The sequence below is a fragment of the Oncorhynchus mykiss genome, chromosome 24, assembly GCF_057628025.1.
Source record: "Oncorhynchus mykiss isolate SJ-2025 chromosome 24, ASM5762802v1, whole genome shotgun sequence".
Taxonomy (NCBI): Eukaryota; Metazoa; Chordata; class Actinopteri; order Salmoniformes; family Salmonidae; genus Oncorhynchus; species Oncorhynchus mykiss.
This window is the reverse complement of record NC_143045.1, coordinates 17,191,192-17,479,549: the sequence shown is the minus strand read 5'-3', so window position 1 is coordinate 17,479,549 and position 288,358 is coordinate 17,191,192. Positions and strand designations below refer to the sequence as shown.

The 288,358-nt window shown below is 43.4% G+C and overlaps 10 protein-coding genes across 30 annotated transcripts in view; 3 read left to right on the top strand and 7 right to left on the bottom strand.

Annotated features, from left to right (window-relative positions):
- LOC110503875 (septin-4) overlaps positions 1 to 10,455 on the top strand; it is an 86,471-nt gene extending 76,016 nt beyond the window's left edge. For 3 of the 4 annotated variants that reach the window (XM_036961594.2, XM_090218474.1, XM_021582449.3), the window contains exons 2-10: positions 2,018 to 2,201; positions 2,286 to 2,409; positions 2,715 to 2,849; positions 3,560 to 3,677; positions 3,918 to 4,019; positions 4,540 to 4,636; positions 6,518 to 6,680; positions 6,884 to 6,983; positions 8,577 to 10,455. In XM_036961594.2, the coding sequence (XP_036817489.1) occupies positions 2,105 to 2,201; positions 2,286 to 2,409; positions 2,715 to 2,849; positions 3,560 to 3,677; positions 3,918 to 4,019; positions 4,540 to 4,636; positions 6,518 to 6,680; positions 6,884 to 6,983; positions 8,577 to 8,645 (1,005 nt within the window). In that variant the 5' untranslated portion in view covers positions 2,018 to 2,104 and the 3' untranslated portion in view covers positions 8,646 to 10,455. Of the gene's footprint in view, positions 1 to 1,230; positions 1,588 to 2,017; positions 2,202 to 2,285; positions 2,410 to 2,714; positions 2,850 to 3,559; positions 3,678 to 3,917; positions 4,020 to 4,539; positions 4,637 to 6,517; positions 6,681 to 6,883; positions 6,984 to 8,576 lie in introns of all 4 variants that reach the window. The other variant, XM_090218473.1, reaches the window with a different exon arrangement.
- A 746-nt stretch (positions 10,456 to 11,201) lies between these two features.
- LOC110503874 (max-binding protein MNT) lies at positions 11,202 to 45,701 on the bottom strand. Of its 4 annotated transcripts, none has more exons than XM_021582444.3 (6): positions 44,172 to 45,701; positions 35,770 to 36,427; positions 35,296 to 35,337; positions 34,376 to 34,487; positions 17,442 to 17,634; positions 11,202 to 13,836 (listed from the first exon to the last, which is right to left on the bottom strand). In XM_021582444.3, the coding sequence occupies exons 1-6, from the start codon at positions 44,242 to 44,244 to the stop codon at positions 12,911 to 12,913; spliced, it is 2,004 nt and encodes a 667-aa protein (XP_021438119.3). In that variant the 5' UTR covers positions 44,245 to 45,701; the 3' UTR covers positions 11,202 to 12,910. The 4 variants fall into 4 exon arrangements, with proteins under 4 accessions (XP_021438119.3, XP_090074596.1, XP_036817486.2 ...); XM_090218470.1 differs by lacking the exon at positions 44,172 to 45,701 and adding an exon at positions 43,005 to 43,218; XM_036961591.2 differs by lacking the exon at positions 35,296 to 35,337.
- A 1,557-nt stretch (positions 45,702 to 47,258) lies between these two features.
- mettl16 (methyltransferase 16, N6-methyladenosin) lies at positions 47,259 to 81,814 on the bottom strand. Of its 4 annotated transcripts, none has more exons than XM_021582442.3 (10): positions 81,733 to 81,814; positions 81,234 to 81,371; positions 73,519 to 73,706; positions 67,455 to 67,595; positions 67,230 to 67,345; positions 66,854 to 66,996; positions 60,721 to 60,790; positions 59,198 to 59,287; positions 53,796 to 53,972; positions 47,259 to 48,361 (listed from the first exon to the last, which is right to left on the bottom strand). In XM_021582442.3, exons 2-10 carry the CDS (start codon positions 81,359 to 81,361, stop codon positions 47,645 to 47,647), a joined length of 1,770 nt encoding a protein of 589 aa, XP_021438117.1. In that variant the 5' UTR covers positions 81,362 to 81,371; positions 81,733 to 81,814; the 3' UTR covers positions 47,259 to 47,644. The 4 variants fall into 4 exon arrangements, with proteins under 4 accessions (XP_021438117.1, XP_021438118.1, XP_021438115.1 ...); XM_021582443.3 differs by having other exon boundaries at positions 81,630 to 81,801; XM_021582440.3 differs by having other exon boundaries at positions 81,654 to 81,801.
- A 1,696-nt stretch (positions 81,815 to 83,510) lies between these two features.
- LOC110503872 (lissencephaly-1 homolog A) lies at positions 83,511 to 167,147 on the bottom strand. 4 transcript variants are annotated; one of them, XM_036962036.2, is made up of 11 exons: positions 166,846 to 167,147; positions 134,959 to 135,271; positions 108,769 to 108,853; positions 106,373 to 106,447; positions 105,652 to 105,858; positions 97,443 to 97,611; positions 96,007 to 96,109; positions 95,624 to 95,852; positions 91,117 to 91,218; positions 90,680 to 90,836; positions 83,511 to 87,459 (listed from the first exon to the last, which is right to left on the bottom strand). In XM_036962036.2, the coding sequence occupies exons 2-11, from the start codon at positions 134,988 to 134,990 to the stop codon at positions 87,386 to 87,388; spliced, it is 1,233 nt and encodes a 410-aa protein (XP_036817931.1). In that variant the 5' UTR covers positions 134,991 to 135,271; positions 166,846 to 167,147; the 3' UTR covers positions 83,511 to 87,385. The 4 variants fall into 4 exon arrangements, with proteins under 4 accessions (XP_036817931.1, XP_036817929.1, XP_036817932.1 ...); XM_036962034.2 differs by having other exon boundaries at positions 166,703 to 166,904; XM_036962037.2 differs by lacking the exon at positions 166,846 to 167,147 and adding an exon at positions 166,498 to 166,694.
- Positions 167,148 to 167,544: 397 nt separating this feature from the next.
- On the bottom strand, positions 167,545 to 193,532 carry LOC110503870 (clustered mitochondria protein homolog). 8 transcript variants are annotated; one of them, XM_021582434.3, is made up of 27 exons: positions 193,104 to 193,532; positions 185,348 to 185,538; positions 184,899 to 185,070; positions 184,358 to 184,501; positions 182,531 to 182,670; positions 181,831 to 181,985; positions 181,461 to 181,586; positions 179,657 to 179,804; positions 179,449 to 179,541; positions 178,775 to 179,209; positions 178,276 to 178,535; positions 177,466 to 177,992; positions 176,854 to 176,955; positions 176,515 to 176,615; positions 174,820 to 174,972; positions 174,557 to 174,619; positions 174,135 to 174,376; positions 173,901 to 173,985; positions 173,543 to 173,696; positions 173,021 to 173,160; positions 172,831 to 172,911; positions 172,616 to 172,741; positions 172,309 to 172,430; positions 172,081 to 172,174; positions 171,796 to 171,930; positions 171,537 to 171,610; positions 167,545 to 171,378 (listed from the first exon to the last, which is right to left on the bottom strand). In XM_021582434.3, exons 1-27 carry the CDS (start codon positions 193,225 to 193,227, stop codon positions 171,237 to 171,239), a joined length of 4,329 nt encoding a protein of 1,442 aa, XP_021438109.1. In that variant the 5' UTR covers positions 193,228 to 193,532; the 3' UTR covers positions 167,545 to 171,236. The 8 variants fall into 8 exon arrangements, with proteins under 8 accessions (XP_021438109.1, XP_021438111.1, XP_021438110.1 ...); XM_021582436.3 differs by having other exon boundaries at positions 177,550 to 177,992; positions 193,104 to 193,477; XM_021582435.3 differs by having other exon boundaries at positions 182,543 to 182,670; positions 193,104 to 193,472.
- Positions 193,533 to 204,549: 11,017 nt separating this feature from the next.
- On the bottom strand, positions 204,550 to 213,889 carry LOC110503869 (uncharacterized). The gene is made up of 4 exons (XM_021582433.3): positions 213,017 to 213,889; positions 211,929 to 212,086; positions 209,270 to 209,317; positions 204,550 to 206,821 (listed from the first exon to the last, which is right to left on the bottom strand). The coding sequence occupies exons 2-4, from the start codon at positions 212,062 to 212,064 to the stop codon at positions 206,010 to 206,012; spliced, it is 996 nt and encodes a 331-aa protein (XP_021438108.2). The 5' UTR covers positions 212,065 to 212,086; positions 213,017 to 213,889; the 3' UTR covers positions 204,550 to 206,009.
- Positions 213,890 to 220,240: 6,351 nt separating this feature from the next.
- LOC110503868 (TLC domain-containing protein 2) lies at positions 220,241 to 244,788 on the bottom strand. The gene is made up of 5 exons (XM_021582432.3): positions 244,443 to 244,788; positions 243,983 to 244,065; positions 238,983 to 239,065; positions 225,484 to 225,652; positions 220,241 to 224,463 (listed from the first exon to the last, which is right to left on the bottom strand). The coding sequence occupies exons 1-5, from the start codon at positions 244,619 to 244,621 to the stop codon at positions 224,222 to 224,224; spliced, it is 756 nt and encodes a 251-aa protein (XP_021438107.1). The 5' UTR covers positions 244,622 to 244,788; the 3' UTR covers positions 220,241 to 224,221.
- A 5,877-nt stretch (positions 244,789 to 250,665) lies between these two features.
- LOC110503864 (vacuolar protein sorting-associated protein 53 homolog) lies at positions 250,666 to 282,638 on the top strand. The gene is made up of 22 exons (XM_036961143.2): positions 250,666 to 251,231; positions 251,684 to 251,764; positions 253,073 to 253,122; positions 253,210 to 253,276; positions 259,055 to 259,141; positions 260,736 to 260,851; positions 261,287 to 261,406; positions 263,156 to 263,234; positions 263,377 to 263,520; positions 265,366 to 265,508; positions 267,265 to 267,406; positions 268,958 to 269,053; positions 269,289 to 269,383; positions 270,430 to 270,672; positions 271,655 to 271,802; positions 271,872 to 271,954; positions 272,078 to 272,156; positions 272,251 to 272,399; positions 272,558 to 272,627; positions 272,780 to 272,917; positions 280,511 to 280,615; positions 280,766 to 282,638. Exons 1-22 carry the CDS (start codon positions 251,142 to 251,144, stop codon positions 280,934 to 280,936), a joined length of 2,496 nt encoding a protein of 831 aa, XP_036817038.2. The 5' UTR covers positions 250,666 to 251,141; the 3' UTR covers positions 280,937 to 282,638.
- Positions 282,639 to 283,366: 728 nt separating this feature from the next.
- On the top strand, positions 283,367 to 286,316 carry LOC110503865 (refilin-B). Of its 2 annotated transcripts, XM_021582426.3 has the most exons (4): positions 283,405 to 283,704; positions 283,851 to 284,050; positions 284,311 to 284,405; positions 284,721 to 286,316. In XM_021582426.3, exons 2-4 carry the CDS (start codon positions 283,853 to 283,855, stop codon positions 285,037 to 285,039), a joined length of 612 nt encoding a protein of 203 aa, XP_021438101.3. In that variant the 5' UTR covers positions 283,405 to 283,704; positions 283,851 to 283,852; the 3' UTR covers positions 285,040 to 286,316. The 2 variants fall into 2 exon arrangements, with proteins under 2 accessions (XP_036817039.2, XP_021438101.3); XM_036961144.2 differs by having other exon boundaries at positions 283,367 to 284,050.
- Positions 286,317 to 286,518: 202 nt separating this feature from the next.
- On the bottom strand, positions 286,519 to 288,093 carry LOC110503866 (uncharacterized). The gene is made up of 2 exons (XM_021582429.3): positions 287,464 to 288,093; positions 286,519 to 286,978 (listed from the first exon to the last, which is right to left on the bottom strand). The coding sequence occupies exons 1-2, from the start codon at positions 287,648 to 287,650 to the stop codon at positions 286,563 to 286,565; spliced, it is 603 nt and encodes a 200-aa protein (XP_021438104.3). The 5' UTR covers positions 287,651 to 288,093; the 3' UTR covers positions 286,519 to 286,562.
- Between the last annotated feature and the right edge of the window lie 265 nt (positions 288,094 to 288,358).

The window sequence follows — 288,358 nt, the reverse complement described above, 5'->3', positions numbered from 1 at the left end:
GCAAATTGATCAGTCATTGTGTAAATGACATTTTGAGGTGACATGTTTAACACCAATATATTTTTATCAGGTTTCCTCTGTCTACCAGTATGTGTTGAGTGACACACCCATATGAATAGATGATGTCATGTTTGAGTCCTTGTTGATGTCATAAGAAGGTGTGTGTGTTCATGACTGTTTGCGTTTGAAGCTGTATGACACTATATACCACAGCAATTCATTTGAACAGTCTTCTAGTAATCAAGAGGGTTCATTAATCATTTAGAGGTTCATTTCCTTTAGCTCTACTCAATCACATCATATTTTGTTGTGTAACCTGTTAAATGGTTGCCTCCACCTTCTATTGAATTGTGATGTCCCAGCATGCGTCCCAAATTGCAGCTTATTCCCTATGTAGTGCACTACTTTTGACCAGGGCCCACATACAATAGGGTGCCACCCAGACTCCAAAGTCTACCATACCAAGGCTGAAGCTGCTGAGCAGGGAGAATCTTTACAGCCAGCTGCCACGGCACTACACTTTAAACAAGATGTATCCTCCCATTTCCTACAAGTTCAGGAAGGTCAATGATGTCGTTCTGTCCTTGAGCTGTTCTTGTCTATTAATGTTTTTGTTTGGACCCCAGGAAAAGTAGCTTCTGCTTCAGCAACAACTAATGGGGATCCTAATAAAATACTAATACTAAAATGATGAGTTATCTATAGAGGACTCAAAAGGTTATATTTTTGGCGCTCTATATTGTATTGGACAGAGTGAGTGTTCTCTCGCGTCAGAATCAGAGGGTGTGCTTGTTATCAGTTTGATGGCCATCCGAGATCTCTTCTTCCTCGGCATTCCTCCCATCAGCACAAATATTTACCCTCCCCTCTTACGTTGTTAACCTTGTAGCTTCTCTGGTGCTCTCTAGTGAATCAGTCAGTCGATATCTTCTTTCCTCGCTGTCTCTTAGTGTAAATCTTCTCTAAACCCTAGAGAACTAGGCCTATCTTGCACTTAATGATTTCTTAGGTTGTTTCTCTCCATCAAAACATTCAGTGTCTATAACCACTCTGCATGTTCTTCTTTTTTTCCTGTTGATCCTTATGTTGCCCCTTTTACCTTTGCTCCTTGTTTTCCTTCCGATCTATATTAACCCTCCCTCCTGCTCCAACCTTTACTCCTCTCCATCCATTCTTCTCTGCATCACCTCTCCCACCCACCTGCACTGCTCCCTGGCCCCTCCCCCTTAGCACTCAAGCCATTACAAGGATGATTCTGAAGACTCTGAGTTGGAGAACATCATGCAACAAGACTCCCACCACAGCGTGGACCACCCTCACCCGCCTCTGGGCGGCTATGAGCACAGCCCCGACCATGAGCACTTCCACCCGGTGGACAGGGAGGCAGAGGGTGGCGACACCCCCGGGACGCCCACCTTTTTGCGGCCCCCCACGGCGGGTGGCAGGGCCCAGTCAGACAACCAGGGCGTAGGGAGGCTGCAGTTGGGTGGATGTGGGATGGTGGATCACTATGACATGCAGTCTCCCCTCAGTCCCACCAGGCCCAAGAGCCCCTGGGGCCGCTTTGATCCCTACGACTTTCCAGAGGTAAACTTCAGGCCAGGGGGACCGTTTAGGGTGTAGAGACCAGAGGCAACACTATGGGCAATGTGGGTTGGGTTATCAGCTCTCCAGTCCAAAGAGGCTGTGCTTTAGCCTCAGAGGAGCACTAGCAGCAGGTTCAGGCCATTTCCAGTGATGTTTACTTGGAAACTTTGGTTGTGTGTCTGGCAGATTACTCAGTTTGTGGATTTCGCTTTGAAACTGATGTTGGTCAAAGATGGCAGTGTGTTCTGGTGTGTTGACAATGGCTTCATTCAATACCCTACATCTGTTGAAATGGCTTTAGGTTTGAAGACATGTATTTATGTGTGGTAGGTGTTGCCTTTTTATTTAGAATGATTAGAACTCGCAAATGTGCCGCCACCAGAGGTGAGCGCCGTGTTTAAATAGGCGTCTGTTTCTCTTGCTTTCACAGGACCAAGACAAGGACTATGTGGGCTTTGCCACACTGCCAAACCAGGTGCACCGTAAGTCTGTCAAGAAGGGCTTTGACTTCACCCTGATGGTAGCAGGGGAGTCTGGTCTGGGCAAGTCCACCCTGGTCAACAGCCTCTTCCTCACAGACCTCTACAAGGACAGGAAGCTACTCAACGCTGAGGGTAAGGTGGCCATTTTGGTGTCTCATCTTCTGAATGAATGATATAAATGGCCAGCTGCTAAGGAAATGTGTGTTTTAACCCCAGAGCGGATCACTCAGACAGTGGAGATCACTAAACACACAGTGGACATTGAGGAGAAGGGCGTCAAGCTGAAGCTCACCATCGTAGACACCCCTGGCTTTGGAGACGCTGTCAATAACACTGAATGGTATATGTCAAACATCCTTCCTTCATAGGACTCTTCTTTGGTGTCAGGAAAACATGAAACAACTCAACTCCTATTATGATCCTAAGGCAGAGCTGAGTAAGTTCGAGGTATTAAGTTGATCTTAACCTTTGGATATACGCGGTAGTCTTCAATACAGTCGTCAAACTTTTATTGCTATTAGGCTTTGTATTGTTACATGAAGCAGTTTGAGGTTCAGTTGCAGTATAGCTCAGTGTACAGTAGGGGAATGACTGTCTGCATTGCCTCAGTGCTGGTGTGTCTCTGTGTCTCCCCCACCGCCCTAGCTGGAAGTCAGTGGCGGACTACATTGACCAGCAGTTTGAGCAGTACTTCAGGGACGAGAGTGGACTGAACAGGAAGAACATCCAAGATAACAGAGTTCACTGCTGCCTCTACTTCATCTCTCCCTTCGGACACGGGTACGTCAGCTACGACATGTCGTCTCTGTCTCAATACTCTTTAAACGGAGTCCTTCTATTGAGACCGACATATTGGCTGTGTCTCAATACTCTTAGAATTGTTTATTTTCCCCTTCTACCTTCCTTCCTTCACTACCACCGAGAGGGTTTCCACTATGCACCATGTTGGTTTGCACCATGTTCCATGCATTCTAAATGCATTGTGGTTTTCGTGGAATCTAGAACCACCCTGCTCTGCTGCCTCCAGGGAAATGTGCATCTGGTGCAGTGCTAAACGTTCTATCCATTTTGAGGGGCAGATGCTGCAGTACTGAACTTTCTCTCCAATTGTCGGTGTAAATGCTGATGCAGTACTTTTGTCTGAGCTTACCGTCTGTTTTACACCACTGTGTTCATTGAAAGGAAAAATCTTGAGCACCATCATTAGCGCTTAAGCACTGCTGCAAACCTGTTATAAGGAAACAACTCCCTCTGCTGACCAATATTAGATACTACTACAATCCTTGAAAATATGGTTTATGAGGATTACCGCAATTATCTCTTAACCATATCCAAATTTTGTCAGTGTTGTCTATGCCCATGTTTCCACATGTACAGTGTGTTTTTTTGGTTTTCTCAGTGCTGACTTGTTGTCCCTAATTCTAAGTTGCTCTGGTAACTTACTCTGCGAAATCACGAAAAATGTATGTCATGTCTTGTATCTGTCTCAGCCTGAGGCCTCTGGATGTGGAGTTTATGAAGGCCCTTCATGAGAAGGTCAACATTGTGCCAATCCTGGCCAAGGCAGACACACTCACACCCACTGAGGTCAAGAAAAAGAAATTCAAGGTAAGCCCTCTCAAACTGGCTTTTCTATCTGTGTCTGCTTGTCTGAATACCATGGCTCTGTACAAATAAGAAATGGACGGGGGACATTGGTTTCAGCAAATTTCTGAAACATCTATTTTTATTTCCAGGTGGCTGTTTTGATGGATTTGTTTTTGCTCCTTGTTCTTTTGTCCATCCTCAATCACAGGATTTGAAACAGTAGTTGAATCCTCTTCTCTCTGTCCCTCCATCTTCCTGTAGATCCGAGAGGAGATCCAGCAGTATGGGATTAAGATCTACCAGTTCCCAGACTGTGACTCTGATGAGGACGAGGACTTCAAACAGCAGGATCAGGAGCTCAAGGTGAACCACATTTATCCAAACCTCACATCACTAGTTGAGGAAGTATGGCAACCTAAAGGACACTAGTCATCATAAACAACCTGTCTGCAGTACAGGAATGCAGGTTTAGGAAACCCAGATTACAGATGTCCGTAACCATGTTATTATTGAGCACACAGCCTTAAAGTCATCTGTTTGTGAATTCTATTCATCTCTGTGTGCACCTGTGCATTAGAGGGCAGGCTGTGTCTGTGCAGCCAGGACAGGCCAGAATGTTGTTTTGGTAGATAAATGGTGTCTCAGTCTCTCCCCCTCATAGAACCTTGTCTGTGACCTCAAGTGCCCTGACGGTGTGCTCTGTCCATTCAAAGTAGGGGGGAGAGAGAGATGGAGAAATGGGTAGATCTGCAATGCAGCATTTTCCACTGACTGCATTACCTCATCATAACCACAGATATATTCCTCCCTCTTTGTACTTTATTCACTTCATTCATATTCACCTCTCCTGCTCTCTCTCCCTACCCCTGTCTCCCTCCTCCAGGACAGTATACCGTTTGCGGTGATCGGCAGCAACACGGTGGTGGAGGCCAAAGGGAAGAGGGTCCGGGGTCGTCTTTATCCCTGGGGCATCGTGGAAGGTAACACCATCATTATTTAGTTATTGTGTGTCGGGGTCTTATTATGTTAGGGTTGAACTGGGATGTGGACATGAAGCTAGGGTTAGGGTAGTGGTTGTAGACTGGGGTAGTGGTTGTAGACTGGGGTAGTGGTTGTAGACTGGGGTAGTGGTTGTAGACTGGGGTAGTGGTTGTAGACTGGGGTAGTGGTTGTAGACTGGGGTTATGGTAGTGGTTGTAGGTTAGGGTAGTGGTTGTAGGTTAGGGTAGTGGTTGTAGACTAGGGTAGTGGTTGTAGACTATGGTAGTGGTTGTAGACTATGGTTAGGGTAGTGGTTGTAGGTTAGGGTAGTGGTTGTAGACTAGGGTTAGGGTAGTAGTTGTAGACTAGGGTAGTGGTTGTAGACTGGGGTAGTGGTTGGAGACTGGGGTAGTGGTTGTAGACTGGGGTAGTGGTTGTAGACTGGGGTAGTGGTTGTAGACTGGGGTAGTGGTTGGAGACTGGGGTAGTGGTTGGAGACTGGGGTAGTGGTTGGAGACTGGGGTAGTGGTTGGAGACTGGGGTAGTGGTTGGAGACTGGGGTAGTGGTTGGAGACTGGGGTAGTGGTTGGAGACTGAGGTTATGGTAGTGGTTGGAGACTGAGGTTATGGTAGTGGTTGTAGACTGGGGTAGTGGTTGTAGACTGAGGTTATGGTAGTGGTTGTAGACTGGGGTTATGGTAGTGGTTGTAGACTGGGGTAGTGGTTGTAGACTGGGGTTGTGATAGTGGTTGTAGACTGGGGTAGTGGTTGTAGACTAGGGTAGTGGTTGTAGACTGGGGTTATGATAGTGGTTGTAGACTGGGGTTATGATAGTGGTTGTAGACTGGGGTTATGATAGTGGTTGTAGACTAGGGTAGTGGTTGTAGACTGGGGTTATGATAGTGGTTGTAGACTGGGGTTATGATAGTGGTTGTAGACTGGGGTTATGATAGTGGTTGTAGACTGGGGTTATGATAGTGGTTGTAGACTAGGGTAGTGGTTGTAGACTGGGGTTATGATAGTGGTTGTAGACTGGGGTAGTGGTTGTAGACTGGGGTTATGATAGTGGTTGTAGACTGGGGTTATGATAGTGGTTGTAGACTAGGGTAGTGGTTGTAGACTGGGGTTATGATAGTGGTTGTAGACTGGGGTAGTGGTTGTAGACTGGGGTTATGATAGTGGTTGTAGACTGGGGTAGTGGTTGTAGACTGGGGTTATGATAGTGGTTGTAGACTGGGGTAGTGGTTGTAGACTGAGGTTATGGTAGTGGTTGTAGACTGGGGTTATGGTTGTAGACTGGGGTTATGATAGTGGTTGTAGACTAGGGTAGTGGTTGTAGACTGGGGTTATGATAGTGGTTGTAGACTAGGGTAGTGGTTGTAGACTGGGGTTATGATAGTGGTTGTAGACTAGGGTAGTGGTTGTAGACTGGGGTTATGATAGTGGTTGTAGACTGGGGTAGTGGTTGTAGACTGAGGTTATGGTAGTGGTTGTAGACTGGGGTTATGGTAGTGGTTGTAGACTAGGGTAGTGGTTGTAGACTGGGGTTATGATAGTGGTTGTAGACTGGGGTAGTGGTTGTAGACTGGGGTTATGATAGTGGTTGTAGACTGGGGTAGTGGTTGTAGACTGGGGTTATGATAGTGGTTGTAGACTGTGGTAGTGGTTGTAGACTAGGGTAGTGGTTGTAGACTGGGGTTATGATAGTGGTTGTAGACTAGGGTAGTGGTTGTAGACTAGGGTAGTGGTTGTAGACTAGGGTAGTGGATGTAGACTACGGTTAGGGTAGTTGAAGAACAGGTTTAGGGTTGAACCGGGATGTGGACATGAGAGGTTTAGGGAAACACTGCCCTAACCTAACACTCTGTTACTCTTGACAGTGGAGAACTCGGCGCACTGTGACTTTGTGAAGCTGAGGAACATGTTGGTGAGGACACACATGCAGGACCTGAAGGATGTGACACGGGAGACCCACTATGAGAACTACAGGGCTCACTGCATTCAGAGCATGACCCGCATGGTGGTGAAGGAACGCAACCGCAAGTACGGACACACACACACTGCCAGTCATATGTTGTTTATAGCTTCGATCAGGTATCTTAAGGCTGCACATATTGTTACTCCTATACATACATAATGTAGCTCAAGTACAATTCACACTAACATATAGTCACGAACTCTAACAACATATACACCCACATACTGTTAACCATATTGTCTTTCTCCACTCTACTCTACTACCTTAGTAAACTGACCAGGGAGAGCGGCACAGACTTCCCCATCCCTGTGATACCAAGTACCACAGACACAGAGACGGAGAAGCTGATCCGAGAGAAAGACGAAGAGGTACCACGACGACACTCAGACCCAACTCTAGAACCCCACTCTGACCCAGGTCTAGATCCAGGGGCTGAACCTGAGGCCTCCTGAGTCCTCCAGGCTGTCAGTCATACAGTATATACATTCCATCCATACATGCAGGTGCCCCTGAAGACCCCAGTCAGGTGGTGGGATTGTGGTCTGGTTTGAGGAAGGGTCAGGGGTGACAGTCGGCCCCTACAACAGCACCCAGCCCTGGGATGCACATGAACTGTAGGAGAAGACTAGACTAGATCTGAGTACAAATAATGTTTTATATTCAAATACTATTTGAACCCAGGTCTGGCTGTAGAATATAATATGCCAGGTCACATTGCCTGGGTAGAGTAGTGTTGTAGATGGAAAGAAGCCCTGGTTCTCTTCTCCCTGTTTGAGTTTGTCCCTGTCCGAATGCACCATGGTGCCAATTTCATATAATTATTTATTTATGTTATTTGTTTTATGATTAAAAGCTGATGAAGTTCTTTAAGGTTAACACTACCTCAACAAAAATGCCCTAACCTGAGATTTCGAATACAATACCCTGTGACCCACGTGCGCAACTTGAGTTTTGGCGCAGCTCTTCCATTGATATCAGTGCATCATTTACGCAAAATTCAAGGTAGATTCCCCCCTGAATGACATGAGCCATTAAAATAATTATACATTATTTTCTGTTTTTTTCCTCATTTTTGTAACCCTTTCCATTGTTTAAACGTTTAAACACAAAACTGTCGCCATAATTTCGATATGCGTGTGGGATTGGGGGGGATGCTATGCAGGGCAAATGCGTGTCTGCAAGCACCATATCTTTCTCACTCATACTGCATATCACAGTATTGAATTAACAGGCTTTACATGTAGTAATTACGGAAATTAATGTGTGTACTTGACTGAACATACACAGTCACCAGGCTCGTTTACGTGGTCTCCAGACAGAGCGAATGGGGTGCCAAATCGTATCAATCAGTTGTTCTCCACTGGCTTGGTGGTCATTGGATAGGGCTTGGTCATTGGTGCAGTGACGTAGAAGTAATGGGTGTTTTCCAGGCCACCTGGACTGTATACATGAATTAACACACGCATCCATCATCGGGTCACATGGTTTGAAGACAGAATAGACTGGGGTGGCAAATCGTATCAATCAGTTATCTGTCAGCACTTTTGGCTTGGTTGTGATTGGATACCGCTTGGTTATTGGTGCAGTCATGTGGAAGTAATGGTTGTGTTCCAGGCCACCTACATTGCAGCCATGAAATGTTGGCAATCACTACTTCAGCATTTGTAGTGTTCTGAGACGGTCAGATCTGTGCAAATGTGAAAGTAATGTTTAGCATTATAGGAATCCATCAATATGACTTAACAATCTGATAGTCTGGTATGGGGAATCCTATTGATCTGTTGTCACATAGCTGGCTTTGTTGTGATTGGTAGCTCTTGGTTATTGGTGCACTCACATGGAAGTAATACGTTGGTATGAGGTTCTAAACCCTGTGAGCATCTCCTCAGTCCCCACTTGTGGAGTTTTGTATTGCTGCATTTCGAGTGTGTTTGACTGACAATGGCCTCTTCTCTCTACAGTTGCGGCGAATGCAAGAGATGCTCACAAAGATCCAGGAACAGATGCACACGCAGAAGGAGGCCTATTAACCAAGGCTACTACTAGAACCCCTTTCCCCTGTGTAAATATAGGCCCCTTCTTTCCACTACTAGGGTGGGCACCCCTAGTACCACTCTACTCTAGTCCACAAACATTGTCTGCTCCAGCTCATCCAACCCCAACTGCCACCACTCCTCATTTAGTCAATAACCCTCACTATCAGAGACTGATCCAAGACCAGGCATGAGGCATTTTACAGACAGGAGTTGGCATGGTGAGAAGTTTCTTCTTCCAACAACATGGAAGCCTTGCATCTCCACACCTGTTGTGGAAACTCTAACAGTAATAACGGGCACCCCTGTCAGGTGCCATTGCTAGAGCACAACACCGGTCCGGACAGCACAGACCTAACCACCTGCTTGTCCTTACAGGGTTATGGCCGGGTCCTGCCTGCCTGCCTTCCACCCATAGTTTATATGTGGTCTTGTCAAAAGATAACTTTTTGCCTTCCAGTTTTGTCGCTAATGTTCCTTGATGTTTCTCCTTAGTGAACTCTAACCCCTGACATTGGTTAAGGGATAGACTGTAGAGCATGTGTTGTCCTGTCCCTCTGCTAGGTGTTTGAAAGTTTATATTGTAACAAGTTTAGATGTGTGGTCTTAACCAACCTAGACAAGGTATGGTTTGAGGGAGGTTGGCCTGCCAGATTTGTATTTTTTTGTCATGCACAATTTTTTCCCAAGAGCATTTTTAAAAGGTCAATACTGTAGATGGGAATCTTTTTTTTACTATTACAGGATTGCATCTATCACTTGTAATTATTTTATTTGCATTGCTACACAGAATAGCAAGAAATTCCTTGTTGTGGAATGAATGACAAATGTTACTGAAGTAGTGTTGTGTGTTTTTGGACAAATGTATGTTAATAGGGCTAATTAGTTTCCTTCATGTTTCCAGTTCTAGCATGCTCAAATCTGGGTTGTTTGTTCTTGTATTTAACTGACAAAGGAAACCCACTACTTACAGTTCTGATATCTGTAATGATAGATTGAGTTTCCTGGAATATTGTTGACTTGCAGCTCTCCAGGGTCGTGTTCAGGATCTTGTTAAAACTTTTTGCAGCAAAAACCAAAATGTGTGTTCTTAGAATGGGATTCAATCCGATTATAGACATTGTGACTTTTAAAGGCAATTTCAGATTGAGCTGACATGCACATTTACGTGATAGGATCTCAGCAAACGTGGGGGACATTGCCTTTTTAAAACCCGAGATCGGACTGAATCCCAGCCCGAATGGACAAGTTCAGGCAGTAACTCCCCGTAGAATTATTACATATTTTTTTACTGAACACGACCCAAAAGGAGAAAAGAGCAGGCTTGAGCTACTTAAGTGCCAGTCAAGAGATGCTGGCCTGGGGACCAAGCAGACAGGACAAGCCCCTTAATTCTGCCGGATGTCAGGGGTTAGAGAATGACCGGATCGCCTCGTATCTTCTAGAAGTGTCTGACATAGCAAGCCTTCATTCATGGGTTGATGTACTCCGTAGACTTGATGTTGATTGTGGACAGTAAGTATACACCTACTCTTGTGAAGTACATATGTTTGAGTGGATGGTTTTATTATGCAGTCAAAACAAGAAATCATGTAATTATTATTTAGGCGTTTTCAACTTCCACGTGTCCCCACAATAATTTTGGCTTTAAATAAGTTTTGTTATAAGATGAATAGTTGTGTATTTATTTTCCTCGGGTGCAAATATGAGGTCATTCACAAGGAACAAGTCATGAGATACATGTTTTGGATTGTATGAAAATATGCCAGAAAATTGTTTAAATGAGAATAAAATATTTCAATGTGTATTTCTCTTTGTAAGCAACATTGATTATATTTTTTATTTACCCTCCTCCCCGCCATCAATGCTTAGATTCACCTAGAGACCCAGTCCAAAATCGCAAGGACAGGACATTTTCCCCCATGTTTTATAAGAATGTCCTTTTTGTCATACTACGTTTTGGAATATTTATTAGATAAATAACTTTGGCCGGGATTCATTTCAATCTCAGATTTGGACAATGCGCCAATTAATCCGACATATGCAGCATTTACTGTGAATATGGGCTCTGCTAACGAGGGAATTTGCATTTTGGACAAAACGTGCTCGTATTGAACCCGGGCCTTTATAAAGTCATGAGGAAGAGAAAGGATTCAATGAATTGTAGTAAAAAAAAATCTGCATCTTAACTTCATCCTAGATATTTTCTACTACTCTTACTTTGTATTTTGATGGTGTTGCTGATTGAGCCTACCACAAATATTATGAAATTGACCAAAGCAAGAAGTTAAGTATCTTAAGCATAATGTTTTTCCTCTTTTTACATAATGGACAATACGATCTAAACGCAACCCAAAATGTACAGGCAATATAGAACTACCCAAAGGGAAAACAATGTTATCCCAGAAAACGGCTAGCATAAAAATCTATGAACCCAAATCAATCTACATGCAACAGAAATCTTACACACAATCCATTCAATTTTTCATTAATATGAAGACTCCTACCATGTCCACTGTTCCCACAAACATTCAGATTAAGTGAAGAGGGACACCATTTGTAAACCAGTTTAATTGTGGTTAAGTAGCAGATCAAAGTGCTAGAAGTTAAAAGTTTAATGTTGGCTACACAGGTTGTCATAATAGTGTAGTGGAAGGCAAACATTGAGAATCTAGATACGTTATGACCAGGCATACCAGATAATATGGTTGGTGGAGAAAGATGTCAGAGCTTCGTAGGTGACTGCCCTACAATGTCGTTTAACCCCAAACTGCCTCATTTAAATTCTCTACCATGACACTGCCAAAGGCCTTTGTTTTAACAAGTTCACTGCTGCAACACAATCAATAAACAAGACATTCCTCACTATATTACACATAGATATATATATACTCCAGGAACGATTTGCAGTGCTTGTGCCTGCTATGCTGGTTCCTGCTATTAGTAAAACAAATGAGGCAATATGTAGTCACTTGAGTATTGTCATTTTCATCCTGTGCTAAATTGAGTGGTTGTTCAGTTTTATGAAAAGTCATCACGTTCACATGTGCATGGTGGGAATGCTGACATTTTGGGTTGGATTCCTGCTTGGGCCACATCCACTGAATACATGTCATTACAAAATAGTCTGCCCATTGTGTTTTACATGCAGTTTTTGTTTTACCAGCAGGGGGAGCCTGTGGAGCCATATGACAGTGCTGCAGTCGGAGGGGAGCACATGGCATGGCTAGGCCAGGCCATGTTTTAGGTTAGACTCCACAGCCATGTGCCTGGGTAGAGGGGGAGGTCCCTGCAATCATATTCTCAATGTGGTCCTTTATGGTGCTTAGTTGTTAGAGCACACACACAAACTGATCCCATGCTGACACGCCACCAATCACACACTGCCTGTCTGTCTCTCTGACCCCAATTCAGCACGTCTGAAATTGGACGCTTTGCCTTATGAATGGTCACATCAGGGTCCGTATCCACAAAGCGCCTCAGAGTGCTTGTCTAGAATCAGTTTAGTCTTTTAAATCATAATGAATAAGATTATATGGACAGATCGTAGATCAGCACTCAGATGATTGGTAGATATATGCCCTGGCATTAGTGGTAGACTTCAGTTAAATCTAATACCTTGGTGCTTGATAGTGGCACCATCAGTCATTTGTAGTGTGGTTTTTAAATACTCTTGGCTGTGGAATACATGTAGCAGAAATATAAAACCGATCTGGAGTGAATATATGCAGGTCTGACTGCATTCAACATTCGAGGACTCCCTTCTCTCACTCTTAGCTGCTGTTTTGCTTCTGCAGATATGAACACTGAGGGCCAGATAAAATGTATCTATGTGATCCTCTCCACTGCATCCTGTACAATAACATCAAGATGATCCTCCTGGACATCGTACTCAGCCCAACAACAACATTGGCTCTTTTACCTCAACCATTATAAAGAGGTTTCTTTTTGGAATGTTCTGAGTTACTCCTTATAGACAGCTGTACTGCCTCAGTTAATAATGCAGCTTGTGATTCATCAGTGAATATAGGAACTGCGTTCAGTATGAAGACTTTCCATTTGTTTGTCAGTACAGTAGTCCTGGTGCCTGCCTCGCTCTGGGCCTGCCTTGGGCTCGGAGTCTGGGCTGGCTCCTGTCCGGCTGGTCTGCTCTGAGGCAGATGGTCTCCAGGTCTGACTCTGGCCACCTCAGGGTGGGTGTGGCCTGTTCATGTCCTTGGTTCTCAGGCTAGCTTCAGGATGGCTCTGGCCTGGTTCAGAAATCAGGCTAGCTTCAAAGTGCTAACGGGGAATGAGGGCATGGTCACCATAGTTACAGGGTTCAGCAGCTGTGGGTGATGTGCCACCACCTGGGCACCAACTCCCATCTGCTTTCCCATGATGGTGGTTGTGCCCTGGTTGGGGACAGTACCATTGACCTGAGCATGGGTGATGGTATGGGTGATGTGGCCCACCATGGCTGGCTGGGTGACAGCCACAGGTTGGGGGTAGATGGTGGGTAGATGGTGCTGGCCCAGGTGGGTAACAGGGTGGACGGTGATGTGTCCGATGGGCTGGTGGTGCCCTGGGGCCAGCTGCATGGAGGCTGAGGAGGAGGGGGCTAGGTGGGTGAGGTGCTTGGCTCCTCCAGATGAAGTCTGGGCCTGGATGACGTGGTTGACGGCCTGGATGACGGAGGCGTGGGAAGCCGAGCCGTGGGCGATGACCGTGGGCTGCAGGCTGGGGGCCTTTACCATGTGTGTGTGAGCCGGGAAGAGGGTGCTAGGGGAGGTTACGATGTGTGTGTGGGCCGGGAAGAGGGTGCTAGGAGAGGTTACGATGTGTGTGTGGGCAGGGAAGAGGGTGCTAGGAGAGGTTACGATGTGTGTGTGGGCAGGGAAGAGGGTGCTAGGGGAGGTTACGATGTGTGTGTGGGCCGATAGGAGGGCCTGGATAGGGGTGGTGGTGATGCTGGATGTTGGGGCTGAGACAGGCAGGGCTGACAGCAGGTGGGGGTGAAGCTGGGGCTGGGGGTGTGTTTGGGCCTTGTGTTGGCTAGAGATGTGTTGGGTGAGGTTGGAGGTAGTGGGGGTTATGGGAGTGGGGGTCACAGTCTTGCACAACTCAGGCTGTATGGCTTGTTGAGGCATGGTGGGTAAGGCTGTCGGTGCTGCCGGAACATTCTCTTCATCCATGTCGTCTTCACCCTCTGGGACACAGAAAGAACACGTTAATAACTTTACCTTTGATTGTAAAAGCAAATTACATCTCAGATTTCATCGCTTTGTACATTCTTATAACACTGTGTAGGAACAAGTGTAGATGGGTCTTACTATAAATAATGGGGGGGAAACAAAAATTATTTTCATGAAGTTCCACGTGTACTTAGAGGAATGAAAGTGAATATGCAAATTGGCACATAACTCCAGCTATACAACAACAATACATCCTTTAACTTGCTAATGAACCCTGCTTAAAGTCAAGACTTTCAGGGACTTTTTCCAAGCACTGGAATTGTGAAGGACCTCAATGTTATACAATGTATATAAATTGTACATAGTGCCTAATATAAAACCCCTCCCCATTCATAAAGTAAGCCATTACCAATAATGCATTTTTAGGCCTTGATATTATTATTACCTGTCTAAATAGATTGGATGCATAGCGATGTTTTTATATATGTAACCAATGTGGCCGACACATAAACCATGAATAGCAATAGAACTAAATCTCACCATTTCAATCCCAGACATGTTTCTAATGGAAGGATTTGTATGGAAAGCCAAGTTCATGTAGTCTACTTCAAGCCCCTTGTATTGTTTAACATGGAAAATGAAACACGTCATTTCATTACCAGATTAAATTATGAATAAGCCCACTAAGCTATGTAATTTGTCATCATTATATCCAGAATAATTCATAGGAATAGTGTTGGGTGTTGCACAATAGGCCATCCTACACAATTGCGCACAGTAGACAGTTTTTGTGCCTGGGATTGGACAAACTCATTACCTTGATGCTTCCTCTTTTAAATCTAACGAGACCCTGCTGTAAATCAAGCAGACAACATCAATTCGCTAGGGATATCAGATCCAATGTGGATCCAGGCACAACGGTCTTCAATGGCATATCGCCTGAGACAAAAATATTCTGGACATTCATCACAAACACCTTTACTGTAGCACTTGGTGTGTGCAAAAGCTGTTAATCACTTGACTGTCTTTTGGAAATGTCCTTCCCGGATCAGATGTGTGAAAATATCAGCTGGACACCAAATTGGCATCCAACAAGTATTATGCATAATTATTGAAGAACCACGTTAATGACAGTATCAAGGTGACTCTTTCAGTTAGAAGCATTACATTTTGCAATGCTTACGTTCTTTTGGATTTGTGCACCCATGAAAACTGTTTTCACCCCGTAACATAAGGAGACAGAAAATGTCATGTAGTTACTGCATTTCTGAGATCTCAATAGAAAAAAAAAAAAAAAACTGTCAGTTAGATCCAGGACTCAAGTTCAATGTCTAATTTAACTGATTAATATATGATAATGACAACTTGCACTGCCATAAATTGCTGAAATAATGGCATTGTAGTTTCATTGGAGTGGTGTATAAAATGGCATTGTAGTTTCATTGGAGTGGTGTATAAAATGGCATTGTAGTTTAATTGGAGTGGTGTATAAAATGGCATTGTAGTTTCAAATTATGCTGGAAAATAAGTATTCGGTCAATAACAAAAGTTATCTCAGTACTTTGTTATATACCCTTTGTTGGCAATGACAGAGGTCAAACGTTTTCTGTAAGTCTTCACAAGGTTTTCACACGCTGGTATTTTGGCCCATTCCTCCATACAGATCTCCTCTAGAGCAGTGATGTTTTGGGGCTGTTGCTGGGCAACATGGACTTTCAACTCCCTCCAAAGATTTTCTATGGGGTTGAGATCTGGAGACTGGCTAGGCCACTCCAGGACCTTGAAATGTTTCTTATGAAGCCACTACTTCGTTGCCCGGGCGGTGTGTTTGGGATCATTGTCATGCTGAAAGACCCAGCCACGTTTCATCTTCAATGCCCTTGCTGATGGAAGGAGGTTTTCACTCAAAATCTCACGATACATGGCCCCATTCATTCTTTCCTTTACACGGATCAGTCGTCCTGGTCCCTTTGCAGAAAAACATCCCCAAAGCATGATCTTTCCACCCCCATGCTTCACAGTAGGTATGGTGTTCTTTGGATGCAACTCAGCATTCTTTGTCCTCCAAACACGACGAGTTGAGTTTTTACCAAAAAGTTATACTTTGGTTTCATCTGACCATATGACATTCTCCCAATCTTCTTCTGGATCATCCAAATGCTCTCTAGCAAACTTCAGACGGGCCTGGACATGTACTGGCTTAAGCAGGGGGACACATCTGGCACTGCAGGATTTGAGTCCCTGGCGGCGTAGTGTGTTACTGATGGTAGGCTTTGTTACTTTGGTCCCATCTCTCTGCAGGTCATTCACTAGGGCCCCCCGTGTGGTTCTGGGATTTTTGCTCACTGTTCTTGTGATCATTTTGACCCCATGGGGTGAGATTTTGCGTGGAGCCCCAGATCGAGGGAGATTATCAGTGGTCTTGTATGTCTTCCATTTCCTAATAATTGCTCCCACAGTTGATTTTTTCAAACCAAGCTGCTTACCCATTGCAGATTCAGTCTTCCCAGCCTGGTGCAGGTCTACAATTTTGTTTCTGGTGTCCTTTGACAGCTCTTTGGTCTTGGCCATAGTGGAGTTTGGAGTGTGACTATTTGAGGTTGTGGACAGGTGTCAATGTGATTTTCTGGATTTTTTTTCCTCATTTTGTCTTTCATTGTTTAAGTGTAACTATGATGAAAGTTACAGGCCTCTCATCTTTTTAAGTGGGAGAACTTGCACAATTGGTGGCTGACAATACTTTTTTGCCCCACTGTATGCTTTCTAAATATAGTATAATCAAATTACAAACTATTGGACTTCACCTTGTAACTGTAAAATACATAAGTCTTTACATAAGTCAAAAATTGCATATTTTCTAAAGGTCTCTCGATCAAAAGGTTCGCCCCCATCTCTGTGAAAGTCGCACAGAGCTCTAGCTTGGCTTCCGGGTACTCGTTAGGAACACGCTTTTCAGCTCATATTAATCTTGTCTGTCTACGACAAACAGAAAGAATTGTGTTTAAAATCTATTCATTATTTTAGATTACTGGCTATAAAATCGATCTTGGAATGTGCTACAGCGACAAACCACTCTCCTGCTGCGCTATAATGTATGGATTCCAGAAATATACATTGTTAGTGGCTGTGGCACCGGGTTCCGCCAGGAGTTGATGGACAGTTGGAAGAGCGAATTAAACGGTAGGAGGGACATCCCAGCTTCAAGTGGTGTCAGATATCACATCCTGCTTCACACAGGCAAAAAATAGATACTCCTGTGTCCGAGAATCAAGGCTACCGCTCAATGCATCCTATTACGATGGTGTCCATAGATCGATTTATAAGCGAAAATGTCAGTAGGACCCGGAACCAGAACCACACAGGTTTCCAAAACAGGGGACTTTACATCCAATAGGTTTAATGTAATGACATGAAGGGAAAAAAAGGCAGATTATCATCAATGAATTGCAACTTGTTGTTCTGTGTAAGAAATCCCCACTGGTACCCTAGTTCACAGAAAGACCCAGGTACACGCTACAAGTATGATTACTGTAAAGTACTTGGTGACAACTGTTTAGTGTCATTATTTATAAACTGCTTCTAAATGAATTTGACTGATTAATGGGTTGATTGAGCGTACCTGAGGCAGTAGAGGTAGAAGCCTGGTCGTCTTCTGGCTGAAACGTCTGTCTGAGAACACGGTCGATCTCCATGACATTCATCCATTGGCTCAGCTCGTTCTTCAGCTCAGCCAATCGCTGCTGAGTAGCGATTTTCTCCCGCGCCAGTCTCTCCATCTCATGCTCATACTCCTTCTCCTTGCGCTTTAACGTCTGTAAGACACAGAGGAAGAGGAGAGGGCTCAGTACAGTTTAAAACTCACACACTTATAAATAGGAAAATCAAATATTTCAGAAAGCTTGCTTTCATTATTATAATCACTTTAAACTGAAGTTTCTTTCATTATAATAATCACTTTAAACTGAAGTTTCTTTCATTATAATAATCACTTTAAACTGAAGTTTCTTTCATTATTATAATCACCTTAAACTGAAGTTTCTTTCATTATAATAATCACTTTAAACTGAAGTTTCTTTCATTATAATAATCACTTTAAACTGAAGTTTCTTTCATTATTATAATCACTTTAAACTGAAGTTTCTTTCATTATAATAATCACTTTAAACTGAAGTTTCTTTCATTATAATAATCACTTTAAACTGAAGTTTCACGTTCCACACAACTTCTTCAATAGAGTCAGCAACATCCACATTTTCACTCTTGGCTGGAGACTACTTCAAATGTCATTGGTCATCAATGTGAGTTTACCCCTTCATAATAAATATGATATGCCATTTGTCATAAAACTCCCCATTTGCGTTCATCTAAAGTAAGCTCTAATAAAGGCCTCTGTTTAAGCAACAGCTGCGGGGACCACTTGCATAAACCATTCTTCTCTTCTCATCAACATGACAAACAAGCCGCCCCTCATCAGTTTATTCTTTCTACTGCCTGTTACAGTACATCACACAACCAATCATAACACAAATACCATTTCCTGACCCCATGGTCTCCACTTCATCTATCCATATTGAGACAGGGCTATATGCTCTGACCAAGAGATCCTTCTCTCTCCCTGCACAGAAACTATGTCAATCATATATTACCATCAAAACGACACCACAGCCACATCCTGAGTGTTTACAACAGTCGATAGATAATGTACTGTCTAGATAATGTTTCTTCAGAAGGTCATTATGAGTCACTACTGCGTCGACTTCACTTCCACGGTAGACTGAGTTGAGTTGAGCAACTGGCTTCCTGCTGCATTCATGTTTATGGGAGTGTCATATAGCCATTTAAACAGAGGGACGAGCAGTGTGTGAGTCTAAACAGGGGGAGATTAGCAGAGGAAAACAAAGCCTGGCCAGACAGGAGCCATTCATGGCCGAGACTTGTACCAGGACCAGAAACGTTGGGATTCCAGAGAATCACAGGAAATTCCTGTGAGTGTGGCACTACAGTTGTTAGACAAGAATCAACTGTGTGCATGTCTCCTTATGCGGGCCCCTCCCATCGTTTTAAACCACATGGACACTAATGTACTACTCTGAAAGCATTACTCACAACTATTTCATAGGACTGGCAGCAGTCTAAAAGAAAGTCTTGTGCAAGCCATTTCCATGTCTGAAAAGTTCCATGTCTGTTGCTTCCTTTGACTGGATGAGCAGAAGCAACACAGACATTACAGCAAGCATCATGACCGGGCAGGGAGCACAACTGTGTGAAAGGAAGAACAGAGAGAGAGACCTGGATAGAGGGAGGGAGCATGGAAAGAGAGAGGTGCTGGGCAGTGGCTCTCTGACCTAGTTTATCTTTTCTGGTCAGCTGTCACAGGCCTGACAAAACAGGCTGTAGTGGGCGGGGCAGGTCTGTACGAGGGAGGGCAGCAAGGATAGAGATTATACCATCTGTCGGTCTGCCTGGGAGACCAAAAACAACTAGGAAGAACACCATGATGGACACAAAATCTTTATATTGACTTTATGAGAGACAGAGACATTAAGTTTCACTCTCCCTCCTCAAAGGGTATTGCCCAATTACGACTAGGTTCAGAAGACGATGGAATCATGACTAGCCAGTCAGGAGGCTAAGAAGACTAGAATCATGAATTACCAATCAGAACGAGGCTAAAAGGACTAGAATCAAGGCTAGCCAATCAGGACAAGGCTACAAAAGGCTGGACTCATCTATGACAGAGCCATAAAGCTGTTTGCTCACAGACCTGGACTTCCTATAACTGTGTATAATGTAGCTGGTAGGTGTGGCTAGGTACAAATTCTACATTTGTACAATTACTGTACAGTATGGAAGTATAAATAGATGTCAGGCCAATTGCAGGTCTTCAGATAGGATGCCCTGCTGTCATGCACACAAACCCTATTCCTTACTATAAATGACCTGTCTAGCTAGTTGACATGTGTGAACTGCTCCCTCACCCCTGAGGACAGAAAGGAGGTGTGTGTGTGATGACACTATGCAGCCTATAGGACAGGTGAGGTGTGTGATGACACTATGCAGCCTATAGGACAGGTGAAGTGTGTGATGACACTATGCAGCCTATAGGACAGGTGAGGTGTGTGATGACACTATGCAGCCTATAGGACAGGTGAAGTGTGTGATGACACTATGCAGCCTATAGGACAGGTGAAGTGTGTGTGATGAGACTGATATCTGGTCTTTAGCTCTAGACTGCACGTGTCATTCTGTCTTGATTGAAATGTTAGGGCAGAGTACAGTTAAAACAACTATGACAGCCAGTCTGGTGTTTAAGGCTCTATCAGTCCAGTAGAAGGCGTACTGCTGCAGACTCCCCTGCCTGGCTGGTGGTGAGTCACCTATTTATCCTATCCTAGACAGACCTCAGAGGGAGGTGTGTCTGTCTCATCGACAGCACTCTGCTCCAATCAGATCCCCCCAACCCCTCCTGCCCCACCTTCTACTCGCAGACCTGTCTGCATTCCTCATGTCAACAAATTAAATACTGGAGTCCCCCCATTTTGTTGTCACGGCAACAGCTGAAAACCACCATTGTTTCCTTGGCAACCCGTCAGGTGATAAGCAGCACATTGTCCCAGTGCGCCAGCTGTACCATGGTAGAATATTAAAAAAGGCATCAAAAACATACATCAGCGACCAAATAAACAATGCTATAACAACGGTTGCAGAACGCAGGCATAAAGCCAACACTAACACAGAGACAGCCGTATGTGAATGCGAGTGTGGGGGCATGTCTTTGCAAGCATGCTCATGAGAACATACGGTGGAATTCTGTGGGCCACAGCTGTACATGCCTAGTGCTATGACTCAGACAGAGAGGGAGAGAGATGCTGTATGTACTACTCACTGCCCTACAAAAACACCCAGACCCACTGAACTCACTCTGATACAACGACTATGGCCCCACCTCAGTCACTATGCCATCTAGTAGCTATCTGCGTCTAGACATTAACACACCTCTATCTGCTTGCTATACTAGCTGTAGTTTCCATCGGTACAGCTGTTCTATACTGTCCTTGAAGATAGGCAAACACTCTGCGAGGCAATCTGTACTACTATCACAGTCTAGACAGCAAGGATAGCTGCCCCTCTCCCCCATTCAAGAACATAGAACACACAGCAACAGCTAGGGTGAGACTAGATAAAAACGGTGTACCTGATAAACAGGCCAAGAACCGCAGATGGACACTACAGAACGCATGACAAGAACCCAGAGAAAGCATGGCAGCACCTCTTCAGTATCAGCCTGTATTGATCCACCCACTACTAAGTCCCTACCATCCTTAAACACAGAAAGAAAGAGCCCTGCAGCTACGACAACGCCGTCCATACTACGCCAAGGGAAGAGGGGGAGACAGCGTTACAATTAGCTTTTGTTTCATTCGCACGTGACAGACATGACTCCCTCCCTTCCCCCTTCTTTCCTCAGAGGAGTAGTGGGGCCTCTGTCTGCGTGAAATAAAGTAGAGCAGGACGCAGAGCAGGACCGGGCCGTGTGTGTGTAAACACCACTCAAGCGGCGTGACATACAATGCAGGTGCTGAGCACATGGCCCCACAGCCAGGCTGTACTCAATGACTCACTTTTGCAGCACTGCCGAGACAGATTGCGCTACGCTAGCCTAAACTAGCTAGCGTGACAGGCAAGCAGCCAACCACGTTACGGAAAAGCCACTCCTTCAGTGCACGGCACTAGCTAATTAGGCTTGGGGACACTGGTCTTTTGACTAGCGTTTGCTGTGATTGTCAGTAACTGTAAACCTTTGTTGTTATCTTCTCACTGGGTCCCAAATTGGAATTGAAAACAAAAAAAGTAGCATTTTATTGGAAATAGCCCCAAATAACTACTTTTGGGTGTGTGTACGCAAGCGCTGTGTGCGTGTTTCTGTGTTAAAGCTGGGTGGTAAAATAGCCTAATTTGATAGTCCTTGTCATGTAATGAATTATATAATCTTGATGCATTGTTGCCAGTCACTATGAGGAAGAGTTGCTAAGGACGAAAGGCCACTATCAAAATCCTTTCCAATCTTTCTGACTGGCACTGTGCTTTGCTAGAACGAGAGCACTGTGAACAATACAAAACAGCAACTCTGTCATCTCGACTCCTCAATTCTTAGCGGTTGGCAGAGGATGGAGTGGCCATTACCGGCTGTGTGGAACTGAACAGCAAACTCACTTTTCTAACATCTGTTATATGCAAGCTGTGACAGTGTGAGTCAAGGTTACTTAATACAAACAGGGCTGAAGGAAATGGCACAACAACATGTAATCTTGCTGCGACAGTCTGGATAAAGGAAGAGTATGTTTTCTTAAAATTGAAAAGAGCAGAAACATTTTGTTGCTCTTGAAAAAGTGATGGTTCAAACCTGACCAAGATGCTGTTTCAACACTGCAATGACAATAGTTCAAATCAAGTAACATTCCCTTCCTTATTGCAGCTTGGGACAAAGCTCACACCCTCGCAGGGGGCCCTGACCCAAAAACACAACGTCTGACCCTCCCAACGAGATGAGATAGGATCTGGAGCTGCTTTGAAAGGACGTGTCATTGAGAATCAGAACTGAACAATTAGGTGACCCACAGTATTTTATAGGCCTCTTTTGATGACATAAATCCTTAAACAAGGCCTGGAATCAAAGAAGAAAATAAAACACTAACAATTCAAAACCTGTGATTTCATCTCAATAGAAAACAATTTTGTCTCAATCTAGACTGAATGAATTCGAAAATGTCAAATTCGTTCATTCAAAGAATTGGACTTAGTTCATTTTCCAAGTTAATCTCTGCCCGTGAAAAATAAACTCTAAAATCATGATCTACTCTTAAAACAGAGAAATGCTCATATTTGCAACATCAAGTACTTTGTATTATATTGATATGACATGAGCAGCTTTCCCCACCACATGGAACTGCACATTTCCCCTCCAACAGCACAGCTCTTCTTCCCAAACAGGTTCCGTCAGAGTCCTTCTGTCGCCAATGAAATCTAATAGGCTGGGTAAAATGAGCCTGGTGTTTACGGCTGTCTGTGCATGTCCCCTCCCTCTCTTTCCCTCCCCACCTTCCACCCTCCCCTCCAGTTAGCAGCTAGCTAAGTCTCCCTCCCCGGCAGTTCCAGGAGAGGAGATAGATAGCTAGCTTTAGCACTGAGCTGTGGCTGGGGGGGGTGATGTTACAAAGCTCAGGCTAGCCATGTGCTCTCTTGCTCATGCGGCCCTATGAGCAGTGTGAGGCAGGCTGGAGGGAGGGCTGAAAGAAGAGCGGGAGGAGTCCCAGTGTTGAGCAATCCAGGGTTTAAGAGTTCCAGCATGGTGTACATAGCCATTCTCCCTAGCCATCTCTCACACATAGCCATTCTCCCTTTTTCCCTAGCCATCTCTCACACACAGCCATTCTCCCTAGCCATCTCTCACACACAGCCATTCTCCCTAGCCATCTCTCACACACAGCCATTCTCCCTAGCCATCTCTCACACACAGCCATTCTCCCTAGCCATCTCTCACACACAGCCATTCTCCCTAGCCATCTCACACACAGCCATTCTCCCTAGCCATCTCACACACACAGCCATTCTCCCTAGCCATCTCACACACACAGCCATTCTCCCTAGCCATCTCACACACACAGCCATTCTCCCTAGCCATCTCTCACACACAGCCATTCTCCCTAGCCATCTCTCACACACAGCCATTCTCCCTAGCCATCTCTCACACACAGCCATTCTCCCTAGCCATCTCTCACACACAGCCATTCTCCCTAGCCATCTCTCACACACAGCCATTCTCCCTAGCCATCTCTCACACACAGCCATTCTCCCTAGCCATCTCACACACAGCCATTCTCCCTTTCTCCCTAGCCATCTCTCACACACAGCCATTCTCCCTAGCCATCTCTCACACACATCCATTCTCCCTAGCCATCTCTCACACACAGCCATTCTCCCTAGCCATCTCTCACACACAGCCATTCTCCCTAGCCATCTCACACACAGCCATTCTCCCTTTCTCCCTAGCCATCTCTCACACACAGCCATTCTCCCTAGCCATCTCTCACACACAGCCATTCTCCCTAGCCATCTCTCACACACAGCCATTCTCCCTAGCCATCTCTCACACACAGCCATTCTCCCTAGCCATCTCACACACACAGCCATTCTCCCTAGCCATCTCACACACACAGCCATTCTCCCTAGCCATCTCACACACACAGCCATTCTCCCTAGCCATCTCTCACACACAGCCATTCTCCCTAGCCATCTCACACACAGCCATTCTCCCTAGCCATCTCACACACACAGCCATTCTCCCTAGCCATCTCTCACACACAGCCATTCTCCCTAGCCATCTCTCACACACAGCCATTCTCCCTAGCCATCTCTCACACACAGCCATTCTCCCTAGCCATCTCTCACACACAGCCATTCTCCCTAGCCATCTCTCACACACAGCCATTCTCCCTAGCCATCTCTCACACACAGCCATTCTCCCTAGCCATCTCTCACACACAGCCATTCTCCCTTTCTCCCTAGCCATCTCTCACACACAGCCATTCTCCCTTTCTCCCTAGCCATCTCTCACACAGCCATTCTCCCTTTCTCCCTAGCCATCTCTCACACAGCCATTCTCCCTTTCTCCCTAGCCATTCTCCCTTTCTCCCTAGCCATCTCTCACACAGCCATTCTCCCTTTCTCCCTAGCCATCTCTCTCACACAGACATTCTCCCTTTCTCCCTAGCCATCTCTCACACAGCCATTCTCCCTTTCTCCAGAGCCATCTCTCACACACAGCCATTCTCCCTTTCTCCCTAGCCATCTCACACACAGCCATTCTCCCTTTCTCCCTAGCCATCTCTCACACAGCCATTCTCCCTTTCTCCCTAGCCATCTCTCACACAGCCATTCTCCCTTTCTCCAGAGCCATCTCTCACACAGCCATTCTCCCTTTCTCCCTAGCCATCTCACACACAGCCATTCTCCCTTTCTCCCTAGCCATCTCTCACACAGCCATTCTCCCTTTCTCCCTAGCCATCTCTCACACAGCCATTCTCCCTTTCTCCAGAGCCATCTCTCACACAGCCATTCTCCCTTTCTCCAGAGCCATCTCTCACACAGCCATTCTCCCTTTCTCCAGAGCCATCTCTCACACAGCCATTCTCCCTTTCTCCCTAGCCATCTCTCACACAGCCATTCTCCCTTTCTCCAGAGCCATCTCTCACACAGCCATTCTCCCTTTCTCCCTAGCCATCTCTCACACAGCCATTCTCCCTTTCTCCCTAGCCATCTCTCACACAGCCATTCTCCCTTTCTCCCTAGCCATCTCTCACACAGCCATTCTCCCTTTCTCCCTAGCCATCTCTCACACACAGCCATTCTCCCTTTCTCCCTAGCCATCTCTCACACAGCCATTCTCCCTTTCTCCCTAGCCATCTCTCACACACAGCCATTCTCCCTTTCTCCCTAGCCATCTCTCACACACAGCCATTCTCCCTTTCTCCCTAGCCATCTCTCACACAGCCATTCTCCCTTTCTCCAGAGCCATCTCTCACACAGCCATTCTCCCTTTCTCCCTAGCCATCTCTCACACAGCCATTCTCCCTTTCTCCAGAGCCATCTCTCACACAGCCATTCTCCCTTTCTCCAGAGCCATCTCTCACACAGCCATTCTCCCTTTCTCCCTAGCCATCTCTCACACAGCCATTCTCCCTTTCTCCAGAGCCATCTCTCACACAGCCATTCTCCCTTTCTCCAGAGCCATCTCTCTCACACAGCCATTCTCCCTTTCTCCAGAGCCATCTCTCTCACACAGCCATTCTCCCTTTCTCCAGAGCCATCTCTCACACAGCCATTCTCCCTTTCTCCAGAGCCATCTCTCACACAGCCATTCTCCCTTTCTCCAGAGCCATCTCTCACACAGCCATTCTCCCTTTCTCCAGAGCCATCTCACACACAGCCATTCTCCCTTTCTCCAGAGCCATCTCTCACACAGCCATTCTCCCTTTCTCCAGAGCCATCTCTCACACAGCCATTCTCCCTTTCTCCAGAGCCATCTCTCACACAGCCATTCTCCCTTTCTCCCTAGCCATCTCTCACACAGCCATTCTCCCTTTCTCCAGAGCCATCTCTCACACAGCCATTCTCCCTTTCTCCAGAGCCATCTCTCACACAGCCATTCTCCCTTTCTCCAGAGCCATCTCTCACACAGCCATTCTCCCTTTCTCCAGAGCCATCTCTCACACAGCCATTCTCCCTTTCTCCAGAGCCATCTCTCACACAGCCATTCTCCCTTTCTCCAGAGCCATCTCTCTCACACAGCCATTCTCCCTTTCTCCAGAGCCATCTCTCACACAGCCATTCTCCCTTTCTCCAGAGCCATCTCTCACACAGCCATTCTCCCTTTCTCCCTAGCCATCTCTCACACAGCCATTCTCCCTTTCTCCAGAGCCATCTCTCACACACAGCCATTCTCCCTTTCTCCCTAGCCATCTCTCACACACAGCCATTCTCCCTTTCTCCAGAGCCATCTCACACAGCCATTCTCCCTTTCTCCCTAGCCATCTCTCACACAGCCATTCTCCCTAGCCATCTCTCTCACACAGCCATTCTCCCTTTCTCCAGAGCCATCTCTCTCACACAGCCATTCTCCCTTTCTCCAGAGCCATCTCTCACACAGCCATTCTCCCTTTCTCCAGAGCCATCTCTCACACACAGCCATTCTCCCTTTCTCCAGAGCCATCTCTCACACAGCCATTCTCCCTTTCTCCAGAGCCATCTCTCACACACAGCCATTCTCCCTTTCTCCAGAGCCATCTCTCACACAGCCATTCTCCCTTTCTCCCTAGCCATCTCTCACACAGCCATTCTCCCTAGCCATCTCTCTCACACAGCCATTCTCCCTTTCTCCAGAGCCATCTCTCACACAGCCATTCTCCCTTTCTCCAGAGCCATCTCTCACACAGCCATTCTCCCTTTCTCCAGAGCCATCTCTCACACAGCCATTCTCCCTTTCTCCAGAGCCATCTCTCACACAGCCATTCTCCCTTTCTCCAGAGCCATCTCTCACACAGCCATTCTCCCTTTCTCCAGAGCCATCTCTCACACAGCCATTCTCCCTTTCTCCAGAGCCATCTCTCACACAGCCATTCTCCCTTTCTCCCTAGCCATCTCTCTCACACAGCCATTCTCCCTTTCTCCAGAGCCATCTCTCACACAGCCATTCTCCCTTTCTCCCTAGCCATCTCTCACACAGCCATTCTCCCTTTCTCCAGAGCCATCTCTCACACAGCCATTCTCCCTTTCTCCCTAGCCATCTCTCACACAGCCATTCTCCCTTTCTCCCTAGCCATCTCTCACACAGCCATTCTCCCTTTCTCCAGAGCCATCTCTCACACAGCCATTCTCCCTTTCTCCCTAGCCATCTCTCACACAGCCATTCTCCCTTTCTCCAGAGCCATCTCTCACACAGCCATTCTCCCTTTCTCCCTAGCCATCTCTCACACAGCCATTCTCCCTTTCTCCCTAGCCATCTCTCACACAGCCATTCTCCCTTTCTCCAGAGCCATCTCTCACACAGCCATTTTAACACGTATTATATCAAACAGCAGCAATTAGATCAGAAAAACATTCCATGTTACAGACCACATCTTAAGAAGTCATAAAGTAGTAAAGTAACTAATACAGCCTAACAAAGGACAACTAACTACTGTAGGAGAAAATGTCTTGAGAAAAACAGCTCAAACCGACAAGCAAGGAAAGTAAAAATCTGCTTGCAAGCAGGCAGCCTTAAATGCAAGTTCAGCCTTAAATGAAAGTTCCTTGTCGGTTTGGTCTCTAGCTTACTCAGTCACTTCTATGAAAGGAGGAAGAAATGAAACAAGGAAGTGTGACTTGACTTCTCAGCAGAGTGGCTGTTGGCGAGAAGTAACCTCGCAGTGACAGTAACCTCGGTGGAAAACAAGAGAAGAGGCATGCTCTGATAAGAGACCGGGCCTGGAGATAACATGATCAGAGTTTCCATTCATAAAGAGTCTCAGAGTAGGAGTGCTGATCTAGTATCAGGTCGCTCCTAACCAAAATAATTGAATTCATTATGATCTAAAAGGCAAAACTGATCCTAGATCAGCACTCCTACCCAGGAGGCCATGTTGCTCATACAAAGATGACAGACAAAATAAATAAAAAGTTTAACTAGGCATGTCAGCTAAGAACAAATTCTTATTTACAATGATGGCCTACCAAAAGGTCCTCCTGCGGGGACGGAGGTTGGGATAAAAAAACTAAAAAAATATAGGACCAAACACACATCACAAGAGACACCACAACACTACATAGAGAGAGAGCTAAGACAACATAGCATAGCAGCAACACAACATGACAATAACATGGTAGCAACACAACATGGTAGCAGCACAAAACATGGTACAAACATTATTGGGCACAGACAACAGCACAAAGGGAAAGGTAGGGATATGCGTCAACAGCAACCTTGGGAAAATCCTATGCATTATCATTAACAGCAGACTCATACATTTCCTCAGTGAAAACAACGTACTGAGCAAATGTCAAATTGGCTTTTTACCAAAGTACCGTATGACAGACCACGTATTCACCCTGCACACCCTAATTGACAAATAAACAAACCAAAACAAAGGCAAAGACTTCTCATGCTTTGTTGATTTAAAAAAAAAGAAGCCTTTGACTCAATTTGGCATGAGGGTCTGCTATACAAATTGATGGAAAGTGGTGTTGGGGGGGGGGGGAGAACATACGACATTATAAAATCCATGTACACAAACAACAAGTGTGCAGTTAAATTGGCAAGAAACACACATTTCTTTCCACAGGGCCATGCAGCTTAAGCCACACCCTCTTCAACAAAAAATATCAACGAATTGGTGAGGGCACAAGAAGTCTGCAGCACCCGGCCTCACCCTACTAGAATCCAAAGTCAAATGTCTACTGTTTTCTGATGATCTGGTGCCTCTGTCACAAACCAAGGAAGCACTTAGAGATGTTCTGCATAGATTCAGCCAGACCTGGGCCCTGACAGACCTGGGCCCTGACAGACCTGGGCCCTGACAGTAAATCTCAGTAAGACAAAAATAATGGTGTTCCAAAAAAAAGTCCAGTCGCCAGGTCCACAAATACAAATTCCATCTAGACACCGTTGCCCTAGAGCACAAAAAAATGATACATACCTCAGCGCCACAGGTAACTTGCACAAAGCTGTGAACGAGCTGAGAGACAAGGCAAGGGCATTCTAAGCCATCAAAAAGAACAAAATTTGGCATACCAATTAGGAGCCGGCTAAAAATACCTGAATCTGTTATTTTTATTTTATTTATTTCACCTTTATTTAACCAGGTAGGCAAGTTGAGAACAAGTTCTCATTTACAATTTCGACCTGGCCAAGATAAAGCAAATCAGTTCGACACGAACAACAACAGATTTACACATGGAGTAAAACAAACATACAGTCAATAATACAATAGAAAAATGTGTCAATATACAATGTGAGCAAATGAGGTGAGATAAGGGCAAAAAAAAGGCCATGGTGGCGAAGTAAATACAATATAGCAAGTAAAAAAATAAAATAATAAATAAACACTGGAATGGTAGATTTGCAGTGGAAGAATGTGCAAGGTAGAGAGAAATAATGGGGTGCAAAGGAACAAAATAACTACAGTAGGGGTGGTAGTTGTTTGGGCTAAATTATAGACGGGCTATGTACAGGTGCAGTAATCTGTGAGCTGCTCTGACAGCTGGTGCTTAAAGTTATAGAACCCATTGCCCTTCATCGTTGTGAAGTCTGGGGTCCGCTCACCAACAAAGATTTCACAAAATGGGACAAACGCCAAATTAAGACTGCATGCAGAATTCTGCTAAAATATCCTGTGTACAATGTAAAACACGAAATATTGCATGCAGAGCAGAATTAGGCAGATACCAGCTAATTATCAAAATCCAGAAAAAAATATATATTTCTACAACCACCTAAAAGGAAGTGACCTGTTGCCACAAGAAAAGGGCAACCAATGAAGAACAAACACCATTGTAAACACAACCCATATTTACGTTTATTAATTTTCCCTTTTGTACTTTAACTATTTGCACATCGCTACAACACTGTGTGTGTGTGTGTGTGTGTGTGTGTGTGTGTGTGTGTGTGTGTGTGTGTGTGTGTGTGTGTGTGTGTGTGTGTGTGTGTATGTATGTATGTGTATATACACTGCTCAAAAAAATAAAGGGAACACTTAAACAACACAATGTAACTCCAAGTCAATCACACTTCTGTGAAATCAAACTGTCCACTTAGGAAGCAACACTGATTGACAATAAATTTCACATGCTGTTGTGCAAATGGAATAGACAACAGTTCCTATGCTTCCTGGCTGATGTGGTCACTTTTGAATGTTGGCGGTGCTTTCACTCTAGTGGTAGCATGAGACGGAGTCTACAACCCACACAAGTGGCTCAGGTAGTGCAGCTCATTCAGGATGGCACATCAATGCGAGCTGTGGCAAGAAGGTTTGCTGTGTCTGTCAGCGTAGTGTCCAGAGCATGGAGGCACTACCAAGAGACAGGCCAGTACATCAGGAGACGTGGAGGAGGCCGTAGGAGGGCAACAACCCAGCAGCAGGACCGCTACCTCTGCCTTTGTGCAAGGAGGCGCACTGCCAGAGCCCTGCAAAATGACCTCTAGCAGGCCACAAATGTGCATGTGTCTCCTCAAACGGTCAGAAACAGACTCCATGAGGGTGGTAGGAGGGCCCGACGTCCACAGGTGGGGGTTGTGCTTACAGACCAACACCGTGCAGGACGTTTAGCATTTGCCAGAGAACACCAAGATTGGCAAATTCGCCACTGGCTCTTCACAGATGAAAGCAGGTTCACACTGAGCACATGTGACAGAGTCTGGAGACGCCGTGGAGAACGTTCTGCTGCCTGCAACATCCTCCAGCATGACCGGTTTGGCGGTGGGTCAGTCGTGGTGTGGGGCGGCATTTCTTTGGGGGGGGCCGCACAGCCCTCCATGTGCTCGCCAGAGGTAGCCTGCCATTAGGTACCGAGATGAGATCCTCAGACCCCTTGTGAGACCATATGCTGGTGCGGTTGGCCCTGGGTTCCTCCTAATGCAAGACAATGCTAGACCTCATGTGGCTGGAGTGTCAGCAGTTCCTGCAAGAGGAAGGCATTGATGCTATGGACTGGCCCGCCCATTCCCCAGACCTGAATCCAATTGAGCACATCTGGGACATCATGTCTCGCTCCATCCACCAACGCCACGTTGCACCACAGACTATCCAGGAGTTGGCGGATGCTTTAGTCCAGGTCTGGGAGGAGATCCCTCAGGAGACCATCCGCCACCTCATCAGGAGCATGCCCAGGCGTTGTAGGGAGGTCATACAGGCACGTGGAGGCCACACACACTACTGAGCCTCATTTTGACTTGTTTTAAGGACATTACATCAAAGTTGGATCAGCCTGTAGTGTGGTTTTCCACTTTAATTTTGAGTGTGACTCCAAATCCAGACCTCCATGGGTTGATAAATTTGATTTCCATTGATAATTGTTGTGTGATTTTGTTGTCAGCACATTCAACTATGTAAAGAAACGTATTTAATAAGAATATTTCATTCATTCAGATCTAGGATGTGTTATTTTAGTGTTCCCTTTATTGTTTTGAGCAGTGTATATCACACACATATGAGATTTGAAATGTCTATTATTTTGGAACTTTGAGTGTAATGCTGCTAGCTGCAGCGACTGAAGGGCTGCCAGCATCACTGTCCAAAGATGAATCAAACGAAAAGTAATCCTCTGCCCAAATCCTCTTATTCAAACTCTGGTGTGGTGCTCATTGGTCACATTGGTAGACTGCCCCACCCTTTGCCCCCAACCTAAAGTAACAAAAAAAATGGAAGAGGGGATCAAGAGGGGGCATGTAGGGAGAGAGAGGCGCGTGCAGTCGGGAAACACGTGCCTGCCCTGCACCGGACTTTTAAAACACCCCTCCCATCTCTTCCCTCGCTCTACTCTTCTTTCTACCCCTCCCTTGCTCTCCCCTAACCCACCACTATTGGAGTGCAACCAATAACAATTAGGGACGAGAACTGCGTGACTCAGCACGACTTCTACTACTAGTCAACTGTTACCAAGGAGAGAGGCCTGCTATAGGCTAGTGGGTGTGTGTGTACTGAGCTTGTCTATCAGGAAACGCTGCTCAGTCTGAGCTCCATAGACAGTAGTACTGAGAAGGAGCCTCTTACAGTAAACTGATCAGTAAAAGGGAAGACCGGAGGATGAGATGGTTTTATAGCAACATGAAGCAACTATGCACACGTAGGCCTGTGTCGCATACTTATTATAACTTCGAAGACTGGTGGGAGTTTACAACATACACTATTCAAGATATTTTTTTTATACCAGTATTCAGTCCTGCAAAAGTGCATTATTAAGATGGAAATATATTACAATGTACTGAAAATCTTAAATGAAATAAAAATCCTGATTTCCCTCTTCACTAAATAAGCGTATGTTAAATTCCTAAAAGTGGAGGACCATGCTAGTGTAAATACATCAAGAGTGGAATATATCTGTAGTTGTTTGTTTGTTTCCTGGCCAGTACGTGCTTTAAATACATCCTAAATCCAGCTTGGCTGTCGAGGGGGGGGGGGGGGGGGGGGGGGGGGGTGCTGGGTCAGTCTGCTAGTCGAACACGCCACACTAACACGTCAGCGTTCCCTCATCACACAGAGAGGGAGGCAGGGGGAGGAGGGAGATTGGGTGACATGAGTTCTCTGTACACCCACACTGCCCTAGTTTCCCTCTCTCCTAGTCTCTCATAGCCCTCCCTAGCCCCCCCCCCCATGCACCTCCCAGGGAGGAAAACCCCACCGCTGCCACCAACATACAAGATCAGATCCTCACCAGCACCAGAGGTGGGGGTGCACAGGAAAGTAGTGTGTGTGCATATTAAACAAGCACACACACAGCAAACATAGCAACAGGAACTCGATCACATCACTCCTGAGTTAAAGTAGCTCAGTCGAAGACCTTTGTACACCGGTCATCTGCTTGCACACAGCTTTCGATATACTCCCTGCCAGTATCACACATCATGACTCATTGAACCACAATTACAGTCATTCCTGTTTCAACCACAAAAGTCCATTAAAAAAGGTTTTAATCACATGAGATTAGGTTTTATAAAGCTTTTTATTAAGATTATCTTTAATCAATCTTTCAAAAAGGTTTTAATGAACTCTTTGTACATTTTCATTGGAGACTCTGTTCCGCCTATACCCAAAAGGCAACAGAGCATATCCAGACAGTTTAGCTTTCTGCTTGAGACTAGAAACTTCCTTCCCTCCCCTGGACTAACCAGACCAGACTTAATGACGTTGCCAAGAACACCAAGGACCCTAGGATATACAAAGCAGCTCCAATTTCAGCCTACTGGCACTAACACAAAATAAGGATTGTTATCATCTTTAGTTCATTTTAAATTAATTGCCATTTTGTAACAGACAGTTTGCCCACACAAGAAACCACCTGTAGATGTGGTGGAATATACACCATCAGTTCACACTGAAGAAGCAACAGAAAAGTTCAGTGCTTAGACAGTTCCTAGCAACACCACCAGACAGTACACCAGGGGTCGGCAACAGGCAGCCCGCAGTCCAAAACCAACCCGCGAGTGATTTATTTTGTCCCCCCCCCCAAAGTATTTTAGTTTTTTGTCCCCCCAAAAATGTTGTGCCTGTAAAAAAATATATTCAAATGTTAAAAGAAAATGACAAAACTAAATAAAAAGTTGGTCAAAAAAACAAACCAAAAATGTAAATCACTAGAAATTCTGCAATTTAAAAAAACTAATTTGTCACTGTTCACCAAGTATTCTCACAAATAAAAAAAGGAAACGCAATGTAATCAAGGTATGAAATTGTTATTTTCAAATACAAATCTCACTTGGTCTTAGTCAATTCGCAGTGTACAAATTATTATAATCATGTTCTGGCCCCTGATCGGTCTGCGGCTGACTTTAAACATTTTTTAAACTTTATTTAACTAGGCAAGTCAGTAAGGAACAAATTCTTATTTACAATGACGGCATAGGAACAGTGGGTTAACTGCTTTGTTCAGGGGCAGAACAACAGATTTTTACCATGTCAGCTCTGGGATTCAATCTAGCAACCTTCCGGTTACTAGTATAATGCTCTAACCACTAGGCTACCTTCTGCCCCAAATCTAGTTGCCTACCCCTGCAGTACACGGTCTGCCAACAACACTTATATTAAATTATCCACAAGTATAAAACTCCAACTTCGTTACTGGAAAAAAGCTTCTTCAAACAAAGCTTCACAGAAAACTGACCCTGCTCCCCTTGACAGGGAAACAATCAACATTGGAAAACTAGAAAAGCCACAGTAAATTCAATTGTGAAAATCGACACTGAATTCAACAACTCAGTAGTAGTTTCTCCTTTGCTCAGCCATGCAGTTCTTCTAGGTTGCTTACCTGTATATATCGGAGGGCGCTCCTCAGGACACTGAGGTTAGAGGTCTTCTTCTCGTCTGCATTGGGGATGTTTTTCTTCAGGGTGTCAAAGCACTCTTTCAGGTGAGCACGTCTGAGTGTAAGGGATGGAGGGATGAAGGCAGAGAGAAGAGCCTTTTAGTGAGAGGAAGAGGCAGGACGAGACGTCATTTCACATATTCAGATTCAAAAAGAACAAAAATGCTGCAAACCAATCTACCATTTGGGATTTATAAATCATTCCTAGTAACATGACACATTGAACAGGTTTCTGTTTCCTGGTAAAACATCTCTGATAAAGGATACAGGCAGGGGTACGGCAACAACTCCCCTGCTTAGTCCCGTTCTGGGCATTATAACCCTACTATTACAGTACATGGAAGTACTAGCAGAATAAGCAGAACATTCAAAGCCATTAACAAGTCCAAGATGCCAATTATCGTCTGACAAATGCAATAGCTATAGATTAGCCATAAGTGAATAAATGGGAGAATACGTTGTTCTTAGAACAGGACAGAGAAGCAAGCAAGCAACTCGGTTGAAAAAAAGACGTGGGCAATAAGTGGGCTCCCGAGTTGCGCAGTGGTCTAAGGCACTGTATCTCAGTGCAAGAGGCATCACTACAGTCCCCGTCGAATCAAGGCTGTATCACATCCAGCCGTGATTGGGAGTCCCATAGGGCGGCACACAATTGGCCTAGCGTTGTGCGGGTTTGGCCAGGGTAGGCCGTCATTGTAAATAAGAATGTTCTTAACCTGACTTACCTAGTTAAATAAAAAGGTTAAATTATACATTTAAAAAATATATAAAAATAAAAGTGCACACCTAATCAACCTTAAACTGTCCTGTGCAAAGACCCTCTTTGTTTAATAAAGGCGACCATGGGAGAGAGATGCACCCACCTGTTTTTCTCAAGCTTGTTATGTACTTCTCTTGTCCCTGCCCTGTAAAAGCACAGATCGGAGCACATTATAAGATTGGGTGTCCAGAATGGGCAAGACGACGAGACTCACAGAACAAGAATCAAAATCAACCAACAAATATAAAGTACTCCATCATCTTCTACTTTACTTCAACAATATACTGTATAATATGCACAGGGAGCTAATTGGATCTGATTATTGCACAATTGTCCAATCAGGACATACCCATTATGAAGTACATAAGCCAAGAATCATTTAGTCCAATAATCCTTCAGTGCAGTGACTTTTTATGGTTCGTGATTCTTCCGATACCGTTTGTGCCTTACCACTCAACAAGTGACTGACAATCACAGGCACAGTTACAGACAAAGTAAAACTAAAAGGCAAATGGAGGAAAAAATCCAAACAAAGTTCAAACCATCCTCTCCTATAAATAACTAAATAGCCACTTACCCTCCAGGCCTCTTCTTCCCGTCCAGGTCAGGGGGGCTGCCTCGGCCCCCAACAGGGCTGGTCTGGCCTCCACACGGAGTCTGGGGGGGCCCTGGCTGCGGGAGTAAGGAATGCAGCTGGGAGGCTGAGACGATGGAGCCAGGTTGCACCAGCTGGGGAGACTTCTGCTGTTGTTGCTTCTGCAGCAGTTTATGGGTTCCAGATTGAGGGGAAACAATCTGTGGAAGGTGATGGTGGTGATGATTCTGCTTGTGGTTTCCAGATTGAGCCAAAGACAAGTGGTGGGAGTGGTCTGTCGTCACCTGAGGAGAGAGAGCCAAAAGCACACCCTGTCCCTGGTGGCCCTGCCCTGGAGAGTGAGGGTCCCTCCTGGGGGAGGACAGGTGGGGTGCTGCCCCAGCCTGGGGGGAAGAGGGGGTTGGGACGGTGGGGGGCAGACCTGTGTGGTTGGAGGTCATCGTGGGGATAGGGATGACAGTCATGGAGGGGGGCGGCAGCGGGGGCGGGACAAAGGCGGGGCAGCACTCTGAGTAGGGGCAGGAGTCTTCTGCTCTGGTCACATAGTTCATCTGGATGGGGGAGGAGTAGGTAGTGACATCATTGCGTTTGTGGTCAGATAGCGGTTCGAGGCGAAGCTTCTCCCGCAGCTCATTCTCCTCTGTGGGGAGAGAAAGACAGCATGGTTAGAGGACAGAGCATGCTAACAGTTAGAGCAGCAAGGTTAAGTACCAGCAGAAACATTTCACAACATTTCTAGCGTTCTCTGACTAATCTCCCTCTAGTGAGTTTGACAGCCGGGTTCACTCATCAACGAACACTACAAATCAATAAAACAAAAAAGGGGAGGGAGGAAAACTAGAATAGCTGGAAGGAAGAATTCAGCCAGCCATTCACCTAGCTAGCAGTGTTCACAGCTTACATTGCCGGTGTATGGTCTGAATTGAAATAGGATGCCAGACACTGACATACGTTCATACCAGACCTGTAGGCATAGACCTCATCCTGCCTCCTGGAACTCTGCCAGCTTATAAGAGCCGTATAATGCAGCCGCAATGCCTTGCCTGCCAGAACAGTGAAACTAGTTACAATAATTTACATTATACTAAACAGAGCTTGTCTTTGAGGGAATCATGTAGTGCACTATATAGAGAATAGGTGCCATTTCCAAGTCCTCATTACGTTGCGCTTCTTGGTGCTGGCTGGTTGCCTGGCTACATGACAAACTCAATGCTGTTTATTCTTTAAACGAGTTGATTCACACAGGTCTGGAGTAGAGGTCGACCAAAAACAGATACAGATTATTCGAGGATCAAAAAAAAGATACAGATTAAATCGGACGATTTTTAAAAATGTATTTATTTGTAATAATGACAATTACAACACTACTGAATGAACACTTATTTTAACTTAATATAACACATCAATAAAAATAAATTTAGCCTCAATTTAGCTTAAATAATGCAAAAACAAAGTGTCGGAGAAGAAAGTAAAAGTGCAATATTTGCCATGTAAGAAAGCTAACGTTTAAGTTCCTTGCTCAGAACAGATGAAAGCTGGTGGTTCCTTTTAACATGAGTCTTCAATATTCCCAGGTAAGAAGTTTTAGGTTGAGGTCATTATAGGAATTATAGGACTATTTCTCTCTATACCATTTGTATTTCATATACCTTTGACTATTGGATGTTCTTATAGGCACTTTAGTATTGCCAGTGTAACAGTTTAGCTTCTGTCCCTCTCCTCGCCCCTACCTGGGCTCCAACCAGGAACACAACGACAGCCACCCTCGAAGCATCGTTACCCATCGCTCCACAAAAGCCGTGGCCCTTGCAGAGCAAGGGGAACAATTACTCCAAGTCTCAGAGCGAGTGACGAGTTTGAAACACTATTAGCGTGCACCCCACTAACTAGCCAGCCATTTCACATTGGTTACACCAGCCTAATCTCAGGAGTTTATAGGCTTGAAGTCATAAACAGCTCAATGCTTGAAGCATTACGAAGAGCTGCTGGCAATCGCACGAAAGTGCCGTTTGAATGAATGCTTACGAGCCTGCTGCTGCCTACCACCACTCAGTCAGACTGTTCTATCAAATAATAGACTTAATTATAACATAATAACACACAGAAATACGAGCCTTAGGTCATTAACATAGTCTGGAAACTAGCATTTCGAAAATAAAACGTTTCTTCTTTCAGTGAACGACGAAACCGTTCCGTATTTTATTTAACGGGTGGCATCCATAAGTCTAAATATCCCTGTTAACATTGAAGGTTGTGCAATGTATATCATAATTACGTAAAATTCTGGCAAATTAGATCGCAACGAGCCAGGCGGCACAAACTGTCGCATATACCCTGACGCTGCATGCAATGAATGCAAGAGAAGTGACAACTTCCCTAGTTAAAATAAATTCATGTTAGCAGGCATTATTAACTAAATATGCATGTTTAAAAAATACAGTGCCTTGCAAAAGTATTCGGCCCCCTTGAACTTTGCGACCTTTTGCCACATTTCAGGCTTCAAACATAAAGATATAAAACTGTATTTTTTTGTGAAGAATCAACAACAAGTGGGACACAATCATTAAGTGGAATGACATTTATCGGATATTTCAAACTTTAACAAATCAAAAACTGAAAAATTGGGCGTGCAAAATTATTCAGCCCCCTTAAGTTAATACTTTGTAGCGCCACCTTTTGCTGCGATTACAGCTGTAAGTCGCTTGGGGTATGTCTCTATCAGTTTTGCACATCGAGAGACTGACATTTTTTCCCATTCCTCCTTGCAAAACAGCTCGAGCTCAGTGAGGTTGGATGGAGAGCATTTGTGAACAGCAGTTTTCAGTTCTTTCCACAGATTCTCGATTGGATTCAGGTCTGGACTTTGACTTGGCCCTTCTAACACCTGGATATGTTTATTTTTGAACCATTCCATTGTAGATTTCGCTTTATGTTTTGGATCATTGTCTTGTTGGAAGACAAATCTCCGTCCCAGTCTCAGGTCTTTTGCAGACTCCATCAGGTTTTCTTCCAGAATGGTCCTGTATTTGGCTCCATCCATCTTCCCATCAATTTTAACCATCTTCCCTGTCCCTGCTGAAGAAAAGCAGGCCCAAACCATGATGCTGCCACCACCATGTTTGACAGTGGGGATGGTGTGTTCAGCTGTGTTGCTTTTACGCCAAACATAACATTTTGCATTGTTGCCAAAAAGTTCAATTTTGGTTTCATCTGACCAGAGCACCTTCTTCCACATGTTTGGTGTGTCTCCCAGGTGGCTTGTGGCAAACTTTAAATGACACTTTTTATGGATATCTTTAAGAAATGGCTTTCTTGCCACTCTTCCATAAAGGCCAGATTTGTGCAATATACGACTGATTGTTGTCCTATGGATAGAGTCTCCCACCTCAGCTGTAGATCTCTGCAAGTTCATCCAGAGTGATCATGGGCCTCTTGGCTGCATCTCTGATCAGTCTTCTCCTTGTATGAGCTGAAAGTTTAGAGGGACGGCCAGGTCTTGGTAGATTTGCAGTGGTCTGATACTCCTTCCATTTCAATATTATCGCTTGCACAGTGCTCCTTGGGATGTTTAAAGCTTGGGAAATCTTTTTGTATCCAAATCCGGCTTTAAACTTCTTCACAACAGTATCTCGGACCTGCCTGGTGTGTTCCTTGTTCTTCATGATGCTCTCTGCGCTTTTAACGGACCTCTGAGACTATCACAGTGCAGGTGCATTTATACAGAGACTTGATTACACACAGGTGGATTGTATTTATCATCATTAGTCATTTAGGTCAACATTGGATCATTCAGAGATCCTCACTGAACTTCTGGAGAGAGTTTGCTGCACTGAAAGTAAAGGGGCTGAATAATTTTGCACGCCCAATTTTTCAGTTTTTGATTTGTTAAAAAAGTTTGAAATATCCAATAAATGTCGTTCCACTTCATGATTGTGTCCCACTTGTTGTTGATTCTTCACAAAAAAATACAGTTTTATATCTTTATGTTTGAAGCCTGAAATGTGGCAAAAGGTCGCAAAGTTCAAGGGGGCCGAATACTTTCGCAAGGCACTGTATATACACTTGTGTATTGATTTTAAGAAAGGCGTTGATGTTTATGGTTAGGTACACATTGGTGCAACGACAGTGCTTTTTTGCGAATGCGCTTGTTAAATCACCCGTTTGGCGAAGTAGGCTATGATTCAATGATAAATTAACAAGCTAGATAAACTAGTAATATCAACCATGTGTAATTAACTAGTGATTATGTTAAGATTGATTGCTTTTAATAAGATAAGTTTATGCTAGCTAGCACCTTACCGTGGCTCCTTGCTGCACTCGCATAACAGGTAGTCAGCCTGCCACGCAGTCTCCGTGGAGTGTATGTAGTGTATGCAATGTAATTGGCCATGATCGGTGTCTAAAAATGCCGATTACGGATTGTTATTAAAAGTTGAAAATCGTCCATTCCGATTAATCGGTCGACCTCTAGTCTGTAGTATGACAGGAGAACTGACTGACAGTGTGTGTGGTAAAATCTGTGCTGCACTCAGTTTGTGAGATTATTGTATGAATTTTTTGAATAGGGAGTGGGGTATATTCCAAGGTCAGTGTGTCCAAGTAAAAGCAGGTTTTATGCCACTAGCCCCATCCCATTCATACTGGCATAGTTCCAATGTAAAAAGGGATATATTCTGTTGGGATATTACAAGCTTCTGTAATTCCCCAAACTAAATCTCCTTACTGGAGACCCATATGCAACGACTGTAGTATGTGTAGGGCTACATACTGTAAAGAAGAGTATGTGAAACTTAGAGCAGAAGCAGAATTGTTTTTCTGGGAAACTTCCTTCTGTGATATCTCCACATCTACTGAGAGCACGGAGAGAAAGAGAGAGACTTGTCTGTTAGAACAGTTCAGTACTGATACTCTTAACATAAAAGTCCACGTGCTGTCCTTTGAGAATGAGCTCACATTGTGTTGAAAGAACAAGGAATACGCAATGTCGTCTCAGAGTGGGGGAGAAAAGACGACAATCTGGACAAGCCAGAGAGACAAAGGAAAAGAGGGGGTTGAATCCCTGAGTTCTAGCAACGACCTCACCTATCTTCATCCAATCAGATTGGAGAATCACCCCCCCCCCCCCCCCCCCCCCAACAGCACGTGTTTCAATGTGTAGATACTAGGGGGGAGGGGGGGTTGTCCAGTTGCCAAGGTAACATCAGTGTTAGAACCCGTCAGACACAAGAGAGCTTTTACAGCAATCCTTTACGTTGATAAGGGGTGGAGCAGGGCCATGCCAAGTCTGGCCATTACAGCAAGTTAGCTACACAATGTTGCCTTCTTCCCTTCATATCCAATTGGGTTGTTCTGAGAACCTTTCAGAAGTGTGGGAGATAGAGGTCATACAATGGATTGGGCCCAAGCTGTGGTAGTTTACCTGAGTAACGGGAGGGTATAGCTGACTGTAGTCAAAAATATTGACAAAAGCGAAAGTCTCAAAGTATAGCATAACAGTGTGTCTGTCAGTCACAATAACGCTCTCTGCCTGTGCATCATCCAAAAGAGGCTAATGCCATAACATACATGGAACATGATTTCACAGTGAACACAGGCATTGGACATATTTTCTTCATAGCCAGGAACAAGCAACAGCTCTGCTCTCCCCAGCACAGCAGAGGCCAGATCATCAGAGACACTGAAAGCCACCCCAGTCTTAAATAAGAGTCTCAAATAAATAGCAGATCATAGCCGCGGGAAGTAGTTTAGGGGTGCTGCGATATCGTTCTTCGAGTGTGGGTGGGGGTTGCCCACATGCTCCAGACGGCTATCGGGTCGCTAATACAGGACTATTAAAGGCCCACTGCACTACTTTTGTGAAATGTTTTGTAAATCGACCTGAACTAGGCCGATTTAAGTTAGTAAAAATAAAATGTTCAAGACCAGGGTTGTATTAGTGCACACCCTAGCACTGTCATCAGTGTAAACAACACCATCATTAGTTTTTAACCACCACCTCAGGCCTTTCCACTACACTCATTAGTGACAAATTGCAGTCAGAGTTCAAAGTTCAGGAGCCCTGAGAAGTTGCAGTCCATTAAGTGCTCTCCTCCCAAATACAAGAACAACCCATAAAACCCCAGGAGGACTAGATTGGTTCGGACAAACCCCAGAAGGATTGGTTCGGACAAACCCCAGAAGGATTGGTTCAACCTTGCCCAGTCACACACCCAGAGTAGGATTCAAAAGGTCAAACTGAGTACATCAAATACAAAGCCAGCACTGTCTAATTCCACTCTACAAGTACATGAGAAGAATGGTCCTTTACAAACCCATTCCAGAGATCAACCCCTGCCCAGAGCTAGGAATAAGTCCTTCTCTACATGCATCCGAGGATGGTCCTTTAAAAACCCATTACATACTTAAAACCTCCCTTTAAGTGCAGAGTACAGAGTGTTGAAACTCCTAAATCAAATAGTATTGGTCGCTTACACATATTTTGCAGATGCTCTCACGGGTGTAGTGAAACACTTATGTTCCTAGCTCCAACAGTGCAGTAATACCTAATAATACACATTAATATAAGGACAGGCGATGTCAGAGTCCGGAAAATAAATATATATCGTGTGTATTGCTATTATTGACAGTATATTAATATAAAATATGTATACAGCAGTAGTATGATGAGCCATGACTAGAATACAGTACAAACATAAAGTGGGTAAAACTATGTAAACATTAAAGTGACCAGCATTCAATGACTATGTACACAGGTCATTACCCCTCTGTCCTCTCTGCAAATTAATGACAAATCAAGAAACTGACTGGTGAGTAGGAAGCTGTGGATAAGGTAGAGGAAGGGGTTGTTGTTACTTTTACCATCTTGGTTCTCAACCCATGAGTAATCAGAAGGGAAAGCATTGACCTAAGATGTGAGAGAATGATGCCACTCCTTGGTTTCCGGAAAAATCGGAGAAACAGTTGAGTATAGCCTAGTTCTCATGCAATTTATAAACATAATTTTGTAAATCAACGTGAGAGTCAAGTCTGGTATAAGTTTGTTTGTCAACGGCATTAGTCTGTCAATTAAAACACTTTCCAATAACCTTATTTTCTTCAGTAAATTGGTTGACTCGAGACTACAATGAGCTCATATATAATAACATACACACTTTCAAAGTACACGAAAAACAAGATTCAGTGAGAGGAGTTACTTGGTTAATGTTTGCTTGACTTACTAAATATCTAGTGAAATTTTGCATCGTTGTTTTCAGCTCTGTAGCCTTGATAGAATGGAGTTAAAAACATGTGTAGTTCCACTTATATAACCACTGCACATAGCAGAGGAGTGAGTACAGTCGAGCGGGAGAAACACTGCCCTACTTTCTTCCACACTGACCAGCAGCAGCAGCACTAGAGAGAAGAGAACAGGGCGGGAGGGGGCCTCCGAGTGTAGGAGTGCCGAGCATGCACGTGGTGAAACGGCCGGCCCCCGTTGCAGATATGGGGCATCATCAATTTGGACACGTCACCAGCAACACGCAAAAAAAATTACGTGTTTAGCGCGTGAGCCGAAGGTTCCTTTACTATGAATGCTCTATTTAGTCTACATTTCAGTTTAAAAAGTGCCATGTACGAAATCACAAAATGTAAAGTTGTATTCATACAATCATTTTAGGAGTTCAAAAGATTGATCGCCACAGAAACCGAGAGGGAAACCTGAAATCTGTCATATGATCCCCTGCTATGTCAGGTCAAATTATGCAAAACGGATTTAGCGCTCCCGTCGCCACCGCCCTTTCCTGCGAGTTGTTTTCTCGAATGTAAAATAATGAATGAAGGTTACTATTCAACTTTAAAAGAGGTCGCCAAATGTTAAGGTTACAGGGTTTTGCCGAGATATCATAGTTGGAAACAGTGTTGCAAATAAACAAGATCGTTTCAAGACTTGATACGAGGCGTTTCGATCATCCTACGTCTGTAATGCAGTAAAATTCACATGGCTACATTGTCTCCTGTCACACATCCAAATTATATATTTGTAATCAACTTCTTAGAACAAGGAGCCACTGAAATAGGCTACCATTTCAAATCACACCTCAAATTGCTCAAGACATTTAACTCAGTAGAGCCAACTATATAGTCGAGACAAGGAAGTCTAATCACAACCCCACAACCCAAACAAAGGCAATACAATCAACTGTGCACGTAATTTTAAATTTAAACAAAAATAATTTGTTACGGTAAAAGTCCATTTACATTGAGAGAGGTACAATGCATGGCAGAGATTCTTCTCACAGTAGAAATAACTTAGAAATTTGACACATCTAAATAACGAATTCGTTTGATCCTTTAAACTTTGAAAGCCTCTAGAAAACCTATAATTGATTGCAACCTTTACATACCACGTGCTTTCTGTTGTTGCTGGGCTTGCAATTCCAAAAACTTTGCTGCTTCTAAAAGCGTTTCGATGCTCATTTCTTCTCCGTATTGGAAACAAAACGTTACAAGTAAAAATGTTGAGCAAATGTTACAGGGTATGCACTTTATTTTTCAGTGTAATGATCCAGTCTTTCAATCAGCAAAACTGAAGAAAAGGGTAATCGGAGACCCCTCGTAGAAACTCTTCCACATACATACGTAGAGGAGTTGCAACAAGATGGCGCTGCGAGTAGTGGGTAACAAATCAGGGCCAAAAGCACACAATTTCTGACCGCCCACACATGTTATTCCCTCCCATACACTGCAATGACAAAGAAAACAAGAAATGGAGTCTTGGAATGGACTGACCTGCTGCTATTTCTTAGAATGAAAGAAACGAAGCATGAAAATTAAACAAATTGTGAAAGTCGTTCCTCAGTTGAATTTAAACAACTCAGCATGTTGAGTCCAAAAGTTGTTTCAACATTGAATTTCATAGTGTTATGATTAACACAAACTACATGTTCTATCTTTTATTCCTAATCCACGATTTATCTGTATCCGTTCACGGCAAGACGTATCATTTCCCCAATAGCCAATCACCAGGGAGAACAACAAGGTATGGTGCTTGAACACATGGACAAAGTGCAGTAGCCATCATTCGAATATTATGATTCGGTCTCCAGGTCTGTGGCCTCAGAAACCAATTTCCGCCATACATTTGTCATCACAGTTGTCTGTTTAAAGTAATCTTAAAGGAAACATGTAATTTATTTGTGTTGCAACCATTTGCCGTGTCAACCGTCATAAATGTACCATTAGTCATACATACAAAGGGCGTGGTGGAATAGTCAATTCACAAACAACGTGGTACAGGGCGGGGCGGCTTTAAATGAGAGCAATTCGAACGTTTGTTATATAAAGAGACAGTAGTAGTAAGCCTTTCTCTCCACATGACCGAGCGTCGACGACCTTGGGCTGACTGTCTGGATGTTCGGGGAGTAGTCCATTTTCTCAGTTTAACAATGGACAGTATGTGTTCTTTTGCTTTGTCAGCATACACCTTTAATTTAGATAATTAACAAGTATTATGCTTGCTTGTTTTTTACTGGTGTGATAGCTATTTAAAACCAAAGTTATCATAAATTCAAAGCTATTTAAAACCAAAGTTATCATAAATTCAACCAAAAAGTTACACCACCTCAAGCAACCATTGTGTGTCTGTTCTATTTATCACACTGACACAGTAATACGAGCAGGAAGTCAATATTGCGGCTTTAAAAAAAGGCCACTGTGATAGTGACACAGTTGCACTCAAACAGAGCTGTGAACTCACCTTTGCCTGGTACATATATCGTAGTGCCTGGTACAGCAACTGCACCGCCCACAACCGCAGGGCTCTCCAAAGGGTGTCGCGGATTGCACGACGCATCACCAGGTTAAACTACCTGCCCTCCAAGATGCCTACAGCACCCGATGTCACAGGAAGGCCAAAAAGATAATCAATGACCACCCGAGCCACTGCCTGTTCACCCCGCTATCATCCAGAAGGCGAGGTCAGTACAGGTGCATCAAAGCTGGGACCGAGAGAAGCTGTTTTTCAATCTCTCAAGGCCATCAGACTGTTAAATAGCCATCACTAGCATGGAGGCTGCTACCTATATACAGACTTGAAATCATTGGCCACTTTAATAAATGGAACACTAGTCACTTTAATGTTTACATATCTTGTGTTACTAATCTCATATGTATATACTGTATTCTATACAGAAATTGCTCATCCATATATATTCTTATAAACTGGTGGTTCGAGCCCTGAATGCCAATTGGCTGACAGCCATGGTAAATCAGACCATTTACCACAGGTTTGACAATTTATTTTTACTGCTCTAAATAAGTTGGTAACTAGTTTATAATAGCAATAAGGCACCTCAGGTGTTTGTGATAAAAAGCCAATATACCACGGCTAAGGGCTGTGTCCAGGCAGTTACGCCTAAGAACAGTCCTTAGCCGTTGTATATTGGCCATATACCACACCTCCTCGGGCTTTATTGCTTAATTATTCCATTCCTTTACTTGGATTTGTGTGTATTAGGTATTTGTTTTGAAATGGTTAGATATATTGTTGCACTGTCAGAACTAGAAACAAGTATTTCTCTACACTCGCAACAACAGCTGCTAAACATGTATGTGACCAATAAAATGTGATATTGTTTATACACTCACACTGTCTTTACAGCTGTACCATTGAGCGCATCCTGACTGGTTGTATCCCTCTGGTATGGCAACTGCACCGGAAGTCCCTACAAAGGGTGGTGCGGACAGCACAGCGCATCACTGGGGGTGAGCACCCAGCCATCCAGGACATGCATGCCAGACGATGCCCGAGAAAGGCCAGAAAAATGGCCAAAGACTCCAGCCACCCGAGATATGGACTGTTCTCCATGCTCACGTCCGACAGGCTCAGACTCCACTACCCTGGCTAGAAGACTTAACTTGCTAACTACTGCTCTCCCTCAAGCTATCCACACTGACTATGCCCATCCACAAGTCTCTACTCATTGACACCATACACTTACAGCCACATTCACACACCACCTCTGCATCTATAATGATTAGATTTATTACTACCATAACACTGCTGTTCATTGATTATATATTATTACCAGCACTGCATTGTTGGGAAAGAGCTCCCAAGGTAAGAATTTCACAGTATTGTTTTACACCAGTTGTATCCTGTGCACGTGACAAATACACTTTGGGTCCACTGCTGGGCCACGTTTTCTGGTATTCACATCTAAATCTCTGCTCAGGAAGTGCGTCTGTTCATGTGATAATTGTCTACGGACAATTCCAATGTACATGCACTCTAGGCACAGGAAAGACTGAGGAAAGATTAGACATCCTGCGTTACTATGAGGTATTGTTTTAGACAGTGTGTGTGTGTGTACAAAGACCATTCATTACTAGCTGAACAACTCAATAGCCGTCTAATTTGGCTGGCATCACTTCCTAATTGTGATACAACGACAGGCCACTTATAAAAAGGTGAAGCAAGTGTCTCCCCAGAATGTGTTAAAAAGCTGTATTTCATCAACAGGAGGAAACAAGTGGATTAGCTGTAGTTTATGGAAACGGCATCCTCAAATTTAATGTCTCTGGAAATAAACCAGCTGTTTGTAAAACACTAACTGAACATGGAAATAGACTAATTACATGTTACTAAAACACATTTCTAAATGTAATTTATCAAACTTGAATTAACTAAAATAGTCACTGCTCATTATAACCTTGACAAGGAGACTAAGGTGAAACTAATGAACCAGCAAAGTACATTTTACACTACCTGCTACAAACGGGTCACAAATAGAATATCAGTCAACTGGTAAGTTAAGTTCCCGTCTACCATTTTCTGCTTAATGAACATGACCCAGTACTACAGGTTAACTATGTTCCATTATGTCCCCAGTGGCTTGGCCACCACTCTAAACAGAGTGTTCTTCAGGTAGGTACACAGTTGGTTCATCAGGTCCTTGTTTTGGCCTTCCACCCAGTGGATCTCCACAGCAACATCCTGCTCCTCAGCCTTCACGTTCACCAAGCACTTAAACAGGAAGTGTTGCACAGCGCCAGGGCTCTGTGGCTGCATCACTTCCTGTCCAGTGGCATTGACTTCCTGTTCCTGTGTTTCGGTAGGTACTTCCTCTGTGATTATGGCTTCCTGTTTCTGTGTTGTGGTGGGTAGTGCTGTCTGTGCCAGTATGGTATTGGGTGTTATAGAGGGAGAAGACTCCATGATGACATCCTCCTCTGTCCCACTGTTCTTGACTGGGACACAGCTGGTTTCCTCCTCCTGGCTTTGGACTTCCTGTCCGCTGGCCCGCTGAGAGTTGGCCTGGTTGGTCCCTGACTGTGGAACACTGCCTGGTCCTTGTGCTGCCGTGGGAGTGTGTGACTCTGAGTGTGAGCTATCCGGAATGTGTGTAGAGGAGTGGTGCTGGGCTGTGACTGAGGAAGGGGTGGTGGAAATACCACTGGGGGGCGCTCTGGGCAGCTCTCGGAGGTGTCGGCCCTGGTCTCTGCGTCTCTGTCTCCCGTGGATCCAGGTGTTCTCCACAACAGTCAGGAACAGACTCTGCTCTTTCCTCCCACATGGGACACGCTTGTACAGCACCTGTGGAACATAGATGACAGTTGCTGTGTATTTTGTCTAGGATCTCAGATTTGTATTCCCCTGTTGGAAAAACTGGGTTAGGGTGTATGTTTGCGGTATGTCAATGAATGAGGTGTGTACATGTAAATGCTTAAGGAGTTGTGTGTGTGTCGTGCGGTATGAGTTCCTTACAGTACGAGTGTGTGTGTGTTCTTGTGATTGCTGTATGTGTCTTTTTTTGCATAGAAAAGTATTGGGCATATTATATGTGCATTCAGACCGACTTTTTCCACTTTGTTACATAAGCCTTATTCTAAAATGGATTATTAAAAAAATTTGCAATACCCCATAATGACACAGCAAGAACAGGCTAAGAATTTTCTGCAAATGTTATTAAAAATAAACTGAAATCACATTTACATAAGTATTCAGACCCTTTACTCAGTGCTTTGTTGAAGCACCTTTGGCAACGATTACAGCCTCGAGTCTTCTTGGGTATGACGCTACAAGCTTGGCACACCTGTATTTGGAGAGTTTCTCCCATTCTTCTCTGCAGATCCTCTTAAGCTCTGTCAGGTTCGATGGGGAGCGTCGCTGCACAGCTATTTTCAGGTCTCTCCAGAGATGTTCGATCAGTTTCAGTCCAGGCTCTGGCTGAGCCACTCAAGGACACTCAGAGACTTGTCCTGAAGCCACTCCTGCATTGTCTTGGCAGTGTGCTTAAGGTCGTTGTCCTGTTGGAAGGTGAACCTTCACCCCAGTCTGAGGTCCTGAGTACTCTGGAGCAGGTTTTCAGCAAGGATCTCTACTTTGCTCCATTCATCTTTGCCTGGATCCTGACTATTCTCCCAGTCCCTGCCGCTGAAAAACAATCCCACAGCATGATGCTGCCACCACCATGATGCTGCCACCACCGTAGGGATGGTGCCAAGTTTCCTCCAGACTAGGCATTCAGGCCAGAGAGTTCAATCTTGGTTTCCTCAGACCAGAATTTTGTTTCTCAGTTTTTTTTAGGTGACTTTTGGCAAACTCCAAGAGGGTATTCATGTGCCTTTTTACTGAGTGGCTTCCATCTGGCCACTCTACCATAAAGGCCTGATTGGTGGAGTGCTGCAAAGAGGAGTGTCCTTCTGGAAGATTCTCCCATCTCCACAGGGGAACTCTGTCAAAGTGACCATCAGGTTCTTGGTCACCTCCCTGACCAAGGCCCCTTCTCCCCCGATTGTTCAGTTTGGCCAGGCGGCCAGCTCTAGGAAGAGTCTCGGTTCCAAACTTTATCCATTTAAGAATGATGACCTTCAGTGCTGCAGACATTTTTTGGTACCCTTCCCCAGATCTTTGCCTCGATACAATCCTGTCTCGGAGATCTACGGACTATTCCTTCAACCTCGGTTTTTGCTCTGATATGCACTGTCAACTGTGAGACCTTTATTTAGACAGGTGTGCCTTTCCAAATCATGTCCAATCAATTGTATTTACCACAGGTGGACTCCAATCAAGTTGTTGAAACATCAAGGATTATCAATGGAAACGGGATGTACCAGAGCTCAATTTAAAGTCTCATAGAATACTTATGTATATAAGTAGAAGTTATTTTTTATACATTTTTAAACATTTCAGAACCTGTTATTGCTTTGTCATTGAGTGTTGTGTGTAGATTGAGGAAAACATTTAATCCATTTTAGAATAATTCTGTTAAAGTAACAAAAAATGGGGAAAAAGTCAAGGGGTCTAAATACTTTCCGGTGTGTAGATTATTTTGGGATGGAAAATGGTTTAAATATATAAACACCTGAAACATTGAAAGTATGTAGAAAAGATAAAATGGACCTATATTTTTTGTATAATATCAACATTGTTCGTTTTCAATCACCAAAAGAAGAGGTAGACTGTCTGGGAGGATCTATAATTCAAATAATGATGCATTCAGGAGTATTTTGGGCTCACATTGATTTCCTTATGTTAGAGCATAACAACTAGTGCTCAATTTCATACATTTGGTTTTTAAAACACATTGACCAATGTCTGTTCAATTATTTGAATCCCATTTTTTCCCTGAGCTCAATGAGCACATTGCACACTTTCCCCTGAGATAAAATCAGATCCAGGCCGAACTGTGCGATGTAGGGAGCTGTAGTTTCCAGCAGGCCAATATTCTATATAGTTTAGCGCAGAAAACATAACTACAATGACCATAATCCATTGCATGTCTACTTGTGCGGTCTGTGTTTCTTTTACGGCTGCTACATTAGGTTAGTGTGGGGCAGACACAGCGAGAGAACGCTGATCATGAGGAGTAGAGAGCAGTTGCTTCACAAGGTATCTCTACCGGAAAATAGATCTAAGTGATTGATAGTTGGTGTTCAGGGGTCATAAAAGTATGCCTGATTTAAATTTGAAGTACTACTAAAATAGTAATTTTGAAATATTGAATAAAGTAATCAAATTAAAACAAGCTCTACTCCAACTAACTAACCAAATGTGAAAAAATGTTAAAGTTAGATTTAATAGCAATTTGTCAGAGTATTTTGTGTAGATCAAAGTGGGAAAAAAAGTTGTTGCATAAGTATTCACCCCCTTTGTTTAGCCAAGCCTAAATTAGGTCAGAAGTAAAACTTTGGCTTAACAAATAAGTTAAGGACTGGCACAATGAAATAATAGTTCACTGTTTTTAATGACTACCCCTTCCTGTCCCCCATACAAACAGTGGGGAGAACAAGTATTTGATATACTGCCGATTTTGCAGGTTTTCCTACTTACAAAGCATGTAGAGGTCTGTAATTTTTATCATAGGTACACTTCAACTGTGAGAGACGGAATCTAAAACAAAAATCCAGAAAATCACATTGTATGATTTTTAAGTAATTAATTTGCATTTTATTGCATGACATAAGTATTTGATACATCGGAAAAGCAGAACTTAATATTTGGTACAGAAACCTTTGTTTGCAATTTCAGAGATCATACGTTTCCTGTAGTTCTTGACCAGGTTTGCACACACTGCAGCAGGGATTTTGGCCCACTCCTCCATACAGACCTTCTCCAGATCCTTAAGGTTTCGGGGCTGTCGCTGGGCAATACGGACTTCCAGCTCCCTCCAAAGATTTTCTATTGGGTTCAGGTCTGGAAACTGGCTAGGCCACTCCAGGACCTTGAGATGCTTCTTACGGAGCCACTCCTTAGTTGCCCTAGCTGTGTGTTTTGGGTCGTTGTCATGCTGGAAGACCCAGCCACGACCCATCTTCAATGCTCTTACTGAGGGAAGGAGGTTGTTGGCCAAGATCTCACGATACATGGCCCCATCCATCCTCCCCTCAATACGGTGCAGTCGTCCTGTCCCCTTTGCAGAAAAGCCTCCCCAAAGAATGCTGTTTCCACCTCCATGCTTCACGGTTGAGATGGTGTTCTTGGGGTTGTACTCATCCTTCTTCCTCCAAACACGGCGAGTGGAGTTTAGACCAAAAAGCTCTATTTTTGTCTCATCAGACCACATGACCTTCTCCCATTCCTCCTCTGGATCATCCAGATGGTCATTGGCAAACTTCAGACGGGCCTGGACATGCGCTGGCTTGAGCAGGGGGACCTTGCGTGCGCTGCAGGATTTTAATCCATGACGGTGTAGTGTGTTACTAATGGTTTTCTTTGAGACTGTGGTCCCAGCTCTCTTCAGGTCATTGACCAGGTCCTGCCGTGTAGTTCTGGGCTGATCCCTCACCTTCCTCATGATCATTGATGCCCCACGAGGTGAGATATTGCATGGAGCCCCAAACCAAGGGTGATTGACCGTCATCTTGAACTTCTTCCATTTGTACATTTTTTTTTACCCCTTTTTCTCCCCAATTTCGTGGTATCCAATTGTTGTAGTAGCTACTATCTTGTCTCATCGCTACAACTCCCGTACGGGCTCGGGAGAGACGAAGGTTGAAAGTCATGCGTCCTCCGATACACAACCCAACCAAGCCGCACTGCTTCTTAACACAGCGCGCATCCAACCCGGAAGCCAGCCGCACCAATGTGTCGGAGGAAACACTGTGCACCTGGCAACCTTGGTTAGCGCGCACTGCGCCCGGCCCGCCACAGGAATCGCTGGTGCGCGATGAGACAAGGACATCCCTACCGACCAAGCCCTCCCTAACCCGGACGACGCTAGGCCAATTGTGCGTCGCCCCAGGGACCTCCCGGTCGCGGCCGGTTACGACAGAGCCTGGGCACGAACCCAGGGAGCCTTGGCGCGAACCCAACAGTTGTTGCCTTCTCACCAAGCTGCTTGCCTATTGTCCTGTAGCCCATCCCAGCCTTGTGCAGGTCTACCATTTTATCCCCGATGTCCTTACACAGCTTTCTGGTCTTGGCCATTGTGGAGAGGTTGGAATCTGTTTGATTGAGTGTGTGGACAGTCTTTTATACAGGTAACGAGTTCAAACAGAACAGGAGGGCTTCTTAAAGAAAAACTAACAGGTCTGTGAGAGCCGGAATTCTTACGTCATGCAATAAAATGCAAATTAATTACTTAAAAATCATAAGTGATTTTCTGGATTTTTGTTTTAGATTCTGTCTCTCACAGTTGAAGTGTACCTATGATAAAATTTAGACCTCTACATGCTTTGTAAGTAGGAAAACCTGCAAAATCGTCAGTGTATCAAATACTTGTTCTCCCCACTATACATCTGTAAGGTCTCTGTCAAGTACTGAATTTCAAGCACCGACTAAACTACAAAGACCAGGGAGCTTTTCGAAAGCCTCATAGGACAGTGATTGAATATCACTTTAAGCATGGTCATGTTAATAATTAGGCTGTGGATGATGTATTAAACCACCCATATACAAAGATAGTTGTCCTTCTGAACTGAGCTGCAGGACAGGAATGAAACTGCTTAGGGATGTCACTAGGAGCCCATTGGTAATTTTAAAACGGCTACAGAGTTCAATGGTTGTGATGGGAGAAAATGGAGGATGGATCAACATTGTAGTGACTCCACAATAATGAGCTAAATGACAGCATGAACAAAAGACAAAAGTAATACTGCAAAAAAAACACAGCAAAGCAATACACTTTTAGGCCTAAATTCAACAACATCAATGAGTATAATCGGACGGAAACCGTACGCACCTCAAAAAGCCCGAATCGCTCAGCACTAAACTCAGCATAAGCCATGGCAAAATGCGTAGAATTACAGGAAATTCGTTTTAAAACCAAAAAATCCTCTCAGCTCCATGGCAGTGTGTGTAGAATTGCAGGACATTCGTTTTAAAACAGCAAAATGTTCTCTCAGCTCCATGGAAAAGTGTAGATCTGAGGAAATTAGCTTTAAAAACAGCAAACTTTGTTCTCCCCTGCCAAGGTGTGTGCCTTTCAAATGTCCTTGCCTGCAACAAATTCAGCTACGCCGACAGGCCGGCCACACCCATCACCTAAGCCCCCTTTTGATCCAGAAAAAACCCTGTATGTGTTTACCTTCAGGTCACTGAGTGTCTTCTCCAGCCAGGCAGTGATGGTCTCTACAGGCCTGGGGTTGGAGGGACAGCCTATAGAGGAGGCCTGGGACTGCAGCTCCTTCACTGTGGGCTGAAGCAGCATGAAGGTCAGTGGCTTACGAGACTTCTCCAGCTTCCTCTTCTTACTGGGTGGAGACTGAGGAAAGAGAAATAAAATATAAATTTACAGATTGTGGGGTTTACAGAAAGAAGTAATTAAAAACTTCTGGTGAAGATGTAGTCATACTTCAATGTAGGTGATAGTGAATCCATCTTAAACCTGCCCAGATAAAAATGGTGATTCATGATGACAGTGTGGAAGACTGCTGGTAAATGCACAATATACAGTGCATTCGGGAAGTAGTCAAACCCATTGACTTTTTCTATATTTTGTTACCTTATTCTAAAATGGATTTACTATAACAATTTCCTCATCAATCTACACACAATACCCCATAATGACAAAGCGAAAACAGGTTTGTGGACATTTTTGCATATTTATTTAAAACAAAAAACATATACCTTATTTACAGAGTATTGAAGGTCCCCAAGAACACAGTGGCCTCCATCATTCTTAAATGGAAGAGATTTGGAACCCCCTGGAATCTTCCTAGAGCTGGTCACCCGCCAAACTGAGCAATCGGGGGAGAAGGGCCTTGGTCAGGGAGGTGACCAAGAACCCGATGGTCACGCTGACAGAGCTCCAGAGTTCCTCTGTGGAGATGGGAGAACCTTCAAGAACAACAATGCAGCACTCCACCAACCAGGCCTTTATGGTAGAGTGGCCAGACAGAAGCCACTCCTCAGTAAATGGCACGACAGCCCGCTTGGAGTTTGCCAAAAGGGACTTAAAGGACTCTCAGACCATGAAAAACAAGACTCTCTGGCTTGAGGAAACCAAGATTGAACTCCTTGGCTGAATGCCAAGCGTCACATCTGGAGGAAACCTGGCAACATCCCTATGGTGAAGCATGGTGCTGGCAACAACATGCTGTGTGGATGTTTTTCAGTGGCAGGGACTGGGTGACTAGTCAGGATCAAAATACAGAGAGATCCTTGATAAAAACCTGCTCCAGAGTACTCAGGACTGCAGACTGGGGCGAAGGTTCACTGGCCCAGCCAGAGCCCAGACTTGAACCCGATCGAACATCTCTGGAGAGACCTGAAAATAGCCCTGCAGCAACGCTCCCCCTCCAACCTGACAGAGCTTGAGAGGATCTGCAAAGAGCGAGAGAAACTCCCAAAACACATGCGTGTAGCGTCACACCCAAGAACACTCGAGGCTGTAATTGCTGCCAAAGGTGCTTCAACAAAGTACTGAGTAAAGGGTCTGAATACTCGTAAATGTGATTTCAGTTTTATTTTGATATTTCCCAAAACTCAGAAAAGTTTTTTGCTTCATCATTATGGGGTATTGCATGGAGATTGATGGGGAAAAATATTTAATACATTTTAAAATAAGGCTGTAATGTAACAATGTGGGAAAAGTACTTTCCGAATGCACTGTAAATACTTACTCCCCAACCCTGCCTGTGTATGTGTAACGGATTTAAAAACCGGTAACTGTCCTCCGTTACCAGCAAACATATTGTAATAAGATTAGATACTTTGGAAAAACTAGATGATTACTTTAAAAAAATTATATATTTTTTAAAAGTAGTAGTACACTACACACCCTCAAACTGACACAATTAAGCTTAAACATTGACGACGTTGAGTGAACAATTTCTAAAGTGAAGTCTCACTTCAAATGGTATTAGTCACATGCACTAAATACAACAGGTGTAGGTAGACCTTACAGTGAAATGCTCCCTTACAAGCCCTTAACCAACAATGCAGTTAAGAAAATACCCCCAAAATAATTAAAGAGCAGCAGTAAATAACAATAGCGGGGCTATAAACAGGGGGTACTGGTGTCGAGGTACGTACATGTAGGTAGCGTTATTAAAGTGACTATGCATAGATAGAGTAGCAGCGGCGTAAAGGGGGGGGGGCAATGCAAATAGTCTGGGTAGCCATTTGATTAGATGGTCAGGAGTCTTATGGCTTGGGGGTAGAAGCTGTTTAGAAGCCTCTTGCACCCAGACTTGGCGCTCTGGTACCGCTTGCCGTGCGGTAGCAGAGAGAACAGTCTATAACTAGGGTGGCTGGAGTCTGACAATTTATGGGCCTTCCTCTGACACAGACTGGTATAGAGGTATTGGATGGCAGGAAGCTTGGCCCCGGCGATGTACTGGGCCGTTCTCACTACCCTCTGTAGTGCCTTGCGGTCGGAGGCCGAGCATTTGCCAAAGCAGGCAGTGACGCAAACCGTCAGGATGCTTTCGATGGTGCAGCTGTAGAACCTTTTGAGGAACTGAGACCCCATGCCAAATCTTTTCAGTATCCTGAGGGGGAATAGGTTTTGCCGTGCCCTCTTCACAACTGTCATGGTGTGCTTGGACCATGTTAGTTTGCTGGTGATGTGGACGCCAAGGAACTTGAAGCTCTCAACTTGCTCCACTACTTTACTAGTATCAATGGAAATCCCTCTGGGCGGCTGGGGAATGATGGATGAAGATGTAGTGAGGAGGAGAGAAACAGATGAGGGTAGAAAGGGAGGAGGAGAAGAGGAAACAAAATCACTTTGCTCACTCATTCCGTGTGACAATGAGTGAATGAAAGAGGGATTGATGGAGAGTGAGTCTTGGACTCCTGTAGATTTAGGCCAGGGATGAGTCATGACCTGCATAACCGTCTCTCCCTTCCTGTGACTGCTATTCTTTACCTTCCACATTCCTCCTTAGCTCATCTTTGTGTCAACACATTGAATTGTGAAGGCAAAGAACCATACCATTAAGAAAATTGAGTTGGTAATATCAAAACACCACAAGGGGGTGCTCCTTCCATGGCCTACACCTCAGCAATGACATTGGCCCTGCTGTGCCTTGCCTCAGAGCTGCCACGCTGCTATCGTGGAGGCATTCCTTCCCTAAGCAAGTCCCCACATAATAATACCACAGGGCTCTCTACCTTAAACTGTGCTATAGGTTAACATTTATTCATTGGACCATAAAAACCTATTTAAATTCACCAGATTGCCAGATCGGGTCTGCAGTGAAACAATGCAATAATGACATTGCAGTCAGTCAGTCACTCAGACAATATGGCCAACTGACCTAGTAAGCACAGAATGGAGGACTGGACCACGACCTTCAAACTGGTCTTAGATCAGTTATCTGTGAGATGTTTAATTAATGTATTATCCTTCCATAGAAAAAAGGTGTTATCAGACTAGTCAATAGGAGAAAGAATTGACAGTGTCTAGTCTAGACTCATACCTGGACCCAAATACTATTTTTATAATTTAGCTGGGCTAGATTAAGATTGTTCTATTGGTTTTGTGCCAGGCAATCACAAAACTACTAGCCCTGCCCATCTGGCACTCTAGGAAAGCTAAAGCAAATTAAAGATTGCAAATAGTTTTTGAACCCAGGTCTGTCTTGGGAGTCTATACCAGCCAGGCCTGGTTATAGCTGCTTCATGCGTTTCTGTAGCCTGTCTATACAGCATATCCTTGACACAACACACAGTAACGCAGTACACACACACTCATATGCATGTACACACACATATTCACACAAACAAAAGCATACACACTGAAAAACACTTACAAGCACATACCAAAAACCACTGACAGGAAAGAACACCTCTCCTCATCTAGTCTGTGTTTGTAAGACTAAGTTCACTCTTCGGTCTCCAGTGATTCATCTTTGCTCTTTCCCTCCCTTTCCATTATAAACCTGACTCACCCACTCCCACCTCCTCATACACTTGTGTGTGGTCAGTCCACACACAAGAAAAATAGCTTTCTGTATTGACCACACCTCGCTCTAGTCGTCTAGTGTAGCCAGCCAGTCTGCCCCAATTTTCTAACCAGGACTCAAGCCTGGGTGCTCAGCTGAACAAACAGAGCCCCAGCATGGCTCCCCTGATATTCAATTCCTGACCACACAGACAGACAGCTCAGCAGAAGAGAGATGGCCATTGAACCTAGCTAGGGCTAGCCCCCTCCCAGAACCTCAATACCAGGGTCTTGCTCCTGTTGACCTCTGACCCCTCCCTAACCATGCCCCTTGCTGTAAATCTTCTCCTGCCTGCCAGACATGCACCCTGCTGTGGGCCCACATTGTCACATGACACTCAGAACACAGATACCAACACGAGCTAGAGCGCTTTGATTTTCAAGTTCCCTCTCCAAGTCGCCTTTTATGGTCACTGTACCTTTTCCTTTCTCTCCATCTCCCCCTCTCTGTGTAATGAAGGGATCAGATTCTGTCAATGTGGCGGGTGAGACTCACTTCCTGCCTTACACATCAGATGTCAGAGCGATTGATTGAATCACCAGGTTGTGCTGAAAACACAGGCTGTGGTGCCACGGAGGAGCTAGTTACTAGTACACAGGTGCCTGCTCTAGTAATCCATGGGTTAAGTAGGCCAGACATTTGTACGCTCACTTGCACACAGTCATATGCACAATTCATGCATAGAACCCCCCCCCCCCCACACACACACACCTCCCCAGTCTGCCTGGTAATGGAGTGCTCCACTGTGTGAGGAGAGGGCAGTAAAATGTAGGCCAATCTTTCTGCTCAACTGCCTTTGTGGTGCAAACGAGACAAGAATTTGACTGACACCAAAGGAGTCTTCATATACTGCAACACTCCACTTTCCATTGGGTTTCCTCGCAGCGGTCTAAGGCACTGCAACTCAGTGCAAGAGGCGTCACTGGGTTCGAATCCAGGCTGCATCACATGATTGGGAGTACAATTGGGCCAGCGTCGTCCCGGTTTGGTCGTCATTGTAAATAAGAATTTGTTCTTAACTGACTTGCCTAGTTATAAAGGTTAAATTTAAAACACGTAATTTAAAAACATCCTTAGGCCTCTCTAGCTCCATTTTTACTATAGTTCTTATTCACAATACTTCCAGCTCTCACACTCATATTGAGCTCTGATGCCCTCGCTCTTCTCTCTCATTCTATCATTCCCTCAGTGGCCCAAGAGCCTAATGGCATGGCGTGCGTGTGCGCACTGTCCTGCCCCGGCAACTGTTGCCTGGATACAGCAAATTAGGGGAGGGACGCAAACGTCTCCCCAGAGAGTGGGTTGAGTGCTGCCTGTGTTCTCTTATGGAATTGGCTGGAGAATGGAGTGGGATGGGCCAGGAATGCATTATTAAGGAAGTGTGGGGATGTTGGGAACGTCTGGGAATGTCTGGAAAAGTAGCAGGGGTGTAAGTTGGGCCATGGCTCTGGATGCCTTCCTTCTCTTCTACTCTCCCACTATAGATGAACTGGTTGGGAGAGGACCCGAGGGGAACCACCCACCAGAGCCAGCTTACCGGAACAGTAACGTCATCATAGAAACTCCAGGCCAGAGCCCAGCGCATGGTCCGTCCCTGGCAGAACTCTGTGTGGGTCACTTTGGGTACCTGGGAACGGAAACAGACCGATACAGAGAACATTAGACAACGCTAATGGAGCAGACGACAACAAGCATTAGCAATACACAGGTAGCTCTAGAGGCACATTCCCAGCATGCCCAGGTGAAGGAGCGCAGCACTACATCCTTAAAGGTGTGAACAGGACACATTTACACATACAGCGCTTAGTGCCAGAGCAGAGCACTCGTGAGAAGAGCCTCCAATAAGCATGAAGGACCTGGGGGAAGGATCAGTGTAAAAGACTCTTGAATAGTATCCACTTGGTACCCCCTCCCTTACACATAATCATTAAGCAGTGGGTTTCAGTGGGGAATGTGCTCCAGGGATGCAGGTCAGGGACATGGATCTCAGAGGCAAGAAAACGCATCCCTATATGAGAGCGCCATGTTGACCCCTAAACACCCCCTGAACCAAGCAGCGAGAGAACAAGGAAGATGGAGAGAAAGAGATACAGGGTGCAAATAGCATTAGCATATTAATTAGGTCTCCTATTACACCCCTGCGCTGGACGTTGGCCAAGGCTGCACTAACACTAATGACCAGCGACAGCCCTCTGACACCTCTGGAGGTGCGTGGGATGGTCCTCCCCAGTGATTGACGTGTGTGTGGTTAACACCATGGGAGCTGCTGTGCCAGTCATCCCCAGTGAATGAGTCTCGTAATCTCAGAGGTAAGCGACTGACAGTGGCACAGGGCTGGAGACTAACCTCTATAGCCAGTCAGTTAGCAGTCATGTGCTAGGGGATAATAGCTAGGATAATGGAGCTAATGAACGTTAGTTGCACTGACCTACCGTGTGTGTATGCGTACGTGTGTGTAATATGAATGTTTGTGTGTAGGCCCTGCCATGCGTTTCAGTCACGCAAGGCTAATAGAATTCAGCTCAATCAGGTCTGGGCTGTGACATTGCTTAGCCAGCGTATTAGCCAGGCTTGATCCGTTATGGTTCAGAAGGTATCTGATCCCTCTCTTCCGTCTCAGAGGTGGTATTAGAGATTGTGGGAGGGAGTTCATTCAACCCTCCATTACCTCACCTTATCACTGGGTATATATGGGGAATCAGGATATTTTTAACACATGCCAGGGCTTGGTACAGCACAGAGCATCTGTGTGTGGTACCCACGCTTGGTACAGCACAGAGCATCTGTGTGTGGTACCCACGCTTGGTACAGTACATAGCATCTGTGTGTGGTACCCACGCTTGGTACAGCACAGAGCATCTGTGTGTGGTACCCACGCTTGGTACAGTACATAGCATCTGTGTGTTGTACCCGGGCTTGGTACAGTACATCTGTGTGTTGTACCTGTTTGCGAGTGCTGTGTATATAAGATCATGTATGAGCATCAAATGTCTCCTCGTCAGAGCTCCCATTCTGAAGACTGTCTCAAATATACGCAGGTGTGTGTGTTTGTGCACTCACCCCTTGTTTTCTCAGCTCCTCCTTCAAAGGTGCCAGGCTGCACTTCTTTCCCAGCATGCAACTGTACCACCTGGAAAAATAATAATCTATTAGGAGTGTGTGAGTGTGTGTCCAGCGCGCTGGGCATGAACCCCTGCCTGCAATCAAACAAGCGGCAGATATAGGATCTACCTCTTGCTTCCCTCCATGGAAAAACATCCCAACGGACTTTCTGTAGTTCTGAGGCAAAGAGGTTAGTTGTAATTACTACATATATATGAGAGAGAGACAACAGGGCCAGTATGATTCTCTATGGTGGAACAGAGCTTTGAAGTCCAGATCACTCTCTTTCCTCTGCAATGATGAGATAAGTCTACTGTAATCAATACAACAGCATATAGAGCCTCAGTACTAACCAGCAAGGAGAAATACAGAGTAACTTAGCATGAGAGACACAGAGACAAACCTAGCGGGGAGAAAGATAAACCAACAGTGAGTCAATCTGGATAGAAAAACTAAACAATGCATGACAAACCTTGTCTGGTTGGATTGCCCGTCCTGTCTAGATTAATTAGGCCTAGATACTATATATCTATGAGCAATGCTGTGTATGGTGAGGATGGCGTGTTTATTGTTGTAGTAATGTCACAATATTTTTAAGAGATTCTCCGGTACTCTTGTGTAGTTCTGAAAGTAGTGTTTTCGGTCCCCGAAAATTGTGTACTGCCACATGTGCTCTGCTCTGTGTTTATGGTGTGTACAATGTCAACATTTAGGATCATTATGTTTGATGTACAGTTACAAGATGACATGGCTTGTGTGATTATTGTGGAGAATTCGCCAGGGCACTCATGACTCCTTTCTATGCTTACCAAAATTACAAATTGGTTTCTCTGAATTGCCTTGTGAAAGCTTAACACTGCAAGATCATATTTTCAAACTTGGCTAGTCATATTGGCATAAGGGGTAAGGGTGGGGGTGAGAGGGTTTTGGTTAGGGGTAAGGGTGGGAGTGGTGAGGGTGAGAGTTTTGGGTAGGGGTGCAAAGGCCTCGCCTCAAGTGGCACCATGAAATATTGAGGACCTGTAATATCCCCAGATGTTCCCCACTTTGTCATGCAGAGATCCATGTTAACACACACAGGCAGAAGCAGTCAGATTCTTAGCAAAGTTCTACATTTATTTTCAAGCTATTCCTTCCAAGAGTACAAAGACCGGTGATTACAACGTTATTACCCTCTCCACATAGCTAGTGATTATCAGATCAATAACAGACAATGACGAGCAGAGGGCATCTCGTTGAAAAGGGGGACTTTCCTGGCTGGTGGTTGGGGTGTGTATGACTATCTATGTGTGATAGTCTGGTGAGAGTCATTCCGGTTTAGTGTTTTTGAGGGGGGGGGGGGGGGGTCGTGAGTCTCAGAGGACCAATCAGATGGGCTGGCTTGGTTTCCGTGGACACCTGGTGGTAGCTCTGCTGTCCCAGCATGCAGTGTGTGGAGTGACAGCCTGCTACTGCTGCCTTGGCCCCGGTCTCAAACAAACTACACACACTGCAGGGGAGGAGAGGAACGAACAGAAGCTGGAGACTAGAGCAGGCACACCTTCCCCTGTGGCAGACACTCAACACCAGCCAAGCGCACCACACAAGTACACCGGTGTGAACACACAGACACATGCAGGCAAACAGACACAGAGCGAGATGGACACTTTTCCCCCTGTGAGGGCCACTCAACTTTCACACAAACATATGCACACACCGACACACTCTCCTGTGGGTGACAATCCCCTTTACACACAAAAAATATGGTAGTGACACAGTGCAACACACTCGTACACATACAATCACACACCTTCCAAGTCAGCCACTTGTCTCGGTCACCACGCGCGCAGTGTGATCAAATCTAATTCACACACACACACACACACACACACACACACACCTGTTCCCTATGGCCATGCAGATACTGCCGTGGGGGTGGGTGACTGTTTACTCCTGGTGCCAATTCATTAAACAAACTCTGGGTGACATCTCCATCCCATCGTTCTGCTCTCCTCCATCAGTGGCCCTCTATCATCCTTCCTTGCCTTACAAATGCACCCTTTCATTTAGGATGTAACAGAAGGTAATGAACAAACACCCACCAACACCAACTGATAAACAGGCTTTTCTATATTATATTTGGGGTCTAGGGAATTGGCGCAGATAAATTCAGCAAAAAAAAAAAGAAAAGTCCCCTTTTCAGGACCCTGTCTTTCAAAGATAATTCGTAAAAATCCAAATACCTTCACAGATCTTCCTTGTAAAGGGTTTAACCTTTCTAGGGCAGGGGTTCTCAGGCCCAGAGCTGGGTGTTCGCAGAGATTTGCTTGCGCAACAGAGTGGGGCAGCCATTGTCCTTCCTCTCCTATTGAAAAAGCGACAGTCCCGGTTGATATATTATAAATTATATATTTTAAAAACAACCTGAGGATTGATTATAAAAAACGTTTGACATGTTTCTGTGGACATTACGGATACTATTTGGAATTTTATTCTGCGATGTCGTGACCGCTCGAGCCTGTGGATTTCTGAACATAAAAGCGCCAACCAAATGGAGTTATTTTGGATATAAAAATAATCTTTACGGAACAAAAGGAACATTTATTGTGTAACTGGGAGTCTTGTGAGTGCAAACATCCGAAGATCAAAGGTACGCGATTTAATCTATTGCTTTTCTGACTTTCGTGACCAATCTACTTGGCTGCTAGTGTTTAATATTTTGTCTACTGAGAGAGATGTTCTTACATAAAACGCTTGCTATGCTTTTGCCAAAAAGCTGTATTGAAATCTGACACGCCAGGTGGATTAACACCAAGCTAAGCTGTGTTTTGCTATATTGCACTTGTGATTTCATGTAATTTAATTTGAATTTGGCGCACTGCAATTCAGCGGGTGTTGATGAAAATGACCCCGCTAAAGGGATGGGTGCGTCAAGAAGTTAACAAGTCCAATACAGCAAATGAAAGATAAACATCTTGTTAATCTACCCATCGTGTCCGATTTAAAAAATGCTTTACAGCGAAAGCACAACATATGATTGTTAGGTCATAGCCAAGTCAAAAAAACACAGCCATTTTTCCAGCCAAAGATAGGAGTCACAAAAAATAGAAATATTGAGAAATTAATCACTAACCTTTGATGATCTTCATCAGATGACACTCATAGGACATCATGTTACACAATACATGTATGTTTTGTTCGATAATGTGCATATTTATATCCAAAAATCTGTTTACATTGGTACGTTACGTGCAGTAATGTTTTGATTCCAAAACATCCAGTGATTTTGCAGAAACACTCATAATAAACATTGATAAAAGATCCTAGTGTTATTCACAGAATTAAAGATATGCTTCTCCTTAATGCAACCGCTGTGTCAGATTTCAAAAAAACTTTACGGAAAAAGCATAATCTGAGAATGGCGCTCAGCCCAATTCAGCCAGAGAAATATCTACCATTTTGGAGTCAACAGAAGTTAGAAATAACACCATAAATATTCACTTACCTTTGATGATCTTCATCAGAAGGCACTCCTAGGAATCACAGTTTGACAATAAATGACTGATTTGTTCCATAAAGTCCAGAATTTATGTCCAAATAGCCACTTGTTAGCGTGTTCAGCCCAGTAATCCATCTTCATGAGGCGCAGGCACTTCGTCCAGACAAAACTCGAAAAGTTCCGTTACAGTCCTTTAGAAACATGTCAAACGATGAATGGAATCAATTTTTAGGATGTATTTTAACATAAAACATCAATAATGTTCCAACAGGAGAATTCCTGTCTGAAGAAAAGCACTGGAACGAGAGGTAACTGTCAGGATCGTGCGTCATGAGCCCAAGGCACTATGCTAGACCACTGACTCAAACAGGTCTCATGAGCCCCTCCTTTATCCTTTATAGAATCCTCATTCAAGTTTCTAAAGACGGTTGACATCTAGGCTTGTAGGAAGTACAACTTCATCCATATCCTACTGTGTATTCAGTAGGCAGAGCTTTGAAAAACTACAAACCTCAGATGTCTCACTTCCTGGTTGGATTTTTCTCAGGTTTTCACCTGCCATATGAGTTATATTATACTCACAGACATCCTTTAAACAGTTTTAGAAATGTCAGTGTTTTCTATCCAATAATAATATGCATATATTAGCATCTGGGACAGAGTAGGAGGCAGTTTGCTCTGGGCACGCTATTCATCCAAAAGTGAAAATGCTGACCCCTATCCCAAATAGTTAAACACTGTTTCCCATGCTTGTTCAATTAACCATAAACAATTAATGAACATGCACCTGTGGAACGGTCCTTAAGACACTAACAGCTTACAGATGGTCACAGTTATGAAAACTTCGGACACTAGAGAGGCCTTTCTACCGAATCTGAAAAACACCAAAAGAAAGATGCCCAGGGTCCCTGCTCATCTGCGTGAACGTGCCTTAGGCATGCTGCAAGGAGGCATGAGGAAGGCAGATGTGGCCAGGGCAATAAATTGCAATGACCGTACTGTGAGACGCCTAGACAGCGCTACAGGGAGACAGGACGGACAGTTGATCGTCCTAGCAGTGGCAGACCACGTGTAACACCACCTGCACAGGAATCGGTACATCACACCTACAGGACAGGTACAGGATGGCTACAACAACTTCCTGGGTTACACCAGGAACGCACCATCCCTCCATCAGTGTTCAGACAGTCCGCAATAGGCTGAGAGAGGCTGGACTGAGGGCTTGTAGGCCTGTTGTAAGGCAAGTCCTCACACCAGGGGTGATGGTCGGATTTGCATTTATCGTCAAAGGAATGAGCGTTACACCGAGGCCTGTACTCTGGAGCAAGGGATCAATTTGGAGGTGGAGGGTCCGTCATGGTGATAAAATAATTTATATGTTTAAAGATAATGGTTAAATAATTCTACCCTGAAACCTAACTATTAGAGATTACAGTTTATGTAGCAGGTATGAGGAATAATTCAAGTATTAAACGTAAATCCAACAAGGATCAAAGGAGGCCCAGAAGGGGGAGAAATGTGTGCCTAAGAAGATACTGAGCACAATTAAACTGTGTTTGACCCGACCCGGCTAGAACTCTTGGAAATTTATGATGGGACAGGGAGTACCCCTCAAGGTTTCCCTAATCTCTGGGGAATGGAACTGTCGGCTGGGTAGTGATATACAGTGGTGAGAACTATGGAGAAGAATATAATTCACCTAATGTTCGTGTGCGTAAGTAAGGTGTATGGTATAAAATGGATGTCTTTGTATAATGAACTGGAGAGTGCTCTCGTGAATAAACATTTTGACTATTGTAAGCTGGGAATTCTGTCCATTTCATCTTAACTAGAACCTTAACACTGGGTTGCAGACAGAGTAGATTAATTTAATATTTATGAACATTGATAACAAAATTCTCATATCACATGGTCTGGGGCGGTGTGTCACAGCATCATCGGACTGAGCTTGTTGTCATTGCAGGCAATCTCAACGCTGTGCCCTTCCTACAGGCTCATCCTTACATGACCCTCCAGCATGACAATGACACCAGCCATACTGCTCGTTCTGTGTGTGATTTCCTGCAAGACAGGAATGTCAGTGTTCTGTCATGGCCAGCGAAGAGCCCGGATCTCAATCCCATTGAGCACATCTGGGATCTGTTGGATCAGAGGGTGAGGGCTAGGGCCATTCCCCCCCAGAAATGTCCGGGAACTTGCAGGTGCCTTGGTGGAAGAGTGGGGTAACATCTCACAGCAATAACTGGCAAATCTGGTGCAGTTCTTGAAGAGGAGATGCACTGCAGTACTTAATGCAGCTGGTGGCCACACCAGATACTGACTGTTACTTTTGATTTTGACACCCCCCCTTTGTTCAGGGACACATTATTCCATTTCTGTTAGTCACATGTCTGTGGAACTTGTTCAGTTTATGTCTCAGTTGTTGAATCTTGTTATGTTCATTCAAATAGGTTTCTTTTTTTGCTGAGTTTATAAAGCATGACCAATCGGAAACCAGCGTGATGCGGTCTTGAACGCTAATCCATCACACCCAGTGTACTGATGGGGACCAATGTGTAGTGTGTTTGTGTGTACTACGCGTGCACGTCCTACGTGTCCTACTCTCTCTCTCACCGCAGGCGTGTCTTGAGCTGCAGGCTGTCGTGGATGATCCTCTTGACAAACTCCAGCTCTCCTCCCTCAGCCATGATCTCCGTCACCCCACCTGTGTTCACTGAACTGGGGGGAGGACGACGAGAGTTCCTGGAATTTACCCCCTGGGGAGGAGGACGGAGAGAAAGGGGGAGAGGGGAGGAACAGGGTGGGGGAGAAGGAGAGGAAAACAGAGGCATGGGGCGAGAAAGTAAAGGGTAGGAGAAAGAGGGCGTGACAGAAAAGGTAAAGAAATGAAAAGAGAAAAATAGAGGGGGAGGTGAACAGTGAATAAATTCGATTTATAAAGCCGTTTTTCCAGATTCTCAGAACACTTTCCATTTAAAAAGGGGCCTACCTTAGCCTCTAGTTGGTTGGCGAAGAAGGGAGGGTTACACATGCAGAAGTCATAGACGATGGCTGACTCCTCCTTTAGAGCGTCCATTAACAGGGTCTTCTGGGGAACTTTCACCACTGGGACATGAGACAGGGCAAGGACATGTTATCAACAAGGTTTCAAGCCATCTTCCTTTCAGTAGTGGAACACTACAATGCAGCTACCAATGGCCAGCTTGCCACTAACCTTTGATGAGATCCGAGAGGTTGTTCTGCTCTACGTTCCTGGTGGCATAGTCAAAGCAGATGTCATCTACCTCAGTAGCCAGGTAATGCCAGCCGTTCATAGAGGCTCCCAGCAGGGGGTAGATACAGGACGCTCCAGTACCTGGGGATATGTGTGTATTCAATGCCACTCTTATTGTCCATAATGGATTAACAAGAGGTGATCAAGACAGCCATTTTATTTGATTTATTTCACCTTTATTTAACCAGGTAGGCAAGTTGAGAACAAGTTCTCATCTACAATTGCGACCTGGCCAAGATAAACAAAGCAGTTCGACACATACTCCATGTGTAACTCTGTTGTTGTAAAACAAACATACAGTCAATAATTACAGTAGAAAAATAAGTCTATATACAATGTGAGCAAGTGAGGTGAGATAAGGGAGGTAAAGGCACATCCAATTTATTGAGTAGGGTATTGGAGGCTATTTTGTAAATGACATCGCCGAAGTCGAGGATTGGTAGGATGGTCAGTTTTACAAGGGTATGTTTGACAGCATGAGTAAAGGATGCTTTGTTGCGAAATAGGAAGCCAATTCTAGATTTAACTTTGGATTGGAGATGTTTGATGTGCGTCTGGAAGGAGAGTTTACAGTCTAACCAGACACCTAGGTATTTGTAGTTGTCCACATATTCTAAGTCAGAGCGGTCCAGAGTAGTGATGTTGGACAGGCGGGCAGGTGCAGGCAGCGATCGGTTGAAGAGCATGCATTTAGTTTTACTTGTATTTAAGAGCAATTGGCGGCCACTGGAGGAGAGTTGTATGGCACTGAAGCTCGCCTGGAAGGTTAACAGTGTCCAAAGGGCCAGTATACAGAATGGTGTCGTCTGCGTAGAGGTGGATCAGAGACTCACCAGCAGCAAGAGCGACATCATTGATGTATACAGAGAAGAGAGTCGGTCCAAGAATTAAACCCTGTGGCACCCCTATAGAGACTCCCAGAGGCCCGGACAACAGACCCTCCGATTTGACACACTGAACTCTATCAGAGAAGTTGTTGATGAACCAGGCGAAGCAATCATTTGAGAAACCAAGGCTGTCGAGTCTGTCGATGAGGATGTGGTGATTGACAGAGACGAAAGCCTTGGCCAGGTCAATGAATACGGCTGCACAGTATTGTTTCTTATCGATGGCGGTTAAGATATCATTTAGGACCAGCTCTGAAACCAGATTGCATAGCGGAGAAGGTATGGTGGGATTCGAAATGGTCGGTAATCTGTTTGTTGACTTGGCTTTCGAAGACCTTAGAAAGGCAGGGTAGGACAGATATAGGTCTGTAGCAGTTTGGGTCAAGAGTGTCCCCCCCTTTGAAGAGGGGGATGACCGCAGCTGCTTTCCAATCTTTGTGAATCTCAGACGACACGAAAGAGAGGTTGAACAGGCTAGTAATAGGGGTGGCAACAATTTCGGCAGATCATTTTAGAAAGGGTCCAGATTGTCTAGCCCGGCTGATTTGTAGGGGTCCAGATTTTGCAGCTCTTTCAGAACATCAGCTGACTGGATTTGGGAGAAGGAGAAATGGGGAAGGCTTGGTCGAGTTGCTGTGGAGGGTGCAGTGCTGTTGACCTGGGTGGAAAGCATGGCCAGCCGTAGAAAAATACTTATTGAAATACTCAATTATAGTGGATTTATCGGTAGTGACAGTGTTTCCTGTCCTCAGTGCAGTGGGCAGCTGGGAGGAGGTCTTCTTATTCTCCAAGGACTTTACAGTGTCCCAGAACTTTGAGTGTGTGTTGCAGGAAGCAAGTTTCTGCTTGAAAAAGCTAGCCTTGGCTTTTCTAACTGCCTGTGTATATTGGTTTCTAGCTTCCATGAAAAGTTGCATATCATGAGGGCTGTTCGATGCTAATGCAGAACGCCATAGGATGTTTTTGTGTTGGTTAAGGGCAGTCAGGTCTGGAGAGAACCAAGGACTATATCTGTCCCTGGTTCTAAATTTCTTGAATGGGGCATGTTTATTTAAGATGGCGAGGAAGGCATTTAAAAAAATAAAAAATAACCAGGCATCCTCTACTGACGGGATGAGATCAATATCATTCCAGGATACCCCGGCCAGGTCCATGAGAAAGGCCTGCTCGCTGAAGTGTTTCAGGGAGCGTTTGACAGTGATGAGTGGAGGTTGTTTGACCGCTGACCCATTACGGATGCAGGCAATGAGGCAGTGATCGCTGAGATCTTGGTTGAAAACAGCAGAGGTGTATTTAGAGGGCAAGTTGGTTAGGATGATATCTATGAGGGTGCCCGTGTTTACTGCTTTGGGGTGGTACCTGGTAGGTTCATTGATAATTTGTGTGAGATTGAGGGCATCAAGCTTAGATTGTAGGATGGCTGGGGTGTTAAGCATATCCCAGTTTAGGGCGCCTAGCAGCACGAGCTCTGAAGATAGATGGGGGGCAATCAGTTCACATATTGTGTCCAGAGCATAGCTGGGGGCAGAGGGTGGTCTATAGCAGGCGGCAACGGTGAGAGACTTGTTTTTGAGAGGTGAAAAAAAAACAAAGTAGAAGTTCAAATTGTTTGGGTACAGACCTGGATAGTAAGACCGAACTCTGCAGGTTATCTTTGCAGTAGATTGCAACACCGCCCCCTTTGGCCTATCTTGTCTGAAAATGTTGTAGTTAGGGATGAACATTTTCAAATTTTTGGTGGTCTTCCTAAGCCAGGATTCAGACACGGTTAGAACATCCGGGTTGGCAGAGTATGCTAAAGCAGTGAATAAAACAAACTTAGGGAGGCTGCTAATGTTAACATGCATGAAACCAAGGCTATTACGGTTACAGAAGTCATCAAAAGAGAGCGCCTGGGAAATAGGAGTGGAGCTAGGCACTGCAGGGCCTGGATTAACCTCTACATCACCAGAGGAACAGAGGAGGAGTAGGATAAGGGTACGGCTAAAAGCTATGAGAATTGGTCATCTAGAACGTCTGGAACAGAGTAAAAGGAGGTTTCTGGGGGCGATAAAATAGCTTCAAGGTATAATGTACAGCCAAAGGTATGGTAGGATGTGAATACAGTGGAGGTAAACCTAGGTATTGAGTGATGATGAGAGAGATATTGTCTCTAGAAACATCATTGAAACCAGGTGATATCATCGCATGTGTGGGTGGTGGAACTGAAAGGTTGGATAATGTATAGTGAGCAGGTCTAGAGGCTCTACAGTGAAATAAGCCAATAAACACTAACCAGAACAGCAATGGACAAGGCATATTGACATTAAGGAGAGGCATGCTTAGTCGAGTGATCATAAGGGTCCAGTGAGTGGTGAGGTTGGTTGGGGTCACGGCGATTCAGACAGCTAGCCGGGCCATTGGTAGCAAGCTAGCATAGGATGGAGGTCTGTTTTTAGCCACCTTGTGCGTCTCCATCGGTAGATTAGTGGGGTTCCGTGTGGTAGAGGGGATCAATCCAATTGGCAAAATAGTTATAGTGACCCAAGAGAAATTGTCTGATAGACCTATTCAGATAGCAGCAGATAAGACCGCTAACGATTAGCAGGCCGCAGATGGGCGTTCAGGTAACATTGCGACGGAGGGGCCAGTTGGATAACTCCCTCTGGCAGATAACGTCGGTAGTCCAGTCGTGAAGGCCCGGTGGGGCTCCGCATCGGCAGTAAAACGGGTCCGGATAGGTGATTGTAGCCCAGTAGTGGCTGATGGAACTCTTCAACTGGCTAGCTCCGGAATAATTTATGTTTGCTCTGGGATCCAATAGTCACACGGATAGCAGCTCGCTAGCTGTGAGATCCAGATGTAAATGTCCAGAGCCTGCGGTCGAAATCCGGGTATATGGCGAGAAAAATAGGTCCGGTATGTTCTGGTCTGAGTCGCGTTGAACAAAACTGGCGATAGATTTGAGCTAAAGGATAGCTGATGACCACAAACCGTGGTTAGCTGAATACTGATGTTAGGCAGTAAACTGGCTAGCTTCTGGCTAGCTTCTATTGTGGATTTCAGATTTGAGGTAAATAACACAACAAAAAAATTATAATAATAATTAATTGGTGAGGCGGGTTGCAGGAGAGTGTTTTGAAGTTGTTTTTGGAAAATAAAATATATAAAAGACTTGCGAAGAAAGTTGTAAATATATATGGGACACGACAAGACGAGGACAAAGGACTTCTGACTGCTATGCCATCTTGGGAAGTTGCCATGATCAGATCATCCAGGTCTAACAGAGACCAGGGCCTCCAATCTACCCAACCACAGTGAGGTCCCCTGGGGCAGTGGAGATGGCACCTCGCAGGTCAAGCTTTGGGAGATAGTAATGCCCTGTGGCTATCCATCAGGAGAGCAGCTCCAATCAGCTTACAGAATGGACCAGGCACCAGGGTCACCAATCACTGACCTGTCCGTCTCTCTGAGGAGCTAAACTGACGAACACACATCACACTCTCTGATGGATACAGGAAACCAGCCATGGCATGTGGATGGGGATTTGGCCAGTGATATCCAGAAAATAGATAGGCCTACAGTACATTTGGGATCCGAAGGTGGATGTGCTAACCATCATGCAGCCCCTCTCTGCCAGTCTGTGATGGACATGGGCAGTCAGCTGCCCTTGGACTAGTAAGAGCCAGCCTGTATTAAAAACATGTCTCAGAGTAGGAGTGCAGATCTAGGATCAGGTCCCCCCTGTAATTAAATTCATATTCATTATCTTATAAGGCAAAACTGATCCTATATCAGCACTCCTCTTAGACTTTGTGAAGATGTGTCCTGGGCTAGACCTGTGCCAGGCAGCCCCTCTCTGCCAGCCTCTCTGTCAGCCTGTAATGTTCAATGTCAGGCAGACGTTCTTATAGGTTGTCCCCCAAATAGCACCTTACATAGCACACTACTAGCCATAGGCTTTGGTCAAATGTAATGCACTGGGACTCCTGAGTGGCACAGCGGTCTAAGGCGTTGCTGCAGACCCGGGTTCAATCCCGGGCTGTATCACAACCGGCTGCGATCGAGAGTCCCAAAGTGCAGCACACAACTGGCCCAGCATCATCCGAGTTAGGGGAGTTGCTGCAGACCAGGGTTCAATCCCGGGCTGTATCACAACCGGCTGCGATCGAGAGTCCCAAAGTGTAGCACACAACTGGCCCAGCATCATCCGAGTTAGGGGAGTTGCTGCAGACCAGGGTTCAATCCCGGGCTGTATCACAACCGGATGCGATCGAGAGTCCCAAAGTGCAGCACACAACTGGCCCAGCATCATCCGAGTTAGGGGAGTTGCTGCAGACCAGGATTCAATCCCGGGCTGTATCACAACCGGCTGCGATCGAGAGTCCCAAAGTGCAGCACACAACTGGCCCAGCATCATCCGAGTTAGGGGAGGGCTTTACTTGGCTCATCGCGCTCTGGCGACTCCTTGTGGATGGGACGGGTGCCTGCAGACTGACCTCGGTTGTCAGTTGAACAGTGTTTCCTCCGACACATTGGTGTGGCTGGCTTCCGGGTTAAGCGGGCGGGTGTTAAGAAGCGTGGTTTGGCTACTGCTGGAGGAATATCCCTTGAGCAAACAAACATGATCACACATTAAATAACTTGACCACTCTCCACTACTGATGTGATGTTTATATGGGATTTATTTAACTAGGCAAGTCAGTTAAGAACAAAATCTTAATTTCAACGACAGCCTAGTGGGTTAACTGCCTTGTTCAGGGGCAGAAAGACAGATTTTTACCTTGTCAGCTCGGGATTCGATCTAGCAAACTTTCGGTTACTGGCCCAACGCTCTAACCACTAGGCTACCTGCCACCCCAATGGGAGTTTATTCATCCCATTTAGCATTGAGGATATTTGTGCTCTATCTATATAGACAGGTGAGAAACAACTGTCTAATTTACTAAGAACCAGTGGAGGGTTTAAAGGGCCAGGCCTTATAAAAGCCATCTATTCCTCTACAGAAACAGGACATAGGACTGGTGGTAAAAAGGCATCCTAGCAATGATGGCTGAAACAAGATGGATGGTTAATTTCAAAGAGATCAAGGGAGAGGGGCTATATTTAGTAGGGGTTATCAGAGGTCAGAACTGTACCGATATCGATGCCCCTGCGTGGTTCCCCTTGGCCTCCGATCAGGTCCTCCACCCAGTGGATGTAGTTGAGTCTGAGAGGCACAGTGGGGATGAGACGCTCCAGAGGGATGTCTATGGTCAGCCCAAAGTCTTCCTTCAGCAGGGTACAGGTCAGGGCTCGCACCGCCTCTGGCTCCTTGAAGTTCAGCCTGCACGAGGGGGAGGGGCAACAGATGTAGTTACAATGCTAAAGTAACTAAACCATAACTACACAGGTAAAACAAAAACAACTAACTACATCATAAACCCAGACCTTAACACATGTATTGTAAACTCACAAAGAGAGCCACTAACTAAGAAACCCTAAATTAAATGGCAAATCAATTCTACCCCACCCTTCTGCTTCTCCTAAAGACCACCCTGCCACTGCTGCTTCTCCTAAAGACCACCCTTCCAGGCTGACACCATGTCACATAAACCGCCCTTCTTCCAGGCAGCCCTCGACTACATTCCCCCCCTTCCCTTTTTAATTTTTTAAAATGTATTTTACCTTTATTTAACTAGGCAAGTCAGTTAAGAACAAATTCTTATTTTCAATGACGGCCTAGGAACAGTGGGTGCCTGTTCAGGGGCAGAACGACAGCTCGGGGATTCGAACTTGCAACCTTTCGGTTACTAGTCCAACGCTCTAACCACTAGGCTACCCTGCCGCCCCAGCCCAGTGCTCCATATCTCCCATTCCCCCTCATTACTGCTCATCACACGTCAACCACCACGATGTGACCGTCAACAAATTAAATGAGCTTATCAATTTACACTTCTTCGCTAATGATATAGAAATCATATTTTCCAGCATTAAAACAGACCCACGCACCCCTCGCTCTACATTTTTTATGATATCCACTGTCTTGAAAGCACGTTTTGTGTTTGAGAAACACAACACAAAATAATTTTGGGGTTCGAGAGACAAAGAGTAGGACAGATAGAGCAAGATGTGTGTAATTAACCAGTCTGTGTGCTGCCTTCACACCTCTAGACAGCAATTAGACACCTCCTGGTGATAGGAGCGTCTGGCACCTCCTAGCTGGGTTCGGGGGGCGAGACGGAGAGCCTTTTCACCAGTTACAGCAAAATGGAGACTTTCACTGATGAAGAGCGTGACTATAGGGAGAGGATGAGTTAGACTACGTGCCTATGGGGGAAAGTGTCATTTATATAGTACAATGTGACAGACTGGGGTTCAAACCCGTGTCCCTGAAGACTGTGTTAGCCCACTGAGCTAAATACTAGGCATTGGCTACGGTAGTCATCAGGTTTCACAGTTTCTCTCTTCTTAGAAGCAGTCAGATGATCAATATGCAGAGAACGAGGCCGTTCAGAGTCTGCCTGCCCAGCCTTCTATTTTTAGACCGTAATGGGTGTGTGTGAATGTACTGCAGAGCACTGCAACGGCAGATCTCTATGGCAACCACCCCGGACCACCGGCACACACAGTAAAGCACACGTAAATCCAGCCACGCTGGAGCAATATGGCTGATACCGGAAGAAGCGTGAACGTGCACGAGACGCACATTGTAGGGTGGACGTTTGTGTGCCAGACGATGGACGGTGTGGGACATGGGACAAACCAGTGGCAATATAAACCACTTATGAGAGAATTAATGTTGTCTGTGTTAAAGTGCTACAGGAATAAGGTGAGTGAGGGGGGTGGTGATGTAGAGGACTCAGGTGGAATGATAAGGGCGGTAAGAAGCCTATGGGAACCTGACTTAATGAAAGCAGAGTAAGGTTGTGAGGGGGGCGAAGTTTGAGATCTGTTGTTAGGAGGGTTGTGGGCTGTGGTGGGTTGTGGTGGGTGAGTACACAGGGAGTTCTGGTCTCCAAACTACCTGGGCGGAGGCATACTCAGCAGTTTCCCTCTGCATTAGGAAATACAATAGTGAGAGGACAAAGAGAAAGACAGAGGGAGTACAGCAATTAGAAAGGGGGGGGGGGGTGAGAGCAAAATATCAGCAGATGGAACAAAAGAATGTGACCTCATGAGAGATGAGGGAAGTGAAACTGTGATGAGAACAGTCCTAGTGCAGTGAGATGAACAAATCTATTTCTATCAAGGGAACTGCTGCAGCTGAAGAAGCCAGAAGCACAGTAAGCCCCCACGTCCCCCCCCCCTCCACTGGCGTAGTCCTTCAGCACAGATAGAGATGGAGAGGTGACCTTCAGGTCAAACTCATTTTAATTCTGAATGCACGGGATAATTTTTTGGCAGATTAGCAGTTCCATTTCCCACATCAGGTTATTGTTCACTGCACTGAACACAACATGTATTGATTGTTCCTGACGCAGAGCTGAAGCCAAGACTAGGAGAGTTCCACTTTAAATGAAGAAGGAACTTATGTAGAAGAGCTCATCAGGTATAAAACAACATTTTTTTTTAGTGCCACTAAGTTAAATGCAAAGGAGAAGCTGAAGCCATTCAAAGAAGCCACAGTTATCCTCAGTAAAGAGCTCAGCCCGAATCAAAGTCCATGCTGATCAGGGGCTCTCATTGGTTAACAAGCGAAGCAAATCAGAATGGTCCTGGTAATCAGTTGGCCGTAATCAGAAACCCAGTCAACCAATCAGGGAGATTGAGGTGATTTAGCCCACTTCCACAATATAAGCTACCTATCTAGTGCCTTCAGATCTGCAAGCTTAGCATACACAAAAGATGTACAGTGCCCTCAGAAAGTATTCATACCCCTTGACATACCACAGTGTTGTTACAGCCTGAACTCAAAATGGATTCAAATTATAATTTCTCACACATCTACACACACTACCCCTTAACGGCAAAGTGAAAACACGTTAAGAAATGTTTGCTTCATTTATTGAAAATTAAATACAGAAATATTGAATTTGCATAAGTATTCACACCCGAGCGGAAATTCCAACTGAGTCTTTTGGGGTAAGTCTAAAAGCTTTGCACATCTGAATTGAAAAAAAGCTTATTATTCATAAAACAAGTTGATTGTCAATCATTGCTAGACATACATTTTCCAGTCTTGCCATAGATTTTCAAATTCCACTTCGACATTATGGGGTATTTGTGTCACTAATCTACACACATCTCAATTGAATACATTTTAAATTCAGGCTGTAACAAAATGTGTAGAAAGTAAAGGTGTGTGAATACTTTCTAAAGGCACTGTATATGGTCTAGCCAGGGGACTCGTTTTCAGACTGATCCATATCTCTCCCTTCACCACCTCCTCCTGCCTTCTACGATGGTAACAATGCAAGCAGAGCACCAGGAAGGAAACCACAGATGGAAAGTTCCATTTATTAAAGGAAGACTGGAAAAAAACTCCACCCACCAGGGATGGTTTCTCTGCTGGTAATATCTGCACCCCCAAAAACGATGACAGCCAAATGAAATGTCACCCAGAGTGTTTAATTTTTTATGCCCTGCCGTGGCATCATGGGTCGTCAGCCAGCCAGAGACAGCCGCGATGGAACGCCTGGGCTGGGTCATCTCTCTGGTTCATGCTTCCTAATCCCACCTCTCTGCCATTGAGTCCTCGCTCTCTCCATCTCTTACATCGCTCTCCCTCCTTGACGAGAACCCCCGCGAATATATCTTACTTTCAATTCTAAAGGCTAATTCTCTCTCATCCCTCTCATCAAACTTCTCTCAATCACATACCTCTCCTCTATCTTTCAGTCTCCGCCAGATCCAGTGGGGCTCAGTGAGTGAGAGGAGACTGGTTTATTCATCTCCTAGAGGGATTGGTCGTCTCCTCGTCGTCTCCCCAAGATAACTCTGATCCACTGAATCAATGGCTGCTCAAGTACTCAACTAAGGCTACTTACTTACCAGATTAATACACCACAAATACAGAAGTATGCTAATCCAACCACTTGCCTGGTGGCAGAAGGGGATCCTAAATCACTGGCAAAGAGGAAAATATCCATAGACAAGATTTGTCAAGCAGTGGACTAATCTTGAAGTTCCCTTGAAGCTTTAAATTGTGTTCACACTAGTGTAAGAGCTGCAGGGAGACATCAGTGCTGGATTGTAGGGATATTCAGGATGAAGACTTGTCTCACTGGTAGGTCTGTGTTCAGTTTACGGATCTTGCACTTTTGGGACTACTGCATTTGTTCCATTGCACCAGGCAAGCTCAATCAAGCGCTGCTGAAATATTTGAAAGAAAACAAATAATATTTTAACCCACGCAGGTCTGGTAGTGAGCAAACTCTAGAGAAAGAGGTTGTGTTGTCTCCCTCTCAGTCGGTCATTCTGTCCATCAGTGAGTCACGTATGGTAATGGAGCTCTTTCTGTCTATCCTTCTGTCAGCGAGTCATGTACTGTATAGTAATGATTCTCTCTTCTGTAATTACCACCTGGCTGCTGCAGATGGACATCAAGCACATTTAAACAGCTCTCCTCTGCCTCACTGCTCACCCACACAGTCACGTAACAGCCACACCAGACAACTGATAAACTAACTAGCTCACACACACTCTGCACATTCACAATGAAAATACCCACAGCCCACGCCAATATGTTTTCACTCATACAGTAGATGCTTGCACCTGGTGGTGACATTGGCATGTCTGTCTGCATTCATTCATTTGCATTTACACAATGTAATTTTCACACTGAGCAGACGGTTGTCAATTTCAACACAAAGACGAGGCTGGATCATTTCCAGCGTACAAACGAGAGGGGTATACACACAAGCATGGGGGGGGGGGGGGGATCCACCAACTAATTGGAGTGGTGTTGGACAGGCTAGTCCAGGGGCAGTTTGGGCCTTCAGTCTGTCATTAGAAGGAATCAAAAGAGAGGCCGGCTACACAGGACACTTTTCATCCTCTACCATCAAACAGAGACCGCACAGTCAGTAGATAGATAGAGAAAAATAGAGGAGAGGGGGATGAAGGAAGAAGAGTGTGAGCAAGACAGAAATAAGGCAGAGAAAAAAGAAGCAGAGATAAAGGAAAGGAGAGACAAGAGAGAGGTATAGAAAGAATAGAAGAGCAAGACAGATGTGCTTTATTTGGCTCCGTCAGCTCCAGGTGTAATGATGACCTCGCAGTTGAGTTGATGTCAAAAACAAAATTATCCCAACAGCCTCCCTCTCTTTCTTTGTTCTCCTGCTCAGCTGTCAGGTCTTTCGCACTACTGCACCTGGCTGCCTATCCAGCCATAATAACCTCTCCTGCAGACACAAGTGAAGGCAATACTGGTCGACCAGGACGTCTTTCAATCGCGCCTCTAAGCTTCTTGATGCTATACTTTATTTAGTCTTGTAAATTAAAATAAATGATTGAAATTGGTTTCTCATATACCCTCACAACTCTATTCCAAATTCTGTTTTTTTTGCAACAGAATCAGAACAAAGGTGATCTATACTGTCCCAGAACAGAACTGTTATTTTAAAAGCATGGGAACCGGTTAATAATGTTATTTTATGTTCCAGGTGCAACAAAGTACCTATGAAAAGCTCTCACTGTCACTCAGAAACGTATTCCAGCGTGTGCCTGCCAGCTGAAAAGCTTTTGCCAGTGTGCACACATACTGGCAGTGTGCACACATAGGCAACCTGCCCCTCCCCCTCCAAAGCATAGTCTGCCCCTCCCCCTCCAAAGCATAGCCCTCCAAAGCATAGTCTGCTTTGCGCACACACACAAGCTTTTTAGCTAGCTAGCTGCTCCAACGTTTAGCCAACTCTAAAGTTCAAAGACATTCAAAGTTCCTCAATAGAAGCCACTCCTCTATAGGTATGATTCTGTGGGCCTAATTCAGATAATGCTTGCCATAACAAGATACCCAGAGCTTCAAAGCAAGCCTTGTCCTCCATCCTCTCTCGCCAAACAACATTTCTGTTGCATCTCGCGCCCTACACTCGCCTGTCCAATGCATGTAAATAGCTTCCCTGCACTGACTGGTAAAGTAATCTAGCACATTTTTTTGTTGTTGATTTCAAAGGTTTAAAAAGGAACAGAAAGGAATGATATAAACCATTTGTTTTTTTGTTGGTTCAAACAGGTTCAGAACTTCATTTTGCTGGTCGGAACAGTGGAACGTAACAAAATAAGGGTTCTGTTAAGATTGGACAATTATTTCAGTTCCAACCCCTGACTGTCTTGACTTCAGCCGCCAGCATGTTTGTTTTTCCCACAACCAGGAGGGGGGTAAATCACACAAAAGCACACCACGATGTGATGATATGTGACAGGACTCACAATCACACAATCTTCCCCCTTGTCAGTTATGTGAGAGAAATCTCTCTCAAGCCTTTGTGCTGTGAAGAACAGTTATGACAATCTTGACAGTAGAAATGTCATCTGAAAAGCAACTCAGGGAGCTAGAAAGCAGCACCAAAGCTCTCTGCATCCATCTAGGCTCCCTCTCGCTCATTCGCTCTCTGTCCCTTCCCTCCCACTACTTCCATCCCCACCTCTCTTTCTCCTACTCTCTCTGCATATTTCATATCCCTGCGTGTCCCAATTACTGGCTGGCAGACACTGTCTTCCAGTTAGTGGCTCAGGGAGAATTGAGACTGCCTTCCTCCCTCCCCAGGCTCTGTGTCCCATAACCCCCCACTCTGCAGCTCCCAGTCCCTCTCCAGCCCTGGTTCACAACTTCCCACTCCTCCCCATCAGAGCTGAGATTCTGTCTGAGGTGCATACATTAATCATGAGTCATCCTTTTTCTTCCTCTGTATCTGATGAACCTCACAAGCAACCACAGGCATTTTCCTAAACCCTGCTCCAATAGAGATCAGGGAAGCTAGTGTCTATGGGTAATGTCTAACTTAACGATAGCACCAACATGGCCAGGTTACTAATCATCATGGTTGTCAGCAATGACGCCCGTTAAGGTCATCCTGTCTAAAAACTGAACAGTGGACACCTAAAGTCACCTCCCCTCCTCCCCATACCCCATCAGCTCCCAACAGTAGCACTCAGACATCCAATCATAACGGTCAGCTCAATGGGACGGACACTGGGCGATGTGTCCCTGCAGAGGCATTGATTGATCCCTGCCCAAATCCAGAGACCCCATTCCCTCCAAAAGAGGAAGGGAGAAAAACACCACAACACCATAAAAAAGGATGAGAGGAAAATCAAAGAGTCTTTGATGCCTCTCTCCTGCTAAGTCTCTGAACCTCCTACTGGGAGTTCAGCTAACATAGTGAGGACACACACAGACACAGGTGAGAAAGCTACAGTAATGAGAGAAGATGCTGGGAAGTTGGCAGCACTTTGCACTCAAGGACAAAAAAAATAATCATCCTGCCACACAAATGGGTTTTACTGGTGTGACAAAATCAATAGTGGCACAAAATGGCACTCAGTCGTAGATAACTTGGGAACCACTGCTGTAGGCTGTTGACAACTCTAGTCCTCGAGTACCTCCAACAGCACATTTTTGTTGTTGCCCCTGACAAACATACCAGATTCAACTCATTGATGGCCTGATGATTAGTTAAAGTTGACTTATCAAGGTGTGTTTGTCTGGGGCTGTTGATGGGGTATTAAATAAAAGAACCACTGGCCTACAGCATATGTACTGGGGCGTATTCATTACGCCGTTTTTGTTGAAAAACGTTTTTTAAATGGATACAACCGCAACGGACCTATCTGCATTTGTCAAATAGAATTATCGTGTTGCTGTTTGCTTCCGTTTGGTTCTTAAACGGTCAACGATGTCAGTAGCTAATGAATACGCCCCTGTACTCACATAGCTCTGCCTGCCAGGTTGGTGTGGACATGCTGCTCGAAGTCTGGATACTTGGAGGCCAAGTAGGCAAAATCCGGAGGCTTGTCTTTGTAGCGGTTCCGCGGGTGCATTGATTTGTTCAGTGACATTCTCACTTCACTGTGGAGGAAGGACACAGCTGTATTTACACCTGTAACTCGTCAAAGGGTTGGAATGCTAACAAGTTAGTTAACTGACGTAGATGCGTGTAAAAGCATACAAAGATAACGCTATATGGGTATTAGCTAGCTTGTTAGCAAACAACAGGCATTCATCAGTAAACTGCTAGCTAACGTTAGCTAAAGCACATTTCAAATCCATGTTGCCTGTCAACAAAATGGCTAGCTAGACCTCTCTAAACGAGATACGCTAGCTAACCTCTTGTTTTGGTGACTTGAGTACCTGAAATATTCGCTCGGAATATATTCTAAAAGTTTGAAAATTTCAACAGTTGTCTTGCACACACGAGCAGAGAACTCACGTTGGACTTCTTGCGTAAACGTTTAGACCGCGTTTCTTCCGGAATGGTGGATGAAGTCACAACTCTGCGCCGAGACATTGGTGACGTCAATATTCCGCGCATTTTTTGAAACAGTACCAAAGACACATTTTGAAGTGTCAGTGCTTTCAAGGATCCTTGGGACGTCAATAATCTAACTTCTTACCTAACCATGTTAAACTTCAATGGGTAGGATCCCAGATAGCACAGACCTTTTGAAGTCTGACAGGCTGAGGCTACATACGAAAGTATGTGGACATCCCTCCAAATGAGTGGATTTGGCTATTTCAGCCACACCCGTTGGTGACAGGTGTATAAAATCGAGCACACAGCCATGCAATCCCCATAGACAAACATTGGCAGTAGAATGGCCTATACTGAAAGCTCTGTGACTTTCAATGTGGCACCGTCATAGGATGCCACCTTTCCAACATGTCAGCACATCAAATTTCTGCCCCGGGCAAATTTCAGCTAGAGCTGCCCAAATAAACTGTAAGTACTGTTCTTGTGAATTGGAAACATCTAGGAGCAACAATGTCTCAGCCATGAAGTGGTAGCCCACACAAGTTCATAGAACAGCATCGCTGAAGTGTAGAGTGTAAAAATCTTATGTCCTCGGTTACAACACTCATTACAGAGTTCCAAATTGTCTCTGGAAGCAATGTCAGCACAAGAACTGTTAGCCAGGAGCTTCATGAAATGGGTTTCCATGGACGAGCAGCCGCACACAAGCACAACAGTTTGGGAAGGCACTTTTCTGTTTCATCATGTCAATGCCCCCATGCACAAAGCAAGGTCAATACAGAAATGGTTGGTCGAGATTGATGTGGAAGATCTTGACTGGCCTGCACAGAGCCCTGACCTCATCTCCATCGAACACCTTTGGGATGAACTGGAACTCCAGGCCCAACCTCACTAATGCTTGTGGCTGAACGGAAGCAAGTCCCCGCAGCAATGTCCCAAAACCTAGTGGAAAGCCTTCCCGGACAAATGGAGGCTGTTATAACAGTACAGGGGGAACCAACTCCATATTAATTCACATGATTTTGGAATGAGATGTTCGACGAGCAGGTGTTCACATACTCTTGGCCATGTGTGTCATCAGTAGTATTCTGGCAGCAATTTTATAAATGATCTCGAGTGTGTGGTTGATTGATCTATTATTCACATACAAATTGTGCTTCCTTAAACTTGAATTCATTTCGAAGCAGATGGCAACATGGCAATTGTACACCTCACCCACCCAGTCAAACATTTCAAAGGGGCTACAGTACAGATGTTGACACTTGCTCAAATGTATCCAAGTAAATTAACTATTGCTTGAGCAAATATACTTTTGAGTCATAGCCTAAACTACTCATGATTCATCTGTTCCCAGAGCTGCATTTTAAGCTTCACTTATTATTTTCAATATTAATGTAAAATGTCCAAGTATGGTTTCCATCATCGCCAGGCATACCTCACAGCTGTGAATGTTAATGAATCCCTCCCATTATATTAATACTTCATATACACAGTATACAATGTAATTATGAACATTTCATGATTAATGTCAATAGCCCTAGTCTGTCTCATTATTGACCTAAGAAAAAAACACCATGCATTCACTGAAGAAAATCATGAAATGTTTAGACACGACATCAATGAAACCTTTAGCTCAAAATCAGTAAATTCCTGTGTGAACTTGTTATAGACATGTAATATGGCAAGCTGTGCATGTTCTTTGAGAAACCCCCTCCAACCCAATAAAAGGACAACAGTCACAGATATTTGTTTAATGTTGCAAACAATAATGACATCCAGATGTTAACAATTTTGCTGAACGTGGGAAAGACCATGAAAGCAAAACAATAAATCCTGTTAAAGGTGTGAAGAAGTCTGAAGCCCTCAATCTATTCACAAGGCAGATCATAGCAGACAGATGGACTTGAGACTGGGGGAAAGGACCAACAGACAGTGAAAAGCTTGTCTGCCAGTCCCTCTGATCCACCTAGCCAGTGCAGCATAGGGATTGCTTGGGACCTGCAAATGGCAAAAAGTTATTTATTTTCACAGGGTAGGTACAACAGCACAGTTATATAAAGCATTCATTCGATGATAACTATATTACAAGAAGAGACACATTCTCCCTCCCGACAATTTGTTTATAGACCTTTCTTATCCAACCCAAGAAAGTTTGAAAGTTTTTCAACAACAAGAGTCAAATCTAATATCCATTTAGGTTCACTTCAGGCCTGGTTTAGAATTAATACCCAAGGATCACGATATTATAATTCTGAATTTAGCCAATCAAAGAGAAAATCGGCTTAAATCAGGAAGCTAACATAGTCTAGCATCGAGAACAGATCAGAACATCTGAATGCTGAAGCTACACCAGAATGTCCAACTAGATAAATTTTTTTGGGCTTCAGCTAAACGTTTTATGGTGCATCAGCACCACCATGTCCAATTTTCCTATCGATTGCTGGTGTATGGAGTAACGCACGCTGACTCTCCAATCAAAGTCTCCCACTGACTGACAGAAAGCAGCTTGGAGAAAGACCAGTCTGGGTCTGACTAAATGCATGGAAGCCTCTAGTCCAGAGGAGGCAAAAGTGGTATTCTCTCAATGAGAAGATTATTTTCTCTTAGAACATCTTTAGTCTGCCGCAATCCCATCACATATAGAGGAAGGAGCCAGTTCATTAATTTACAGACCTGTCCTCCTAACAGCAACAAACAACCACATTAAGTACAGAGCAGTCTGTCTGCAGACATCATGCCAGCTTGAGCCGACCTGTCTGGTAGAGTCTGTGTCTGGTGTCTTTGAAAAGTCAATATGCAAAATACACAGTATACATAGAAACCACACACCTGCTTACTGGTAAGAGACAGGAGGGATACAATCCTTTCTCATAAGAGATGGAGTTCTCTTATCCTACTTCTCGCTCTTTTAACAGTATATCGTTTGTCAAGTGGACCAATTAGCATTTGGCAGTTTAGCGGGGTGGCCTGTGGCTGATTGAGTCTGCGTCTGAAATACACTACTTTTTAGGGAATCAGGGTGCCATTTCAGACTCGGCCTGAGTGTTCAGTGGCTTACATCACAGCACTTGAACCAGAAAGGCCCACCAAACCAGACAGCTCAGCCCCTGGTACAACAGAGGTACATGTAGCAGTTCTATTGTCGACAGGTCAAACTAGCCACTATGAGGGTTCAAAGGTCAGCAGCTAACTACATCCAAACACACACACAGGAAGAGGAACAGGAAGATATTCAGCAAAGAAGCTTAAGATCAGTTAAGCAAGTGGAATTCTTTATTATATAAATGCATCAATGGAAAAAGGCTGATAAAAAAAAATTGTTTATGCATTTTATTAAGTATTTTTTCATTTCTTACATCTTCGATCATCAGTTCGACAAAGGACCAAAGATCTAAAGAAAAGCAGGGATGTGCCAGACAATAGGATTTTTCCTCACCTGCTGCAGCGTAAGCAGCAGCAAGATGTTTATATTTAAGGGAAATGGAGGGATTTGGTTTTCATTTTGTTCAGCCTCCAAGCTCATAAAATGAACAGAATATGATAAAGATCTGCCTGCCACCCAGGAGACGACTGCAATGTGTTAGTCTGCCTGTGGAATTTCACCTCGAGAGCTCCTCACTAGGAGTCTAAGCACTCTTCTGGGCACAAACGCAGCCTAGGAAGCCTAGCTCAAGACCAAAGCCAAGACCGGTCTGTGGGAAGGGAGCTGCTTTAAGTAGGCTTAGGGGTTACGATCCCTTTACAAGAACTACCATCAGACCTACTGTACAACGAACACAAGCATTCATTAGCATGTCTACTACTAGCATTTTATTTCATCATCAATTGAATGAATCACCCCAACAGTTCACCAGTCAGTTTGGTGGAAACCGATTTGGACACTTCCCTACAGCTCAGTAAAATTACATGTATTTTGCCCCCCACAGAAACAGCTTTATTACCTCTCAATCATTTCTCCCCCCCCGGAGAGATCTTTTGCACATCCCAAAACATACCTGAGGGGCAACTGACTCCTTGTCATGCTATGACATTCCGACTCATTCGAAACTTGCATATTTCATCCAAAACTAAGGCTGAAGCTTACCCTCCCTAATTTACACAGCCCATAGACACAAGCAGCACAAGACAATGGCCAACTGAGCATCAAATCACTTACATGATTCCTATAGTATAACAGACAAAACCCAGCAGACACCAGATTCGTCAAATGGTTAGAAAAAGGGAGAGTTCAGTTGAGTCCAATGGAAAATCACTCAGGTTAGACTTGGGATGTCAATGAGCCATCTTACAGAGGGAGGGAGACACCTAAAGATTATTTTCAAGTGACTTGAAATTAAAAGAGGTGATCCCTGATGTCTGCTGCTAAAGGGCCAAGTGCTAGAGAAAAGCTGAGAAGCTCGCCTTATCAGTTGCGGCCAACCGTAAGGCCCAGTACCGGGGCGAACGGACAGGGGGCAGCTTATCAGGAAAGAGTTACCTCACGCTATCGGCTCACATAGCTTTCAGGTTGGCATTTAGGCTTACGGTCCACTGAGTTTAGCCTAAATGCTAACCAACGGAAATATGGGCACCATCTGCACAGAATAGCCAGGTTAATTCATTGAGATGCCAAAACAGAAATGTTATCCGATTCAATAAACGTGAAGCAGAACATTTATTGTATAGGATAATTCAAAGTTTTTCTACTAAGTTTAGTACGCGTCATGACAAGAGTAAAAAGCTGTTTTGTTTTCAACCCCCAGCTGTCCAAAGATACAGTTTGAAACATTTGTATATGCAGCAATTAATATATTCACTAGTTCCACATGAAGAGAAATGGTATGCACACTTCAGAAGTGAAGTTACAAAGCTACAGATTATTCCAATAACCCCCCCCCCCCCCCCAAACTCATATCCTCCGACATCAAGGGATTATACTTTTCCTTTTGTCGTCTCCCCACCCCCTCAAAAAATTCACCAACAGAGACTACAACAGTGAAAAGGAGAGAAAAAAAATCTAAAAATAAAATAAAGTAGGCAGACAAAAATAAATCTGACATGTAAAGAAACGTGTTTTAAATTATCGGTTTTAGTGCCCTACATTTTACACCCAGTCAAAGAGTGTATCCCAAATGGCACCCTATTCCCTGTATAGAGCAATACTTTTTACCAGGACACAAGGGCCCTGGTCATCAGTAATTGCACCACATAGGGAGCCATTTGTGACGCACACAAAGAAACATCTGCCTTCAGTAAGTAGGTAGGTAAGGCTGCATGTGACAGACAGCCCCGCCCATGTTAAACCCTATGGTACTTCTAGACAACGTTATCATGTAAATTTACAGTATACAATTTTGTATTCATCATCACCATGCAATACTTTTTTTTGCTGTGCAACATTTAATAGCTCAATCTACATCCAGAATAATGTACATAAAAGGACCATAGTTATTGGACCAGAGAGCGTTATGACAGGATAAGTTATTAACCATGGTGTGTGTGTGTGTGTAGCCAGAGGAGATGAAGGAGACTGGGAGGTGAGGTGGGGTGCAGGGGGTGGAAAGAGGCCTAGAGGGGGTGGAGTGGGAGGAGAGGGGGTGGTGGTGGTCTGATCTGCTCAGGTCTGATCGGATCAGCGACACTCCCACACTTTAACTGTTTGATCTACGCTTCCGGTGACGACGTACGGAGCATTCTTGTGGAAATCTGAGAGGAGAGGAGAAAGGGCATTAGTACAAAGGAAGAGTAGATAGGTTTGTGATGAATAACCTATATTCAATTTAACATTATGACCTGAATATATAGATACACAGTGGGACAAAAAAGTATTTAGTCAGCCACCAATTGTGCAAGTTCTCCCACTTAAAAAGATGAGGCCTGTAATTTTCATCATTAGGTACACTTCAACTATGACAGACAAAATGAGAAGGGAAAAAAATCCAGAAAATCACATTGTAGGATTTTTAATGAATATATTTGCAAATGATGGTGGAAAATAAGTATTTGGTCAATAACAAAAGTTTATCAATACTTTGTTATATACCCTTTGTTGGCAATGACAGAGGTCAAACGTTTTCTGTAAGTCTTCACAAGGTTTTCACACACTGTTGCTGGTATTTTGGCCCATTCCTCCATGCAGATCTCCTCTAGAGCAGTGATGTTTTGGTGCTGTTGCTGGGCAACACGGACTTTCAACTCCCTCCAAAGATTTTCTATGGTGTTGAGATCTGGAGACTGGCTAGGCCACTCCAGGACCTTGAAATGCTTCTTACGAAGCCACTCCTTCGTTGCCCGGGCGGTGTGTTTGGGATCATTGTCATGCTGAAAGACCCAGCCACGTTTCATCTTCAATGGCCTTGCTGATGGAAGGTTTTCACTCAATCTCACGATACATGGCCCCATTCATTCTTTCCTTTGCACGGATCAGTCGTCCTGGTCCCTTTGCAGAAAAACAGCCCTAAAGCATGATGTTTCCTTCCAACCCCATGCTTCACAGTAGGTATGGTGTTCTTTGGATGCAACTCAGCATTCTCTGTCCTCCAAACACGACAGGTTGAGTTTTTACCAAAAAGTTATATTTTGGTTTCATCTGACCATATGATATTCTCCCAATCTTCTTCTGGATCATCCAAATGCTCTCTAGCAAACTTCAGACGGGCCTGGACATGTACTGGCTTAAGCAGGGGGACTCGTCTGGCACTGCAGGATTTGAGTCCCTGGCGGCGCAGTGTGTTACTGATGGTAGGCTTTGTTACTTTGGTCCCAGCTCTCGGCAGATCATTCACATGTCCCCCCGTGTGGTTCTGGGATTTTTGCTCACCGTTCTTGTGATCATTTTGACCCCACGGGGTGAGATCTTGCGTGGAGCCCCAGATCGAGGGAGATTATCAGTGGTCTTGTATGTCTTCCATTTCCTAATAATTGCTACCACAGTTGATTTCTTCAAACCAAGCTGCTTACCCATTGCAGATTCAGTCTTCCGAGCCTGGTGCAGGTCTACAATTTTGTTTCTGGTGTCCTTTGACAGCTCTTTGGTCTTGGCCATAGTGGAGTTTGGAGTGTGACTGTTTGAGGTTGTGGACAGGTATCTTTTATACTGATAACAAGTTCAAACAGGTAACGAGTGGAGGACAGAGGAGCACCTTAAAGAAGTTACAGGTCTGTGAGAGCCAGAAATCTTGCTTGTTTGTAGGTGACCAAATACTTGTTTTCCACCATAATTTGCAAATAAAGTAATTAAAAATCCTACAATGTGATTTTCTGGATTTTCCCCCCTCATTTTGTCTGTCATAGTTGAAGTGTACCTACGATGAAAATTACAGGCCTCATCTTTTTAAGTGGGAGAACTTGCACAATTGGTGGCTGACTAAATAATTTTTTGCCCCACTGTATGGATAGATGAACAGATTTAGATATATATACACTGCTCAAAAAAATAAAGGGAACACTAAAATAACACATCCTAGATCTGAATGAATGAAATATTCTTATTAAATACTTTTTTCTTTACATAGTTGAATGTGCTGACAACAAAATCACACAAAAATTACCAACGGAAATCAAATTTATCAACCCATGGAGGTCTGGATTTGGAGTCACACTCAAAATTAAAGTGGAAAACCACACTACAGGCTGATCCAACTTTGATGTAATGTCCTTAAAACAAGTCAAAATGAGGCCCAGTAGTGTGTGTGGCCTCCACGTGCTTGTATGACCTCCCTACAACACCTGGGCATGCTCCTGATGAGGTGGCGGATGGTCTCCTGAGGGATCTCCTCCCAGACCTGGACTAAAGCATCTGCCAACTCCTGGATAGTCTGTGGTGCAACGTGGCGTTGGTGGATGGAGCGAGACATGATGTCCCAGATGTGCTCAATTGGATTCAGGTCTGGGGAATGGGCGGGCCAGTCCATAGCATCAATGCCTTCCACTTGCAGGAACTGCTGACACACTCCAGCCGCATGAGGTCTAGCATTGTCTTGCATTAGGAGGAACCGCACCAGCATATGGTCTCACAAGGGGTCTGAGGATCTCATCTCGGTACCTAATGGCAGTCAGGCTACCTCTGGCGAGCACATGGAGGGCTGTGCGGCCCCCCAAGAAATGCCACCCCACACCATGACTGACCCACCGCCAAACCGGTCATGCTGGAGGATGTTGCAGGCAGCAGAACGTTCTCCACGGCGTCTCCAGACTCTGTCACGTGCTCAGTGTGAACCTGCTTTCATCTGTGAAGGACACAGGGCGTCAGTGGCGAATTTGCCAATCTTGGTGTTCTCTGGCAAATGCCAAACGTCCTCCACGGTGTTGGGCTGTAAGCACAACCCCCCACCAGTAAACGTCGGGCCCTCATACCACCCTCATGGAGTCTGTTTCTGACAATTTGAGCAGACACATGCACATTTGTGGCCTGCTGGAGGTCATTTTGCAGGGCTCTGGCAGTGCTCCTCCTTGCACAAAGGCGGAGGTAGCGGTCCTGCTGCTGGGTTGTGTGAAATGTATTGTCAATCAGTATTGCTTCCTAAGTGGACAGTTTGATTTCACAGAAGTGTGATTGACTTGGAGTTACATTGTGTTGTTTAAGTGTTCCCTTTATTTTTTTGAGCAGTGTAGAAACAGAAAGGACAAGTAAATGCGCAATGGATTATGGTCATTGTAGTCAATGACCATGTTTTATGCGTTAAACTAAGTAGAATATATAACTCCCTACTACAAAACACAGTTCAGGCTGGATTGATCTCTAGAGAAACTGTGCAATGTGCGCATTGAGCGCATAGAAAGAAAACTAAATGGAATTAGTTGGGTTAAAACTGAAAAAAATACCTGAAATTTCAGTTAATCGCCCAGCACTAACATTTTGCCGTACTGAACAAGACCTAGCTGTAACTGACGTTGACTGTAGAAGAAAAGATTGAGAGCGGCTTACCCAGAGAGGTAACAAAATGTTCATGGGCACTCAGGGTCTTCATGCAGCGCTTGTTCTTGTAGTCCCAGATCCTTAAGGTCTTGTCGTCAGCACAGCTCAATATGAACTTGCCTCCGGGGTGGACAAGCATCCCGCGCACCCAGTTATCATGGCCAACCTGGGACAAAAGCATTTGGTTAGAATTGTTAATACGAAATCTATGGTCAGTTTCCCAGACTAAAACTAGCTTTTTAGTCCAGGACTATGCTTAGTTCAGAAAACCAGTCAACCTGGGACAGAGCGTTCAGTTAAGACTAGGGTTCAAGAAGGTCAATCCTATTGCAATTCATGTCATGTGAGTACTGGATTCAACAACATAAAATGTGGACATTTTACAAATAAAAACTGCATGAATCAAAATGACCATCTATTGCGTCTAAGATTGATGGTCCACTCACCAGTGTCATAAGGCACATTCCAATGCTGACATCCCACATCTTGATGGTCTTGTCTCTGGAGCCAGACAGCAGGAAAGGGCCCGGCTTACCACTCTTCTTAGACTGGAAGAACACAGGAAGAACAAGAACACGATGAGCTCCAATTGCCGCAGTAAAATACCAATACAGAACCTTTAGCAGTCTTCACTTGCGGGACGTCAACCCTTAATCATTTCTTTGTGAGGGCTATATGCAGCCAGCAGCCTTCTGAATGAAATGTATTTTTATACCACAACCTTTGATAAATAAATACCACCTTAAAATCAGAGGAAATGGACTACCAACAAAATAGTTATCAGACAATGCATCTCCAGAGCAGGGCACATGCCTACACTTCAGAGGTTCAATTACAGACTCTGCTCCCATATAAAAGTGATTCTGAACACAATAGCAGAAACTTGCACTGAGGGGACCTTACAGCTGAGGGCAATATTTGATTATAGACCAAAATGTGCACTTACATTCAATTGTTCCATTTCTACATGGTCTGTGTTGCAGTATAAATTGTAATTTTCCCATACTAAAACAACCATCAATTTATTATTTTAAATTCAAATATCTATCTATCTTCGGCAGCTAAGCATGAGTGAAGAGGATATTTTTGGTCTTCAGCACTAACTAATTATTTCTTGGGCACTAGGCAAACAAAGCGTTGCCAAATGTATGGGTGGGATATTATATACACTATACATACCAAAGTATGTGGACACCCCTTCAAATTAGTGAATTTGTCTATTTCAGACCCACCTGTTGCTGACAGGTGTATCAAATCTAGCACATAGCAATGCAATATCCAGAAAAATGGCCCATCCTGAAGAGCTCAGTGACTTTCAATGTGGCACAGTCATAGGATGCCACCTTTCCAACAAGTCAGTTCGTCAAATTTCTTCCCTGCTAAAGAGCTGGCCAGGTCAACTGCAAATGCTGTTATTGTGAAGTGTAAAGGTCTGGGAGCAACCATGGCTCAGCCACAAAGTGCATAGGGTGTAGAAATGGTCTGTCCTCTGTTGCGACACACTACAGAGCTCCAAACTGCCTCTGTAAGCAAAGTCAGCACATTAACTGTTCGTTAGGAGAACCATGATATGGCCGAGCAGTCGCACACAAGCCTAAGAGCACCATGCGCAATGCCAAGCGTCGGCTTGGCTGGAGTGGCGTAAAGCGCGCCGCCAATGGACTCTGGACCAGTGGAAACCTGTTCTCTGGAGTGATGAATCACGCTGGCAGTCGGACAGAAATCTGAGTTTGGCGCTACCAGTCCGAATGCAGTGCACCAACTGTAAAGTTTGGTGGAGGAGGAATAATGGTCTGGGGCTGTTTTCCATGGTTTGGGCTAGGCCCCTTAGTCCCAGTGAAGGGAAATCATAATGCTACAGCATACAATGACATTCTAGACGATTCTGTGATTCTAACTTTGTGGCATAAGTTCGGGGAAGGCCCTTTCCTGTTTCAGCATGACAATGCCCCTGTGCACAAAGCGAAGTCCATGCAGAAATGGTTTGTGAAAATCAGTGTGGAAGAACTTGACTGGCCTGCACAGAACCCTGACCGCAACCCCATCGAACACCTTTGGGATTAATTAGAATGCTGACTGCAAGCTAGGCCTAATAACCCAACATCAGTGCCCGACCTCACTAATGCTCGTGGCTGAATGGAAGCAAGTCCCCGCAGCAATGTTCCAACACCTAGTGGAAAGCCTTCCCAGAAGTGTGGAGGCTGTTATAACAGCAAAGGGGGGACCAAATCTATATTAATGCCCATGATTTTGTAATGAGATTTTCGACAAGCAGGTGTCCACATACTTTTGGACATGTAGTGTGCACACAGATATAAAAGTAATTACATGCCTCAGAACATGCCCTTCCCTGTTTCAGAACTCTAACAGTTTGGGTTCCCCTGTGCAGGCTCATCTCAGCACAGAGCAGAGCAGTCTTAAATGTCAGACTCACATTTGGCTGCTTTTGTTCACAGAACATAAAGTGTGCCAGTATAATTGATGTCAGGAGAACCATTCTACCTGAACCAGCTCTGCTCTTAAGCACCAAGTTCTTCAAGTCTTCAAAAGGAGCATTTGATCAAAGGCAAGGGTAATGGGGTTTGTGTGTGTCTGTGTGTGTCTGTGTGCATACAACAATACCTTAGCCAAGATCAACAATACCATCACTGCAGACTTAGCACATCAACCATTCAAATGGGTAAATACAGAAAGAGCGCTAAAGAGAAAAACAGGCTCCCTCTGTGAGAACATGGGATATTGTGTATCATTGTGCGCAGGCATCGAGGCAGACCGGGTTCTTGACAGGGCAACTAGCTGCCGGTGAGGATAAATGTTTTAATCGAATGAAACTGAAATTGGACATTCATGATCACAAGACTTGGGAGAGCAGGACAATCACAGGGCATCGGGTGGGGGGACTCACCGGGGCAGGGTGATAGTCTGACCCTGGGTTCATGACAGGGTTGCTCCTGTACTTTTAATTTCATGGTCTGATTCAAACATGTCTGGCTCTGTGAGGTGCCAATCTTAGGTTAGGAGACGGACCAAATAAGCCAGATATTTAGGAAGTCAGAGGGTGGAGAGCAAAGTACATTTTCTGACATAAGAAATACACGCACTGTAGGACGTGGGCATATTATTAACTTGGGTGTTCACCCGGGAATATCTAGGTCGACTTTCCCTTGGGCAATCAGACACTTGTATGTACCTAGCCGTAACGTACCTAGCCGTAACGTTTAAATGGGTGTGCGCACAATATTATCTTGATGTCACATTACCATTTTACTTAAGCCATGTACATACAATGCTCTCGGAAGGCATTCAGACCACTAGACTTTTTCCACATTTTGTTACATTACTTTCCAAAAATGTATTAAATACTTTTCCCCTCCTCAATCTACACACATTACCACATAATGACAAAGCAAAAAAACAGATTATAGAGTTTCTTAAAAATTTATAAAAAAATAAATAAAAAACTAATCACATTTACATAAGTATTCAGTTTTAGCGCTTTTGGCAACGATTACAGCCTCAAGTCTTTTTGGGTATGATGCTACAAGCTTGGCACAACTGTATTTGGAGAGTTGCTCCCACTTTTCTCTGCAGAAAAAAACACTGTCAGGTTGGATGGGGAGCATCGCTAAACAGCTATTTTCAGGTCTCTCCAGAGATGTTTGATCCGGTTCAAGTCCGGGCTCTGGCTGGGCCACTCAAGGACATTGAGGACTTGTCCCAAATCCACTCCAGTGTTGTCTTGGCTGTGTGCTTGGGGTCATTGTCCTGTTGGAAGGTGAACCTTCGCCACATTCTGAGGTCTTGAGTGCTCTGAAACAGGTCGTTTTCATTAAGAATCTCTGTACTTCGCTCTGTTCACCTTTCCCTCGATCCTGACTAGTCTCCAAGTCCCTGCCGCTGAAAAACATCCCCACAGCATGATGTTGCCAACACACTTCACCTTAGGGATGATGCCAAGTTCTCTCCAGACATGATGCTTGGCATTCAGGCCAAATAATCTTGTTTTTCATGGTCTGAGAGTCTTTAGGTACCCTTTGACAGCCCACTTGGAGTTTGCCATGTGCCTTTTACTGAGGAGTGGCTTCCGTCTAGCCCCTACCATAAACGCTTGATTGGTGGAGTGCTGCAGAGATGGGAGAACCTTCCAGAAGGACAACCATCTCCACAGAGGAACTCTAGAGCTCTGTCAGAGTGACCATCGGATTCTTAGTCACCGCCCTGACCAAGGCCCTTCACCCCCGATTGCTCAGTTTGGCCTGGCGGCCAGCTCTAGAAAGAGTCTTGGTGGTTCCAAACTTCTTCCATTTAAGAATGATGCAGGCCACTGTGTTCTTGGGGACTTTCAATGCTGCAGAAAATGTTTGGTACCCTTCCCCAGATCTGTGCCACGGCACAATCCTGTCTCGGAGCTCCACGGACAATTATTTTGACCAAACCATGGCTTGGTTTTTACTGACATGCACTGTCAACGGTGGGACCTTATATAGGCAGGTGTGTGCCTTTCCAAATCATATTCAATCAATTGAATTTACTACAGATAGACTCCAATCAAGTAGAAACATCAAGGATTATCAATGAAAACGTGATGCACCTCACCTTAATTTCGAGTCTTATTGTGATGGGTCTAAATACTTAAGTAAATAACGTTTTTAAAACATTTGGAAAAATTCTAAAAACCTGTTTTCACATTGTCATTATGGGGAATTGTGTGCAGATTGATGAGGAAAATGTTTTATTTAATAAATTTTAGAAGAAGGCTGTAAGATAATAAAATGTGGAAAAGGGTCGGGGTCTGAATACTTTCTGAATGCGCATAAAGGTTTTGGCACAGATCCAGGGACAGGGCATAAGGGTGCTTTTGAAGAGTCAGCAGGTGGCGTTTCGAGGAATGAAGGAGGGAGCAAAGCCTTTAGTTCAGTGTGAATATCAGTATTTCAGTGTCAAGCTCCTCACCTCTGAGCCGGTGGCCTCCAAGATGGTGGGATGGGCACTCTCAGGAGCCCAGGAGATGCACTCCACCACGTGTTCGTGCTCCCGCAGCTCAGCCTTGCACTCTTTGGATGCCACCACCCACACACGCACCGTCTGGTCGTTGGAGCAGCTGGCGATCAGGGTGCCATCCTGGTTGGGCCGGACCATCCTCACCCACTCCCTGTGGCCTGTGAACGTCTTCACACAGTAGCTGATGGATAGGAAGAGGGGAGATGGGTTAAAGATGGTTGCTTACTTTGCAGAGGCATAGGAAATGTAGAATACTACTTAAAAGAAGAGAAGCTCCTGCACACTTGTGAACATTTTTGCTCACGGTAAGCACTGCTATTTGGCAACATACTTACCCAGTGGCCACCTCCCACATTTTAATGGTTTTGTCCCTCGAGGCAGATACTATGTGATCTCCATTGGGCATGATGGCAACAGATGAAACATTGTGATCGTGTCCTGGAAAACAAAAGACAACGCAATGAGACCTTCACTGGGCCATAGGTAGCCTAGCGGTTGAGAGTACTGAGGAAGTAACCGAAAGGTTGCTGGCTCAAATCCCCGGGCTGGCAAGTTGGACAAAATCTGTCATTCTACCAACAACAACTTTTACCCTCCGGGGGCCGATGATGTGGACATCGATTTAAGGCAGCCCCCCTGCATCTCTGATTCAGAGGGGTTGAGTTAAATGTGGAAGACACATTTCAATTAAATGCATTCAGTTGTGCAACTGACGAGGTATCCCCTTTCCAAAACAACCACTGACAAATAACTATTGGTTAAATGTCCAAGTACTGTACTTTAGACAGAGGCCAGTTGGGCTAAATGCATTGTTAGCCAGCTTTTCCTGCTCAAGCCTTGCCATTTCTGAATGCCACCCATTTTGACAAGAAGTCCTCCCCATCATGTCATCGGAACTAAAACGTGCCATAAAAACCGGTTTTGTTCAAATTAGCCAATTAACATGAATAGTGAGATGGCCAATTATGTCCAGGGTGTCTTTGTTCCTGGAGAAGAGGCAGTTAATTACCTAGACACCAAGGCAGCCATCTTTAATCTGCTAAAAAGATGAGGAAACTAAGGAGGCTCTAAAAAGGCAAGCTTAAATATATGTGGTGGGTGGGGGGAGGGGGAGGGGGGGGGGGGGGGGGGGGGGACCCACAGTGCGCAATGGCTGTTATAGTAATAGGTGGTCGAAGGCTCAAAAGGGCGGTTATCTGTTTCAGGGGGGCCTGAAGGCACACGCAAAATGTGCCGCTTGGAATTATCCAGCAATTAGGATTAAAAGAGGGGAGGGGCAGTGACACTGCCTAAGGACTGGTACATTAAGAGTGCTGATGATATGAGAAATAGCACCTCGTCTTGAGGGTGTGCGTGAGTGTGAGTGAGTGCAAGAGTGAGAGAGAAAGTCCCCAGGAGTTGGATTGGGGAGGATGTTAAGTTTGGCATTAACATTAAAGCCTGTGTGACAGAATTTGTTTGTGATGTGAAGCTCCTGTGTTTCCCTGGGTTATCTGTTAATTGAAGCAGATTGCCATGAACGTAAGTGAGGATGAGCCATATCATATGTGATAATGAACAGCATCGGTAGCACCTGTGTCCCAACGCACCATCCAAACACATGCTCACACATACACGTCTGGAATTGCTCATCCAAGCTTTGCCTGAACCAAACAATCACACATACCTCGCCATCCCTGGTCCTCCTCATGGTCTAAGACATAATATCCTTCAACCGATTAGCTCTCTAGACAGTCCCACTCATCCACTCCTGTCCCTCCAGTCCCCTCACCATGCATGGTTCTGATGCACTCAAAGCCCTGGAAGTCCCACAGCTTGATGGTCATGTCTGCAGAGCAGGAGGCCAACAGCTTGCCAGTATGGTCAAAGGATATGTCCTGGACAGAGTCTGTGTGACCCTTCAGCGTCCGCTCAAAGTCTCCTGTCTCATAGTCCCACACCTGGCAAGGAGAGAAAACACATCATTTCAGCTGCTGTGTGAACATAACGCATGCACAGAACACCCCTCAGCTGCTCTCCAAAATCTAGAAGTCCTCACACTGCAACAGAGACCCCAAATACCACTGTCTCGTCTAGCCTAGTCTGCACCGTGACACTGCCTCTTCCCCGAGCGACCAAGCAGCCAAAACAGGCTTACAGGAGGCAGGCTGTGACTGGCACAGAGAGATAAGATAGATCCATAAAATGCAGTAGAATATCATATTAATGTCATATCACAAGATAACCAATACATCCTGGGTGAGGTGCCAGAAATACTTCTCTAGACATTAAATACCCACAGTTCACTGTCTGAGGTTCGTCTCTAGAGCTCCAATAGCACAGAATGACGAGCCTACAAGCCAGACGGCGTCTCGACATGCAAACACCGACCCCATACATATTCAACGTTCAAAACCTTTGTCTGATTAAGTTACTGTTTCTAGAAGAATACATTTGTCTGTGAAGCGTATAAATTCAAAAATCCCCATATTGGGATAGTGAGAGAAAGGAATAAGCCTAGGGTGGTTGAATAAATGTCTATTGTGATTGTGTTGATATTGACCGTGGGATTTGGGTCTTAAATAGCAGGGTCAGCAACAAACACTAGTTTGGCTGCATCTAAAACATGATGGGTATCACATTACCCTGCGTTTCCAGACAGGCAGGCACTGTGGGGATAAGCTTTTCCTCCATCACTGAGCATGGGGGGGGCTGGACTCCTTCTGCCTCATTTGGGCTTTCTCCACCCACCCCCGCCCGTTCTGAGTCTAGTCTACCACAAAATCCACCCCAGTATGGCGTGTTGTTAAGTCTGCCAGTACCACCAAGACCATCACTTAGTCTGCGGAGCTTGTGCTTCTGCCACCAAACCCATCAGTGCTGAGCTTGTTACCTATGCAAATGGTGGGCTAGTGAAACATAGTGGTGCAATTTATTACAGCTTTTATGGTATTTTCTTCTGCAGACCAACGTATCCTGTTAGCTCAGTAAGCTGCAGTATAGATGCAACTGCACAATGTCATTAGGTCAGAGGTCAAGGGAGGCTAACCTGAAAATAAACTGTTTATGTACTGACAACAGCATGAGATAAAATTAATGTACGCCACTCGCAACGATGGGGCTCTAAGAGAGCGAGACTAACGTTAACTCTTTCCATTGACCAACTAAAAATAAGCAACATTCAATTTAAAGATCAAACCAGTAATTAATATAGGCCTACTTGAGAGGACACTAAAATAGTCACTTTAAAATAATGTGGTCCAGTCTGCGCTGAAGGCCTCCGCAGGGTCTTTCTTGCCATAAGCAGCAGTTAACCTGACACTCAACCTCAAGCTGTTTGGCCTAGTTTAGTGTGAGGGACAGGGCTTCTTATCACCATGCAGAGAAAAGGGAATGCGGGACACACAGAGCAAACGATGTACAGAAGGCTCACAAAACCTGCTGATTTACATACTGCCAAGGTGGCGCGCTCAAGGACGGTAATATGTAAAAAAAAAAAAAAAAAAAAATTTATATAAAAATGGATTGCATAGATTTGCTACGTTAGCAGAGGACCAGAGGGGGAAGGAGTGAGGGCAAGCAGAGCATCAAAGCTCTGACAATTACTCCCTGCATAGCAAAAGAGGAGAAAGAGAGACTAGTTTCAGACTGCAGGCAAACCAACAGCCTTACTGGAATGTCAAAGAGAGAATGTCAGTGTGCAGAGCTCTTACATTCAGCTCCCCAGTTAAAGATTTAACAGCAAGGTCTGGAGGGAAAGTAGGGCACAGAGTGTAGCGAGCCAGGCTAGGAAAGAAGAAGCGGCATAAGAGGGCAGATTGGGAGATTTGGAGCCTGACTGTGCCTGCTCTGGGTTGGCTGGATGGTGGTCGTGGCAGGGGGGCCAGCACGCAAGCGAAATATGAAATAACAGGAGTAAAGGTAGGAGGGAGGTGGTGGTGAAGGCCCCTGGAGGGAGTGTGGCAAAATAAAGAACAGGCGACTGATTCCACATGAATAAAAGATACAGCACAAATATTTATACTCATTTGGGCACAGAGGTAGCTCGCTGTGGTAGCGCAGCAGACCAGACGCTGTAAAAACAGCATGGCAGACGAACCAGGGTCATTATTATACTGCTTGTACTAATGCACTTAAAAATAGCAATTTATGGATGTCAAATCGATAGGGGGGGGTTGCTGTAGGGCGTGTCCGGATAAAAGGAGAGCGCAAGCGAGAGAAAGCGCGCGGGCAAGTGTGGTAGGTATTAGGTAGTGCTGATGCGGTGCCAGGCTGGCACACAGGCTGAATGAACAACAAGGAAGCAGAGCTCATCGCTTTGGGAATGCAGCTAAAAGCAAAACACTATTGTTTTATGAGCATCTCTCCTCTGCGTTTCGTAAAAAAATATCTAAAAGAAATCCACACATGCCTAGAGCATATTATACAGCTAAGCAAATCCAATGCAAGTCAATAGAGAATGAGGCCTGCTACAGCGTACTCCATCTTTCAAAATATTTCAGCAGCATTTAAGGTCCCCAAGAACAGTGGTCATCATTCTTAATGGAAGAAGTTTGGAACCACCAAGACTTCCTAGAGCTGGCCGCCCGGCCAAACTGAGCAATCAGGGGAGTAAGGCCTTGGTCAGGGAGGTGACCAAGAACCCAATGGTCACTCCAGAGTTCCTCTGCAGAGATGGGAGAACAACAGTCTCTGCAGCACTCTACCAAAAGCAGGCCTTTATGGTAGAGTGGCAAGATGGAAGCCACTCCTCAGTAAAAAGGCATGACAGCCAACTTGGAGTTTGCCAAAAGGCACTTAAAGGACTGACCATGAGAAACAAGATTATCTGGTTTGATGAAAGCAAGATTGAACCTCTGGGCATGAATGCCAAGCGTCACATCTGGAGGAAACCTGGCACCATCCCAACGGTAAAGCATCATGCTGTGGGGATGTTTTTCAGTGGCAAGGACTGGTAGACCAGGATCAAGTGAAAGATGAACAGAGCAAGGTACAGAGATATCCTTCATTAAAACCTGCTCCAGAGTGCTCAGGACCTCAGACTGGGGTAAAGGTGCACCTCGCAACAAGACAAAGACCCTAAGCACACAGCCAAGGCAATGCAGGAGTGGCTTCAGTACAAGTCTCTGAATGTCCTTGAGTGGCCCAGCCAAAGCCCATACTTGAATTTGATCAAACATCTCTGGAGACCTGAAAATATCTGAGCAGCAACGCTCCCCATCCAACCTGACAGAGCTTGAGAGGATCTGCAGAGAAGAATGTGAGAAACTCCCCGAATACAGGTGTGCCAAGCTTGTAGCGTCATCCCCAACACGACTCATGGCTGTAATTGCTGCCAAAGGTGCTTCAAGAAAGTTGAGTAAAGGGTCTGAATACATGTGTTATTTTTAAATGTTTAATTCGCAAACATTTCTAAAAACTGTTTTTGCTTTGTCATTATGGGGTATTGTGTGTAGATTTATGACAAATGTAATTGAAATTTTAAAAAAAATAAAAAAATTTAAAGGTTGTTACTTATACTTTCCTGAATACACTGTATTTGGCATATTTGGGTTAAGAACAGGTCAAGTAATACTATATGCTTTTAAACAATTTAATTCTGAAATGTAACTCAAAATAGTAATTTAGTGTCTCAACATTCTCAAAACCCCAAATTAGATTGACAATGATCGATATTGTAATATTGTCATTATCTATGTGGCCTAAGTACACTCTTAGCTATGATGTGGGCGTACCCCAAGGGTCAATACTGGGGCCCCTCCTGTTCAGCCTGTACATTAATGATCTGCCTTCTGTCTGTACTGGGTCTGAAGTTCAAATGTATGCAGATGATAGTGATATGTGCATGCAAAGAGCAAACAACAAGCTGCACAATAACTCACTACTGTAATGGTCCAGGTTACAAAGTGGCTCAGTGACTCGTGTTTGCATCTCAATGTGAAAATAACTGTTTGCATGTTCTTCACAAAGAGGGCAACAGATGCTACTGAGCCATATGTCTGTGTGTCAAGTGAGAAGCTCCAGGTGGTATCTGATTTTAAGTACCTTGGCATCATACTGGATTCCAACCTCTTTTAAAAAGCATGTGAAAAATCCAACAAAAAAAAAAAGACCAAATTCAACCTAGCTAATTTCCGATTTACACTAAATTGTTTGACTACAGAGGTAGCAAAACTGTTCTTCAAATCTATGATACTCGTCCACTTAACATACGGCTTGACTAGTTGGGCCCCAAGCTGGCTGTACAACATTACAACCTATTCAGTCTGTCTACAAACAGGCTTTCAAAGTGCTTGATAGGAAGCCAATAGCCATCATCACTGTTACATCCTCAGAAAGCATGAGCTCCTGAGTATTAATTAGGGACGTTTAAAAAAAAAAAAAAATGTAACACCTTTATTTAATCTTTATTTAACTTGGCAAGTCAGTTAAGAACACATTCTTATTTTCAATGATGGTCTAGGAACAGTGGGTTAACTGCCTTGTTCAGGGGCAGAACGACAGATTTGTCAGCTCGGGGAATCCAATCTTGCAACCCTAACTAGTTCAACACAGTAACACCTGCCTCTCTCTCGTTGCACTCCACAAGGAGGCTGCCTGTTACGAATGCAAGCCATGGTAAGTTGCTAGCTAGCATTAAACTTATCTTATAAAAAACAATCATAATCACTAGTTAACTACACATGGTTGATGATTTTACTAGATATTATCTAGCGTGTCCTGCGTTGCATATAATCTGACTGAGCATACAAGTATCTGATTATGCGCCTGCTTCTGCCTACCACCGCTCAAACATTCATTCAAACAGCACTTTCGTGCGTTTTAACCAGCAGCTCTTCGTTGTGCGTCAAGCATTGCGCTGTTTATGACTTCAAGTCTATCAACTTGAAGTCTATGAGGCTTGTGGAACCGAAGTGAAATGGCTAGCTAGTTAGCGCACGCTAATTGTCATTGTGTTGCTGGTTCGAGCCCAGAGAGGAGCGAGGAGAGGGATGGAAGCTATACTGTTACACTGGCAATACTAAAGTGCCTATAAGAACATCCAATAGTCAAAGGTTAATGAAATACAAATGGTATAGAGGGAAATAGTCCTATAATTCCTAGAATAACTACAACCTAAAACTTCTTACCTGGGAATATTGAAGACTCATGTTAAAAGGAACCACAAGCTTTCCTATGTTCTCATGTTCTGAGCAAGGAACTGAACCATTAGCTTTCTTACATGGCACATATTTTACATGGAACATATTGCACTTTTACTTTCATCTCCAACACTTTGTTTTTGCATTATTTAAACCAAATTGAACATGTTTCATTATTTACTTGAGGCTAAATTGATTTTATTGATGTATTAGATTAAGTTAAAATAAGTGTTCATTCAGTATTGTTGTAATTGTCATTATTACAAATAAATACATTTAAAAAATAAAATAAATAAAAAATATAAAATTAAAATAAAAGGCTGATTAATCGGTATTGGCTTTTATGGTCCTCCAATAAATCGGTATCGTTGTTGAAAAATCATAATCGGTCGACCTCTACTCCTAAGTTGGGAAAATCTTGTGCAATGCACAAGATTCAAGATCCTAAATGGCCTGGCTCCCCCTCCACTCAGTATTTTTGTTAAACAAAAAACCCAAACGTATGGCAGCAGATCCACAAGGTCTGCCATGAGAGGTGACTGTATAGTTCCCCTAAGGAAAAGCACCTTTAGTAAATCCGCTTTCTCTGTGAGAGCTTCCCATATCTGGAATACACTGCCATCAGACACACAACTGCACCACCTATCACACTTTCACAAAATGTATGAATACATGGCTAAAGGTCAATCAGATTTCTGATCATGATCCCTAGCTGTGTATTGCCACTTTCCATGTTGTCTGTAGCTTGTGAGGTGTGGAGACACTGTTGCTTTTATGAATTTTGTCTTGCTTCTTTTTGTTCTACGTAATGCTTGTCCTATGTTGCTCTGTCTGTATGCTACGTCTTGCTTGTCCTATGTTGCTCTGTCTGTATGCTACGTCTTGCTTGTCCTATGTCTTGCTTGTCCTGTTGCTCTGCATGTGCTCAATGATTGTCTATATTGTAATTGTTTTTAATAACCTGCCCAGGGACTGCGGTTGAAAATTAGCCGGCTGGCTAAAACCGACACTTTTACTGAAACGTTGATTAATGTGCACTGCCCCTGTAAAAATAAAATAAACCCAAACTTGCACCAACTACACTGAACAAAAATATAAATGTAACAATTTACTAAGTTACAGTTCAGAAGGAAAATCTGTCAATTGAAATACATTCAGTAGGCTATAATCTATGGGTTTCACATGACCAGTAATACAGATATGAATCTGTTGGTCACATCTTTTTTTTTTTTTTTTTTAAAGGTAGGGGTGTGGATCTGAAAACCAGTCAGTATTTGGTGGGACTACCATTTGCCTAATGCAACGTGACACATCCCCTTTGGATAGAGTTTATCATGCTGTTGATTGTGGCCTGTGGAATGTTGTTCCACTCCTCAATGGCGGTGCGAAGTTGCTGGATATTGCCGGGAACTGGAACACGTCGTCATACACGTCAATCCAGAGAATCCCAAACATGCTCAATGCATGACACGTCTGGTGACATTTTCAGCTTGCAGGAATTGTGTACAGATCCTTGCGACATGGGACTGTGCATTATCATGCTGAAACATGAGGGGATGGCGACAGATTAACAGCATGAGAATGGGCCTCAGGATTTCGTCATGGTATCTCTGTGCATTCAAATTGCCATCGGTAAATGCAATTGTGTTCGTTGTCCATAGCTTATGCCTGCCCATCCAATGACCCCACCGCCACCATGGGGCACTCTATTCAAAATGTTGACATTGGAAAATCGCTTGCCCACACACCACCATCTGCCCGCAACAGTTGATACTGGGATTCATCCCTAAAAAGCACACTTCTCCAGCGTGCCAGTGGCCATCGAACGTGAGCATTAACCCACTGAAGTCAGTTACAACGACAAATTGCAGTCAAGGTCAAAACCCTGACAAGCATGCAGATGAGCTTCCCGAGACGGTTTCTGGGAATTTGTGCAGAAATTCTTGGGTTGTGCAAACCCACAGCTTCATCAGCTGTCTAGTTGGCTGGTTTAAGGCTATTCCACAGATAAAGAAGAAGGATGTGGAAGTGCTGGAGTAGTTAAACGTGGTTTGCGGTCGCGAGGCCGGTTGGACGTACTGCCAAATTCTCAAAATCGACGTTGGAGGCAGCTTATGGTAGATAAATGAACATTACATTATCTGGCAAACTCTGGTAGACATGGTTGCAGTCAGCATGCCAATTGCACACTCCCTTAAAACATCTGTGACATTGCACATTTTAGAGTGGCCTTTTATTGTCCCCAGCACAAGGTGCATCTGTGTAATGATCATGCTGTTTAATCAGCTTCTTCATATGCCACACCTATCAGGTGTATGGATTACCTTGGCAAAGGAAAATGCTCACTAACAGAGATGTTAACAAATTTGTGCACAGAATGAGAGAAAAAGCTTTTTGTGAGCATGGAACAATTCCAGGATCTTTTATTTCAGCTCATGAAACATGGGACCAGCACTTTACCTGTTCCGTTTATATTTTTGCTCAACATATGTTGACACCCAATTTCATGCTTTTACACCAAATATAATTGGTTCAGTGGCACGTTTTGATATTGTACAAGGACGTGAATTGGTTAAAGATGATGCAGTTCAATGGTTGGTACACAGCTCTGCAGTTGACCTTTACTGAAAAGGTACTCAAACCCAGGCCTTATTGGTTGCAGTTATACATATACAGTCAACTCCCATACAAGTGGATAAAATAAGTTGCCAGCACAGTGTTGGGGAAGTTGTTTGGGGCGGTTTGCTTGCATCCCATTTAAGTGCATCACGTTATTTGTACATTGTTTAATTGTTTCCCTGGAGAATAACAGACAGAGTAAATACTTGTTGTTTATGATGGTTCTTATATTCTACTGACCTTTATTGTGGCGTCCTCGGAGGCAGACACCATGACACTGAAGACTGGGTGGAAGATGACACGTGTGACGGGGGAACGATGGCCGCTCAGCGCGTACTTCTCCGGCGGGCGAGGTATCCACTCTTTGGGGTCACGCTTCTGGGCTATGGGCCCACCCAAGGTTATCTCCTCCTTGGCCTCGTTCAGCTTTGACTCCAGCTCCATCACCTTGGGGGTTAGGGGGCATATGTAGACAACATTGTAATACCGTCACAATAGGATATGCGGTAACAAAGAAGGAAATTAGACATTTCTGGCACAAAATAGCTGCCGCGCTTCATCTGGTGGGAAATACATATTGGTGGTGGATGAGGTGAGTTTAGCCCTTACAACGTAAAGCACTTTGAGACGCTTGGAAAACCTCCATTTTGGAATACAGTACGTGTATAATCTGTAAAAGCAAGCAAAAACGTCTAATATAAGCTTGCTAATGCTGATGACACATGGAAATCTCTGCTGGCTTCTTCAGTGTACTGCTAAGTAAGCACATCAAAGCCACCCATATCAAACGATCTCATATCTTAAGGGCATTAGGTTAACACATTAAATTCTTTGTTGTGTAACCTTTTTAATACGCTGTGTATAGTGAGTATCGGCTCAGATGACGGTCCGCCGCAGTCATGGGCCAAGACTAGGAGACACAATCCCCAGCTACAAAAGCATCACCTGAAACAAAACAAACCTTCTTTTGTAATCTGATGACTGAGGTCCATTTCTTTTCCAAAAGGCCAGCGTACTTCTTATCCAATTCTTCATTCTGGTTGGGAAAAAAATAAATATATTTTTTTGGAAAAGAACACTGCACGCACACAGAAACACACAATCTAGCACAGAACTTAGCTTAGGCCTAATCAGTGGGGCCTATGGGTCTGCATGGGGGGGCAGCTGAGATTGCAGACAGAGTCTTCGGGAACAGTAGTGTGCGCGAGCGAGAGCTCAGTAATAAGGAATGGGATTTACATCCCTACAGCCAAACATAGTCAGCCTTGAGGCTAATTGTAAACACATACACACGAAGACATACTTAGAGACAAACACATTCTTAATCCTCCTCACACAAGCTAATCTCCTGCAGACAAGGGTTTATGCCCTCACAAACCGTACACTGGGGAGGAAAATTAACTTCAGGGAGCCTGGCAGAGAGCGGCTTCCACCTGTAGAAAAAAAACTAGCAACAGGGGTGTGGAGGCCAAGGAGGGACTTCTGGTACGTGTTTACAGAATGGCTAGGGTATGGAGTAAGGCGAACTTAAGTGAAACCTGTTACGGGTACTAGCCAAGATCAAGACTATCATGTTGCCTAAAAACTAGCCTACATGTTTTATTCAGGGATGGCAGAAAAGGACAAAGAAGTGGTTGGTATGTGTGGAAACGTGAGACATAGAGCCCCCCAGCTCTTGTTTAAGTTGGGGGTGCCAACGGGCCAGGGTGAGGTCGAGTTAAGTCACCTGCAGCTGAGCCCCACACTTGCCTCTGCCTCCATAGCATGCTAAATAGATGCAGTCACAGTGATCATGACTATTGTGATCAGGGTCATATTTCACTGTACCCTGTAATTACATCTGTGGCTATTAAACTCTAAAAACTCAAAGGGGTAAGGGATGGTGTTTGAGTAGAGTTGGTACGTATTTCCATTGTCTCTTCACGTGGTGTTACTAATGGGAGACGATGAAAGAGCCAAGAGGGAGATAGGTGCGTTGGGATAGGGGTAGTACAACCCCTCTTCTCTGGTGATTCAGTAAAGTACTATACCAGGTCACCAGCTTCAGCTCAGCTATCAAACAAACCATACAAAAATCTGATTGACAGGCTAGCCAGTTTCAGTGAGGGAATTATTTTGTTGCTTTATGCTAGATTTAACCCATTTCTTTCCCCTCTTATGAGAAGAGAGAAAACGTGAATGTGTGAAGTAGTGCTGCAGGAACAGAGGGCAGGTGTGTGTACTGAAGCTGAGCTGCTGCTGCTCCTTGGAAGAAATAGCAGAGGTGTACAAGAGAACAGTTGCTGCCTCGCTCAGCGCTTGGAGTGATAAGGGGGGAGGAGGAGAGGTGATGGGGATGAAAGGAGTCGTGGCACTGTGCCTGTGAAGAGAGGGAGGAGAGAGAAATGTGATCTGCCATCTGCCGATGGCTTAACACAAAGTCAGTCAGTGCTCCGCACACACACACACCTCCTTATCACTGTGGTCTGCCAGTCTATCAGCAGGGTGTATGTGTGCGCACGTGCGTGCGGGCCGTGCCAGACGCAAGGTGTGGCATGCTGTTTAGTATGCCATCTTCAACACCACTCTGCTCACCTAGATACCGCATTACATTATTTTAGGAGGTCTTAAAAGAAACTCGAGACAAAGGCTGTGTAAATGTATCATATGGGGAAATGCCTTCATTCTCCATTGGCATAGCCTCCTCATTTAACAGATAATGAATAGACTAGATTAAGGCAATTGAAGGCTGTTAATGGAATTGCCAGCATCATTAGGGCAGGCTTTTAACACAATCCTTCCAAAGTGCGTGCGTGTGGTGTCAGACGCATCAGAGAGCTTCTCCGTCCATAGTAATCATATATTATTCAGGCCGTTTCCACTAACAAGGGAGAAGGAAGGACTGAACACCTCTCCCATCTGTGCTATACAAATAGAGAGGTAACGACAAAGACTGGGAGAAAGAGGCAGAGGGAGCATTTACATGTTAACCTGCCACACGTCATCTTTGCTCCTTGTTTTGTCTTGTTTGAGGAGAGATTGTTCATTGCATAAATTCAAAGGGCTCTTTCATTCGGGGCTTTAGCTGCTAACTACCTGCAGTTACATTAGCTCTGATAGAGCACAGCTGGGAAGACCGGGAGAGAGGTTATCTTCAGCTTCTGTTCCACAACCCTGACTGCAGTGTCACGTGTGTGCGCGCGAGAGACTACCTATAATCATGGCTCTAAAGCACCTTAATCGGGCTCATATGGATTCAGTCACACGTCTGCGTCAATTAAAAGGGGGAATAAAGTGGAAGTCAAAGCCGTATTGTTTGGGTAAATAGGCTTGATTGATAGTGTGTGTGTGTGTGTAATGTGTTCCATCATTACTCACCATGTCTAATTCTGCCTCCTTCTTGAAAGTTGAATAAGCCTCTTCATATCCATTGGAACGAAGATAATCAGCTATCGCTCGATTTCTGCAATAGGACAAAACAGCAATTAGTTAACTTGTTAAAAGCAGTAGAGATTAGAAGACGAGACAGACTTCATTTAGAGTCAGGGATGTGACTACAGGTAAAACAAATTAAATAAGCATGTCTGAATAACATGTAAATTGCATTGGTCTTTTGTTTGACATGCATTATAGAAAAATCACACGCACAGACCAATTTGGCACAGATAGCACATGTCTGCTGTCGATAATGAGATCTTGTTGCTCTGGGCAAATAATGGAGGAATCACTCCCCACAGAGTAGAGAGAAAATTAAAAGTAGCCTACTGTACACCACAGAAACAGCTGCATAGTTCAGACAGACAGCTATTCTATAAAATTCTTTATATTAGACGAGACAAGTGAAAGGTGAGCTAGCGGTAAGAGATGTGGAGATAAACCAGACAGAGAGGAGTCAGGCAGTCATTTCACTGTGTGACTCTTCCTCTGTTCAGGGTTGGGCCAATACACACACGTAACTGACCTGTGGGTGCAACCTGGAACTAAAGCCACGGCTGAGGCTAAATTTACCCACCCAGGGCTAGGTTATTTCAGTGCTAAAAGTCATTCAGCTGAAACGGTTGTCTGAACCAGGGTTTCCGTTAAGGAAATGTGGAGCAGGACATTAGACCGGCAACATTTTCAATTTATTGACATGCATTGGGTGCAACGTGCACAAGGCTGAAGGCCACACACAAATGGTTTGTTTCATAATGCAATTAGTGGGAAAACAGTTGTCAAAGTGCACGGCACATGCAAGCGGTTTCATGTGACCGATATGAAAATATCCATTGAAGAAGTAAAAAGGGAGCTCTAATAGGCTGCTTTGAAGCAAGGTAAGACATGCCTCAATATGTATTAAAACATTCAGGTTTCAAATAATTACATATACACAACATTACCAAAGGTATTTGGACACCTGCTAGTCGAACATCTCATTCAAAATCATGGGCATTAATATAGAGTTGGTCCCCCGTTTGCTGCTATAACAGCCTCCCCTCTGGGCAGGCTTTCCACTAGATGTTGGAACATTGCTGCGGGGACTTGCTTCCATTCAGCCACAAGAGCACTAGTGAGGTCGGGCACTGATGTTGGGCGATTAGGCCTAGCTTGCAGTCAGCATTCTAGTTCATCCCAAAGGTGTTCAATGAGGTTGGGGTCTGTGCAGATCAGTCAAGCTCTTCCACATTGATCTCGACAAACCATTTATGTAGGGACCTCACTTTGTAGACAGGGCATTGTCATGCTGAAACAGGAATGGGCTTTTCCCATGCCACAAAGTTTGAAGCACAGAATCGTCTAGAATGTCACTAGGTTGTGGTGTTAAGAATTCCCTTCACTGGGACTAAGGGGCCTAGTCCGAACCATTAAAAACAGCTCCACTATGCATTAGGGCAGGTAGCGTTCTCCTGGCATCCCCCAAACCCAGATTTGTCTGTCGGACTACCAGATAGTCAAGCGCCATTAATCACTCCAGAGAACGGGTTTCCACTACTCCAATGACAACGAGCTTTACACCACACCAGCTGACGCTTTGCATTGCACATGGTGATCTAAGGCTTCTGTGAGGCTTCTGGGCCACGGAAACCCATTTCATGAAGCTACCGACGAACAGTTATTGTGCTGACGTTGCTTCCAGAGGCAGTTTGGAACTCAGTAGTGAGTGTTGCAAATGAGGACAGACGATTTTTAAGCGCTACTCACTTCAGCACTCGGCAGTCCCGTTTTGTGAGCTTGTGTGGCCTACCACTTCGTGGCTAAGCCGTTGTTGCTCCTAGACGTTTCCACTTCACAATAACACCTTTTTTTCAGTTGACAAGGGAAGCTTTCGCATGGCAGAAGATGGACAAACTGACTTGTCGGAAAGGTGGCATCCTATAACGGTGCCACGTTGAAAGTCACTGAGCTCTTCAATAAGGACATTCTACTGGCAATGTTTGTCTACGGAGAGTGCATTGCTGTGTGCTTGATTTTATACACATGTCAGCAACGGGTGTGGCTGAAAGAGCTGAATCTACTAATTTGAAGGGGTGTCCACACACTGTACACAAGTATTTTTTTTAAATGCATACTGCCTCCAGTTCATTGCAAAATGGTGTGATGCACTGATGAAGCCTGCCTTCCATTGCCGTTTGATCTCTCTTACAAAACACAGGAATAGACTTCCGACTTCTGTGCAATCGAGACATGATTATTATTAATTTTTTTAAACATAGCTCCGACTGGGAAAAATAGTTTTGAACAGTCATCCAACTCGGGAACTCCGGCTTCTTTCTAGAGCTCCGACTTTCCGACCTGAAGATCACAGACATCATGATTTGACCTACTTTTTCCGGAGTCCCCAGCAGTCTCGAAAGCAGCGAAAGATACTGCAGTCTGTCTGACAGATTGTCCATTCAAAGGCTCTGTATCTGTACGCTCTACACATGTGATTAAAACAAATATACAGTACACACAGCAATTTAATTCCATTAAATTATACAAAGTAACTTAGACATAAGCATGGCCAGTCAAATGTATTTACCGCAATTGGTGAATAGCCTAATGCACATATGTCAGAGTCAAGGCCCGCGGGCCACATCCGGCCCGCAAGAAGGTTTTTTACGGCCCCTGGGATGATCTTGATTTATTATTAGAACCGGCCCGCAGCAAGCCGGCAGCCCGCAGATCTTTTACACGCACCAATACTACATTTCCCACAATGCAAAGGTGACGCACCGAGCAGTAGGCTGCTTCATTTCAATATTTATTGGCACAGCAGTCGTCAGCATCACAGTAAAATTAACTTTCAGATACCCATCAAAAATGGCAAAACGGAAGGTGGATACTGAGAACCGGGGGTTTCAAACAAGGTGGGAGTCGGAGTATATGTTCACGAAGGTAGCTGGAAAACCTGTGTGTCTTCTGTGTGGAGAAAGTGTGGCGGTACTGAAAGAGTATAATCTGAGACGACATTATGAAACGAAACACGCGGACAAAAACAAGAATATGGACATGGAACAAAGGCTACAAAAGGCAGAGGAATTAAAACGAGGCCTCAAATCTCGACAGGCTCTGTTCAAAAAAGCCAAATCACAAGGCCAGGCTGCTGTCAAGGCCAGTTTTATTTTGGCAGAAGAGATCGCTAAATCAGCCCGGCCATTTACGGAGGGGGATTTCATCAAAAACTGCATGATTAAAGTTTGTGACGAAGTTTGCCCAGAAAAAAGGCAACTCTTTTTAAATGTGAGTCTGAGCAGAAACACCATTGCCGAGAGAGTAGACCAGTTGTCCATCAATCTAAAAGAGCAGCTTGTGAAAAAGGGAAAAGATTTTATTGCATATTCCTTGGCTGTGGATGAGAGCACCGACATTTCTGACATTGCCCAGTTGTCAATTTTCATCCGCGGAGTGGACTCCAACCTAAGCGTGACAGAGGAGTTTTTGGCTTTACGTCCTATGCATGGCACAACTACGGGGCATGATTTGTATGAAGAGGTGTCAAGATGTGTAAATGAGATGGAGCTGCCTTGGGAAAAACTCGTGGGTTTGACAACCGACGGAGCACCTGCGATGTGTGGACACAGGAGCGGACTGGTGGCGAAGATACGGGAAAAGATGCAAGAGGAAAACGCGACAGGTGAGCTGACAGCTTATCATTGTATCATACACCAGGAAGCGTTGTGCGGTAAAGCCTTGAAAATGGAGCATGTAATGAGCATCATCACGCGCACAGTTAACTTTATCAGAGCCAAAGGTTTGAATCACCACCAGTTCAAGGCATTTCTGACGGAGTTAGAAACGGAGCATGGTGATTTGCCTTATCACACAGAGGTGCGATGGCTAAGCCAGGGAAAGGTGCTTCAAAGATGTTTCGAGCTTCGTGAGGAGATTTGTCTGTTCTTGGACAGCAAAGGGAAAGACACAACACAACTCCGAGACGAAATGTTTCTGTGTGAAATGGCTTTTCTGTGTGACATTACGAGTCATCTGAATGCAATAAACTTGCAGCTGCAGGGTCGGGATCGTGTCATCTCTGATATGTACAGTACAGTGAAGGCATTTAAAACCAAACTGACTCTGTGGGAGACGCAGATGCGGAAAGAAAATTTGAGCCACTTTCCCAGCTGCCAGACCATGAAAGAGAAGCTCTCTACCAGTGCGTTCCCGAGCACACAGTTGGCTGATAAAATAGGTATGCTTGCCGCTGACTTTCGACGCCGATTTGCTGACTTTGAAGCACAAAAAAGCAGGTTGGAACTGCTCGGTAACCCATTTGCTGTTGACGTGGAAAGCTCACCACCAAACCTCCAAATGGAGTTGATTGACCTCCAATGCAATGATGCACTGAGGGCAAAATATGCGGCAGTGGGTGCTGCGGAGTTCGCCCGTTTCCTCCCCGGCACAATGCCCCAGCTGCGCATCCAGGCTGCTCAAACGTTGTCTATGTTTGGCAGCACATACCTGTGTGAACAACTGTTTTCTTTGATGAACCTGAACAAAACATCACACAGAAGTCGACTTACTGCTGAACACCTCCACTCAATTCTGAGGATTTCTTCAGCTCAGAGCCTTACCCCGAACATTGATGAACTTGTGGAAAAGATGGGACACCACCAAGTATCACCCTCAACCTCAAACAAGTGAACATTACTGTGCAATCACATATTTAGAGTTTTTACTCAGTTCAAGTTTAAAAGTTAAAATTTAATATTTGTTTTCACTGCATGTTACTTCTCCTTAAACAAAGTGTTGTTTTTGATTAATAGATTTTTGCACTTTATTTTTTTGTATTTCAATCCAATTATATTTTAAAAATATTTCAGTTGAGTGGATGATAGAAAATTGCTATTATTGTTTTTTCTTTGAAGTAAATTTAGCCCACTTTTGCTAAAATAGAAAATATAGTCTACTGATGGTGCCTTGAATACCGGTTTATTTCATTTAATGTTCATGTTATGGGGATATTTATATAAAGGAAATTTGTCTTTTGTGTCTGTTGAAAATTAAAGATTACTGACAGAGCCATAAGAAAATATTGCTTTATTTATCTGATCATATTGTAATATATTTGTTAGGTTTTCAGTAGGTTCAATTAGGTTCACTAGACTATATGCGTCATTTAAAAAATTTTCAATGAACATTCGAACAGTCCGGCCCTCGTCTTGTAGCTGATTTTTTTATTTGGCCCTCCGTCCATTTGACTTTGACACCCCTGGCCTAATGAATGAATTGCCTAAAAAAAAGCATTATTTTGCAATGGGATTTTTTCTTTTCTTATTCTCTGACAATTAACCGACAAACGCCAGCTATTACTGGCTAACGGAAACCCTGGTCTGAATGGAATGAATTTACAGTGAGAACAGAATGTGAGTTTAAGTAGTAAAGTTCAATAGCTCGATAATAGGTGTCAAAGTTCAAGGAGGGCTTACTCTCACAGCGTTGTATGGTCTGGATGTGTGTGGGGGCATTGGGCAAGGCTATTCACCTGAGTGAGAAAATTGACCAATAAATAATTTTTTTAAAAGATGTTGGGCTTGGCAGACACACGGAGGCTGGCTGGCTTTAAAGTGGTGTGTGTGTGTGTGTGTGTGTATATGTTTGACAGTCTGTCAGGACAGCATGTAGCTGGCCTTTCAGCCTGACTGCACCCAGTGCCCCATGTACCACCCTGCACTCCCCCTATTCCCCTTCCACACCTCCTGTATCCCTGCCTACTCCCAGATGACAATAGCAGTGTGATTACAACTGAAGGTCAACAGGAGGTTATCGCTCATGTGACAGCCTGCTGCAGGTCTGGTGAGGAGGTTAGTGTGTTGTGTAAAAGAGTTAAAAGGGTGTGTGTTGTGACTGTGTGTACCGTGTTTCCCTAGCTCCACCCAGGCCCAGCAGACAGAGACAGAAACCCCTGAAGCATATTGGTTGTGCGTATGTACTAGTGTTATCCTGGGCTGCAACAGAACAGTCAGTCTTACTCTGGGGCTGCTTGCCGCAGCAGACAATGGTACACTGTGGGCCTCTCAGCTGAGACGGGCAAAACAAAAAGATCCTTGGTGTCATGTACACAGATATATTAAAAGAACAACCCAAACCAGCTACAGCCTGTTCTGGCCTCCAGAAAAGCACAAAACCCTGCACAAGGGTTTCCAGAGCCAAGCGAGAGATAGACATCACCCCATTTCTCATTTCAGATTCATTAAACCCTTACAGTACCACCAAGGATTGGTAAAACTAAGCCACGAGGGTGTCCTCGGATGGGGCCACAGTGTCTCCTGACCCCTCCTGTCTCAGCCTCCAGTATTTATGCTGCAGTAGTTTGTGTGTCGGGGGGCTAGGGTCAGTTTGTTATATCTGGAGTACTTCTCCTGTCCTATTCGGTGTCCTGTGTGAATCTAAGTGTGCGTTCTCTAATTCTCTCCTTCTCTCTTTCTTTCTCTCTCTTGGAGGACCTGAGCCCTAGGACCATGCCCCAGGAATACCTGACATGATGACTCCTTGCTGTCCCCAGTCCACCTGACCGTGCTGCTGCTCCAGTTTCAACTGTTCTGCCTTATTATTATTATTCGACCATGCTGGTCATTTATGAACATTTGAACATCTTGGCCATGTTCTGTTATAATCTCCACCCGGCACAGCCAGAAGAGGACTGGCCACCCCACATAGCCTGGTTCCTTTCTAGGTTTCTTCCTAGGTTTTGGCCTTTCTAGGGAGTTTTTCCTAGCCACCGTGCTTCTACACCTGCATTGCTTGCTGTTTGGGGTTTTAGGCTGGGTTTCTGTACAGTACTTTGAGATATCAGCTGATGTACGAAGGGCTATATAAATACATTTGATTTGATCACAGCCTGTCAGTTCAAATGGGAACAAATTAGTGATAGTGGGCAGAGCAAGCAAGGTGAGCAGAGCCAAGCACGAGCTAGCGAAATGCTATTGGCACGTTCTAACATTAATTTGCATATTTCCATTATGGAACGCCTACTCTGAAGTGCCCATGTGCAATAATTCGCCATGGCACTCCTTTAAATAAAAAAATAAAATAAGGCTTGTTTAAAGTCCACTCTGGATTCTAGTTTTGGGAACAGAAAACTGTATTGAGATCAAAATGTTTCATCTGTAAGAACATTTACAGATGATCAGCCAAAATGCATCTCGTTCCATCTTCTCCTGGCCAATGGGCTTCCTCTCACTACCATATTTGGTAGTGAGTGGAAACGCCAAGCTGATGCGTCACATTTTTACATCCGGTGAAATATCTGACCCCCATCCTCCATACAAGGGAAGATGGGGGCCAATTCATTATTCTACCTCAGCTAGGAACAAGATGTATCAATAAGAGCAACAGAGACTGGGAAGGACAAAAGCATTCTTGTATTGGCATCAGTCAAAAATCAAGATGCTGAAGTACTGCAGTGTCGGACTGTTGAGATCCAAGCTTTTCCCTCCTCACCCTGGCTCGACCTCTGGGAGGGATTATATTAAAAAACATACCAAATTCACTATGCGGCAAGAACAGACAAGAGAGAGAAGGGGCAAAAGAGGGAGAGAAAAAGGAGGAAGAGAAAACAGAGGGAAAAAGAAAAAGGGAGAGGGTGGGAGAGAGAAATGGGAAGAGGACTAACAGAGTGCAAGCACACTGGTCTCCATGGCTACCAGCCCACAGTGAGAAGAAACAGTGTGTGGCTGGTTGGTATCAGTGAGTGGGCCGCCATGGCCAGAGGTAACAAAAGACATCCTCGCTCAGAGTACATGCTGTATCTACAAACTGTTGTTTACCAATTCAACACACACACACACACAGATGTCACATATATCAACTATCCATCTAAAAACAGTGGTTGGCAAATAGATTACGTCATGCTGCTTACTTAGACAGCCAATACCCAACCCCACCCTTTTATAAAAAAAATAATAAAAAAATGACATGATCATGAGAAACTCCTCTAACAAGGATTTCACCAGCTATTGCACCAATGGGAGCGCAGACAAATTAGACAAAACGTATAACAACCCTAAACATAGGCTGAATGCAGCAGAGGGTGAAATGCTGCGATTCAAATGGCAGAGACAGGACAGTGAGAGCGGTTCCATGAAGAATATACAACAAACAGAGCAAGGAGATGCTGCATTAGCTCATACAGCGCAAGCCTGTTGCCAGCCAGCCAGCTTGTTGATCACATCACGTCCTGTTGAGCTAGCTCCGCACCACACACACCTGCTTCAAGAGCCCCGCCCAGAGCAGGCTCGCTGCTGCACAGCTTTCACACTGCACTATTTATTTTATTTTATTTAACCTTGAATTAACTAGACAAGTCAGCTACCTGCCGCCCCTAAATTCACTATGAAATTAATTTAGAAGCAAGGCAAAGCGCGACAGACCTGGTGCTGCATGTAATCAAGCATCTCAGAAGGATTGCTGATATAGAATCAGTTTGGTCTTTTAGATCATAATGAATAATATTACATGGACAGGGGGTGGACCGGATCCTAAATTAGCCTTCCAACTCAGAGAAACTTGTTACATACTGCCTAGTCTTACACCCTACAACAGCCCATAGAGTCAAAGACATGCACACATTTCAGTATACACTCACTCAGTCTTGATTGTGCCAATCATTACCAAGCCATGGGCTACTTAGCCATCTTCTTACTGGTCAATCAATCCAGGCTATAAAACCAGCTTTTCTGCTTCGCCAGCCAGGACACCATCTCTAACAAGGTTTCTCAAGTACACTTGACATCACAGCCGTAGACAAGATGTATAGATAGACCTGCTGAATATTTCAACACTAGCCTGTATCATTAAATGTTTTAAGCAATGAGGAACTGTGTCACATATAGAATTCTATTCCCTTTAGAATTTTATATCCATTTGTATATAGGTCAAGTCTTTGATCGTATATGCTGGTTGTGTGTGTAGGTATACCCTGCAGACCTGGTTTTAAAAAAGGTAGCTAGTATTCGTTTTCTTGACTGCCTGGATTACCAATTGTGTGGAATTTGCACTTTTAGGACTATTCCATTGCACCAGGCAAGCTCAATGACGTGCAGCTAAAGTATTTGAAAGATAACATGGTATTATTTGAACCCAAGTGTGGTATTGGCGTATTAAGGCTTCTATGTGGTAGACCTTAACTCTGAATAGGCTCAATGTTTTATGAGTTGCTCTGCGCTGCCTGCTGCTGTATATAGAGCATGATATCACAACCTGGGCTTGTTCTGGCTCAGTGTTACAGTGCTTCTCTCTCTGGCCTGTGAAATGATAACCTCAGTAGAAACAAACAGGGTGGAGGACCAGGCTCAGTACAGTTATAAAAAGACAAGGCCACTGACTGGCAGGCAGAGAAAGACATTACAGAAAGAGATAAACAATCAATAAATAGAAAATAGAATAAAAGCAATGTGAGAGCGCTCGCAAGAAGAAGTGGTGGGTTTCTTTATTACTTTCCCATCGCTGTTCTTGAGCAAAGAATGGGACTCTTTACAGCCCATAGTGTCCGGTGCTTGCCTGCTCTGAGTTGGAGGGATACATGGCTTAGTAGAGCGGTTAAGATCACGAAGCCATGATCACCCATGTGGAAGCCATGGAAGAGCAGCACTATTGTAAGGCACAGGAGTTACTCTGCCCACAGAGGGGGAGGGAAAGAGAAAACCAAGGGAGCGGGAAGCTTTCAAGACATTTCTATAACAAAGGATTGTGTGGAGCATGTGCCCATATTCTCTCTCCCCCTCTCTAACCATGATCCTTGTATGTACTGTACTCAACAGTTCTCTGAGTGTGTAGGAAAGGCCTTGTTGCCTCTAACATTCAGGAGTTTGAACCAATTATATAAAAGGATTGGGTCATTACAGTTGTATCCCTGGGCAACCATAAATGTCCATGAAAAAGACAAGTCAGTCATATGAATTCTGTCCAGTTAAATGCATCTGATAGGTGGGGTTGGGCTACTGCAGACTCGCATCCAAAATAGCTCCCTATTCCCTATTAGCGTACTACTTTTGAGCAGTGTCTTATAGGGCTCTGGTATGGGGAATAGGGAGCTCTGGCCTAATGCAGTGCACTATGTAGGGAATAGCGTACCATGAGACTGACCCCATGTCTATGTCATTAGACAGCAGCAATTAACAGTCTTCTTACCTGCAGACATCCAGCAATTAACCCTTGGCCTACAACGGTAGCGTCACTGTGGAAATCTAATTAACATTAAAAAAATACCAATTTGTTTATTTCAGCTAGAGATATGTTTCTCAATCCACCGATATTGCTCTTCAGCATCTGCGGTGAAAGGTGGCAGAGCTAGAGCGGTGTTTGTCAGACCATGAGACATCCCGAAAAATCGTTATTCTCATGAAAACGTCTGTAGCGTTTGAAATTATTCCAGAGGGCGACTCAAAACAACGCTGCCGGAGGAGAGGGGCCAGAGCGGTCTCCTAGTGAGGCTTCGGATGCACGCACACCATGCAGCGCTTCAGAGTAAATTACTCGCTAACGTCCAGTCCCTAGTTAAAGTTTCACTTTTAGATGAATAGCGTGCCATAGTGAACTGCCTTCTACTCTGTCCCATATGCTAATATATGCATATTATTATTAGTATTGGATAGAAAACACTGACATTTCTAAAACTGTTTGAATGATGTCTGTGAGTATAACAGAACTCATATGGCAGGCAAACCTGAGAAAAATCCAACCAGGAAGTGAGACATCTGAGGTTTGTAGTTTTTCAAAGCTTGGCCTACCGAACACACAGTGAGATATGGATGAGGTTGGACTTCCTAGGGCTTCCACGAGATGTCAACTGTCTTTTGAAACTTGAATGAGGATTCTACATTTAAGGAGGGGCTCATGAGACCTGTTTGAGTCAGTGGTCTGGCAGAGAGCCTTGGTCTCATGACACGCGCTCCCGACAGAGTTACCTCGCGTTCCAGTCCTTTTTCTGAAGACAAAGGAATTCCCCGGTTGGAACATTATTGATGTTATATGTTAAAAACATACTAACGATTGATTCCATACATTGTTTGACATGTTTCTAAAGGACTAATGGACTGTAACGGAACTTTGAGTTTTGTCTGGACGAAGTGCCTGCGCCTCATGAAGATGGATTACTGGGCTGAACACGCTAACAAGTGGCTATTTGGACATAAATGGAACAAAATGTGAATATTTATGGTGTTATTTCTAACTTTGTTGATTCCAAAATGGCGACTATTCCTCTGGTTGTTTTGGGGTCTGAGCGCAGTTCTCAGATTATGCTTTTTCCGTAAAGATTTTTTGAAATCTGACAGTGGTTGCATTAAGGAGAAGCATATCTTTAATTCTGTGAATAACACTAGGATCTTTTATCAATGTGTATTTTTAGTATTTCTGCAAAATCACTGGATGTTTTGGAATCAAAACATTACATTGGCACCTTACGTGCAGTAAACAGATTTTTGGATATAAATATGCACATTATCGAACAAAACATACATGTATTGTGTAACATGATGTCCTATGAGTGTCATATGATGAAGATCAAAGGTTAGTGATTAATTTTATCTATATTTCTGCTTTTTTTACTCCAATCTTTCACTGGAAAAGTGGCTGTTCTTTTGACTTGGCTATGACCTAACAATCACGTTGTGCTTTCACTGTAAAGCATTTTTGAAATCGGACACGATGGGTAGATTAACAAGATGTTTATTTAATTTGCTGTATTGGACTTGTTAATGTGTGAAAGTTACATATTTGTAAAAAATATTTTTGAATTTCGCACACTACCTTTTCAGCGGAATGTTGTCGAGGTGTTCCGCTAGCGGAAGCAAATTTCAGAGTGACAACTAAAAATACAACATCCTAACATTAAACATTCTTGAAAATGCAAGTGTCTTACATCCTTCAAAAGATTCGAATCTTGGTAATCAAACTACGTTTTCCAATTTAAAATAGCTATTAGACAACAAATACCATGCTTTTGTTTAAGAGCAATCAACAACAGAAACATTTTCCGCCATGACAGTTTACACATTCACATCTGAAGGTAAAATTATGACTTACATTCTGATATCTTGCTCTTATTTCTCTTCCCGAGGGTCCCAGTGATCAAATGAAGTGCCGTTTTCTTTGATAAAATCTATTGCTTATAGCTTATAGCTTAAATCTAAACATTTTGTAACCCGTTTGTGCCGTGATTTCCATCTCAATCAATTTTTTACGGAGCATTCGACAATTACACACGGTAAACCATCGTTTATCTAGTCATGGTTGGTTTCAGTGCATTCCTCTGGATGTTTGCAACACAGCCAAACGTCATTGGTTTTTTTGCGGGGAGAATTAACCGAAGTGAACTGATTTGAAGACAACGAGCAATGACTACCTTACGGACCAATCATTTTAGCAAAGCTTCATTGATGGACTGTATTTCTGCCCAATGATCTTCTTGAAATCTTGCTGGGTAGATAGCCAATGAGCTGAGGTAAACGCCAGTATGTAATGGTTTTGGGTTGGAGCACCATTCCTTGTTTGATATCGCATGTGTAACGAACTCCATTCTCGCCTTGACGATCAGAGGAGTTGCTGTGAGGCTTGTTACGCGCAGCTGTATTTCGGAAAGTTGTATTTTCAACGATTTCATTGAAGACATCATGGCGAATAAATAAGGAAAAGCGAAGTCAAAGTCTAAAGTGAAAGTGAAAAAGTGGAAGTGAGAGATTTTTTGCTTGAGGAATCTTTGAGTGTTATGATTCAAAAAGGAACTGAGGAGCTGTTTCTGCAAGGACAGGACGTACTTCTGGACGGGTAAGTGCTAATGCCGTTTTATGAAATATATTTTTTTTAAATTTGTAATGAAATGTGTGGTTTGTTTGTGTATATATATATACACATACACACACACACATACACATATATATATATACACACATATATATATACATATATATATATATATATATATATATACACACACACACACACACACACACACATATATATATACATATATACACACACACATACATATATATACATATATATACACACATACATATACATATATATACACATATATACATATATACACACACATATACATATATATACATATACATATATATATACACACATATACATATATATACACACACATATACATATATATATACACACATATACATATATACACACATACACACATACACACACACATATATATATATATACACACACACACACACACATATACATACACACACGTGCCTTGCGAAAGTATTCGGCCCCCTTGAACTTTGCGACCTTTTGCCACATTTCAGGCTTCAAACATAAAGATATAAAACTGTATTTTTTTGTGAAGAATCAACAACAAGTGGGACACAATCATGAAGTGGAACGACATTTATTGGATATTTCAAACTTTTTTAACAAATCAAAAACTGAAAAATTGGGCGTGCAAAATCATTCAGCCCCCTTAAGTTAATACTTTGTAGCGCCACCTTTTGCTGCGATTATAGCTGTAAGTCGCTTGGGGTATGTCTATCAGTTTTGCACATCGAGAGACTGACATTTTTTCCCATTCCTCCTTGCAAAACAGCTCGAGCTCAGTGAGGTTGGATGGACAGCATTTGTGAATAGCAGTTTTCAGTTCTTTCCACAGATTCTCGATTTGATTCAGGTCGGGACTTTGACTTGGCCATTCTAACACCTGGATATGTTTATTTTTGAACCATTCCATTGTAGATTTTGCTTTATGTTTTGGATCATTGTCTTGTTGGAAGAGAAATCTCCATCCCAGTCTCAGGTCTTTTGCAGACTCCATCAGGTTCTTCCAGAATGGTCCTGTATTTGGCTCCATCCATCTTCCCATTCATTTTAACCATCTTCCCTGTCCCTGCTGAAGAAAAGCAGGCCCAAACCATGATGCTGCCACCACCATGTTTGACAGTGGGTATGGTGTGTTCAGTTGTGTGCTTTTACGCCAAATATAACGTTTTGCATTGTTGCCAAAAAGTTCAATTTTGGTTTCATCTGACCAGAGCACCTTCTTCCACATGTTTGGTGTCTCTCCCAGGTGGCTTGTGGCAAACTTTAAACAACACTTTTTATGGATATCTTTAAGAAATGGCTTTCTTGCCACTTTTCCATAATGGCCAGATTTGTGCAATATACGACTGATTGTTGTCCTATGGACAGAGTCTCCCACCTCAGCTGTAGATCTCTGCAGTTCATCCAGAGTGATCATGGGCCTCTTGGCTGCATCTCTGATCAGTCTTCTCCTTGTATGAGCTGAAAGTTTAGAGGGACGGCCAGGTCTTGGTAGATTTGCAGTGGTCTGATACTCCTTCCATTTCAATATTATCGCTTGCACAGTGCTCCTTGGGATGTTTAAAGCTTGGGAAATCTTTTTGTATCCAAATCCGGCTTTAAACTTCTTCACAACAGTATCTCGGACCTGCCTGGTGTGTTCCTTGTTCTTCATGATGCTCTCTGCGCTTTTGACGGACCTCTGAGACTATCACAGTGCAGGTGCATTTATACGGAGACTTGATTACACACAGGTGGATTGTATTTATCATCATCATTAGTCATTTAGGTCAACATTGGATCATTCAGAGATCCTCACTGAACTTCTGGAGAGAGTTTGCTGCACTGCAAGTAAAGGGGCTGAATAATTTTGCACGCCCAATATTGTGTTGAGGACTTCCAAAGGGTGTACTGCTTTTTTTTTTTTGTAAACTTTTTTGTTGGTGTGTGTGTGTGTGTTAGAATTGCTTTTTGATATGTTGTATATAGTTATTTGCACTGATGTATATAGTTAATTTCACTAATTCGGCCACTTGGGTACATTTGGGCAACTTGTGTGGGACACCTGGGTGACTTCATGCTACATTTTTTATTTTTATTTCACCTTTATTTAACCAGGTAGGCAAGTTGAGAACAAGTTCTCATTTACAATTGCGACCTGGCCAAGATAAAGCAAAGCAGTTTGACAGATACAACAACAGAGTTACACATGGAGTAAAACAAACATACAGTCAATAATAAAGTATAAACAAGTCTATATACAATGTGAGCAAATGAGGTGAGAAGGGAGGTAAAGGCAAAAAAGGCCTTGGTGGCAAGGTAAATACAATATAGCAAGTAAAACACTGGAATGGTAGTTTTGCAATGGAAGAATGTGCAAAGTAGAAATAAAAATAATGGGGTGCAAAGGAGCAAAATAAATAAATAAATTAAATACAGTTGGGAAAGAGGTAGTTGATAGGGCTAAATTATAGGTGGGCTATGTACAGGTGCAGTAATCTGTGAGCTGCTCTGACAGTTGGTGCTTAAAGCTAGTGAGGGAGATAAGTGTTTCCAGTTTCAGAGATTTTTGTAGTTCGTTCCAGTCATTGGCAGCAGAGAACTGGAAGGAGAGGCGGCCAAAGAAAGAATTGGTTTTGGGGGTGACTAGAGAGATATACCTGCTGGAGCGCGTGCTACAGGTGGGAGATGCTATGGTGACCAGCGAGCTGAGATAAGGGGGGACTTTACCTAGCAGGGTCTTGTAGATGACATGGAGCCAGTGGGTTTGGCGACGAGTATGAAGCGAGGGCCAGCCAACGAGAGCGTACAGGTCGCAATGGTGGGTAGTATATGGGGCTTTGGTGACAAAACGGATTGCACTGTGATAGACTGCATCCAATTTGTTGAGTAGGGTATTGGAGGCTATTTTGTAAATTACATCGCCAAAGTCGAGGATTGGTAGGATGGTCAGTTTTACAAGGGTATGTTTGGCAGCATGAGTGAAGGATGCTTTGTTGCGAAATAGGAAGCCAATTCTAGATTTAACTTTGGATTGGAGATGTTTGATATGGGTCTGGAAGGAGAGTTTACAGTCTAACCAGACACCTAAGTATTTGTAGTTGTCCACGTATTCTAAGTCAGAGCCGTCCAGAGTAGTGATGTTGGACAGGCGGGTAGGTGCAGGTAGCGATCGGTTGAAGAGCATGCATTTAGTTTTACTTGTATTTAAGAGCAATTGGAGGCCACGGAAGGAGAGTTGTATGGCATTGAAGCTTGCCTGGAGGGTTGTTAACACAGTGTCCAAAGAAGGGCCGGAAGTATACAGAATGGTGTCGTCTGTGTAGAGGTGGATCAGAGACTCACCAGCAGCAAGAGCGACCTCATTGATGTATACAGAGAAGAGAGTCGGTCCAAGAATTGAACCCTGTGGCACCCCCATAGAGACTGCCAGAGGTCCGGACAACAGACCCTCCGATTTGACACACTGAACTCTATCAGAGAAGTAGTTGGTGAACCAGGCGAGGCAATCATTTGAGAAACCAAGGCTGTCGAGTCTGCCGATGAGGATGTGGTGATTGACAGAGTCGAAAGCCTTGGCCAGATCAATGAATACGGCTGCACAGTAATGTTTCTTATCGATGGCGGTTAAGATATCGTTTAGGACCTTGAGCGTGGCTGAGGTGCACCCATGACCAGCTCTGAAACCAGATTGCATAGCAGAGAAGGTATGGTGAGATTCAAAATGGTCGGTAATCTGTTTGTTGACTTGGCTTTCGAAGACCTTAGAAAGGCATGGTAGGATAGATATAGGTCTGTAGCAGTTTGGGTCAAGAGTGTCCCCCCCTTTGAAGAGGGGGATGACCGCAGCTGCTTTCCAATCTTTGGGAATCTCAGACGACACGAAAGAGAGGTTGAACAGGCTAGTAATAGGGGTGGCAACAATTTCGGCAGATAATTGCCATGTAGCTCACCCATTCCTGAAGTTATCAGTCTGAAACTTTGCACACCTACAGTTGCCCTCTTGTGTTATCCATCAAAATTATCTCCAGCATCCTATTCTAGTACATGTGAAAGATACTACAGCAATAAAAAACAGAAAACGTATGCTCTTTCTCTTTTCTTCCATCAGATCTACTGTGTTATATTCTCCTACATTCAATGAACATTTCCACAAACTTCAGAATGTTTCCATTCAAATGATAACAAGAATATGCATATCCTTGCCTCTGGGGCTGAGCTACAGGCAGTTAGATTAGGGTATGTCTTCAGGCAGAAATTGAAAACAAAGGGATACAGCCATAACAGGTTAAAGACATGAAGGTCAGTCAATACAGAAAAATTCAAGTCCTTTGAAAGTTTTTTTCAAGTGCAATATTGAATCTGGCTCTCACGAGGACTGCCACAGGAATGGAAGATCCAGAGTTACCTATGCTGAGGAGAGTAAGTTCATTAGAGTTACCAGCTTCAGAAACTGCTGCCAAAATAAATGATTCACGGAGTCCAAGTAAGACATCTCAACATCAACTGTTCAGAAGAGACTGCGTGAATTAGGCCTTCATGGTTGAATTGCTGCAAAGAAACCACTACTAAAAGGACACCAATAAGAAGAGACTTGCTTTGGCCAAGAAACATGAGTAATGGACATTTAAACTGGTGGAAATCGGTCCTTTGGTCCGAGTCCAAATGTGAGATTTTTGGTTCCCAACCGCCGTGTCTCACCTACACAGTAGGTGAACGGATAATCTCTGCATGTGTGGTTCCCACCGTGAAGCATGGAGGTGTGATGGTGCTTTGCTGGTGACAAGTGATTTTATTTAGAATTCGCAGCACACTTAACCAGCATGGCTTCCACTGCATTCTGCAGTGATACGCCATCCCATCTGGTTTGCACATAGTCCCACTCATTTTGTTTTTCACCAGGGCAATGACCCAACACACCTCCAGGCTGTGTAAGGGGCTATTTTACCAGGAAGGAGAGTGATGAGTGCTGCATCAGATGACCTGGCCACACAATTTGAGATGGTTTGGGATGAGTTGGACCACAGACTGAAGGAAAAGCAGCGAACAAGTGCTCAGCATATGTGGGAACTCCTTCAAGACTGTTGGAAAAGTATTCCAGGTGAAGCTGGTTGAGAGAATGCCAAGAGTGTGCAAAGCTGTCATCAAGGCAAAGGGTGGCTACTTTGATTTGTTCACTTTTTTAACTTGTGGTTCCTACATGATTCCATTTGTGTTATTTCATAGTTTTGATGCTTCAAAGTAGCCACCCTTTGCTTATTTGAGCTGTTCTAGCCATAATGTGGTGGCAGGTAGCCTAATGGTTAGAGCGTTGGGCTAGTAACTGAAAGGTTTCTGGATCGAATCCCCGAGCTGACAAGGTAAATCTGTCGTTCTGCCCTCAAGGCAGTTAACCCACTGTTCCTCGGTAGGCCATCATTGTAAATTTGAATTTGTTCTTAACCGACTTGCCCAGTTATATTTAAAATAAAATTGACTTTGTCTTTTACACAAATGGGGCAATCTTCTGTATCTTGAGACAGCACAACTGATTGGCTCAAATGGAAGGAAAGAAATTCGACAAATGTAAAGTAAATAAAAACCCTGGACTAGGTGTCAACTTTTGACTGGTACTGTATGCGTGCATACAGTGCATTCAAAGTATTCAGACCCCTTGACTTCCCAAATTTTGTTGCGTTTTGTCTTATTCTAAAATATATATTTTTTTTTAAATAACTCAGCAACCTACACACAATACCTCAATGAATAAGTGATATTTTTGTGTGTGTGTAATTTTTGCAAATGTCTTTAACATAAACTGATATCTTATTCAGGACGGCAGGTAGCCTAGTGGTTAGAGCGTTGGGCCAGTAACCTAAATATTGCTAAAGCGAATCACCGAGCTGACAAGGTAAAAATCTGTCATTCTGCCCCTGAACAAGGCAGTTAACCCACTGTTCCTAGGCTGTCATTGTAATTAAGAATGTTCTTTACTGACTTGCCTAGTTAAATAAAGCTAAAATAAAAAACAACAAGTATTCCTACCCTTTGCTATGAGACTCGAAATTGAGCTCTGGTGCGTCCTGTTTCCATTGATCATCCTTGCTGTTTCTTCTACTTGATTGGAGTCCACCTGTGGTAAATCCAATTGACGAGATATAATTTGGAAAGGCACACACCTGTCTATATAAAAAGGTCCCACCATTGACAGTGCATGTCAGAGCAAAAACCAAGCCATGAGGTCGAATGAATTGTCCGTAGAGCTCCGAGACAGGATTTTGTTGAGGGTCACGTTTGGGGAGGAGTACCAAAACAGTTCTGCAGCATGGAAGGTCCAAGAACAGTGGATTCCAACATTCTTGGATTAAGTTTGCAACTACCAAGACATCCTAGAGCTGGCTGCCTGGCCAAACTGAGCAGTCAGGGGTGAAGGGCCTAGGTCAGGGAGGTGACCAAGAACCCGATGGTCACTCCAGAGTTCCTCTGTGGAGATGGGAGAATCTTCCAGGACGACAACCATACCTGCAGCACTCCACCTATCAGGCCTTTATGGTAGAGTGGCCAGACAGAAGCCACTCAGTAAAAGTCACGATAGCCCGCTTGGAGTTTGCCAAAAGGCACCTAAAGATTCTCAGACCATGAGAAACAAGATTCTTTGGTCTGATGAAACCAAGATTGAAATCTTTGCCCTGAATGCCAAATGTCATGTCTGGAGTAACCTGGCACCATCCCTACGGTGAAGCATGGTGGTGGCAGCATCATGCTGTGGGAATGTTTTTCAGAGGCCAGGACTGGGCGACTAGTCAGGATGGAGGGAAAGATGAACTGAGCAAAGTACAGAGAGCCTTGTCAGGACATCAGACTGGAGCGACGGTTCACCTTCCAACAGGACAACGACCCTAAGCACACAGCCAAGACAACGAGGGAGTGGCTTCAAGACAAGTCTCAATGTCCTTGAGGCCCAGCCAGAGCCTGGACTTGAACCTGATTGAATATTTCTGGAGAGCTGAAAATAGCTGTGCCGCAACGCTCCCCATCCAACCTGACAGCGCTTGATGGGAGAAATTACACAAATACAGGTGTGCTTCAACAAAGTACTGAGTAAAGGGTCTGAACACTTATGTAAATATAACCCCCCCCCCACCCCAAAAAAAATTATGGTAAATCGTTTTTTGGGGGGGGCTTTGTATTTTATGGGGTATTGTTTGTAGATTGAGGGGGTGGGGAAACTATTTTAGCCATTAGAAAAAGGTTTACCCTCTAGCACAGAGGTGGGTAATTCCTTTCCCCAAGGGCCTTACTGATGTCGCACTTTTTTCCATCCCTGGCAAACACAGCTGTTTAATCAAATTGCATTCTAAACTGAAGATCATGATTAGGTGATTATTAGAGTCAGGTGTTTCAGCTGGGGCTGGGGGGATTTTTTTTTTGTGGACTGGAATTAACCACTCCTCAAATCATATTGGTCACATACACATGGTTAGTAAATGTTAGAGTGTAGCGAAATGCTTATGCTTCTAGATCCGACAGTGCAGCAGTATCGAACAGGTAATATCTAACAACTCCACAGCAAAACCGAATACACACAATCTAGTAAAGGAATGGGATAAGAATATATGGATGAGCAGTGACAGAGTGACTAAGATGCAATAGATATCATAGAATAGTGTAAAATATATACACACTACCGTGCATGCGTTTGGGGTCACTTAGAAATGTCCTGATAGAGCACTTTTGTCCATTTTTAAATTAACATAAAATTGATCATTAATAGTGTAGATGTTGTAAATGACTATTGTAGGTGGAAATGGCTCATTTTTATTTTATGGAATTGACATACGTACAGAGGCCCGTTATCAGCAACCATCACTCCTGTGTTCCAATGGCACGTTGTGTTAGCTAATCCAAGTCTTAGAAAAATGGGGGGGGCTATCCCTATGTTTTCTTTACATTTTCACCTAAAATGACATACCCAAATCTAACTGCCTGTAGCTCAGGCCCTCAAGGAAGGATATGCATATTCTTGATACCATTTGTTAGGAATCACTGAAGTTTGTGGAAAAGTGAATTTATTGCGGGAGAACAACACAATAGATCTGGTAGAAGAAAAGACAAAGACAAAACAACCGTTGTTTTTTTCTACCACCATTTTTGAAATGCAACAAAGGTCCCACTTCCAGCCATCACTCTGGTCATAATTCCAATTGTGTCCACCAGATGGCAGCAGTGTGAAATTCTCAGAAGGGCAATTTGAAGCATGAGCAAACTACATGACATTTAGTGCGAAGTCACCCAGGTACATTTGGGCAAATCGTGAAGTAGACATTTGCATTCATATTACATTTTTCTGCAAGAATATCGTAAAATCTGTATACTTAGACTTCAACTTAGCTTTTCCAGTATTAGTATTCATTATAAGTTTAACATTTGCAAAACACCCAGTTTTCATAACTCTGAATATTCGTATACATTTTTGTCTAAAAGGAAAGGCATGCTGTTGCATAAGGTTAGCAGCTACATTTTGCGACAGATACAGGGTTCCGGATACTCCCGTAAAGCCCAGTTCATTGGCTATCTAGCTAGCTTTGTTTGACCCCGATTGATGTTTATTTGACAAAGTTAGTCGACCAATGAAGGCCGCCTGCGTCGTCGGCATGCAATGAAGGTGTCACTGACCAAATTTGGTGTCCTATAGGATATACTATACTCCTAATGATATAGTGAAGTCTGGTTACGTTCTAGGATCTCTGAAGAATACATACGAACGTGATTTGACTGGTTGAAAGAACGTTTAGGGTTAGATTTTCAGATTCCTTTCTTTGCAAATTGAACGAGTGAAAATACAAAATCGATCGTGTATGCTATATGGACCTTTTTAGGATATGAAAAGGGATTTTCTCTAACAAAACAACACTTCATTTCATCTCTGGGACCCTTGGGTTGATAAATCAGAGCAGGATTTCAGAATGTAAGTACACATTTCACCATCAGAGTGGAATATATCAGACCTATTTTTTCACAGTAATAGCTACTGTAAATTGGATAGTGCAGTTATATTAACGAGAATTTAAGCTTTCAACCGATATAAGACACTTATATGTACGAACATTTGTTGTTTCTCTAAAATCTGCGACCGTCGGGGTGCCTAACCCTGAGAAGTTAACAAACATTCAAATACCATTATAGAAGGTAAAGTAAAAACCCAAACTGGTCCCTGCATCAATACCAGTATATCATAAAATATTATATACCGCCCAGCCCTATTGACACGTACCAACAAACGGGTCCGATCATTCTACAGTGGTCCCTGTAGCGTACTCTCAACCCGGTGTTGACTGGTTTGGGATTAGATTAGAGGAGCCCAGCACAGTTCAGCACTTAGTGTAGGAGAGCAGTATGGAGTGCTATCTAAACAGCTGTGAATCTGCACAGGGAAAGGGAGTGAAATGAAGGTAATTCTGACTGTAGTATTTACCAGTACCAACCAAGTCAGTTTCCCCACTCCATACAGAGGCAATGACATGGTACTGATCTGCTGGTTGGAGGGTCAGTGAGCTCTACAACACATGGAGGTGAGGTGTGTGTTTGTGTGTCTAGCTTGGAACTGTTGAGTCAGCTGCAAATGCACACCACACACAAAATATGCATGGTGAACACAATCTGCCGTACATTCGTCATACAACTAATGGCCTCTTCCACTAGTAGCAGGCATAATGGGATTTGGTGGGCTCTGCAAAGGCTGCGCCTCTCAGCAGTCAAGGGCAGACTAAACCTACCAGGTGTTACATTGTTCAGCTTGAGTGTTAAAAAAAAGAAAAAAAAAGAGAAACGGGGTAGAGGAGAGCGCAAGAGGGAGAAATCAAGAGAAGGGGCGAGACCAACGAGGGAGTGTGGGGGAGTACAGGCTTTAGATTACCAACTCATGTATTCAGCTTTCAGCAGCAGAGAGGACTAGCAGCAAGACCCACAAGTCAGGTTGTTAGATTAGCCTGCTGAAGTACACTTCATGCTTGTGTAATGTATACAAAGCACATTTGTCCAATGTTTAATGCACTAGGTTCAACAAGCAAAAAAATGTATGTTATCATGGTCTGAGCACCAGCATTTTTCAGTGGTTAGAACAGTTGTGTCCCACACAATCAGGTCTGTGCGTATCTGACAGGCTGGATATTAGAACATTTTAATGATGGACCCCTTGCCAGCCCACCCAGCCAAACTCGATACCCAGCCCACCAGGAGCACGCCACAGGGGTGAGTGTATGTAGGGGTGAGTGTGTAGACAAGATGGACAGGTGTGAGCCATTTCCCATAGGAGCCAGCTGCCACACCCAATACAGAGCACAGGGAGTGATTGAGCTTGTTGTACCACTACAGCAATATATCTGCCGACAAAATGTGTTCATTTGATGACGTCTCCATGTTTAGCATATTCAGGAACGTCAGCTGACAATTCCACAGGGAGAGACGAGAAGCTTAGCTATCCCAAAAAGAAACGGCATGGATAAGTTAAGTAACAATCAAGAGTGGAAAAACAAAATACGTGCTTTTCATTGGTTCTGGAAATAAGAATAAAAAATAAAAAAATAAAAAATTCGTAATAGTAACAGCTGATAAAATAGGCCTGACACCTAAGACAAATATTTTTGTTTTCAGAATAAGGCTTCTCACTTAATATGTATACATATATAAATACAATTTACATCAGTGAGGAAGACCTCCAAGAACCACAAAGTTTCTCAAAAAAAGTCTAGTCTTACAAAACCAGCACACAAATGTCTTCCCCGTTCTTTCTCCCTGAACTAACAATCTCTATGGTGACATGTCTTATATATCAGTGAGCAAAATGCATTCTTCTACTAGACTTTCTCTTTCAAAAAGCATCAGCAATTTATAGAAGCTTTCACACATGCCCTGAAGAACCATCTCTCTCTCCAGCTCAATCTGACAGTTGAGTTGAGACAAAAGCAATGGCAGAGTGGAGGAAGTTTTAAATAGAACGGGAACAAGATCCATTTGTGTGCGGCTTGATAACAAACCATGAAGAGGGTGAGGGAGGGGAACAGGGGTCATAGAGTATTGAGGAGGCCGGGGCATGCGGGCAGTCAGCTGGTAACAGTCACCATTTCCCTCCAGTCAGTCCATTGATTTAGATGTAATGACTCAAGATGTCTACCCGGTTTCCCACCAGGGTTCACAGAACACAGATAGAGCGGGACCGGCGGTTGGTCTGTCACACAGATCGGAGTGGGTGTTTTACTGTCAAGAGCCTTCAGACTCCACAATAGATGGAATGCAACAGATGCTGGTCCTCATCGGCCTGGCGGCTCGCATGGAGCAATGGTCCCATACTGGTTTCCTGTAGTGCGTGTCCGGGCATTACATAACGGAGTAGAAGGAGAAGAATGTGAAGAGCCTGCTCAGTGTTCTGATTAAAGAGCATGGAGGATTAGAATCCCAACGGAACACTCAATAGCGATACTGAGAGTTAATTTGGCCCCATGTCTTCGAAGGCTAAACTAAAACCGTTTCAAGAGAATGACGAGTGTTCTGTTATGTCATGTGAATGACCGACACATTCATTGTCTACCGATCTCATTACAGATAAGGTAACAGCACCAACTTAGTTCATCAATGCAAATAAAAGATGCATTGTTAGGCAAACTCTTCCTAACACAATATTACAGATACATTTTCAAAACGCAGATCATTAAACCATTTCAACCGGTTATTTTTCTGCTTCAATAGAGTGATCAGGGGCATGCAACTCGTTTTCCTTCACACGAAGTACATTTAGTGCAACACATTCGGCAGAAAATAGCTTCAGATGACAACAGAAAGGCAATGCTATTTGGCCAGCAGCCACACATAGCTAGCTAAGTAAATTAGCTTATAATGAAAAGGCTAGGTATTTTTTTTGCAAAAACAAATGCATGATCATAATATGTCTAATGTTTATCAGAAAAATGTAGCCAGCTACAAGTGGCTCCACAACAGTCAGAGCTCTGTCTGCTGATAGAATGCCGGTTCGTGAATGTAGATATTTCATTGATAACGAGAGCTTATTATTACAACAAGCATTTTTGATCTCAGTTTACAAAATACATCGTTAAAAACTCATCAAGATATAAAAACAAATATTTTTCATTCCTGCATTAATGTGACCCCAGAAATTAGTGTGTTAATTAAACGCATAACCTTTGACATCTCTCCCCTCCTATAGATCTGAAATCCCCTTACCCCAGGCCGAGCTCAGATACACACACCCCCCCCCCACACACCTTCACCTTCTCTTACACAACTCTCATCATGCATCTGATCTGACACAGGGCTGTGTTAACCCTATCCCCCACCTCAGGAGTTAATTACCAGGTTCATAGACACCACAGGGCAACGGACACCGCAGGGATGGTTACACACCTACCCTGTTATTTCTGGCTACAACAGTGTCCCTGCTATTGGCTTCAACATCGACCCTGACTTACTGCACAGATGAACACATCTGTGTGTGTGTAGAACTCCGCAAATCAATGCCTCTGGGTAACGATTCGCGGGACAACACACATGGGACTGTCTGGACTTCCACAAAGTACAAAAGCCATTGTATACCTCAGACCATTTCCTTGGCCACAAGCTAAAGAGATCTCCTCTGCACTAGGAATATTAGGCTGTGTCATCATCCACATCCTTTGTTATATTCTGCCTCATGCCATCTTTTGGGTTACAGAGGCCAAACTGAATAGTGATCAATAACATTTGAGACAGGAAGGAGGAGATCAATATATTTGGGCTGGGGACCTCAGGGGTGTCTGGGACCCAAGCACCCCACCTAACTACAGATCATTGATTCTTCCTGGGTGGGCCTGATAGTTATTGTTCACCTCAGTTGGTCAGTTTCAAAAATCAATGCACATCTTGTGCTGTGAGTGAGTTGGCATTTTCCTTCACTACATCCATGTCTGTCTGATGAGAACAATGGTAACTACTTGCTAGAGATATGTTGCTTTGTGTCTCTGGAATGGATCGAATGGTTAACAAGGCATAGAAGGTTTGCACTTTGCAGTGGGGCTAGGAAGGAAATGCAATTTTCAGTGTTCACTTGCTTTCCCCACTTTGCTGAATACAGATGCATGTATTGAGCTCATGGGGCTTCTAGCCCACCTAATAAAGACATTAACCAGCCACAGTCCCTGATAGAGTTACTGCTGATGTCACAGGTACTGCTGATGTCACATGGCTGTGTTATTCAGGGTGGCTCTAGGGAACAGATGGTGGTGGATATCAAAGACAGGGCAGCTCAGCAAGTTATTGCAACAAAATTGTGGGTTGTGTTTTAACATGGTTGGTCGTGTATGTGTTACTCACAGTTCGTCTCGTTGCCGTTGTGACAGCACCATGGTGGCAGCAGGGATATGTGGGCGGGGCCAGGGATGGTCGAGCACAAGGCGTGGCTTGCAGCTGCTGCAGTTTCCCCAGTCAGAAGATCAGATCAGTTCAATCTAATGAACACCAGACACACTGACAGTGATGGCGTTCCGATGCACAACAACGACGCCGGCTAACTGGGGGATGGAGGCTCTGCCACTAACGCAGGACTCTGCCCCCCAAAAGCTCTGGCTCCAGGAACGAGACGAGGATTACGCCTGCAGTAGGGTTACCAGTCAGTTCTAAACCGCATCTGGAAAGAGAAAGAGCAGGGAGAATATGAGCATGAGAGAGAAAGTCGAGGGAGAGAGAAAAGGAGCCAGAGCGGTCAGTATTATGCATGACAGACACCACATAGAACTGGGGACGAGAACATTCATATGACAGTAAAGATCATGTGTCTAAAGCAGAGGTGGGCACATTTTTGGGCACAAGGATTGCGTCGTGATTTAGAAATTAAACGGAGGGACACATTTTTGGGGGGACCAAATGTTTGTTAAAATCAATTTGTGGGGCATGCCGAGTGGCGCAGCGGTCTAAGGCAGTGCTTGAGGCGTCACTACAGACCCGGGTTCGATCCCAGGCTGTGTCACAGCTAGCCGTGACTGGGAGATCCATGAGGCTGCGCACAATTGGCCCAGCGTTGCCCGAGTTGAGAGGGTTTGGCAGGCTGAGATTTCCTTGTCCCATCGCGATCTAGACTCCTGTGGTGGGCCGGGCGCATGCAAGCTGACACAGTCGCCAGGTGTACGGTGTTTCCTCCGACACATTGGTGCGGCTGGCTTCCGGGTTAAACGAGCATTGTGTCAAGAAGCAGTGCAGCTTGGCTGGGTCGTGTTTTGGAGAACTCATGGCTCTCGACAGTCACAACTCCCGTACGGACGCAGGAGAGGCAGCGATGGGACAATTGGATACGACGAAATTGGGGAGAAAAAAGGGGTACTTCCTCCAGCCCACGAGACAAAGAAAATAAACTACAATGTGTGCCCCTTTTTACTCCCCAATTTTGTGGGCCCCCTTGGTCTAAAGCCATCTCGTCACAATACTGAGAACCAGAAAGAGATGGAGAGGTCACAATAATGCAGCTGACCTCTTGACTCAATAGACTGTAATATACTTAAGGCTTGGTCAACACAATGTGACACCCAGCAAGAATTCAAAACATCCTCATTTTCATCAGGTGAGTCACCAGTACAACTCTCCCAATAACCCCTCTTCTTCTAACTTCCACCACCAACAACACACTACTCCAGCCCTACGAGGTAGCCTGGTCATGTCACGGTGGCAGTTCAGTCTGGAGCCCTTGGTTCACCCTGTAGGGAGACCCTGACACATGCAGGATAGAGAGATGACCCAGATTCATCCAGCTGAAGGCAGCCCACTTCCGTTCCCATCCCAATGGCTGTCCAATAGAACAGTAGAAAGCAGGACAGACTAATGGCTGACTGTACAGCCAAATCTCCAGGCAGACCCAAACTAATTTTGGGTCTGAATTGGCTGATAACAATACAAATTAAATCAACTGACAAGGGCTTCAAAACAACAGGGCTCAAATAATTATTTTAATAATTCAATCAATCGCCTTTTTAGTCTCATGGTTTCTAATAGAGGTCGACCGATTAATTAGGGCCAATTTCAAGTTTTCATAATCGGATTTAAAAAACCTTTTACACCTTTATTTATACTTTATTTAACTAGGCAAGTCAGTTAAGAACACATTATCTTCAATGACGGCCTAGGAACGGTGGGTTAACTGCCTTGTTCAGGGGCAGAAAGACAGATTTTAACCTTGTCAGCTCGGGGATTCAATCTCGCAACCTTACAGTTAACTAGTCCAACGCTCTAACCACCTGATTACATTGCACTCCACGAAGAGCCTGCCTGTTACACGAATGCAGTAAGCCAAGGTAAGTTGCTAGCAAGCATTAACCTTTTTGGGATAGGGGGCAGCATTTTCACATTTGGATGAATAACATGCCCAGAGTGAACCGCCTCCTACTCTGTCACAGATGCTAATATATTATTATATAATATAATATTATTATTAGATAGAAAACACTGGCATTTCTAAAACTGTTTGAATGATGTCTGTGAGTATAACAGAACTCATATGGCAGGCAAACCTGAGAAAAATCCAACCAGGAAGTGGGACATCTGAGGTTTGTACTTTTTCCGAAGCTTGGCCTACCAAGTACACATTGAGATATGGATGAGGTTGGACTTCCTAGGGCTTCCACGAGATGTCAACTGTCTTTTGAAACTTGAATGAGGATTCTACATTTAAGGAGGGGCTCATGAGACCTGTTTGAGTCAGTGGTCTGGCAGAGAGCCTCTGTCTCATGACGCACGCTCCCGACAGAGTTACCTCTGGTTCCAGTGCCTTTTCTGAAGACAAAGGAAATCTCCGGTTGGAATATTATTGATGCTATATGTTAAAAACATCCTAACGATTGATTCCATACATCGTTTGACATGTTTCTAAAGGACTGTAACAGAACTTTGAGTTTTGTCTGGACGAAGTATCTGCACCTCATGAAGATGGATTACTGGGCTGAACACGCTAACAACAAGTGGCTATTTGGACATAAATGGAACAAAATCAGTCATTTATTGTCAAACTGGGATTCCTGGGAGTGCCTTCTGATGAAGATCAAAGGTAAGTGAATATTTATGGTGTTATTTCTCACTTTGTTGATTCCAAAATGGCGGCTATTCCTCTGGCTGTTTTGGGTTCTGAGCGCAGTTCTCAGATTATGCTTTTTCCGTAAAGTTTTTAAAAAATCCGGCTCAGCGGTTGCATTAAGGAGAAGCATATCTTTAATTCTGCGAATAACACTAGGATCTTTTATCAATGTTTATTATGAGTGTTTCTGCAAAATCACCGGATATTTTGGAATCAAAACATTACTGCACGTAAGGCTCCAATGTAAACAGATTTTTGGATATAAATATGCACATTATCGAACAAAACATACATGTATTGTGTAACATGATGTCCTGAGTATCATCTGATGATCAAAGGTTAGTGATTCATTTTATCTATATTTCTGCTTTTTGTGACTCCTATCTTTGGCTGGAAAAATGGCTGTGTGTGTTTTTCGACTTGGTGGTGATCTAACAATCATATGTTGTGCTTTAGCTGTAAAGCATTTTTGGACACGATGGGCAGATAAACATCTTGTTAATCTTTCATTTGCTGTATTGGACTTGTTGACCTCTATGGTAGGGGGCAGCATTCGGAATTTTGGATGAAAAGCATGCCCAAATTAAAACGGCCTGCTACTCGGGCCCAGAAGATATGATATGCATATAACTGGTAGATTTGGAAAGAAAGCACTAAAGTTTCCAAAACTGTTAAAATACTGTCTGAGTATAAGAGCACTGATTTGGCAGGCAAAAACCTGAGGAAACCAACAAAAAAAAACTACTTCCTGAATGGATTTTTGTAGTTTTCTATTCAATGCCATTACAGTATCCATTGACTTAGGAACTGCCAATTGATTCCTATGTCTTCCACTAGATGTCAACAGTCTTTAGAAATTATTTCAGGCTTGTATTTTTATAAATGAGGGAGTAAGACCAGTCTGAATGAGTGGACCCTACCGTGTCGCAGAGCTTTTTCATGCGCAATCCCGAGAGTGCGCATTTCTTGTTTACCTTTTATATTGACAACGTTATTGTCTGGTTGAAATATTATAGAACATTTAGGCTAAATGGATTTTGTCTGCCTGTTTTGACTGCGTTTGAGCATGTGGATTACTGAAGAAACCGCAAACAAAACAAACGTTTTTTGGATATAACTAGAATTTATTGTACAAAATTAACATTTACTGAGTAAATTAATGTCTTCTGATTGCCACCATATGAAGATCAAAGGTAAGGGATTAATTCTCGCTCTATTTCTGTGTTTTGTAACACTTCTGCTTGGCTGGTTACTGTTTGTAATAATTTGTCAACTGGGCTGTGTTTTGGGCTAGGTATGCTTTCGCCGAAAAGCATTTTATAAATCTGACACCGTGGTTGGATTAACAAGAAGTTAATCTTTAAACCTATGTAAAATATGTTTTGTTTTCTGAATTTTTATAATGAGCATTTCTGTATTTGAATTTGGCGCTCTGCAATCTCACTGGATGTTGGCGAGATGGGACACTAGCATCCCACATACCCTAGAGGAGGTTAATGTGTGAAAGTTACATATTTCTAAAGAATATTTTAGAATTTCGCGCGCTGCCTTTTCAGCGGAACGTTGTCAAGGTGTTCCGCTAGCAGAAACCATGAGCTAGAAAGGTTAAACTTATCTTATAAAAAAAATCAATCAATCATAATCACCAGTTAACTACACATTGTTGATATTACTAGTTTATCTAGCGTGTCCTGCGTTGCATATAATGGATGCCGTGCGTATTTGTGAAAAAGGACTGTCCAATGTGTACCTAACCATAAACATCAATGCCTTTCTTAAAATCAATACACAGAAGTATATATTTTTAAACCTGTATATTTAGCTAAAAGAAATCCAGGTTAGTAGGCAATATTAACCAGGTGAAATTGTGTCACTTCTCTTGCGTTCATTGCACGCAGAGTCAGGGTATATGCAACAGTTTGGGGCGCCTGGCTCATTGCAAAGAATTTTAGAATAATAATGACATAACATTTAAGGTTGTACAATGTAACAAGAATATTTAGACTTAGGGATGCCACCTGTTAGATAAAATACAGAACGGTTCCATATTTCACTGAAAGAATAAACGTCTTGTTTTCGAGATGATAGTTTCTGGATTTGACCATGTTAATGACCGAAGGCTCATATTTCTGTGTGTTATGTTAATTTTAAGTCTATGATTTGATATTTGATAGAGCAGTCTGACTGAGCGATGGTAGGCAGCAGCAAGCTCGTAAGCATTCATTCCAACAGCACTTTAGTGCGTTTTGCCAGCAACTCTTCGCAAGCACAGCACTGTTTATGACTTCAAGCCCATCAACTCCCGAGATTAGGCTAGTGTAACCGATGTGAAATGGCTAGCTAGTTAGCGGGGTGCGCACTAATAGCGTTTCAAACGTCACTCGCTCTGAGACTTGGAGTGGTTGTTCCCCTTGCTCTGCATTGGTAACACTGCTTCAAGGGTGGCTGTTGTCGATGTGTTCCTGGTTCGAGTCCAGGGAGGAGCGAGGAGAGGGACGGAAGCTATACTGTTACACTGGCAATACTAAAGTGCCTATAAGAACATCCAATAGTCAAAGGTTAATGAAATACAAGTGGTATAGAGAGAAATAGTCATATAATAACAACCTAAAACTTCTTACCTGGGAATATTGAAGACTCATGTTAAAAGTAACCACTAGCTTTCATATGTTCTCATGTTCTGAGCAAGGAACTTAAACATTAGCTTTCTTACATGGCACATATTGCACTTTTACTTTCTTCAACACTTTGTTTTTGCATTATTTAAACCAAATTGAACATGTTTCATTATTTATTTTAGGCTAAATTGATTTTACTGATGTATTATATTAAAATAAGTGTTCATTCAGTATTGTGTTAATTGTCATTATTACAAATGAGTTTGTAATAATCGGTCGACCTCTAGTTTCTAAACATCTTAACTATTACTTAATTTTATACAAACTCAAAGTAACAAGGACATGAGTGCTTCCAAGCATACAGGAAAACATACTACACTCAGGAACCAATTGATACTTGGGGTTAACCTGAGTTTACAACCACGGCCATCCGCCACGGTAAGCCTCTTAGTCTACTGGGAGCAGGATCACGTCGTCTCACCCAGACCAGTAAACAAAACACAGCTGTTAAATGCTAAGGGGGAATCTCAAAGTATTTTTCTTGATTCCTGGGCTTCTTCTCCTTCAATGCATTCCTCGTGTCCCTACTCCTCATTTCCTTCTCAACAACGACAGAGGTAAATGACGAGAGCATTGGAAGAGAAGATCAATTCCAGCATTTGCTTCAACATAGCACCCAGGACAAGGTGACCCAAAGGCACAGGGCCCTGCGTTGACTAATATTTGTGTCTTATTAGGATCCCCATTAGCTGTTGCAAAAGCAGCAGCTACTCCTCCTGGGGCCCACACAAAACATAATACAGAATGACATAATACAGAACATAAATAGACAAGAACTGCTCAAGGACAGAACTACGTACATTTAAATTTTTTATTTTAAAGGCACACGTAGCCTACATATCAATGCATTCAAACTATTTTGGCAAATAGGGGAGAGGCGTAACTAGGTCGGCCGATTTATGATTTTTTATTTAACCTTTATTTAACCAGGTAGGCCAGCTGAGAACAAGTTCTCATTTACAACTATGACCTGGCCAAGATGAAGAGACAGTGCGACACAAACAACAGAGTTCCACATGGAATAAACAAGCATACAGTCAATAACACAATAGAAAAGTCTATATAGTGTGTGCAAATGAAGATTAGGGAGGTAAGGCAATAAATAGGCCATAGCGCCGAAATAATTACAATTTAGCACGGAAGCAGTGTTGTATGGCATTCATCTGGCGCTTAGTTAACAGTGTCCAAAGAAGGGCCAGAAGTGTACAAAATGGTGTCGTCTGCGTAGAGGTGGATCAGAGAACCACCAGCAGCAAGAGCGACATCATTGATGTATACAGAGAAGAGTCCCTGTGGCACCCCCATAGAGAATGCCAGCGATCCGGACAACAGGCCCTCCGACTTGACACACTGAACTCTGAGAAGTAGTTGGTGAACCAGGCAGTCATTTGAGAAACCAAGGCGGTTGAGTCTGCAGATGAGAATGCGGTGATTGACAGAGTCAAAAGCCTTGGCCAGGTCGATGAATACGGCTGCAGAGTAATGTCTCTTATCGATGGCGGTTATGATATCGTTTAGGACCTTGAGCATGGCTGAGGTGCAACAATGACCAGCTCTGAAAGCAAATTGCATAGCGGAGAAGGTACGGTGGGATTCGAAATGGTCGTAACCTGTTGACTTGGCTTTCGAAGACCTTAGAAAGGCAGGGTAGAATAGATATAGGTCTGTAGCAACTTGGGTCTAGTGTGCGGCAGCTTTCCAATCTTTGGGAATCTCAGACGATATGAGAGGTTGAACAGGCCAGTAATAAGGGTAGGAACAATTTCGGCAAATAATTTTAAAAAGAGAGGGTCCAGATTGTTTAGCCCGGCTGATTTGTAGGGGTCCAGGTTTTGCAGTTCTTTAAGAACATCAGCTATCTGGATTTGGGTGAAGGAGAAATGCTTGGGTGAGTTGCTGTGGGGAGTGCAGGGCTGTTGACCGGGGTAGGGGTAGCCAGGAGGAAAGCATGGCCAGCCGTAGAAAAATACTTACTGAAATTCTCAATTATAGTGGATTTATCGGTGGTGACAGTGTTTCCTAGTCTCAGTGCAGTTAGGAGGTGGTGCTCTTATTCTCCATGGACTTTAGTGTCCCAGATCTTTTGAGTGTGTGCTACAGGATGCAAATTTCTGCTTGAAAAAGCTAGCCTTAGCTTTCCTAACTGCCTGTGTATATTTGTTCCCAACTTCCCTGAAAAGTTCCATATCACAGGGGCTATTTGATGCTAATGCAGAACGCCACAGGATGTTTTTGTGCTGGTCAAGGGCAGTCAGGTCTGGAGTGAATCAAGGGCTATATCTGTTCCTGGTTCTACATGCTTATTTAAGATGGTGAAGAAAGCACTTTTAAAGAATAACCAGGCATCCTCTACTGACGGAATGAGGTTAATATCCCTCCAGGATACCCGGGTCAGGTCGACTAAAAAGGCCTGCTCGCTGAAGTGTTTTAGGGAGCGTTTGACAGTGATGAGGGGTGGTCGTTTGACCGCGGACCCATTATGGACGCAGGCAATGAATGAACAACGAACACTTATTTTAATATAATACAATAAATAATGAAACATGTTCAATTTGGTTTAAATAATGCAAAAAAAAGTTAGAAGTAAAAGTGCAATATGTGCCATGTAAAAAAAAAAATGTCTAAGTTCCTTGCGCATTACATATGAATAGTTCCTTTTAACTTGAGTCTTCAATACTCCCAGTTTTAGGCTGTAATTATTATCGGACTATTCCTCTCTATACCATTTGTATTTCATAGGCCTTTGACTATTGGATGTTCTTATAGGCACTAAAAGGTATTTCCAGCCTAATCTCAGGAGTTGATAGGCTTGACGTCATAAACAGCACCGTGCTTCAAGCATTACGAAAAGCTGCTGGCAAACGGAAGAAAGTGCTGTTTGAATGAATGCTTACGAGCCTGCTGCTGCCTTCCACCGCTCAGTCAGACCGCGCTATCAAATATCAAGATTTAATTATAAAACACACAGAAATATGAGCCTTAGGTCATTAATAATGGTATAAAAAAACCAGATTATGAATCGGCCCTAATTAAAATCGGCCATTCCGATTAATCGGTCGACCTCTAGTTGTAACCTACTGGAAGATCATTCAATTACATTCCTTATATTAGTCAACAGTCAATTTCCACCTGTTGCTTTTTTGCAAGAGAAAGGGAACCCTTTGACAGAGCAGCAAGAGTAGTACCTACATCAAATCTAGAGACAAAACATATAAAAGCAGAGGTTGCCTAGTCAATAGATTAGGGCTGTCCCTAACAACAAAACATCTTGGTTGACCGAGATCTGTTGTTTCGACCAATTGATTGGTAGACTTTTTTTAAATGTGTATTTTTCCATATATAGACACACCCTATGTTTGAATAAAATCCACTATATGTAGGTTACTGTCTGATGCTTAAGCACAGCAATTAAAATTTGAGACAAATTAAAGGAGCCAGAGATTATAGCTTAACCAGAAGACAACAAAATCCTGTTCCAGACCCGCCCCCTCTTCCTGCTGGTGGCATTCCCAGATTCTGCCATTAGGCAACTTCTAGTTGACGGTAATATGCTACAACAGCGTTGCCAAGTTATCATACCATTTCTACTTATCTGCGTGCCTGTTATTTTCATTTAATGTATAATGATGCCTTCATATCTCAAAATCAATGTCATGTGGTTAACCAAATCTATCTAAATGAAAATAATACATCTAAAAGTAACTTCTATTACCATTGCCAATAAATACAAACATTGCAGCCTACAGTTAGAAAATATGACAAAAATATATATCCTATAAATCACATTGGCTGTGCATGGCCTGTCTGCAAGGAACTTTAAACATTGTATCAACTATTAACTTAGGTCTGGCCTGACGCTTGCTCTAGCAAACTGGAACAATTTTAGAAAATATTCTGGGCCCTCAGTTTACTGCACCAGTGAGCTCCTGACAGACACAGCAGTAGGCTATTTGCATAAGTAAATAATAAGGTAGGCCTTTATGACATTTCCACCGGATCTGAGCTTGACATTTTTTGTCACGTTTCATGCTGAGTGGTTATAGAAAGAGAAAGCTGGAAAGATTGCTCAAATTTGCAATAGTTCCTCAAAGTAGCCTTTTTTCAATGATTTAAAAACTGACTTCCTTTACCTTCTTTTTGAGGCAAAGAACAATTACTTTGTCTTAACTCACCATCAGTATGAAGCATCTCTATCAGAAATAGTATCAGATCCCCAAATGGGTACATGTATAAGCCTACATTTGCAAGCGGGCAAGGTAGCCTAGGCGTAATCAGGTGCATTTCCTTACACAAGATTAACAGGAGCGCTCCAAACAAAATAATGACTAGATTTACAAACCATAAATGGAATGAAATAACCCAACACTTTTGTCACAAGTTTAACCTAGGTTGTGTACTCTGCAAACAACGTGTCCACTCCTACAACTCTGAAAATGTAATAAATGAAATGCATTAAAATAAATGACCCTTACCAAACAAACATTGTAGATAAGAAAGTATGGTAAATAAGGGTAAATGTACAACTGCCGATACTGGTGTGCCATCCCTGCGGCCTCAACAATGGATTAGTCCACTCAAACAAGTGTCTCGTGTGGCATATTTTTTTTTTTTTGCCACAGCTCACCTAAAAATAAAAATAAAGTTGACAAACAGCCAATCAACCCCCCAAAAATATTTGTATGTTTTTTTTTTACCAGTCAACTAAATGGGGTCAGCCCTGCAATAGAGACTCTACACAAAACCAGCAATGAGGAATACCGGAATCAATAAAACACGGAAACAGTGGTTCTTTATCAGCGGTTGGTGGACTTGACACTGGTGTAGCAGGGCAGTCAGAACTGGCTGTAAGCAGCAGAGAGCTAGAGGAAAGATACATGGGGCTTTGGCTTTGAACTCTGCTGTGAATGTGATGTGCCCTGGGCACCACCTGACCTATGAACACTGATGTCATCTCCATGCCAGCGGTAACCACCCTGTCATACACTGACTGCAGGGGGAAAGTCTCAGGAGTTTATTCAGTGAGGTGAATCGTTCACAACTTTACAGATCGAACACTGCATTTGTTGCTCCCATGTGTCATACACTCCAGGCTACATGGCTGGCAACATGAAAGCAGTAGGCTTGCTCTGGATAAGAACCTGCTAAATGACTATAGTGCAATCTAACATGTTGATTTCCCAAACTAGATGTGTTTTTTACTATTAATAGCTAGCTTCTGTGTGTAATTTGTGTATCGTGTTCGACATTGCACTTTACCATTCTAATTACAGTGTTGTCAGTAGTAAGTACATTGTTGGTATTGCGACAACACTAGCTCCAACGGTACAATACCAGGCCAAGTATCACAATACCAAGTAGTATCGCGATACCAGAGGGGAAAAAAAATAAATATGTTCTAGCATTCTGTTCGCCACGTCCCCCAGACGCTTGTTACCGATTTCTAAACGTTCTGCGCATGTGCTACGCAAAAACTTGTCACTGAAATTCACAATTCACACGCAATACAACACATTGAATTTCACTTCATATTGTTCAGTGTATGATAGGAAACTGCCTAGAATGGCTGATGTGCCAATATTTGTTAACCTCTCTGCGCACCGAACCCGTTAGCGGGATTAAATTCGACAACATACGGTGATCGCTAAATAAATAGTCATTAAACATTCATGAAAATACAAAGTGTCTCACATGGGTCGAAAGCCTAGAATCTTGCTAATCCAACTGCATTGTCAGGTTTAAAAAAGGATTTACTGCGAAAGAATACGATGCGATTATCCAAGAACAAAGCCCCATAAAAACAAAACTACACTGCTCAAAAAAATAAAGGGAACACTTAAACAACACAATGCAACTCCAAGTCAATCACACTTCTGTGAAATCAAACTGTCCACCTAGGAAGCAACACTGATTGACAATACATTTCACATGCTGTTGTGCAAATGGAATAGACAACAGGTGGAAATTATAGGCAATTAGCAAGACTGGCTGATGTTTTGGTCACTTTTGAGTGCTGGCGGTGCTTTCACTCTAGTGGTAGCATGAGACAGAGTCTACAACCCACACAAGTGACTTAGGTAGTGCAGCTCATTCAGGATGGCACATCAATGCGAGCTGTGGCAAGAAGGTTTGCTGTGTCTGTCAGCGTAGTGTCCAGAGCATGGAGGCGCTAGCAGGAGACAGGCCAATACATCAGGAGACGTGGAGGAGGCCGTAGGAGGGCAACAACCCAGCAGCAGGACCGCTACCTCCGCCTTTGTGCAAGGAAGAGCACTGCCAGAGCCCTGCAAAATGACCTCCAGCAGGCCACAAATGTGCATGTGTCTGCTCAAACGGTCAGAAACAGACTCCATGAGGGTGGTAGGAGGGCCCGACGTCCACAGGTGGGGGTTGTGCTTACAGCCCAACACCGTGCAGGACGTTTAGCATTTGCCAGAGAACACCAAGATTGGCAAATTCGACACTGGCGCCCTGTGCTCTTCACAGATGAAAGCAGGTTCACACTGAGCACGTGAGAGTCTGGAGACGCCGTGGAGAACGTTCTGCTGCCTGCAACATCCTCTAGCATGACCGGTTTGGCGGTGGGTCAGTCGCGGTGAGGGGCGGCATTTCTTTGGGGGGGGCCGCACAGCCCTCCATGTGCTCACCAGAGGTAGCCTGCCATTAGGTACCGAGATGAGATCCTCAGACCCCTTGTGAGACCATATGCTGGTGCGGTTGGCCCTGGGTTCCTCCTAATGCAAGACAATGCTAGACCTCATATGGCTGGAGTGTGTCAGCAGTTCCTGCAAAAGGAAAGCATTGATGCTATGGACTGGCCCGCCCGTTCCCCAGACCTGAATCCAATTGAGCACATCTGGGACATCATGTCTCGCTCCATCCACCACAGACTATCCAGGAGTTGGCGGAGGCTTTAGTCCAGGTCTGGGAGGAGATCCCTCAGGAGACCATCCGCCACCTCATCAGGAGCATGCCCAGGCGTTGTAGGGAGGTCATACAGGCACGTATGGAGGCCACACACACTACTGAGCCTCATTTTGACTTGTTTTAAGGACATTACATCAAAGTTGGATCAGCCTGTAGTGTGGTTTTCCACTTTAATTTTGAGTGTGACTCCAAATCCAGACCTCCATGGGTTGACAAATTTGAATTCCATTGATCATTTGTGTGATATTTTGTTGTAAGCACATTCAACTATGTAAAGAAAAAAGTATTTAAGAATATTTCATTCAGATCTAGGATGTGTTATTTTAGTATTCCCTTTATTTTTTTGAGCAGTGTATATCAAATCAGTATGGCGACTAAGTCAGGGAAAGCTAAATCTAAGTCTGGATATACAGATGTACACACAATTTTAGAAGAAATTGATCGGGAGACAGAAGTGAGACAGATTGTTGGAGGATGATTCATTTAGCGATTCCCAAATGGAGGAATATTTTTTAAACGGAGAGGACATCGTTTTGGACTGGTAAGTTCTTCTCATGCTAATGCAGTTGTTTGAAATTAATAATAAAATATTGTTTGATATTCTTTACAATTTTAGTAGCAATATATAAAAATGTAATGTAATGAAATGTGAGATGCACGTGTCTGCCGCCAAACCCCACCCCAACATGAAATAGCCTATTTGAGGCTGTTGATGGGAGGGCAGGCCCACAACAATGGCCAAAGTGACATGGAGACAGTAGATCTAGCTGAAATGTCATAATATAAAATACAGTAGATCTAGCTGGTCTGTCATAATATAAAATGAGACAGATCTAGCAGGTCTATAATAATATATTCAACCTTGTGTTCCCCGTACTCATATATATATATATATATAATCTGTTTATTATACCTGTTGATACAGGGCTCATATGTGAAACTATTCTAATTGAACATTTTCTTTCAGTGACACTGACTCCGAATGGGAGCCCCCAGCGCCAAGGTGTCCATCCCCCACTGAAGCTGGTTCATCCAGCTCCTGCCACAAGTGGTGTTCATATGCCCAAATGTATTTATGCAGGCATGGATGTGCCTCAGGGCCAAAAGGACAGAGCATGGAGGCGTCGTTGTGTTCTTTGCAAAATGGAGTCGCCAATCACCTGCACCACATGCTTGGTGACCCTCTGCTTTACAGCAGAAAGCGACTGCTATGGCACATGGCATCAGAAGCACAATAGTGTAGAGGACTGAGGGTCTTCCAAATATTGAAAGTGTATAAATAGTTACCCTTGTTATTTATTTTATTTTTTTTAAATGTATTTTGTGTTTATTGGAGGGGTGTGTTAGAATACCATTTTGGTATTTTGTATATAGTTATTTGCTTCAAAATGTATAACTTCACCAATTCAGCCACTTGGGTACATTTGGGCAACTTGTGTGGGACACCTGGGTGACTTCATGCTAAATGTCATGTAGCTCACCCATTCCTGAAGTTATCAGTCTGAAACTTTGCACACCTACAGTTGCCCTCGTGTTATCCATCAAAATTATCTCCAGCATCCTATTCTAGTACATGTGAAAGATACTACAGCAATAAAAAACAGAAAACGTATGCTCTCTCTCTTTTCTTCCATCAGATCTACTGTGTTATATTCTCCTACATTCAATGAACATTTCCACAAACTTCAGAATGTTTCCATTCAAATGATAACAAGAATATGCATATCCTTGCCTCTGGGGCTGAGCTACAGGCAGTTAGATTAGGGTATGTCTTCAGGCAGAAATTGAGAACAAAGGGATACAGCCATAACAGGTTAAGTGACTTGCCTAGTTGAATAAAGGTGTAGCAAAAATATATTCACCAAATTAGTGTCCAAAAGTACTGATTTCCGATTGTTATGAAAACTTGAAAATCGGCCCTAATTAATCAGCCATTCCGATTAATCGGTCAACCTCCAGTAAGGAATCAATATTCTAAGAATGCCTCAATTCACAGGGAAACGTTCTTGGTCAACACTCCACTGACACTAAAAACAGGAAAACAATGTTTGAAAACATCTAAGTAATGTCAATAACTGTTATAAAAAAAGCAGTGTTTGTGATTGTTACGGATACAGGTATCCTGTGGGTGTGTGTGTGTCCTGTGTTATTTTCTCTCCTTCTCCCCTCACAGGTGAAAATCATCACTCCCCAATCAGTCACCAATCAAATCATCAATCAGAAGACACACCTCCTCCTGTTTCCTACCCAATCAGTTCCTTTCCCTTGGTTTAAAAACCCTGTCAGTTGGTTTGCTCTAGAGCTCAATCTCTCTGTAAATGCCATATGTCTGTAGATCGCTCTGTTTCACCCTCTCCTACTATGTCTCTCTATCGCTCGTTATGTATTGAGATCTCTGTTTGAGCACCTCCATATCACTTTGTCCTCACCTGTGAGTATTGTTTTTGATTATGGTGTTTGTACACTACCCGTAGGTAAACTTTGTTAACACTAGTTAAAACTGGGCGGACCACCCACTGTATTTTTGGTTAGTTAGCTGTTGTTGAAATAGGCTAGTCTAGCTCAGGGGTGTTTTGGATGCTTATTGTTTCTTTCCTTGGGTCCAGCTCAGCCCCCCCCCCCCCCCTTCTCACTTTTACTTTTTCACTATTATAATTTGCATGAGTTATGTTATGGGTCTTGTTACCATCTCCCATAGACTGTCGGTCCAAAAGGGATTCGTAACGGTGATGCAAGTTCTCACAGCCTTCAAACAGTGAGGTGTAGGTGAATTTACAATATCTTGATTTACAATCAATTAAGACTAGTAGGCTAGTTGACATCTGATTATAAATGTAAGAATAATGAAAGCAGCAAGCAGATTAACTGTAGGCCTACAATAGCATATTGATCAAAATCTAGTCAACAGGCTAACAGAACCCAGCAAATAACTGTTGAATTTCTTCAACATATTAATCCTTACAATAGTAATGTACACTGATATTGCATTTAGTCAATGCCTTTCTGAAGTCCAACAAAGCCATGAACAAAGGAATGGCAAATGCGTCAGGGGTACACTTCTATGGAATGATGGAAACAATGGGTGGCGCACACGTGCTATTTAGCAGCATGTAGTATTTAGCAGCTCTACCATACTGTGCCAAACAAAGAATACAGCAATAGGGATTTAGAAGAATCCCTGCCCGGGGGCAAGTCCAATATCACTGCATTCCCTTTCCCAGATTCCCACATCCAAGTACCAATCACAATAGCATGATTCCTTTGTCGCCACCCCCACAACAATCCAAATTGGCTTTGAATATAGAGTACATTAAATGTTGAAGCCCTGGGCCTGTACTCAAAGCCTCTCGGTTTAGGAAAATGATCTAGGATCAGGTCTCCTGTCTATTTAAAAAGCTAAACTGATCCTAGATCAGCACTAGCTTTATGAATGCAGGGCCCTGACTACCTCTCGTCTGTCACCTGACTGCTGTGGTTATTGGATGAATAATCGGTAAAGGCCGGGGCTCTACAGTGCGACCATTTTACTTGTATATGCGCCAAAATATTTTGCTGTGGGACCTGGAATTTTTATTTAGGAGCACCAGTGCACGTGGAAAAGTGAAAATAAATCAGATAATAGTTGCAATGATTACTTCCCTGTGCCATGGAGATTACAGTGGCCACAGATTGACACTCATACTTGCATCACTACTAGAAAGAAAACAATGTGTCACCTCTTTTTTTCAAATGGTCTCCAACAATTCTTTAGCCCTAATCATAAGGGATAAGTCTTACTGGGAGTGGTCGGTAAAATGCTATGCATAGCCTATATATGAAGGGCCTACATGTATCAACTTTCACAGTGAATGCTATTATTTACAGTACCAGTCAAAAGTTGACACCTACTCATTCCAGGATATCAACTATGAAATAACACATGGAATCACGCAGTAACCAACAAAGTGTTAAACAAAACAGAATATTTGAGATTCTTCAAAGTAGCCACCCTATTGCCTTTATAAACAGCTTCACTGAAACGGCAGATTAGGACAGAAAACACAAAAGTTTCCAAAACTGTCAATATTGTCGGAGTATAACAGAACTGATATTGCAGGCAAAACCCTGAGAAAAATCAAACCAGGAAGTGGCTTCTATTTTGAAAAGTCCATGTTCCATAGCTCCATTTAAAAAGGGATATCAACCAGATTCCTTTTCCTATTGCTTCCTCAAGGTGTCAGTCTTCAGACAGTTTCAGGCTTTTATTTTGAAGAATGAGCATGAACGACCACATTGCGTAAGTGGATAGGTGGGGGCTCCTGGAGTGAATTGTGCGCAAAAGAGAAAAGGTGGCCATTGTTACTCCCGGCCCTAGTGAAAAGCCAACTGTCCCGGGTGATATTATCGAATAGATATTTGAAAAACACCCTGAGGATTGATTATAAAAAAACATCTGACATGTTTCTGTGGACATAATGGATATAATTTGGAATTTGTCTGCGTTGTCGTGACCGCTCTTTTCGGTGGATTCCTGGGCATAACGCACCAAACTAACGGAGGTATTTGGATATAGAAAGTATCTTTATGGAACAAAAGTAACATTTGTTGTCTAACTGGGAGTCTCGTGAGTGAAAACATCCGAAGATCAAAGGGTAAACGATTAATTTGATTGCTTTTCTGATTTGTGACTAAGTTACCTGATGCTAAGTGTACTTATTGTTTTGTCGAGTGATCGATAAACTTAAAAGCTTGTATTGCTTTCGCTGTAAAGCATAATTTCACAATCTGACACGACAGGTGGATTAACAAAAGGCTAAACTGTGTTTTGCAATATTGCACTTGTGATTTCATGAATATTAATATTTTCTAGTAATATTGACTGTGGCGCTATGCTATTCAGCGTTGCTGATGACAATTATCCCGGATCCGGTATGGGTGGTTCAGAGAGGTTAAGGAGAAGTGCATCTTTAATTCTGTGAATAACGCTTGTATCTTTTATCAATGTTTATTAATTATGAGTATTTCTGTAAATTCATGTGGCTCTCTGCAAAATCACAGGATGTTTTGGAAGCAAAACATCACTGAATGTAACGCGCCAATGTAAACAGATTTTTGGATAGAAATATGAACTTTATCGAACAAAACATACATGTATTGTGTAACATGTCATGAGCGTCATCTGATGAAGATCAAAGGTTTGTGATTCATTATCTATGTTTCTGTTTTTGTGACTTCTCTTTGGCTGGAAAAATGGCTGTGTTTGACTTGGCTCTGACTTCATATGTTGTGCTTTCGCTGTAAAGCCCTTTTGAAATCAGACACGATGGGTAGATTAACAAGAAGTGTCTTTCATTTGGTGTATTGCACGTTAATGTGTGAAAGTTACATATTTCTAAAATATATTTTTGAATTTCACGCACTGCCTTTTCAGCAGAATGTTGTTGTCAAGGGGTAGCGCTAGCGGAACCTCTAGCCATAAGTTAAATAAGCAAAGAAACAACAGTCCATTATTTTAAGACATGAAGGTCAGTAAAAACGAAACAAAGAACTTTGAAAGTTTCTTTAAGTGCAGTCACAAAAACCATCAAGTGCTATGATGAAACTGGCTCACGAGGACCACCACAGGAAAGGAAGACCCAGAGTTACCTCTGCTGCAGAGGACAAGTTTTTTGGTTCAAACCGCCATGTCTTTGTGAGACGCAGAGTAGGTGAACAGATCTACACATGTGTGGTTCCCACCGTGATTCATGGAGGCGGCACACTTAACCAGCATGGCTACCATAGCATTCTGCAGCGATACACGATCCCATCTGATTTGTGCTTACTGGGACTATCATTTGTTTTTCAACATGACAATGATTCAACACACCCCCAGGCAGTGTCAGGGCTATTTTAGTGCTGGCCCCACAATCACCCAACCTCAACCCAATTGAGATGGTTTGGGATGAGTTGGACTGCATAAAGGAAAAGCAGCCAACAAGTGCTCAGTATATGTGGCAACTCCTTCAAGACTGTTGGAAAAGCATTCCAGTTGAAGTTGGTTGAGAGAATGCCAAAAGCACGCAAAGCTGTCATCAAGGCAAAGGGTGGCTACACTGAAGATGCTCAATTTTGGGGGGATTTGTATAACACTTTTGGTTACTCCAGTAGAAGTCGGAAGTTTACATACACTTAGGTCGGAGCAATTAAAACACGCTTTTCAACCACTCAATTTCTTGTTAACCTCTCTGGGATATGTTGGACGCTAGCGTGGGCAAAAGCCAGGGAAAATGCAGAGCGCCAAATTCAAATAAATTACTATAAAAACCAAACTTTCATTAAATCACACATGCAAGAAAGCAAATTAAAGCTACACTTGTGAATCCAGCCAACATATCAGATTTCAAAATGGCTTTTCGGCGAAAGCAAACAATGCTATTATCTGAGGATAGCACCTCTGTAAACAAAGAGAAACCATTTCAACCCTGCAGGTGCAACAAAACGCAGAAATAAAAAATATAATTCATGCCTTACCTTTGAGCTGCTTTTGTTGGCACTCCAATATGTCCCATAGACATCACAAATGGTCCTTTTGGTCGATTAATTCCGTCGATATATATCCAAAATGTCCATTTATTTGGCGCGTTTGATCCAGAAAAACACTGGTTCCAACTTGTGCAACGTGACTACAAAATATCTCAAAAGTTAGCTGTAAACTTTGCCAAAACATTTCAAACTACTTTTGTAATAGAACTTCAGGTATTTTTAACCGTAAATAATCAATAAAATTGAAGACGGGATGATCTGTATTCAATACAGGAAGAAAACAAACTGAAGCACGCTTTCTGGTCAAGCGCCTCTAACAGTACACTTCAGGTGCCCCTCGTTCAAGAAGGCCGTACTTCATTACACAAAGGAAAAAACCTAAAATTTCCAAAGACTGACATCCAGTGGAAGCGATCGGAACGGCAAGAAGGTCCCTTAGAAATCTGGATTCCCAATGAACACCCATTGAAAAGAGCGTGACCTCAAAAAAAATCTGAATGGTTTGTCCTCGGGGTTTCGCCTGCTAAATAAGTTCTGTTATACACAGACATGATTCAAACAGTTTTAGAAACTTCAGAGTGGTTTCTATCCAAATCTACTAATAATATGCATATCTAATCTTCTGGGGATGAGTAGCGGGGGTTGAATTTAGAAATGCATTTCATCCAGACGAGAAAATACTGCCGTCACCAAGAAGTTAACAATCTATAGTTTTGGCAAGTCAGTTAGGACATCTACTTCGTGCATGACAAGTAATTTTTCCAACAATTGTTTAGAGATTATTTCACTTATTCCTTGTCACAATTCCAGTGGGTCAGAAGTTCAGTCGTGGCCAAACGTTTTGAGAATGACAAATTTTTAATTTCCACAGTATGCTGCTTCAGTGTCTTTAGATATTTTTGTCATATGTTACTATGGAATACTGAAGTATTTACAAGCATTTCGCAAGTGTCAAAGGCTTTAATTGACAATTCCATGTTGATGCATAGAGTCAATATTTGCAGTGTTGACCCTTCTTTTTCAAGCCCTCTGCAATCTGCCCTGGCATGCTGTCAATTAACTTCTGGGACACTGATGGCAGCCCATTCTTGCATAATCAATGCTTGGAGTTTGTCAGAATTTGTGGGTTTGTTTGTCCACCCGCCTCTTTAGGATTGACCACAAGTTCTCAATGGGATTAAGGTCTGAGGAGTTTCCTGGCCATGGACCCAAAATATCGATGTTTTGTTCCCCGAGCCACTTATTTATCACATTTGCCTTATGGCAAGGTGCTCCATCATGCTGGAAAAGGCATTGTGCGTCACCAAACTGTTCCTGGTTGGTTGGGAGAAGTTGCTCTCGGAGGATGTGTTGGTACCATTCTTTATTCATGGCTGTGTTCTTAGCAAAATTGTGAGTGAGCCCACTCCCTTGGCTGTGAAGCAACCCCACACAGGAATGGTCTCAGGATGCTTTACTGTTGGCATGACACAGGACTGATGGAAGCGCTCACCTTGTCTTCTCCGGACAAGCTTTTTTTCTTTTTTTTTTGAAGCCCCAAACAATCGGAAAATGGGATTCAGAGAAAATGACTTTACCCCAGTCCTCAGTAGTCAGATCCCTGTACCTTTTGCAGAATATCAGTCTGTCCCTGATGTTTTTCCTGGAGAGAAGTGACTTATTTTCTGCCCTTCTTGACACCAGGCCATCCTCAAAGTCTCACTGTGCACGCAGATGCACTCTCACCTGCCTGCTGCCATTCCTGAGCAAGATCTGTACTGGTGGTGCCCCGATACCACAGCTGAATCAATTTTAGGAGATGGTCTTGGAGCTTGCTGGACTTTCTTGGGCAACCTAAACCTTCTAAACAACATTTGAACACCTCTCCTTGAAGTTCTTGATCTGATAAATGGTTGATTTAGGTGAAATCTTAATGGCAGCAATATCCTTGCCTGTGAAGCCCTTTTTGTGCAAAGCAATGACGACACATGTTCACTTGCAGGTAACCACGGTTGAGAGGAAGAACAATGATTCCAAGCACCACCCTCCTTTTGGAGCTTCCAGTCTGTTATTCGAACTCAATCAGCATGACAGAGTGATCGCCAACCTTGTCCTTGTCAACACTCACACCTGTGTTAATGAGAGAATCACTGACATGATGTAAGCTGGTCCTTTTGTGGCAGAGCTGAAATGCAGTGGAAAGGTTTTTTGGGGATTCAGTTCATTTGCATGGCAAAGAGGAACTTTGCAATTAATCTGATCACTCTTCATAACATTCTGGAGTATATGCAAATGGCCATCATACAAACTGAGACAGCAGACTGAAAATTAATGTGTCATTCTCAACTTTTGGCCACGACTGTACACTAAGTTGACTGTGCCTTTAGACAGCTTAGAAAATTCCAGAATTGTGTCATGGCTTTAGAAGCTTCTGATAGGCTAATTGACATCATTTGAGTCAATTGGAGGTGTACCTGTGGATGTATTTCACAGCCTACCTTCAAACTCAGTGCCTCTTTGCTTGACATTATGGGAAAATCACAAGAAATCAGCCAAGACCTCATAAAAAAAATGGTAGACCTCCACAAGTCTGGTTCATCCTTGGGAGCAATTTCCAAATGCATGAAGGTACCATGTTCATCTGTACAAAATAAAACGCAAGTATAAACACCATGGGACCATGCAGCAGTTATACCGCTCAGGAAGGAGACGCGTTGTCTCCTAGAGATGAACGTACGTACATCATGTTGTGGGGTGTTTTGCTGCAGGAGGGACTGGTGCACTTCACAAAATAGATGGTATCATGAGGGAGACATTGTGTGGATATATTGAAGCAACATCAAGAACTCAGTTTAAGCTTGGTAGGCCACAACTTTGGAAGTATGCTTGGGGTCATGGTCCATGTGGACATTCAAGTCTTCCAAATTGACAACGACCCCAAGCATACTTCCAAAGTTGTGGCAAACTGGCTTAAGGACAAAGTCAAGGTATTGGAGTGTCCATCACAAAGCCCTGACCTCAATCCCTTAGAAAATGTGTGGGCAGAACTGAAGAAGCTTGTGCACACAAGGAGGCCTACAAACATGACTCAGTTACACCAGCTCTGTCAGGAGGAATGGGCCAAAATTCACCCAATTTATTATGGGAACATTGTGGAAGGCTACCCGAAATGTTTGACCCAAGTTAAACAATTTAAAGGCAATGCTACCAAATACTAATTGAGTGTATGTGAACTTCTGACCCACTGGGAATGTGATGAAAGAAACAAAAGCTTAAATAAATCACTATTAATCTGACATTTCACAATCTTAAAAATAAAGTGGTGATCCTAACTGACCTAAAACAGGGAACTTTTACTAGGATTAAATGTCTGGAATTGTGAAAAACTGGATTTAAATATATTTGGCTAAGGTGTATGTAAACTTTGACTTCAACTGTACATGATTCCATATGTGCTATTACATCGTTTTGATGCAGTCACTACTATTGTACAATGTAGAAAATAGTTTTTAAAAAATGTGTCCAAACTTTTGACTGGTACTGTAAATGTTTTGTGCGTATTAATTTAACATTGCTAAATGACCAGTAAAACAAATAGTGATCATTTAATGTAACCCTTGCTGTTAATAGATGGCAAAGAACAATAAAATTGACCTAAACTTTTGGAAATTATACGTTCACTTTCGCAACCATAGTCTTAAAATGCATCTCAAGGCTAGGAGGCATTTAGCACATACTGCAGTTGGCTAAATTATCCTAAGGATTATGATGACACTTCCTCAGTTCGAATATTATGGCAAATCTATACCAAAACCAGTTTGGTATGGTTTACAAACTTGGGAACAAAAGCTCAAGTTATCGGTGTATCCCTTGACTTATTGAAATATCTTCACGCATAGAAAAAAAATGTCAATTTAACGAAACAAAGAAAGAATTACAGGGGGGAGTTTGGCAAAGAAAAAAATAATCCCATCCGAATTGCCCTCTGGATTAACAACCATTCAGGGTTAATAATTACATAATCAATTTTCTCTAGTAATACTAGTCCCGTGCGAATAGGTCTTCTGTGCACTTACATTCTTCAACTTAGGCCCACAAATTCTCCTTGTAAGTAAGGTCAGCGTAGAGCCCGGCTACAGTCAATAATGTAAAACATGAAACATGTCCCTGATAACTACCGAAGGGACCTGACAAAAGCAGGTAATGAAGTCAAAACAAGGATTAAAAGTATAACTGGTTATAATACGTGGAGTTTAAATCAAATTACTGGTTTCCACGATACATTTCAGGACACTATAGTCTGACTGGATGCTTTCAACTCATGTGGTCACATTAAATAATGAATGTCTTCATGGCGCCAACAGAAATGGTCGCTTCATGTTCTAAAGAAACTAAGCAGCATTTTGTTATCTTGATGTATTATTACTAAAGGTCGACCGATTAATCAGGGCCGATTTCAAGTTTTCATAATCGGAAATCGGTATTTTTGGACACCGATTTGGCGTTTCTTTTTTTTTTACACCTTTATTTAACTAGGCAAGTCAGTTAAGAACACATTCTTATTTTCAATGACAGGCTAGGAACGGTGGGTTAAATGCCTTATTCAGGGGCAGAACGACATATTTTTACCTTGTCAGCTACAGGATTCAATCTTGCAACCTTATGGTTAACTCGTCCAACGCTCTAACCACCTGCCTCTCATTGCACTCCACGAGGAGTCTGCCTGTTACGTGAATGCAGTAGAAGCCAAGGTAAGTTGCTAGCTAGCATTAAACTTATCTTATAAAAAAACAATCAACCATAATCACTAGTTAACTACACATGGTTGATATTACTAGTTTATCTAGCCTGTCCTGCGCTGCATATAATCGATGCAAAGCAGGGGGATTATTTAACAGAAGCGCATTTACGAAAAAAAGCATACTCTTTGCACGACTGTACCTAACCATAAAAACCAATGCCTTTCTTAAAATCAATACGCAGAAGTATATATTTTTAAACCTGTATATTTAGCTAAAAGAAATCCAGGTTAGCAGGCAATATTAACCAGATGAAATTAACCAGTGTCACTTCTCTTGCGTTCATTGCACGCAGATTCAGGGTATATGCAACAGTTTGGGCCACCTAATTTGCCAGAATTTTACATCATTATGACATAACATCGAAGGTTGTGCAATGTAACAGGAATATTTAGACTAATGGATGCCACCTGTTAGATAAAATACGGAACGGTTCCGCATTTCACTGAAAGAATAAACATCTTGTTTTCGAGATGATAGTTTCCGGATTTGACCATATTAATGACCAAAGGCTAGTATTTCTGTTTGTTATTATGTTAAAATTAAGTCTGATTTGATATTTGATAGAGCAGTCTGACTGAGATGGTAGGCAGCAGCAGGCGCGTAAGCATTCATTCCAACAGCACTTTCGTGCGTTTTGCCAGCAACTCTTCGCAAGCACAGCGCTGTTTATGACTTCAAGCCTATCAACTCCCGAGATTAGGCTGGTGTAACCGATGTGAAATAGCTAGCTAGTTAGCGGGGTGCGCGCTAATAGCGTTTCAAACGTCACTCGCCCTGAGACTTGGAGCGGTTGTTCCCCTTGCGCCACAAAAGCCGCGGCCCTTGCAGAGCGATGGGTAACGCTGCTTCGAGTGTGGCTGTTGTCGAAGTGTTCCTGGTTTGAGCCCAGGTAGGGGCCAGGAGAGGGACGGAAGTATACTGTTACACTGGCGATACTAAAGTGCTTATAAGAACATCCAATAGTCAAAGGTTAATGAAATACAAGTGGTAGAGAGAGAAATAGGCCCATAAATACTATATTAACTACAACCTAAAACCTCTTACCTTGGAATATTGAAGTCTCATGATAAAAGGAACCACCAACCTTCAGCCTGGTGGTTAGAGCATTGGACTAGTAACTGAAAGGTTGCAAGTTCAAATCCCCGAGCTGACAAGGTACAAAAAAAATCTGTCATTCTGCCCCTGAACAGGCAGTTAACCCACTGTTCCTAGGCCGTCATTGAAAATAAGAATTTGTTCTTAACTGACTTGCCTAGTAAAATAAAGGTAAAATAAAAAAATAAAAAAATATGTTGTCATGTTCAGAGCAAGGAACTCAAACATTAGCTTTTTTCACATGGCAAATATTGCACTTTTACTTTCTTCTCCAACACTTTGTTTTTGCATCATTTAAACATGTTTCATTATTTGAGGCTAAATTGATTTTTATTGATGATATTGATATTAAGTTAAAATAAGTGTTCATTCAGCATTGTCATTATTACAAAAAATATATATAAAAAAATAATAAATATTTAAAAAAATGGCCGATTAATCGGTATCGGCTTTTTTTGGTCCTCCAATAATCGGTATCGGCGTTGAAAAATCATAGTCGGTCGACCTCAAATCCTGAGGCTTTATTTATTGTAGCTGGTGACTTTAACGAAGCTAATCTGAAAACAAGGCTCCCTAAATGTTATCAGCATATAGAATACGCGACCCGGGCTGGCAGCATTCTAGATCATTGCTACTCTAACTTCCGAGACACAAACTAAGCCCTCCCTCACCCTCCTTTTGGCAAATCTGACCACGACTCCATTTTGTTGCTCCCAGCCTATAGACAGAAACTAAAACAGGAAACGCCCGTGCTCAGGTCTGTTCAATGCTGGTCTGACAAATCTGATTCCACGCTCCATGATTGCTTCGATCACGTGGACTGGATTATGTTCCGGGTAGCCTCAGACAACAATATTGACGTATACGCCGATTCGGTGGGCGAGTTTATTAGCAAGTGCATCGGTGATGTTGTACTCACGGTGACTATTAAAACCTTCCCCAACCAGAAACTGTGGATCAATGGCAGCATATGCGCAAAACAGAAAGCACGAACCACCGCTTTTAATCATGGCAAGGCGACTGGAAACCTGACCGAATACCAACAGTGTAGCTATTCCCTCTGCAAGGCAATCAAACAAGCTAAGCATCAGTATAGAGACAAAATAGAGTCACAATTCAAGATGTACAGTGGGGAGAACAAGTATTTGATAACCTGCAAAATCGGCAGTGTTTCCAACTTACAAAGCACGTAGAGGTCTGTAATTTGTATCATTGGGACACTTCAACTGTGAGACGGAATCAAAAAAGAAAAAAACGGAAAATCATTGTATGATTGTTTAATTAATTTGCATTTTATTTCATGACATATGTATTTGATCACCTACCAACCAGTAAGAATTCCAGCTCTCACAGACCTGTTTGTTTTTCTTTAAGCCGCCCTCCTGTTCTCCACTCATTACCTGTATTAACTGCACCCGTTTGAACTCGTTACCTGTATAAAAGACACCTGTCCACACACTCAAACAGACTCCAACCTCTCCACAATGGCCAAGACCAGAGAGATGTGTAAGGACATCAGGGATACATTTGTAGACCTGCACAAGGCTGGAATGGGCTACATGTCAATAGGCAAGCAGCTTGGTGAGAAGGCAACAACTGTTGGCTCAATTATTCGAAAAATGGAAGAAGTTCAAGATGACCGCCAATCACCCTCGGTCTGGGGCTCCATGCAAGATCTCACCTCGTGGGGCATCAATGATCACGAGGAAGGTGAGGGATCAGCCCAGAACTACGCGGCAGGACCTGGTCAATGACCTGAAGAGAGCTGGGACCACAGTCTCAAAGAAAACCAGTAGTAACACACTACACTGCCATGGATTAAAATCCTGCAGCGCACGCAAGTTTGCCAATGACCATCTGGATGATCCAGAGGAGGAATGGGAGACGGTCATGCGGTCTTGAGACGAAAATATAGCTTTCGTCTAAACTCCACTTGCTGTGTTTGAAGAAGATGAGTACAACCCAAAGAACACCATCCCAACCGTGAAGCATGGAGGTGGAAACATCATTCTTTGGGGCCATGTATCGCAAGATCTTGGCCAACAACCTCCTTCCCTCAGTAAGAGCATTGAAGATGGGTCGTGGCTGGGACAACGACCCAAAACACACAGCCAGGGCAACTAAGGAGTGGCTCCGTAAGAAGCATCAAGGTCCTGGAGTGGCCTAGCCAGTCTCCAGACCTGAACCCAATAGAAATTCTTTGGAGGGAGCTGAAAGTCTGTATTGCCCAGCGACAGCCCCGAAACCTGAAGGATCTGGAGAAGGTCTGTAATGGAGGAGTGGGCAAAAACCCCTGCTGCAGTGTGTGCAAACCTGGTCAAGAACTACAGGAAACATGATCTCTAATTGCAAACAAAGGTTTCTATACCAAATATTAAAATGCTTTTTTCTGCTTTTCTGATGTATCATACTTTTGTCATGCAATAAAATGCACATGAATTACTTAAAAATCACAGTAATTTTCTGGATTTTTAGATTCCGTCTCAGACCTCTACATGCTTTGTAAGTAGGAAAACCTGCAAAATCAGCAGTCTATCAAATACTTGTTCTCCCCACTGTTATTGGCAGGGTCTACAGTCAATCACAGATTACAAAAAGAAAACCATCCCCGTCGCGGACACTGGCGTCTTGCTCCCAGACAAACTAAACAACTTCTTTGCTCGCTTTGAGGACAATACAGTGCCACTGCCCGCTACCAAAACCTGCAGACTCTCCTTCACCACAGCCATCGTGAGTAAAACATAAACGTGTTAACCCTCGCAAGGTTGCCGGCACAGACAGCATCCCTAGCCACGTCCTCAGAGCATGCACAGACCAGCTGGCTGGTGTGTTTACAAACATATTCAATCAATCCCTATCCCAGTCTGCTGTTCCCACATGCTTCAAGGAGGGTCACCATTGAGCAAAATGACTATCCGTCATCATGAAGTGCTTTGAGAGATCATATCACCTCCACCATACCTGACACCCTAGACCCACTCCAAGTTGCTTACCACCCTAATAGGTCCACAGACTACGCAATCACACTGCACTGCCCTAACCCACCTGGACAAAAGGAATACCTATGTAAGAATGCTGTTCATCGATTACAGCTCAGCATTTACCACAGTACCCTCCAAACTCGTCATTAAGCTCGAGACCATTGGTCTCGACCCCGCCCTGTGCAACTGGGTCCTTGTCTTCCTGACGAGCCGCCCCCAGGTGGTGAAGGTAGGAAACATCACCACAACTCTGGGGCCCAACAAGGGTGCGTGCTCAGCCCCCTCCTGTACACCCTGTTCACCCATGACTACATGGCCAAGCGGGGGGGGGATTCTCCTAAAATAACAGCTGGAACAGCCAGAACCTCCAACATAGCCTAGGCTACATTCAGATGGGATTTTCAGAGCTAGTTATTCTGTAAATAATTACCAGCTTTGCACAGTATTTCCCTTCTAGGCAAGCAGGGCACTCCTGCAGAAATTATTTGAAGAGCTTTATCACTAATTGATAATGATGGGATTGAACATCTGGCACACACTGCAGTCTTCCAGGGGATATCAACTGGGCTGGCTGCAATAGCTATTATACAAGCTAAAGTATCCAGGGATAAAATGGAAGGCTGCTGCTACTATTCATTCACATATAGCATTCATTCTTAAACTTAACACATATCAAACTGAACATATCTTAGCGTTGTTGACTAGCCACATCCCAGCGAGAGTTGTGGGAGAAGTCAATCTTGGCTACTCTTCCTTCCATGCATATTTAAGCAGTCCAATTGAAACAGATTGCAGGAGGGAGGAATCATGATCGAGTGCAGTGACTGAATGTGCACTGCTGCTGCCGAGAAGCTAAGTGAGTCCAATAAAGCATGGTCTAGCCATCAATGCTGGTAAGAGTCCCCTGATAGAAAAGCCATGATTAGCAGATCAAAGTAAACATCCTCTGAGGGAGTGCTGTGCTCAGCAGCAACACTGGTCTGTGCTACAAACAGGACTCTGGGAGAGTCTGAGAAGAGGTGCTGCTACAGGCCAGGGCAACACATCAGTGAGCTAAACCACTGACAAGACAAACTTTTATAATGCTATTCCATTACATAATTAATCTCAAAGTGCTTTAAAAATGCACCAAAATTACATAGGATAAGGCTACTTAACAAATCCAAGTTGACTGCACATAGGCCAACATTAAACTGATGAGAACATATACAATTAAGGGTTTTCAGTATAGGCTATGCAGTGCACTGTGCAAATCAGGGATCAAGACATTATCCATTTTTAGTTATGCATTACAAGATTTGGGAATCAAGCTGCTATATAGAACAATGGCATAAGCTAACAGAAGACACACATACAGTCACCATATTTCCCAGTCTTTCCAGGATGTCGGGGGGAATTTCAGGCAAAAATGCCCAATTTTGCTAAGGCAATTCTGACATATGCATCAATTGACACATTTGGGGAACGTTCTTGGGTGAGAGGTGGCTTGATTGACCCCAATTATGCAGTAAATGTGCAGTGATTAGTTGAAATAGCAGGCCTTTTGTTACTGCAGTGATGGGTCAGTTTTATGCAACAATATTGTGATGGTTTGACTTATGCGGAAATAGTGCAGTGATTTCAAAGTCCTCGCATAATATGCAGGAAATTGATTCAAAAATGTGGGATTACAGAATCCTGGAAAGACTGATTTCCAATCAAAACCCATTGAATGAGCAGTGGCACCAAGCAGTCATGTGAAGGTGAACCCAACCTGGCTGTCCCAGATCCGGAGAAAGGAGGGGAGCTGCTGGCCCGGCAGGTCATTACTAGCAGTGTGTGTGTGTGTGTGTGTGTGTTAGACCAGTCCTCCTGTGCTGAAGGTCAGCCACTGTCCTACTGTGACCTCTGGGCTGAAGCTCAAATCAGGGTAACGTGGGCATCTGGTGCTGACTGTCAGTGAGGCACTCGGCATTCACAAAAATGACACACCCCGTCTCATCCTCTCCATCTCCCTTACCCTGCCGCCTCCTCCACAGAGAGGGTAATCAAACACCCTCCCCAGAGCAATCTGAAAAAACACATTTTCGATGTCGCTATTGGTCAGGTACTACTCAAAAAACTGAAAGGCAGGCTGAACACTCAGTCCAGTTGACATAGTCCCACCTCTGATAACAGCCAAATATCACAGCATGTGTGTATTGAGGCCATTATGAGAAACACAAATACAATGATTACTGATTAGCCATTTTGCACAATAGATACTTTTGAGGGTACACGTGTTTATATTCTCACGATAATAATGTGCTTTATTTTCTAAATGAGTCTGGAAAGTTGTCAAGCCTGCAACCGCAAACAAGTAGCTTATTAACAGATCTTAGAACTTCAACATCTCTGATTGCTTACATAAATGACTGTACCTATTCAACCAAGAACCACATTAGCTACAACTGGAGGAGGAATTATAGCTACCGAGTTATTAATTGAAGCGCCACTCCTAAAACAATCCCATCATTTCCGTTGCATCAGCTGCTGCAGCAATCCTTACAGGCGTAGCCAAGCTCTGGTCTGTCCAGGATGAAATGGTACATTAAGGGGAGGTGGACTGTAAAGCAAAGGATCCAGGCTACAAACAAGACAGGGGTACCATCCACAAGGCGGGCGAGGAGGAGAATGACTTGTCAGTTTCAAAGCGATGCTGGCTGAAGGATCCATTCTGCAGTAGCAGAGGGGTGGTGTCTTTTCTAACCGAATAGAGGGTATCACTGCCTTTCAACCCACATGTGATCAAACAGACTATACTCGATCCTTAATCGATATCAATCACCAAATAAAAGGAAAAAGTATTTTAGAAAACATAGGTTTCAAGCTGAAGTTATTGGTCAATACAAATGGTAGTTTTCCTACAACTCAATTTTTTTCACCAATGTGCTCCACCCTTATTTTTATAAACTGAATGCATAAATTCAGACTTAGGTGATTCGTGAAACAGAGCCAACTTGCAGTGAAAGATTTCTGTAAAAACGGTACCGGTCTAATGTAGAGCCTTGCTGATGACATTTCACAAAATGTTGATCAAAGTTGTCCAGTTGACTGAATGTAACGTTATGGATGGAGTAGGGTAGCCAGTGGCTACACAGGAAACATACAACTAGCTTGGTAGCTAGCGGAGCTAAAAAAGGTATAAAAATGTCAGACCACAGCTATTTTTTCACATGACATTTGGCCAAAACTAGAAAAATAACATATTTAGACTTAGCTAGTTACTTATTAAATAGATGTCTAAATAAATTAAATACAACCGATTGCATACGCCCTTTCCCATTATTTAACATTCTAAAATCGTAGGTAACGTTACCTAGCTAAAGTTATCTAGCTTGTCACAAAGTGTTCAAGCAGATAGCTAGATATCGTTTTACACTCAACACCACACATTAGTTGGTAAGTATTTGTAGCGGGTATGTTTAATAACGGTCTCAAATCATGACCTACATATGATCGCCAAGCGAACGCAGGGTAGACTAGAGCGCGCACGCTAGCTAGCCTAACAATTCGAATGCGAGGTGAAGTAATGAATTGAACTTCACCAATATACTCCGCAAAATATTAGTTAAAGTTAACTAGCTACATCGATAAAAGATATTGCAACAAGTCAGTAAATAAACTAGTTTATTAGGTTAGCTACCTACACACATAATTGATGATTATTTCCACTGTCTGAACAACATTAGTTAGCTGCCTTGTGAGCTGTAAAGTTGATATAAAATTATCGAATCAATTTGATCATTTACTTGGAAAAATAGGTGCAAGTTAGATTCAAATGGTAACTTAAAGCAGGTTAATAAGTTACTTACATGCAAATCGACCAGTGCCACTAGTTGGTTAACACAGTCATTTACAACTCTGATGACCAGCTAGCTAGCTACCTGCTGCTCCAATCGGCCTGTCCGCCATTTTGAGACATAAAAAGGAGGCGCAAAAACTACAGCCACATCGTCATTTTCCCCACCTAGCATTTCTTCGATACTCAATATCTGATGCAAAATAATTTACACTTACCCTATAGTTTCTCCTGAAAAACTTTAACAAGTTCGGCCAGTTATGAAAGCCAAGAGGATGTTTTTTGTTCCAAAATAAGGGACTTCTGATCTCGAGTTTAAAGTATGCCGAATTGTCTCTCGACCAATCCTTGTTTTACTTACCGCAGTTGCCTTCGGAGTCGGTGACGCGCTTGCGTTCGCAAACTGACAGCGACGCGCGCGTACGCCTTCGATCACAGCCCTACTTAAATATACACTTGCAAACACCCACTGATAAACTACTATAATTTTACTTATTAGCTGTAAACACTCACTATTTTTGACAACACATCATTAGTCAGCCTCTGTCAATGGTGTCATTTACGTCTGTTTATAGTGGATATTCAGATTCCAGAATGTTATCAGAATTTGATCTCTTGATGACGTCCCATAGGTCTATGAATTACGTACTGTAACATTTGTGTGACAGGTCCCCTGTCGGCTAGCAGAGATAAGCAACCAGTCTTTACCATTGAAATACATGATAATGATAGGACTGCATCTAATTGCATGTCCAAGAATGGCACAGCGGTCTAAGGCACTACATCTCAGTTAGATGCGTCACTACAGACCCAAGTTCGATTCCAGGCTGTATCACAACCAGCCGTGATTGGGAGTCCCATAGGACAGCGCACAATTGGCCCAGCGTCGTCCAGATTAGGGGTTGGCTGTGGTAGGTCATCAATGTAAATAAGATTTTGTTCTTAACTGACTTGCCTAGTTTAATTAAGGTTATATAAGTCAGATAGCTTGGAATCATTTCAAAAAAGTTTGATTAGATCTCAATGTACATGAGTAGTTATTAAAAATCCAAGCCAATTGTTATTTGCTAGTTCTTTATTCATTTTAATACAAAAGCATACTCACGACCAAAAATAATTAGATTGTTATTTTGTAAAGAGCAACAGACAGGTACCACACAGCCAGGGAAGTAGACTTTAACACTAGAAATGTGCAAAAGAAATTTCATCAGTTCAAGGTAAGAGAGAAAATAGAAGAATGAAACATCAAACTGACAAACCCTCGTTGAGTTAGACAGCCAGCTACACTGAGGTGATAGAGACCATATTTGCACTGTCTTTGCCCCATAGGATCTATTTTTCTCCCCACTAGACGAGAGGGCAGAGACAACCCCGCTCAGTGTCAGTGCATCTATGAAATGTTGATGGTCAGAGCCTTCTATTTTTCTACATAGTAAAGAGATGGCTCGATTGGTGGTTTCTTGTGTGCTACTTAGGTGATTCGATGTGCTATCTCTGGAAAATACACATTTTTGTATCAAATTGGAGAGAACATGAAATGGATGTGTAAATGTACAGAATAGCAGTATCATATGTGCGACATCAGTTAAGTGCTGGGAGACATTTGAAGAGGTTTAAAATGAGATTAATTCAGTAGGGAGTGACAGACCTCCAGTTAATTTTATCAAAGCTGAAGATAATGTATAATTTTGTCAATATTACAATTATTCATTTCCAGAGCATTGAAATTACATATTTCTTCATGTTATGTAAACCCTTTGGTTTGTATGGATGGATATCCTTTATATTCTGAATGTCTCCAAATGTTGAACATCTAAAGAACAGTCAAATCAGTTTCTCATGCAATTACTTGAATGTATCAAGAGGTATATTATGACGCAATTAGAACAGAATTGCAGCTGAACTCCAACAATAATTAGTGCCTTTGTGATTAAATTGAAGTAGCATGATTATGATCCATGAAAAAAAAAAGTGATGTCTCGAGGCAGACAAAAGTATTTTTGATCACTCTAAATAAGTTTCTTCTATCAGAAATGGCCAGAATCTTATAGTCTTTTGTAAAGGTGTCAACAATTTAAATGTTCATCAAGCAATAGTCTGAAAACTATCGTCACAATTCCATCATACTTTTTTTCCTTTCCTCAACGTCCAGTGAATGAGAAGCATATGGAACAGTTAGTTAGTTACACACTAGCATTGAGATATGCTTGTTAACATCGTATGGGACAAAATTATTTCACACGAATAAAGCCTTCTCATTTGTTTCTGAAGTACTCTAGAGCACCACCCCATGGCTACTAAGTGTAATGCAAGACAGGACTGACATTCATAGAGGAAGTTGAACCTGAGAAGGAAATGCAGATACACATATTTCAAAAAGGAAACCAATGATATTCCTTTGAAAAACATGAGCAAAAATTAAAAGAAACCAGAAAAACATTTTAAAACGTTTTGAAAAGCATAAATAGGCACAAATCATACAACATTCTATTGTTCCAGCTTTTTAGGAGCATAATAATCAAGAGATTCATTACTGTAACTGCTCTGTCCCCTCTCTTGGTGACAGCCTTTTACTTACAATGACAGCAGTTTGTGCAGCCACACAAGTGCAGCACTTCAAAAGGATCAGTTCCAGCATAGTTTCTATTGCTTTAATCACATACATTTAGACACCGCAACAATTTTTAGAAAGACATTTGCAAGGGAGGGTCGTACACAAGCGCCCACAAAACACACACCTTGATCAGTCTTCTTTGGTATATTGAAGAAGCCCTTCTCAACCCACTTTTGGTGGTGCTGTATGTGTATGTATTCAGACAGACAGCACTGGAAAGTGCACTCAATACTGACGAGGAAACTTTGTTCATACATCGCCTGCTGTTGCCGAATTACTGTCAACTTGTTGAATGGGTTTACCAAACAATGGAAACAGTTTACTATTTTGAAACAAGGAGTTTCTCATATACGTTTCTCATATACTCACTATATGTTTCTCATACTCACTTCATATGAGCAGATTTACAACATTGCTGGCCAAGAATGTTACATGAGAATGGAAGTTTGCATTAGCCATCCCATGGTTTTACTATGGCTTTGTTTACACGGGCAGCCCAATTCTGATCTTTTTGCCACTAATTGGTCTTTAGACCAAATCAGGCCTTTTGCCAATAATTGGACAAAATATCTGAATTTGTCTTCCTGTGTAAACACAGCCATTGCATATAAAAATAAAACATTTGGAAAGTTGTGGCTTACCCAACCAAGTCATTATACTACGAAGCTGCAAGTGTCAAATTCCTCATGGCCATATCCGATTCCTTCTCTCGGACTACACAAACACAAAGAAACAAAAACATACATGCACATATTCTTTCAAAGTGGAAAAATAGAAGACTGGACACATCTATATAGGTCTACTGCTCAAGCCATAGTTGTACGTTTCATATCTGTATTTCCATCAACATTGATCAAATACCTGTCTAAACCCCATAGACAGATTTATTTATACATCTTTTCCACTCATTTTTCTATAAAAACAGGACATGGCTTAAAGGTAAACAGCGAAATGATGTTGCCACGAGCAACACCGCAGATAATTCAATGAGCGAGGCGTTTGACTTTGCTCCCACAGTATCAGCGCATGTGCATGGGTTCGCTTCAAACTGTTCGAGTGTGGTAGGTACGGGACTAAAACAGTGGGTGAGAGTTTAGCCTTGTGCTTCACTCTAGGTTGTTGCGGAAATTGATCCACTACGCCGTTTACTTTGTGCACCTACATCATATCGCTGACTTTACCTTTAAATTAATGGATAATTGACAGAGCTAAAAATGGCGTCTCCCTCGTTTCCATTTTGCTTTTACAAAAAGATACATTTTTACTAAAAAAAAAGGTGTAACAATCAAAAGATTGATTGGAGAGCATACATGCGTCACCGTCTGTTTTTCTGTGATAGAACCAACAGACACAGCAGCAACTCATGATAAAACCATGAAATACAAATACAATTTTGACTGACCATAGGGTACACTCAAGAGCAAATGGGTGATTGGTGGGGAGGTTTAACAAGACTAAACGCAAGAGAAGGGAGTTTACATTTTGTGGCCCAAAACAGAGAAATCTCTCAATTTTAGTGACTTTAATCTCACCTAGCACACAGTAAAAAAACAAAAAAAAAGAATCCCCTGAGTTCTGGGACAGGGTGTCAGATGTTATTTGAGGCAACATGGGGCCATGATGAAAGCCGTAGTTGGAAGCCGTAGTTGCCTCAGTGGCTTTTTCAGGAGTTTTGGAGGTGTTGGGTAAAAAGTGGTCCTTGGGTAGGCAGAACAGTTGGTTGATGTGGAGTGGGATGAACAGTGGATAAGGCTCTGGTAATACAATGTCATGGTCGTCCTTGGTCGCCTTCTCTCACACACACACACAGCAGCAGATATCAAGTTTACATTCGTTCTGCTTCTTTACCAAAGCTCTTGAGGCTGTAGGCTTTCAGACTGAACATGTTAACATGGATTCTGTATTCTCCTACGCCTGTATATACTAACTCCTGCTCTGTTACTCCTTGAAGTTCCTCTTATAAACTCTATACCTACTGTATACATAGATGTTTCTCTTTGTCTGCCCCTCACCCCTTTTGTTTTCATTGTCGATTTTTAGACAGCTCAGTTCTCGGGTCCACATGCTCATTCAAGAAGATAGCAGTTGTATCACGTCCTCTCCCTTGCAGAAAGTAATGTGGTGTGGAGGGTTTGACGTTAATCAACGTTAACGTCCATGGGTATTTTGTCCTCCAGCTCTAGTGGACCGTCCACAGTGAGATCCTCCACGCTCTTCCCTGACTCCTGAAGCTGCTGCCGCCGCTGAACCTCCGCCTTCAGGTTCTCCAAGTCCTTTTGGCTGCAGAGTGAATGGGTTAGGATACCACAAGGGTTAATGTTGAGCGCTGACACATTTACATTTTTAAGAGATGGAATTCCACAGGGGTCAGTACTGGGTCCTGACAGGTTTCTATTTTCAAAGCAAACTGTAAAAAATAAGGTGCTACTTCACTTTACCTGAGGGGTATAAAGATGATGCCGTTGATGATATTGAGCTGCTCTAGAACACTGGCCATACTGGGAGCTGTGAACTGGAAAAAGTGGTGGAACCCAACAAAATTACACACTGTACTATGAATCTAACACCCACAATACATTTGAAAGCATAATCTACAGACGCAAGTATGCTATCATCTGGGGACAATACAAGGCCCTTTCATTTTGTCTTACAGATAAAAACCCATATGAAAATATAGCTAGGCCCTAAGCCACGTACCTTGAGTGGCATGATGCTGGCGTTGGAGCCGTTCTTGTAGATCTCGTTCATGGTTCTCTGCAGAGCCACAGCCTGCTGTGTGAGGTACTTCAGATACTCTGAGCTCTCTTTAGTCTTCTCGTGGGCCTCTCCCACCTGAGAGGGGATAGAGGGGAAGAAAGTGAGAAAGAGACCTTAAACTATTATCAGTTGTTGGTAATCTAGCACATATTCTTATTTCAGCAAATGTTCTTAAGCCACTTCCGATGAGAGGACGTGTAGAGCGTTGTGTACTGTAGCTGTAACCTGGTTTTTGTAGATGGTGTAGCCCTCCTTTTCCTGCTGGAGCGCAGAGCGGAACTCTGCCTTGCTCTCGTAAACCCTCGCAACCAGATGATGACTGCAGAAGAGCATTGGATTTGTATTAAATCAACTGAAGATAATACAAATTAGAGTATAGAACAGCAAATCAGTTATAATACCAAAATTTATGTTCAGTCACTCAATAAATGACTCTTCCTAGTAGTTAGTTACCTGAGGGCTACTTTGAGGGAGCGGGGTCCATGGTATTTGGAGTTGATGGCCAAGGCGTTCTCCAGGAACCTCAGAGACAGGTCGTACTCCATTACTCCATGCAGCACCAGGCCAATGTTACTCTACAGGAGGAGACCCGGGACAACAGGGAGAACAGGTGTAAGGAGAACTGATTTAATAAAGGTCACAAACACACCTCAAAGGGTTACACAAAAATGGTAGATAACTTCAGAGTTAACATTGTGACAAACACCCACAGGATGGTTTCAGTCAAAATAAAATAAATTAAATACTGTGGTCCACTCACATCTAGAAGCGCCATTTCGGGGTGGTCCTCCCCACACACCATAAGCATGAGGTAGCGAGCACGGTACAGCAGCTTCAGAGCAGTGGACAGCTGACCGTTGGCAAAGCAGTACAGAGCCAAGTGCATCTGGGGAGAGAAAGCAACCAGAGGCATTTAGAAACAGTAAACACAACCTGTCTTCAAAAAAAAAAAAATACATTTTCCTGGATACGTACATATTCCTGGATAGTGTTGGGGTGCTCGACGCCCAGTACCCTCTCACTCATCAAGACAGCCTTCTGTTGGTTACTGAGAGCCTGTAGACAGAAGACCAGTCAGGACTGCGTCATTGGAATTGCTGTGGCCATTTGTTGTCATGCGTGAGAGGAATATCAAAATGTGTTTATAATGTCGAGAGCAGCACACCTCATGGTGGTCTCCCATGATGTAGTTGAGGCGAGCCAGCAGACGCAGGCAGGCACAGATCTCTACGTGCATGGCCCCGTACACGTTGTTGAACAGGTTCAGAGCCTCGTTGATCAACTCACAGCCCTCCTTCAGGTAACCTGCACACAGAGACCTTGTTGACAAGTCAGGCTTCCACAATCGTTGTACAGCGCAACAGAAAGTAATGTGAATGGGTTCAGAGAGGACACTGAATGTAAGTTGCATGACACTGAATGTATCTGCATGGTTTGTATGGGGAGGAAGGAAACATTTCTCAACTTTCCTGTGTGTGTGTGTGTGTTGCATGTGTGAGTAGAGTTTAATTTACAGATCTGTCTCTAGCCCTAGGAGGAACCATGCTGACCCCGCCTAGCAGGACTGGTACCCACCTCACCACGCTGGACCTGTAGCAGGTGTGTGTGCACATGCATGTGAGTTGCATTATAAGTGTAAGTAGTGCTGTATGCTGATTGAGGTCTAGTAGCCTCATGCTAGCCTCACCTTGCTGGACCTTGGCCTGTCCACTCTGGAAGAAGTGGAAGGCATCGGAGGCCTTGGGGTTGACGTGCTTCACCACAGGGAAGATGTTAAGGATGTCCTCCTCTGTGAAGGCAGGCTTGTGGCGACTGTCAAAGTTATACTCCTTTATCAGGATCTAGAAACGCAGGGAGGTAGAAGACACAGGAAGAGTGTTAGAAGGGAGAGGGTTAAAAACGTGACATCCTTAAAATACATTTTGAATTACAATTTGAACCCTGGCCCCTACTCCCTAGGCATTTCTGTAGATCTGAAGGTATTGGACAGATGTATACAATATGTTGAACATTGCACCTAGTCTAAATAAGTTGATGGCAGTTACCTGGATGCCAGCTTTGATGGAGATTTCTCTGAGCAGGGTGATCTTCTGAAGGCCGTATTTCTCCACTACCTGGTCGGCATTCTCGCTGTAGAAAGATGCATGTTTTTAGGAAAACATACACCAACTTTAACCCAAGCACACTCACCCAGTGCAGGCTGAAGAGGTAGCTTGTTAGCATAATGTGCTAACGTCAAGCCTACTATTGTGCCAAAATCAATCCTAATTCTCACCCACCAGTGCAGGGTGAAGTGGTAGTAGCTCTGGGCCTCAGAGACGATGTTCTTCCACAGCTCGCTGGGTGTCAGGCTGGCCCACGCAGTGTTGTCCCCTCCCCCCGGGACGCGGTTACGGCGCTTACGGTTCTTGCGGCGCGACACGAGCTCGTCGGCAGGCAAGTGTGCCACGGCATCAAAAGAGGACAGGAAGCAGTTGAGGAAGTGGCTGACAGCGGCGGAGAGGGCCGACAACTCAACACCCTGGGAGACGGAGTACATAGTCTATTGTTCTCATATTTAATCAATTTCAAAGGGAGACAAATACATTCTATGATAAGCAAGTAGGGGTGACAATTCCGTGGTGCAAAATAGCAAAGATCTGTGTGATCATAATTCTACATCATATTCTACAACAATCATTGCTCGAAAAATAGCGCTCACCTGGAGGTATGTCTTGAAGATATGTTTCGCACATCTGGTGATTAACTCGCTGATACCTATTCTCTACAGAACACATACAAAACAATTTAATAAAAAGGAAACAAGCTGAATGCAGATTATTATCCTGCACTCTGTTCTGCAATGTCTGCAGTAGAAACAACAGAACAGTATAGAAGGTTAGCATTATTAGCATCATGTTATCATTGCCCTTCATTATAATTCTCCTCAGTCAGTCTTCAAGATCGAATGGAGGTCAGGATTACATAGAAGTGCTCCAGCTGTGCCTTGGCTGGGGTCTGGTCCACGAACGCCAGTACGTTGCCTAGGTAACGCACGTTGATGCCCCTCTGGTGCAGCGCCTCAGTCAGCGTGGCTCCATCCATGGGCAGAGCACTGTGGTCCAGACAGTCTTTTACCTGGAGTGAAAAAAGTTAAAAGTTAAATAAAAATAAATTTCCACATACAATGTAAGAAATTAAAAATTACCACACCCCCACAACAAAATACAAATAACCAAAACAAACACACCAACCCACTCACCCACAAATAGCTAGACAAACAAAGGCTAGTGATAGTGATGTAAGCAAATAAACTCAGCAAAAAAAAGAAACGTCCCTTTTTCAGGACTCGGTCTTTCAAAGATAAAAATCCAAATAATTTCAATTTCACAGATCATCATTGTAAAGGGTTTAAACACTGTTTCCCATGCTTGTTCAATGAACCATGAACAATTAATGAACATGCACCTGTGTAACAGTCATTAAGACACAAACAGCTGTCATGACGTTGGCCTGGGGTTGGGTTTATGACAGTCATAAATACCTCTTTCCCCCTTTTTCCTCTCTCTACCCTACTGATGTTACATTTGCAAACCCCTTGGTTAACAGAGATTCCGGGAACATCAGAAGGTGGGGGGAAATTAACTATATTCTGGTAAGCCGACCAATTGAACATAATGTGGTGGTACTTAATGAATATGATGTCAGTTCGGTTGTCACCGGAGACATTCTCATCAATGATAAGATGACAAACTCTACAGTGGAAGTCTACACATCAGAGTTATCGGATTCACATGGAATTGTTGTTCAATTTAAAATGTTTGAATATGAAATTATTCGTGATGGGATGAAATGTGATTTGAGCTTCTAAAATGTGAGAATTGGGTTTTCATAAGATTGAGCAAAGCCCTATCAGTGGCCTGCCCCTGTGAAGGGACATGGGCTATAAAACTTTTCAAATACACCCTCCTCTCCCTTCCTATTAAAGCCCTTGACGACAATATAACCTCCTGTTCCGAGGACGTGAGGACGACGGTCCGATGTCAGAATGGTTCAGATAATAACTACAGAACGAAGCCAACATCAGTGTGAGCTTTGGTTGCGAATGGTATGAACTTTGAACTCTTATTCACTACAGAAGTGATACCTCCTAGCCGTTGAGTTAGCAACAGCCGCTGCAAACGAGGGTTAGGAAGGAACAGACAGAGTATCCCGTCTATCGCACAACGACGTTACTACAACGTATCCAATCGACAACCTTCAAAGGACAAAGGACTCGGTTGGTCAACACGGCCTTCCATCTACCACCAACCTACTGAAGCGCAGCTCAGAGTAAATATTTATTGCATTTTCCTTTTCCAAATGGGCGGTAATTTAGAATGAATAAGATACTGTATTTACGATAGCACAGCTTCGCCCTTTGTTCCTCAGTCTTCTCGCTCTTTCACTCAAACCCAGCCCCTTTTCTTTTGTGTAACCAGCTGTCATATCTGTTCCGCCCGCTAGGGACGTTTTCCTTTATGACGTAATTAAGTTATGATTTAAATGTGTAATTCTGTGTAATTAGTTAGGTATTTAGTAAATAAATAATTAAACCCAATTGTATGGCTGACTATGTTGTAATATAGTGAAGGTAATGACTGCTTGTGCTTGGTATGATGTTGCTGCCCTGAAACTTACCAGAGACGGAATCTGACAGGACACCATGAAGGCTCCAGCATCCTTCAACAGCTGCTTCTGTTTCTGAATGTCATCCGCACTGTCCTCAGGGAAACGCACTCCTGTGGGAGAGACATCAGAATTCTTTGGGGGGAGGGGGTGCAATAGTCTTTTATTACGCTCTAGTTTCATGAATGTGAAAATAAGGTCATTCCTGTGAAGTGCTTTGGAGGTAACAGCAATTGATACCAAAAAATTATCAACAATTGGTACTGTTCAGCAGAGCCAGCTGCCACAGCAAACTTCTCCTAAAAGCGCTACATTTCCCATCATCCACCACCATAAAGTGACAGTTCCTACCTGGAGAGAAGATGTCTGGGTTGAAGCGGATGTCGAAGGAGGTGTTGCTGATGGAACCCACGGCCTTGCAGGCGTTGAGGACCACCTCTCGGCTTTTAGGGTCTTGATGGAAACAGGTCAGGGTGGGGTTAGAGAGATCAGGGGAGGAAGAGAGAGAAGTTGAATGAATATCAATATAACAAGTTACCTGGGCAACAAATCAAAATTATATGGTGTAAGTTCCCCAAAAATCACTATCATCTTTCCTCAAATTGACTCTGAGTCACAAACCCTTTGATTAATTGTCACACTAGCCAATGAGAAATCAAAACGGAGAGATCTGTGGTTATTGGATTGCTATATCCCACACTGCAAGTGATTTTACTGGGGTCCATGCTCACTTAGGAGGCTAAGAACTAGACAGGGACAAATATCCAGGTGGAGAGATGCAACTAAGACACCAGCATTAAGCCCTTTTAGACACCTCTTCATGAAGATGGCAACATACAGAACCACACACACACTTCTAAATGCATGTCTTAGTGAAATTAAAAGAGCCCTCTTCTTTAAATGCATTTTCCCACCGACTGGGTTTCCCCAGCCTCTCTCTACCCAGCAACGGTTTGGACGTACCGATGCCGGATCCGTCTTCCGCGGCTAAAGACTCAGCCAGCTCTTTGGCCTGGGCTAAGCCAGGGATAATATCCTCAGCCTTACCCTCCAGAGGGCTCTCGCACTCCCCGTTCTGAATTGCTGTGGCAAAGGGCACCAACGACCCATTGGTGGTCACCGTGGGAACCACATTATCCTCTATAGGGGTTGCCTGGGAGGCATTAGTGGTTGTTGTAGCTGAACTGTCTGTTTCTGTCATTGGCTCTGTCTTGGGGGCTGCTTCTGTGGTGGTGGCTTCTGTTGCTGCTGGCTGAGGGGCATCAGAGGTGGAGGTGGTCTCCGTATGGACTGCGTCTGAGTTGGCGTCAGTGAGGGTTTCTGTGGAAGTTTCTGAGGACTCGGCCGAGGCATCGGGGGTCTCTGTGGAGGGCAGGGCTGGAACGGCTGCCCCGGGGCTGCTATTCTCTGTCAGGGTGGCTAGCTTGCTTTCCTTGTTGGCTTTCTGCTGCATAAGCTGAAGCGCTGCCATCTTCATGAAGAGGAGGTATCTGAGGAGTAGAGTACAGAATCTTTATTATCCCTGAGGGGGTAGGACATAGTCAGTTACGTGAGCATTCAAATCTGCACAGACCCAATCATACACTAAAAATATCATCTGATGACCATCTTGAGGGATGTAACCAGTACCCTATCTAAAGCACACAAACCACCAAGGAAGCCCATAGCTAATCACTACAACACAGGTATGTAAATGTGAAAGGTAGAGTCTCCATGCTATTCCCACAGCACACACACACAATTAAAACACCTCCCTAAAGCGCTCTACGGTACCTGTGCTCAACGAAGGCCTCGATGAGCTCCTGACGGAGGCAGGCCAGACGGTGGCGGTGCTGGCGTGGGAAACCCTCTCTCACACTCTCAGGGGAAAGCTCCTCCCCTTCCACAGGCAGGAAGTTCAGGTCGGGGGGGAAGGTCCTCAGAAGGTCCAAGATGTAGTGGCGTCCATCGTTGCCGATTATGCCCTTACACTCAACAGAGGAACACAGCTCCATGGACTCATCCTTCTCATTCAGTACATTGTGTCTCTGGACCTGGGGGTGGGAGAGTCAGTCATTATGACAGAGAGAATGTGATAACCACAGTATGGCAGGTTTGTGGCATGGCAGTGATAAACGTTGAATGTCTGTAGGCCGGTGCAGTGACAGAAAAACAGTTCAACAAAAGATATTGAAGTTTGCTTACTTTGTAGTGACAAATAAAGTCAATCCCAAACAATTAGCAGACTTAAAAATAAAGCATGAAACTGGCATTATCCTCATGATATCTTCACCTTGAGTGGTCGACTGGTCCTCTCCAGAAGCTCCAGGTACTTCCCGTGAGACACCACTGTCTTCCCAAAGTCGATAGACCCGTAGATAACGCTCTGCTCCTGCTCTCTCTCCAGAATACCAGGGATGATCGACTGGGCCGTGACACGGTAACCACGATAATCCACCACCACTGTCCCCAAGGTGTACAGCCCCTCCACGTCTACGGCCCCGTAAGCCCGGACACCGTTGAGGTCGTTGGTGGGAGCAGCGTGCGCGGCAGCGTCCCCGCCCAGCTCGCGGTAGTGGTCACGGACGTCAAAGCCCAGGGAGAAGAAGATGTTGTTCCAGATGAACATCTGCATACGCGTCTCCTCGCCAGGATTGATGGCCATCACGTTGCCGTCAATCACCGCCATGGAACCGCGAGTGGCAGCAGCCGCAAAGTCACTGTGGACCTGGAGCGAGGAGGGTTAGAGAGTGAACGTGTAAGGATGTAGAGGATGGAAAGCAGCGTAATAGTTTGCACCCTACAAGATATAGACGGAAACAGAGAAACGGAGCTGAAAGGAGGGTGTTTCAAGGAGGAGAATTGATGACCAAAGCTCACTAGCAAAAGCAAATAAGAGGGCCAGAGTGCAGGAGACAGAAGACGGGAAAGAAGTTTAGCTTCAACTACTGCTGTAGGCTGGCTCACCTTGAAGATGGCCCTCTCTCTCAGCAGGCGATCAGGCAGGTTCTTCCGGGCCAGCTCTCTGGTCGTCTGCAGCTCCTCATTCCAGTCTCGTGTCTGAATAAATAACAGAGACGCAATGTTACACGAAACCAAAACAGAGTATTATAGGTGTGTGTGTGTACCTGTCCAGATATGTGTTCCTCGTAGCCCAGACGGGAAGTGTGTGTACCTGTCCAGGTATGTGTTCCTCGTAGCCCAGACGGGAAGTGTAAGCGTCCTCAGCTCTGACACAGTCCATGGTGTGGTCCACCTGGGGGGCAGTCCAACTGTACACCTGGAAGGGTGTGGCTATCCTCTCAAACGGATGCCGCTGAACCCTGCAGCCAATCAGAAACCAAATTAGCCAGTGGGAGTATTCCTCAGAAGTAATTACCAGAATTATCAAGAAAAACAACCATGGCTGTCTAATATTGTTAGCTCTGAAAAAATATATATACACTACCGTTTAAAAGTTTTGGGTCAAATAGAAATGTCTTTGTTTTCCATGAAAACATACATGAAATGAGTTGCAAAATGAATAGAAAGTATAGTCAAGACGTTGACAAGGTTATAAATAATGATTTTTAATTGAAATAATAGCTGTGTTCTTCAATTTGCAGCAATTACAGCCTTGCACACCTTTGTCCTTCTAGTTGTTAATTTGTTGAGGTAATCTGAAGAGATTTCACCCCATGCTTCCTGAAGCACCTCCCACAAGTTGGATTGGCTTGATGGGCACTTCTTACGTACCCCTACGGTCAAGCTGCTCCCACAACAGCTCAATAGGGTTGAGATCTGGTGACTGTGCTGGCCACTCCATTATAGAGAGAGAATACCAGCTGACTGCCTCTTCCCTAAATAGTTATTGCATAGTTTGGAGCTGTGCTTTGTGTCATTGTCGTGTTGTAGGAGGAAATTTGCTCCAATAAAGCACCGTCCACCAAAGCCCCCCCAGGCCATCACATTGCCTCCACCATGACAGATGGCGTCAAGCACTCCTCCAGCATCTTTTCATTTTTTCTGCGTCTCACAAATGTTCTTCTTTGTGATCTGAGCACCTCAAACTTAGATTTGTCTGTCCATAACACTTTTTCCCCCAATCTTCCTCTGTCCAGTGTCTGTTCTTTTGCCCATCTTACTATTTTATTGACCAGTCAGATGGCTTTTTCTTTGCAACTCTGCCTTGAAGGCCAGCATCCTGGAGTCACCTATTCACTCTTCACTGTTGAGACTGGTGTTTTGCAGGTACCATTTATTGAAGCTGTCAGTTGAGGACTTGTGAGGCGTCTGTTTCTCAAACTAGACACTAATGTACTCTCCTCTTGCAGTTGTGCACCGGGGCCTCCCACTCCTCTTTCTATTCTGGTTAGCGCCAGTTTGCCCTGTTCTGTGAAGGGAGTAATACGAGATCTTCAGTTTCTTGGAAATTTCTCAGATGGAATAGCCTTCATTTCTCAGAACAAGAATAGACTGACAAGTTTCAGAAGAAAGTTATTTGTTTCTGGCCCTTTTGAGCTTGTAATCGAACCCACAAATGCTGATGCCCCAGATACTCAACTAGTCTAAAGGTCAGTTTTATTGCTTCTTTAATTAGCACTACAGTTTTCAGCTGTGTTAACATAATCACAAAAGGGTTTTCTAATGATCAATTAGCCTTTTAACATTATAAACTTGGATTAGCTAACACAATGTGCCATTGGTACACAGGAGATGGTTGCTGATAATGTAGATATTCCATTAAAAAATCTGCCATTCCCAGCTACAATAGTAATTTACAACATTAACAATGTCTACACTGTATTTCTGATCAATTTTATGTTATTACATTTTTTTGCTTTTCTTTCAAAAACAAGGACATTTCTAAGTGACCCCAAACCTTTGAACGGTAGTGTAAAATTCTGATAAGCATACAATTATTAGTAATTATGTTTTCCCCCCCATTACACAGAACTAATAAAAAGCACAGTGCATTGTAGATAGTGTAGACTACTTACCTTTTCTTCTGCAGGGCAGTGAAGTTCTTCTTGAAGGCAGGGCTTATCTGGCTCAGCAGCTCAACCAACGAGTGGCTGAGGAAGCTGGGGTTAGCTGGCTTGGGGTTGAAGGTGTAGGTGGTCGACCTGGAACACAACGGTCATCGCTCATTATGGTCAACTTTCGCCCTTAGATAGTAAACTTTTTCACACCATCTAGCCAAACCTAACCATGCTGGCTCTGATAGTTTCCTTTCAAACTTTCCAGTACAGTTCCAGCAGCTGGTGGATGCGTAATCATCCCAACACAATACATACAGCTTGGCTTGGTTCAGTAGCATGAAAACAGTATGCGGTAATTCTAATGAGAGAAAGGGAAAGCCAGACTCACTGGTTGAGGTAGAAGCCACGTGTAGAGGCGGTGATACTGATGTGTCTCTCCTCAACAGTCACCATATACAGGTACATGAGATCACCATGCATTTTCCTGTTGCCAGGAGGGGGGTTCCAGCCACTCATAGTCAGGACCTTCAGGCACTGCATGGGCTACAGAGAGAGGCGGAATCAGATATGGACATTGGAATGTGACTTATGACTTGTGGATACTGGAAAAGGGCCATAGACTGATTACTTCATCTGCACTTTATGGTGGTAAGGATATAATACGACCCAGCCAGCTGATGTATGCTGGTTTCAGTCACTTAACTAATCTTACCCTTGATTTTTCAACCATGTTTACTAATTCTAGAAATAGTGTACTAGTGCCAGGCTTGAGTAAGTCTGGCAAATCACTGTCAGCTATAACATTTTAAAAATGGCTCATACAAGCAGATCAAAAGGTTGGAGTGCAAACCAGTAACTACAAATGGACAAACTCCTTGAAGAATGTGACTTTTTTAACTGTCAGACAATGTCAGAGATAAACATGAATCTATGTAAATGAAAAGGCATTAGAATGATCATGATTAGCTTGCTGACAACACCAGGTGTGTGGGTTTTGATTCCTGCATGGGCCACAAATATGAAATATGTGTCACTACAAACTGTATGTCGCTTTGGATAAAAGTGTTTGCTAAAATCACCATAATTACCGTCATTATTACCTTCCAGTCCTTGTTCTGTGGCTGGAGAGGCAGCAGGGGGCGTTCTTTACTGCCAGGCAGGATGTGTTCTGGAGGAGTACAGTCTATCTGTTCCAGCTCACTGCCCTTCTTCTTCCGCTTACCACTGTCTACAGAGGAGACGATAAGGTCACAGGTCAGACTAACGCATCTTGACCAAATATGTTTTATAGCCTGCTGCCGAGGACACATACAGTGGGGGAAAAAAGTATTTAGTCAGTCATCAATTGTGCAAGTTCTCCCACTTAAAAAGATGAGGCCTGTAATTTTCACCATAGGTACACTTCAACTATGACAGACAAAATGAGAAAGAAAATCACATTGTAGGATTTTTAATGAATTTATTTGCAAGGTCATTTTTCTGTAAGTCTTCACAAGGTTCACACACTGTTGCTGGTATTTTGGCCCATTCCTCCATGCAGATCTCCTCTAGAGCAGTGAAGTTTTGGGGCTGTTGCTGGGCAACACGGACTTTCAACTCCCTCCAAAGATTTTCTATGGGGTTGAGATCTGGAGACTGGCTAGGCCACTCCAGGACCTTGAAATGCTTCTTACGAAGCCACTCCTTCGTTGCCCGGGCGGTGTGTTTGGGATCATTGTCGTGCTGAAAGACCCAGCCACGTTTCATCTTCAATGCCCTTGCTGATGGAAGGACGTTTTCACTCAAAATCTCACGATACATGGCCCCATTCATTCTTTCCTTTGCACGGATCAGTCGTCCTGGTCCCTTTGCAGAAAAACAGCCCCAAAGCATGATGTTTCCACCCCCATGCTTCACAGTAGGTATGGTGTTCTTTGGATGCAACTCAGCATTCTTTGTCCTCCAAACACAACGAGTTGAGTTTTTTCTGACCATATGGCATTCTCCCAATCTTCTTCTGGATCATCCAAATGCTCTCTAGCAAACTTCAAACGAGCCTGGACATGTACTGGCTTAAGCAGGGGGACACGTCTGGCACTGCAGGATTTGAGTCCCTGGCGGCGTAGTGTGTTACTGATGGTAGGCTTTGTTACTTTGGTCCCAGCTCTCTGCAGGTCATTCACTAGGTCCCCCCGTGTGGTTCTGGGATTTTTGCTCACCGTTCTTGTGATCATTTTGACCCCACGGGGTGAGGTCTTGCGTGGAGCCCCAGATCAAGGGAGATTATCAGTGGTCTTGTATGTCTTCCATTTCCTAATAATTGCTCCCACAGTTGATTTCTTCAAATCAAGCTGCTTACCTATTGCAGATTCAGTCTTCCCAGCCTGGTGCAGGTCTACAATTTTGTTTCTGGTGTCCTTTGACACTTCTTTGGTCTTGGCCATAGTGGAGTGTGACTGTTTGAGGTTGTGGACAGGTGTCTTTTATACTGATAACAAGTTCAAACAGGTGCCATTAATACAGGTAACGAGTGGAGGACAGAGGAACCTCTTAAAGAAGAAGTTACAGGTCTGTGAGAGCCAGAGATCTTGCTTGTTTGTAGGTGACCAAATACTTATTTTCCACCATAATTTGCAAATAAATTCATTTAAAATCCTACAATGTGATTTTCTGGATTTTCTTTTCTCATTTTGTCTGTCATAGTTGAAGTGTACCTATGATGAAAATTACAGGCCTCTTCTTTTTAAGTGGGAGAACTTGCACAATTGGTGGCTGACTAAATACTTTTTTGCCCCACTGTACATACACATTAATATGTAGTACAAAGGTGGCTGGATACCTCAGAATACTGACTGAAATATCACACCCCAATTCTCACTGACAGACCCACCCAAACACACACGCAAATAAACAAATGGGTACGCAAACACACACACCTCCCAGGTCCCCGTCAGTGAAGACGCTGAGGAAGGAGAGGGAGTTGCAGTCCACGCCGTTGTAGGCATCAGACGGGTCCAGGCCTTTCAGCAGGTCTCTGATGTGACGCACGTGGATACGGGCCTCGCGCACTGTGTAGGGCTCTGGAGAGAGACAGAGAGGATAGCCATTTCATTATTATTGAGGCAATCTAGGGACAGTCTTCAGCAGGCCTGGTCAACTCCAGTCCTCGGGGGCCTGATTGGTGTCACACTTTTGCCTCAGCTAACACACCTGACTCCAATTATCAACTAATCATGATCTTCAGTTAAAAATGCAATTAGTTTAAATCAGGTGTGTTTGCTAAGGATGGGGGGAAAGTGTGACACCAACCAGGCCCCCGAGGACTGGAGTTGCCCACGCCTGGTCTACAGTCGAGGAAACACTCTAGGAAGGGAACTAGGAGTAGATCTTACACCTAAACAATCCTTAGGCTTTAAGATCAATAAAGTCTAGGACTAGGGGTTGACTTTAGAACATACCAAAAACACCAAGTCCTACCTTCCACTACTTTGAGCAGGGAGCCCTCCTGCAGGCCCTCGATGGATTTCAGCTCAGCAAAGTTATCCAGCACGTTGCTGTCCAGCTGCAGGGAGAAACAGGTACGATGGCAGGTGTCCTCACGGTCCATCAACACCTGGTGAATCTCCTGCACCATCTCCTGGGGTGAAACCTGCGGGAGCGGGCGGAATTAACATCTTATAGCAATAGAGACTGACAGTGTATGGTTGTACAGCTGGTCACAATTTGGTCCCTACTTGTACACCTTGTCCCTAACCCTTCAATGTTTGCAGATCTGAAGCCTCTGGATAGGTATAAACAGTGTGCTGGTGGAGCTTCCACTATATTGCTTACACCTTACAGATCTGTAGACGTCAAAGGATTAGGCGGGTCAAGGGGTAGTGAGCAAATTGGGACCGGCAGTTGGGCTGTCTAAGTATGTACTGTACCTGGAGGTCAAAAGGCTCCGTCCCGGGTGCCTGGATCTTCACAGTGAAACCTGTATCCTGAATCACAATCACTTCCTGTTCATTAGAATCCTCCCCACCGTCTGTGTCACCAGCCCCATCCTGCTTGGACTCCTCCTCCGAAGGATTGTGGGCCCCACCCCCATTCATCACCACTGTGTCTACACTGTGCCCTGTGATTGAACAGAAGGAGAGACGTTCAACATAGCTTGTTATCTGATTGGACAGATGGGTAGAGAAGGCGTTGCCATGGCAGAGTGACACATATCTAAATTAATAAGGATAATAAGACTACAGTTAGCAAACAAAGTAGTGCATGTTGCCAGATTAGATTACTCCGGAAGGGCATTGTCTACAGTGCCAAGTTGGCGACTTATAGGATCCAAGGAGAACAATAGGATCCAATTAGCACAGAAAACAAGATCTCCAGCTTTGTGGGGCAGAGGTATACAGGTTACCATGGTCTGCTTCTCTCAACCATCACTCAGATTATTGTACAGAACACAAAAGCTAGTGGTTTGCCTGGTGCCTTTGGCCTTCTCCACATAGGGCACCAGACTACCAAGGTCCACAACAAGGAACTTTACTATAAAGTGTGAAAGGAAAATAGAGCCAACCACACAACTCCTCCCCTCATCCTTGTGTATGTATCCATCTACTCTCCATCTCAACCTCCTTAGGGGCCTCACTGGCACAAGGCCTTGTAACTGTGGAAAACGCCTCTAGCTGTAGCAGTGGTGTTTCCTATTTACCACAGCTTTATTTTTATATTTAACTAGGCAAGTCAGTTAATAACAAATTCTTATTTACAACGACGGCCTACCAAAAGACCTCCTGCGGGGACGGGGGCTGGGATTAAAAATAAAAAGTTAAAATATAGGACAAAAAACACATCACGACAAGAGAGAACGCAACACTACATAAAGAGTGACCTAAGACAACAACATAGCAAGGCAGCAACACAACATGGTAGCAACACCACATGGCAGCAGGACAACATGGTACAAACATTATTGGGCACAGACAACAGCAAAGGGCAAGAAGGTGCTGTTAAACATTTTTTTCTATCATAAAAAAAGTAGCCAAAATAATATTGTCAAACTCATTTGAATGGTGTGGGTTGGGTTGCCAAGAGGAAAGGCTACATACATAAATATCAGCTAGTGGGGCCTGTGGAAGGGCTGTTCTCTCTCCCAGACAACTGCAACCAGCGCGCCCTTGTTCAACGTCAAGGGTAACGCAGTGTCAGGGATAACATGTAGAGGGGGTGGTTGGGGGAGGGTAAACAGCTGGCATGGCGGTAGGGGGAAATCTACAGTAAAAGAGAGAGCAGGCAAGATAAATTTTGAAAAAAAAATAGAGAGGGGGATAGAAATAGAGAGGGGGATAGAAATAGAGGGGGGAGGGAATGAGGGAGCGAGAAAGAAAGAGACTTGTCATGCTCTGAAAACCAAACACAACAGCCTTGGCCAATAACTGGTCAACGCTACGAGAGAAGACAGACTTCTAAAAAAGAGCAAGGAGAAAAGACTTGAACATACAATAGGAGCCAAGGGATAATGTTTCTGTAGGTCAGAAGGGAGGTGAAGGAAGGGATCAACTGTTTTTTAGGAACAGGTTCAGTGACCTGTGTCTCCAGTGACTGCTCCTCCTGCCTTGTTGTAGAAGCAGACAGATTTGATAAGGTTACATCAGTTACTCCGTCTCTCCCCTTGGGTGTCCTACTTCGGCCCTGATCCAAGTCACTCTTCATCACTCCATTCATTCTTCCATCAATGGCCCAGCTATTGCATTTTCTTAGAGTGGTCACAAACACACAGTGGGAATACTTTCGGTCATACACGGCCCTCCGCTTTATTCAAGATTCAGTTTTTAGCTCAGCTTGACTGTTTTTGTAACTTGTAATTTAATGAAAATGTAAACCGTTTTAGTTTCTCAATTAAAATTGAGAAGGTAGTGGAAATGCCTGCAAATAATAGTGTATATGAATGCTGGCTGCCAATGATATCCAATCTGCACTGAGAAGGCAAGAGTACAAAAGAGCCAGTACCAAGAGTACGAAGTGCTATACAGCATTATGAAAGCTGAAGCAATCATGTAGCCTAATAATTGCAAAACAGACCCACTTGGCCCTACAGCAGCAGAACAGAGCACGAGGGGGTGAGGTGATAGGGAATAGGGTCCAATATTACACAACCTTCTGCATAACTCAACTTTTAGCCAAACTAAACTTGTTGAGGTTGAGCCTTCATGTCACTGTGTGTAGTGTAGACAGGAGAGATTCATGTTGTTGGTCACAATTCACATATGAAGAGGGCAGCAACAAATTACCATTATCACTACAACCTTTTGCCAAAGAGCCAAACCCTTCAGAGCTGCAGTCTATTAGGGAATGAAGATATGGAAGGAAGGGAAATCAAAATCTGCAAACTGCCATACTGGCATTATTCTGCAGAAGACCTCCAGTCTGACCAGCATTCAGTTAAACCAGTTGGACAAAAACACAGAGTTAGGTCCCTGATAGCATGGGAAGGAAGACGAAGGAGATGAATCAGGCAAATAATAGAAAGGAGCTCCAAGAGATCAACATATAATAGAAAGGAGCTCCAAGAGATCAACATATAATAGAAAGGAGCTCCAAGAGATCAACATATAATAGAAAGGAGCTACAAGAGATCAACAATAATTTAATAATTTCCTCGAGGTGTGAATGTCTTGATCACTACTAACATTCTTGTTCAATCAAAATTGCGAAAGACCACCACTAGGCCAACTAATCCAGAGATTAAACCACTAGTCTCCAAACTGCCCCGTCTGCTGCCCCGTCTGCTGTCATATCTCTGATCAAGGTTTACCACAGACTGACCGTGTTTCTTGCTTCGACTAAAGATGAATTAATTCACCATCCACTTGACATGGCGGGCCTACAGACCATGGGCTCAGGGCAACAAGAAATCGAACAGAGAACATTGGGGGGGGGAACACAGAGCAAGGGCTTTATTTGTATTTATTTTTTTACAAAGCCCAACATAGATAGATTTATTACACCACAAGATGGCAAACCTTATTTTGATACATTGATAGAGATCAGGGAGGGAAAGCTTTCCTGAAGAGTCATGCATACATCTTAGCAGGGAGTTCTCATAACCAGTCAAATTGCTCCTCTGTCTGAAGCATGTTGATGTGTTTTAGAATGGGTTGTTTTATATGACCTCAGACCTGAGGGGTGTACTACAAAGCAGGATCAAAGATTTAGCCAGCTAACCTTCCTAAATATTCTGATATAACTTTATATTTTTGAGAAAGATCATCTTGAAACGGGCATGGTCAACAACAACAATATTTCATGAACAAGCAAATCAGTCATTTTGGGTTGCTTATCAAAGTTAGCTGGCTAACTCATTTGATCCTGCTTTGTAGTATACCTCTCTGTGTTGTGATTACGAAGGCCTGAGGTTAGTAAAACTTTACAAGAGATGACATGGGGCTAGAAGGGAGGGTGTGGAGAGTCTGGGCAGTGACAAGAAGACTATAAAGACCACCTCTTGACACTTGAGGAGCATTTAAGCCTCTTTGGTTACAATCACTAACATACCCCCTCAACCCCCATCAGTCTGCCATGTGCTGTCTGCCACAATACTGTAAGTACTGCAGGATACACAGCTCAGTGTCTTGGTAGTTAGCCAACAGGCTCTAAATTAGGCCTGATGCATTTATCCAGTCCAGCAGGCTTCTATTAAATGAGAGGTGAGTTGCATTAGAAAGCTGATCAGGGAGGTGATAGTATCTTGAAGTGTTGATAAGAATAGGAAGTGGTTTAGGGGTAAATGATGATTTTGTTGGTAATGATCATTTTTTACCTATGGAGTTGTGAATGAATCTTGTCAATAGCTGACAGACGTTGCCAACAGACAAAAGCTCTATGATGAACAAACACTTTGTCCATCAACATGAACTTATATTCACTTGAAGAAAGCATGATAGCCGATGTGCTGCACATACAAGGCTCTAGTCTAGGTGTAGGCTAGCCAATTAAAAAGATGCTTCATCGTCCAACAAATACTGATTGGTACATAAGTGTTGTTTAGGTCTCAAAATAATTATCTGCATTAACAAATGCAAATAATTGATTAAACACAACATACCTACAAATAGCTGGAATAAAGAGTTGTAATTCTGATACAAATTATATGTTAATACACATGTCAGTCATTGGCTGGGACAAAATGAGTCCCTACGATCAATGAAAATCTCTACAGACGCAAGTACAGTGGTCGCTCAATAATTGTGACAATGATGAGACCTATCCAAGTTAGACCTATCTAAGTTTGACAACTGAACTAACTATAGTGTGTGTAAAGTTATAGTCGTGCCAACACATGCATGCAACTCAAGGTCCTGTCAAATGTGACACTGAAAGCTGTGGCATTGTCGTGAAAGCTGCCTACGGTTGTGTAATTTCAACAGTGGCCATACATTCACCAAACCTATACCAGTAGTACGTCATGTGACTGTCTCGACTAGAGGTCGACCAATTCATCTGAATGGTCGATTAATTAGGGCCGATTTCAAGTTTTCATAACAATCGAAAATAGGTATTTTTAAACACCTTTATTTAACTAGGCAAGTCAGTTAAGAACACATACTTATTTTCAATGACAGCCTAGGAACGGTGGGTTAACTGCCTCGTTCAGGGGCAGAACAACAGATTTTCACCTTGTCAGCTCGTGGGATTCAAACTTGCAACCTTACAGTTGGGGGCGGCAGGGTAGCCTAGTGGTTAGAGCGTTGGACTAGTAACCGGAAGGTTGCAAGTTCAAACCCCCAAGCTGACAAGGTACAATTCTGTCGTTCTGCCCCTGAACAGGCAGTTAACCCACTGTTCCTAAGCCGTCATTGAAAATAAGAATTTGTTCTTAACTGACTTGCCTAGTTAAATAAAAGGTTCAATAAAAAAAAAACTAGTCCAACGCTCTCACCACCATTGTACTCCACGAGGAGCCTGCCTGTTACACGAATGCAGTAGAAGCCAAGGTAAGTTGCTAGCTAGCATTAAACTTATCTTATAAAAAAAAACAATCAATCATAATCACTAGTTAACTACACATAGTTGATATAGTTGATATAGTTGATATATGCGTTGCATATAATTGATGCGGTGCGTATCGTTGCTCCATAACCATAAACATCAATGCCTTTCTTAAAATCAATACACCTGCATATTTAGCTAAAAGAAATCCAGGTTAGCAGGCAATATTAACCAGGTGAAATTGTGTCACTTCTCTTGCGTTCATTGCAAGCAGAGTCAATGTATATGCAACAGTTTGGGCCGCCTAATGTGCCAGAATTGTACGTAATTATGACATAACATTGAAGGTTGTGCAATGTAACAGGAATATTTAGACTAACGGATACCACCCCTTAGATAAAATATGGAACGGTTGCGTATTTCACTGAAAGAATAAACGTCTTGTTTTCGAGATGATAGTTTCCGGATTCGACCATATTAATGACCGAAGGCTCAAATTTCTGTGTGTTATTATGTTATAATGTCTATGATTTGATAGAGCAGTCTGAGCGGTGGTAGGCAGCAGCAGGCTCGTAAGCATTCATTCAAACAGCACTTTCGTGCGTTTTGCCAGCAGCTCTTCGTTGTGCGTCAAGCATTGCGCTGTTTATGACTTCAAGCCTATCAACTCCCGAGATTAGGTTTGTGTAACCGATGTGAAATGGCTAGCTAGTTAGCGGGGCGCGCTCTAATAGTGTTTCAAACGTCACTTGCTCTGAGACTTGGAGTAGTTGTTCCCCTTACTCTGCATGGGTAACGCTCCTTCGAGGGAGGCTGTTGTTGTTGTGTTCCTGGTTCGAGCCCAGGGAGGAGCGAGGAGAGGGACAGAAGCTATACTGGCAATACTAAAGTGCCTATAAGAACATCCAATAGTCAAAGGTTAATGAAATACAAATGGTATAGAGAGAAATAGTTCTATAATAACTACAAAAACTTCTTACCTGGGAATATTGAAGACTCATGTTAAAAGGAACCACCAGCTTTCATATGTTATCATGTTCTGAGCAAGGAACTTAAACATTAGCTTTCTTACATGGCAAATATTGCACTTCTACTTTCTTCTCTAACACTTTGTTTTTGCAATATTTAAACCAAATTGAACATGTTTCATTATTTATTTGAGGCTAAATTGATTTTATTGATGTATTATATTAAGTTAAAATAAGTGTTCATTCAGTATTGTTGTAATTGTCATTATTACAAATACATGTTTCATTATTTATTTGAGGCTAAATTTATTTTATTGATGTATTATATTAAGTTAAAATAAGTGTTCATTCAGTATTGTTGTAATTGTCATTATTACAAATACATGTTTCATTATTTATTTGAGGCTAAATTTATTTTATTGATGTATTAAGTTAAAATAATTGTTCATTCAGTATTGTTGTAATTGTCATTATTACAAATACATGTATCGGCATTTTTTGGTCCTCCAATAATCGGTATCGGCGTTGAAAAATCATAATCGGTCGACCTCTAGTCTCGACCATCAATACTTTAAATGATGCGATCGGTGGCGAACAACGATTATCGGTTTGTTTAAACGACACTTACCGGCTATATGACTCAGAATGTCTCAAGTACAACCTTCTCTCACCGTGCATGCGCCATTACTATTCTCAAAGGGCCAGCTTCCGCTTCCCGGTCGAGGAACAGCTAACCTCTGGTTCTGAACGGGAGGGAGGCCGGGGAGGTATCACGCCAACTAACGGAGACATTGGTGATCTGGTCACTTCGATATTACTAGGTCACAACAATAGCATGCATTTGATGGACAATGTGAAACAAATACGTTTCTATTAATAGAAAACGGCGTGTGAAATTACTTCACATCGATTAGAACCCCTCTGTTCTCTTAATGTGCAGTTCCACTGAAGGTGACCTTCAGTCCATTCTTTCTTTCAGGCAGGTACATAGCAGCTGTGGTCCCATGTGCGTCAGGTGCTCGCACGACACTGTTAAGATACTGGATACACTTACGACTATTTCTAGAATCACATTTATATCAACCATTTTTCTACAACAAGCCAGCATCGCCGCTGGCTGCGTTGCTACTAGCTAGCCAAGCCTGGCTAGTTAACTATTTCTAAGCTAGCTAACTTTAACTAGCTACATCAAGTCAGCCACACAACAAGGGTTGTGTCTTTGTTTGACATACAGCTAATGAGCTAACTTGCTAGCCGAACAGCTCACCTGTCAACAATGCTCTCATTATCTAAATACTTAAGTTATTTGATTGTTAGCCAAACCCTCGTGATATAGCCAGAGCTAACCACTTAGCGACATGCTAACGTTAGTTTAGCCAACACAACTAACGGTAGCTAGTTCAACAGCTCAAACAAGCCTAAAATGGCTGGTGTAGCTAGCTGTCATCGTTTAATTGAGAATTGACTCATCTTGGTTATAGAAAACTGTTTTGAATGCTGAGGCCCATTGCTGCATTTCCAGCTAGTTAGCAGACTAATCAACTCAGTGACAGATGAGATGACTAAGTTACATCTGTGCAGTTAGCTTGCTAACATTACTATGTGCACACTTTCATAACTTACAACCGATGCCGTTGCTAGGCTAGTTAACGTTAGTTACCCAGCATTCCGATACCGCTTTAACATTTCGCAGGATAGTCTATCAAACTTGATAAATACGTAACGTTAGCTAGTTGCTTACCACAAGGGTCCTTGTGTGGTGCCTTGGAAGTCTCTTTGCGGTCTGGCGTCTCTCCTACAAGATCAACTGTGTTAACATTACAGTTGGGTACTGACGCCGGGATGTCATCAGTCTTGCTCACCATTATTTGGCAGCTAGTTAGTCAAAGGTGGCAACAAAAATCCGTTGTTCAAAATTGCTATGTGAATCTGTTAAATGCTCCTTATTTAGCTAATGGGCTAGCCAGCTACACGCAGAGGGTACGATCTTACAAAAACAAGTCTACAGAGGAAGGACAGTCAACGCTGAACATGGCAATCACACGTGGTTTCTCCTCCTCCTGACCTCTTTGCGTTCTTTCCCACCACCCCAAAACACAGATAGAAGAATGAGACAGATATTTCACTGGATGTATAAATGTGAAGCATCCGGTTTGCGTTTTTACTCACTACCAAATATGGTAGTGAGAGGAAGCCTACTGGTGGGCAATGGGAGAAGAGGTGAAGAGATGGATTTTGGCCCACATTTTGCAAATTTTCTCATCAATTAAACATTGGATCTCAATACAGTTTTCTGTTCCCAAAACTAGAATATGCTATGAACAGTATGGACTATGTTTTGTAAACTTTATCCTTTGCAAAAGTTGTAAACAAATACTTTTTAGAAGGAGTGCAAAGGTAAATTGAGTTATTGCACACGCACACACAGAGTAGTTGTTCCCTAACGGAAATATACAGATGTATACTAGAATGCTTGGCTCTGCCCACCTCCTTTCTTGTTCTGTGGTCTATCTTGGTATAATTATAAAAAATATTTGGCCAAAACGTCTGGCTACGGGAAGCGCAGTGTGCCAAATAACTTCTTTAACTTTTTTTATGAACAGTTGTATCTAGGATCACAAAATTATAACTTGTGAATTTATTTTGGACATGTAATTTGTGCCCATATGGCATACTGGTATTACGAAATGTAGAATGTTTGTATAACATCATTCTTTGGTTATTATGGCTATAGGGGTGTGAAAAACTTCTGCACTCAATATCAAAGCTGATGAACCAGGGATATAGGACTGAATAGGTTGACCTTTACCCATATTGGCCTACACTTCCGATTATGTTGTTGTTGATGTTTATAAATTGGGTGGTTCGAGCCATGAATGCTGATTGGCTGACAGCCATGGTATAACAGACAGTATACCATGGGTTTGACAAACATTTTTACTGCTCTAATTACGTTGGTAACCAGTTTATAATAGCAATAAAGCACCTCAGGGTTTGTGATATATGGCCAATATACCACGGCTAAGGGCTGTGTCCAGGCACTCCGCATTGCGTCGTGCATAAGTACAGCCCTTAGCCTTGGAATATACTGGCCATATACCACACCACCTCGACCTTATTGGTTCAATATAAACATGTATGTATACTGAACACAAATATAAACGCAACATGCAACAATTTCAAAGATTTTGCTGAGTTACAGTTCATATAAGGAAATCAGTCAATTGAAATAACTTCAATAGGACCTAATCATTAGGCCCGATTTCACATGACTGGGCAGGGGCGAAGCCACTGGGGAGCCCAGCCAATCAGAATTAGTTTTTCCCCACAAAAGGCCTTTATTAGAGACAGAAATATTCCTTTTTGTGATCTTTTATTTCAGCTCATGAAACATGGGACCAGAAATAAAACACTCATATATCTTTATTCGATATATGAGTGTCTATTAGAAGTATTTAACCCCCTGAGTCAATACATGCTAGAATCACCTTTATAGCAGCAATTACAGCTGGGTAAGTCTCTAAGAGCTTTGCACACCTGGATTGTACAATATTCGCCCATTATTATTAAAAACATTCTTCAAGCTCTGCCAAGTTAGTTGTTGATCATTGGTAGACAGCCATTTTCAAGTGTTGCCAAACATTTTCATGCCGATTTAAGTAAAAACTGTATCTAGGCCACTCAGGAAAATTCAATGTCGTCTTGATAAGCAACTCCAGTGTATATTTGTCTTGCTGAAAGGTGAATTTGCCACCCAGTGTCTGTTGGAAAGCAGAATTAACCAAGTTTTCCCCCAGGATTTAGCTTGTGCTTAGCTCTATTGTTTATTTTTATTTTAAAAAAGCATGTACATAACGTGATGCAGCCACCACCATGCTTGAAATATGAAGAGTGGTACTGAGTGGTGTGTTGTGTTGGATTTGCCCCAAACATAAAGCTTTGTAATCTGGACAAAAATATAATTTACTTTAGTGCCTTATTGCAAACACGATGCATGTTTTGGAATATTTTTTATTCTGTACAGGCTTCCTTCTTTTCACTCTGTAATTTATGCTAGTTTTGTGGAGCAAGTACAATGTTGTTGATCCATCTTCAGTTTTCTCTTATCACAACCATGTAACTTTGTAACTGTTTTAAAATCCCCATTGGCCTCATGGTGAAATCCCTGAGTGGTTTCCTTCCTCTCTGGCATCTGAGTTAGGAAGGATACCTGTGTATTTGTAGTGACTGAGTGTATTGATACACCATCCAAAGTGTAATTAATAACTACACCATGCTCAAAAGGAGGAGGTCAGAGACCTGTCATTGTGGTGCCAGGACAACAACCTCTTCCCTCAATGTGGGAAAGACAAAGGAGCTTATCGGGAACAACATCAAACGGAAGGCCGAACACTTCCCATTAACATTGACGGGTTGTAGTGGAGCTGGTCGAGAGCTTCAAGTTCCTCTGTGTCCACATCAATATGGACCTATCATGGTCCAAACACCCCAACACAGTCGTAAAGAGGGCACGACAAAGCCTCTTCCCCCTCAGGAGGCTGAAAAGATTTGGCATGGGCCCTCAGATCCTCAGAAAAGTTCTACAGCTGCACCATTGAGAGCATCTTGACTGGCTGCATCACGCTTGGCATGACAACTGCTTGAACACAGAGAGTAGTGCCTACGGACCTGAACATCACTGGGGCCGAACTCCCTGCTATCCAGGACATCTATTCAAGGATGGGTCATAGGGAAGGCCCTAAAAATTGTCAAAGACTCCAGCCACCCAAGTCATAGACGGTTCTCTCTGCTACCGCATGGCAAGCGGTATCGGAGCGCTAAGTCTGGGACCAAAAGGCTCCTGAACAGCTTCTACCCCAAAGCCATAAGACTGCTAAATAGTTAACCAGACTATCTGCATTTACCCTTTTTTATACTAACTCATTTTGAATCTATGTACACACACTGGATTCTACCCACACATTCAAACTCATTAAGAAGGAAAGAAATTCCACAAATTAACTTTTAGGCACACCTTTTAATTTAAATGCATTCCAGGTGACTAGCTCATGAAGCTGATTGAGAGAATGCCAAGAGTGTGCAAAGCTGTCATCAAGGGTGGCTACTTTGAAGAATCTAAAATATATTTTGATTTGTTTAACACTTTTTTTGGTTACTAGATGATTTCATGTGTTATTTCATAGTTTTGATTTCTTCTCTAATATTCTACAATGTAGAAAATAGTAAAAATAAAGAAAAACCCTTGAATGAGTAGGTGTGTCCAAACTTTTGACTGGTTCTGTACTTACACTGACACTCCAACACACACTCATTCACACATAACACACAGGCACACATTCATCACACACACTTACACATTCACCACATACACTGCTGCTACTGTCAATTAGATAATTGACAGTAGCAGCAGTGTATGTGGTGAATGTGTAAGTGTGTGTGATGAATGTGTGATGAGTGATCCTGTTACCTAGTCATTTTACCCCTACCTATATGTACATATGTACCTACATTTCCTTGTATCCCTGCACATCGACTCAGTACTGGTATCCCATGTATTTAGCCAAGCTATCATTGCTCATTGTGTATTTTCTCCTTGTGTTACTATTTTCTTCTTCTATTATTATTATAAATGTACACTGCTCAAAAGTTTGGGGTCACTTAAAAAATGTCTTGTTTTTGAAAGAAAAGCAAATTTTTTTGTCCATTAAAATCACATCAAATTGATCAGAAATACAGTGCAGACACTGTTAATGTTGTAAATGACTATTGTAGCTGGAAACGGCTGATTTTTATGGAATATCTACATAGGCGTACAGAGGCACATTATCAGCAACCATCATTCCTGTGTTCCAATATTAGCCAATCAAAGTTTATAATTTTAAAAGGCAAATTGATCATTAGAAAACCCTTTTGCAATCATGTTAGCACAGCTGACAACTGTTGTCCAGATTAAAGAAGCAATAAAACTGTCCTTCTTTAGACTAGTGGAATATCTGGAGCATCAGCATTTGTGGATTCGATTACAGGCTCAAAATGGCCAGAAACAAAGAACTTTCTTCTGAAACTGCTATTCCATGCGAAAAATTGCCAAGAAACTGAAGATCTCGTACAACGCTGTGTACTGCTCTGTTCACAGAACAGAGCAAACTGGCCCTAACCAGAATAGAAAGAGGAGTGGGAGGCCCCGGTGCACAACTGAGGAAGAGGACAAGTACATTAGAGTGTCTAGTTTGAGAAACAGATGCCTGTTGACTCCGGGATGCTGGCCTTCTAGGTAGAGTTGCAAAGAAAAAGCCATATCTCAGACTGGCCAATAAAAAGAAAACAATAAGATGGGCAGAAGAACACAGACACTGGACAGATAAATATTGGAACTGTATTTGCAAGCTGGTTGTTCAAGGCACACACACTCACTCACTGGCTAGTTTCCCCCAAGGGAATTAGTTTTGAATGTACCACACCACCCTCTGCTGGACATTGTCTGCAGATGGCTTCTTGACTTCTACGCAGTGGTGGATGGGAAAGCACTGCTCTCTGGGTGCATCGCAGCACTCTACAGTGGCGTCCTCTCCTTGTCTCCTTTCCATCATCCGCACTGATCTTTCACCTATCCTATATGTTTTCAGATCTGTGCAGAGGAGACAAGGAGAGGAAACCACTTTAGACTATGGAGATGCACCCCTTTCTCTCTCCTCCTTCTCTCATTCACACTGACCACCACACTGCCTTGCTTCTGCTTTCACACTGACTCCATTCGCTCTGTTATGATTTTGGTTTTGCTTTTGGGTGACTTTCACACTTTTCCCCCCTTTTTGGTTTATATTTCTTTCTCTTATTTATTTTCACCCTGTTTCTCTGGTACTCACCCCCCCGCCCCCATCCTGTTTTGGCTGCCAGCGTTCACGTCCCTCTCATCCAGCCGCAGTGTGGGTGAGTGCACCTCACCCGGGTGCAGGTGCTCACAGTAAGTTCTCTCCCTCTCACTGGGCTCAGCCTCTAAATATTGGAAAAAAGTGTTATGAAGAGACAAATCTAAGTTTGAGGTGTTCGGATCACAAAGAAAATTTGTGAGATGCAGAAAAAATGAAAAGATGCTGGAGGAGTGCTTGACATCATCTGTCAAGCATGGTGAAGGCAATGTGATGGTCTGGGGGTGCTTTGGTGGTGGTAAAGTGGGAGATTTGTACAGGGTAAAAGAGATCTTGAAGAAGGAAGGCTATCACTCCATTTTGCAACGCCATACCCTGTGGACGGTGCTTAATTGGAGCAAATTTCCTCATAGAACAGGACAATGACCCAAAGCACAGCTCCAAACTATGCAATAACTATTTAGGGAAGAGCAGTCAGCTGGTATTCTGTCTATAATGGAGTGGCCAGCACAGTCACCGGATCTCAACCCTATTGAGCTGTTGTGGGAACAGCTTGACCGTATTCACCGATTTCACCGGTGCTTCAGGAAGCATGGGGTGAAATCTCTTCAGATTACCTCAACAAATTAACAACTAGAAGGACAAAGGACACAGTTATTATTTCAATTAAAAATCATTGTTTATAACCTTGTCATCGTCTTGACTATATTTCCTATTCATTTTGCAAATCATTTCATGGATGTTTTCATGGAAAACAGGAACATTTCTAAGTGACCCCAAACTTTTGAACGGTAGTGTATATATTTTTGTATTCTGTATTGTTGGGAAGGGCCCGTAATTAAGCATTTCACTGTTAGTCTACATCTGTTGTTTGCAAAGCATGTTTTTGATATTCAATGTCAATGTGCTTTTTTATTTACACCCATCTACCAATAGGTGTCCTTCTTTGTGAGGCATTGGAAAACCTCACTGATCATTATGGTTGAATCTGTGTTTGAAATTCACTGCTCGACTGAGGGATCTTACAGATAATTGTATGTGTGGGGTACAGAGATGAGTCAGTCATTCAAAAATAATGTTAAACACTATTATTGGAGTGAGTCCATGCAACATATTATGTGACTTGTTAAGCAAGTTTTTAATCCTGAATCTATTTAGGCTTGCCATAACAAAGGGGTTGATTACTTATTGACTCAAGACATTTCAGCTTTTCATTTCTGATGAATTTGTAAACATTTATTTGAAACATAATTCCACTTTGACATTATGGGGTATCACACACCATCTCAATTTAATAAAACACATTTTTAACCTTTTTTGATCTTGTCTCATCGCTGCAACTCCCCAACGGGCTCGGGAAGCAAAGGTTGAGTCATGCGTCCTCCAAAACATGACCCGCCAAATCGCACTTAACACCGGCCTGCTTAACCTGGAAGCACCAATGTGTCGGAGGAAACACCGTTCAACTGATGACCGAGGTCAGCCTGCAGGCTACCGGCCCATCAGAATTAGTTGCTAGAACGCCCGGCCAAACCCTCCCCTAACCCGGACAACGCTGGACCAATTGTACGCCGCACTATGGGACTCCCGATCACGGCCGGTTGTGATACAGCCCAGGATCAAACCCGGGTCTGTAGTGACGCCTCTACCACTGCGATGCAGTGCATTAGGAGGCCCCAATTTAATAAATGTTAATGCAGGCAGGAACACAGGAAAATTTGGAAAAAGTCAAGAGGTGTGTATACTTTATGTATGTATATGTAAACTCAGCAAAAAAATAAATGTCCTGTCACAGTCAACAGCGTTTACTTTCAGAAAACTTAACATGTTATGTTCATACAAATATTTACACGTGTTTCAACAACTGAAACAAACTGAACAAGTTCCACAGACATGTGACTAACAGAAATGCAATAATGTGTCCCTGAACAAAGTGGGGGTCAAAATCAAAAGTAACAGTCAGTATCTGGTGTGGCCACCAGCTGCATTAAGTACTGCAGTGCATTTCCTCCTCATGGACTGCACCAGATTTGCCAGTTCTTGCTGTGAGATGTTACCCCATTCTTCCACCAAGGCACCTGCAAGTTCCCGGACATTTCTGGCGGGGAATGGCCCTAGCCCTCACCCTCTGATCCAACAGGTCCCAGACGTGCTCAATGGGATTGAGATCCAGGCTCTTCGCTGGCCATGGCAGAACACTGACATTCCTGTCTTGCAGGAAATCACGCACAGAACGAGCAGTATGGCTGGTGGCATTGTCATGCTGGAGGGTCATGTCAGGATGAGCCTGCAGGAAGGGTACCACATGAGGGAGGAGGATGTCTTCCCGGTAATGCACAGCGTTGAGATTGCCTGCAATGACAACAAGCTCAGTCCAATGATGCTGTGACACACTGCCCCAGACCATGATGGACCCTCCACCTCCAAATTTATCCCTTGCTCCTGTCTAGGCGTCTCACAGTACGGACATTGCAATTTATTGCCCTGGCCACATCTGCAGTCCTCATGCCTCCTTGCAGCATGCCTAAGGCACGTTCACGCAGATGAGCAGGGACCCTGGGCATCTTTCTTTTGGTGTTTTTCAGAGTCAGTAGAAAGGCCTCTTTAATGTCCTAAGTTTTCATAACTGTGACCTTAATTGCCTACCGTCTGTACGCTGTTAGTGTCTTAATGACCGTTCCACAGGTGCATGTTCATTAATTGTTTATGGTTTATTGAACAAGCATGGGAAACGGTGTTTAAAACCTTTACAATGAAGATCTGTGAAGTTATTTTGATTTTTACGAATTATCTTTGAAAGACAGGGTCCTGAAAAAGGGACGTTTCTTTTTTTGCTGAGTTTATGTATCTAGATTTCAGAGCTGGTGTTCGTCATCAAACTGTATAATCCTGGGTAACGCATTCAAAAATATAACACACGATAGACAAACTTTAGTCAAACCTAACTTTTATTCAAATAACATGTACAGCTCTATGCTCTACAGTAAGCTAACACAGTAGTGCGGTAGAGACGGAGGTTGGGGGGTGCTCAGCAAGGGACCATATGACACAGCACACCTCGGGGTCTTGAGAGGAGGCGCCTTCAGAGTGTCTCACGGCATACATTATGTTGTATGCCAGAGGAAACGTATGAAGTGGTGCCTTTTTTATTGCTTGAAAAGACCAAAAATATCAAACAAGATTAAAACCAAATACTTATTAAAATGCCCATGTAGCGGACATGAGTCGGACTCGATGAGGTAATGGTGACACCCACTAGTATGAAATAATGTTGCGGATTTACCTCAGTGATCTCTGACTTTGTCGGGATTGACCTCTGGGCGTCAATGGCAACAACAACAAAAAAATGGCTCATCAAAATGGAAGACATTCTCTGCAGGAGAAATGTATTCAAATGTCTCCCTCATCCTAATTTTCTTCATGCTAGTGAGTAAATGTATAGAGAAACATTTGAGGAAATGTGGAATTGGAAACCAGATAGAAGATAGAAGTGATATAGTATCTCAAAAGTCTTTACTTGATTCCTTGTGTCTGTTCTCCTTGACACCTCCTCAAAGCATCAGAAGGAAGAAAGGAGAGCAGGATGGGAAGATATGAGTTTTCTATGAATAATCAACAAAATGCTTTTATGATTCATCCTCCCCTGGTATCCAGAAAGAGGATAACATTGACAGAACTCAACACTAAGGCTTGCCTAATAAATCAGACTGATATGAATTATTGGTATACAGTCTGAAACAAAGTTTCCTTACAAGCCAGAATCTTCAATAAAATTACTTTTGAACTTACTCTACCTGTTGTGAGGTTGGTCTTTCAGAACATCCACAGGAAAGTATTATTTACCCAACGTTTACCTGCCGTTGCAATTTCTATCACCTGGCACATTCGCAAATCCATGTAAACACCTGCAAGACTTCGGTTAGTATTCATTCATCATACTTCCGTCTTGCGCATATTCATTTGGTCTCGAGCAAACGAATATTGATTGCCACACACAGAGACCTGCGTTTTGAAGTTGGTTTACTAATTTTGATCAACTGAATGACCAACCCCACGCACAATTGGCTGAGTAAGTTCAAATATAATTGTATTCAACATCCGTGGCACTCAAGGGACGTTTCGTTTTTTTCTATGTAATTGTGCATGGCTGTGCTGTAACGTTACGCAGCATAGTCACAGCGCGACTACTCTAAGACAGAACACCAGACAACTGTGGTGGGCCTCTTTGGCTCATCATTGTCATGATAAGACATCTTTCACCACAATCTGATTCAACAGGATATTAAAGCTGTTTAGCATTTTGATTCATTAAGAATAAAGGGATAGTGTTTTTATTTGTTATTTATCTGTGATATAATATCGTATCAGCGTGTAACTCTTACACATTTCAATGTCCAAAATGTGTAAGATTTGAAGTGTCAGTCTTCTCTGTTCTTATTGCTTAGTTGTAGAGTATTTTGGACATGGCTGGCTCTAGCCACAGACCACATCTGTACCTACACCACTATAAGCACAGGTATATCACAAGTACATCATCCAAGGATGTTTGCTTTACACGAAAGCTTAACAGTCTAACTTCTATTTCCCTAAGAATCACATGTGCTGTATAAAAACATTTTCAATGAGGATTGCCATGTTACTGTAATTTTGATAGTGAATAGTGAATGTGTTCTCAGGAGCTGAGGAAATAGTGCACAATCATGACAAATTGCTTGCCTGCAGGCTAAGGGTTAAATTACATTGACCACTAATCTGGGCACCATGGCAGAAGCTCCTTGCAATTTTTTTTACACGGAAAGAACCTTGTGCCTATGGGACATGGGACATCTTTTAGGGGGCTTGACAACAATAGTTGCCAGCAACGGTAACCGTTGCAATTTATCAGTTGGTTACTTTTCAGTAATGAGACAGGTTCTTCTTACATTGTTGTTTTTTACAACGTTAAATGTCTGCACTAAATTCAACCCATCTTCACTTATTCAAATGCATTCCATGACAATTCCTCCTCCAAATGCCTTATAGACAGATAAATACGGAAAATAACAATAGTTTTATAACGTTATGTGATGTAATAAACAATCAGTTAAATAAGTTTAAATATTAAGTTAAACAATTGTAATAAAACATATCCTTCTAATACCTTTTACAGTATTCCATTTTACTACATGTATTTAATAATCCATAGATGACTCTTCCTGTGTGGTTCAGTTGGTATAGAATGGTACTGCTAACGCTACGGTTGTGGGTTTGATTCCCACAGGGGACCAGTATGAAAACCTATACACTTACTTACTGTAAGTGTCTGCTAAATGACAATTATTATTTTTTAAATGACCTTCCTGTTATATTTAGTTATAATCAGACTATATATATATATATATATATATATATATATATATATATATGTGTGTGTGTATATGTACATTCATATAAGTGTTATGATATATTACCTACCGAGATAAACGGTTTAAAAATGTAAGAATCTGACATTGAATGTAAAATCCACCAATTTCATCAACTAAAAGCTCATAAAAGCTCAAATAGATTAGGCTAAATCTTCAGATCCATTGACACCCCACATCTTAATCTGTTTGGGTGCTATTCTGTCTCTACACCACTGGGGTCCGCCAAGTGCAACTCAATGTCATTGGCTGTTTCTATTGTGTCAAATAATGACTTTCAACAGATGCTGCCTCCACAGCTTGGAATCTACCGTGTATATAACCAATATGACCCTTTTACTTAGAAAACATTTTCTCCTCTCAGCTCTCTGAGACTTGAGACAAATCTGCCAGAAGGCCCTAACAACCCTTTTTGCTTGACTAGTAATAGTGAAATCAAATCAGTCATAAAAACACAAAGAAGAATTCAAATCAAATCAAACACTCTTCTCTGTGTACGGTATTACAAACACCTCACAAAACCTGAGAGAAACATCTGGCCAAACTGGTCCCAATATATTATCACCCAAAAGTGTCCTGTTTATGCAAAGCATCTGCTAGATTACAACCTACTCCTATTTACCCAGGAACTCCAGTTTAACTCATCCAAAAGCTTCAACAATGTTTGAAGATATCCCCCTAGTGGTTTTGGGGCTGTGGTTGGCCCTGTCTGGGGGTACCGTTGGACGGGGCCACAGTGTCTCCCGACCCCTCCTGTCTCAGCCTCCAGTAATTATGCTGCAATAGTTTGTGTCAGGGGGCTAGGGTCAGTCGGTTATATCTGGAGTATTTCTACTGTCTTATCCGGTGTCCTGGGTGAATTCAAGTATGCTCTCTCAATGTTCTCTCTCTCTCTTTTCTCTCTTCTTTCTCTCTCTTTTCTTTCTTTCTCTCTCTCTTTCTCTCTTCTCTCAGAGAACCTGAGCCCTAGGACAATGCCTTAGGACTACCTCACCTGATGACTCCTTGCTGTCCCCAGTCCACCTCGTCGTGTTGCTGCTCCATTTTCAACTGTTCTGCCTGCAACTATGGAAACCTGTTCAACGAACGTGCTACCCTGCTGTTTTCGACTCTCTCTCTCTACCGCACCTGTTGTCTCTAACTCTGAATGATCGGCTATTAATCCTGAGGTGCTGACCTGTTGCCCCCTCTACCACTGTGATCATTAATATTTGACCCTGCTGGTCATATATGAATGTTTGAACATCTTGGCCATGTACTGTTGTAATCTCCACCCGGCACAGCCAGAAGAGGACTGGCCACCTCTCAGAGCCAGATTCCTCTCTAGGTTTCATCCTAGGTTTTCTGCCTTTCTAGGGAGTTTTTCCAAGCCACCGTGCATCTGCATTGCTTGCTGTTTGGGGTTTTAGGCTGGGTTTCTGTATATCACTTTGTGACATCGGCTGAGGTAAGGGCTTTATGAATACATTTGATTGATTGTAATCCTGTGATCTAATATGTTTTTTTTTTTTTTTTTAAAGTTCAGAGGCACATTTTATTTGAAACCCACTAAGATTTTTGTGTCAGGCCAGTGAACTAATGTTACTTTAAATTATTGTATAACATATATAGTGTGCTGTAGGCCTACCTATTGTATGACCAATGGAATAAAGAAAGATTCAGTGGGATAGGACGGCATGACTACCCCTCTTGGACCTGTGGGACCTTTGCCAGTGAAGGCCAACAATGAAGATCTGAAGATCAATCGTGTTCACAGCAAGGACATACACAGATGCAGATGCTCAAACGCTACCCAACTGTGACTCAACGCAACAGAGGTCAGACAAATTTTTTCTACAAGGGCGACCCAGTGTTGATTTATGGTTGGCCCTAAAACGACATAGTAGGGTAAGGTAATTGCACAGTAGGTGCTGTGGTCTAAGGCTACAGGCCATAGGTTAAACTAACCTCCACAAAGGACGCCACACTCGGATAAGGCCCCATAATAACGTTATATAGAGCGACGCCAGTGTAAATGCATTCAACTACATGATTCCACACATTGACGTGAAGTGATTTGTAACAACAACCCCCTTTGGGTGTTCGTACACCTGGAAGTTTGAGTTAATTCAGGTCATGTCAAAATGTATAATTATAAAAAGTGTCCATTATAGCAATACATCTAAATACCAGTCATTAGAGTTAATAGGATTATAATCAACAATGCTATATTCATTTCAGAATCAATTCCATCAAGGTGTAGGACAATGGGCAATTTACAGTATTAATAAAATCAGACGGTCATAGGGATGATGATTACAATTATTATGATGATAGTAATGATGATGTTAGTGATGATGATGCATTTCTAGAGATGGTCACAGTGGGGCTAGCTATTCAGCCTTGATCTGACCAACCAGCAGGTGGCGCTGTGGCCGTGGCTGCCATTCTAGGAGGAGCTCCATCCTGGGGCTCCATTGGCCCCTCTCCACCCCCCTCCTCCTCCCCTCTTTCCCCCACCAGAGGAGGCTGTCTGTGGGCCGGGGAGTGGGAATGCCTGGCCCTGGACCTGTGGTGCCTGCGGTGAGGGTGGAGGAACAGCGCTGGGTCAGGCATGGCGGTGGGCTCTGCGGGACCCATCACCTTCTCCTGGGGGACACACTCCCTGGCCCTCTCCGCCCGGAGCTGGTGCCCTGATGTGGCCCTGCTGCCCCTGCGTTTAGGCTTGACCACAGGGGAGGCTATGGCGGAGCTGGCATTGGAGGCATTGGAGAAACCGGAGGGCGACTGAGGAGAAAATGGAGAAAAGGTGGCGGTGTCCCACTCAGCTGCTTGGCTGTACTGGAGCCCAGGGGGTTTCCCATGATGATCCCTATTCTCGCGGTTCTCCCTGAGGGCCTGCTGCCTCTGCTGCAGTCTCTGGTGGTGCAGTTTCTGGCGGGCGGCGTGCAGCTGGAAGGAGAGGTAGGCTGCCGCCTCGGTCTGCTTCTGCAGCTCTGTGTTGAGCACCGTGGAGCGGTGGCTGCGGCTCTTCAGCTCGTCCAGGAAGCGGCGCTCCTTGTCCTTGAGGTTAGCCCGCAGCGCGCCTACCAGCGCCCCCTTGTGAATCAGCTCTTTACGCAGCTCTCCCAGGGTGCACTGCTGCTCGGCCAGGCGATCTTCGACCTCCAGACAGCGGGCCTCCAGCTGCTCTTCGTCCTCCGCCAGGTCTGAGGACAGACACACAAACATACAAACAGATAAGCACACACAAGTCAAATCATCAGAGATTCACAGACAGATGACTAACATACAGACAGAAAAACAAGCCCCAAATGCAGCTGCCAGGATTTGCATTAAGGGCCGTGTGTACTTGGCATCTATTACCCATGCTGACATATTACCCACACATAGCACTCCTAACCCCATCCCCCAACCCCCTGTTCATCTGGACATAGGACCAGAGAACAGAGCATAGAGCACATACAGAGAAATAACACACAGCCTGGATATGATCCAGTCAGTCAAATGGATATGAAATGAAGTAATGTGACCAGAGCTTGCTGCTTTCAATCACCAATTTACCCTCAATGCACATTTGTAGATAATCTGGCAGAAATGGTATGTGGGTTTAGGGATTGCCTGGACAAAGGCAGAAGACTGAGCACATATGTGCAAAGGATTACAGAGCCATTGAGGAAATCCCTGCCAGTAGCCACCACCCAATCCCTACCAACCACGGCATGGCCACTGGCAGGATGTGCCATCTGCTGCCACTTACCCACTATAGAGAGAGATTGAAGATAGCAGACTGGCAGACTGCTCACGTGCAGTGGTGTGATTGGAGGGGAAGGAAGGTGATTGTTTTGGTGGGTTGGTGGCCGATATTTAATTCAATCTAGTAACATAATAACTTATTTCCCAGTGGACAAAATTGGCTGCACTGATGTCATCATTACACCAGGAATTGGCAGTGAAAACATCATTGCATCCAGTTTTAACCGCCAGTTTAAAATCATTGTACAACATTTGCAGGGGTTTTTGGTCAAACCTACGGTTCTCCATCACATTGAAATCCCTCTAATAGGAAAAAAGCCTTAGTCAGACCTAACTGTAGCTGTACTGTAGCTGTGGATTTGGGCTTAGACAGCTGTGCAAAGGGAGAGGAATTACACCACAGCCTCTGGTACGCTGGTTGACCCAAGAATTAGGTCAAAGAAGATGGATGGGAAGGAAGAATCCCCCAAAAAGAGGAGCAAAAGGTGCTGCGATTAGTTGAAACTCTGATATAAAATCATTGTAAAATGATCAGTAGAGATATTCGTTAGGCCTATATTAGGATTGCTGCTTCACGTTTAGAATAGGAGGAACCTGATATTCATATAAGTAGCCCTTCCTTCCTCTATCTCCTTTCTCACCCTCCTCTCTTTCTCTTGTTCTTCTCTCCTCTCATCCCTCTTAATCCCTCTCTCTGTACCAGTCTCTCTCATTCCATACCTCTTTCTCCATCCCTCTATCTTAATTCTTCTCCCGATCCCAATCACTATTTTACAGATTTTTCTTTCTCCATCTCTGTTTCTCCCCTCCCTCCCTTCATGTCTCTCTCCCCTCCCCCTCTCTCTGGGTAACCCCAGCTCTCTCTCTCCTGGGTGTAGTTCTCCCTGGTCTCTGTCTAACTGTCACCCACTAGACCAGGGTGGTGAGGTCATGCTCCAAATATAGAAAATGCTATGTAATCTAATCTCCATTTCTCCATCCTTTTCCCCTCCCCCCTTCTCTCTCGCTCTCCCTCTTTCTCTCACTCCCTCTTTAGTACTTTATCTATCTCTCTCTTTCTCTCTCTCCCCTCTCTCTCACTCCCTCTTTACCACTTTCTCTATCTCTCTCTTTCTCTTACTGTCCCTCTAACACTTTCTTGTGCCCCCCTAACTGTACCATCCTCCCTTGTCCCTCCACCTCTCTGTCTCAGCAAACAGACTGTAATTGGATCCCTCCACCAGGGCACAGAGGAACATGAGAGGGGAGTAAAAATGGATGGATCAATTTGCGAGGATGGAGGAGTGGGGGGGCTGTGGCGGAGTGATAGAGCAAGGGATGGACTGCTCTGGAAAAATAGGGGGGTCCTGATGAGTTCTAATGGGCTGCAGATGGGCATGACCCCCCCATCTCCTTTCTTTCTCTCCACCACCCTTCCCTCCCATCCCCTCTGTCTCTGTAATTATCTAAGCTAAGATATTAGCATAATATCCATCTTGTATCTAGACATTCCAATTCAACAAACAACCTATTAAGGTGCATACACAGCCTTTTGTCTGATGGTTCATATTCATGAACTTCAACTCTGCTGCCAACCTACCCAATTCCCATCCTCCTATATGTTTTTCCTGGTAACAGCAGATCAAGCCATAACATGTGAATCCCCTATATGATGATTGTTTTGGAATATGGTCTTTATGGGAGAGGGAGAAGGGAGAGATTGTTTGGGGAGGTCGATCATAGGGATGTCCCTTGGGGGATGGGTAAAGTGAGGGATACTGCCATGAGGGTGAGCTGGGGAGTTGGGGTGATGAGCCAAAGAGGACAAACAGTCAGTGTCACAAAGCCAAGCTTGGAGAGAGGGGGGGGGGGGGGGGGGGGAGAGAGAGAGAAAGAAAAAGAGAGAGAGACACAGAACTTACCCAGTTCACTCTTGCCTGGAGGCTTCACATTCAGCTCAGATGTCAACTCTGAGAAAACAGAGACAAGAAATGAGACATCAGTGAGACAGAGACATGAATGAGTAATGTGTGAGACAGAAATGAGTAATATGAGTAAGTCTAGGAGACAGATAGGAATTTAAAAATATAAAAGAAAGGAATGCGGGATGTGTCTCATTGAAAGACTAAATGCTAAAACTGATCGGAACTAGGGATTCATATTTTCACAAAAATCGACAAAGTTTCAATACCAGGAATAATTCATATTTAACCTGAGAGTCTCAGGGAAATAAGCAAAAATCGGAAGTGCCATCATAGCCACGGGAAGTACGGGTGCTGCAGCACCCCCTGATAAATCACCCCAAAAATACAAAACTGTTGTGCACTAGGTCTTTATTACTCCTGTATGAGTGGAGAAAAATACTCTTCAACAGAATATTTCCTCAGCACTCATATGGGCAGCAAGTCGGCTAGGCTATGAGTCAGCGCAGAGAAGCAGGGGAAATGTTATTGCGGTATTTTGACATGCAGGCAAGAGACGTGCTTTGATAATGCAACCTATGGATTACAGAATAAAGTTAGGGATTTTCATGCAAGACCGGAATCAGGATTTTAGGTTTCACTAGGATTGGAACTGGATAGGAAAATAGCCTAGGCTCTAGGACAGGAGAAGACTACATTTTCCTCATGCCTCTCTGAATTGTTAACAGACTTCATGTCTGTGACAGAGATACCCATGTAGTGAATTGTGTATAAGCCTATCAAATTTGTGACTGTCTGAAGATTCACCATGACAGCTAAAAGAGGCACACGTTATTTTGTAGTCAAAAGGCTTATAGTAGGGGTTTCCTGTAGGGTTTAACTGCATTTGGGTCGCGTGTGCAGTCCGGCAGTGTCAATTATGCATGCACTTTGAATTTATGGCGACTTTGTGTGAAGTCAATGCGCTAGATAGACTAAAGGCTTCATTGACAATTTGTTTGGATAATCTGCTGTTTTGTTTTTTGCTGATCTGACACTTACTTATGTGTAGGGCCTGCATTAGTGCTAACATTGGGGGGAAATTGTGTCATTTTTCATGTCTTTCATTTAATTATTTCAGGAAATGTGAACAGTGTTCTCGGGACAGTCCCGGGTTCCCTGTTACCCATGTTCATCTCTACTTGTAATTGTAGTGCTATTGAAGTAGCCTAGCGGCAGGGTAGCCTAGTGGTTAGAGTGTTGGGGCAGTAACTGAAAGGTTGCAAGTTCAAATCCCTGAGCTGAAAGGTTGCAAGTTTGAATCCCCGAGCTGACAAGGTACAAATCTGTTGTTCTGCCTCCTAAGCCGTCATTGAAAAATAAATAGTTTAAAAAAAGTGTTGCTATTGAATATGTCCAATGTATTTGTTTGCATCTAGTTCGTCAAATAACTTGATTGCAGACAGTTCAAACAGACATGATTAGGGCCTTGTGTAGACTGGACATACAGTAATCCCATTGAGTTAAACTGATTCTGTTTATTTGGGTGGACTCTAAGCACTTCTCCAGTCAGCACAGACAGACGCCATGCTTGGGTTGCCCTCAAGGACAAAGACTAAAATATACTGTGCGGTATTTATTTTCTTTCCCTGCCAATGCCCTCTCACTCACATGAATAGACAGTTTACCTCCCAAAATAAGCACAGTAAATCCTTTAACCTATCACCCTTCTTTGCTTGCTCAGCAAATCCCACCAACCTCCACAGAGAGAGAGAGAGAGAGAGAGTGAGAGAGAGAGAGAGAGAGTGACAGACAGACAGACAGACAGACAGACAGACAGACAGAAAGAAAGAAAGAAAGAAAGAAAGAAAGAAAGAAAGAAAGAAAGAAAGAAAGAAAGAAAGAAAGAGAAAGGGATGATGAAAGAGAAAGAGGAGGAGGATAATAGATGAACCACAGCAGAGAGGAGGAATCAGACCCTCTGACTACCAGGAACAGGAAGGTATTGACCTGTGGTTCCCTTTCATGGAAACAAACCCTGGCTGTAGTGGGGAGAGGATTCACTGAGGTAAACCTGCTCTGTTAAAGTTAATAGTCCCAAGGAACTTTTGCGCTGAGAGACTAGTGCAGTAGGCTACATTGAGTTTGTATCTAAGATTTGATGCCTATAGCATCTTTGCTGTGTATAGGCCTAGTCTGTCAGTCAAACCATAACACCATGTGGTGATGCCCTTTAACTCAACAGTAGGAGAGCCGAGGGCAGAGAAGAGATGCATCGATAGGGATGCTTCATGGCCTTCTTGGCTACATCTTGTTCTGCAGTGAGGGCTCCCTCTGCATGGCTTGCAGTAATACTGCTGTTGTAAAGAGGGTCACAGTCTACTCCACTAGTCTAATTTGATCTGACCACCCCTTCTCTCTCTCTCTTGCTCTCTGGATCTGTTCTTTGCTGCTGACGTGTCAAGTGGACAGAGCTGAGCCTCCTTCATATGGGTTATGACATCTGTCTATGGATTATGTATGATGTGTGAGAGAGAGAGATAGAGTGTATTAATTCTATAATGTATTCTGTCCCGCATCGCTTGCCACAAAGCCTGATTAAATACAAACCACACCATACATTAGTCACTGACAGGAAATGATGTAATTGTGTGTGTGTGTTTGTGATGTATAGACTCACCGGTGCATCGTTTCTGCAAGGATAGGATCTCCAGGTGTAGGCCATGCAGTAGGGTGAGATGTTCCTGTCTGAGAAACACTGTACTCCTCTCAACACTCTTCATCTGCATGTCCAAGGTGGAGCCTGTAGGTTCCATGATGACACACCTGTCCTGCACCCTGCACAGAGAACGGGGTCAGAGGGCGTTAATTAAGCAATAAGGATCTAGGAGGTGTGGTATATGGCCAATATACCACAGCTAAGGTCTGTTCTTACGCACAATGCAACGTGGTTTATAATGGATGTTTTGAGCCCTGAATGCTGATTGGCTGACATCCGTGGTATATCAGACTGTATACCACAGGTATGACAAACCATTTATTTTTACTGTTCTAATTAAGTTGGTAACCTGTTTAAAATAGCAGTAAGGCACCTCGGGGGTTTGTGGTATATGGACAATATCCCATGGCTAAGGGCTGTATCCAGGCACTCCACGTTGCGTCGTGCGTAAGAACAGCACTTAGCCGTGGTATATTGGCCATATATATACCACTTAGTGCCTTGTGGCCTAATTATACCTGCATGTGTATAAGTGTCACTTTTCTGCTATTAATGATGAACAATAATAAAAGGATTACAAATGTGTGTGTGTGTGTGTGTGTGTGTGTGTGTGTGTGTGTGTGTGTGTGTGTGTGTAATGATGCATTTGCAGTATCTTTCCCCCTTCTTTATTGAACTTCCCTGTAGGTTAATTATTTAATGTTACTTTATAATGCAGTTTAGAATACCACCTGACATACATTTTCCTTAAGCATTACAACAAGAGAAACACCGAAGTCTCCATATATTCTATGATAAATAAAAACCCACATTGATTGATGATGGTGATGTCAGGCAAGATAACGTGTGTATGAGTTCACCATTGAGGTCATGCGGTAAAAGGTTCATTGATCATCCAATAGAGAGATGGGAGAAACCAACGCAACATGCTTGGTAGGTTACGGTATGTTGACAGTCCTAATACCAGTATAATTCAATTTATCAATAGATTACATGCCTACAATACACTCAATAGATGTGGAAATGTTATGAAAATGATCCATGCTTACCGTGCTATTTTAGATAATTTTGAACTGAGTCCCACAGAATTACTATATGAAATTCATAAGATCTATAAACAAGTTCTTCGATCCATACATGATTGTTTTCCAGGAATGTTCCAAAACCATTTATACTATTCGTCCAATAATTGAGCTCAATTCAACATTATCTGCCGACGACAACGTTGTATCAAGGACGAAAGACGACGAATCTATCAAGGATAGCCTGTATGCAGAAAAAAATCAGCGACGCATCGCACAACGGTCCTGGGAGGCTACAACAGGATAAATATATATTCCTTACTGCCGCACCATCTCGCTGCGTCAGTCAATGTTATTGCAAAAATAATACTCATAACAAGGTCACCATAAGCAAGTAGATTGTAGTCTACATCTGTGTAACATATTGAAACGGAACGCGATACATTTCGACAGGCGCAGCATCCCTCTCCTCCCTCGTCCGTTGGGTTGCGCTGGTTGAGCTGGTACTGTAGGCTACTGTCGTATGATGAAAACAAGACATCGTGACCGGAACACGCGAGATGATCGTACGACTAGAGTGCAGCTTGTTGTAAGAAGTGGCCGTACCCAATATCGACTTTTGCCAGGATCGATATAGCAGTAGTCCGAAGGAAGAGACAGGACAGGAGAGCCTTTATTATGAATATTAAAATGGCTGTACTTTTGGTTAGACAAATGTTGGGGTGGCACCAAAGCCTGTTTATTCCAGCCAGGCCTCTTACGATATCAAATGGGCTACTTTGAGAATATGCACTCCAAATAACTGACTTAATTTCAGGACCATGGACAGGGTCATTGCTCTTGACACGTGTCCCCTGAGACAACCTGACATAGGCTAATGCCAGTCATTTCAGACCTGATGGGGGGGGGGGGGTGTCTTGCTAGGCTTGACGGAGAGGCCTAGCTGTTAAGACTATAGGGAAATGATCTACGTTTCTAAATAGTTTCTCAACATTTGGCATAATTAGGCTTAATTGGCCATGAATTAAGTCTGTCAATCATTGAGTCAACCTGGTCTCAGAGCATTTAGTATTTTTCTTTACCTTAATCCGAGACCCTACATTTAGTATGAAGTATGATATGCTACATTTGGTATGATATTTATTAATTTGTGAATGTCCATCACCCATTCGTATGATATGTTACAAATTACAATTCGTATTATATGTTACAAATTTGCAAAACGTACAATATGTTATGAATTTTCTAAATGTATGATATCTTTACGAATTCAAGCTGGGTGGCTAAGGTTAGCTAGTTGGCAAACGTTAGCTTTGCTAGGGTTAAGGTTAAGTTTAGTGTTGGCTAAAAGGGTTAATGTTAGGGTTAGGGGAGGGTTAGCTAAGATGCTAAGTAGTTGCAAAGTAGCTAAAAAGTAGTAAGTAGTTGAAAAGTTGCTAAAGTTGTCCGAGATGAGATTCAAACCTTTGGGTTGCTTGATGTTCGTGTTATCTGCTCACCCCGACCAATCACCGTACTTTTGTTTTTGCCTTACGTGACCATCTGTTTTATGTAACCATATCTAACATAACATATCATACTAATTTGGTTGTCCCGGATTTAACTTTACTATGTTACGTCTAGTCTATGAGACCAGGCTGTGATATTGAGTTACTGATGCCTCAAAGATGTTGGCAAACATCTGCACCCTGTAACGTCTGCTTCCAACTCACACCCTCAAACATATAGATCCCCTGAACGCAGATCCCAATGACCTGAATTCTAATCACCTGTTCATACATCTGTATGTCATTATCCCACACTATTTAGTTCAGTTCTTTGCACCCCATCACTGTGAGGTGTTGTTTGTTTTGTGACACACAGCTTTTTGAGTGCTGGGTTTCCCATGAATGATAGGCGTTGTTAGCGAGGCTGGCAAAAACTATTCCCTGCCTGTACTTTAGCCTATCGGATTTCCCATTATCTCCCTATTGCCTGATCTCCCGGACGATGTTTCTAGCCTTTTCCCTGCCTGTACTGTTGCCCTTTTGGACCCCCTGTGTATGACCTTCTGCCTGCCCCTTGACCCAGCTACCTTCCTCCTCCTGTGTATGACCTTCTGCCTGCCCCTGGACCCAGCTACCTGCCTCCTCCTGTGTATGACCTTCTGCCTGCCCCTGGGCCCAGCTACCTGCCTTCTTTGCAATAAACACCTGGTGCGCCCTGCGCTTGAAACCAGCTCTCTGTCTCCCCTCGTGTTCATTACTCAACCACTGATGGAATGAATACACAAAATCATTTCCAATGTTATGTTTTTTATTTTCACATTAAAATACTAAATATCTGTTACATTGGAATCGTATTAATTACAAAACCCCAATTAATTTAAAAAACAGAATAAAAAAACAAAATTATCATCCTATACATAGTGTAGACAAGATTGTATGACATATGATCTACTCAGGGGGAAAGGCAGATAGGCTTAAACATACACAGGTACCTGCCAAAATAATGGAAACACTTAAGTAAATGAAAGGGAAAGGTGCATAGGTGCAATGAAAGGGAAAGGTGCATAGGTGCAATGAAAGGGAAAGGTGCATAGGTGCAATGAAAGGGAAAGGTCAGTTGTACAACTGAATGCAGCATTCAACTGAAATGTGTCTTCCGCATCTAGCCCAACCTCACTGAATCATGTATATTCATGTATAATCATGTATAATCATGTATAAATGTATATTGAAAGCAGGTGCTTCCACACAGGTGTGGTTCCTGAATTATTTAATAAGCAATGAACATCTCATCATGTTTAGGGCCGTGTATAATAAAACGGCTGGCCAAGTTATTATTTTGGCTTTTATTTTGGCTACCATGGTTATGCCCCCATAGGATGACAATGCCTCAAATCTTCAGGGCATGAATGGTCACTGAATGGTTTGATGAGCATGAAAACGATGTAAACCATACGCCATGGCCCACTGTCACCAGATCTCAAACCAATTGAAAACGTATGGGAGATTCTGGAGTTGTGCCTGAGACAGAGTTTTCCACCACCATCAACAAAACACAAAATTATGGAATATCTGTTGTGTTATGACAAGGTATACAGAAGATAGCCCTATTTGGTAAAATAGCAAGTCCATATTATGGCAAGAACAGCTCAAATAAGCAAAGAGAAATGACAGTCCATCATTACTTTAAGACATGAAGGTCAGTCAATATGGAACATTTCAAGAACTTTAAAAGTTTCTTCAAATGCAAAACAATCAAGCGCTATGATGAAACTGGCTCTCCACATGAATGGAAGACCCAGAGTTACCTCTGCTGCAGAGGATAAGTTACCAGCCTCAGAAATTGCAGCCCAAATAAATGCTTCAGAGTTCAAGTAACAGACACATCTCAACATCAACTGTTCAGAGGAGACTGTGTGAATCAGGCCTTCATGGTTGAATTTCTGCAACAAAACCTCCACTAAAGGTATACCAATAATAACAAAAGACTTGCTTGGGCCAATAAACACAAGTAATGGACATCAGATCAGTGGAAATCTGTCCTTTGGTCTGGAGTCCAAATTTGAGATTTTTGGTTCCAACCGCCGTGTCTTTATGAGACACAGTGTGGGTGAACGGATGACCTCTGCATGTATATTTCCCACCGTAAAGCATGGAGTCTGAGGTCTTATGGTGTGAGGGTGCTTTGCTGGTGACACTGTCTGTGATTTATTTTGAATTCAAGGCACACTTAACTAGCATCACTAACACAGAATTCTTTGGGACATCTGTGGACTGTGGTGCTGGGTAGAAGTTGCCCCTAACGACTGGCCCAAGGTCAGATATTTTACCATCCTCATAATGGTTAAGGCTAGGATTTGGTGTTGGGTAATCAAGGCCTGTATTCATAAAGCGTTTCAAGGTCCCCCCCATCTATTCATTATAATGTAAAGGCAAAACTGATCCTCGATCAGCACTCCTACTCTGAGTTTCTTTTTACAGGCCTCCCAGGAGGTTGGTGGCACCTTAATTGTGGAGGACGGGCTTGTGGTAATGGCTGGAGTGGAATTGGTGGAATGGTATCAAATACACCAATGGAATGGTATCAAATACACCTAGATCTTTGGTGGTTAAGGCCATTTCTACCTCAACACGGCTAGGTGGGCCAAAATATTGTATCTGCTTTAGTTTTCAAGATGATTGGTCCCTAGTGAGTGATTAGCTGGTTTTCACATTTTGTGTATATTTATGTATTCTGAACACATGTCTGTTTGTTGGCAATATCAATTCTTGCACATCTTTTCAAAATACTTCACTAGCTGGGCAGCCCAGCTGTTTTTAGAGAAGATTGAATTGCAAGGTATGCTATATGTGTAGGATATGCTGTGTTGGCTAATATGTACACGACTGTTCAAAAGTTTGGGGTCACTTAGAAATGTTCTTGTTTTTGAAAGAAAAAAAATGGTAAATTAAATTCATCAGAAATGCAGTGTAGACATTGTTAATGTTGTAAATGACTATTGTAGTTGGAAAAGGCAGTTTTTTTTATGAAATATCTACAGTGCCTTGCGAAAGTATTCGGCCCCTTGAACTTTGCAACCTTTTGCCACATTTCAGGCTTCAAACATAAAGATATAAAACTGTATTTTTTGTGAAGAATCAACAACAAGTGGGACACAATCATGAAGTGGAACGACATTTATTGGATATTTCAAACTTTTTTAACAAATCAAAAACTGAAAAATTGTGCGTGCAAAATTATTCAGCCCCTTTACTTTCAGTGCAGCAAACTCTCTCCAGAAGTTCAGTGAGGATCTCTGAATGATCCAATGTTGACCTAAATGACTAATGATGATAAATACAATCCACCTGTGTGTAATCAAGTCTCCGTATAAATGCACCTGCACTGTGATAGTCTCAGAGGTCCGTTAAAAGCGCAGAGAGCATCATGAAGAACAAGGAACACACCAGGCAGGTCCGAGATACTGTTGTGAAGAAGTTTAAAGCCGGATTTGGATACAAAAAGATTTCCCAAGCTTTAAACATCCCAAGGAGCACTGTGCAAGCGATAATATTGAAATGGAAGGAGTATCAGACCACTGCAAATCTACCAAGACCTGGCCGTCCCTCTAAACTTTCAGCTCATACAAGGAGAAGACTGATCAGAGATGCAGCCAAGAGGCCCATGATCACTCTGGATGAACTGCAGAGATCTACAGCTGAGGTGGGAGACTCTGTCCATAGGACAACAATCAGTCGTATATTGCACAAATCTGGCCTTTATGGAAGAGTGGCAAGAAGAAAGCCATTTCTTAAAGATATCCATAAAAAGTGTCGTTTAAAGTTTGCCACAAGCCACCTGGAAGACACACCAAACATGTGGAAGAAGGTGCTCTGGTCCGATGAAACCAAAATTGAACTTTTTGGCAACAATGCAAAACGTTATGTTTGGCGTAAAAGCAACACAGCTCATCACCCTGAACACAACATCCCCACTGTCAAACATGGTGGTGGCAGCATCATGGTTTAGGCCTGCTTTTCTTCAGCAGGGACAGGGAAGATGGTTAAAAATTGATGGGAAGATGGATGGAGCCAAATACAGGACCATTCTGGAAGAAAACCTGATGGAGTCTGCAAAAGACCTGAGACTGGGACGGAGATTTGTCTTCCAACAAGACAATGATCCAAAACATAAAGCAAAATCTACAATGGAATGGTTCAAAAATAAACATATCCAGGTGTTAGAATGGCCAAGTCAAAGTCCAGACCTGAATCCAATCGAGAATCTGTGAAAAGAACTGAAAACTGCTGTTCACAAATGCTCTCCATCCAACCTCACTGAGCTCGAGCTGTTTTGCAAGGAGGAATGGGAAAAAATTTCAGTCTCTCGATGTGCAAAACTGATAGAGACATACCCCAAGCGACTTACAGCTGTAATCGCAGCAAAAGGTGGCGCTACAAAGTATTAACTTAAGGGGGCTGAATAATTTTGCACGCCCAATTTTTACGTTTTTGATTTGTTAAAAAAGTTTGAAATGTCCAATAAATGTCGTTCCACTTCATGATTGTGTCCCACTTGTTGTTGATTCTTCACAAAAAAAATACAGTTTTATATCTTTATGTTTGGAGCCTGAAATGTGGCAAAAGGTTGCAAAGTTCAAGGGGGCTGAATACTTTCGCAAGGCACTGTACATAGGCGTACAGAGGCACATTATCAGCAACTATCACTCCCGTGTTCTAATGGCACGTTGTGTTAGCTAATCCAAATTTTTCATTTAAAAGGCTAATTGATCATTAGAAAAACCTTTTGCAATTCTGTTAGCACAGCTGAAAACTGTTGTTCTCATTAAAGAAGCAATAAAACTGTCCTTCTTTAGACTAGTTGAGTATCTGGAGCATCAGCATTTGTGGGTTCGATTACAGGCTCAAAATGGCTAGACAAAAATAACTTTCTTCCGAAACTCATCAATCTATTCTTGTTCTAAGAAATGAAGGCTATTCCATGTGAGAAATTGCCAAGTAACTGAAGATCTGGTACAACGCTGTGTACTACTCCATTCACAAATCAGCGCAAACTGGCTCTAACCAGAATAGAAAGAGTAGTGCACAACTGAGCAAGAGGACAAGTACATTAGAGTGTCTAGAGTGTTTGAGAAACAGACGCCTCACAAGTCCTCAACTGGCAGCTTCATTAAATAGTACCCGCAAACACCAGTCTCAACGTCAACAGTGAAGAGGCGACTCCGGGATGCTGGCCTTCTAGGCAGAGTTGCAAAGATAAAGCCATATCTCAGACTGGTCAATAATAAGAAAAGATTAAGATGGGCAAAAGAACAGACACTGGACAGAGGAACTCTGCCTAGAAGGCCAGCATCCCGGAGTCGCCTCTTCACTGTTGACGTTGAGACTGGTGTTTGCGGGTACTATTTAATGAAGCTGCCAGACCAGAGGTGGCAGAACGGAGTGCTCGGGTTGGGGTGTGGGGTTTGAGCATAGCCTGTAGGTAGGGAGGGGCAGATCCTCTTGCTGCTCCATAGGCAAGTACAATGGTCTTGTAGTTGAGGGACATGGGAGTTCTGATTGGTTCCAAGTTTGGCAAATTTGCCTGAGCAGAGTGTTGAAGTATACTTATGAGAAAATGTGCAAGAACTGAAGGTGCCAACACATTTTTCGGTCATCATAAGAATGTTGTACTCTCATATATTTAACAAAAAATCAGCTCCTCCCTCGATGGGGATCGACCAACTTCACGTTTTTTGGCTTCGCCCCACCACTTATGCAACACTGTAAGGATTGTCGTATCCTTTATTACCAAAGTTACAAAAGACTACAACCATATACAGACACTTACCAACCATCTAGGCCACAATGGTACTTTACAATTATAATGGCAAATAGCAATAACAGTATGTCATTCCTGGTATCATATCATTACAAAACAGCACACAATATAAAGCTCACAAGTTATTGCAAGTACTTCAGATATCACCATCACAACTGAAGGTTAAGCTGCTAGAAAATAAACAAATATAGCACATACATATACGTGAAGTTCATTCAAGAGTCTTTTCGCAAAAAAAGGCAACTTTTGAATGGAAACAAATTACTGTTTTTATAGACAAATCTTCAGCCCTTCTTTGACTCTCTGTTGTTAGGGAGGTCTATTCAAGCAGCTGAAGCAAGCTTGTTAATTATTCTTTGTTAATTAGCTTCATATCAAACATCATTAGTGTCTTTTCATTGTCGATAGCGGTACAGTATAGCAGTGTGCTGCCATTGGTAGGGTCATCTAATTTTGCTATTCTCATCATACTATTCCATCAAGAATTGGTCAAATAGAATTACTGCTTGGATGTAACCAAAACGTGCACCCACATCAGCCCTTGCAGGGTAAGACTGCCCACCCCTGCAATAGTGGATGTATTTAGTCAGAGAGCAAAATAAGCAAAAAGCAAAAAAGAATAAAGTCTCTTTCCAAAAGACCCTCATGGATGTTCTAGACTCAGGGAAACAGGCAGAACACCTCACTGGTTACAGAAACACCACAATGCCCAACAGCTTATACACCACATACTGTAGCTAGCAATCCATATATCTCCAATATAACCAACAATTCTTCTGAAGGTATAAACAATATTTAACCATATTTATACTTTTATTCACCCTTGACAATTAATCCACATTTTTTTAGAGTACAAATAAATTACAAATATAAAAACATTTAATTAAATAAAAACTGGAACAAAACATAGAAATACATCTTGTTATAAAATCTTCAGCGCAATAATACCAAAGTGCCGGAGTGGTGCCACGCTTTCCCATCCCTAACAAACACAGCTGATTAAACTCATTTCATTCTAAACTGAAGATTATGATTAGGTGATTCTAATTATTTTTTTGTATATATATATTTTTTGTTGCCTTTTTCTCCCCAATTTCTTGTACCATCACTGCAACTCCTGTATGGACTCAGGAGAGGCGTGTATCCTCCGAAACAGAACCCAACCAAGCCGCACTGCTTCTTGACACAATGCCCGCTTAACCCGGAAGCCAGTCACACAAATGTGTCGGAAGAAACACCGTACACCTGGCGACTGTGTCAGCATGCATGCGCCCGGCACAGAAGTCGCTAGAGCACAATGGAACAAGGAGATCCCTGCCAGCCAAACCCTCCCCTAGCCCGGACGACGCTGGGTCAATTGTGCACCGCCCCATGGGTCTCCAGGTCGCAGCCAGAGCCTGGACTCAAACCAGGATCTCTAGTGGCACAGCTAGCACTGCAATGCCTTAGACCACTGCGCCACTCAGGAGGCCCATGATTAGGTGATTACTGGAGTCAGGTGTGTTAGCTGGGGGGAAGGTGTGACATCAATCAGGACTGGAGCTCTAGGTTGAAGTTGCCCTTTTAGGCACAAATCCAGGATTAGTTCACCTGTCCCATATCCTTCCTTAGAGACTGTAAGGAACCCAACCCCTGACCTAGATTATGAATCTATGGAGAATGCTGCCTCCTTCAGGCCAAATCTGTAATGACACTTCAATGACCACCACCCCATGTGAGTCATCAGACGCCAGCCTAATGGCCCATGGGCCTGGATGTCATTAGTGATGTCATTAGCTGGTGGGCGTGGGAAGAGCTTTCTCTCTTGGTTGTCAAGGTGAATGTGTGGACCTAGATTTGACAGGTACACTCTAGACTTAAAGAGCAATCTCCAAATGGACTAACATAGCAGCTGTTGCCTCTGTGTGTGTGTGTGTGTGTGTGTGTGTGTGTGTGTGTGTGTGTGTGTGTGTGTGTGTGTGTGTGTGTGTGTGTGTGTGTGTGTGTGTGAGAGAGAGAGAGAGAGAGAGAGAAACCCAATCTGAAGTCAGCCTTGTTGTTTGGTTAGCAACCAAACAGTTTTGATCAATACCAACATGCCACTTCTATTCTTAATTTGGATGATTTATTATTCTTCTGGTTGAAACATTAAAGACTTCAACAACCGAACAACTAGTCAAGTTCATCAACCTTCAAATAAAAAGGCCAATTTCCTTTTTACCGGTTTGCAATTGGCAACAAGACAGCGGAACCCTTACAACATAGATAGCAAAGCTCGTGTTGGGAACAGATGCAGCTGCTACAGACTTTTGAGGTAGTAAGTGTTTAGTTTATATAAGAATTGGCCAATAAACGTCTTCAATTCTTAGTGCTAGTGTTAATCAGCATGTTTACATCATGTTCAAGAAGACACAGGTTTGGATTCAATAATTCCCTGTAGTATGTATATTTTTATATATATATATTTTCTTTGTCAGTGCTATGGGATTTGCACCTCAACTTGTAAGACATTTCATATGTATAATTTCAAATGTCTTGACTTTTTCCACATTTTGTTAGGTTACAGCCTTATTCTAAAATTGATGAAATTATTTTTTCCCCCTCATTAATCTACACACAATAACTCATAATGATAAAGCAAAAACAGGTTTTTAGAAATGTATTCAAAATGTAAAAAACTGAAAGACACTTTGCTATGAGACTCGAAATTGAGCTCAGGAGCATCCTGTTTCCATTGATCATCCTTGAGATGTTTCTACAACTTTGATGAATTAAATTGATTGGACATGATTTGTAAAGGCACACACCTGTCTATATAAAGGCCCACAGTTGACCTTGCATGTCATAGCAAAAACCAAGCCATGAGGTCCAAGGAATTGTTCGTAGAGCTCCGAGACAGGATTGTGTTGAGGTACAGATCTGGGGGAGAGTACCAAAAATGTTTTCAGCATTGTATGTCCCCAAGAACACAGTGGCCTCCATTATTCTTAAATGGAAGAAGTTTGGAACTACCAAGACTCTTGGTGGCACGTGACAGAATGTTTGGAGTTTGCCAAAAGGCACTTAAAGGACTCTCAGACCATGAAAAACAAGATTCTCTGGTCTGATGAAACAAAGATTGAACACTTTGGCCTCAACGCCAAGCATCACGTCTGGAGGAATCCTGGCACCATCCCTACGGTGAAGCATGGTGGTGGCAGCATCATGCTGTGGGGATGTTTTTCAGCGGCAGGTACTGGGAGACTAGTCAGGATCGAGGGAAAGATGAATGGAGCAAAGTACAGAGAGATCCTTGATGAAAACCTGACAAAGATGAAAACAGGACAAAACCCCTAAGCACACAGGCAAGAGTTGCTTCGGGACAAGTCACTGAATGTCCTTGAGTGGCCCAGCTAAAGCCCAGACTAGAACCCAATCGAACATCTCTGGAGAGATCTGAAAATAGCTGTGCAGCAATGCTCCCCATCCAACCTGACAGAGCTTGAAAAGATCTGCAGAGAAGAATGGGAGAAACTCCCCAAATATAGGTGGGCCAAGCTTGCAGCGTCATACCCAAGAAGACTCGAGGTTGTTATCGCTGCCAAAGGTGCTTCAGCAAAGTGCTGAGTAAAGGGTCTGAATACTTAACGTGAATGTGATATTTCCGGGTTTTTTTTCAAATTAATTTGCAAAAATGACTAAACCTGTTTTGGCTTTGTCATATGGGGTATTGTGTGTAGATTGATAAGGAAAAAATGTAATCCATTTTACAATATGATTGTAACGTATCAAAATGTGTCGAAAGTCAAGGGGTCTGTATACTTTCCGAATGCACTGTAAAACATCAAATGTAATGAATAGTAGAATTGTATATTTTATACATACGTGTATTTTTGGCTATCATTCAATGGACTTGTGTGAATTGTAAATGCCTGTACCCCAAAACAGGAGAGAGATTATCCCACACTACGTCTCCTTCTTTCCCTCTCCTTGCCCTCTACTCTCTTTAACCTCTGTGGGCATGGGTGCACTACTCTTGAGGAAGTCAGACCTCAGCAGGCGGTAGAAGAGGACTATATTCATGGCGGTCATGATGGCAAGCCCTACACTCCCAGCTGTGTAGCTGAACAGGGGGACGTTGTCCCGGTTCAGGACCAGCCAGCGGGTCATCCAGGCCAGGGTGTTGATCCGGAACACCACGTAGGTACCTGGAATCATATGCAGGTTGTTACTTTCAGCACAACGTCTTAGTGCCAAGAACGTATATTTATTAAATTATATGTATTTCTATACTGAACAGAAATATAAACGCAACATTCAACAATTTCAAAGATTTTACTGAGTTACAGTTCATTTGAGGAAATCAGTCAATTTAAATAAATTCATTAGGGCCTAATCTATGGATTCCCCATAACTGTTGGTCACAGATATATTTAAAAAGAAATGGGCCTCACAATCTCGTCATGATGACAGTTATTTCTGTGCATTGAAATTGCCCGCTGGTATTTCTGTGCATTGAAATTGCTATCGATAAAATGCAATTGCGTTCGTTGTCCGTAGCTCATGCCTGCCCATACCATAACCCTACCGGCACCATGGGCACTCTGTTCACATCAGCCAACCACCTGCCCACATGATGCCATACACGTGCTCTGTGGTTGTGAGGCCGGTTGGACGTACTGCCAAATTCTCTAAAACAACGTTGGAGGCGGCTTATGGTAGAGAAACAAACATTAAATTCTCTGGCAACAGCTCTGGTGAACATTCCTGTAGTCAGCATGCCAATTGCATGCTCCCTCAAAACTTGAGACATCTGTGGCATTGTGTTGTGTGACAAAACTGCACATATTAGATTGGTCTTTTAATGTCCTCAGCACAAAGGGTACCTGTGTAATGATCATTATGTTTAATCAGCTTCTTTATATGCCACATTAGTCAGATAGATTATCTTGGCAAAGGAGAAATGCTAACTAATAGGGATGTAAACAAATTTGTACTCAAAATTTCATAAAATATGGGACCAACACTTTACATGTTGCGTTTATATTTTTGTTCAGTGTATCTGTAATTCTGTATGTAATTCTATGGTGCTAACATTTGTATAATCTACTCACAACAGTGACAACAGTTGAAACGTCATGTAAACAAACCCCTTCATGGCAACTCATGATGTGAAGTTATAGATAATGACTGCTTTCATCATTGAAACCTTATGAACATGACAGTACCTAGGTTGACCATGCTGTTGATGCGGTAGAGGTCGCCCGCTGCTAGGCTGGCCATGCGTAAGATCTGGCGCAGGTGGAGGAACACAGAGTTGATCTCAACCAGGAGGGCCACCACAGCAAAGCCAACGTAGCGACCGGTCAGGACAGCGATGCCAAAACAGCTGATCACCTTGGAGGAAGAAGAGTGAGAGAGAGAATGAGAGAAAGTTAGTCACTTAGTGGCAGTGATGTATTCAAGTTCCTAAGTCGAGAGTTTGACTCAAGTCCTAAGTTCCAGCTTTCGAGTCCAAGTCAACTCACGAGTCCTATAACATAACAAAAAAACAACTAACTCTTCTACCCAGAAGTCACATGGTTAACCATCATCTCATGAGGTAGTGGTGGGATGACTGGGATCTCATGACTTAGGTTATGTCTACCACATTAACAACGGTGAAAAACGTACCACATCCTGTGACCATCTCTGTCTGACTCACAACACTACAGCCTTTGTTTTTATGATAAATATTGTATTATTTCCAGGAAAATGTCATAGTTAGATTCTCATAACAAGCTCTTGTTTGTTTTCCCTTTATTTGATACATGGCTCTGAACGTCAAACACTATATAATTACATTGAGGAAGGTCATCATGCTTATCAAACATCTGCAAGGTCATGGTTATGAATTTAAAGTCAGTGAGGTTACAGCATATCAGATAGTCAAAGATTTATATAACTAATGTGAGAAAATGAGTCATAGTGGGCAGAACAAGCAAGGAGGTGGGCAGAGCCAAGCACGAGCTAGTGAGATCTTATTAGCCCGTTCTAGCATACATCTGCATATTTCCGTTAGGGAACGCCTACTCTGTGAAGTGTGCGTATGCAATAACTCATTTCGTCTTTGCACTCCTTCTAAACAACTACATTTTTTACAACTTTGGCAAAGATTAAAGTCTATTAAATGTAGTCCACTCTGTTCTTAACAGATTATAGTTTTAGGAACAGAAAACTGTATTGAGATCAAATGTTTCATCGATGAGAACATTTGCAGAAGGTCGGCCAAAATCCATCTTGTTCCATCTTCTCCCACTGCCGGCCACTGGGCTTCCTCTCACTACCATATTTGGTAGTGAGTAGAAACGCCAAGCAGATGCTTCACACATACATCCTGTGAAATATCTGTCTCATTGTTCTATCTGTGAGTCTTTGGTAACAGGGGGTGATGTTGTAGTAGCGTAACAGAACCAATAGGTGGCCCCCAGTGCCAGGCTACAACAGAGACACTATGAATGTATACGTACTGCTCTGTGATACAACAACTTCAGGGAAATCTTTTGAAAAATATTTTATTAGACTGCAGCTGCCTTTACAAGGTCTGTATTGTATTGTGTGTCAGAGTTTGATCAGTAAATCTCACATCCAACTTAGTTACTGTAGCAGACTGGAGGGCAGATTTATGTTTTCCTAAAATATCCCATTCCGAAAGAACAACACCCTAGTAGTACAATGGCCTCACCCTGTCCACACTGTTACTAACCCTAACCTTCTCCACACTGTCACTACTCTCCATTCAAAGCACTGGATTACTCAGTCTGTCTCCCAAATTTCACCCTATTCCCAATATAGTGCACTACATGCTTGTGCACAAAAGTAGCAAACTACATAGGGAATAGGGTGCCAATTGAAACGCAACCTTAGCCCCCCAGAACTAACTGTAGACCATGTTACATAGCAGTTACTGGCATACCAATGTAGCAATGTAAAGCACAACGGTTCAAACATCCTCAATGGCTTGGTTGTGAGACTGAGCTTAACAATTAGGCAGGACCCAATGGGAGGCTTTAAGTGTGTGAGTGTGTGTGTGTGGCCCCAGGGGTGAGGCTGAAGTCAACGGAGGAGGTGCCGTCCCTAAACTGACAAATGGTCATGTGATATACAGCACCACACACACACTGGGGTCTAGTCTAAAGGTCAGCACATGTAACAGTATAACTTTAGTCCGTCCCCTCGCCCATACCCGGGTTCGAACCAGGGACCCTCTGCACACATCAACAAGTGACGTCACCGATTGAAACGCTATTAGCGCGCACCACCGCTAACTAGCTAGCCATTTCACATCCGTTACACACACACACCGGCTAGTGGCAACCCGCTCAACAGGAATAAAAAGACAGAATGAGACGCTTACATGTAGCAACTCAAGTCCAAGCATGTCTGATTAATAACACCTATTTAGCCAGACTACCAGAAGGCCAGCACTGGCATGAGATACAGTACTATGTCCTATCTTCCCCTTGTTTTCTAATGTAGAGGCCTTAATCACATGCTGCTCTTAGTCAATAAGGTGTGTGTGACTCTCTCCCCAGAGAGAAGCCCCAGGTAAACACCCCAGTCTCTTATATATACACACTCACACTAAACCTCAAGCTGTCTTATCATTCCTCCTGGTCACACACAAACAGACATGTTCTTAGGGACACTCAAAACAGGAACCGTGGAGGTCAAATAATAGCCTTATACAATGCCCTGATAAGAGACCTCATGGCCAGGATTCTGTTTACATACTGTAGTTGTCTATCACCTAGCAGCTCTCTCTGTTACGTCTTGTATGGTCTCTCAACGTTGATGCTTGGCACTCACTGTGTAGACTGGTTCTCACTGGCTCTCAGCTGAACATCAAGACAGACACTTGCTGTATGTATTAACAACAACTGCGTGGTTAATTAGAACACACATTTTTGAATCATCTATTTCATAAATACTTTTAGATATTCAGACACCATTTTGGTTACCTATCTGTGATACTCAAATAGTAGAATTTGACCATGGATTACTGGTTGAAATAAACAGCCTGCATACGGCAGGTTGCCTAGTGGTTAGAGCATTGGGCAAGTAATTGAAAGGTTGCTAGATTGAATCCCTGATCTGACAAGGTAAAAATCTGTTGTTCTGCCCTGAAAAGGGCAGTTAACCCACTGTTCCTAGGCCGTCATTGTAAATAAGAATTTGTTCTTAACTGACTTGCCTAGTTAAAAATAATGATTCCTGGGACAATAGACTTATCAGACTCATTGGAGATCCTAGTATGTGTGTTTATGCCTGCTTGTATGTCCATGGCTTCCTTTATGATATTTGAGGAGTGTTGTTAGTGAGCGGGATCTTCAGTAAAGTCACTGATTGTAGTTTCCTCCTTGGTCTTGGGAAGGTAGGGGGTAATCAGAGCCATGTATATAATAACTGACTGTAATCATTGATATAAGTGGGTGAGAAGGCACTCACTCAATAACCCCTTACACAATCTCCACACTATATTACCTTACACAAGCTACACACTATCACCTTACACAAGCTACACACACCCTACTACTATAAAACACGTGATATGAACGGTACATCTCTTATACAGCAGCCAGCCATTTAATAAAGCAGTTGGTGGTTACAAAACCTTTAACCTTACTATGACCCAGCGAATCAGTCAGGGCATCATCTGGAGATGGTAGTCCCAAGCACAGAGTATGTCCCAACTGACCCATCTGAACTCATCCTGAGAGAGACAGGGGGTCATCACTAGGCCCGAGCTCAGGCATGTGGCTCTTTGCGGGGTAGGATTTGGACCAGAGACCATAGCCTGGGTCCTGGCCGGGTCTTGTCAGTCAACCAAATTAAATCAAATCAAACCATGAGATGGGATGAATCCCCAAACCGTGCCTGACTGTGAGCCCCACTGGTTGGGGTTGAAGCTACTGTAATCCCCCCTTCCCTGGATCAACACAGATAAGACAGCCCCCTGGACCATTAGAATGATTCAGCATTAGCAGGCTATCCCCTGCTAAGCCAATGTAAGGCTGGACGTCTAGCTGCTGGTAGCTTATTAACAGTGCCACAGACAGACACATAGTGGATACACACAGGGCCAGGGTGATGAGACTGCTGGCAGGGGACCCAGTCTGTGGGCACGGTGAGGTTAACCTTGTCCCTACAGTATGTCCTGCTGTGTCGTGTTCAGTAGGGTACAACGTAGCAATACGTTTTCAAACGGAAAGCAAAAATCAGCAGTAGAACCCTCGTTTCAAAAGAGTTATCTCGTTTTGTGTATATTGAACAGGTTGGGATAAAGGAGAAAGGGTGAAAACAGTATGTGTGAGTGTGTGTGTGTGTATTTCCTCAACCACAGTAAAGAATGGCAGATAAAGGACAGATAAGAGCCAAGATAGCCGATATTGTTCAGGAAGAGCCAAGGTGACACACAGCAGTGGCAGACCTACGAAGGCGGAGGATAAAAACAAAGGTGGCATAGATACTCAATTTGTAGGAATAATATAGAATGGGCTTTGGTGTAGAAAAGCCTTTAGATGCAACTTCCTCCTGCTAAGATTTGTAGGGTCATGGCAAAGATGGCAGACAAAGATAAAGCAGCAGAGAAACCAAAATGTCAGACAGGTGTGAATGGAACAACAGAGTCAGCTCATCCTCTCTCTGAGCGGTAGAGACACACCTGGAACCAAACCTGTTCCCCTGGTCACAGATGAATTGAAACATCTCGACAAAAAAAGGCTTCCAGAGTGAATGTTGGCAGCCTGAGCAGCCTGTTCTGCAGGATAATCAGAATGATGAAATGAAGACACGCTACACGCTACACACACACACCACTACCATCTAGAAGGTGGAGACAGTACAGGTGCATTAAAGCATGTACCGAGAGACTGATAAGCAGCTTCCATCTCTAGGCCATCAGACTGTTAAACAGTCATCACTAGCCAGCCTCTGCCCAGTACCCTTCCCTACACCTTTGACACGGTCACTAGCTGGCTACCACCAGGTATTCTACATTCTCACCGTAGAGACTGCTGCCCTTTAAAAAAAACATTTTAAAAATGGAATCACGATCACTTTAATAATGTTTACATAACTTTTTACCCACTTTATATGTATATACTGTACTTTAGTCATGGCCAATTCTATTTAACCACTGCTGTACATACCTTTTCTATTCATACACTGTCCATACTGTCTATATCAGGGGTCGGCAACAGGAGGCCCAAAACCGGCTGCGAGTGACTGTATTTGTAAAAAATAAAAAAGTTTAGTTTTTGGTCACAAAAGACTAAATTATCAGCTGAAATGTAGTTTTATTTAGTAAATCTGTTTCCAATTATTTCCGCAAATAAAAATGTAAGGTATGAAAATATTGTTTGAAAAATAATAAATCTCTTTTTGGGGCTTAGTTGTGGTCAATTTTCTGGGCTTAAATTATCATTTTCCGGCCCCCAGACCATTTGCTCGGACATAAAAATGTCCCGCGGCTGAATCTAGTTGCCTAACTCAGGTCTATACATACCATACCATTTACATACATATATTTGTTTATATCCGGACTTTGATTTTGCTCATTCTGATATGTCTTCATTTCTTGTATTTATTTATTTTTACTTTTGGATTATATATGTGTATTGTTGTTGTATTGCGAGATATTGCTGCTTTGTTGGAGCTATAGAGATAAGCATTCCGCTGCACCTGCGATAACATCTGCAAAACTGTGTACGCGACTAATACATTTGGATTTTATTTGACGAGCACCCCCCCCCCCCACACCAAATCTTAATGTGTCTCATCACAGCATCAAAGGTGAAGGTAAACAGCCTTTGTGATGGCCACTCCTCAGGGCAGTGCAGTATGGGTAATGTAAACATGGGGACAGGGACCAGGCAGCCAGGTAGTGTCACTGCATCCCACAAATTCCTCACAGGGCCTAAATATAACAGGAAGGCATAAACAACACTCAGACCCTAACTCCCTGTACAATATACTATCACGCATATGCACACAAACTTCACACACACTCAATAAGCATGCCAAACCCAAAATGGGGTGTTACGTGTTTGATGCTTTTGTGATTTTATCACAAGCTTAATGATTAAAGAGAGTGGGTTGAGTGGGATGACATCAGAGGGTGGGTTGTCTAATATAGTGGCCTCTGACTATGAAGAACATAGCAACAGCAGGAGTTCTGTGTCATCTCGACTAGTCATGATTCTAAGAATCAAAACGGTAACAGGTATTCCTAACAAAATGTTTTTTATGAGGAAAAACCCACACAAAGCTATAACTGTAAAGTTGGGTTGCACAACCAGTCTGGTAAGCTCACACACACAACCCTGTAACCACCACTGCATTCAACACACCCCACCCTCGCCGCCCCCCCATAGGCTGGTCGGTCCCAGAGAGCAGTTTACTGACTATTAACGCCACGCTCTATAGCGACCATCACACTCAAACATTTACACTGATAGCAACGTGTCAATACTGGACTCGAGTAAGGGAAGTGAAAATGGGCTTGGCAAGTCTATGGTAAGGAACTAATGGGAAAGCCTTTGGAAGATGTCCTGTCTTGTATAAAGCAGGGCCAGGGTGTGGTTCAGGAGAGGAAGTTTTATGTACAGAACGGGAGTGTAGCGAGGGGTCAAAGTCTACACGTAAAAGATACGTGTATGAACCATCATGTTCACACATATATACATTCTGTCATGCCCTGACCATAGAGAGCCCTCGGGGTTCTCTATGGTGTAATAGGTCAGGGCGTGACTAGGGGGGTTTCTAGGTATTATATTTCTATGTTGGTGTGTGTATGGTTCCCAATTGGAGGCAGCTGATAATCGTTACCTCTAATTGGGGCCCATACTTAGTGTGTCCTTTTCCCCACCTGCTATGGGGGATATTGTTTTGTGTGCGGCGTATTGCACGATTGTTATATCTTTGTTGTTTGGGAAGTTTCACTATCGTTAAAATGTGGAACTCTACTCACGCTGCGCCTTGGTCTAATTATTCACACGACGGTCGTGACACATACACACAAGCTTACATAAACACACACATCCACATCACATAAAATAACACACATCCGCAGTAGTAGATACTAGGATGACGCTTCTAGTGCTGACCAGGGTCAATGTCACAAGACTAAAGTGAAACAGACGACCATAGATTTAGGAAAACCCAAAACATTATGTGTATGGTGTGTATCCATGGTTAGTAATGGTAAAAGAAAAACAAAGTTTGTCAAGGCATATGTTTAGAGGTTGCTGTGACATTCATAATCAAGTCACTAGTCCTCACTAGTGGTTGCCAGGCAATAGGTGTGGAAGTGTCAATTGGTTTTGGTGTGTTTTTGCAGTGACTCACCTCACTATTTCTCACCTAACTGTTTCTTCTAGATGTTGATTAGTACAGAAGCTACTTTAAAAACAATGTACCTACACTATTCAGTGACCCCTTGGCTGTAAATGTACACTACTAGCAGTGAAACAATGCACTTAATCCTATGGATACCTGTGCATTACGTTTTGAGCAAATGAAAATGTTTCCATAACTACCCAGCATACAGTTTATGCTGTGTTATCCAAACAAGTGTAAGTGAGCTAAATATAGGAATTCCCTTAAACACGTTGGAATCTGGGATATCTTTTGAGTACATCTTCTCCTCCCAAGACTACACACATTCCATAGTTGCTGGAAAACCCCAGACGTGCATGCTTTGGAATTCCCAGGTATCCTTCTAGCTGGCAGCTAAGTCAGGGAGGGATCTCTCTCGGTGGGGGACACACACAAAACAAATAGAGACCGTTCCTCCTCAAGTCAGTAAAGACCAACTCCCTCATTCTCCTCCCCCTGAGCCTGACTCTACGGTTTCTAAACGCGGCAGATTCCTCGAAGAACCGCATTCCTGGTTGCCATGTCAACGTCTCACAACAGTCGCTCTGTTTAAGCACATCTGGATTTCCTGCCCAACCTTTGGAACTGAAGGTGTTGTCATGACAATGAGGGGACCGTGGGGACAATGTGGGGGTTTTCTGACAATGTGGACACTTCATAACAATGTAGGGACATCATGACTTCGCAGGGACTTTTTCTCTAGGGGACGTTGTTGGCATTGTTATTGTCAGGCCCTAGCCACAAGAAATATGTTTCTGTCCAATACCAGCGTACAACAACATGTTTACAGTTCACTGTTGAGTTATTAGAATTCCAAGAAAATGTATTTACTTGCATTTTTGAGAACTTTACTCATCTGTCCTGCATGTTTTATGGTTGACTGGTTTATAGTTAAGTGAGTGGTTCAATCTATGTATGGATGTTGGATGAGAGGGGCCTTAGATAGGATGGTATCATTGGGTGAGTGGTTTACTGTATAGAACAACACTGAGGAATGGAAAGCTGTCTTGAGTGGGTGGATTCGTGGGGGATGGGGTGATGTTTTGACTGTGTGGGTGTAGGGGATATGGGGGCGGACAGTTGAGTGTGTGTGAGAGGGGGTTAATGTGTGTGAGAGGGGGTTCATGTGGAGACCAGATGTCTCCTGTCTGGAAACACACCAGGTGCTCTTTGGAGTGTTTCCCTGCTCCGCAAAACACACCAAGACTCTCCTGCCAATAATCTATAGACACGTTCTCTCCCTCACCCTGCGTTCCTACCCTTCACACTCAATCTCACTCTCTCACTCTCCATTATCCTTCTCTATTGTACTACACAGTAGGTGGGTGGATGCTTGGTAGAATGGCAGCCCAACTCAAAACTGGTGTTCTCACTTTGGCTATTGTAAGTTCGAATAACATTCATGCAGGAACAGGGCTAAAACACCACATGAGGTTATAGCTCATAGCTCTATGTTTAGGCGACATGTTGAAAGAGATGAGAATTGCGCAAAAATAAACAGCAAGCTGTATTCCTTCTGGCTCCTCAACCCACAGAATAGAACCTTGGCCAAAATGGGAGTGTCTGTGTGGAGCACATGAAGTTCTTTGGAATATTTATTTTGCAAATACATTCAGCAGCCTGCTATACAAATGAAATTGCTCCTGCTGGCATTGCTTCTTCAAGTCCAGGGACATTAAAGTGGTTTGTGAAAAGCAAACCACAATTTAACAAACAAAACAAACCACATTACGGAAATGTATGTTAAGGAATTTATTTAGCAAATTCGATATTAAAACTCAACATGCTGTTTTGCTTTTAGAGTACACATAAGAGAGAGCAGGGGGTTGAGAATGTTCAAAAATATTGGAATGACGAAGCAGAACGCATGGCATGTACCACAGCTTTGGCGGCTGCTGTACTGTGGCCATATTAAACTGCGAGTCAGTGGAATCTGACAGAACGAGGGGACATGGAGAAAGACTGGTCTGCAGGAGTAGGACTATCAGGGTCTGTAGATGTCACGTCCTGACCTTAGTTCCTTTTTTATGTCTCTGTTTTAGTTTGGTCAGGGCAAGAGTTGGGGTGGGCATTCTATGTGTTGTTCTATGTTTTTGTATTTCTGTGTTGGGCCTGGTATGGTTCCCAATCAGAGGCAGCTGTTTATCATTGTATCTGATTGAGAACCATACTTAGGCAGCCTGTTTTCCCACTATGATTTGTGGGTAGTTGTTTTCTGTGTCTGTGTTTTACCATACAGAACCATACAGAACCACAACCGGACCAAGCAGCGTGGTAACCAGGAGCAGAGGGTTCTGGACTCCTGGACTTGGGAGGAGATATTGGACGGTAAGGGACCCTGGGCACAGGCTGGGGAATATCGCCGCCCCAAGGAAGAACTGGAGGCAGCGAAAGCTGAGCGGCTGCGATATGAGGTAAGGCAGCGCAACAGGCACGAGAGGCAGCCCCAAAAAATGTTTTGGGGGGGGCACACGGGGAGATTGGCAGAGTCAGGCGATAGACCTGAGCTAACTCCCTGTGCTTATCGGGAGAGGCGTTGTACTGGTCAGGCACCGTGTTATGTGGTGAAGCGCACAGTGTCGCCAGTACGCGCTCATAGCCCGGTGCGCTATAGGCCAGCCCCCCGCAAGTGCCATGTGAGAGTGGGCATCCAGCCAGGGCGTATTGTGCCGGCCCAGCATGTTTGGTCTCCGGTACGCCGTTTTTGCCCAGGGTATCCTGCGCCGGCTCTGCATGCTGTGTCTCCGGGGCGCTGGGAGGGTGCAGTGCGTCCTATGTTGTTCTATGTTTTTGTATTTCTGTGTTTGGCCTGGTATGGTTCCCAATCAGAGGCAGCTGTTTACAATCAGAGGCAGCTGTTTATCGTTGTCTCTGATTGAGAACAATACTTAGGCAGTCTGTTTTCCCACTATGATTTGTGGGTAGTTATTTTCTGTTTTGTGTTTATTGCACCTTGCAGAACTGTTCGTTTGTCGTGTTGTTGTTTTTTGTTCAAGTATTCGTATTTATTAAAAGTATTATGAATACTTACCACGCTGCACCTTGGTCCTCTTCTCCTTCTCCTGATGACAATCGTTACAGTAGAGAAGAAGCTTGGGGGAGAGAAAATGAGAGGACAGGAGAGGAAAGGAGGAGAAGAGAAGCTGGCAGGCATGACATTCCATAAGCGTCACACCACAGTGACACAACCACAGCCACCGGTGACGTCCAAATACGGCCATGCGGAAGTTCTTGTAGAACACGGAGTCTCCAAGTTAGGCCTAAGTCATGGATCCAATCGCATGACATTCTCACAGGGAGCAAGTAGAAACTTCCAGCTTCTCCACTACTGCCTGCTTATATCAATCATCACTGTAGTCAACTGAACAGAGTTCTATTCATATCTTTAGGCTGGTGTTTTATGACCCTTCAAGTGGAGAATAGACTAAGCATGGAGATGGGGTGAGAGAACCTGAGGGAGGATCAAGGAGGGTAGACTGGGTTCCCAATATGGCAGCAGTCGTAGACAGGGCACATACAGAATGTAAGGGAATGGATAACATAGTAAATCTCAAAGATGGAACACAGCAGTAAATGTCAGTTAGAGGGTAGCGCATGACACTCGCTTCCCTTCCAGCCCTAAGCACTACTAATAAGCAAACTCAATTATGCGTAACGAGACAGGGATGAGGGAAATGGCAAACACACTGTGGAAACCTTCAAAAACATCTGACAGTGAGAGAACATTTGAACTGAGAGCGTAGCTATAGAGAGTTCAATTATAAAAGCAACTTGAGTCAAATGACATCTTCCCTGCTGATCTACATATCTTAAATGAACTGTATTAGATGCAATGCCACTTTCAAAATGCTTTTTTCATTAACTTCTGCAGCAGTTCTCTAGCATCTACTCACCCTCGTTCATAGCAACCTTAATATTTCCAAATATCACGGCCAACTGGGGTAGCACACGAGGAGGAGAGGGGTAGTGTTTTATGGTAAATTATTCCTTGTTTTTCCATGAACCCAGTCGAGGGCAGTAGCAGCTCCAAAAATGTTACTGAAACTACAGGAGAAAAACCCCTAGAAACAAAAAGCGTCCCTGACAACTTCTACAGTTCTGAAAATGCAAATCTAGTGTTTGTCAGAATCTGTCCATTTCGTTCTGTTTCCAGACACTTATAAAGCCCTTATATCTTCTGTTATGAATCTTCATTTAGCTTTTTCATACATATTTTACAGTATCTTCTCAGTCAGATCTGATTTGGGCAGTGCTGTGTTGTTACAGGTGCCCTATTTCTGCCACAGACAGTTTCTCAAAGGAAAGGAAGGGTCAGTGGTTGTTTGGCTATACTGTGTTGCTCTGTGTAAAACTGCCAGTGGTGTACCCATATGTCATTGTAAGAGAACACCCGCCTTTCTTACCCAGCAAGCTCCACTTAAAGTGGAAAAAATCCCCAAGTTTCCATGGAACGTTTGCCAGCTTATCCACCCCCAGTTATTAAGACTGGGTCATGTTCACTAGACATGAAATGGTAGAAAACGGGCTGAAACTGGGAAGTAGCCTTCTATCTGAACTTGTCCAATAAGAAACCTCCATTGCACATCGTTTTGACCCATTTTGCTACGATTTGCCCTGATGAATACGAACCCTGGTCGACGACTACTGGAACTACTACTACAGATTTTCCTTGTTACCTCTTTAGGGACGTTCCTTAGCTTGAGTCTTTAGTGTTGTTAAGTCTGCATTTCAGAGAAACCCCTCTACTGGATTACAAAGTGAGTGACTGACTGTAACCAACATTACTTTCAGAGGATGGGACGGGGTATGCCAAACTAAGGTGGTTTTTGCCGCAAACCATAGAAATAGTCAACAAGGCAATAGCAAAGACCAACAAAATGCTCCATTGAGATCTCAGATTCAGAAAGAGAGTTTCTCTCCCTTTACTTCTCCCCAAAATCACAAAACAATGTTCTTATTTATCATTACTGCCAGGCCCAGACCCCAGCAGTAAACACCAGATGGAAGGAGGAAAAGAGAGAGATACTGAGACACACACTTATAGAGGCTCACACATATAAACAGGCATGTGCCCATATACATTGGCTCAATTTCAGACGGGTATACACAAACATTAAGTATATAAGTAAGAAATCTATGAGATAGGCAGACAGAAACCGACACAACAAAATCCTTGAAAGGCAGGTGCAAACCTACACAAATCATCTTCTATCCACTCATCTAAAAATGTACATCAACATCCCAAACAGGTCCTTAAAAAAAAGTCTTCAACAGCTCAGCATTGCCATGGAAATGGCATTTTACACCTCAATGGTTAAGGTTAGGATGGGGGGATGGAAAAACTGATCCTAGATCTGTTGCCAACAGGCAACTTTATTCCCTGAGGTAAAGCCTGGAGCAGCATTCTACATGAGGCATTCTAGATGAGACATCCATTCTCAAGGGAATGAGAACAAGACCATCAGGTCTTTCTCAAGAACACTGGTAAACAATGAACACTTTTCTCAAAGGACAATGATGAATAATGAGCGTTTCTTTTCACCAGGTGCTCTCATTTGAGACCTATTACGTCGTACTGGAGCTGTCTAGCTTTGATGGGAAAGAGAATGATAATGAGGGGTAGTTCCTAGCTACTGTGACCGATGGGGTTAGAACTCTGATTTTCTGAGGGACAGAAGAGCACATTAGCCTGCTAAGCTAAAGTCTAGGCATTGACTTAGGGAGCCAATGCAACTCATCAGGTCTCTGGCAAATGTACTCGTCATGCGAGTGTGGTTGCCCACAGACCTCTGTTACACTGGAGTGCCTGGGGGTTGACATCCTCAAGGGGATGTCTGACAGGTCAGGAGCCTGATGAGGAATGCTAGCTGGACAAGGTTAACAGGCAGGTTCTGATACGTCTTCATTTCTTGTTCTTCTTTTTATTTGTGATTATGTGATTATTGTTATTGTATTGCTGTATATTGCTGCGTTGTTGGAGCTAAGAGAGATAAGCATTTTGCTGTACCTGTGATGCCATCTGCAAAACTGTGCAAGAAACCAATAAAATGTGATTTGGTCTGTGCTGTATGCTAACAGGGGCCAATGACTGTGGTAGTTTTATGTGTAAAATGTGTGTGCACTGTTTCAGTATTCTCTGGTGTTAGCTAGATAATAAGGTTGAGACAAGAGATTCTAGGCTAGGTTTCACCTAACCGCTGATACATGATCAAGGTTATGGTGAGTGAGGTAAGGTAACCTGATCCTAGATCTGTGGTTGTACACAACGTGTACCTCAAACCTCCTAGAGGCTACCAGGAGGACCACTTACCACTGTGTGATGGAATAGGAGCTCCCATGACAGGATCATCTTCTGGTTGAGCACCATATCAAGGAAGTCATAGATGAAGTAACCTGTTGAACAAAATATAGAAAAGGCATATTCTAGCTTAGAACCAAAACAAAGAAATGGAGATCGATTGAACAAAGGCTTTTTCAGTAGAGGACCATTTGGCTTATCAAGTATATTTAGTGGGGACCCCTCTTGACAGTCGCTTCCATGACGAAACCAAGGATGGTAACCAAGATGTCAGTTAGAGAACGCTATTTAATCAGTCCTCCGCTATGGGTGTAACCATGGAGACAGACTTTCAGAATGGTGTAAAAAGAATGAAGAGTTAAAGATAGTCTGGCGTGTGTGTGTGCGTGCGCGCGCGCGTGTGTGTGTAGGGGAGGAGGTCCTCCTCTAGGGCAGACTAGAATTAACCCCAGTCTGCGTTCCTACTACATATTCCATTTGACATCACCAAAAAGCTGCTGTAAATATAGTGATGAGATGTGCACCTTGAGAGTATCCTCAGTTGCTACAGTATATGACAAACACACGCTGAAGAAACAACTGATGTTTACTTTACAGGCTCTCTTATCATTATGACACTGACAGTGTTTCATAAGGATTCATTGATTCTGTCTCTCTCTGCCCCTCTCTCCCTCTGTGTCTCTCTCTTTCCCCCTTTCTCCCTCTCTCTCCCCCTGCCCCTGTCCTTCTGCCCCAGTCTCTCACCTGTCTAACACCACACGTGGCTGAAAAAGTTGTATTTTTTGAGTAGTGTTTAAATACGACAGCAGCATATGTTGTCACAATGGGAACTGGAGCCAAACTCTTCCGTTCTGTGGGTTTTGGGCAGTGACCGTCCAACGACATGGCGATCAAACACAACTTGTCTTTATACTGGCTGACAGCCAAACCCTGGAATGTTTGGTTCTTGAGATGGTAACTAATAATACAGAAGTCTACTGAAATAGTTATTATCGGAAAATATTGTGACCGATCACGGATTCTCAAAACAAAAATATTTTTGAATGAAAAGAACGACACACCCAATAGGAGAGGGGCACTTCATGAGTGTCATGTTTGGTGTCTAACATTGCGTTTACCTTTGGTCAGCCTGGGAGGGTACCTAATGTAACTGTTCTGCATTCCAAAATGTCAACACCGTTGTCTTGGACCTGACAACATCAACTTGGCCCACAAACAGAGTCCCAGGCTAGTGTTTGTTTGGTCAATCAGAGCAAAAGAAAAAAAAAAAATTATGTCAATATGTCCTCTGAACATATCGTGGGGTTTTCACTATGTGGCCAAACTGCCATGTTGAAATTGCCTATAGTGAAAATACTTTCTCTTTCCGGCTTTGCATTGTGGCCTGATAGAGACGACCATACTATAGGCTCAGTGTCATGGTCACGCCACATTGTTGTAGGCAGGGCCCAGAGGACGTACCTTCCTCACCCTGACTCCCTTCTCTGTTACATATGGCATTTGACCCGAGCAGGCTGCTGTGGCATAAATCAACAGCCTTCTTCTCAGGCGCTACAGCCCATTCTAGGGTCACGTGATCTATGGGGGTAGGTCCGGAGCGGTGCTTGGGACGAAGCAACATAATGCCCCTCCATTGATTCTAGAACTCTGGCAAAACTAACAACACTGGCAGGCAGCATTCGGGGGTGGGTGGGATTCTCTGGGAGAATGCTAACAAGCCTTGGAATTCTAAGGGAGCCCTTGTTGGAGCCCTTGTTAGCAAGGCACATATCCAATAAATTAGCAGTTTATAGCGTGGCATGCAGTCATTTAAATGGGCTCATGCCATTGGGGGAAACAATACACTAGCCAATTAGTCAAAGTCAAAATAGAGGAAGTTATATTTAAAGGAGCTGTACTGAAGGGGTTTACTCTAAGCTTGGTGTAAAGATTGTGTCCATCTAGCCGAGACTTCTAAAAATGTGAAAGCTATGGTCTGGTGTTTGACTTGTGCTGCAGGCTTAATTCTCATTCTACAGAGCAATTTTAGCTGTCAGACACATGAAGCGTGTTGGGGAGATTGGGGGAGAGATCAGTGGAAGGGTATAGGCTGCCTGACACACACAAAAAGTGTTGTTCGAAATCACCTGAGAGATAGACATTGTCAGGTAGCATGTCAGGGTAGCCTAGTGGTTAGAGCATTGGACTAGTAACTGGAAGGTTGCAAGTTCAAATCCCTGAGCTGACAAGGTACAAATCTGTCATTCTGCCCCTGAACAGGCAGTTAACCCGCTGTCATTGAAAATAAGAATTTGTATTTTAAATGACTTGCCTAGTTAAAAAAAAATGTCAGTCCAGTGTATCCATCCACACAATTTCATAGTTGCCTTATAATGGTCCTCACAGATCATTGTGACAGTTAACCATACAAACAGTAGAAAATGGCCATATGAATGCATCAGTAACCACGAGTGACAGTTAAGAAACAATTTAGCCACAATTAAGGGAGTCCAGCTTTTCAGTGAATTGGTGTGGCATAACATGTCCATCTATAGAGGATATACATGTCGTGGAAGGTGGTGTGTGTTCCACATCACAGTGCCTCTGTTGTTGATGGTCTAATCTGTTGATCCAGCCAGCTTCACCAAGCATAGTGTGTCATAGTGCTGATATCGGATCAGGTCCCCCCTCTCTATATAATATTATTCATTATAATCTAGATTAAGGCAAAACTGATACGAGACCAGCCAGCTTCACTAAGCCTAGTGTGTCATAGTGCTGATATCAGATCAGGTCCCCCCTCTCTATATAATATTATTCATTATAATCTAGATTAAGGATAAACTGATACGAGACCAGCACCCCTACTTTGAGACTTTATGAATACAGGGCATGGTGTTGCAGGTTAGAATATAGGCAAAAACATTTCTGGTTTTTTTCCCTCATTGTGTCACATTACAAACATGAGTTTGTAGAGTCTGGGTCCCACACTGCTTCAAAACAAATCAAATGGTATTAGTCACATGCACCGAATACAACAGGTGAAGGTAGACATTACAGTGAACTGCTTACATACAAGCCCCTAACCAACAACGCAGTTTCAAAAATATACGAATAACAATAAGAAATTAAAGTAACAAGTAATCAAAGAGCAGCAGTAAAATAACAATAGCGAGAGTATATACAGGGGGTACTGGTACAGAGTCAATGTGCGGGGACACCGGTTAGTCAAGGTAATTGAGGTAATATGTACTACTAGGTAAAGTTATTAAAGTGACTATGCATAGATTATAACAGATAGTAGCAGTGGTGTAAAAGAGGGGGTGGGGTTGCAAATAGTCTGGGTAGCCAGCATACCGCCGGCATACCTCTCTCTCTTTCTCTGGGGCTAGAGTTAAGTTTCTCTTCATTTTTATTTATTTTTTAAATATTAATATCACAGTAGACGCCTAAGCCTATAGGCCTATGCATCCCTTACGATGATGCATTTAGTGCTCAAATCTCTGACAGCTGAACCGTGAGGGTGACAATTGTTGCTTTAGGAAAGTAATAACCCACAAGGAAACACAAGGAATAGTGTTTTTGTAAGTTGTTATAGGCTGTTTTTAACGACATGTAAATGTGGCTTATTTGGCTAATGTCCCTCATTTAGGGCTCCTGAGCCTCAGTGAGGCGTCACTGCAGTAGCTGGTTTGAATTCAGACTGCGTCACGTCCGGCCGATATTGGGAGTCCCATAGAGCGGCGCACAATGGGCCCATCGACATCTGGGTTTGGCCCGGGGTAGGCCATCATTGTAATTAATAATTTATTCTTAACTGACTTGCCTAGTTAAATAAAAATATATTTATATATTGATTGTGATGGCTGCGTGGGTGGGCATCCTAATAGGTTATGAACCCAGTGCATATGGATGACCGGTAAATTTGTCCGGCGACGAATCTTCTTAACGGAAACCCTGATATATAGTATAGGCTACAGTAGGGTACAAAATAAACTGTCCAGTAACTGACTCAATTATGAAGATGAAGCATAGGCTACTCACCGGTGATGGCTGATGTGCTTGTGCCAATATCTCAAGATAAGCTACTTTGAAAATCAGTGCTGTTCGCTCAGAATCGCTCAAAAGTTGAGAAATAAAGTTAACTTCTACAGACAGATTAGTATTCTCTTTTCACCCGTAGGCATTTGCTTTCCAAACGGTAGGGCCACGTTTTTCTCGTGAATGTATTTTGAAATTTGTGAAATGCTTACTGGCAGCCGTAACCAACCACAGAAATATAATTAATAGATGGCAGTTCCCACTCAAGTCAGGACTGACAGAAATTGCTAGTGTAGCCATGAGTTTAACAGTCAAAGTTCCAAAATCCTTATATGGGTTATATCAATTTGTATTTATTATGGTTCCCCATTAGCTGCTATAAAAATAAATAGAGTCGCACACTCTATAAGTAAACTCCCCATTAGCTGCTGCCAGCTACTCTTCCTGGGGTCCACATTAAGGCACATCACACAATTAACTAACACTTTTCTTAATAAAAGTACATCAAATAACATAATTAACCCACTACATATTTACAACAAAATGTATAATACCACCATATAACAATATCAAAATATACGTGTGTGTATAGTGTGTGTGCTAGCGTGTGTGAGTGCCTGCGTGTGTTTGTCTCAATCAGTCCGCGTTGGCCACAACGGAAAAAGCTGTTATATATTTGGAGGGTGTATTGGTCAAATTGCAGCCTTCCCAACTGTACGTGCCTGTGATAAAACTTAATCGACTGCTATTTTTTAGAAGCTATTGACCCTCTGTAGCTAAATTAAGCTCTCTGGTGTAGTATTTTGAATAATTTGATTCGTGTCTGTTTAAACAGGAGTAATATCATTTTTGGGGAAATTATTTGTTATAACCTAATTTTGGCAAAATTATTTTAAATTATCAGGGGGAGCTGCAGCACCTCCAGCACACCTACTTCCTGTGGCTATGTGTGGAAAGCTTCCCTTTACCTCTGCCCATCCACACACACTCACCGATTGATACAGAAACCAACGCATGCGAGAACACAGAATGGGTTCCTATCAAATCTTCCGCCATCTGTGGGTGTACGAAAAAACTGTAGGGGAAGAATAGACTAATTAAGTTGCGATAATAAGCAGAAAGCAATTAAAATTGATATTTTATTCAAAACAATTATTGGGAGAGAAGTTGACATAATTAGAATAGTGAAAATATGTGTTGGCTAGATAAAAGTAGAATCTGAAGCATTTTATATGACCATAGATTCATTGATTTAACATTTCACAATTCAGTCCAGAACAAAACATTGTCCACATTATTCCGTTACCTTATCCGACAAAAATCAACATATAAAAATGTATTATAAAACCTATTATATCAGTTACTAGTCTGTAACGTATAAGCTTTCAGTAGGCTAATTGAAAACAATGTATCTTTACATTTTAAGCATCATGGCAGTGGAAAACGACTCACCACAGTACAGCCCATATCCCAGTTATCAGACTGTGTGTCAAAGATGTGCATACATTTCTCCATTTCCAGGCGTTTCTGCACGCAGACTCGGGTATAGGGAGTTTACTGACACCACAATTGACAAGTTTAAAAAATCCAATAGAGCCACCCGCCGTCAAAAGCACTGAATTCAACTCCATGGCCACGACCAACTCCTGTCTGTGTCTTTCTCCACTTGAAGAATTCAACGTCTGAAAATTCGCGCGCTGAAGTTGTTAAAGATCTGACGCGCTCGCTCTCTCTGCTCGCGACTGATATTTACGCTGTCAACGCGGGTGCAGCTACACTCACTGAAGTGTGCGTCATGAATTTATCGCCCCGCCTCTGTTCATTCATAAAGCGTTATGGGAATCGTTTTTTTCCTGAAACGTACCAGACAAAATAGACGCAGGTTGATTTTTGTGTTGAAAAGGGCGACTTCTTGTGGTCATGGTAGATATTAGGCCACGCAATTGATTTTGTAACTCCTATATATGGTATGTGTGGTTATTGCATACATGACCGCTAATTAGGCTACTACTGCACAATACATCTTGTGTAGTAGTTATAATTACTCCCTCATCCATATTGACTCCTTATTTTCCTAATCTATTAGGCATAATCCTCCGTAAATTACATTTATTTGGAATTTACATGTATGGTTGTGCATGGACTGATAGGCTTAAAATCCAGTAGGCTACAATATTGGGCTATGACAGGATTTCCCAAACTCGGTCCTTGGGCCCATACTGGGTGCAACCAACTCTGGTTATTTGAATCATCGCTGTAGTGCTGAGGAGGTGTGGGGTATGACTGTATGGATTATATAGCTATGTTATTTCCCTTGGATAAAACGAGTTCAGCTTGGTTTGGCTCTTGGTGCTGCTGTGGGTAGAAAAGGTCTCCGACGTCTCGGGACCATCAGCGCCGTGACAGACTGGGATGCACGCGCGAACGACTCTTTGGTTAAAAAATAAAAGAGCCGATCAACGGTATTGTACAGTCTGATACGTTCAATGTTTCATTTTCTCGGGACTAGTGCATTGCCTGCCAGGACAACAGGTGAGCAAAGTTTGTTATTTAGAAAATGAATGGCCTGTTCTGGGAAACTATGTTCGCAATTTTGACAGTGCACGCAATCTCATCGCCATCGGATGGAAAACACAAAAGTGCTTGGAGAGAATGGTTCCCCATTTGACAGCATTTGCTTTTAATGTAAAAAATAATGGCTTCTTTAATCCATCCTCTTTGCATTATCTTATTTGTGGGAAAAAAATACAGAGATAACCTTCCTTTTACATTTTCCCTGCGGAATATGATTTTCCCCCATTGCAGATATGAGTCAATGCCAGGGTCAAGCTTCTACAGGTCAGGATCAGGTCACTGGGATGGTGTGTCTGGAGTCTGACCTGCAAGATGGACATTAAGATCTTATCACACACCCATCACACAATCGGATAGATTGTTAATATTCTATTACTTTTGCTGTAACTGTAAGATACAAAATATATTATTCCATTGTAGGCCTGCGGCTCATGTACACGAGCACACGGTAAATTGTCGCCTGCTGCTTAGGCGCCCAGAGTGGCTCGCTTTTGGGTGTGCTGGCAGCATATAGCAGCACCTTCGACTGTGCGTCAAGAATTCAGGACAGCAAGTTTGTATGAAGGTCTGGTTATAAATGGGTAATTAGTTTAATCCATTCTCCATTTCATGAATTTATTCACAGGTATACAGTAATATGCTCTATAACGCTCTGGTGACAAACAAACTTTGCTGCCTTGTTTCCAATCATCCACATGGCTGGGAGAACCTATTCAAGTAAGTAAATACGTTTAGAAAATGATGTACACTACTGGTCAAAAGTTTTAGAACACCTACTCATACAAGAGTTTTTCTTTATTTTTATTATTTTCTACATTATAGAATAATAGGGAATTCATAAAAACTATGAAATAACATATGAAATCATGTAGTAACCAAAAAGTGGTAAACAAATATATTTAAATTTGAGATTCTTCAAATAGCCACTCGTGGCATTCTCTCAACCAGCTTCATGATGTAGTCATCTGGAATGCATTTCAATTAACAGGTGTGTCTTCTTAAAAGTTAATTTGTTGAATGTTTTTCCTTAATGCGTTTGATCCAGTCATTTGTGTTGTGACAAGGTAGGGGGGTATACAGAATATAGCCCTATTTGGTAAAAGACCAAGTCCATATTATGGCAAGAACAGCTCAAATAAGCAAAGAGAAACAACTGGCCATCATTACTTTAAGACATGAATGTCAGTCGATACAGAACATTTCAAGAACTTCAAGAAGTTTCTTCAAGTGCAATCGCAAAAACCATCAAACGCTATGATGAAACTGGCTCTCATGAGGACCTCCACAGGAATGGAACACCCAGAGTTACCTCTGCTGCAGAGGATAAGTTCATTAGAGTTACCAGCCTCAGAAATTGCAGTCCAAATAAATGCTTCACAGAGTTCAAGTAACAGAAACATCTCAACATCAACTGTTCAGAGGAGACTGTGAATCAGGCCTTCATGGTCAAATTGCTGCAAAGAAACCACTCCTAAAGGACACCAATAGCTATAGGCCTACAACGTTTGTCACCATATTTTCCATGACAATCACATTCTAATTTGAATTGGTGACCATTTTAATTTTAAATGTCAAACTACTGAATCTGTATGCCTATCTACTGCTCTGTCCTATGCTAGCATGTTAGCTGTTGTTTTACCCACGTCTCCCTCTATTCCTGCCTCTCTAAAGGCGAGGCCTCTGAGCTGTCCTAGCTCTGAGCTGGAGGGAGTGAGGATACTGCAGAGCTACGAGGATGAGAAGGAGATCCACCAGTTCTGTGTGGGAAAGAAAGCTGTGGTCATTGGAGCCTCCTTCATAGGTTAACCATAAAGAGATAATTTCATACTGTACACTGAGGAGAAGTCCTATTTTTTTTTTTTTATTTAAAAATGTAAATAGTAAATAGTTTATATACTATAGGTTTGTGACTTGGTTGTTTACAGTAAGGTAAGGTTGTTGAATTTGATAAGTAAGACTTTCATTTGATTTGTGTGCCTCAAAACCAAGTTTTCCCTCCTCCATTTTTAAGTCATAAATATGGAGTGGCATCCTACTTGGCAGACAAAGCTGCCAGTGGGGTGATGGTTGGTAACTGCTCATATCCCTTTGAGAGGTGCCTGGGCCCAGAGATTGGGAAGATGACAATGCAGGCCTGAGACAATGGTTATCATATGTAATGTACTCTACCTGATACAACACCCACCACTAGGCTACAAATGTTTATGTATATGTAAATCCCAAGTTTTGATAGTACAAATATCAACATGAGTGTGTGTTTCTCTTCTGTCAAAAATGTTGGAGGAGAGCAAAATCAAGTTCTACATGAATGACAGTGGTGGAGATAGGACAAATTAACGTTAGCTAGTAAGTACAAGCTAACTAGCTAAATTGCCATACATGTTTAATGATTTTCGACCTGACCCCAAATTAATGTCATTGGTTCAGTTTGTTTTGATATTTTAACCTGCATGTCGTGATCGCGTTTGGTGTGTGTGTGGGGGGGTAAAATACATGTATGCAGGATGGCGCACACGCGCAGCGGGTTTGGGTTCGGTGTTAGATGTCATCGCTAACTCTGACTTCCTGGAGGAAAGCCAGGTGAAGGTGGATTCTAGAAAGGCTGTCATCATTGATAGGTAACTATGGAGATGGTTATCATTAACAAACTATAGTTATGTTGATGTAATAACTGTGGTACTAATGGTTTACACTCCCCAACACATTGCTGCTTCCATACAGTTCATGAGGACCAACATTCCAGATGTTTTTGGAGACATGGAGACATGACGTCCTTTCCTCTCACCATACCGAAATACCAGAGGATCAACATCGGACATTGGCAGCTGGCATCAGCTCACGGTAAAATCAAATTGTATTTGTCACATGCTTCATAGACAAAAGGTGAAAACTAACAGTGAAATGCTTACTTACAGGTCCTTTTCCAACAATGCAGAGTTAAAGATAAGATCAAATAAAAAATATAAATAGTGACATGAGGAATAAATGCCCAGTGAATAATGAATAGAAATAAAGAGTAAAAATTACATGGATATATATAGGGAAGACAAAATAACATGGCTATATACAGGGAGTACCAGTACCTAGTCGATGTGCAGGGGTACGTAATTGAGGTAGCTAAGTATTCAGACCCCTTGACCTTTTCCACATTTTGTTACGTTACAGCCTTATTCTAAAATTTAATAAATATTTTTTCCCCCCTCATCAATCTACACACAATACCCCATGATGAAAAAGCAAAACAAATTTTTTGATTTGTTTTCTCATAAAAAAAGCAACAACACTGAAATATGTATTCAGTCTCTTTACTCGGTACTTTGTTGAAGCACCTTTGGCAGAGATTACAGCATTGATTCTCCTTGGGTATGACGCTACAAGCTTGGCACACCTGTATTTGGAGAGTTTCTCCCATTCTTCTCTGCAGGTCCTCTCAAGTTCTGTCAGGTTGTCTGGGGAGCGTCGCTGCACAGCCATTTTAAGGTCTATCCAGAGATGTTTGATCGGGTTTAAGTCCGGGCTCTGGCTGTGCCACTCAAGGACATTCAGTGACTTGTCCCGAAGCCATTCCTGCGTTGTCTTGGTTGTGTGCTGAGGGTCGTTGTCATGTTGTAAGGTGAACCTTCGACACATTCTGAGGTCCTGAGTACTCTGGAGTAGGTTTTCATCAAGGATCTCTCTGTACTTTGCTCTGTTCATATTTCCCTCAATCCTGACTATTCTCCCAGTCCCTGCCGCTGAAAAACATTCCCACAGCATGATCCTGCCACCACCATGCTTCACCATAGGGATGGTGCCAGGTGTCCTCCAGATGTGACGCTTGGCATCCAGGCCAAATAATGTAATATTGGTTTCATCAGACCAGAGAATCTTGTTTCTCATGGTCTGAGAGTCCTTTAGGTGCCTTTTGGCAAACTCCAAGCTGGCTGTCATGTGCCTTTTACTATGGAGTAGCTTCCGTCTGGCCACTCTACCATAAAGGCCTGATTGGTGGCATGCTGCAGAGATGGTTGTCATTCTGGAAGGTTCTCCCATCTTCACAGGAACTCTGGAGCTCTTTCAGAGAGACCATCGGGGTCTTGGTCACCTCACTGACCAAAGCCCTTCTCCCCCCATTTGCTCAGTTTGGCCGGGCGGCCAGCTCTAGGAAGAGTCCTGGTGGTTCCAAACTTCTACCATTTAAGAATGATGGAGGCCGCTGTATTCTTGGGGACCTTCCCACCTTGGTTGCTCCCTCAGCCAGTGATAGGTCTAGAGTTGCTTGAGCTGTTGAGGAAGGAGTTGTAAGTTACCATTTAAGAACACAATACTATGCTTTCTTGACTATATTAACAGATGGATCTAAGGACCCTAAAACAGGGAGGACAGGTGCAGCTTTTCGTGTTCCCGGGTTTAAGGTGGCAGTGACAAAAAGAGCAACGGATAATTTATCTGTTTACACAATGGAGTTGATTGTGTTAAGTTTTAAATAAACAGAGTAAAAACTAACTAACTAACTATGAAAAGCTCAAAACAAGTTTATTCACCCACAGAAGCAGTGTCATTTAAACCTTTCTCCTATGCTGAGTCTCCTGCTTACACATCTAGACAGCCAATACACCTCTGTTGCTAGACAAGACTTTAGTGATGTCTGTTCTTTCTCACTTCTTCTGACCTGACCTCGGCCCAAATTCCTCACACTACTATTGTTTGAGTTTTTTAGGGTGAGACAGATGGGGATATTTGTGATGTTCCTCTGCATACCAGCTCATGTGTGAGTAGAGGTGAATGAGGAGGTGGATGTTATCGCCAAGCAGACTCTTAAACATCCTAATGTTGAGATGGAATTGTCAATCAGTAAAACAGATGCTAAGGGATTGATAAAAGCAGTGGTTAAAAACAAATGGCAAGAGTTGTGGAAAAGGAAGTGAAGTGAAGACAAAAAAAAGGGAAAGGGGGATACCTAGTCAGTTGTACAACTGAATATATTCAATTGAAATGTTACTTCCACATTTAACCCAACTCCTTTGAATTAGAGAGGTGCGGGGGGCTGCCTTAATCGACATCCACATCATCTGCGCCCGGTATTAGAGTCATGAAAAGGTGGGGGCAGGGAGGGTCCTCAGGCCGAGGGAGAAGGGAGGAAAGTGAAATAACAATTATGAGATTGGGACACAGAAGGCTCAATAGTACATTGAAATTGGTGGGAAAACATCTGACTGGGAGGCGCGATCAGTGTCAGGAGGAGATAGAGACAGTGAAACACGTTCTATTTCAGTGTCAGAAATATGGGATGGAAAGAGAGCGATTGTTATTAGATTTGAGGTGTAATGGGGTTGAAGAGCCAAGATTAAGTGCACTTTTGGGGAAATCTTCAGTCGATGTAGCATTTAATTATGTATTTAGTTTCCTTATGAAGACGATACTATTGGGTAGGATGTAAACCTTCCCTGGCTCTGGTCCACGCTCCAATCCAGTTAGTGACGGTAATACACCTTACTGTTGGTTGCCAAACGCCACTTAAAATCCACAGAAGAAGAAGAAGAACAAGGTGAAGGAAGTGACCTGCCTCGGCTTTCTGCGGTAGTTTGCTAGCTGTGCATGATGATGGAGGAGGAAGAATTGGAATTTTCGGAGGATTTGGAGGCTATTTTGAATCTTACTCCAGAGGTGCAGTTGGCCATCGAGCAGGTAATCATGTGCTAAGAAGGATACGTTTCTTATCTACAATGAAAATGGTAGTCTGTATTCAGGCATGAGCTAGATAGCTTACCTAACGTTAGCTGTGTTGCTATCCTAGTTAGCTACTAACGTTAGCTATTTTTAATACATGTCAACAGTCATCATATTGTCAGTGTATAGTTTTGTATTTCTAGCTAACTTAGTTAGCAGACTAGCTAGCTTTGTACAACATCACCTAGTTACAGTAAGATAATTATCTGAAAATGTCATTAGTGAAATGCATGAAATCAGCCTTCTTTACGAAATGCACGGTTGTTGATTCTAATTCATTAGGAAAACTGTTTGTTAGGCTAGCTACATAGATAGTAACGTTAGCTAGCTATTAACCACTGTATAGGATAGGTGTTAAGCAATGAAGAACCAACAACGTATTCATTGAGTCATCTTTTTTTATGCCTTAGGTTTTCCCCAGTCAAGACCCATTGGACAGAGCAGATTTTAATGCTGTGGAATACATCAATACATTGTTTCCCACTGAGCAGGTAAGACTGGAGTCCATTACTTCAAAGAAACTAAAGTTATTTTATGTTACACTCTAGTCTTGGATACTTCTGTGATTCTAAGCAAATCTATGTTGTTACATGATCATAAAAAAGTTATAGTCTAGCACCTGGCTGACACCAAACTTGAAGTCTTCCTGGCTTCAATCTGGAAAGGGACTCCCTAAAAACACTGCGTGACTTTTCTTAGCAGGTTAGGCGAACATTTTCCCTAACCTTTTTTATTTTTATTTTTTAAATAAATGTAATTTTAATTTGTACCCCTTTTTCGTGGTATCCAATTGGTAGTTACACTCATCGCTGCAACTCCCATACGGACTCGGGAGAGGCGAAGGTCGAGAACAGTGCGTCCTTTGAAACACAACCCAACCAAGCCGCACTGCTTCTTGCGGCTTCCGCCGGAGGAAACACCATACACCTGGCGCCGCCACAGGAGTTGCTGGTATGAGATGGGACAAGGACATCCCTGCCGGCCAAATCCTCCCCTAACCCAGATGACGCTGGGCCAATTGTGCTCCATGGGTCTCCCGGTCACGGCCGTGACAGAGCCTGGACTTGAACCCAGAATCTCTAGTGGCACAGCCACTGCGCCACTTGGGAGGCCCCTTTTCCTAATCTTAACCTAATTATCCTAACCTGCTGCGTAAGTTCTCCTAACCTGCTATGAAAAAATCACTTAACGGTCATAGTTGTATCGAAGTGGCGTGTTTATAGGGAATCTCGCCTGGAAAGGCTCCTTGATGTTGTTGGCAAGCTCTGTCGATATACTGATTGAGGGGATTCGATTAAGCTGCCCTGTGTTGAACCAGGCTATGGCCTGCCACGTGACCGTGCAAAGCGGCTGAGCGCGGCGCGCCCTGCTCGTCTCAAACAGACCTTGTAGCCGAAACGTGTCAGATTTTTTTACAACTTTGTTTCTATTGAACATTCCATACAAATAAAGGCATTTTTATTAATTATATGATGAGTGCCTTGGTCCTCCTTTCTTTTTAAAGATCCTATAGTATTTTAAAAAGTGTTTTACTTATTTTTCTTTTGTCGTTTGCTCACCTTCCTTTCAAAAAATGAAATTCATTAAACATTTTGTGAAGTGTATATGGCCTAGCAAAACAAAGGTCTTATTGACCAAGTCGAAAGTAATAATCATGCCCAGTAGGTGGCGGTGCCTGCATACCTTTGTAACATTAGAAAAGGATCCTTCATCATCAAAACCAAGTTGCATGGACTGATTTGATGTGGGGGAGTAGATTTTGGTCAATTGATAATCATGATAACCCTGTTTCCTCACAGTCACTGGCAAATATAGATGATGTGGTCAACAAGATCCGTCTGAAGATTCGGTGAGTGACCTCATTGAGTTGTTTTGGTTGACGTTTTTTTAAAGATGAGTTTGACATAATATTATTGATTTTGTGTGTGTGTTTCAGGCGTCTGGATGACAACATCAGGATGGTGGTGAGAGGTCAGACCAATGTGGGCCAGGATGGCAGACAGGTGAGTGAGGGGATTACTCTTCAGTGTGTTATTGGTTAATTTTCCTAGAAACTGCCCCTGACTGTGTAAATAGTTTGGTTGTTGGTTGGTTGTTATTAATGAGCTAATTAAGGACTAAGCTGTGTGCATGTGTAAGCTCATGTTTGGAAGGGGGGGGGGGGGTAATGTGTGTGTGTGTGTGTGTGGCAGGCAGTGTTTTGTTATGCTTGGCTTTAAGCACTGGGCTCAGCGACAGCATGCTGTGACAGATGAATAGCAGTAGCAGTTTACTGTTAGACACAGTAGGGCCTTTTGGTGACGAGAGAGACCGGCCAGTCAGTCTACACTGGCGGGCCCCCACAGAGGGTTGACTTTGGGGCTACAAGACTGTAGCATGTTGCTTCAGTCTCACACTGACTACACACATACACACACATCACCCCTCCAACAGACTGGTTGAGATGATGTTTTGCAACCTTTTCCCCAGGATTAGTCCTTCTAACCCAGACAAATATGTTGGTGCTCCTTTTTCTGTTCCTCTGTCCTCACTAATACCATGGAAAAGGACAGGATGAGTCAGAACCATCTCATTCCCTACTGTTAGAACTACTGCTGTCTTAAAGGAAAAGATTACCCTTCATTATTCAGGGATTACATTTGGACCTGTGGCTTGGTGTCCCGCCATTTCTCGTCTGAGAAAGTCAGAAAAAAGCCTTGATTTAACTCAGACTCTCGCTCTGTCAGGGAACTGTGGTTTTGAGGCGTGACACCTGATGGGGGAGCTGTTTCTGTGTGTGTGTGTGTTGTGTGTTTCTGGGATGGTGGTCCCGTCCTGCTCTGTTTCCACTGGATTATCAGAAGTGTTCTGGACAGAATCCACTAACCCATGAGGTTGGTAGGCACGGCAAGCATGACACTGTACTGTACCGTTGGGTTTCTGGGTCTTGTGGTCTCGTAGCTGAGGCCCACTGAACAATCCACATCTCCCAAAGAGCTGAGGGAAAATCCTATTTGCAGACAGAAATGTGGAGATGTGTTCATTACAGCCAGAGATGGAGACTGAGAGAAGAGGAGAGCGGGATTTGATTTAGCTCGCCTGGGGCTCTAGTTTGGCAGAGTGTGTCCGAAGGTGCCAAATCCACCTAATTAATTGAGCGCTCCTAATGACAAAGAAAGGGAACAGAAAAATAACTGAGGTGGAGAAGGACTGTTAAGATTTCCCTTGTATTTAGTCTGTAGGGGCGGCAGACTGGCAGTGATCAGCAGGGTGGGGATGGAGGTGTCTGCTTCAGATGCCCAATCCCCAGGCAAGGGGTAGATGGAATCAGAATGCCAGGGATATTGGGTGTATGTATGTTGGTGTAGGTGCATATCAGAGTCTTAGAACTAGGAGGGGGCTCTTTGATGTTGTTGATTGATGGAATTACATGCACACACACACATTCCATTCAGTCTTCTCTTCCTTGTATAAGCAGTTCTGACTGGTTTGTTGTTGTTCGCTAGCTCTTCTACTAAGCAGCTGTCAAAAGTAGCTACAAGTGGTTTGTCTGTCCAGCCTATCGTCATGGTAACATGGACCAGAAGGCCAAACATGTCTCACTCTGGCTCACTGCAGTTTAAACTGCCTCAATCCCAAGTCAACTCTAGTTTTTTCCATTCCTCGCCATTCTCTTTAGTCTTTACAATCTCAGAGGGAACAATTTTATAAGTGATTCATAATTTGCTCTCAGACATACTGATTATGATACTTTGCAGCCAAAACTAAAAGGGGAAGTTATTTCTGCCCTGAGGAAATTTATTAATTGTTCTCGACAAGCAATGAGTCCATATGAGAGAGTGAGTTGCGGAGGCTCAGTTTTGGGGGAGGGTGGGACATTATGGGAGTGGGGAAAGGAGGATACCTAGTCAGTTGTCCAACTGAATGTATTCAACTGAATTGTGTCTTCCGCATTTAACCCAACCCCTCTGAATCAGAGAGGTTGCCTTAATTGACTTTTTAAAAACATTTTATTTAACTAGGCAAGTCAGTTAAAAACTAATTCTTATTTACAATGACAGCCCAGGTGACGCTGGGCCGATTGTGCACTTCCCAATCATGGCCGGATGTGATGCAGCCTGGATTCGAACCAGGGACTGCAGTGACACCTCTTGCACATAGCTGCAGTGCCTTAGACTACTGCGCCACTCGGGAGCCCCTTCCTGAGTGTCGCCCAGGGACATCCACGTCTTCGGCGCCCGGGGAACAGAGTTAAACTACTTTGCTCAGGCAGGGGCAGAACGACAGATTTTTACCTTGTCAGCTCTGGGATTCGATCCAGCAACCTTCTGGTTACTGGCCCAACACTCTAGTCACTAGGCTAGAGAGGCTCATTCACAAACCAACATTTGTTATCAATTACACATAGCCTAGCCATTCATGCCAGAAAATGTTAACAGCATTGAGCTTGCATAGCTCAGTCACCATAGCCATTATTCAGCTAAGCACCAAACTTTTCCCATGTGCAGCTTGATGTCCCCACATGGTCAGGTCAGCTGTGGGGCTTTATGGTCGTCAACGAGGCAGCGGGTGGGGATCCGGCCGGCCGTCATGTGGATGGGTTATGGCTATTGTGTGTGTGTGTCCATGCAAATGTCTTACGTGTGTGTGTTGCAGATGTGTTACTGTAGCTCCTAGCATCTGGATGTACTTATTAGGAACACTGAGATGGAATGGGAACCTCCTTGAGAAGCAAACATAACATAAATATTTCATCTAAACTCAGGAAGGGAGGTTTACTGCTTCAAGTTGGGTTCTCTGCTCTTTCATCTGCGGTGTATCCCTTCCTATCTTTTCTTTGTTTCTCGGTTTTTCATACAATATACTTTATTGTCCACTTACATGGAAATGAATTTTGTGACCTAAGCACACAAAACACAATATATTACATCCAGTACGGAAAACTCTCGATTACCCTCTTCCTCTCTCCCTCGCTTTCTCTTTCTCATTCTCTGTTTGATGTTGATGTGTTGCTGTTGCCTGTTCCCCAAAACAATATGAACATATCCTTTAACACTGGGTTAATGTGATGGTTACCATGTAATTTGGACACACGTGTGGCCCACCCAACCACAGAAATAGATTGACTAGAATGGACATGCCCATACAAACCAATGCTCATTCTATTTCTATGGACCAAGCATCCAGCTGTATATACTGGATTCTCAATGGCTTTGCCCTCTCCTGTAATAAATCAGAACATATTTCCGTCCTTGTTATAATGGAGTACTTAGTTCAGACAATTGGCTACTTATTGTTGCCTCGCCTGTTTGCTTGTATGCTGTTTTTTGCATGTTCAATATGTCTTCATTCACTATTTCAGGGGGACCGAGTGGCACTGCGGTCTAAGGCACTGCATTGCACTGCTAGAGGCGTCACTACAGACCCGGGTTTGATCCCGGGCCGTATCACAACCGGCTGTTATCGGGAGTCCCATAGGGCAGTCAGCATCGTCCGGGTTTAGGGAGGGTTTGGCCGGGGTAGGCCGTCATTGTAAATAAGAATTTGTTCTTAACTCACTTTGCTTTGTTCAATAAATAAATAATAAATGTACAACCTAGGCTTACCCCATAAACTGCAGGGTCTGTGGATAGGAGGAATGTGTGACTTGTCATTGTGGGGTACATCCACATCTCTTCATATCTGTCAGTGAAGAAACCCCCCTCTAACCGCCCCCAGGCTTCCCCTCCTCCTCCAAAAATCCCCAAATAGAGTCCACATGTGTGGCAGACAGTGCTCTATTTCTGCAGGGTTGAAATATGGCCTCTCCCCGTCTGGGACTGGGTTGGAACAGGGGATGGATGTGGGCGTAGTAAAGATAGCGATCTCAGCCAGGCAGAAGTGTGCTGGGCTGTGGTCTCCCCACTCCTTTCCCAATGCTCAGACGCTTTGGCGATTAGGCTAAATGTAGGAAATTAACGTTTGGAAAAGAGAGGCCAGACAGGCTGGCTCACTAAGCAGCTTCTCCAGTCTAATTCTTTATCAAGGTCTTCAGACTATGGACTCTACTTAGTGTGTGTGTCTGTGTGTGTTCTTGGTATTGGTTGTTTGATTGGGCCTTAGGTTGTTGTGAATGAGGGGCTTTGGAATTAGTATTCTGGTGGGTTCTTAAGGTGGTTAGAGGTAGTTTGTCTCTAGGGGCCTGTTTGAATCAAAATAACATCCTCCCGCCCTCCCTCCCTGAGGTAATCAAAGATCTGAGAGGGTTGGATTGGTGGAAGCAGTTACGGTTGAGACCTTTCTTTCACTTATTTAATCAGATATAGATCAGTCAATGGTAAGCTCAAGGAAGTAAGGCGGAAAGGAAGCATTTTGTAAAGTATTCAAAGTATGTTGATCGTCCTGGCCAGTGGCAACCCTCAACAGGTCATGACCGACCAAGGTTCTCAGCTTCCTGCCCCAGACTATCCTCACTTTTTCCTGGTAACAGATGGACTACATGGTTATTATCAGAGCCTGTCCTCCATGCCTGCTGGTTTAACTGAAAGGTGTGTGTGTGTGTGAGACCTTGTCTGGCTCTGTGACCCTGTCATCATGCTAGGCCTCTAAACAGAATAGATACTGCTTCCTGCAGAGACAAAAAGGAATCCACCGCGGTCAACAACGCAGATTGTGTGTGTTTGCATTTGCCCTGTTCGTCCACTTGCGTTTTTGAAGAGCCTTGTAAAAGTGGTACATTCCTTGGGCAGCTGGTGCCGGCTGTTAGGATTCCATCTGTGAGAAGGAGAGGAGAGGCCCCCCACAGACACAGACACCCCACGCTGGACCAGTGTTGGGACCAGCTACCCCCAATTACCCAGGCATTGGCTGGCAGTGCCAAAGCCCAGCTCAGACCATCAAAGCCCAGCTGTGTGGCCTAAAAGGGAAACATAGCAATTAGTTTACTTCTCTGTGAAAGAAGCACCACTCTGTTCCCCTCCACTCTGATTGTTTCAAGAATTTTTGGCCAAACACTAGTTACTAGGCCTATATTTTGAGAGAGTTGGAGATTCATCTTTTGATCAGAGTTGCACGTTATTTGACATTTTGCTTTGCACCTCTCTCTATAAGTGATGTTATAATGCATGTCATGAGCAGGTCCACTGGCTATTCCATTAGTCAGTCAGTCTATAACATGGGTTGTTGGGGTTCAAATCCATGGCTATTGGGTTGGGAATGAGTAGTTGGACATCTCTCTCTCTCTGTGCATCGGTTGGCAGTAGGGAGAGACCGCTCTTCTTACCAACTGGAATGTGAGAGCAAACTGTGGGAGAGGTTTCTCATCCCCACGCCGTTCCTTCTGGTTTCTCATCACGCCATTTTGTTTGGTTTTCCATCCCCCTGATGAGGCGCTATAAATACGACCTGACGAGGAAGAGAGGAGAATAGCATGACTCCAGAATGTCCCTGGGTTTTCCTACTAAATAAGATATAGTGATTGGTTTGATTAGCCTGTAATCTCCAAACCCAGAGCCAAATTCTTGCGTGAACACTTGCTTCTGGCCTGCTGTAAGGAGAGACTAAATAGCCTGGTCCCAAGTCTATTTTGCTGTCTTGCCAACTCCTATGGCCATTGTCACAGCAAACAAACAGATCTGGTACCAGGCTAGAAGATGATAAATAAATTGAAAATAATCCCTCTTTGCCTTAATGCTAGATGTCAGCTTCATCCCAATGTGTCTGAAGAGATGTCTGCCAGAAAGTAAACTTCTTTAGAGATTGCTGGTACCTAAATGACATCTTTCAAACCTGTCTCTCTTTTTCTTTCTTTCTCTCTCTCCCAGGCACTGGCAGAGGCCCAGGTAGCCATCGGCCAGCTCTTTGGCAAAATCAAAGACATTAAGGACAAGGCTGAGAAATCCGAGCAAATGGTGAGCAAACAAACAAAACACAGCCAGACCACCTCACAGGAGCCATCTTGTCTACCCTGTCTAAAGCTTCAGGGTGTGTGTGACTGAGGGTGCCCCCTGGGGACTCTGACATCCTCTTGGGACATGTAGTGTTGTTATGAGTGGAGGTAATTCTCCTGGTGTGTGTGGGTTAGACCTAAAATCCCCCAAATTCCCCACAAGAACAGTAAAACAAGGAAAATTCTCCATCGTGGGGACATTTCCCACTTCCCCAGGAGGACGAAGGCTATTTTAAGCTTAGGGGTTAGGTTTAGGTTACAATTAGGATTAGGTTTACTTACGGGTTAGGATTTTGAATTGAAATGTATTTTAGGTGCCCAGAAGGATAGAATAACATTACGTGGGGGGTCGCATGAAGGACGCTGGATTGGGTGGGTAAACAGGGAGAGGGGAACCCCTCCCTCAATGTGTATGTTGTAGCAATTTTTGTCAACTCAAACAGGTATGTCTTACTCTTCCATCTCCCTTCCACGCGCTCTCTCTCTCACCCTCACCTCCCCCTCTTTCTCATCCCTTGTCTCTCTCACCCTCACCTCCCCCCTCTTTCTCATCCCTCGTCTCTCTCACCCTCACCTCCCCCCTCTTTCTCATCTCTCGTCTCTCTCACCCTCACCTTTCTCATCTCTCGTCTCTCTCACCCTCACCTCTCCCCTCTTTCTCATCTCTCATCTCTCTCACCCTCACCTCCCCCCTCTTTCTCATCCCTCGTCTCTCTCACCCTCACCTCTCCCCTCTTTCTCATCCCTCGTCTCTCTCACCCTCACCTCCCCCTCTTTCTCATCCCTCGTCTCTCTCACCCTCACCTCCCCCTCTTTCTCATCCCTCGTCTCTCTCACCCTCACCTCTCCCCTCTTTCTCATCTCTCGTCTCTCTCACCCTCACCTTCCCCCTCTTTCTCATCCCTCGTCTCTCTCACCCTCACCTCTCCCCTCTTTCTCATCCCTCGTCTCTCTCTCTCACCCTCACCTCCCCCCTCTTTCTCATCCCTCGTCTCTCTCTCACCCTCACCCCCCCCCCTCTCATCCCTCGTCTCTCTCACCCTCACCCCCCCTCTCATCCCTCGTCTCTCTCACCCTCACCTCCCCCCTCCTTCTCATCCCTCGTCTCTCTCACCCTCACCTCTCCCCTCTTTCTCATCCCTCGTCTCTCTCACCCTCACCTCCCCCTCTTTCTCATCCCTCGTCTCTCTCACCCTCACCTCCCCCTCTTTCTCATCCCTCGTCTCTCTCTCACCCTCACCTCCCCCTCTTTCTCATCCCTCGTCTCTCTCTCTCTCACCCTCACCTCCCCCCTCTTTCTCATCTCTCGTCTCTCTCACCCTCACCTCCCCCCTCTTTCTCATCTCTCGTCTCTCGTCTCTCTCTCTCTCCCCCTCTTTCTCATCCCTCGTCTCTCTCTCACCCTCACCTCCCCACTCTCTCATCCCACGTCTCTCTCTCACCCTCACCTCCCCCCTCTTTCTCATCCCTCGTCTCTCTCTCTCATTCGTCTCCTCTCTCACCCCTTCTATCTCCTTTCTCTTTCCCTTCATCCTCTCTCTACCCCCCTCTCTCAGGTCAAAGAGATAACGCGGGACATCAAACAGCTGGACCATGCTAAGCGTCACCTGACCACCTCCATCACCACCCTCAACCACCTGCACATGCTGGCCGGGGGCGTTGACTCTCTAGAGTGGGTACTCACAGTGCCACCTATGGGCATGGAGGAAAGGGCCAACTGTTTGAAAAGCACCCATCGAGAAGTTACACAGGGATGACTCCTAAGTTAAATATTTGTGGGCAACTCAGACTTTCTTGTAATACATGCGTTGTTGTCAATGGAAGATTTGTGCGAAAATGTACCTCTGTATGTGCATCTCGAGTTATCAGTTGGTACATAGAAAGGAATACTAAAGATCATTGGAAACCATTGTGCACTTTTACTGCCTCAAGCCAAGGTGCTGGGTCTGTCTTAGTTTGGCACATATACCATTGACTACATGTTGAAGTGGCTGCTTGAGAACTTGTTCTGGTTAAATAAAGGTGAAATAAATCAAATAGAAATGCATAGCCACTAGACAGGACTCTAAGCTAGATCTGCAGGTGATGTGTTCTGTGTGTGTCCCAGGGCCATGACGAGGAGGAGGCAGTATGGCGAGGTGGCTAACCTGCTACAGGGGGTGGTCAACGTGCTGGAACACTTCCACAAATACATGGGCATCCCTCAGATCAGACAGCTCTCAGAGAGGTAACCACACACGCACACACACACGCCATGCTCAAACACATTCCCTTTCTGAACTGACCATAACACTGTACCAGTAATACTGTAGGGAAACAATCAGTATTTCAAACAAACACAGCTCGATCTTGCATGCATCATACTGTATTTCCCAGTCACCTCAATGTTCCTGTCATTATTGTATTCATCCCTAACGCCACTGTTTTTTAAATTATTGGTGCTCTCCCTAACAGTATTGTTATTTTATTTAAACAGGGAGTCACATTGAAATTAAACATCTATTTTACAAGAGCCCTGTACACATTACAAGAAAAACAGAATATTCAAACTACATACACACATACATATATATGTGTGTGTGTGTGTGTGTATATATATATATGTGTATGTATATATGTGTGTGTGTGTGTGTGTATAAAACAATATAATTCAGCACAATAAACAAAAATAAACATATTTAATAAAAGCAATCACATTCAACTACAAAGAGGTCCTCAATCAATAATTTAGACTGCAGCCAGGCCAAGCCTGTAGATCCCAGAGGTATTCTGTTGTGCTCATCAGAATCAGATCCTGTTTAATATTTACTGAGGGTGGAGAGGAGGCTGCAGGCTGCTGAAATACACAGGAAGGAATGTACTGAATAGGAACTTTTTTATGCAGACATTTCTTTCCACTGAGGGCTCGGGCTTTCCTTCTGCTGGGTGTGTTTGAGAGAGAGAGAGAGTGTGTGTGTTTGTGTGTGTGCCAGATAGGAAAATTGTGTTTGAGAGAGAACGAGTGTTTCTTTGTGTGTGATTGAAAAGTAGGCCTTTGTTCTCCCTCTTCTTTCCCCTTCACAGGATCAGTTGTGGGTTGTGTTAAGCACTAGTCCAGACCCCATACCAGAGTACGGTCTGTGTTCAGCCCTCAACCCAGCTAGTCCCTGTGTCTCTCTGGCCGGGGGAGCTAGCTAGGCTATCTGCTCTGTTTGCCTTGGAGTGGATGATAAGAACATGAATTTAGGAGAGTAAGGAAGTGTGTGTGTGTGTGGGAGGGAGGGGTCATTTTAATGTTTTTTTTCTTCCATAAACTTTTATGTTTATCCAGGCTTGTGTCTGTGTGTCCACTATCATTCAAAGCCACCCACACACTCTCTGACAACCACTGCTTTGTTATCTGGAAAAGGGAAATGGGAGAAAAAAATAAACAGTCTTCAGAAGAAATTGACAAACATATATGGAGGGATGACCAGACAGAAGGACAGCTGTAGCGTGGGTCTGACTGATTGTCAGGGGCATCTGCAGGGCACTGCCTGCCCTGTGGCATGGCATCCATCTAGTTTATTCTGGAAGGTTCTTCTTGTTGCTCTAGGATTGGACTCAAAATGCCCTACCAAATTCACTCATCACATTAGGCCAGTGGTTCTAGTTCTCACCATGGGTATGTGCCTGTGTGTCCTCTCCTCTTAAACCAGTGGTTCTGGTTCCCACCATGGAACTATGTGATGTACTGTGTGACCCAATAAAGACTTCTGGAATATCTCTGACCCAATTAGTTAACACAACCACTGGCCCAAGTCATGCCAGTTTTGCCACGGCCTGAAAGCAGTCAGTCACGACTTACCAGTGGGTCCCTCTCAACCTAGCTACCATTTGGGAAACCGTTGCATTATGAAAATATCTACAGTTATGCTACACCAGCTCTATACCCAGTTCCAGCTTTCACGATGGCAATGTTTTCTCAATGTTTCTCCACTGTTTGTGTCATCCACAGGGTGAAAGCAGCCCAAAGTGAGCTGGGGACTCAGATCCTGGCAGACTTCGAAGAGGCCTTCCCCGCTCAGGGGTCAAAGGTGAATATTTTTGTGCTATGAATGCCTTGTGTGTTATCATATGAGCTTCATTAAACAGTGGTATATGTACATTATATAATGTATATTATAATTGTGTGTGTGTTACCCCAAGGTATTTTGTGTGTGTACTCTATATCCCCAGAGAGCAGGGGGACCCAGTAACGTTCTGAGGGATGCCTGTCTGGTGGCCAACGTCTTGGACCCTCGCATCAAACAGGAGATCATCAAGAAGTTCATCAGACAACACCTCTCTGAGTACATGGTGCTCTTCCAGGAGAACCAGGACGTGAGTTTCAGTTTATTGTACTGCTAAGCATTAAAGTGGAACTGACAGCGTTTTAGCAACATAATCTTATTCAAATCTGTTCAATAACACCCCCAGGAAGAATAACATTTTCTGACAAGCAAGCACTTAGATATGGTCATTTTCCCATTTTCATAAATTCATAGAATGTTTGGGAATGACGTCCAGTAAGGCATTTGTGAAAATGTCGCCTTGCGTTTGGACAATTAATAGACACTGCAGCAAATAATACCTGATAAAAACATCTGTCTTGTCCATGACCCATGACCTAGGCCTATGTGTTAACAAGCCATTTGCCACACGGGCCTGCCATCATTCACTTTGAACTGGACTGTGTTTACAGGGTGTAGCAACAGCACAGCTTTAGATCATTAGAATGCATTTGCCAAAAGCCACAAAATACACCTGAATGGATTTCTGCAAATATGTAAATACCATGGGAGTCCTCTTACATTAGGGAACTACAGTCTTATTGATCAAAAAAACATGAAAAGGTAGGCTCTCTCAGTTGCCTATGCACATCAACAAGATCAACAACTAACACTAGCCAGAGGGAGAAGAGCTAAAAATCTAATGAGGGAACATTAGGTAAACCCTTTCAAACATTTTAGCTAGTTGGCTGTCAAAATTGCTCTGATAAGCGATGGGGAATAGTACCCTGCTCATCGTTCTGCAGCTTGCCTGCTAATGCATGCTTTTTCCAACTCACGTTTTGATAACTGATTGAGAGATCCTTGATGAAAACCTGCTCCAGAGTGCTCGGGACCTTCCAACAGGACAAAGACCCTAAGCACACAGCCAAGACAACGCAGGATTGGCTTTGGGACAAGTCTCTGAATGTCCTTGATTGGCCCAACCAGAGTCAGGACTTGAACCAGATTGAACATCTCTGGAGAGACCTGAAAATAGCTGTGCAGCAACGCTCCCCATCCAACCTGACAGAGCTTGAGAGGATCTGCACAGAAGAATGAGAAACTCACCAAATACAGGTGTGCCAAGCTTGTAGCGTCATACCCAAGAAGACTCAAGGCTCTAATCGCTGCCAAAAAACAGTTTGCTTTGTCCTTATGGGGTATTGTGTGTAGTTTGAGGGGGAAATAACTATTTTATAAATGTTAGAATAAGGCTGTAATGTAACAAAAGGTGGAAACGGTATTGGTCTGAACTTTCCGAATGCACTGTCGATGACTCAACTGTTGACTTATTTACAGGACCGCGGGCCTTGTTTGACATGTGCCCTAGCCTATTAGCCACATAATGACTGACTTGTGGTCATTGCCTTTCCTAGTTTGATTGTATTGACATTCCCAGCCTTAGTTACAGTCGTTCTTTTTTGTTCAAAATATTGAGTCATTGAAATTGTGTGTCCTGAATGGGTGGCGGCAGCTGTGATTTACGAACTGATAGCAATATTGTTTTGGACTACCAAAACATGTATTGGTGAATTATATTAATCATGCATTGAACTGCATCCACCTATTCTGCCAACAATGCCTCACTGTACATCAGGTTATATTTTACTCAAAATTCCATATCTTTAAAACCTCTTATAAAGTTGGTTTTGAAGCATGAAGTTGGAATTTGATCTTTTTCCAGTTACACTTTAATCTAAAGCGTCCATTTTGGGCCCACTGCTAGGGATTTTGGGTAGGTACAAATGGGGATAAGTGACAGTTTTTTTTTTTTTTTACATCCCAGTATTTGTTCCTTTGTAGATCATGTGAATCATAATTGAGTATGTACATTGACTGATCTTTAATAATGCTAGTGTTGTGACAGTATGTCTGTGTACCCTCCACCTGAAAGTGTGTTTGTCCACTGACCCAGGTAGCTTGGCTGGATAAGATCGACCGGCGCTACGCCTGGATTAAGCGTCAGCTGGTGGACTATGAGGAGAAGTACGGACGCATGTTTCCTGAAGAGTGGTGTATGACCGAACGCATCGCTGTAGAGTTCTGCCACATCACCAGGTACCCACACACACACACCCTGTGCTGGAAATTGTTGAGACAGCCAGTGCCTCACTGTCTACACATTCTATCAACTATTGTAATAGTTGTGCTCTATCATCCCCTAATAAAATGTATGAGCTGGAGCACAGGGAATTATTCTGTGTGGAGGTGCTGACTTTTTTTTATTTTATTTTTATTTTTCACCTTTATTTAACCAGGTAGGCAAGTTGAGAACAAGTTCTCATTTACAATTGCGACCTGGCCAAGATAAAGCAAAGCAGTTCGACACATACAACGACAGAGTTACACATGGAGTAAAACAAACATACAGTCAATAATACAGTATAAACAAGTCTATATACGATGTGAGCAAATGAGGTGAGATAAGGGAGGTAAAGGCAAAAAAAGGCCATGGTGGCAAAGTAAATACAATATAGCAAGTAAAACACTGGAATGGTAGATTTGCAGTGGAAGAATGTGCAAAGTAGAAATAAAAAATAATGGGGTGCAAAGGAGCAAAATAAATTAATTAATTAAATACAGTAGGGAAAGAGGTAGTTGTTTGGGCTAAATTATAGGTGGGCTATGTACAGGTGCAGTAATCTGTGAGCTGCTCTGACAGTTGGTGCTTAAAGCTAGTGAGGGAGATAAGTGTTTCCAGTTTCAGAGATTTTTGTAGTTCGTTCCAGTCATTGGCAGCAGAGAACTGGAAGGAGAGGCGGCCAAAGAAAGAATAGGTTTTGGGGGTGACTAGAGAGATATACCTGCTGGAGCGCGTGCTACAGGTGGGAGATGCTATGGTGACCAGCGAGCTGAGATAAGGGGGGACTTTACCTAGCAGGGTCTTGTAGATGACATGGAGCCAGTGGGTTTGGCGACGAGTATGAAGCGAGGGCCAGCCAACGAGAGCGTACAGGTCGCAATGGTGGGTAGAATATGGGGCTTCGGTGACAAAACGGATTGCACTGTGATAGACTGCATCCAATTTGTTGACTAACGGCAAATAAACTGGAAGCTACTATATACAAATAAATAGTTGCACACTCTCTCTATACCTAGAGAGTTTTACCCAATAAGTTACTGGGAGTTATTTATATATATATATATGTGTGTATACGTATGTATATATATATATATATATATGTGTGTGTATATATATATGTATATATATATGTGTGTGTGTGTATATATATGTGTATATATATATGTATATATATGTATATATATGTATATATATATATATATATATATATATATGTATATATATATATATATATATATATATATATATATATATATATATATATATACATATATATATATATATATATATATATATATACATATATATACATATATATACATATATATATACACATATATATACACACACACACATATATATATACATATATATATACACACACATATATATATATATATATATACATACGTATACACACATATATATATATATAAATAACTCCCAGTAACTTATTGGGTAAAACTCTCTAGGTATAGAGAGAGTGTGCAACTATTTATTTGTATATAGTAGCTTCCAGTTTATTTGCCGTTAGTCAACAAATTGGATGCAGTCTATCACAGTGTGTGTGCGATTCTCTTTATTTATTTTGATTGCTCCTCTATCATCCCAACACTATTCAGTAGACAGTTGATTAAGTCTTTGTTAGCCTACATGAGCACTGACCTGCAATCAGTCATTCATGCTGCAATGTGACGTAATGACGACCCTATGTGTCTCTGTGTCATCCAGGACAGAGCTGGCCAAAGTAATGCGGACGAGGGCCAAAGAGATTGAGGTCAAGCTGCTTCTGTTTGCCATTCAGAGGACCACCAACTTTGAGGGGCTGCTCGCCAAGCGCTTCTCTGGGTGCACCCTCACCGACGTGCCCGGGGTTAGACACACACACACACACACACACACAGTGCATTCGGAAGGTTTTCATACACTTGGACTTTTTCAAAATGTTGTTACATTACAGCCTTATTCTAAAATGGATTAAATAGTTTTTTTCATCAAACTACACACAATACCCACAATGACAAAGTAAATACAGTTTTCTTTCAAACTTTTTACATAAGTATTCAGACCCTTTACTCAGTACTTTGTTGAAGCACATTTGGCAGCGATTACAGCCTTGAGTCTTCTTGGGTATGACGCTACAAGTTTGGCACACCTGTATTTGGGGAGTTTCTACCATTCTTCTCTGCAGATCCTCTCAAGCTCTGTCAGGTTGGATGGGGAGCGTTGCTGTACAGCTATTTTCAGATCTCTCCAGAGATGTTTGATCGGATTCAAGTCCGGGCTCTAGCTAGGCCAATCAAGGACATTCAGAGACTTGTCCTGAAGCCCATCCTGCGTTGTCTTGGCTGTGTGCTTAGGGTTGTTGTCCTGTTGGAAGGTGAACCTTCGCCCAGGTCTGAGGTCCTGAGTGCTCGGGAGCAGGTTTTTTATCAAGGATCTCTCTGTACCTTTGTTTATCTTTCCCTCGATCCTGACTAGTCTCCCAGTCCCTGCCACTGAAAAACATCCCCACAGCATGATGCTGCCACCACCATGCTTCACCGTAAGGATGGTGCCAGAGGTGAAGCTTGCTATTCAGACCAAAGAGTTCAATCTTGGTTTCATCAGACGAGAGAATCTTGTTTCTCATGGTTTGAGAGTCCTTCAAGGTGACTTCTGGCAAACTCCAAGCTGGCTTTCATGTGCTTTTTACTGAGGAATGGCTTTCATCTACTCACTCTACCATAAAGGCCTGATTGGTGGAGAACTGCAGAGATGGTTGTCCTTCTGGAAGGTTCTCACATCTCCTCTGAGGAACTCTGGAGCTCTTTCAGAGTGACCATCAGGGTCTTGGTCACTTCCCTGACCAAAGCCCTTCTCCCCCCATTTTCTCAGCTTGGCCAGGCAGCCAGCTCTAGGAAGAGTCTTGGTGGTTCTAAACTTGACACAATCCTGTCTCGGCGCTCTACGGACAATTAGTTTGACCTCATGGCTTGGTTTTTGCTCTGACATGTACTGTCAACTGTGGGACCTTATATAGACAGTTGTATGCCTTTCCAAATCATGTCCAATCAATTGAATTTAGCACAGGTGGACTCCAATCAAGTTGTAGAAACGTCTCAAGGATGATCATTTGAAACAGGATACACCTGAGCTCAATTTTGAGTCTCATAGCAAAGGGTCTGAATACATATGTAAATAAAGTATTTCTGTTTTTTATTTTTAATACATTTGCCAACATTTCTAAACCTGTTTTCACTTTGTCATTATGGGGTATTGTGTTTAGATTGAGAAAAATGTTTTTTTTTTAATCCATTTTAGAATAAGGCTATAGCGTAACAAAGTGGAAAGTCAAGGGGTCTGAATACTTTCAGAATGTGCTGTATATACACACACACACACACCATTGGGCCATCATTGTTGACTGTAGTGTTGTTTTCAGGTGAAAAAGCCTGAGCCACCACTGGAGTCCACCAACCCTTTCCTGGAGGACGAGGTTGGAGATGATGGTTCAGAGATAGAGGAGGATCTGGATAGGGTAAGACATGTTTGAGATGACCCTTTGACCCGGTCTAAACTTCGATCTTGATAGGCATAGGCTGACCTTCTGAGGTTATTTCCTGTGTCATGTTGACTCATGATGGGAATATCTCTTGGAGGATCTCGGTAGGACCTTTTTAAGGGATGACTTTGGAAAAATATACTCATCCCCAAAGAGAGAAATCATGAGTATTAACTGCATTCTACATTGTTGACCATTTTCCGCTCCCCAGCCCAAGAAGCACAAGGCTCCTGACAACCCCTTCCATGGCATTATTTCGAAGTGCTTTGAGCCTCACCTCTATGTCTACATCGAGTCTCAGGACAAGTAAGTTGTGTGTGCGCGCGCTTGGAGATCTGTGTGCCCAGAACGTTTCCTTTCTACCTCATCAGCCCCCCCCCCCCATTTCACTCTCTTTCGTCCCCTGTTTTTCTTTCTGTCTCTCTGCTGAGGCAGAAATGGTTCCTATTAGCTGCATGACCACAGACGCTGAGAAAGATGGATTGAAAAGTGCTGCTGCAGCAGTTCGTTCTTTTCTCTCTTTACTCCTTCTCCGCTTTTTCTCTCCCACTTTTTTCTCCTCTTTGTTTCTCTCTCCCACTCTATTTCTCTATTTCCTCTCCCCCCTCCCTCCACCACAGATGTGGGGTCTCTCCAGGAACATGGTTCTGGGGCTTGTCTGTCTCGTGGCGGCCCCTAGTATTGGATATCTGGTGTGTTTAGTGCTGACTGGGCCTTACATGATCTGGCTATGGTTTTCTGTCACAACAGACAGGGCCAGACAATTCTACAACAGATTTCCAAAGCAGCTTGTCTCAATGGATACAACAGGAGAGTGAATAGTGACCTGATTGTTCATACAAAGTAGATTTTGTTTTCTGTCCTTGGCTTCATTTTACAGTAACAGTGGATGGGCAGGGGGTAAAGTACTAGACATTAACAGCCATGTAGACATTGAAATCAAAGGACATTGAATACAGCTGCAATAGAGGGAGAATCTCCTACCCTGTCTGTCTCTTCCATTTTATCATTACTGATGTGTGTGGCAGGTTGGCATTTGTCATGAATCTTGCTCTGGAAGCAGCTCTGCAGAGTGGTTGCTATCTGGCACAGCCACAAAGCCATAAATATTTGATTTTATACCTAACCACACTGCTAACCCTCAGGCCAAACCTTCAATTGAGAACAAAAAGCTCATTTTTTGTTTTCAGAAAGTTTTACGATAGAGACAATTTTGCCTTTGCAGCTGGGCCATCTAGTGTAAATCGCTCAGTTCTGCCTCCAGGGCAAGATTCATGGCAATAAACGTCAACCTGCGTGTGTGTGCTGGTGTCTAGGGGTCATCACTGAGCTGTGTGTGTTACTATTCTCAGGAACCTGGGGGAGATGATTGACCGTTTTGTGTCAGACTTCCGGGCGCAGGGCCCCCCCAAGGCGGGCACGGAGGACGGGGGAGCAGTGCTGCCCAGCTGTGCTGACCTGTTTGTCTACTATAAGAAGTGCATGGTGCAGTGCTCCCAGCTCAGCACAGGGGAACCTATGATCGCCCTCACCACCATCTTCCAGAAGTACCTCAGAGAGTATGCCTGGAAGATACTGTCTGGAAACCTGCCCAAGTAATTTACCCATATAATGATATGATGATGAGATGTATTTGTGAGGATGTAGGTCTAGTGATTATTTAGTAAGTGCTTTTTATTCATGCTGCTCACATACTGTGTTGGGCCCTAGAACCAGGAATGCAAGTTGCAGTACTTCCAGTATGGATTCCGGAAGGACACTGTGTACTCTGGTTTTCATTCAAACCATTTTCTGGATGGTTTCTGGCTTTGTTAGGAAAATATTCTGACACAGGTGGCACTATGACAACCAGTATAAACTGTGGCCTACTAGGAGCTGGACTTGGACAAATGCTTCTGTCAAAGCAAGATTCTAATTCTTATGGATGATATATGCTGTCATCTGCTTCAATTCCCTTTTTGATGAAGAAATCTGCCAAAGTGTGTTAATTCAGAAGAGTGATCCCTCATTCTCAGGGGTTTGTTTGATCATTTTACGTGTTTAGTCGTCACTGTGTTTGATCATCTTTGTTTGTATGTCATGTGGTTCTGGAGGTTTACATCGCGGTGAGGCCTAATACTTCATGAGCGAAAACATCTTTGGCTCGATGGCCACATAAGCCCTATTATTCACTGGGGTTGATACACACACACCCACACAGACCTCTTGTGTGGCGTAGTGTATGTATTGTCTTGTGGAGTTTTAATGCTGGCTCTTCTGGGGGGTTGGAGCTGTGTTGTGGTTTTCCCAGAAGTTTCGGTTGTGGCATTTAATAATGAGAGGGAGGCGGTTTAGCCATGGTAACACTGCCCCCCTGTCTGTGTGTGTATGTTTCTGGCTGTGTCCTCAGTTATCCAAAACTTTCTTTGAATAATAACCTATAACTAGGTCCAGGAGTTTATCCTTGTCAGTTCACACTAGGTCCCAGTGTTTTCCCTTTAGAGCTCATGTGTGCAGACTTCTGTCTTTAATTCATGAGAAAAGGAAGCTAGTTAAAACTATTTAGATGCTTTGTCTCTCTCGGTCTCTGTCTCTCAGGACTAGCAGTAATAGTGGAGGACTGACCATCAAGAGTCTACTGCAGGAGAAGGAGGGTTCGGAGGCTGCTAAGTTCAATGTAGAGGAGCTGTGTCTCATCTGTAGCATCCTCAGTACTGCAGAGTACTGTCTAGCCACCACACAGCAGGTTAGAACACACACACACACACACACTCAAACGGGTCTAGACTTAACGTTAAAACCTATTCTGTATCAGTTGGAGGAGAAGCTGAAGGAGAAGGTGGATAAGACTCTGGTGGAGAGAATCAACCTGACTGGAGAGATGGACACCTTCAGCAAGTATGCACCAAATCCTAACCTTCACTATAGGGGCAACTTCTGCCAACTCAAAATGAACAACAGTTTAGGAGATTAATTGGATGTGAAGTCCATGACTGTAAACTCTCTCTCTGCGTCGATCAGTGTGATTTCCAACAGTATCCAGTTGCTTGTTCAGGACCTGGACGCTGCCTGTGATCCTGCTCTCACTGCCATGAGCAAGGTGGGACACCCACTGCATTCCTCCCTCCCTCTTCTCATGCTGTCATATTATATTTTCACTTTCAACCATTCTCTCTTGGTCTCCCTCCCTCTAGATGCCATGGCAGAGTGTAGAGCATGTAGGTGACCAAAGTCCCTACGTGACGTCAGTCATCATGCACATCAAACAGAACGTCCCCATCATCAGAGGGAACCTGGCCTCCACACGAAAATACTTCACCCAGTTCTGCATCAAGTTCACCAAGTGAGTTACTTCCCTCTTCACTGTTCGTCAACATGTGTGACGAAGACTTGGTACTCCCATTGACAAGACAGTTGATTTAGAGATTTTAGAAGAAATTGTCAGTGTTCAGAAATGAAAACTGAATTGATATTCTTTCTTGTCTTTTTTTTCTCCCTCAGCTCTTTTATTCCTAAATTCATCAACCACTTGTTCAGGTGTAAGCCTATCAGCATGGTGGGGGCTGAACAGGTAAACATACTTACCCTTTTATTTAATTAGCCCTTTATCTAAGTAGAATTACGCTTACGGTCTCCGTAACAATACAAACGTTTTAACATTTGTTCGTTTGCTCCTGTAGCTGATAATTCAGCTTGGTTTTCTTCTTCTGCTTTGTTCTTCAGCTCCTCCTGGACACCCACTCCCTGAAGACAGTGTTGTTGGATCTGCCCTCTATAGGGTCTCAGGTGGTCCGCAAGGCCCCAGCCAGCTACACCAAGATAGTCGTGAAGGGGATGACCCGCGCTGAGATGATCCTCAAGGTGAGCCCTGTGACGCTAAAACGTAATTCAGAGTCCACAGACACTGAGACGCGATAGTCCGGCATTCCATTGTGACACAGACATGACCACCATCCACAGGGGATGCACAGCCCGACTGTGCACCTCCCCAAAATCCCCAACCAACGCAGCTCTGCATACAAATCCTCTATTCATTTGAATGTGTTAAGTTGGAGAAATTGCATAAGCCGCACTGAGAATTCGAAAAGTATGAAAGGCAGCAGTCCAATATTCTTGAACACTGCTGTGCGTATACCTACATGTTTTGGACTCTGATAGGCACTTCACACAACCATGCTACAATGTTACACTACAACCATGCTACAATGTTACACTACAACCATGCTACAATGTTACACTACAACCATGTTACACTACAACCATGTTACAATGTTACACTACAACCATGTTACACTACAACAATGTTACACTACAACCATGCTACAATGTTACACTAAAACAATGTTACACTACAACCATGCTACAATGTTACACTACAACCATGTTACACTACAACCATGTTACAATGTTACCCTACAACCATGTTACACTACAACAATGTTACACTACAACCATGTTACAATGTTACACTACAACAATGTTACACTACAACCATGTTACAATGTTACACTACAACCATGTTACACTACAACCATGTTACACTACAACCATGCTACAATGTTACACTACAACCATGCTACAATGTTACACTACAACCATGTTACACTACAACCATGCTACAATGTTACACTACAACCATGCTACAATGTTATACTACAACCATGTTACACTACAACCATGCTACAATGTTATACTACAACCATGCTACAATGTTACACTACAACCATGTTACACTACAACCATGCTACAATGTGACACTACAACCATGTTACACTACAACCATGCTACAATGTTACACTACAACCATGCTACAATGTCTATCTTTGACCATGCTACACACAACAAAGTTTCACTACAGCCACTTCTACCTAACCCTACCACTTAATTGACCCTAAAACCCAACCTCTGGGTAATCCTAACCATTAACCTCTACCCTTTTTAAATACACTGGCTTGGCTAAACATTCCTGTGTTTTGGCATTTAACAATAGGTAACAATAACTAAATACTGGATTTTGTCTAAATGTGTGCTGTTTGACTGCCGAGCCAAGTATGAACATTGTCTGACTTGACCAGATTATCAACTTATGTTTTATTTTAATTGAATAACTGCTTGTCTACAGGTTAATTATTTCTCTTTAACCCCACTAAGGAAAGGGTTTTATGACCAAGTTCCCATTAAGTAGCTGAGGAATAGGAGCTGAGCTGTGCCCCTGGGTTTTAATGAGAGAGACCGGAGAAGAAGGCAGGCTTTAAACACACATGGATGTGCTCATGCACAGTGTGTCAACCTGCTGGAGCCAAGAGAGGTGTGAGTGGTTATGGAATGCAGGCTTCCACGCGTATACTCACGCAAGCAAACACACACACTTTCGGGAATGCTCACATACGTCAGACACATGTATCCTTGGCTTGTCTCTTCTACAGAGTAAACACAGTCTGTGATTGGTTGACCTTGCCCCAGGGTTGGCCAATAGAATGCAGAAAGACAATGGCACGCACCTGTCTTCTCAGCCAAAACCCACCCATCCCTAGAGCCTATCCCCTCACCCTACCCTAGTCCAGTTACCCTGCCCCCAAGGCCTGTGACCCGATCCCAGAGGAAATTTCCCTCACCCCCTTGTCTCCCTCACACACACGAAGGAAGGCAGCCTTGATGTCTGTCTAATGGGCTTAATGGTCTGTTTTATTGGTCAGCCTGGGACCTGCTCTAATTCCCAGGCTGATCTGTCTTAATGGTCAGCTTGGGACCTGCTCTAATGGCCAGGCTGATCTGTCTTAATGGTCAGCCTGGGACCTGCTCTAATGGCCAGGCTGATCTGTCTTAATAACCTCTTGTGACTAGGGGGCAGTATTTTCATTTTTGGAAAAATAACGTTCCCAAAGTAAACGGGATATTTTGTCAGGACAAGATGTTAGAATATTCATATAATTGACAGCATAGGATAGAAAACACTCTAAAGTTTCCAAAACTGTAAAAATATTGTCTGTGAGTATAACAGAACTGATATTGCAGGCGATGCATTCCAATGCGTCCCTATTGAGCAGTGAATGGGCTATCAACCAGATTACTTTTTCTACATATTCCCCAAGGTGTCTACAGCATTGTGACGTAGTTTTACGCCTTTATGTTGAAAAATACCCGTAAGCAGCTACATTGTGTAAGTGGTCACCTGATGGCTCTCAGAGTGATTCTCGCATAAAATACAGAGGTAGCCATTTTTCCAATCGGTCCTACTGAAAAACCAATTGTCCTGGTGGATATATTATCGAATAGATATTTGAAAAACACCTTGAGGATTGATTATAAACAACGTATGCCATGTTCCTGTCGATATTATGGAGCTAATTTGGAATCTTTTTCGCCGTTGTTGTGACCGAAATTTTCGGTCGATTTCTCAGCCAAACGTGAAGAACAAATGGAGCTATTTCGCCTACAAAAATATTATTTTTGGAAAAAAGGAACATTGGCTATCTAACTGGGAGTCTCGTGAGTGAAAACATCTGAAGCTCATCAAAGTTAAACAATTTAATTTGATTGCTTCATCAAGTACAACCCTAAATCCGTAAACATGGGCACCCTCATAAATATTTTCCTGACCAACCTGCCCTCCAAATACACCCCTGCTGTTTTCAATCAGGATCTCAGCGATCACTGCCTCATTGCCTGCATCCATTATTGGTTTGCGATCAAACGACCACCCCTCATCACTGTCAAACGCTCCCTAAAACACTTCTGCGAACAGGCCTTTCTAATCGACCTGGCCGGGGTATCCTGGAATGATATTGACCTCATCCCGTCAGTAGAGTATGCCTGGTTGTTCTTTAAAAGTAATTTCCTCACCATCTTAAATAAGCATGCCCCGTTCAAAAAATCTAGAACTAAGAACAGATATAGCCCTTGGTTCACTCCAGACCTGACTGCCCTCGACCAGCACAAAAACATCCTGCGGCATACTGCACTAGCATCGAATAGTCCCCGTGATATGCAACTTTTCAGGGAAGTCAGGAACCAATAGACACAGCCAGTTAAGAAAGCAAAGGCTAGCTTTTTCAAACAGAAATTTGTATCCTAACTCCAAGAAGTTCGGGAACACTAAAGTCCATGTAGAATAAGAGCACCTCCTCCCAGCTGCCCACTGCACCGAGGCTGGGAAACACTATCACCACCAATTAAATCCACGATAATCGAGAATTTCAATAAGCATTTCTCTACGGCTGGCCATGCTTTCCTCCTGGCTACCCAAACCCCGACCAACAGCTCAACACCCCCCACAGCTACTTGCCCAAGCCTCCCCAGCTTCTCCTTCACCCAAATCCAGATAGCAGATGTTCTGAAAGAGCTGCAAAACCTGGACCCGTATAAATCAGCTGGGCTAGACAATCTGGACCCTGTCTTTCTAAAAATTATCCGACGCCATTGTTGCAACCCCTAGTACTAGTCTGTTAAACGTCTCTTTCGTATCGTCCAAGATCCCTAAAGATTGGAAAGCTGCCGGGGTCAACCCCCTCTTCAAAGGGGTGACACTCTAGAGTAGACCCAAACGGTTAAAGACCTATATCCATCCCTTCTTTGGACATTGTGTTAACAAACCTCCAAGCAAACTTCAATGCCATACAACACTCCTTCGGTGGCCTACAACTGCTCTTAAACGCTAGTAAAACTATATGCATGCTCTTCAACCAATCGCTGCCCGCACCCGCCCGCCCGATTAGCATCACTACTCTGGACGGTTCTGACTTAGAATATGTGGACAACTACAAATACCTAGGTGTCTGGCTAGACTGTAAACTCTCCTTCCAGACTCATATTATGCATCTCCAATTCAAAATTAAATCTAGAATCGGCTTCCTATTTCGCAACAAAGCTTCCTTCACTCATGCTGCCAAACATACCCTCGTAAAACTGACTATCATACCGATCCTTGACTTCGGCGACGTCATTTACAAAATAGCCTCCAACACTCTACTCAACAAATTGGATGCAGTCTATCACAGTGCTATCCGTTTTGTCACCAAAGCCCCATATACCACCCACTACTGCGACCTGTATGCTCTCGTCGGCTGGCCCTCGCTACATATTCGTCGCCAAACCTACTGGCTCCAGATCATCTATAAGTCTTTGCTAGGTAAAGCTCTGCCTTATCTCAGCTCACTGGTCACCATAACACCCACCCGTAGCATGCGCTCCAGCAGGTATATCTCACTGGTCACCCCCAAAGCCAATACCTCCTTTGCCAGTTCTCTGCTGCCAATGACTGGAACGAATTGCAAAAATCGCTGAAGTTGGAGACCTATATCTCCCTCACTAACTTTAAGCATCAGCTATTTGAGTAGCTCACCAATTGCTGCAGCTGTACACAGCCCATCTGTAAATAGCCCATCCAACTACCTACCTCATCCCCATATTGTTTTTATTTACTTTTTTGCTCTTTGCCAGTATTTCTACTTGCACATCATCATCTGCACATCTATCACTCCATTGTTAATTTGCTAAATTGTAATTACTTTGCTAATATGGCCTATTTATTGCCTTACCTCCTTACCTGATTTGCACACACTGTATATAGATGTTTCTATTGTTATTGACTGTACATTTGTTTATCCCATGTGTAGCTCTTTTTTTGTCGCTCTGCTTTGCTTTATCTTGGCCAGGTTGCAGTTGTAAATGAGAACTTGTTCTCAACTGGCCTACCTGATTAAATATCAGCCATCAGGATGTCATCTATTCTGACCACAATCGTTAGGACTACTGAAGATACAAGCATAGCCTCGTCTCCCTTTCTGTGTTTTTTGTCAAGATCATGTATCAGATTATTTTATACCAAGGGACTTCTAGTTATCAGATATTCAGGATATGTGGCCCTACATTCAAAACAGTTTAGCGGCCTCTCCTCAGTGTCGACACCTGGGACGTGTATGGATGATTCCACATGTGAAGCACACAAGGCCGTTAGTCCATAGAGGAATGCCTTGAATGTGTTTACATACAGTACAGTACCAGTCAAAAGTTGGGACACACCTACTCATTCCAGGGTTTTTCTTATTTTTTTACTATTTCTACATTGTAGAATAATAGTGAAGACATCAGAACTATGAAATAACACATATGGATTCATGTAGTAACCAAAAACCTGTTAAACAAATCCAAATATATTTGAGATTCTTCATATAGCCACCCTTTGCCTTGATGACTGCTTTGCTCACTCTTGGCATTCTCTCAACCAGCTTCATAAGATAGTCACCTGGAATGCTTTTCCAAACATTTTGAAGGAGTTCCCACATAGTGTCTTCGGAAATTATTACAGCCTTACGTTACAGCCTTATTCCAAAATTGATTAAATAAATAAAAATCCTCAGACATCTATACACAATACCCCATAATTACAATGAAAACAGGTTTTGGACAATTTTAGCACATTTATACAAAATAATAAACATATACCTTATTTACATAAGTATTTAAACCTTTTTCTATGAGACTTGAAATTGAGCTCAGGTGCATCCTGTTTCCAATGATCATCCTTGAGATGTTTCTACAACTTGATTGGAGTCCACCTGTGGTAAATTCAATTGATTGGACATGATTTGGAAAGGCACACACCTGTCTAGTTTTGATGTCTTCACTATTCTACAATGTAGAAAATAGGAAAAATGAAGAAAAACCCTTGAATGGGTAGGGGGCAACTTTTGACTGGTACTGTACATTCCCCTTTGTCTGCCGCCCATTTCTCGTGTGTGTGTGTGTGTGTGCGTGTGCATGTGTGTGTGTTGTAAGGCCTTGAACCGACATACAAGGCGTATAGAATTGTTTTCTTCTATCTGGTGAGCAGTTCAGCCCTGGAAGTTGTGGTACCTATGTGCCTGTTAGGTAATTGTTTTATGTTGGGCCTGGCAGGGCCTACAGATGCTGAAAGTCTAGAGAAATACATGTTACCATATTTCCTATGTAGTGCACTACTTTTGACCAGAGCCCTAGTCTTTATCAATCCATACACATAGGTCAGTGTGGGGCCTCAGGCCAGTATGGATGGACTATTCCTGATCAAATGTTTGTAGGATCTCCATGGGTGATCAAAGTAAAGGTTATGGTGATGATGACTGATAAAGTAGTTTAGGCTGTTTGAGTATAATGGTCTCCCAAGTTTAGACCTGTTCTGGTGAGTCTGTCTGTAGGTTGTGTCTGTCTCTCAGGCTCAGGCAGCACTCCTTGGCCCATGAGACGTGGCTGTTTTCCACGCTCTCCAGCCCTCTATCCACCAACCCCATCTCTCTCCCCCACCACCAGAGTTATTTTCTGGGGAGTGGAAATGCTACAACACCCAGCTACCAGCTACTTCTAGCCTGGGTGTTTTTTTTCTTCTTTCGTTCTCACTCTCCCTCCCTTTCGTTTTTACGAGCTAACTACAACAGTCCCTCCCGGCTTTCCCTGGGCCTCCCTCCAGGACAGTTGCTAAGTAAATCACTCAGTCCAGAGGGGAAGGAACCTCAAGAATTCCAGACAATCCAGTGTTCTATGTTCCGTCTCTCTTTGGTTTCGCTCTTTTATACATTCTGGCCCACACCCCTTAGGCACAGAGAGAGGACAAGAGGGGTTGGTGAGTGACAAATGTTTTGGGTAGAGAAAAGGAGGGGTGGAGGGGGTGCAATTCCCGATTAAAAAAAAATATATATTTATAAAAATTAAATTTGATTTTTGTTGTTTATTTAAATGATAATATATATTGTTCTCAGTGTTATCTGTCAACCATGTTTGTCTGCCCGCTCTGTAGCAACCCACTACAATCAGTCTCAATGCTATCTGAGCCAGCTTTTCCTATCTCTCTCTTGAAAGCAAAAAATAAATCCAACCTACAGTATTTCACCTTATTTTTTAAAACCTTTTAAAAAAAATTTTTTTTTTACTAATCTCCATTGCAATTTGCCCAAACACTCGATCTCTCATTATAGCCCCAAATAATGACCGGTGAGGCTAATTCCCATCCACCATGCGTGGAGTAATTGGTGTGTAAAAAGAAGAGGGGTCAGGTCTCCTAAATATATAGCCTTTCAGTAATATAGCCTAACAGTGCAGTCAGTGTGTGCTTCTATAATGGCACCCTATTCCCTATAAAGTGCACTACTTTTGACCAAATCCCATAGGGCTCTTGTCAAAAGTAGTGCAGTATATAGGGAATAGAATGTAGTTTTGGAAGCAGTCAGTGTTATGTTCGGGCTTTGTTTGCAGCTTTAACCACTTGCACACTGTCTGGTCTGATAGTTGACTGACTCTGGGGCCTGTTTGTTCTTACAGGCCACACGAACTTACCGTGCGCACACAGTTTATGAATCTTGGTTGTCTCATCATGGCTCTTGGGAACTGGGGGGGGGGGGGGTCTAAAAACCCCATGCTGTGCTTCAGTATTGAGATGTGAATGTTTGAGCAACACTGATGTCTACTACCCACCCTCTACAGGTGGTCATGGCCCCCCATGAACCCTCCGTGGTGTTTGTGGATAACTACATCAAGCTCCTCGCTGATGGAAACCCAGAGACCTTCCAGAAAACTCTGGATATGAAGGTAAGGGCCACTTTGGTTGGGTTCACTTGTTTTGTCTTTCTCACTGACCTGTTTTCAATAGTTATCGCCTACTTCCTCTGGCTCTGTTGTCTTGTTCTCTCTTGTTTTTTCCTCTTGCAATAACGTGTGTGTGTGTGTGTGTGTGTGTAGGGGTTGAAGCGCAGTGAGCAGAGCAGCATGTTGGAACTCTTCAGACAGAGGTTACCCACTCCACCCTCAGGGGCCGATGGAGGCCCCTCTCTCTCCTTCAGCACCCCCACCCCCGAGCAGGAGAACTCGCGCATACGCAAACTGGAGAAGCTCATCAAAAAGAGACTATGAGCGTGCACACACTCATCACCATACCACACACAAATGATTCCAGTAATTCATCTCAAATACTTTTTCTTGCTCTGTTCAAGCATAATGGAGAATTGCAGGCAGAGTAAAGACATGATTGTCTCATTTTTGTTAGGAGCATTAATGACCCTAATGATTTCAAAGTCAACTGTCGAATTATGAAGAAATTTCCTCAGCTGCAGAGCTGTTGGCACATATTACTCATTTACTTGTGTATTTCTTTTCTGCTTCTCTTTTTATGACACTAAATACCCGAGCTTTGTAAATGTTAAATGTAGACTATATCATACATACGCTATGCATTTTAACAAAATGTGTTTGCACTTAAAGACTGAGCTACTAACTAAAAACGGCTTTAGGAGCAATTTGCTGCCGCTTTGGCACCTATCCTCCCAGTCCCAGACTGAGAACAAGGAACTTCAGTGCGTTTGAAGCTAACGTTATGATATTCTCCAGTCCTGTGCCTTTGTGTGTTTCTCTTGGTTCCCTGTTCAAGGGGAGGATGCAGTTAGTTTGGAGTTTGTATGTTTCCAGTGTCCCTTCACAACAAGAACACCCTCCAGGTGGATGGACCGCATCCCACCATGCATTGATGTCTCCAGGTTCAGTGGTTAAGCCCCCAGGTCCAGGACAGAGGAAATCCCAAGATCCTCTATCTCCTCAATTAGACACGAGACAGTTTCTGTGCTTTTTGAAAATCCCCCATGAAATGAGAACCAGTCAAAGCCTTTTAACTCTGGCCCTTCGCCAGGAACTGTGTATGCGTGTGAGACATTAAGCATGTTCATTTATTTAAGCTCTATTTCCCCATGTAATTCCTTGCTGAGCGTTTTATAAATGTCAATCTGAAGTGTATTTATGTGTGTGTGTGTGTGTGTATATATATGTGTGTGTCTGAATCGATTTGATTACAGTGAGGGAGAGTTGCAGTACTTTATAACAGAGGAACTCATGTTCACTGTTGTACAAGGATGCATTGTACAACATATTGATTTCTGTTTAAGATTTATTGTCTAAACCTTTTTTTTATTTTCTGTTATTCCGGGCCTCTGACATTGACAGGCCTAGATTACCTGTCAATAATAATTCAAACTTACTGACACTCCCATTATGCTTGTTTGCACTGAGCTGCACTGGGTTCGGAACGCAATCATGGTTACATCAAGACACTGTGTAAGATTGAAATACCGCTAGTTTTCCCAGAAAACATCCCTTTACATCCTCATGCTAGCTAGCAGTAGCCACTGCGCCCAGTTTGGAATGACAGTGTCAGCCAATCAGCTCCTTTATTGTTCAACCATGGTGCTTCACGGTGTGTGTAACCATGATTGTGATCCGACCCCAGTACAGCTCAAGCGTAACGGTAGGGTTGGTATCTTCTGGCAAGTTCTCATTATGATTGACAGGTCATCTAGGCCTGTCAGTGTCAGAGGCCCGGAATAACAACAAAAGAAAAATGTTTAGACAAATCTTCAACAACAAAAAACATACATTGTAGAAAATGATCATTGTATAACAGTGAACATGAGTTTCTGTTAGACAGGGAACTGAGAAGTTAGCACAATGATGCTTGTGGAGAACAATAATATATTATTGAACACAGTTGCTTTTCATACCGTCATTGAGCTAATTATTTATACTGTGACTTGCTTCGGATAAAGTACTTATTGCATGTAACAGCAAATACTCTGGATCGGTGATCATTTGAGGTGGTTAATTCATATTATTTGGTGGTGTAGCACAGGATAAGGATGGGGTCTGAAGAATGTGTCTATCGTCAAGTATCTATTCTAAATAATTGTGGTTGAGGCATGAACGATTGTTTTTGGATTTCATCCTTGGAAATCCTTATTCTCCCCAAGAGATAAATGTATGTATTAATATATTAATGCTTTTCATGTACACATTCATGCCTTTAGTTAATAAGAAGAAAAACATGTTACTTTGTATTGTCAGTAGGGGTAGGCCATCATTGTAAATAATAATTTGTTCTTAACTGATTTGCCTAGTTAAAGGTTACATTTAAAAATATTTAAAAAAAATAGGCTACTGTAGTGGCAACTGGTCAAAAACATGAATACTACAAGTATGCCATCATGTTTTCCTTGTCGGAATGTTGTATCTCACACACACACCGCTCTCTATCCGATTCCATAGATGTAATCATTAGTCCAAACAATTTGTTTAAATATATTGGACAAATTCAGATAGGTCCCTACCGGTTTCGTTCAGTTCGCTCCCGTTTAAGAAATGTTTTGCAACAGAACCGGCCCAATGAATAGGTCCAATTCAGTTTGAACTTTTACCAGGGTATTTTTTTCAGGGGGTGAGGGCAAAATAAGTTCCCATGTTTCGTTTTGTTGCCTTTCATTTTTCCTCCAATCAGAGGTGAGGGTGCGTTTGAAAGGCGTTACCTTTTCTCTATTTTACTGCTAACAAAACTATGAAACCTTTTTGAAGGGAGAGAAGTTTGAAGACAGGTAGGCGTGGACAATCTTCAGTGCCTTCTCATGTGTTCTTTTATACTTCAGTGCCCTTGACACAGTTTGATTTCACTATTTTGTTAACTTCAAGGCCAACGATTTATGTTGAATCTCATTATTTGGAAGGGCAAAAACATATTGGGGAGGAGAAATGTTCGTTGACTTGTGGAAGATTTAAATAGCATGCAGTACAATTTGTCTAGACCGTAGCCTATTGCGAAGCAAGAGAAGTTGATACAAGCCCATTGCCAACTTGCTTGATCATTGGTAAGTTACCCAACGTGAAGGATCAATTGCATTCAAGGGAAGTCGCGTCTACGAATTGGAAATCAATTTGACCTACAGTTCTGCGAACTCGTCGCGCAGTAGGGGTCGTCATTTTATTTTTTGACTTTTTTTATTTTTTATTAAAGCAATGGTGGGAAGACTAAACTTGCTGAATGTATGTGACGACGAGCCATTGGACATGAGTTGCAAAGCCGAGCGGGGACTTGACAGCCCGGACTCCGGACTACCCTCCAGCCCCAGTCCGAGCCACTGGCTGCTGACTGATTGCGGGGATAAAGGTGCCATAAGCCCGGTGTCTGAAGACGAGAGGACACGGTCATCCTTGGTACGTAGGCTGTCGCACGGTTTACTACAATTGTTACAGTAACTGATAAAATCCCGCTATGAAATTGTAAGACAAAGTTGTTGCATTGTTAAAACATTGTTTCTGAAATAGCCTCTGAATACGTTTCCCTGCATGGCCCATAGTGAATCTGGGTCATGTCAATAGTAAATTGGGTGAGGAGCTTAAGCCAATCACATTTGCCACCTCCACCAAATATGTTCTCCTTATGCGAGTGCTGACTGTTGGCTGACTGCTTGCAGGTCCCTATTTTATCGATTGGATCTGTTCCTCAGCTGCACACGTTGTCCTACGGGGAGGGCATAGAACTTGATCCACTACCGTCCAAGGAAATACGGTATACTGTTTTAAATGACTGCATGTAGGCTATGAATGTTTGTGTGTGGTTTGAAATTGGCTTAGCACTGTGTGCTGCATCTGCCTCGCTATTGGTATAAATACCTTTTTTTAAGAAATGTGGTGGACCACAGATCAAATGTTGCATTTAAAAAAAAGTTATTTTACTTCTGTCAGCCTGTGTAGGCCTCCTGTAGCCAAGTGTCTATTTCTTGGAGGTTTGCAGTGCTTGAAAACTTGCCGCTTTCCAGTTCTAAAACGATATCTAGCTGAACATGCAGTGAAATGACACTTGCCCAAACGTTGTCATTCCTAGATACACATCGTCTGTCCACTATGATTCAGAGCGTCACTTTATCCACGACGTGGCCATGCAGCCCAGAGGCCTGGGTCTGGAGAACTGCAGCCAGACGTTCCTGGCTGTCCCTCACAGCACCTGGAGACATTACAAGACCCAGCTAGACCTCCAGCCTCGCCAGCGGGCCCAGCATTTCCAGAGCACCACCATTGTCTACCCCAAGCACGCTCGCACCATCTACACCACAGAGCTGAGCTACGACAGCCACCGGCTAGCCAGGAGATTCTTGTCGAGCGTGGAGCTGGAGGCTGCTGACCGGAGAAGGCTACCCCATTGAGGTTGGGGGAAGGCTGGGCACGGCCTGAGGGAGAGGTCCCTGGGCCCTGTGGGGCCCAACCATCCACCAGGCCGACGCCACACATGGACCCAGGTTACATAGTCCATTAGTTTAGATTGGTACTCAAATGTGGGCTACGATACTTTCCAGGCTCCAGGAGGGCAGAAGATGGAAGCCATATCTCTAGATCTGGAGTATCAAACAAATAGCAGGGACATCTGAGTGAGGCTGCCATCTACCAAAGTGTTGATCCATTAGTAGCTAGTAAAGAGTTCTCTGGTATTCAAAGTTGGATTCATTTTAACCAAGTGTTGAACTGTGGACTTAGACAGGTGATGGTATACTGTATACTATCACCATGGAGGAACTTATAAACCAGATTTGGAAGTGAAGGATTGTTAGGGAAGTGTAGTCTGGACCATCACTGTCAACATTCTGTGTTTAGGCCTAACCATTGCAGTGGAGCTCATTGAACAATGATCCAACAATATAAGATTCTAAGGCAATAGTGGAGTTTCCATGTGATTTTTGTAAGTATTTACATTTGTAGACCTGGGGAGTTGTCAAATTACTGTCTATGACTGGGCTTCAAAATGTCTTGTCAAATCATGGTATTATGGTGTATTTGTTGCACAACATTACTTACCACAAGCAGAATATATATTCCTGGATAGTGTAACACCGAGCCATGTATAGAGATGTATGATCCTGGTGTAACACCAAACCCCATCTAAGTCTTGCCTAAACCAACATTGTCTACTGTAAGTATGGTCATGGAGCAGAAAGCCACAGCTTTTTTCATATTGTGTAAAAGAGTTGCAAGTTCTGTGTTGAAAGTTGGGACATTTTTCTTCCCACAGACCATTGTGAATTGAAGATGTTTGTGTTAGTTGGTAAGGAGTAGTGAGAGATTATCAAATGTGTCATTATTGTTTTCAGTTATAAAGTTTTTGTATTTTCCTAATAGTGAAGTCTTGTTCTTACTAACACCTTATGGACTGTTCATAATCTTTGCCTATCCTCTTCTGGTTGCTTCCAGAGGTTTCATTTAGTTATGCATTTATTTGATGCTAATAAACTCCTTTTGGTAGCCTAATAGATTACTATTAGGCTACCAAACACAGGTAACTTCCCTCAAGGTCCTACAAGGATACACATCTAGAGGACCTGAACTGTCTTGAGATACCCAAAGGGCCTTATTGAAGTAAAATGATTTCGCTTTTAAAGCTCTGTTTTTATAGTGTTTGTTTGAAATAAAGACCAACTGTTTTATATCAGATTTGAGAAGTGTTACAATTATTTGATATGTACTTCAATGCCATAAGCAAATTCAAAATAGTCTTATCAGGATTTTATCTTTTGGTTATCAATTAGGGATATGCCTTTTTTAAATTGCCACTAGTTGAGTAAAGATGCAATTACAATGTTCCACCATCTCAGATTGAGACTGCTATGCCATCTGCAGGATAGAGAAGGTGCTGCACATAAAACCTATAGATTTATTAATGTGAAAACAGCCCCACCTAGATATTGTGTGTAATGGCACCACTGCTCTCCAAGTGTCCCTTGAACAAGCCCAAGTAGTCCATCACCCCCTGCTGTGAGGCCAGGTACCGTTTCCTCCGGTTGGCCTTGTACACCTCTATCCTCTCTGCCTCGGCCACCGGATCCTCCAGAACTCCATCCCACCTCAGGCTCTCCCTGGCTGGGTCGTTCTGGCCAGCCTGGTCCCATGACAGTGGGGCTTGGTGGGTACCAGCGTCTGGCCCTGTCAACGTTTCCTCGTGTTTCATTGCCTCTCGCTGGGATTTATTGTTGCGGAGGCTGGTCAGACTTCTGGCCTTGGTCTTTTTGCTGTTGGAGCCCTTCAGGGTGGGTTTGGACCGTGTGGAGGAGCCTTTGACGACCTGTTGCTGCTCAGTGTTGGTGAGTTTATCTGCTGTGAGTGCAGGCCGGCAAAGTGCAGGTTAATCTTAATTTGATACCAAAGTGTTTTGATTTCACAACACTATCCCTCAACACATTCTCCCCTTGCAGGTCTCTTTACTCTCGCATTTAGTGCCTTTTTAGCGACGGGGCAGGCTTTTTTTTTTCAAAAAATATATAATGCTCTAAGCTAAAGTAAAACGCACAAACGAAACTTCAGAACATGAAACAGACATGGTGCACATAAAACATGTCTACCGCTTTCTTTTATTTTATCAGGGGGTCAGACTTGCTTTCAATGAGTGACAGATCTACAACTCACATTTCTATGCGAATTTGGTCGGGTCACCCAAAAAGTTACATACTGCAGCTTTAACAAAAACGATCCATGTTGGGGTTACTATGATAACGTTATGGTAACCCCGTTGTGGGTAGGACTATAGGTCCACACTAGGCATTTAAAACTAGATTTTGTGAGCATCACCAAAACAAACCAACCTGCTGCATCATCGGAGTTTGAAGGCGAGCTCGGTCCTCTTCTCGTCGAACCACTCTTCTTTTTATCTTTTGTTTTGTGCGTTCTCTTCTTTTTCTTTCGCTTGCTGTCATTTGTAAGGCTCACGTTGGTAGACATCAGAGCATCCTGGCTCCATACCGCCGTATCAACGTTTCTGCTGTGGTTCATTCTCTACCGATGCTTGGGCTAACTCGATACACCATCAAATTATTGATAGTTGATACATTGTGTCAACTGCTTTATATCGAAGGATACATAAGGCCTAAACTTTATACAACGGTTACACCGGCGTGATGAATTGAGAAACGAGAACTTAATCAGATACTTTCAAGGTGTGCACTCCGATCCACTCTTCTCACATGGAACTTCTCCATGGAAACCAAAGGATCACCATTCCCAAATTCTTCGCGTTCGTCTGACCTATTCTAGAATGATTTCTATGAGTTGTACAGTAAAACTCGCGCGTGATACAAAGAATAAAACAAGACCCCATATGACGTGTCTGTGGAAGATCACGTGAGGAACTAGTATTGCAGCGATTGATTACTGTAGCAACATTTTAACAACACTAGTTACTCACGTGATCTTTCACAGACACGAACCAATGAGACACGATCAAAACTATTCTGATGTCATATGGGGAGTGACTTTACTCTGACAAGTCTGGGCAAAAAATCCATTGTACAGTCGTGGCCAAAAGTTTTGAGAATGACACAAATATGAATTTTCACAAAGTCTGCTGCCTCAGTTTGTATGATGGCAATTTGCATATACTCCAGAATGTTATGAAGAGTGATCAGATGAATTGCAATTAATTGCAAAGTCTCTCTTTGCCATTCAAATGAACTGAACCTCAAAAAACATTTCCACTGCATT

Excerpts from the sequence above, each read along its gene's own strand:
- LOC110503866 (XM_021582429.3), bottom strand. The coding sequence starts at position 287,650 with ATGAACCACAGCAGAAACGTTGATACGGCGGTATGGAGCCAGGATGCT. Across the intron at positions 286,979-287,463 it reads AAACTCCGATGATGCAGCAG|CAGATAAACTCACCAACACT; the intron begins GTTGGTTTGTTT and ends CTGCACTCACAG.
- mettl16 (XM_021582442.3), bottom strand. The coding sequence starts at position 81,361 with ATGTCACTGAACAAATCAATGCACCCGCGGAACCGCTACAAAGACAAG. Across the intron at positions 67,346-67,454 it reads CCTCTCGGATCTCATCAAAG|TGGTGAAAGTTCCCCAGAAG; the intron begins GTTAGTGGCAAG and ends CTCATGTCCCAG. Across the intron at positions 53,973-59,197 it reads ATGATGACGTTACTGTTCCG|TCTCCACCCAGTAAGAAGAG; the intron begins GTAAGCTGGCTC and ends CTCTTTCCTCAG.
- LOC110503869 (XM_021582433.3), bottom strand. The coding sequence starts at position 212,064 with ATGGAACCTACAGGCTCCACCTTGGACATGCAGATGAAGAGTGTTGAG. Across the intron at positions 209,318-211,928 it reads CTTGCAGAAACGATGCACCG|AGTTGACATCTGAGCTGAAT; the intron begins GTGAGTCTATAC and ends CTGTTTTCTCAG. Across the intron at positions 206,822-209,269 it reads TCCAGGCAAGAGTGAACTGG|ACCTGGCGGAGGACGAAGAG; the intron begins GTAAGTTCTGTG and ends GTCTGTCCTCAG.
- LOC110503874 (XM_021582444.3), bottom strand. The coding sequence starts at position 44,244 with ATGAGCATCGAAACGCTTTTAGAAGCAGCAAAGTTTTTGGAATTGCAA. Across the intron at positions 35,338-35,769 it reads GGGAAGAAGAGGCCTGGAGG|GGCAGGGACAAGAGAAGTAC; the intron begins GTAAGTGGCTAT and ends GTGCTTTTACAG. Across the intron at positions 17,635-34,375 it reads GCGCCCTCCGATATATACAG|ACGTTAAAGCGCAAGGAGAA; the intron begins GTAAGCAACCTA and ends TGTGTCTTACAG.
- LOC110503870 (XM_021582434.3), bottom strand. The coding sequence starts at position 193,227 with ATGGTGAGCAAGACTGATGACATCCCGGCGTCAGTACCCAACTGTAAT. Across the intron at positions 181,587-181,830 it reads CGTGGCTTCTACCTCAACCA|GTCGACCACCTACACCTTCA; the intron begins GTGAGTCTGGCT and ends GTTGTGTTCCAG. Across the intron at positions 171,379-171,536 it reads ATCATCTTTATACCCCTCAG|CCAAAAGGACTTGGAGAACC; the intron begins GTAAAGTGAAGT and ends TTCACTCTGCAG.
- LOC110503864 (XM_036961143.2), top strand. The coding sequence starts at position 251,142 with ATGATGATGGAGGAGGAAGAATTGGAATTTTCGGAGGATTTGGAGGCT. Across the intron at positions 260,852-261,286 it reads GGGGGCGTTGACTCTCTAGA|GGCCATGACGAGGAGGAGGC; the intron begins GTGGGTACTCAC and ends TGTGTGTCCCAG. Across the intron at positions 271,955-272,077 it reads GAGATGGACACCTTCAGCAA|TGTGATTTCCAACAGTATCC; the intron begins GTATGCACCAAA and ends TGCGTCGATCAG.
- LOC110503865 (XM_036961144.2), top strand. The coding sequence starts at position 283,853 with ATGGTGGGAAGACTAAACTTGCTGAATGTATGTGACGACGAGCCATTG. Across the intron at positions 284,051-284,310 it reads AGAGGACACGGTCATCCTTG|GTCCCTATTTTATCGATTGG; the intron begins GTACGTAGGCTG and ends GACTGCTTGCAG. Across the intron at positions 284,406-284,720 it reads CTACCGTCCAAGGAAATACG|ATACACATCGTCTGTCCACT; the intron begins GTATACTGTTTT and ends TGTCATTCCTAG.
- LOC110503872 (XM_036962036.2), bottom strand. The coding sequence starts at position 134,990 with ATGGTGCTGTCACAACGGCAACGAGACGAACT. Across the intron at positions 105,859-106,372 it reads TCATCAGATTACAAAAGAAG|GTGATGGAGCTGGAGTCAAA; the intron begins GTTTGTTTTGTT and ends CTAACCCCCAAG. Across the intron at positions 96,110-97,442 it reads GTGCATCAGAACCATGCATG|GACACGATCACAATGTTTCA; the intron begins GTGAGGGGACTG and ends TTTGTTTTCCAG.
- LOC110503868 (XM_021582432.3), bottom strand. The coding sequence starts at position 244,621 with ATGGAGTTGAATTCAGTGCTTTTGACGGCGGGTGGCTCTATTGGATTT. Across the intron at positions 239,066-243,982 it reads GTTGGTTTCTGTATCAATCG|GTTACTTCATCTATGACTTC; the intron begins GTGAGTGTGTGT and ends TTTGTTCAACAG. Across the intron at positions 225,653-238,982 it reads TCCTATTCCATCACACAGTG|GTGATCAGCTGTTTTGGCAT; the intron begins GTAAGTGGTCCT and ends TCTTCCTCCAAG.